We start from the raw sequence: 288,358 nt of genomic DNA on the forward strand, positions 1-288,358 counted from the left end.
GTCCACAGTCGGTGGCCTCTCGCTTCCCGCTCTTAGGTGTACCCTGCTTTGTGTATCTGAGGGAGGTGTTGCAGCATGCCCTTCTTAAGAGCTGAAGTTTCGGGGAGACAGGGCTTTACTTCCAGACTCTTCACGGTCTAAGAATTTGCAGGTGACGGTTGTATTCTACTTGTCAAATGAGTTCTCCCAAACTCTCACAGGTTTCCATTATGTTTCAGGCCCACAGAATCATAAGCACAGGCCTCATTTTCACATGAGGCTTAAGCCTGAATCTCCTCTTTCACATTCAGGCCTCTGTGCTAGGCTCATCCCCTTCTGAATGACAGCTTCTTTGAGACCTTCAGAAACCGTAGACGTGGGTGGGGAGTTACAAGGCCCTCAATCTGCCCTTTTCCCTTTATCCTGGCTTTACAGTTGGACCAGGAAGTATTAATAGCGGATGCTTGCTCAAAGCCAAAGTGCCCACTTTCTATCCCATTGTGTGTGGGTCAAAAGGTGACGCTCTCAAACCAAGGCCCAGATTTCTGAACACTCAGTCCACCTGGCGGGTGGGCACCAGCAGAGAGGCCTTCCCTGAGCAGAGCTGTCCTTCTCTCTCTCTGCCAGCAAAGCAGTTGGCTCTTGTCTCCTGGACTTCGCTAGAATCAACAGGAAGCTACCTACCCATTTTCTGACTCTTTCCACCCAGTTCTTCCCCAGCTTGTGGCTGACTGTCACTGGCATTCCAGCAATCCTAAGATTGTATGGAGGATGCTCTGAAGCACCCCAGCCTCCAGCTTGTGAGGCCTGGGTCCTCACTGCCTGCTGTCTGACAGACAAGCCCTGCATCCTTTTGGTTTATATATGGCAGTTCCATTTCTGGTACCCATTGCTGTACTAACGAGAGAACAGTCTGCACAGGGCCCAGACTAACAAAAGTAGAGCTTTCCCTCCCATGGTCTAGCTCAGATGTAAGCAGCCATGGCCCAAAGGGCAACTGTGACTGCTCAGCTCCCAACATCCTCCTAGGGTCACTGGGATGCACCAGGCCTGGGTGTTGCCCAGCCCAAGGAGGAAAAAGGACCAGGGAGGGCACAGCTACACCCCAAAGGGAAGACCCCTGGAACCAGCACACATCCTTTTCAGCTGCACCTCATGGCCTGGACTGAGCTCACATGACCTCAACACACGTGAGAACGCATAGGAAATGCAGGCTTCGTATGGGCAGCCACAGCCATCCGCCCAGCTGGCATGGAAGATGCCAGGACTGAAAGAAGGGAAGACAGGACCAGCAGTCTTCCCCAAGTGACCCAGGGTGAGCTCTGTCACCTGAGCCCCAGCGAGGAAAACAGCAGCACTGCTAGTGTTGCCACGCAGAGTAAAAGGAGACCATCCACGCGAACAAGCAGCACGGTGCCTGCCGCACTGCAAGCGCTCACAAATGACCACTGTCTTCACCACCAGCACATTTGCTAGTAACATCAGTTTGGGGAAAACGCTGATGGGGGCTGTTAGCACCTGAATCCCAGGACCAGAGCTAAGAGGAGGACGGCTCACCCTCACAGAGCCCCGGCTGTCGTCCTGGCAGCATGACGTCCCAGAGAAGGTAGACGAGGGGGTTACTTCTGCCTCCCTGTGGACTTTTCCCTGTGGGGTGGTAGAGCTTTGCCTTCCTGCATGTCCAAGAGTGTGCAAGTGTGTGTGTGTGTGTGTGTTTAGTCAAGACATATTGTTCTCTCTCTAGGTTAGAGCATGAAGCTTCCCAAGAGGTCAGGGAAGCTGGTCTGTAGGTGAAGGCATCCACACTGCCCAGCCGTTTGATCCTGCTTCGAGTCCCGCTTCTGGCTGGAAGAGGCTCCTACCCTTTCCGGCTGGGAGAGAGTTCAAGTTTAAGAAGGAAATTATGGGTGGAAATGAAGAGACACCCTCTCCAACATCCTGCACTGGAGCTGTGACAACCCCTACACCCCACACATGAACACCCCTGCCCAGGTTGTTTGAAATGCTTGTTATCCGGTGCCATAAAAAAATAGCACTTGAACATAAATTTAATTTATTTAGTAAGGCCATTTTTACTTCCTGCAGAAAGGGTACACCCACCAGCAGTTTTGCCACCAGAGTACACCGAACAACAGAGTCAAGTTATTTTGTAACCTGACGCGTCCACCCTGCTGCTGTGAACGGTTTCCATTGGCTGGAATGGGACCCCTCACTCTGTATGTGTCCTGATTGGCTAGCAATTTAGAACTTTTTAAAAGAGGCAAAGGTAGAGGAGAAGAAAGGAAGGAGAAAGTGACTTGTGGAATGCTGAGAAAGATAAAAACACTTTTAAATAAGGAAGAGGAACAGGCTATGACTTAATGCTTGTTGGACCGGTATAAGCATGCCAGGGCAAATATTTAGGCTAAATTGTGGGAGCTAAGAACATAAAGTACATTGATTTCTTTATTACGGCTAGCAGATATTTAAGAATGTTAGCACAGGTCTTTGAATAAATTTTGCTTTTAAGAGAAGTTACTATTTATTCCTAATCAGACAGGGAGGAAAGTCTTTGAAGAGGAACCTCTATTTTACTTTTTGCAAGGTGAACACCAACCCTCACAGGGCCACCGGTACATACCCACACCGTTAGTGATGGAGACACAGACATTCCGTGGCCCCATGAACACCCCCACCCAGGTGAACACCAACCCTCACAGGGCCACCGGTACATACCCACACCGTTAGTGATGGAGACACAGACATTCCGTGGCCCCATGAACACCCCCGCCCAGGTGAACACCAACCCTCACAGGGCCACCACTACATACCCACACCATTAGTGATGGAGACACAGACATTCCGTGGCCCCATGAACACCCCCGCCCAGGTGAACACCAACCCTCACAGGGCCACCACTACATACCCACACCGTTAGTGATGGAGACACAGACATTCCGTGGCCCCATGAACACCACCGCCCAGGTGAACACCAACCCTCACAGGGCCACCGGTACATACCCACACCGTTAGTGATGGAGACACAGACATTCCGTGGCCCCATGAACACCCCCGCCCAGGTGAACACCAACCCTCACAGGGCCACCGGTACATACCCACACCGTTAGTGATGGAGACACAGACACTCCGTGGCCCCAGTAACATGCTCACCAACACATGGTCACTGACGGAACTCCCAGACACACTCTCCACACGTAGTTCCGCACACACTGTCACCCTTCCATGACAGCAGCACAGGGATACACGTAACCGCCCTGTGTACACGGCTCACTCGCACACAGCCAGGACAAACTCTTGGCACACCCTCTCAGCTCGGGGTGAGGGGGATACCCTTTTGCAACATCCCTTTGCTTTTCGCCAGAAATCACACTCCAAACCACAACTTCATCATCCTCCATCAGTAGGAAGCAATCTCAGCCCATCAACCTGTCTGTGCATTGACATTTATTGCCAGTAGGTGTCAGGCAGATATTATCTGCTCCTGCCTGGCAAGCAGCCCCTTTGGAGTCAAGTCCCCTATAGGGGAGAGATGTATTAACGGAAGAAACAGAAACAGGGGGGAAAAGGAGAGGGCCTTAGGGCTCTTAGCTCCTGGGTGGGGGTGGGGCCTGTGTGGACCTGGGCATTTCAGGCCCCTGAGTTAATACAGAGCACGCCTGTGGGCAGGTGGCAGGGGCTGGGCATGGCTGGGATCAGGAGTTGTGTATTACCAGAAGTGCACAGTGAGTGTGATAGGTGTGGTGAGGTGAGGGCATCCCCATGAACCTGCAAAGCCCTTTTGAGAGTGTCTGTGTTGCAGGGCGAACCCCAAAATTTGGGTTCAGCCTGGGAGGCCATGTGGGTTCTTGCTTTCCTACAGGAAGAAATTCAAGGGCCAGCCAATAGAATAAAGTGAAAGCAAGTTTCTCAAGAAAGTAAAGGAATAAAAGGGTGGCAAAGCAGCCCCAAGGGCTGCAGGGTGACCATTTTTATGGTTATTTCTTGATCGTAGGCTAAATAAGGAGTGGATTATTCATGAGTTTTCTGGGACAGGGGTGGAGAAGTCTCAGAACTGAGGGCTTCTCCCCTCTTTAGACCATGTAGGGTAGCCTCCCCACATTGCCATGACATCTGTAAACTGCCTTGGCTCTGGTAGGTATGTCTTTTAGCATGCCAATGTATTATATTCAGCATATAATAAGCAGCGAGGATAACCAGAGGTTGCTTTTGCAGCCATCTTGGTTTTGCATGGTTTTGCATGGTTTTGCATGGTTTTGGCGGTTTCTGGCTGGCTTCTTTACTGCATCGGGTTTTGTCAGCAGGGTCTTTGTGACCTTGCAAACCAGGCCTGTGGATTTCTATCTCACCTGTTCTAGAAGGAGTCATTCTGGTGCAAAGCCCTCTGACATCCATGTGTGCGTGGGCGTGGGTAATTATACAACCACTTGCAGAGTGCGGGTGTGCAGGCCCTTGTGGTCCCAGAGGTCAGATCATGTGGCAAGCAGCCTGCAGGTGGGCTGGGGTGAGGGCAAGGAGGGGGCTCTGTGTGAGCCTCTAGCTCACTCAGACATGGCTTTGGGGCCTCAGCACACAGCCTGGTTTGGTGTTGTGCTTCCCGCACAGAAAGGACTTGCATCTGATGTTGGGTCTGAATCAAAGGAAGTGGAGGCCCCAGAGCAGGGGCTGGAGGGCTGTTTACGAAAGATGTTGCTGTGTCTTGCTGGTGGCTGCAACCTGAGGCTTCTGAATTCTGCTTTCCATTTCTCAAGATGATATGTTAGCTGCCACTTAAAATATCCCAGACATTCCTCCCTGCTTTAATAACAATCGTTAGACTCAGATAATGGCTATTGATGAGGGTGTTTTGTTATTGTTTGCGGTTTCTTGCTCTTTACCTGGCTTTTATAATAAACCAGGTGTCCTCTAGGCCCCTATGAATTGTGGTAAGGCCCCTTCCTGGTAGAAACCAAACAAAATTCCAAGCCCCCAACCAACTGAATAGACACCCCCTCTTGGCCAAGAGGATCCCACAGAACCCTGAAAAAATAGGTCAGGCCATGATAGGAAGGGAGTAGGGCACACCTTCTTACATCCCCTCCCTTTGGAGTTTAGGCACAACTGACCAGAACTAATATTAAAATAGAGATCATAAGATGGACAAAACACTCTTTGTGGCAATAAAATTCCAAATTTCAACCTGACTCTGGTATAGCATCACCTGACAGAGAGCAGACCCTGAAGGAAATCAAAGTATTTTAACCAAAAATATATTTCTTTGACGTATTTTGAAATGGCCCTGCAAAGCTGTCTCTTGTGGGGAACATTTACATTCAATAGAGAATTTTCTTCCTTTTCTAGGTCTTTTCCTGATCTAGGAGAGATTTAACTACAGCCTAACACCTTTTAAGTTCCCCAAGGAGACATTTACCCTCCATTCTCTCTGAAGCCTGCTACTTAGAGGCCTCGTCTACATAACAAGAACCTTGGCTTCCACAGCCCCCTTTACCTTAACTCAAGCATTTCTTTCTGCTGACTTCAGCTCTTAAGGCAAAGCTTAACTCTTTCAACCAACTGGTGATCAGAAAATCTTTGAATCCACCCATGACCTATAAGCCCTCCCCATCCCCTACCCCTGCCCCACTTCAAGATGTCCCACCTTTCCAGGCTGAACAAATGTATACCTTATGCACATTGATTTATGTCTTTGCCTGTAACTTCTGTATCCTTAAAATGTATTGGCTGGATGTGGGGCTCATGCCTGTAATCCCAGCACTTTGGGAAGCAAAGGCAGGTGGATCACTTGAGGTCAGGAGTTCAATACCAGCCTAACTGACATGGTGAAACCCCATCTTTACCAAAAGTACAAAAATTAGCTGGGCGTGGTAGTGGGCACCTATAATGCCAAATACTCGGGAGGCTTAGGCAGGAGAATTGCTTGAGCTCAGGGGGCGGAGGTTGCAGTAAACCGAGATCACATCACTGTACTCCAGCCTGGGCAACAAGAGTGAAACTCCATCTCAACAACAACAACAACAACAACAACACAAACAAAAATTATCCAGGTGTGGTGGTGCGTGCCTGTAATCCAGCTACTCAGGAGGCTGAGGCAGGAGAATAGCTTGAACCTGGGAGGCAGAGGTTGCAGTGACCCATCATCACACACATATATATATGTGTGTGTGTATATATATATATACACGTATATATACGTGTATATATATATACGTATATAACATCTCAGGAGCTGGGCAAGTGGGTTCAAGCATGCACACTAAGAGGCAAAATGGTGGAGTTTAACTGTTCTATGACTCCTCCTAGGGACATCTGGTAAGAGAAGAATGCCTCAAGTGAGTATGTACACAACTCTAGTAAACACACTGCACATGTGGAACCCCCTCTCCCTGTAAGTACTGGCAGCCACTGTGCATGCGGACAGCCCACCCCAAGGGAAGAATATATATACGTGTATATATACACGTATATATATACACGTATATATATACACGTATATATATACACACACATATATATATGTAAGCTATAACCTGACCCCCTCAGGCACATGTACTCAGGACTTCTTGAAACTTTGTGCAAGCCATGGTCACTCATATTGGACTCAGAATAAACTTCTTTAAACATTGTTAATAGAAAAACATTAGACAAATTAAATTTAACAGAGTTTAATTGAGCAAAGAAAAAAAAGAACGATTCTTGAATCGGGTAGCCTCCAGAATCACAGCAGATTTAGAGAGACTCCAGGGATGCCTCTTGGTCAGAGCAAATTTATAGACAAAAAAAGGAAAGTGATGGACAGAAAACAGAAGTGAGATTCAGAAGCAGCCGGATTGGTTACGACTTGGCATTTGCTTTATTTGAACACAGTTTGAACAGTCAGTAGCCTATGAGTGGTGAAAGTCTGGCTGCTGAGATTGGCCGAGACTCAGCCACTGAAGCATCCTCTTAAATCAGGTTTCTAGTCTCGTCTGCTTACTAAGTTAGGTTACGGTTCATCCACAAGGACTCAAGTATGGAAGTATGGAGGCCTTCTCAGGCCATATTTAGCTCTATTTAACAATATTTTACAGGGTTTGGCCTTTCTCAACACTGGCCTGAGGACTGTGGGCATGTTATGCCACAGTCTCTGCTCGGGGGAGCCCTTGGAGGCTTCTAATTGCAAACCTCGAGTTGTGAGTCTTTTCCTGCTATGTACTTCAAATAATACCCAGCTCCCAGTGAGCACCAAGGAAAGGTCAGCTGTTACTTGGTATTATTGTTCAGCAGTGGCAAATCCACATGGGTCTACAGCAGCCTCAATTCTTGCCTCCTCAGAAGAAAGAATTCAGCTAAGGAGCATGAGGCAGAGGGAGACAGTGAGGCAAGTTTTAGAGCAGGAGTGAGTTTATTAAAAAGTTTTAGGCAGGATTGAAAGGAAGTAAAGTACACTTGGAAGAGGGCCAAGTGGGTGACTTGAGAGATTCAAGGGCACAGTTCGACCTTTGACTTAGGGTTTTATATGTTGGCATACTTCCGGGGCCTTGTGTCCCTTCTCTCCTGATTCTTCCCTTGGGGTGGGCTGTCCGCATGCACAGTGGCTGCCAGCACTTACAGGGAGAGGGGGTACCACATGTGCTGTGTGTTTACTAGAGTTGTGTACATACTCATTTGAGGCATTCTTCTCTTACCAGATGTCCCTAGGAGGAGTCATAGACCAGTTAAACTCCACCATTTTGCCTCTTAGTGTGCATGCTTGAACCCACTTGCCCAGCTCCTGAGATGTTATCAGGAAGCTGCTGATCATGAGTTTCAAATGTTTCTATCTGTTGGGGATACTGCTTTTCCCTGGCACTGGCTGCAACCAATTATTATTTTAGAGAAACAGTTTAACCACTGCTTGGCCATCAGTGATTGTTGCCTGATATTTCTGGTTGGGGTTGTGGGGGCCAGGGGCACTCTCTCCTGCCCTGCGCATGTCTGACCAACTACCTTTGGTAACATTATTATTAATGAATTACAGAAGAGAATCTTTCTCTCAATCTCTCTTTCTCTTTCTGTCTCCCCAAACACCATCAAATGATGGGGTGCCTTGTCACCACTGCACGCAGTCATCAGGGCTAAAGCCGGAGGGGAAGAGTCTGGCTTCCCTCATGGTATTAGTCTGGGCCTTAGATGGGTTGGTAGGGTGGAGGGGGTCTGTGAATCCCCTCAAATAGCCCACAGTTTTGGGCTCACGTTACCTTCTCTGGGGAGGGAATCCATGACTTTTCTCAAATAAGCAAAAAGTACAAAAGTCCCCAAGAGCCGCCAATTCCTGCTCCACTGGCCCTCCCTGGGGCTTCAGTTTCCCCCATTAAGGCACTGAAGTTCCTATCATTATGCAAATATGTTAATAGAATAACATTTCCACTCATCAGGAATCATTAACGTGAGTTAATCTACAAATTTAGAATAAGAAATGAAGAGGACAGGGATCCTAGGGGAACAGCCTGACTTCAATGTGAGAAGAACCTTGAAGGGCTTCCTTCAAGCCTGGACATTAACTCTCTCTTGACCAAGAGGAGGCCACATTTGTCTCTGCGCCTCCAGTTTTCACATCCGCAAAAGGAGAGGGCCAGTACAGAAGACCCTCCTGTGGTTACATCTTCATTTTAGTGTCTTTTTTAGGACAAAGCCTCTCATGTCCATTGTAAATCCTTTGCTCTCTCCCTGGGAGGGGCCCTGGAGCAATGACTACCTGTAGCTTTGATTCCAGCTGCATCTGGGCATTCCCATGGGAAATCCAGGAGGTTTGCTTGGGAGAGCTATGGGACCTGGCCAAGGACCACAAGGAGGAAAGGTCATTCTCTGGGAGCTGCTTTTCAGGGTCTCTTATGGGCTCTGCACTTCCCTGGTTGGCTGCCTGCCTTTGGAATCATTGATGTCCATGGAAGTGATGCCATTGGCATTGTGCAATGTGCTCCCCATGACACTGTGCACTGGTGGCCCTGTGTGTTTAACGCTTTCAATGACCACCCCTATTTTGCTGACATTGCTGAAATTTTTAAGTCATGAAATATAATATGTGTAGTGGAGCAAAAAATGACTTTACCCTTCTAGGTTCCTTGGCTGGGCTACAAATTAAATTGGCATAAGACAGATTAGCAGGAGGAGAATTATATTTAATTGTGTTTATACACACAGGAATCTCACAAAACATTAGACTTCAAGAAGGGTCAGATGATTAAAACTTATACACCATACTGAGCTATGAAAAAAAAACAACCAGGAGCTTGGAGTTCTGGGGGGTGATGGGGACCACAGGTTACGGCAGGGCAAGAGGAGAAAATGTACAGTGAAGAAAGGCGGTCTTGTGTAGATTAAAGGTCGCTCAGGTAGTAATAGTCTGGGCATGGTGTCAACTTCCAGTTTTCTCCCCTGTGATGAGAGTTAATCTTCCCTGGTTGATAAAATTTCTGGGGAAATTATTCATTACAAGAGAGCTCCTTTTGTATAATCCAGTCTTTAGGCAGATCAAGGAAGCTCAAAGAAAGCCACTCCCTGCATTTGCTGCTTCCCAAGTGCCTTCAGTTTGAAGTAGTCAGCACACAAAGCAGCACGTTTGGGGTAGTGTTTTCTGAATACTTTCATTTGCATAAAGAACAGTGCATGAAACACATCACTGCTCAAATTAATACATAGTTCTAAAGTACACGACCATGTAACCATCCTTTGAATCAAGACATGGAATATTACTAGCACCCCAGAAGGACCTTAGGGTTCCTTCAACAGGGGTGGCCAATGTAAGAGAAAATAAAATTTCAGGACTCCTTAAATTTATTATGCCAAGGGGGAAGTTAAGCCCTGGAGACTGAGTCAGTAGCATATTTCCAATTCTGTTTCTTAGATTATAGCATAACGGTCTTCCTCATTGCTCTTGTTCTGTAAATGACTAGGAGAGACAGAGACCAGATCTCCCTTCTTTCAATCACTGATCTTTATTATAGATTAATTGCCTCTTTGTTGTCCTGTACCTAACTCAGACCAGATGGCCACCAAGACCCCATGACTGTTACATCTTTAATGCAGAAGGTTAATATACCTTTCCCATAAGAAAAAGACCACCTTGACTAATCAGATTATTGTAACTATCCATTAAGCCTTACATAGAAAGATGTTGACATTCTGTTAAGCTTCCCCAAAATTTGTCTATATACACAATCCCACGGTTCAGCGCTTCGGAAGACTGAATGGAAGTCAATGGAAGACTGACTTCCACTCTTTGGCATCTGTGCTTTCCTGAGCAGCCTGTCTTCAAACTTTGGGCTTGAATAAACTCTCTTTAAACTAGATTCTAACCCTTTTGATAATTTTAGGTTGACACCATCATCTTGACTTTTATGGTGACAGTTTTCTTGCTTTTGCTGTTATTGCAATAGTTATGCTACCTAAGTGTGTATCCCTAAATACCAGACATCAGCTTTGCCTTTTGTGGAACTTAACAGAATATGTCTTATTTTGCATCTGACTTCTTTCATTCAAAATTACATTTGTGAGACTCATCCATGCATGTAGATGTAGTTCGTTTATTTTACTGCTGCTTAAGTATTTTTTCATAAGCATATACACAATTCATGTATCTATTCTACCAGTGTTGGAAATCTGGCTTGTTTCAGTGTGGGCTGTGAAAGTAAATAATTCAAACATAAAGCTGTTGAAACTTTAAATTATTTCGAGCCTTGAGAAGAAAGTGGCTATGCTGCCTGAGTTACACAGCATACAGCTACAACTTCTGCTTTTTTCTGTAAACGAATAGGAAAGGTCTTGTTGCACCAGAGATAAGACCCCTCAGATCATCGCCCCTCTTCGTGTAGTGCTAAAGTGATCTTCCATGGAATATAGTGAGGTGTAACCAACCAAATCACTATAACATATGTACTGTGGAAAATGTTGCAACCTTGTCAACAGCTTGTATAAGGAAACCTTAACCTCCCCACTTTGGAATGCTGACCTATTCTTTTGGAGTCTGTATTTTCAGGGAGGCTGTTCTCAAGCTTTGTGCTCAAATAAACTCTCTGCTTCATCATATTTCCTGAATCTCATTATTTGAGGTTAACAGGGCTATTATAATCAATGTTGCTATGGACAATCTTGTATATATATCCAGGTGCATTTAGGCACCAGGGTATATACCTGGGAGTGAAATCAATATGTCATAGGAAATGTGTATATTCAACTTTGGTAGATAATGCTCCACTGTGTCGCAGAAAGGTTGCAACAATGAACATGCGTTTCTGTTGCTCTGCATCCTCAACCAACACTTCATGATGTCAGACTGTAATTTTTGCCAATCACATAGTACAAAGTGATATATTCTAGTGGATTTCATTTGCATTCCTCTGATCATTTTTTATGTGTTTATTGGCCATAGGTTTATACTAAGAAAGATTCTTTGCTTGACCAAACTTTAGTCAGGCTCCTGAACCTTCTCCTTGGCCCATCTGTGCACTTCCTTGCAAAATTATATTTTAGCAAAAAACCCTGCAAAGTAGTTTGCCAGAACACACCATGCTGATCACCCTCAGTGATATCTGATCAGTTTCCTCATTCTCCACCCTCCCCCAGGTGAGGTCTGATCACCTTGGCCTGACTTCATCAAGGATCCTATTAGGTGATCTTGTTAGCAGAATGCCCCTCACTCCTGATGTTTCTTTCCTCTTAGTCATGTTCCATGAATTGACTCGTCCCTGTTATCTGGCTATAAATGCCTACTTCCTGTGTTGTATTTGGAGCTGAGCCCAATCTCTCTCTTCTACCACAAGACCCCTTTGCAGTGGTCCTTATGCCCATCACAATGGTCCTGAATAGAGACTTCCTTCCTGTGCTTAACAAATGTCATTGAATAATTTTTCTTTAACAAGACTCCTTCTGAGGTGTCCACTCAACATGTTTGGCTCTTTTTAATAGGGCTATCTCACCTTAATTTTTTTTAATTTGTACATTTGCTTGTTTAATGGTGTACTAGTCAGGATTATCTGGAGGGACAGGACTAATAGGATAAATGTATATATGAAAGATAGTTTATTAAAGAGAATTAACTGATACAATCACAAGGTGAAGTCCCATAATACGATGTCTGCAAGCTGAGGAGCAAGGAAGCTAGTTTGAGTCCCAAAACCTCCAAAGTAGGGAAGCCAACAGTGCAGCCTTCACTCTGTGGCCAAAGGCCCCAGAGCCCCTGGCAAACCACTGGTGTAAATCCAAGAGTTCAAAAGCTGAAGAACTTGGAGTCCAATGTTCCAGAGCAGGAAGCATCCAGCATGGGAGAAAGATGGAGGCCAGAAGACTCAGCTAGTCTATTTCTTCCAGGCTCTTCTGCCTGCTTTATTCTAGCTGCACTGGCAGCTGATTAGTTGGTGTCCACCCAGATTGAGGGTGGGTCTGCCTCTCGGAGTCCACTGACTCAAATATGATGTCCTTTGGCAACACCCTCACAGACACACCCAGGAATAATACTTCGCATCCTTCAATCAAGCAGACATTCAGTATTAACCATCACAAATGGCTTGTCTGCCCCTCATCCCTTGAGCAAATCAACTTCCAAATCCTTTCACTTTTTATCTCAAATGCTTTTCCTCAGCAGCACTCATTTTCCTCTGCTTTTTGCATATCTAACTTCATCCCTAAGTCTCCTGTCTAACCTCTTGCAACTGACCAAGAGATTCACCTTGCCCACTACCTAGACATAGCCCATTCATCAAGACAGGGGAATTGCAAATGAGAAAGAGTATTTCGTGTACAGCCGGCTGTGCGGGAGACTGGAGTTTTATTATTACTCAAATCAGCCTCCCTGAAGCATTCAGGGAGCAGAATTTTTAAGGACAACTTGGTGGGTGGGGGGAAGCCAGTGAGCCAGGAGTGCTGATTGGTCAGGAATGAAGTCATAGGGAGTCGAAGCTGTCTTGTTGTGCTGAGTCAGTTCCTGGGTGGGGGCCACAAGATCAGATGAGCCAGTTAATAGATCTGGGTGGTGCCAGCTGATCCATCAAGTGCAGGGTCTGCAAAATATCTCAAGCACTGATCTTAGGAGCAGTTTAGGGAGGGTCAGAATCTTGTAGCCTCCAGCTGCATGACTCCTAAACCATCATTTCTAATCTCGTGGCTAATGTTAGTCCTACAAAGGCAGTCTAGTCCCCAGGCAAGAAGGGGGTCTGCTTTGGGAAAGGGTTGTTATTGCATTTTTAAACTATGAACTATAAACTAAGTTTCTCTCAAAGTTATTTCAGCCTATGCCCATGAATGAACAAGGGCAGCTTGGAGGTTAGAAGCAGGATGGAGTTGATTAAGTCAGATCTCTTTCGCTGTCTCAGTCATAATTTTGCAAAGGTGGTTTTAATCTTACAACTTATTATCCACATGAGTGCCAGATGTGAGTATGGGAAACAAAACTCAATACGTTAGTCCCTGATTGAAACCCTTCATTAGTCAACATACATGACATACATCTAATTCTTAGTCGACCACTTGAGGGCCATAGGTGGCGGCCTTTCTCCCCTCGTCGGTGGGTTCTGCTGGGTCTTCCTTTCCATATTGTAGAACTGTAATGCTAGACAGATTGCAGTTGCCCCTGCAGGCTTCTGTGTTGTTGCATCTAGTTCTTCATGCTTGTTCCTGGAATACCCTTTGTACTTTAAAATATCAGCTTTCGGCAGGGTATGGTGGCTCACACCTGTAATGCCAGAACTTTGGGAGGCCAAGGCAGGAGGATGGATCACTTAAGCCCAGCAGTTAGAGACCAGCCTGGACAACATAGCAAGACCCTGGACTCTATTAAAAAAAAATTAGCCAAGAGTGGTGGCACTGGCCTGTAGTTCCAGCTACCCAGGTGGCTCAGGTGGGAGCACTGCTTGAGCCCAAGAACTGAAGGCTGCAGGAAGTTGTGATTGCACCATTGCACTCAGCCTGGGTGACAGAGCAACACTCTGTCTCAAAAAAAAAACAAATTAACTTTACAGATGTGTAAGTTAAAAACCATAAAAATTATTCATTTTAAGTGTAAACTTTTGCTGAGTTTTGGAAAATGTGTAGCCATCACTGCCAAATATAAAATATTTTTACCACCCCCAAAAGTTGCCTTATGTTACTCAGCAATCAACCTCCTCACCCCCAACCCTTGACCCCAGGCAAACTCTGATATGCTTTGTGCCATCAAAGGCTAGTTTAGTCTATTTTAGAATTTCATATAAGTAAAATCTTACAGTGTGTGCTTCTGTTTTTGTTTGCCTTGCTTTACTCCTCCATACCATCACATCTATCCATATTGTGATCTCTTGTGTTCCTGACTAGTATTTCTGTGTGTGGATCTATCTTCTGTTTTATTATTTCACCTGAGGATGAACATCTGGCTCTTTCCCAGTTTGTGCTATCATGAATAAAGCGGCATTGAGCATCTGTGAGCACATCTCTGTGGACATGCATTTTCATTTCTCTTAGGTAAACGTCTAGCAATGCATTGCTAGATTGCACAGTAAGTGTATGTTTAACTTACAAGAAGTTATCAACACCATTTTCCACAGTGGTTGCTCATGACCAGCAAGGCATGCAGATTCCAGGTGATGCACCTCCTTGGAACACTTGGTATTCTCACTTAGATTTTAGCCATTTTAGAGGTACAAAGGGATATCTCTTTTTACACACTTTAATTTGTATGTTCTGATGACTGAGGATGCTGAGTGCCTTTTCATGTGTTTATTTGTCATCATTGTGATGCATCCAATTGTTCTGCACATTTTAAAAATTGAGTTGTTTGTCTAATTTTATTGGGTTCTCTAAATATTCTGGATACGTGTTCTTTGTCTGGAATGTATATTGTGGATATTTTCCCCTAGTCAGTGATGATTTGGCTTTATTTTCTTACTGATTTTTTTTGAAAAGTCAAAGTTTTTGATGTTGAATGAAGTCCAATTTATAATTTTTTCTTTTGTGCTTTGTTGTTTTTGTATCCCATAAAATCTTTGCTTACCTCAAGGTCATGAAGATGTCTTCTATATTTTATTCTAAAAGTTTATAGTTTTAGCTTTTACATTTAAATCTAAGATCTATTCCAAGTTAATTTTTACATATGGTGTAAGATAAAAATGAAAGTTCTTTTTTTTTGTATATGGGTGTTCATTACCTCTGGACCATTTTTGAAAGACTATCATTTCCCCATTAAATTACCTTGACACCTTTATTGAACATTAATTGACCATTGAAGTGTGAACTTATTTCGTAGATCTCTGTGCTGTTCCATTGACTTATGTGTCTATCCTTATGCCCATACCACACTGTCGTGATTACTGTGGCTTTATAATTCATGTTGAAATGAAGAAGCAGCAAGCCTCCTATGTTGCTATTCTATTAAAAAAAAATCTTTTGTCTATTCTAGGTTTTCTTTGCATTTCCAGTAAATTTTAGAATCAGTTTGTTATTTTTTTAAGAAGTGTGCTGGGATTTTGAATGGGGTTATGTCAAATTTTTGATCAATGTGGGAGGAATTAACATCTTAATATTGAGTCTTTCAATCTTTGAACAAGATATTTCTCTCCATGTATGTAGAGATTTAATTTCTTTTAGCAATGTTCAGTAATTTTTTAGTGTACATTTAATATACATATGTATGTAAACATATATCCCCAAATATTTACATATTTTATATATTTGATATGTTATACATTATATAATTATGCAACTATATTGAATCCTTAAATATTTCACTTTTTTGATGCCATTGTAAATGATGCTGTTTTATGTCTCATTCTTCATTCTTTGCTGCCATTATATAGAGACAAATTTGATTTTTATATTTTGTCTTTGTTTATAGAGAACTTGTTGAATTTAGTTATTTTTTCTAGTAATGTTTTTAGACATTACTTAGCATTTTTTACATTCATGGTCATGTCATCTGTGAATAAAGACAATTTCACTGCTTACTGTTCAATTTGTATGCCTTTCATATATTTTCCTTGTATTTTTACACTGGCTAGGACCTCCAGCAACATAGCGAATAGAAATAATGAGAATAGACATCTCCTTGTTATGTTTCTACAAATGGTCAGGTTTTCACCATTCAGTGCGATTTTTAGCAATATGCTTTTGTTTATGCTTTGAACGCCCTTTATCAATTAATAATGTTTCATCTGACTTCTACCTTGATAAGACTTTTCAACATGATAGGTGTTGAATTTTGCCAGATGCTTCTGAAATGATCTTATGGGCTTTTTTCTGTTAATATGATGAAATATATTAATTGATTGAAACATTAGACCTACCTCATCCCTGAGTAAACCCTAGTTGGTATACCCTTTTTATGTATACCTGAATTTGGTATGGTAAGTTTGTATTAAAGATTTTTCATCTATGTTAATGAGAGATATTGGTTTACAGGGTGTGTGTCTGTGTGTGTGTGTGTGTGTGTGTGTGTGTGTGTGTGTGTTTTCCTTGGTAAAGTCTCATTTGGCTCCAATGCATAAATGAGGGGGGAGGTATATATTCTTTTATTTTGTGAAAAAGGTATGGGATTGGTATTATTTCATCAGGACTGGCATTATTATTATTTACCAGTGTGAAACCATCTGGATCTGGCTTTTTCACTGTAGAAGGTTTTTAGTTGTGAACTGACTTAATAGGTATAGAGCTATCCAAATTTTTTCTTATTTTATCAATTTTGGTAACTTGTATCTGTTAAGGAATTTGTTCATTTCATCTACATTGTTCATCTTATTGGCTTAAAGTTGTTCCTAATACACCCTTATTGCCTTTTTCATGTTTGGAGTATCTGTGTCCCATCTTTACTCTGATATGTTGTCTTATCTGTTTTTATTCATGATTTGTTTAGCTAGAATTTATGGTATCTATAAATATTTACAAAGAACTCATTTTTGTTTCATTGATTTGTATTGTTTATTAATATTTTATTGTCTTGATTTTCACTCTTGTTTTTATTATTTTTTGTATTAATTTTGGGTTAATTTCTTGTTTTTTCTAGATTCTTAAAGTGAAAAATTAGATCATTGTTCTTAGAACTTGATTATTTTATACTATAAATTTTCAAAGTTTTAACTGTTCCTCTAAGCACTATTTTAGCTGCCTCACTCAAATTTTCATATGTTGTATTTTTATCCTCATTCAGTTCCAAATGTGTTCTAATTCTCCTTGTGATTTCCTCTTTATGTTTTCATTGTAGTCTGCTTAAAATATTTTCTAATATCCCTTCTAATTTTTGAGAGTGTTAATTTCTAAACGTTTAGATACAATCTAAACATGTTTTGTTTTTCCTTTTGAATAAAATTTTACTGTGATCAGAGTATATACTCTGTATGATTTAAAGTATTTTAAATTTATTGAAACTTGTTTTATGGCCCAATACATGGCTTATATTGGTGAATGTTGCATATGTACTTGTTAAGTATACATATTATGTTGTTGTTTGATGTAATTTTTGAAAAATGTCAAAAAGGTCAAAGCTATCGAGAGTGTTGTTCAAATCTTCTGTATCCTCCCTGATTTCCTGTCAAATTGTCCTATCAATACTAAGGAGTGTTGAAACTACAATTCCAAGTATATCTGTCTTTCAGTTCTGTCAGTTTTTCCTTAGTGTCTTTTGAAGTTCTGTCATTAGTTGCACAAATATTTAGAACTATAATGTCTTCTGGATAAGTAGATCCCTTTATTAGCGTAAAATATCCTTTTTACCAAAATTTTCTATGTCAGAAATTAATGTAACCACTCAAATTTTCTTATGATTGTTAGTAACATTGTACATCTTTTACCATTTTTTATAGTTGCAACTTATCAGTGTCTTTATATTTATGTTGTGTTTCTTGTAAACAGTATATAGATGGGTTTTTAACTAGTGATGTGCTGGGGCCAGCACATACTGACTCACAAGAGCTAATTGTTACATCTTCAGGAATTTTGCAAGCTGGTAGATGTCACCTTGTACCTTGACATTGACCATAGTGGAAGTCTTTACACCACAAAACCCACAATCGATACAAATTAGGACATTTATTTCTCTGGGGAGCTGGTTGTTAAACATTTAGCAGCAGACCACTGGTTTTGTTTTGTTTTGTTTTTCTGTTCTATGATCTCTGCCTTTAAATAGAATATCACAGCTCTTTACATTTAATGTAATTACCGACATGGTTAAGTTTAAGTCTATCATCCTATTATTTGTTTTCCATAGGTGTCATCCTTTCTGTTTTAAAGAAACAGACTTTATTTTTGGAACACTTTTAGGTTTACAGAACAACTGAGCAGAAAGTACAGAGATTTCCCAAATATCCCCTGCCCCCACACATGCATAGCCTCCCCCATTATCAATATCATCCACCAGCATGGTACATTTGTTAGAACTGACGAACCTACATTGAAACATCATTATCACACAAAGTCTATAGTTTACATGGGGTTGATTTTTGGTAGGGTACATTCTATGAATTTGGATAAACTTATAATGATAGATATCTACCATTGCAATATATACAGAATAGTTTCACTGCCCCCTAAATCCTCTGCCTACCTCTCCCTTTCTCCCCTCAACCCCTAGAAACCACTGATAATTGTACTGTCTCTGTAGTTTTGCCTTTTGGAATGTCACATAGTTGGAATTACATAGTATGTATGTAGCCTTTTCATATTGGCTTCTTTCACTTAGTAATATGCATTTCAAATTCATCCATGTCTTTTTGTGGCTTGATAGCTCATTTCTTTCTAGTGCTAATAATATTCCATTGTCTGAATGTACTACAGAGTATTTACACATTAGCCTACTAGAAGATTATCTTGCTTGCTTCCAAGTTATGGCAATTATGAATACAGCTGCTATCAATGTCTGTTTGCAGGTTTTTGTGTGAACATAAGCTTTCAACTTCTTTGGGTCAATACCAAGGAGCACAATTACTGACTCTATGTTAAGAATGTGTTCAGCATGAAACCATGAAACTGTCCTTCAAAGCTACTGTGCTATTTTACATTCTTACAACAGTCAATGAGAGTGTCTGTTGCTTCACATCCTCATCAGCATTTGGTGTTGTCAGTGTTCTGGATTTTGGACATTCTGTTAGATGGGTAATGGTATCTCACTGTTTTAGTTTGCATTCCCTAATGGCTTACGATGTGGAGAATACTTTCATATTCTATTTGCCATCTGTGTATCTTCATTGGTGAGGTGTTTGCTAAAGTCTTTGGCCCATTTTTAAATTGAGTTGTTTATTTTCTTATTGTTGAGTTTCAAGATTTCTTTGTATATTTTGAATAACAGTCCTTTATCAGATGTGTCTTTTGCAAATATTTTCACCCAGCTTGTGGCTTATCTTTTTATTCTCTTGACAGTGTCTTTCACAGAGCAGAAATTTTTAATTTTGGTGGAGATCCAGGTTGTGAGTTCTTTCATTTATGTATCAGGCCTGCGGTATTGTATCTAAAAAAATCATTACCAAACTCTAGGTCACATAGATTTTCTTCTATACTGTTTTCTAGGAATTTTATAGTTTTAAATCCTACATTTTGAGTTAACCTTTGTAAACATGTAAGGTTTGTGTCTAGAGTTATATTTTTGCCTATGAATGTCCAGTTGTTCCAGCATCACTTATTAAAAAGGATCTCTTTTCTCCACGTATTTTCTTTGTGCCTCTGACAAAGATCAGCTGACTATATTTATGTGAGTCTACTTCTGGCTCTCTAGGTGGTCCACTGATCTTTTTGTCAGTTCTTTCACCAATACCACATTGTCTTGATTATTGTAGTTTTACAGTAAGTCTTGAAGTTGGGTGGTGTCATTCTTTCAGTTTGGTTCTTCTTCAATAATGTGGAGGTGCTTTGTGGCCTTTTGCCTTTCCATATAGACTTTAGAATCAGCTTGTCAATATCCTCAAAATAACTTCCTGGAATTTTGATTGGAATTGCATTGAATCTATAGATCAAGTTGGGGAGAACTGACATCTTGACAACATTGAGTCTTTCTATCCATGAACATGGACTAGTTCTCCATTATTTAGGTTATTCAATTTCTTTCATCAGAGTTCTGTAGTTTTCTTCATATAGATTTTGTACATATTTTGTTAGGTTTCTATCTAAGTATTTTATTTGGGGGGGTGCCAATGCAAGTTATTTTACTTTTAATTTCAAATTGCAGTTGTTCATTGCTGGCATATAGGAAAATGATTAAATTTTGTATATTAATCTTATATTCTATAACCCAGCTATAATCACTTATTTCCAACAGTGTTTTTGTGTGTGTACGTGTGTGTGTGTGTGTGTGTGTGACTCTTTTGGATTTTCTACATAGATAAACATGTTATTTGTGAACAAAGACAGTTTCATTTACTCCTTCCCAATCCGTGTACTTTTCTTTTCTTGCCTTATTGCATTAGCTAAGACCTTCTCTCCAGGAGCTGAAATTCACAAAAGTTTGGGGGCCCAGTGAAAACCTTAGATTTAAAAAAAAAAAAATCTTTCATACTTGTCACTACGAGGCCTCAGCAGTTAATCAATTACTCTACTTTGGCCCTGGTTTCTGCAGAGGTTTGTGCTCTCATGTGTTGTGATTTTCTGTATCTACCATCTGTCTCTCCAATTTTGGGGGCAATGGTTTGCTTGTGATGTCACTTTTTTATGGATCTAAGAAGAGCTGCTGATTTTTTCCATTTGTTCAGCTTTTTACTTTTGTTAGGCTGAACTAGAAACTGTGTTTTTAATTTTTATTTTCCATCTTTTTCTGCCATACTTTGGATTAACTGAGTATCTTTTAGTATTCCATTTTATTTCCATCTCAGCTATACCTCTTTATTTTAATGTTTTAGTTATTTACATAGTTTATTTAGTTATTTATTTCAACTAATCCTTGTCTGAATTCAACTAATTTCATACCATTTCATGTGTAACATGAAAACTTTACAAAAATGAACTTCTATTTCTCCCTACCATTCTTTGTGTTAATATTGTCATATATTTTACTTCAATATTTGTTTAGTCTCTGCAGAAAAGTATATTTTTTTGCTTTAAACAGTAAATTATCTTTTAAAAAGTCACAATAAAAATGTTTTATATTTACTCATTGTATTACTCACTGTTCTCACACTGCTGTAAAGAAATACGTGAGACTGGGTAATTTACAAAGAAAAGAGGTTTAATTGGGTCACAGTTCTGCAGGCTGTACAGGAAGCATGATGCTTGGCTTCTGGGGTGGCCTCAGGAAACTTACAATTATGGCAGAAAGCAAAGGGGAAGCAGGCTCATTTTACATGGGTAGAGCAGGAGCAAGGGGGCAGTGTGGGGAGGTGCCACACACTTTTAAACAACCAGATCTTGTGAGAACTCACTCACTATACAGTACCAAGGGTGGATGGTGCTAAACCATTCATGAGAATCCTGCCCCCTGATCCAATCACCTCCCACTAGGCCCCACCTCCAACACTGGGGATTACAATTGAACAGATATTTGGGGGGGGACACAGATCCAAACCATATCACCCACATATTTACCATTTATGTTTTTCATTATTTTGAGAAAATATGAGTTTCCTTTTGGTGTCATTTTCTTTCAACCACAAAAGTTTGAGTATTTCTTTGTGCAGGTTTGCAGATCATGAATTTTTTCAGCTTCTGTTGTCTCTGAAAGTTCTTATTGCCCCTTTCTTTTGAAGAATATTTTTTCTGAGCACAGAATTTCAGGTTTAATGTTTTTCTTTTATTTAAATTCAGAATTTCAGAGATCTAATTTCCTTTTCTTCTGTCTTGAATTGTTTTCAATGACATGTCTATAATAAGTATTATCTTTGTTGCCCTATATGAAAGTTGTCTTCTTACCCTGAATATTTTAAAGATTTTCTCTTTATCACTGTTTTTTAGCAATTTGGTGATAATGTGTCTTTGTGTGGTTTTCTTTATGTTAGTCCTGATGGATTAGGCTCCTGATGGATCTGTTTGGCTTCTTAGATCTTTGGGTTATATTTTCATCAGACTGAAAAAGTTTTCACCCACTATTCGTTCAAATATTTCTCTGACCCCTTTCCATCCTCCCTTTCTGGCTTCCAATAACACATATGTGACACTGCTTGATTTTGCTCTAAAAATCACTAAGGCTTTGTCCTCTTTTTTTTTTTTTTTTAGTCTTTTTTCTTTCTGTGTCTCAAATGGGTAATTTATACTTATGTATCTTCCAGTTCGCCAATCTTTTTTTTACTCATTGAATCTGCTGTTAAGTTGATCTATGGAATTTTTCATTTCAGATACTTTATATTTTAAGGTCTGGAAATTCCACTGGGTGCTTTTTAATTCTTCTATTTATCTCATGATTTTGGTAATTTTCTTTAAATCCTTGAGCATGTCTATAGTTACTGTTTTAAAGACCATGTCAGTTAATTCCATCATCTTTGCAGTTTCTGGGTCTGCTTCTGTTTAATAAGTTTTCTTTGCATAGTTGGTCACATTACCTTTCTTTCTCTCATGTCTACTAATTTTTGATTTAATGATAGGCATTTTGATTATTACATTTTTAAGTGTCTGCATTTTTTTATCCTTCAGAGCACACTTAGTTTTGCTCTGGCCAAAGTTAAGTTACTTGTGGATCCTTTTGACATCTGGGTTTTATTTGTTTTGTTTTGTTTTCCTTTTTGAGACAGCATCTTGCTCTGTTGCACATGTTGGAGTGCAGTGGCATGAGCACAGCTTACTGCAGCCTCAACCTCCTGGGCTCAAGTGATTCTTCCACTTCAGCCTCCCAAGTAGCTGAGACTATAGATGCATGCTATCACACCAAGCTAATTTTTGTATTTTTTGTAAAGACAGGGCCCCACTATGTTGCCCAGGCTGGTCTCAAACTCCTGAGCTCAAGTGATCAACCCACCTTGGCCTCCCAAAGTGCTGGGATTACAGGTGTGAGCCACTCTGCCCAGCCCCTGTGATCTATTTTTAATATATTTAATACAAGTCTATAGTAGCCTTTAATCTCTAGCCCTATTAATAAGGCATAACTCTGTAGTCTCCCCTGAGTGGCACAAGTGTTAAACAAAGTGTCTTTATTCTGGCTGATCAGAACTCAGGATTCCAGGAATTATTTATCCTAAAGCTCCCTGGTAGTTCTTTCAAAGTCTTATAGAGATGTACACTATGCATTTGTTGCTTGGCATTCGGCAATTGACTCCTGAGAATCTCTATGCAGATTTATGAAGCTCTTTATTTCAACATGATTCTCTTTTCTTCAGTATCAAACCGCAGAACTTCCAGTCTCAGTTTTCCCAAACTCCAGACTCTGTCTCTTCACCTCATTGAGGCTGCTGTTGTCTACTTAGGTTCCCCTCCTCTATGCCACAGTATGAAAAATATGGCCTGGGAGAAAGGATTTGCCTTACTTGTTTCCCTTTCCTTAGGGATAACAGTCTTATACTGCCAGTTGTCCAGTGTTTCATAGTTTTTAAAATCCAGCTTTCTAGTTGCTTATGATGGGAGTACAAGTCTGATTCTATCTGGCATGATGGAAACGTAGCTCTATCTTCCTACCGACTCTTGAGTCAGTAAATACAGACCAGTCTGTCACTCAGTGTCTGGCTTCTAATCTGTAATTACCTAGAGGACATTTCCTGCCCTGCCATTATCTCTGAGTCACCATGTTCTAAAGTGAATTCCTTATCTTTCATTTCTCATCAGCTCTTCTTTCCAGCTCCCCTGTGTCTGTCAAGTTGAAAATCTTGGTCATCTTTAAACATTAACTTAATTGCTCACCTCCTATTTTTAATCAATTCCAGTTTCAAGGCATGCCAATTCTTCCTTGAAGATCTTTTCAATCTATTCCCTTCTCTCCATTTCCATTGCAACCTTACTAGGACAAGCCTCATCAATGCAATAGTAACTTTCTAAATGGAAGCAGTAGGGGGAGGCTGGATGAAAGCATATATGCCAATGGCACAAGAATACCTCTGAATAATCAATAGGGTGCTTCAAACATGCCCTGCCCACTTCATATCCTGTGCCCTGAGCACATAAAGAACAATGTTCATCCCCTCCACCATGCTCTCTCTCATCTCTGAATCATCCCATGTAGTATTCCCTCTTCTAGGCTCACTCTTCTTTCCAACCCCTCCTCTCCACTCCCAACCACAGTTGGGAGGATAAGTTGTACTCATCCTTCAGTTCTCAAATTAAATACAGTTGACCCTTGAACAACATGAGAGTTAGGGGTGACCCGCCACACACACAGTTGAAAATCTGCATAACTTTTGACTCCCCCAGAACTTAACTGCTAGTAACCTACTCTTGACCAGAAGTCTTACTGATAACATAAACAGTCAACACGTATTTTGCATGTTATATGTATTACAAGCTGTTTTTACAATAATATAAGCTAGAATAAGGAAAATGTTATTCAGAAAAATCATAAGGAAGAAAAAAATATATTTACTATTCATTAGGTGAAAGTGGATAATCTTAACAGTCTTCATCCTTGTCATCTTCACATTGAGTAGGCTAAGGAGGGGGAAGAGAAGAGGTTAGTCTTGCTATCTCAGAGGTGACAGAAGTGGAAGAAAATTTGTGTATAAATGCACCTGTGCAGTTCAAACCCAAGTTATTTAAGGATCAACTGTATACCTTCTTTTAGAACTGCTTCCCTTTCCTCCTTTTCACAGTTGGGGTTGGGAGGCCCCTGGGTTTCTTTCCCAGTGGACCATTTCTCTCATTGCACAGTTTTGAAATTGTATCCTCCACCAGATTTTAGGATGAGGTTCCTGTAGCTCATATATTCATGGTGCTGCTACAATTACTACCCTATCAACAGTGCCTAACACAGGACCTGGCACAAGATGGATTATCACAAGATGATCAAGGAATATTTTTTGAATAAATGAATACCTGGATGAAGAAATAGAGTGATGTATACACTGTATGTTCTTGGTTCCATCAATGCAATCAAAACATATTCAGAGACTTATAGGAAGTCAGAGTTAGAAAAGACCTACAGGTAATCCTCCATTTAGAGTGGACGCCCCCTTTGCCACTCCCTAAGCAACAGTCAGCCAGACTGTGTTGAGTACACTCAATAACTGGGAACTTATTTTGGGTCATGGCATCCTGTTCCATCTCGGAGCTATTTTATTGTTAGAGATTGCACCAGAATCTTCTACCATATAATTTCTATCCACTGGTCTCAGTCTTCTCTGAAGGAGCGTAGACATGTGTTGTTCTTTATGCCCATCATAGCTCTTAAGTATCTGAAGATTTTCTGCATCATCCAAGTCTTCTGGATAATGATAACAACTGTCATTGTATCAGCTGATATTTTCAAGTGTTTACCGGCTTGCTTGAATTTTACAACAATCCCCCGAGATACTTCATATTTTCACTACTATTTTAGAGATGAGAAAACTTACTCTCACAAGAGGACCATGGAGAGATAGAAAGAGATGCCCAAGGAGCCCCAGCTGTTTGAGTCTCCCCAGCCCAGGCTCCACACATGAGTATGGGAGTGGTCAGAGGATTCCAGCCTCAGCCACCATCCACTGCAACCATAGGAGAGACCTTGAGGGAGAACCAGCTAGCTGAAGCCAGTCAACTCTCAGACTAGCTGGATATAAAAAATAAAATGACTGTTTTTGTTTTAAACAACAAAGTTGTGAGTGGCTTATCCCACAGCAACAGAAAACCAGACCACTAACATCTTGCACTGTCCCTTTAGGCTGAAGTTAGGACAGACTCTACACTAGGTGTGCACAGGGTAAATGCTCAGTAGATGGTACTGTCGTTGCTGCTCCACTATCACCAATACTGCTGTTACAGCAATGGGCACTGTACGACAGGCATAGTCAAATATTGTGGGAGGATAGGGCAGGAGTTGAGTAAACCCAAGTTACAGATAGGAGTGTTCTGGAAGAAGGAAAAGTGTCAGGTGAGTTGTACCCTGGAGAGTATGAAATACCTTTCCTGGGAGGATAATTTATGCTGAGCAAACAGCTCAAGCATGGACCCTGAAGAGTAAGTTATATTGGGGACAATTGCTTTAGTCCCTGGGTTGAAGAGTGTGAGGAAGGGGGCCAAAAAGGCTGGAAAGGTGGGGAGGAACCCATCTAATCTGATGGCTTTTGAGAAAAGAAAGCAGCTTCTCATTGGCAGAAAAATAGCCAGGCTCTGTAGTCTTATTGTTTTGACTCTTCTCTGATGTCCCAGCCTGTGTGGCTTATCTTACTTGGGTGTCAAAAGCAAGAGCAATGGCCCTCCCACTTTATCTCAGGTGTGAACAGAGGATTTATCAGATGCTAACAGGAGGGCTACATCTGTAAAAGATATGATCCTGATTTGGCCATTGCCCCACCATAGTTTTTGAAGTTGAGACTCTAAGGTCTTGCCTGGGCACTCTCCTTGTGGCTCCTTGTGTGCTCAGCCCAGCATCCCCAGCTGCAGGCAGGATACTGTGGAATGCTTGCCTATGCTTCCAGAACACAGCAGGAAAGGGCAGAGCAGAAGACAGACAGGCTGCCCCTCCCAGGTGTCCAGCAAAGGGCCTCACAATGCCTCCGTGGGCCAGCGTGTGTGCTTTCTGTGATGTTTGATATTCTTACACCCATCACCAGTCAGAGCAAAACCTTAGTAGAAGGGAAATAAAGAAATCCCCTTCTGGTGGTGCATTTCACCTTGGTCAGCTCCCAAAACTATGTATAGATGACAGAAGAAGACACCCAGAGAATAGCTTTGGGAGAAAACTGCTGCCTGACCATAACTGAACTGGACCTGGAAAGCCTGGATGAAACAGAAGTGAGAATCCCCCATCAAGGGAAAAATGGAAATACTCCTAAAATAATTATCTTTATCTTTGACGGAATAAAATACCCTCCCATCCCCACCAGTTGTCAGTTTCCAAGCGATTGCTCTTTTTTTTTGGCAAAAAGTGATTTCAACGGTGTCTATTTCCTGGGTGAGTGCGTGAAATGAACCCCAGCCTTTCCTCAGGACTGTCACAAAGACAGAAGATGAATGAGTTTAGAGTTCTGTTAAGGCATTTGGACCAATAGGGAGCCACTCTGCACAGTTTTGTGCAGAGAATATTGAAGGTCATTTTTGCAATGGCAGTGGGAAGAAGAGGAGAGAAGGTCAGCATCCCAATAAGGACGTGGTATAGACAGACTGGGTGCAGGTTAGTGAGGCTTGATCAGAACAGCATGTGTGTTAGTCCATTTGTGCTGCTACAACAAAATACCACAGGCCACGTAATATATAAAAAACAGAAAATTTATTTCTCACAGTTCCAGAGGCTGGGAAGTCCAAGATCAAGGCACAAGCATCCAGTACTTGGTGAAGGCCTTCTTGCTGTGTCCTCACATAGTCAGTGGGAGGGAAAGTGGGAATGAGCAATGTGCCCTCACATAGCAGAAGAGCAAAAAGAGTGAATTCCCCACCCACCCTGCAAGCCCTTTTCAGAACAACGTTAATCCATTCATGAGGAAAGATCCTCATGGCCCAAACCCTCTCAAAAGGCCAGATCTCCCAACAGTGTTGCACTGGGGATTAAGTTTCAACATAACTTTTTGGAGAGGACAAAAGCATTCAACCCATAGCAATGCGGGAGAGATGGAGACAGGGGAGGGTTCAGAGCCATTTCTGATGGGGGATCACTGATGCGTGTGGGGAGCTGGCCTCCGCAGGGATGGTGTCTTCATGCCTGGGTGGTCCCCTTGCCTTCTTTGGGACTGGGGAGCTCCCACGTTCTGCTCTGGCTCCTCCATCTTCACTCAGCAGCACATGCATCTTCTTCCTATCTGGCTACCTTCCTGCAGGCTTGAGACAGAGACAACTGTTGTATTGAGTCCAGTGGGTGGTGGGCAAGAGGTGAGCCACCCTGGAGGAGAGTATGGGGTAATAGAACTCTCATGACCTGGCCAGGATCCAGGTGTCTGTTTCCTCCCCAGATCACACCATAAGACCTTCTGCCCCTGTCCAGCCCCACTGTCTTTGTTGCTTGTACACATCACCACCAGGCCCTGGCTTGGGTTCGGAGCAGCTGTGTGTGGACATTTTCCAGCACAGACATCTGGCTTCCTGGCGAGTACCCCAGTTGGCCGTGGAAACAGCTCTGTGTTTTGCTCCTCCTGCAGGTCCGCCCCCTCGGCCACGGGTCTTCCTCAAGTGGCCTGTTGGTCTGGCTGCCTGTTCTCAAGGCTCCTCTCTGGACTGCTGGCTCTGGTTTAGCTTCCCACTCAACCCTCTGTCTGCATCTCTTTTTTCAAATTCAGTCCTGTTCACAGCACTTCTTTGCTCAAAAGCACAAAGGGCTCCTCTACTCCTGAAGATGTGATTCTGCCCAAGTCAGGCACATCTGAGCCACCTGGGACACCCTCTAACATGAGACCCATTTAATCCGAAAGTGAGCCTCTTGTCCAGGCCACCCAGTGTGTTCCCCGCTGGTCTACAGAATGAAGTCAAAGTGTCTGAGCTCAGCATCAAAGCCTTCCTTGACCTATCCCAACAGCCTGCTGGAAATTGTACCTGGACAAGCTTCTGTGGCAGATCGGTCTCCTTCGTTTCCCAACATTGCTACCATCTACGATTTCCCTGGATACCTTCCCATCCTAGTCTGAATATGAGTCCCTACAGGACTTATGTGTTAATGCTTTATTGCAGGGAGTGTAATTCTGGGAGTGAGACGGTTTGGAGGAAAGGAAGAGAAAAGGGGTGGAGGAAAACAAATGCAAGTTGGTGGTGAGTTATTGTGCTGGCCACAGCCTCCCAATCACCTTTGCTTGGTCAGGCTGGAATTCTCCAGAGAAACCACCTAGCAATGTCCTCTTTGGAGCAATCCATTAGGGAGAGGAAAGAAGAGGAATTTATCCACACAGCTCCTTCTTTCTTTCCTTCTCTCAAAGTTTGCCCCTCAGTTTAAATGACCTGACATAGTGTGGCCGCCTCTGGGGAAGCTGAACCTTGTGTTTTCAGAGGGAGCTTCCACGCACGATGTGCAGGGTGAGCCACAGGTGTGGGCCATGCACTGTCTGCCCACAGCCTGTAGCTGCATCTCACAGCCTGCCCTTGCAGACAGGCACGTGTGTAAGAGCCAGACAGGTTTTGGGGCATCTCGCACAGCTAAGGCGACAAGGAGGGTGGAAGATGGGAGGTGGGGGCATCAAATGAAGCCTTGTCTGGATGCAGGGTGGAGACATAGTGGCTTGAGAAGCCCAGTGAGCGGCTTGTTCAGGGGCCTGACCTCCACCGTAGAGGCCGTGATGAAGCTCAAGGAGGATTTCTCCACCAGAGTCCATCCTCTTCTATGGATTTCATGGACAAGTCTGGTGCCTGAGGACCTTCCTGGAGGGGCATCAACTGCACCGGTAGAATGCCTGCATGGCATGTCCTAGGGAGGCAAATATAATAGGGAAGGTGCAGCATCCTCCCCTCCCATGGGGCCCCTGGTCACTTGGCCTGTAGGCTCCATCCCCTCTCAGGGCTCCCAGGCCCTGTCCTCTGTAACTTGTACATGCACGAATCACATGCTGTCTTGCATTGTTTATGTATGTGACTCTGTTTCCCTCCCTCTCCCAATGATACTTCTTCCCAGAACTTGCAAGTTCTCAAAGAATGGTGGTGGGAGAAGACACCTCTTCTGGGGGGCTAGGCCAGAAGCCACTCAGCCCCCATCAGCCTCTTGTCATTTAGTGTGGTCTTTGGCTGGTAGTTTAGCAGGGAGGGGAAGCATGTGGGCACTGAGGTTGGACTATTTTGGCTGAAGTCAGGCTGTGTGACCAAGGGCAAGTTCCTCAACCTCTCTCTGACTCAGATTCTTCATTCATAAAGCTGGATGACACTAATGCCTACTTCATAGCATGGTCATGAGGAATAAATGAGGCAATGCAAGCCGCGTGCTTGGTGCTAGGTCTGCCGTCTGGAAGGGCTCGAACCCTCTTGTGATGCCACCATGGTGCAGGAGGAGAAAACTCATGTCTCCCTGCAAAGCTGCAGGATCTCTGGTTTCAAGGCGTTCACTCTTCCCCTCCTCACCTCCAGCAGCTCCTCCAACAGCGTAGATTTTGTTTTCTTAGCAAAGCCCAGAAGGGAAGCAGAAAGATTCCACTCAAGGGGGTGTTGAGGCTTTCCTCCTAAAGCTCTAAAAGGCAGGCCCCATTCAAACCAGAGAAGGTGACCTTTGGTAGGCGGGGGAGAGGGAGAAGAGAAGAGAGAAAGTAGAGAAAGGGTGGTGTGTGGGAAGAGGGTGAGGAAAAGGGGTGACACACCAGCCCCCGGGTTTCGGATACAAGTGGTCCATGAGGCAGATCAGCCCTCATCTTCCTCCTGTGCCTCCCAATGGCCCTGCACGGGTAGAAAACCTGTGTCACGTATCCTAGGAATGCACAGATATTCCAAGCCTTCCTGCAGAAGAGGAGCCGCACTACCAGTTTTCATCACATTTGAGTTCAACCTAGTTATGTCGCTAATCAGTTTTTATATCCAGGCAAGCTGAATATGATCTTGTGAATTGGGTTGGAGGAAATATCTCTCAGCCACCTCTCCAAAGAGTTCTGTGTGGAAGCTGCCAGGGTGGGCTTAGGGCTTAGAGACTATGAAAGGTGAGTGATCAATGGTTGGTGCGTGAATGTCTCCCAGCCCAGTCCTTAAAGGTGATAAAATTTTGCAGAGAACTACTGGAAGATGCTGTCACTACAGGAGCAATGCCCTTGAAGATGTTGTCAGAAACTTGACCATACCATTCAGAAAGAGCCCGTAATAGATAGGACTGTGTATTAGTCTGTCTCACACTACTAATGAAGACATACTGGAGACTGGGTAATTTATAAGGAAAAAGAGGTTTAATGGACTCACAGTTCCACATGGCTGGGGAGGCCTCACAATCATGGCAGAAGGTCAAAGGCACGTCTTACATGGCAGCAGGCAAGAGAGAGTGTGTGCACATGAACTTCCCTTTATAAAACCATCAGATTTCGAGAGACTTATTCACTATCATGAGAACAGCATGGGCAAAACCAGCCACTATGATTCAATTACCTCCCACTGGGTCCCTCCCATAACATGTAGGGATTATAATTCAAGGTGAGATTTTGGTGGGGACCCAGAGCCAAACCTTATCAAAGTGAAACAACATCACCTTTTACCTCCTTTTTAGTAGAACTAGTGGAAGATTCTGATTTGTACAGTGGAGGTTCTGCCACCTGGGATTGGACAGGCAGGAAGAGGAGGGGAAGGGGTGACCAACATTGAGTGTAGCCTGGGACCCACCTGGGGAAGGCCGGGGGTTGAGTTGGCTGGTGTCTCCCACATTTCTCTGGGTGTCTCACCCTTGCTCCTCAGTCTCTGGCCACCTTTCCACCACACACTGACCACAGGAGACCAGTCCAATGCCCATTAACACTCAAAGGAAAAGCCCTAGGTTTCACTCCCACCCCACCAAGACCTGAGGGCCTCTCTCCTCCACATGTCCCGCCAGCCTGCCTTGAACTGGGGCTTAAATACAGAAGACGTCATACAGAACTCAGCATTGCTTCCTGTCTCTCCCAGTACCAGATCCTCCAAAGTCAGTTTCCTGTGTCTTGATTCCAGAATGAGATGTTCATTTGCTTTTGAAAATAACATTCAGAACCATTCAAACAACTCTCTTTGGTTCGAATAAATCACAGAGGATGAAACGGGAGCTCAGGATCGTATTTCATTTAGAGGAGCCTTGCTCTCCTGGAGAGCACCCAGCATTTCCCAATTGAAATATAGCTTCCTCCCTAATTTCATTCTACAAGCCCCCTGCCCACTGTCAGTTTGATTTGGGTGGTAATTCAATCCCAAAGTGAGCAACATCTTTCGATGGTTCTTATTATTTTCCTGCATAATTTTATCATATATGAGGTCTTGGACTGAGAGACACTCACTCCCCAACCATTACTCAGCCACAGGCCACAGTGTCCAAGCCAGCAAGGCTTGGTTTTCTGGTTCAGGAAATTAGGTGTCTGCCTCATCTTTGGGGCAATTGTGATATGGCTTCCTTTCTCAAAGGAAGAACAAAGCTCAGCCAGATGCCCAAAATATGGCTTCATTATTGTTTTTCCTCCACGATCCAAAGCAATCCAGCATAACGGGGGCCCTTGCCGAATTGGAGAGGATATGAGATAACCCAGGTCTCAGGGGGAAGTGCCTCGATGTGCAGCTTTAACAAAATCAAGCCCAAGTGTTCTCAAGCCTGGGGAGGTTCTCCTCACTCAGCTGCCTTTGGTGATGGCAGGCCCCACGAGGCCTGCTGGTGTTAATGGGATCCGTCAATCGGAGGTGGTATGTGGTCCCAGGAAGGTCTAGTCTGTGTCCACAGCTCATTCAGTGTCATTATCAAAAGCTCATTATTTTGTAGCTTTGCAGAAGCAATGGTTTGCATAGAGTTGCTCTCAACGGCTACACTCTGGGTGATTGTCTATAAAACTATCAGCAGGAGGTCTACACGTTCTAAAGAGTTCCAAAGAGAACAAGTGAACTGAGCCAGCCATCTCCAGCAGCAAGGACACTCTGGGGACCTACAGCCTTCTGGACCTGTCTGTGGGCGGAGCTGCAAGAACCAGAGCAGGACGACCACAGACTCTGCCCCGCTGCTAAGGCTGACTCCTCTCCATCCCACCCTGCCTCTTGCTTTAGTGCCCACAGCCTCACTCCCGGGAAGGCTGACAGTCTGGAGAACCACAGCCTCACGGGGCCGAGACTTTGCTGCATCACTTCTGCCAAGTTCAAGGCTGAAGAGTTAGAAAACATGGGGAGAGCTTTGGAGAAGAGAGCACATAGAGAACAGAGTCTAGACAGATAACAGGGTTCCTCTGCAAACCCAGATCATTTTGCTGAAGGTGAGCGGGAGAAGAAATGCTGGGAAGAGCCCACCGAGTCACAGGCAAGTGACCAAATGTCTCTCTAGCAGTGGCGGCCTCCTTCCCTCCTGCAGTGCAGCAGATCCTAACTGGGGGGCACTCTCCGTGCTGCCAGATGAAGTGTGCTGGAGCCAGATAGGAAGCTCGGAAATTCAGGGAAGAAGTGAAACAGAAATAAGAAATCACAGATGCAAATAAAGAAGGAAAAAAAAAAAAAAGAGGCAAAGCTCTGCATTTGCAGCTGTTCTCTGTGCAAGGAGTTATGTATTCCGCTTCCCTCACTCTCTTTTTTTCTAAGTTTTATGACAGCATATGACCGTGGCAGCTGCTTCACCTTTATCTGGCAACCTGAAACCAAAACAAAAACACTATTCTGGGGACAGTCACTTTAAGAGGAAGCTGCTTCCCCTTTTGAAGCCCAGATGAACCTCCAACTAGAAACCCAGCTGCCTTGGTTTTAAAAGGTGAGGCCACTATCATCCCCAGTGTTTCCTGGACGAGCCCCCCAGCTTCAGTCGGGGGAGGAGAAGGAACTTGAACCTCCTTTCTGGGTACCCCCTGCTCTTCGCTGCATGAGGCCCTTCACGTTTTCTCAGGATAGATGCAGAACAAAGGAAAGTGGGGCAGGTTTCAATACAAGTGATGGCATCTCTGATTCCCCAGCGTCATGGGTTGAATTGTGTCAACCCCCCTGACCAAATGCATATGCTGCAGTCCTAACCCCCTGCAGCTCAGAATGTGACCTTATTTGGAAATAGGCCCATTGCAGATGCAATTTGTTAGGACGCGGTCCTGCTGGAGAAAGGTGGGCCCCAATCCCGCATGACTGGTATCCTTATTAAAAGGGAACATTTAGACACAGACACACACACAGGGAACGTGCCAAGTGAAGGATGGAGTGAGGCTGCCACATGCCAAGTATTCACCAGAAGCAGGAGAGAGGCCTGGAGCAGACCTTTCCCTAGTGCCTTCAGAGGGTGCCCAGCCCTAGTGCCTTCAGAGGGTGCCTGGCTCTGTCCCTCTGGATCTCAGCCTTCTGGCTTACAGAACTGTGATGCAATACATTTCCATGGTTTGAAGCCACATCCAGTTTGTGCTATTTTGTTACAGGAGCCATAGCAAACCAAAACACCCAGGCTTACAAAAGACCTGGGAAAGGAGAGCTCACCCTTTGCTTCCTGAGATAACCCTGTTGTTCCCTAAGGAAGCTGCTGGCTTTAGGAAGACCCGATGAGCAGTGTTGATTTATATGATGACCCTCTGCATAAAGCAGGTCGACTTCAGCATCCCCCAGAACACTGCTGTCAATGTCAGCACTGTTGACATTTGGGGCTGGATTGTTTTTGTCATGGGGCTGTCCTGTGCATAGCAGGGTGTTTGATGGCATCCCTGGCTTCCAAATTCTAGATGTCAGTGCCCGCTGTACTACTTAGTTATGAGAACCCAAACCGTAACCAGGCGGTGCTAAATCTCTCTGGGAAGAAAGTCATCCCCTGAGAACTGCTGTTCTAAAGGAACCTATCCTCACACCTTAGAACTTCATTTCTCAGCTCTGAAGTTAATGCCTGTTAATAAAGCAGAGGAGATGTATCGATTTGAACAAGCACTTATTACGAGTCACGACAAATGCAGAGAGCATCTGCAGACAATAAGATCTAGAGTCCTACGGTCCCTCTCAACTTGGCACCAGCCTGGGTTGTTGGTTCCAGTTGGTTTTTGGAGAAGACCTCAAGTGTACCTTTGACTCTTAGGCCATCGAATGGTCTTCACTTGAGGGATGTGGGGAGCCCCTAGCTCCCCAAAATCATATTTCCTGCCTTCTGTGGCCCCATACAGTTGGTAGGGACAGTTGCTAGGGAGAACCTATAGTTGCACCAGCTCCTCCCGATGGCCAGCCCGCCTTCACTGCGCTGGAGGGAAGTCCCCACAGCCTTGTTCAGTGAGCAAGGTTTCTGTTGTGCTTGTGTGTTCAAAAGCCCATCACAGGCAACTCTGCCAAACTTAGTCAATCATATCGGGACCCAGTATTTATTGTCTTGGCTTCAGTTCAAAGGCAAGAGCTCTATGCACTAGCAAATGGATACTAGAATTCCAATTTCCCCCTCTCACTGGTGAGCAAATTGAGTTTACTTTAATGGTATCCAGGCTGTTGATTTGTCTAAATCAGTTAAATGACCAAAGTAGTATTGCTTTTTTTCTGCTTGTTAAAGACAGTTATGTATCCCATTCATCAGTGTGTCTGAGGACATTAGGCCTCTCACTGACTCAGGAGAGAGTGCCCTGGGAAGCCAGTGGTCACCTCGGCCATGTGCCAGTCCCTGGCCTCACAGACAAGTGGAAGCTCCCAGGGTGGGGATAAGGAGGAAGACCACAGGATGCTGAGAAGGTTGGAATGGAAGTGCTTTTGTCACGAGTGCCCTGCGCCTGGTGCTGGATGAGGCACTGGGTAAGTTGTCCATGGATTCTGTGCCAGGTGAGGGATGGGGAATGGGGAGGAGCACCACCTGCTCTTCAGAGCTAATTAGGGGGAAATGCTGCTTTTTCTAGGCCTGTAAAGAAGGCTCTTCACTCTGTGGTCAGGCCTCAGCACTCCTATGTCTTGGAGATGCCTGAGGCTGAGCATCTCTAGCTCTGCAGGCCTTTGGTGTGTGTCCTTTTCCTACGTGCCGATCAGCTCTTGGTGTTGACTGAAACTGTGACCGTGCCTCTGACTCACCTCTCTCCGTCATCTTTCTGTGACTGGTCCTTGCCCTTGACAATGGCTTTGATTAAGAAAGAAGGGCCAGACCAGATGTGGTGGCTCATGCTGGTAACCCAGTGCTTTGGGAGGCTGAGGCAGGAGGATTGCTTCAGGCCAGGAGTTCAAGACTAGCCTGGGCAACAGAATGAGACCATGTTCGTACAAAAAAATTTAAAAATTAGATGGGCATGGTGCCTGCGCCTGTATTCCCAGCTACTCAGGAGGCCGAGGAAGGAGGATTGCTTGAGCCCAGGAGTTTGAGGCTGTAGTGAGCTATGATTGTGCCAATGCACTCCAGCCTGGGTGACAGAGCAAGACCCTGTCTCGAAAGAAAGAAAGGCAGGACAGAAAATGTAGCAGCAGGATAACCATGCACTGGAGATGTATCTGGAGTTGTGTGAGGCTGTGGTTGGAGCTGAGGTGGGTTAGATGAGGTCTGGCTCCACTGGGACCCCCCTCCTGGCCTAGGGACCCTTTACCAGCCATGCCCTTGTGTCGCTTGGTCTGCCCCATTTGGCAAGTGGGGCAAAGTCATACATGGATGATGCGTATGACCTTGGTGATAGGTTCAGGTAATTTCAAATATGTGAAAAGATATTGACAGGTTAAAAGGTGCTTAGCAGGTATAGAGTACACCTGGGGCTGAGCAGCAGGGTTCACTAGAACACAAGGTCGCCCCGCCAGCCTTGCTTTCTTACCCTGAGGCTTAGCTCCAGCCGGCCCAGAGACAGCTGATGTGAGAGCTTCACCTTTAAGTCCACATCAGGGCAAAAAACCATCCTGCCTCCCATGGGGAGCACAGCAAAGTGCAGCATCCCACCCAGGTCTAAGAGGGGAGTTTCTCAACCTCAGCCTCTGGAGCTGGATGACTGTGTTAGGGGGCTGCCCTGTGCTGGGTAGGGTGCTTATCAGCCTGCTAGCCTCTTCACACTAGATGCCAGTAGCACCCCTAGCCCCGTTGTGACAACCAGAAATGTCTCCAGACATTGCCAGATGTTGTGGGGGTGAGGATCACCCCACATTGAGAACTGCTGGCCTAGAGGCAGGGGCCTTGCTCCCCCATACTCTGCCTGATCCGAGCATGTCTGGAAGTGGACAGAGCTCTCTTTTGCACTCTGCAAATACTGTGAGTGCGCGAGGTATCTCCTGGCTCTGATACTGGAGGCCCTTTGAAATGTTTTGCCTTGGCACCAGCACACAATTATAAGCCTTGGGCCGACCATTTCCCCAGGGCACGGTTTCCTCTGCAGGAATCTTTGCAAGACATTTGCTGGCCTGCAACTGCCCATAAAAGATTCACCGGAACCCCCCAACCCTGAGCTTGTAGGCATTTGTGGTCTCAGGTACAACGTGATAGACCCTGCCTGGTTAACTCAGACTCAGTTAATAACCAACCCCAGGGCCCAGACACTGAGACCTGAAAGTGTTTTCAGAGTTGTTTAACTGGGCAAAGCATTGGTTTGGAGATAATGAAGATTCAGGGAGGAAGTCTTAGACTCTGTGAACCACAGGCACAGAAACAACGCCTGTGTTCTTAGAGGAGGTCTCAGATAATATTGTTAAAAAATAAACAAAGAAGTAACATAAAAAAAAGTCCTTATGAGGTCATGGCCTGAACTCATGGTAATTCTTTTTTCTCTTCTTTTTTTTTTTTCATATTATTTTTTTTTTAATAGCAACATCAGAGTACTAAATATACACAGGAAAGTTAATATAGGTGTTTCATTTACAATGTTTTCCAAATACATAGCTTTGAAATACAGAAACAACTTAAAAAAATCTGGAATAAAAGTTCACCTGTACGGAAATCACACCCAGCCACCTGCCCCCCGCCCCCCACCCACATATATTGTGTCGTTTTTGTTTATTAACATGATTATGATATGCATTTAAAGAAAAGAAACACAACATTAAACTACAGGAGGTTAACTCTCTCAAGAAGATGATATATAAATATGTCTATAGAGACAGCTGTGGTATAGATATACGGAGAACATGAAAACAGAGAGGCTTTTGTTTTCCTTTTGAAAAATAACAAGTGCTCCTTGTAAAAGTATAAATAAACAGTTAACAGTTTATTGTATCAGAAAATAATTTAGGAAAATGAAAATAAAACCAGTTTTGGTATACATGGGTAAGGGGGTGGGGGAATAAAGTTCTAAAACATTCAATGCAAAACCTGTGAAAAAAGAGGCCATGTGGCCATTGCTGTTTAATTTCTTGTCCTGTGGTTCAGCTTCAGGTTTGTGAATTTCTAGTTCCATGGGTGAGCTGAGGAGGAGGAGGGGACAATGGGCTCCAACTTTAAATAAACGCAATGAGACCTGGTGAATTCAAGAGTTATTTGAACACACTAGGGGCATCCACACGGACCTGGTCCTTCTATTTCTCAGATCTGTGACTCTTAGACAGATGCCCCATGGGAAAAATCCAGTCAATAATTTGGATGTTTCACTGAGTATCCTGTTTATTCCATAGCAATGCCCAGATATGCCCAATGGCCAATGCTTGATGTTGTGAAAGTCAAACATCCAAATGGTTGACCACCTTTTCCACTTAATCGTAGACACTCTAATGATCAATGGGAAGTTTAGTGCATGACAAGTTCAGCTGGCAAAGATGCATTTGAAAGCTAATCAGACTTCATAAAACATACATTGGAGCCAGACTTGTCCCTGGTGCTAACCATGGCGAGACCTCTGTGACTTGTCCCCACTCATTCAGCCTTTCGTGAACAGTTTCTACAGAATTAAACAACTGGAAGGTTCCAGACATTTCCCTTCTGTTTGGTTATTGGTATTTTCTAAATGGTTTGTAGTAAACATGTGTTCCTTTTGAAAAAATAATGTAAAAGACTCTAAAAATGTTATCAATGCATGGCCTCAAGCTTCATTCAATGTCCAGTTCAATACTTTCTGGGTCTAACTCACATTCCTGGGGCTCCTGATCTGCAAATGTGTGGAGCAACCTGATCTTGATCCTGGCTTTTAGTCCCACTCACCTCTCAACAATCCAGGTACCAAAGGTAAGTTAGTAAAGGTCATTGATAAGGTCATTAAAGTTCACGTGAGGCTTTGCTGTCATTCTCCTTTCCATTTAAATCATTTTAGCTGGAGGGTGACCCCCTCTCTGGGCTCCAGCACCTGCCATCCTGTTTCTCCAGGAAAGAAAGAGAGGAAATGATCCAAATGGGGATGCCAGAAGAGGAAATTAAACAAAAAAACAAAAACAAAAACAACAAAAACAAAAAAACAGAAACACTTCCGAGAAGACCAGTATTTGGTGCTGCAAACTAGCCACATGTTTCTGCCAAATCTCAATGTTTCATATCGACACACTGTTTGAAGGAGCAGAAACTGATGTGGACTTTGTTCTTCCATCTTCACACCAAGCAACATGACATGTGACAGATCCTGAGATGTCTGCTGAAACTCTGTGTGTCACCTCAGGCTGGGAATTCATCTTTAAGGATCACAGTTATCATCAGTTGACTGATAACTAACTTTGCTAGGGCCTTTCACCCTCTGGCTTCAGAGGAAGCAACGCAAACCCTAGTGAAAAACAAGAAATAGAACAAAACACATCTGCGGATAGATTGTGGCAGTTAAATTCAAGGAGGGTGTGGGCAAACACCCCCTCTGGCACGCCAGCGGGCTTTTCAAAACCAGTTGCCCCGCTTGTCTTCCAGCCCCTTAACTGGGAGAATTGTGCTTGTATGTGGAAGTGACACCGTATCTAAGAGCACCTTAGAGAATCCTGCTCCTCACAGTTTCTAGGGTCCCATTCATGTTGACTGGCTGCATACGCAATAAAGAAACTCCCATGTGGTTTTGTAGGCCTTAAGTGGTAGGCAGTCACATAACTTGATATTAGAAATCCACATGTATGTGAGAGAAATAATAGAGAATGGCGTTTCCACCCCAGAACAGACTGCGGAGGCAACAGGAGAGGGTTCCCCTGGGAGCAGCAGCTGCTGCCCTATAGAAAACCTTGTCAAGAGCCATGCCATCAGCTTGCTCCTATGCCCATACATGGCTCTCGGCAGCCTGAGACTTCAGCAAAGCCCTTTCTCCCTTCTGCCCCAGGTGAGTCCTCCAAAGGTTGGAAATTAGGTTTGGGGTGTCACAGTGGGTTTCGAATTTTCCCTTTTGGCTTGGGATGACTGAAGAGTGAACAAGAATGGGATGATTCTGTTAGGAAATGAGACACTGGCCCAGGGATTGGTACAATGGTGTTCACCCCTGCAGTTCCCTGTACAATGATTTCAAACAATGATACTAGGGCTCCTCAAAGTGTCCCCTATGCTGTATTAGCAGTGGCTGTAAGTCTTCATCGTACATAATGGTGCCGAAAACAAAACAAAACAAAACAAAACAAAACAAAACAAAAAACAGAGCTTACGACTGCATAGTGTTCTTGCTCCTCCCATGGCCAAAGCTATCCCCAATTTTCTGGGGGCAAGGACTTGCCCAACCCAGTAAGACTAGAGTGAACTGCCAGTTTGCCAACCCAGAAGCTATCAACATCAACACTAAGAAATTTTGCTGCGGAAACGACGAAATCTGACAAAAGCTAACCAGTGTGAGTTGCTTAAGCCCATGCAAGACTGAAGTCTTTAGGGAGTTGTTATTCAGTGTTGCAAATATTTGGGTGTTGAATTACAAAATGAAAACCCGGGTCTCCAGGGGATTCTGTTTTAAGAGAGAGCCACCAGAGACAAAACTAATTAACTTGTATAAAGGAGAATTTCCTATAGTCCAATGCTCCCTGCGTCCTTTCCTGCCGCATGTTACTTAACAGATGTTTTACTATGGAATCCAAGATATTGACAAGAGTTAATCCAGTCGCAAGCGCATGTCTTGGCTTAGAACTCTCTTGGCTTAGAACATTAACCCATTTAATTGACTGTTATCTACAGCATACGTAGGTTCTGATTCCAGCCTACATGAGAAGACAAGTAGGTCATTTATATGGCCGTTTATACAGTCACTGTTCCCTTCCCCCGCTACTCACTAGTGTTTAATCTCTATAAACCTGTGTGTCCCCAGATGGGCAAGCTTGGCCCAATTTATATTATGCCTCTTATATATGACTCAGATTTACGGCTCATTCAAAACTGCTCTCTTGATTCTATGTACAGTAACTCTTAGAACATTTAGCAGGGAGTCCTTCACGAGGAAAAGGCAATGGAGCTACAGGGAGGATTCATTTTATGCTTTTAGCTCCAAAACAGGCCCGTCACCACCGAGTTGACCATTCTCTTCAGTCACCTTTACAATGGGGCCTGGGCTGTGCGTTTACAGGTGAGGAGTGTGGATTTGTGGCTGGTGTGTTTGGGAATCGATGGAGAGAACTTTCCTCCCCATGCCCTACTGCCTTAGGGACCCTAAGACTAACATCACTTGGGTCACTGGACATTCTGGGGCCATTGTGCACACCGCTCCCTTAGTCTGCTGTGGCCTATGTATTTAACTCCCTGCAACCAAAGTGAAATAAGATGGAAGATGGGATGTTCAAGGGCTTCTGCACCGGACTGGCTGTTCTGAGGGGAGCTGCTTTGTGTTTCAGGCAGAGAGTAGGTTGGGGCCACTCCTCTGACAAAGTGCAAATGTTCCCATGTTCCCATATTCCCATGGGCCCTTCAGCATAAAGGGAGGTTGTGCAAAGAGTTAAGTTTCCTAGCTAGGGATGGCTTGGTCACATGGAGGCCGATATAAACTCCCGGGATTGGCTACTTTGTGCTCACTAGCTAAGACCTTTCTAGAATGATTTGACATCAGAAGAAGCTCATTCTTTCTGTTTGACTGAGGGCTAGGGTGGTTTAAAAGATAGCAGTTCTCTGCCTAGACCTGTTTTTAGTCACTCCTTACAACCAAATACAAGCTCTAAACCTAGACACACAAAACCACACAGAGCCATGCTTCATGCTCTTCGGAAGGAAGGGCTGGTAGCACGTTTCAAAACCCCAAACATTCATTTAAGACCTCCCTGGAATGCTCAGATAAGGCTGAGTGTAACTAACACAGAGATCTTGGCTCAGAGTGAGCAAAGAGGGAGTTTATCTTCCTAGCAGGCGGCACATCAACGTACAATAAGTGGGGAAGAATAATCAAAGATCCTCAGATGATGAGTTTCGCTCATTTATGTGGGCTGTGCTATTTACACTGGAAAACAAACAAATAATCAAAAAACAGTAAGGCAGAGCAAATTGACAAACTGCACCAAAGTAACCACTCAAAAATTACATGAATCATGGCATGTTTTGGAATAGCTGCTTACTTAAAAGCAGATGCTGTTTAAGAAGGATGCCACTAAGTGAGCTCAGTGCTGGGGGAGCTTCTGGAGAGGCAGCTGCCTTCTGGCACCAAGAGGAATGGCATCTCCAAGGTGCCCGTGCCCTGCGGGCCAAGTCGCTGACGTTGAACCCCCTTATCCTCCTTGAGACCTGGCTGACCTGAGACCTGCTTGGCCTGGCAACCTGATGGATGGGACCAACATGGGAGGGGCTGGGCAGAGCCAGTGCCCAGGGATGGGGCAAGCTCATCACCAGGGCAGCAGCCCTCATCCTGCCCCTGCCCCTCTGCTTCCACTCTTGCTATAATGACAGAGGAATTTGGTGGAGAACCAGGCGTCGTAACAACTGCGATGTCTTATCTTCAGCGCTGCACTGCATTTTATCCAAGAGCTAAGACTAAGGCCTTCTTCCTCCATCCAACACCAGACCAACCCTCAAGCAGCAAGTGGTAATTTTCCAGTAGGTGATGGGTCGCAGGAGGAGGAGATGTAGACAACCCCTGCCTCTCTTTCTTCCCCTTCAATGCCCCCCACTCTCTCCCTCTTCCCCTCTCTCCTTCTCTGCCCCCGGCCCCATCACTCTGCTCTGCTCTCTTCCTGCCTCTTCTCTCTCTGGAAATTATTTTGGTTTGCTTTCACATTAAGCATCCACCTCCTCCCACCGTAGAATATAAAGCCCACAAGGCCATAACTGTGCCCATCTCGCCTCCGACTGTATGGCCAGTGTGGTAGAAGTGGAACAAGTATTTGTTCAATAAGAGGATGAATGACTGATCAGTTCATTATGGTGATGCAGAACGGGTTGTTTCTCTCCAATGGCATATGTGAGTAGTGTCTTAAAGAATTCACATGCTGAAGCAAGAATGGTTCAAGAAATCAGGTGTCTTGGTATCTTTTCCCACTGCGACTTGAGAAATGGCTTTGTGGAAGGGGGCAGGGGTAGGGGAGAAGACAGTCCAGTGGAGCACTAAGTCTCATATATGCCCTGATGAAAGAGATCACCTTGATGAAAGAGGGTGATGGTGTCAACAGGTAGACAAAAGAAGGTGTGTCCTGGTGCCATCTTGAAATAAGTATGAGAAGACCAAGACTGACCGTGAAAAGGCTGAGTGAGAGTCCCAGCCTCACTCCCGGTTCCTGGTCTTATCTTTCGAGATACAGGGTCAGTCCACTTCCTGGGCTACAGACAACCCTGGACCACCTGAGCAAAGAAGCAAAAGGGTAAAATACCTCTCCATGGGCAACAGGGTCAAAATAGAGACCATCCAAGGTGACAGGGTCGATCCTTTGGTGCGTTCACCTTTCAATATGGCCTACACATTAGGCATCATACACAAAATTTTGAAGACCAATCCCTCTAAGCGTGGCTTTTCCTGACGCTAAAATATGGCTGTGAAAGAGTCATGTATTTTTGAAAGAAAGGATTAAGATGGTTAAGATCACATTAGTAGTAACGGGTTTCCTGGTGTCCTGATTCAAAGAGTGGGTGGGGTTTGCTGATGAGTACAGGTTTCTAATTTCACAATGCTCCAGGAAGGACTGGAGTGAATTTCTGGGAGCTGAATGTAATATGAGAAGTCCACTCAAATTCAAGACTGGCAAGGACTAGAAATACTACGGAGAAGACAAGGTCCCCTAAGTGGCCTCTCCCTTCTGTGTGCAAGCAGGGCAGTAAATAGGGACACTAGCAGCCACCTCCACACACCCCAGGGTGTCACCACGCTTCCACGTTGCGTGAGAAGGCTTGGATTTGTCTCAGTCATGGCTGGAATCTGAGCCCAATGGGAAACGGTGGGGAAGCTCCCTGACCATGCCTGGAAAACCCTGCCTTTCTCACGCCAAACTCGGAAACAAGAGCAATGACACGCATATTCCAATCAGACAAAGTGACATCAAGCGTGTGAAGACTAGCAGCGACTTTGTCTGAAAACGGACTGGACTGTACAAGGAGTGCATTCCCAGCTGTTTCTAAAGCTTTAAAGGCAAATGCAGGTGCCAGGAGGCTGCCAGGGGGTTTGCGATTGCGGGATCTCCGAGGAATAAGATGGAAGTGGACGAAAACTGGGGAACCCTAACAAACCACATCACCCTTCCTTGGAGTTCTTTTCTTGAGGAATAAAAGCTCAAGCAAAGGAAAGGACCAGGCCTTGGGTGGGGGATGGGAGGTGTCTACTATTAGACTCTGAATTCCAGGGGTCAAGCAGAGGAAAGAGGACACCAACTAGCTTGAAACACTGCCCCAAGGCTGCAGAAGGACTGATCAGGCCAAATCAGCAGCCACCGACACACAAAGTACATGGGCATTACCTATACATACGGCCCGAAGTAGGACAAGTCTGTGCTCTGGTGCAGACTTCACCGTGGGTGGGGCTGCATTTCCGAGGCCCAGTCACTTTCACTCATTATCTCCTCTTACCTAGATGACGATCCCAGCTGAGGGGTCTGGGAGAGCAGGTAACCATTCAGAAAAGTAAAGTAACACGTCTACAGACATTGCCTCAATCATCCAGAAATAGCAGCCTTTGTGTGGATTTACCTTGACGGATGTCATGTTGGTACAGAACCAGACTTTTGGGTGTGGAATGGGCATGCATTTGCTTGTCTGGTGGTTGTGCCTGTGTGGGTCTCACAGCCCTGCCTTGAATCTGTGGCTCTTATCGGGGACAAGAGGGTTGTTGCATTATGCTTCCTTCCAAGGCTCGATGTCTTATGGACCCAGGAAAGAGTTCAGGGCATCCAGGGTGCCGCCCATGGTCAGAGAAGGGGGCTGAGCAGCTGGGAGTTGACAGAGCAGATACCAGGAGTCCCTCGGGAATCCTAGGTTCTCAGGATCAGTGAACCAACAGGGCCCCCCGGCCGTCACCTCCTCCTCAGTTGGGCTCACTCTGGAGCTCAGAATGTCAGAGACCAGAGCAGCCGCCCCATTGCCTGTTGGACGCCGCCAGCCCTCACCATGCACTCGCACCACGCTGTGCTCACCTGGAGTCAGGAGGCCCACCTCAGCGGGAGGGAGTGATTGAAGGAGAATGGGATGGATGATGCCGGCTGGCGCGCAGAGAGAGCTGCAGGCTGGAGCGCCGTGCAGGTGAGTGCCAGGAACCTGGAGACGGCCAAATGCCAGTGGCGGATGTTTGCATTGTCTCAGGATGTGCCAAAGCTTGGGGGGAAAATGACAGAACAAAAACTAAAGAACAACTTTTCCTAATTTGTGAGCAATACCATGGATACAGATCTCAACACTGCTGCATCACAAAAACAATCCTTTCACCTCCGGAGGCCTTACTCTAGGTTCACATGTTTCAGGAGATACAAAAGTGAACTTTTGAAGCATATCACAAGGTGTTTTAGAGGGAGACCGAGCCCGAGGGAAGAATCAGGTCATCAGCCTGGCCAGTGAGGGCAGTAAGGTCAGCTGTCTGTCTGATCTTTAACCTTTTTGCCTGGCCTGTGACATTTCACTGAATTGGCTCATGCACTCTACTGCTGAAATTAAAGTTGCACGTGGGCCACGCGTGAGAAATATAGTCTTTGGAGACAGGGACCCACACCATGTTAGGCGTCTCCCATAGACAGGAAACATCCTTTAAGGAGGCACAGTGTGGGCCATGAGATGCATCCCTAGATCCCTACAGCACCTGCCGTTGACAGCAAGTCTGGGATACCAGTGAGCCCGTTTCAGGTGAGGCTTGTGAGGGAGGCCCGGCGGCATGGCAGTATTTTTAATAAAGTGTGTGTGGTTGGGATTCTCTGTACTGAGGCTCAGGTCTGGGGCCCCTGTTTCCACTGGGTAGTTTATAGTAGGATTCTCGGTGACAAAACAGAAACATCCATCGGCCAATGGAAGCTGACGGGAGAACGGCATCTTTGCCGAGGCTTCCCCCAAGATTCCAAGTCACCCTTGGGCCCTAGAAAAAGCGGGCGACACCTGCCCACCTGTGCAAGGGAAGGCAATGCAGCACAGGCCAGGTCAGGGCGCTGCCCGACTGGGGCAGCCTTGTGGTTTGCACACAGAATGACTATTTTTCGTTTTCAAACCAACTGGGGCCCTTCACGTATGTCTAAGTTCTGCCCTGACATTACACACACACATCATAAGGATATATTCCTTTAATTTTTGGAACTGGAAAACTTCTTTAATCCAGTCTATGCTTGTATGACACACACGTCCAAGAATCCACCACCCACCCAACCAGGGGCTCAGGCCCGTTTGTAAGCAACCAGCTACGTAAATGTGAACGTGGCTGTTAGGTAGCATCTTCCAACACTTAAATGAAAAAAAAAATCATATGTATGCATATGTGTATATATATACACAAACATATATATACACACACAAACATATATATATATACACACACACAAACATATATATATGTGTGTATATATATATATACACATATATATACACACATATATAAAACCTTGGCATTCTTAGTTCTGGCCCAAGGTAGTAAGTCACACATTTGATGCCACTCACCAACCGTCTAGCAAATGCAGGCTGTCATTTAAGGGCCTCCTTGTCTCGGTCGAGGCTGTCCCCTGGGGTGAATGGTGATGGAATACCAGGTCACCAGAAAGAACATGCTCACCTGTGGAACTGCATTTCCAATAGATGCGTCTATATGCATGTATGTGTATTGTGTGTGTGTATGCGCACATGTGTGTAATATGTGTGTGACGTGAGTTGCCAAAGTAGAAAACACTGGTTTATTCTGCTCATACTAAGCATGTTAAATAAATCAGATTTTGTAACCTATAACACAATTCTTTTTTTTAAAAAGGAACATTTAAGATCTTCAAAAATTGCTACAGTACAAAAAAAGTGTGTGTGTGTTTGTATTTATATATTTATATATGTATATTAACCAGAAATAGCGACTCTATCGGAAGAGATTCCCACCCCTGTTTTCTGTAAGATTTCTCTGCGTGATTCGCTGGGCCCCGGCTCTGCGGCCGAGACTTTCGGGTCAGTACATGGCACATAATGGTATTATTGGCACAGGTTCAGAATCGTAGGACGAATCCTAGGTTTCGGATGCTTCCTCCCGTCCCTTTCGCTGGGTATCCTCGTCTCTCCGCCTCCGGTTCCTTTCTTTCCTTTCTTCTTTCTGTTCTCCAAAGAAAACTCTGGGAGAAGGCAGTCACCCATAGGCATGAGCATTTTTACAAAAATAGATTTGGCCTAGAGCGTCCTGCTCTGTGAGTTTCCCACCGGCAAACAGAAGTGGTAGGTGCGGGGACCCTCCCCCTTAGATAGCTCAGTTTTAGGTTTTGTCTTTTTTGTTTTGTTTTGTTTGTTTTGTTTTTACAGGTTCACCAACGGAATCCTGTGTGGAAAGAAAACAAGAAGAGATTAAATGGCAGCACGCCGAGGGCGCGACAAGTCCGTGGGGTTCTCGGTCGACCGGGACCCCCACACGCAGCACCCCCGCATGCAGAGCCCGATCGCTCCCTTTATCGGTTCACTGACACGGAGGGGTCCTTGGAACGTGGACAAGGCCTCACTAGAACTGGTCAGCAGGAACTGGAAGAAACACTGGGAATCCCAAGGGTATGAAGTGGGAGCCTGAACCTTGTGGAATTCTGGTCATCTACAGAGCTCTGAGCTTGCTACCAGGGGCTGGGACCACCCCCTCCGCTAACTCATGGTGGGGGTGCCGGGGCATCCGGTCCCAGGCGTGCATGTCAGGGGGCCTGCGTGTGGCAGCCCTGCTCTCACTCTCTGTCCAGTTTCCTCTCGTGGAGGGTGGCGTGGGGCCTGCTCCACTCCTGTGCTGCGGGAAGAACAGGAGTCTGTTTCTGTCCACTGCTCAGCTGCAGGATCCCCGAGGCCAGAATTTGGGAGAGATAAATGGACTGCATCAGAAAATCCACCTCCCGCATCTCCCCAGAGGTGATCTTGCCGAAGAGAGAGAAGGCGAGTCCCACCTGGGCACAGGTCAGGTGTGCTGACTGCGATTGCCACCTTCAGCGGGCAGGCTGAGAAGGGGCGGCTCCCACCCAGCCAGCCCGAGCCTCGGAAAATGGAAAATGCAGTCTCCCTGGCTGAGTGAGAACCCCCAGTAGGTCAGCATCCCTCAGAGAGTCACCCCGGGCATGGCCAGGTGAGCTGGAACACGTCACGGTCCCATCTGGGGACCTTCTGCCCAAAGCTGCGTCTCCGTCACAGGGATGGGGTGCTGTCTGGGTCCCTCTGCTGTCACTCAGAGCTCCTTTCAACTACAGGCAATCAGGACCCTCAACAGTAGAAAGAAAATGCTACCGCATCCTCATCTGTGCAGATGACACATATCAGAAAGTGGTAGGATGGGGCGGGGGTACCCGCTGATCCGAAAATGAAGTCGGAAAAACACCCAGTGGGAGCTCTAGAATTTTTCCAGCAGCTGCATGCATAGCATGCAGCCAGACCGGCTCCGTCATTGTCATCGTTGGAGCTTAGCAGAAATACAGATTCCCAGGCCCACCTCTGGAGACCTGGAATCAGGGTCTCGGGGTAGTGTTTGTGAATGTGGGTTTTCAGAGCTCCCCAGGTGAGGTCAGTGACTGCCAGTCCTGGGTCCATTCCCCAGTTCTTCCCAAAGACAAGGGTGCGGCTTTCTCTCTCCTGAATCAACTGAGCCCACCGCAGTGATTCTGGTTGGGACTGGGGAGGAGGGGCCCCAGGTGGGACATGCCTGCCTTCTGAGGGACACATCCCAGGAGTGGACAGTGAGGCTGGCAGGCCCCAGAACAGCTCCTCCTGCACAGCACTGCATCCCTGATCATCAGCACTGCATCTCTGATCATCTCCAGGAGACTCAGTGTGCCAGAGTCTACTCATTTGAAGGTGGAGGTGAGGGGCTGGATCTTTCCCTGGACCCCTCTGCACCTGGACAAGAGGCTGGGCTCTGGGAGTCACCTTCCTGCTTGCTGCCTCCAAATGACACCCGTGTGGACAACTCCATGAGGCTACAGTGGAGTGTCCGCTCAGCTACTGTGGGAAGACCAGCTGCTGTGGGCACAGGGTTCACTGCATGTAAAGAAAGGAGACATCCTAGCCAACATGGTGAAACCCCATCTCTAGTGAAAATACAAAAATTAGGCATGGGGGCGCACACCTGTAATCCCAGCTACCTGGGAGGTTGAGGCAGAGAATTACTTGAACCCGGGAGGCAGAGGTTGCAGTGAGCCGAGATGGCACCACTACACTACAGCCTGGGCAACAGAGTGAAGCTGTGTCCCACAAAAAAAAAAAAAAAAAGAAAGAAAGAAAAGAAAAAAGAAAAAAGAAAAGAAAGGGGACGTGCCTTTGGGTTAGCGCCGGATCACTCTTGGTAGCCTTACTCCAGCTGTGCCCCACCCCTGCCCACCTCTTCCACATTCCCCGGATTTGGGGAAGAGGGGCTTAAAAAATGAAGTAATTATTACAACACAGAGAGAAATATCCCTCTTATATGTCCATCTTGGTAATTTTTTTGGAAGTTAAAAAATGTAGAGACGAATGCTCTATGATTCTACTTACAGGAAGTACCAGAGCTACCAAATCCACAGAGACAAAGAGTAGAATGGGGGGCCAGAGGATGGGGGGAGACGGGGAGTGAGTGTTGAGTGGGTGCGGAGTTTTAATACTGGGTGACGGAAGGAGGTGAAGAGCTGGCTTGTGAAGATGCCTGCGCAGGACGGTAAAGGCACTCATGCCATTGAACTAGACACGCATAAATGGTTACATGGTAATTTTTTTTTTTTTTTTTTGAGACTGTCACCCAGGCTGGAGTGCAGTGGCACGATCTCAGCTCACTGCAACCTCCGCCTCCTGGGTTCAAGCGATTCTCCTGCCTCAGCCTCCCTGGTGGCTGGGATTATAGGCGCACACCACACACCCGTCTAATTTTTGTATTTTTAGTAGAGATGGGGTTTTGCCATGTTGGTCAGACTGGTCTCAAACTCCTGACTTCAGGTGATCCGCCGGCCTCAGCCTCCCAAAGTGCTGGGATTACAGGTGTGAGCCACCGTGCCTGGCCTAAAATGGTAAATTTTATGTTACATATATTTACTACAATTACAATTTTTCTTAAAAGGGAGATAAAAATCCTGGGGCCACCAGAAGCTAGTCTTGGAGACCCTACACTGGGTCCCAGTGTCCTGGGACTGTCACCGGTTGTAAGCTGCTGTCCCTGTGTTCCCTGATCATTGATTACTCACAAGGCCAACCTTTTGCTCTGGAATGTGTTCAGGGTTGGACCATAAGTCATATGGCTGCCACCTTAATAAGAATAGTTTCCTGCCTGAACCGTGGCCCCAGCTGCTTTCCAATCCTTAATCCTGACCTTAAACAGGAGAATAAAGGCCGGAGGAGCAGCTTCCAACCCTTGCGTCTGTCTGGCTGTGCTCCGGAGGTGTTCCCATGTAGACTTTATCCTGCCACTTTCCCATGTGAAAGTCTCCCGTGTGAAGGTGGAGGCGGAGGTTACAGCGAGCTGAGATCGAGCCACTGCACTCCAGCCTGGGCGACAGAGCGAGACTCCGTCTCAAAAAAAAAAAGGAAAAAAGCCTCCTGCACTTCCCATGCTGGCTCATCAGATCCTTCTGCACTGGGTCCTGGCCGCCTTTCCACCTCACTCTTCCTCTTCTTCTTCCTCTCTACGTTCCAGGTTCCCTGATTTCAAGTTGCAAATCTCAAGCCTCAAATCCTTCAGGTTTTGGCTGGAAAGAACACCTTCCTGGGGAGGGCCTCTTGGATGCCCCATTCCTTCCTACACACGTCCCCTATTTTACTTCTGTCTCCTGCAGCACTTGCTCGGTGACATCTTCAGTATGGGACCATCTGCATCGAGCTTTATTTGGGCAGATGTGCAAGGCATCCCCTGCTGGCACCACAGCCCCCTGAGAACGGGGGTCTCCTGCCCGTTCACCATTGGTTCATGCAGGTTCCAGTTCTGTGCCTGGCCCAGAGTAGGGAATCAAAACACTGGATGAGGCTCAGAGACGCGGCAGAGGTGTGAAGCAGTTTTGTCCTCAGTCCCTAAGACCCATCCCTAATGGCATGAAACAACCTCTGGGGACTGCCTGCAGGTAGATGCTGATGCAGGGAGCCACAGACACGACATGGAGGATCAACGAGTGGGTGGCAGCCTATGCCAGACATCCCCGGCTATGCAGGGAAGGGAGTCTCTTCCAAGACTACAGGCATCTCTCTCTACTCTGTGTCTCAGGATGGAAAAGAGAGAGAGAGGGAGAGGGGGGAGAGACAGAGAGAAGAGAGAGAGAGAGAGAGAGAGAGAGAGAGAGAGAGAGAGATGGCGCCAATCATGCACCTTGAATGACCATTTCCAGAGCCATGCTGGCTTTGTAGAGGGTGGAGAGGTTTCCTGCAAGACCAAGGTGTGGTCACAGCCCCTGGCCCAGGAGGAGGCTCTCATGTTGTCCATGCTCTGCCAAAACTCTGTTGCTCAAACTTCAGCTGCTTGTGTTTTTCTGTGCCACACTTAGCACGTGAGCCTCTCATCTTGGCACTAAGCCCAGAGAAGGACTGAGGATCCCAGGCCAGCTGGGAAAGACAGATAAGGTGGGGCCTGGACCCCATGGCTGGAAAATAACGTGGCTGAAGGTGAATGTCCACCCTAGGTTCCCTGGGCAAAAAGGGAAGCTGTATGTATCTTGCAAAGCCATCTTCCAGATCGGGATCTGGGATAAATTCTGCCCTCTGCTGCCTGGAAGGAGATTCTCCGCCAGCCTGGCCCTATGGGGCTGCATGTTTCACAGTGGCTCACTGGGTGTAATGACCACTGTCTGCTTTTGCAAAAAATACATACATACATACATACATACATAAAATAAATACATAAATAAAGAGCAAACAGGCTACCGCCAGGTGTCCCTGGGGCAGAGCAGAATTTCTTGACAATCTCAAGTGGCTACTTTCTCTCAAAGTTTTCGTGGTACTGTTCTCAGCTCAGCAAGCACAGCTTCCAGAAAGGTATGGATGTCGCTTTGAAAAACAGGCTCCTTTGAATAACAAAAGTTTGATATTCTATTAATGCATATTTTGGAAGAACAAAGTGGGAAGGCACAGGTACACTTCTTATTTTTTATTAGTGATCAATGTGTTTTTGAAAATAATAATAGTGCATGATTTATTTCTCACTTGCTTCGGATTCAAGAGCTTTTATGACTTTGCAGGCTCCGTTCAGAATGAAGCGGCCTTGGCAAAGGGAAAGAGATCAACATTAACGAGGTTTGCTGAAGTGTACCTGCTGTATGAAAGATGATCGCGAATTAGTCCGAGAGCCAATGCAGGCCTGCTCTCGAGGCCCCCTTCCTTGGAGCATAAAGGCCAGCTTCACTTTGCCCAGAGCAATCTGGCCCCACCACAAAGGTGGTCTGAGGCAAGAACGTGTTGGAATCTATCACGAAGGCTGAATCTGGGGTGCACATCTGCCCAGGAGCCACTGGCATTCCGGACAACCGCCTGCAGGAAAACGAACTTGGCTGACTTTGGATCCCAAACGCGCACACGGATTAGACTGAGAAGACAATGGTGTGGTAACAAACGGCTGCATCATCATTAAAAATGCATTTGGAGAGGCTTCCCAGCTATGCGAGAGAGAAAGAGCTCCACTGGCTCTTAAACCTTAATTAAATGTTTTAGTATTAATTGCTATTTATTTAGGGACAATAAGTACCCCAGAAAATCTGAGAGATGTTTCTGGCTATTCTGCACCCGATGCTCATGTCCAGGCATTAATTGCAAGATTCAGGGGATACTTAGAATCCCAACGCTTTCATCCTAGTGAGTGGTAAACGGTCTGTCCCGCAATCGGCAACAGAATCTTATAAGCATTTATCAAGGACTAACGAGGCTGTGTGCATAGCCCTCCTGGTCCACAGCTACTTCAGGAGGCCACCAGGAGTGGGCCGTGGCTTCGTGTCGGCAGATTCCCAGGCTGAGCGCAGCTGCCTTCAGTAAGCCTCACGGGCTCTTCTGAACTCTGCGGACGACCTACCTGAGAGCCACAGGGAGGGGGTCAGCTCTTTAGACACAGAGATGTTTCCTTGTGTAAATGCCGGTGGTCCTGAAACAGCTCCTCAGGCACAGTTGGGAAGCGGGGTCCACCTGGGGCCCATCTGGGGGCGCCCATGTCTCTTGCCCTTGCCTAGGGCTGCAGCACAGGGCTAGCCCACCAACAGTATTTCTGGGGGGTCTTCAGTGCCCCATGCTGCTGGAAGGGGAGGACCAGGCTGATGAGACACGAAGGTTTTCTGGGGCAGATGAGTAAATGAAACACTTTTTTTTTGCCCTATTTTATCTTTTTATTTTTTTTAAAGTCAGTGCTGCGGCCTCCTGTTCTAATGGAAAAGGATCCCTGGGCTCAGGCCTGTGGAGTAGGCAGGGGATGTCCCGGAGCCAGGCAGCCATCGGGTGATCCAGCCCCACCACTAACAACCTGGCTGACCTCGGCCAAGTCATTTAACCTCCCACTGCCTCAGTTTCCCCACTTGTAAAAGGAATTGCTGGGAGGACTGGGCGGGTAAAAAGTGTTCCATGAGCTGCCGTGCAAACATTAGAAAGCTGTCCCCTCTCCCCTAGGGAGCTGACCTCGGCCAAGTCATTTAACCGCCCACTGCCTCAGTTTCCCCACTTGTAAATGAGATTGCTGGGAGGACTGGGCAAGTAAAAAGTGTTCCACGAGCTGCCATGCAAACATTAGAAAGCTGTCCCCTCTTCCCTAGGGAGCTGACCTCAGCCAAGTCATTTAACCTCCCACTGCCTCAGTTTCCCCACTTGTAAAAGGAATTGCTGGGAGGACTGGGCAAGTAAAAAGTGTTCCACGAGCTGCCGTGCAAACATTAGAAAGCTGTCCCCTCTTCCCTAGGGAGCTGACCTCGGCCAAGTCATTTAACCTCCCACTGCCTCAGTTTCCCCACTTGTAAAAGGAATTGCTGGGAGGACTGGGCAAGTAAAAAGTGTTCCATAAGCTGCCGTGCAAACATTAGAAAGCTGTCCCCTCTCCCCTAGGGAGCTGACCTCGGCCAAGTCATTTAACCTCCCACTGCCTCAGTTTCCCCACTTGTAAATGAGATTGCTGGGAGGACTGGGCAAGTAAAAAGTGTTCCACGAGCTGCCGTGCAAACATCCGTATTACGGGGCTGTCCCCTCGAGTTGACCTCTCCAGTTCTGTGGGTGTGTGGCTCTTGGCGGAAGGGAGTGAGGGTCTTCGACTCTAAGGCCTCGCAGCTCCCAGGTCAATGAATTGTGCATTAACAAATTTTAAAAATCATAACAGAGATGCTGGCAACCATCAGGACCCAGTCCCTACAGAGGCTTTACCAGGCGGGTCGCGGACTACACTGCTAGCAAGCCAGCTCCCTGCGGCTAGCTTGGTTGGCACTCCAATAGGGGCTCCCTTCATGAGGGGAGCTGCGGTGAGGCAGACAAAGGCACTGGCTTCTGATGGATGCTCTAGGCTGCACATCCCCCCATCGAATGGTGGGGACAACCCGCCTCTTACCTGCTGCAGCAAAGGCCCTTGCAGGGCAGCTCGGTTCCCATATTCTAATCTAATTACGTTTCTTTGCCAGTTGGCAGAACATGTTGGCTTCGGGATAGGGAGTGAGGGCTGGAGATTTGATTTGGAGCAAACATGCAGTTCATTAGTGCCAGGATGAGGAACTGACCGATTCACTCCCCTCTCTGACTGCAGCTGGTTCCCCGCCCCCAGCAAGGTGCAGCCAGCTGAGTCCTCCAGACCTTCCCTGTCCGCGGGCCCCTGAGGACGTTGTCCATTCTGTCCCTCATATCAGATGGTGGGCAAAAAGTAAGAAAAAAATATTTTCAAATATTGGTATTCTATCCTAGAAATACAGCTCCCTACTCATGGAAGGGATCTTAGGTCACCTTTGGAAGGAAGCAAGATGAGGATGCGTAGAAAGCCCAGCGTCGAAAAGAACCATGAAAACAACACGAAAACCTCAGGTCGCACCCATGGGCTGTGCTTATAGAATGCATGGGATGTGCAGCCATGAGGGCGCAATGCTCTCTCCCCTCAGCAGCCCGAGTGCTCCGAAGACTCAGCACAGAAGGAGGCAATTTAACGTTAGCATTAAAGTTAATATCACTAAAAGCAAACCAAATGTTCCCATCCAGCAGAGCGTGGAAAATTCATCCTGTTTTGGTGCCGGTTCCTGGCTTCAAATTAGTAGATGTCTCAACTCTTCCCTTTCTTTCTTTATCATTTTCTTTCTTATCTCTTATTTTTATATTTCAAAATTGTATTTTAATTCTGCCTTGTGCCCTCCCCTGATGTAAAGACATGTGATGGAGGCGCGATTCCTGCCTCCCTAGCCGCTGTCCTAATCTCCTCCTGTTGTGGGAAATGAGAGCTGTAATTGTCGCTTGTTTCAGGGAATGACTTTCCCTGCCACGTAGGCCATGCATGTGGTGGCCTTCCTGAGGGAAGGAGTGGCACTGATAAGAATGGTGAGGACGTGGAATCAGGGTGCGTGAGTGTCTGTTACTATCCTCCCCTGGGATGGGGAGGGCACTTCTAACAAATCCAACATCAAGGTCAAAAGCCCAGCCCCCCCGCCGGCTCATGTTCAGAGAAGTGATGCCATTGGAAATCCACCCGCCATGTCTAAAAGAGCTCCCAGTGATCCCAAAGAGTGCAGGGGAGGGCAGTGGGGAGGGGAGGAAAGGGAACGAAAACAGAATGTCCAAAGAGAGGTACCTACCGTGAAACAGACACACGGCGTCTGCCCTGCCCCCAGGAGGTAAAAAAGACTTCGGCCAGTCAGCAGGAGATTTCAAACCATTTCTCAGACACGAAGGCCACAGGAATAAGATGCCGATCAGAAGAGGAGGGTCTGCGGTGAACAGAAAAATGGGCTTTGGCGTGCTGGTACATGACCATGACACATGATAGGCAAGCCGGGGCAGGCCTGTGGTGGGGACTGGCTTCTTGAGAAAGGAAGCACTAATGTGGACTCCTGGCCTTGCCAGGAAGGGACCACCCCCCCCCCCCCCGATTCCCTGTGGCTGGGAGAAGTCCTCACACACGAATGCTTTCTACCCTGGGAGGCTTTGGAGGACACAGACTGAGGGATCTGGGCACACGAGCACTTTGCTGTGCAGGCCGGAAGGCTGTGCCGTCTCCAGATTTTCGTTTTTGAATTTGCAGGATTAGCCCAGAGCCTGGGGTCTCTGCCTCTGATGGCAGATTTGACCCACTTTATTGCACATGACAGAAAGGATGGAACCTGGCTCCCAAAATGTCTCGCCCATATTTTGTCACCTTTGAGACTAAGCTACCATTTCCCAAGGCCAATGAAACCCAACAGAGCATGGCCTTGGGCCAAAAGGCAAGAACTCGTTCCGTCCAATGCCTCCATGCCAGGGCGCGAGAGCACCAGCTGTGCCAACTCTGCTCTTGGACAGCCCCCCACCCCACCTCCCTGCATAACACAAGTACAGAAGGTGGGAAAAGTGAAGCAACAGAGGCCAGCCCACGGCCCTCTGCCCTCTACCCACACAGCCCAAGCACTGGCTGGCCCAGATTCACGTCCAAGCCAACATCCACATATTCAGTGAAACAGTCTGGAAATCTGTTAGCTGGTTATTTGTGAACTTAGCCTTCTGGAAGGCTGAAATGGCACCCATAAATGGCACCCATGAGCTCCCCAAATGTCTGAGTGTAAAACCACTGAGGTTTAGAACAACAGTTCTGAGGTTCTGAGCGCCACTGTCCTCCTCCAGAAGGGAAGGGAACGTCTGAGACAGAGAATATCACAGATGGCAGAAAGCAACGTGGACATGCAAGAAGAGGCGTGGCCAGAAGGTATTTCGGGAACATCTGCTCATTCTAGCCAACAGGACAAAGACACATTAACTATGGATGTGGCAGCCCCGGCAGCCCTCCCTCTCCAGGGCCCCTGAACAAATCAGCAAACAGAACGAAAGGGAGCATGCAGCCAGCCCTTTCTAAAACAACTCGAGTCCAGTCACCTTGCCCTGGGTTCCAGGGGAGCCCTTTCTGGGGGCCTGGGGCAGCGTTACCCTGGCTGCTAATTCTATTGCTCACAATGGATCCCAGCCTTCTCCTTTCTTCAAGTTGTTGGAGACTTTTTTTAATTTACAAAATGATGCATAAATGTATGCTCACTTAAAAAAAATGCTTATTGATACTTTAATTTAATTCTGGACAAACCTTTGAAAGCTGACTCAAGAGTTTTTTAAAATATTCCCAGGGATGGCTGTGGGGTACATTTTCTTTGAGGGATTACACATGAATAATAAAAAAGGAGGAGCATTTAGTAATATACTTCCGGTCTGGGAGTATCTGATATTTTTGCTAAATTTGCCGCTGACATTTTATTGACGGGGCTTAGAGACGCTGACTCTGGTGGGGGGCTGTTGTGATCTGTTGATATTTAGGAGACCGATAACCATGGGGCTGGCCTTTGGGCTCTGGGGCATGAAGGATGACGGTTCAGAGCGAGGGCTGGGAGACTATGCATTTCCCGACACTGCCCACGTCCAGGGGTCTGGAAGGAAATTCCAGCCACTGTATTCTCTGGGAGCAGCTAAACGCCTGTTGCTATCAACCCTGCCTCTTTCGTTTTGCCAAATTAGCTGTCCGCCTTGGCTGGGCCCCTCAAAGCGACCTCAGGGAAGACCTAAACCGACCAACAGCTCTCAGCTCAGCCACACCGGCCCCCGGGGGTCAGGACCACCAAGAGCTTCACAGCTGCAGGGTCTAGCAGAGCCCAAGCTTACCGGTTTCCATTAAATGTGGATTTGTACTCCCCCGTCGTCGAGTGCAGCGTCTCGTCGGTGTACACAGGCACAGATGCCCTGACGCACTCGTGAGAACACTGCAGGGTCTCGTTATAGGCCGTGAATATGTCCAGGCTGCTGGGCACCCGGGCCGAGGTGAAGTCCGTGAGGTTCTGGCAGCTCTCCTCCTGCTGGTTGGTCTTCCGCTGGTGGCTGTTCCGACGAGTGTTCCCGCTTTGGGCACAGCTGGAAGAGAAAGAGTTTGGGGTGGGGGGACGGGCAGAGGCCGGAAACCCACAAACACAACTCCAGACTTCCACTGTGGGTCTTTCGCTTGCAGGCGTGAGCTACGCATCATTTCATATTAAACGGTAATTCCCAGCCTCTTCAGAAAGATCAACCACAATCAAGCAATCAACTCTTTTTTTTAAAAAAAAAATGAAATTTGAATTTTAAATGTGGCTATTACAGCAGGGAGGATGAGGGGTAAGTAGTGAGCTGTGTGACCGCAGAGCTAGGGACCTGCTTAACTAAAGAGCATCAGTCAGACCATGATGCTGACTCAGTTTCCCCACGAATGCCTCGATGGGATAAAAGCTGTGGTGGGTCCTTCCTGCCAGAGGGGCCTAGAGTGTGTGGGAGCCTTTGGGTACAGGTTGGGGTGGTCCGTTCCTTCATCTCAGAATGGACAATGGACCTGTCTTTGGGGAAAGCTGATGAGTGAGAAAGCCCCTGTCCTCAGCCTCACCCAGGGGCACGTGTACAAGCTGGAAATGACGAGCTGGCTTGTCCTTCATTCCTGATCAAGTCTGCAGAGGGAAGTGTCCTGCGTGCCTGCCTGTTATGGTCTAGTTCCTCTGAACCACAGGGGCTTCCAGAGGCCACTTATAGTGACCATGGGACTCCCACCCTCGTCTGTCCAGGGACTCGACGAAGCAAGAATCGAGGCCCCCGGATGCCGCTTCTATGATGAGAGCACAGGAAGGACAAGGGGGCTGGCTGGGAGGCCCCTCCCCTGCTGCATGGGGAGCTGAGGACGTCTCCCCGCATTGGGGGCCATTTCCCCTGCCCGCCCCTTCCCCTTCACGCTCAGGGCCTGTGCACAGGGAGGGGCTGCACGAAGGCAAGGGGCAGGGGGGATGCGCCCGTCTCCTTCTAAGCCTTGGCTATTTCCTGCGTTGGTTTTCCCAATGAAAGGAATCCTGATTCCTGAAGAAGAAGCCCCCTACCCCATACACCAAAGTCAGAAGGTGAATGCCAAACGCAGGGGGCAGCCCCACCCACAAAGTCTTCCTCAGAGGGAGGTGAGGTTCATAGGATTTGCTCATCTATCCTCCCGGGCTGTTCTCCCAAAGGGCTCTTTGAAGGTCTGCTATAAGCTCGAGTGTGGGAAAAGCAAGATGAAGGCTTGTCATCAACTTGTCACAGAACAGGCTACAAAGTCCCCTGTCTCTGGGGAGATGAAGCCCTTCACCGAGATGGCCAGTGGGATTTGTCCTTCCATACAACCACACAGTCCAGGGGTCCAAAGTCCCTTCTCTGGCCAGCCCCTGCCTAAGAAGCCCTACTGTGAGCTCCGTGTTGTTCTCTCATCCCGTCTCCAGAAAACGCCCGGGGTCCCAGTTTGCTACCTATCAGGAGGTGGCTTTGAGGCCTCGCTAGCCGAGTGGGAGGTCTATTGTGGGGCTGTGCTACCCCCACCCTCCTGCAGCCTGTCAAGAAGTCCCACCTCCTCTGATCCCAGAGCCTGGCTTTTTCTCTCTCTTTCTTGTGTTCCCCTGTGATTCTGAGGCTCCGATGCGGTTTCCACCATCAGCCTTGTCTGATTCATATGGCTGTGTGCAGGCAGCAAGGGGACCATTTGGGTCTGTTATTCTATGAGGGAGTTTTAAGCCTGGATGCCGAAAGGAGACACAGTTGCTGGAGGAGTGGCTGCAGGCAGGTGAGGTCCCCAAGGCGCTTTCGAGCAGCAGGGCCTCCCAGCAGTCCCCTGATTTCTCAGGGGCTTATCAGGTGTGTATACCCAGCAAGGCTGGCCTCAAAGTAGGCCAATTTCCAGGAGGAAATAGGCAAAGGCAGGCTGCCTAGAGCAAAGCGGTAACCTAGTTCAGCACACAGAGTGGCTTTGAGAGGAACGAAGAATACAAACAGGGCTGGTTCAGCAACCGGCCACCGAGCCTGAGTGACGGACGTGGGACCCTGCTGGGTGCTGGCAGAAGGGCCCCATCCCTACCTTTCCAGGGAAGGGGCAGAGGAGACAAGATATAGGGACTGTGCTCTGGGTGGACAACATCCCAAGGGACACTTGGATCCAGAGAAAGAATCTGGAACCCAGGACCACACGCACCCTGAGAAGCTCTGTCACAAAGGCTGGGCTCGCTGGCCTTCTGCAGGGAAACCAGGAGAGGGGCCGGGCCAAAGGGCAGCGCTGGACGGTGAGCAGCCTGTGGCAGCTGAACTGCCCGGGGCAGAAGCCAGCAGAACAGGCTGGCTTTGAAAAGTAGGGGCCTTTCTGTATTCACCACCCAGGGACCCCGGTAGTCCCCCATTTCTGGGCCAGAAGGGCCCAAGGAGCCTTACCAATTTTTTAAGACAAGAGTTGTGATGAGAGCAGCTATGACCATGATGAGGGAGACGGTGATGGTGATGATCTGATGGACAGCCAGACCTGGAAAGAAGGAAAGAGGGAAGAGGGCACCCGTGAAACCAGGTTCAGGAGGCGAGGGGGGCCGGGAAAGGTGGAGGCGCATCCCCCCAACCCAGCTGGGGATGCCAGGTCCCATCCACAGCGGGGAACTCAGGGCAGCATGACAGGTGCTCAGTTCTCTCCTCCTCGACTGCAGGCCCCGGGCATGAGGCTGCTCTCACCCGGGGTCCAGGAAGGGGGAGCTCCAGCTCTGGGCTCTCTCCTTCCACCACCACCCTGTCAATCTCCAAGCCGTGACCTGGATCATGGGCGGCTGTGTTCTTTCTTGCACCTGCCAAGCCCTTCACCTGCCTCCTCTACCTGGCGGCAGGTCAGCTCTGGGTGAAATATTCCCCATGGCCCTTTTCTCCCCTCACACCCTGGGCCGTCTCGCACTTCTGTTCTGGAACGCTGAGCTCCAGGGTGCTGGCCTGTGAGTGGGAGCGGGGTTTGGCCTGACCCAGGGGGAGCCAGGATGGGCCAGTACATATTGGGGAGGTAAAAAGAAGAGCACATGGGATGACACCCTCACAGACCCGGATCACGGGGTGAAATCTTCCTCTTTCCAGAGTCCTCGCTAAGAAGTTCACTGCTTCACGAGGTTCCAGGAATGAAAGTTTCAGGCCAGCAGCGGATGCTTCCCACAGTCCCAAAGGAGAATCCATGGTCTAGCCTTGTTGCCCTGGCCCCAATCCCTGAATGGGGAGGTGGGGGGCACTGGAATCGGCAGGACAGGGACAGAAGGACCAGCCACTTCAGAAGTGGGGCAGGTAGAGCTCTGGTCATGAGCTGTTTGCTGACACCCACACGCACGATGGCAGAAAGCAGGGATTCTTTCCCGTCCCCCACCTCTGTCCCAAAACCTTCTGCAACATTTGCCGCTAACTACAGACACAGGACTGGGGAGACAGGAGGGCAGGCCTGCGACATTTCCTGCCTCTGGTCCCTACCACAGACCACCTTCTCTCCTGACTACACATCTGTCACATCCTTCCTGGGACCTGGATGCTGGGGACATTACCAACCAGCCAGGGTTACTCGGAAGGTCCACTTTAGCACCTGAGAAGGTGGAAGATCAAGGCAGTGAGGGAGTCCGCCAAGCCCGCAGGTGGCAGCACCTCCTCCTACTCATCTCCCCATGTCCTTCCACCTGAGATCCAAGCAACTGTCCTGTCTCCGCCTGGGGCTCCATCTTGGTGTCTGCTTTGCAGAGACCCGCCCCTCACACCTGACCAACCTCTTGGGCTGCTGGGGTGAGAACACTGCATGTGCGTGTTTCAGCATGGCGGGTTTCAGTGTCAAGATTTTTCTGGCGGCCTCCCAAGGACAGTCTCTTAAACAGATGTTACCTCTCTGCTGGATATGATCCTCATGGGGGAAATTGTTCATAAATGATTAAACATTGGCACAGCCAGAAAACAAGCTTTGTCTTCCTGTTTCCCCCTCTCTGGGGGTAATTTTTGTTTTTCACGAGGGATTCTCCTCCAGGATCCACAGAATAACAGCATCCGGCAAACAGTGGAGGAAACACATGAGTATGGTGAGTCTCTCCCAAGCCTTCTTCTATCCATTGATTCAGGAACTGTTTGTTGTGCACCTACTGTGCACCTGCAGCACTAGTACTGCTCACCCACAGGCAACAGCTGCTCCGATGCCCCCTGAATAAAGGTGCTGCATTCATTGCAGTTCTGGCCAATGACCTCCCATAAACCTATGCCCCATCTGTGGCACCTGCTGTAAACCTCTGGGCAAGTCCCTTCTCTGGGACCGCCAAGTTGGTTTGCTAATGAGTTGAAAGCTAAGTTATGCAACAGGGACCACCCCTAATCCCACCAACAATGGAGTGTCTACCAGCTCTGGTAATCCCTATCTATGTGGCAAGTTTCCTGAGACCCAACTCAGACCTCATGTGCAGAGGAAGGATTGAAAAGGATGGACAGCTGTGGAGGGTGGGTTGCCTGTTCAGTCTCCTCTTGCTCTCTACCCACACACTCCCTCTGGCCCAGTCAAGAGAAAGCCATGCTGTCACAAAGCGTATGTGCTCATCCGGTGTCTGTGCTTCTTGTGATCAGAAGGAGGTTGTTGCTGCTGCTGCTGATGGTGATGGTGATGATGGTAATGATAATGATGGTGATGGTGATGATGATGATGATAATAGTGATGATGATGGTGGTGATGGTGATGTGGTGATGATGGTAATGATAAAGATGGTGATGATGATAATGGTGATGGTGGTGATGGTGATGATGGTGATTATGATGGTAATGATAAAGATGGTGATGATGATAATGGTGATGGTGGTGGTGATGGTGATGATGGTGATAATGATGGTAATGGTGATGATGGTGATAATAATGGCAATGATGATAATGGTATGGTGATGAAGATGGTGGTGATGGTGATGATGATAGTGATGGTAACGATGATGATGGTGGCGATGGTGACGATGGTAATAATGGTGATGGTGATAATGATGGTGATGGTAATAATGATAGTGATGGTGATGACGGTGATAGTGACATGATGATCATAATGATGGTGATACTGATGTTGATGATAGTGATATGATAATGGTGATGGTGATGATGGTGAAGGTGATGCTGATGATAATGTGATCTTAGCTGCATGATGTATCATTAAACTTACAACTAAGGGGTAAAAAATCAGAAACCAAGTTAACAGAAAGAAGGGTAATGATCTACTTCTGATGTTGGCCTTGCCCTGGAGGCCCTTCTCCTGCCTTTTGTGTAAATTTTCTTCATAGACTTCCCACATTAAAACGTGAAGGGTGCATTATGGGCTAATCACCAGCTAAGAGGGTCTGGGCAGACACACACACGCAATACAACAGCTATGCTTTCTACAGGACCCCTCGATGCACCTAGCTAAGTCTTCACACCTGGGATCGATGTAACCCATCTCCACCCCACATTTTTTTTAACCTGTCTGACAAACTGGGTGCCTGATGCTAAAGAAGAAAAATGACTTTCCCTGGTCAGCAAGCAGAGCCTGGACAAACACAATTCTCTGCTCCAGCGTCCCCAAGAAAACCAAAATCTAAATCTAAATCCCACACACCTGCACATTCTGTCGTTAAATAAGTTCGAGATCAACAGTTTACCGAATGCTGCACAGACTTTTCTTGCAAAGTAAACAGCCGTGTGCTTCAAAACCTGGAGTGTGGGTTTCAATGGGCTCCTGGGCTCCTGCTTAGGATGTTACAACTATGAGAATAAACTACAGACCCTCATGATGGTTGGACAAGGACTGGGACTTCTGACATGTGGCCCCAATAATATTTCTAGGAAGCAGGCTGAAATATGGAAAATTCATAAGGGTTCTTCATTATTTCCTCTCTTTGGTAGGCTGCTCACTTAGAATAAAGCAAAATAACATGGGAGAAGTCGTGTGGTGTTTACAGCATCCGCCCCATCATTTAGTCTCCCCAAGAGCCAGGAGTAGTTTCCTTCCATGTGTAAATCTTCATGTGGATCCCAGGTAGACAAACCTTTTCTTAAAGGACCAGATAGTAAATATTTTAGGCTTTACAGGCAGTATGGCCTCAGTCACAACTACTCAACTCTACCATTGTAGCGAAAAAAGCAGCCACAGACAATGGGCAAAGAAGCAAATGGGGCTGTTTTCCAATAAAACTTCATTTCCAAAAACAGGCAGTGGCCATGTTTGGCCCATGGACCACAGTTTACAGATACGTGATTTAGGTGAGTAGCTCAAGGTGGCTCTGCTTATAGATGAAATAAAAGCATATTCTTATTTTTGGATGATCGGTTAATGCTTGGAATCAAACTGCAATCTTTTAGTTTGAAGGATTAGAACCTTGCCCCTCCACCATCAAAGCTTTGCTGTGTGTTGGGCTCTTCACTGGTCACTGTCAAGGTGGTTTCAGAGAGACCCACAGCCTCTAGTTTATGGCTGGATCTTAACACCCAGCAGCAGTGGCCTCACCCTGCTGGGTTTGTCCATATGAAGCCACTTGATAATAAGTCACTTTGCATGAAGGTTTCCCTTGAGAAGTCAATTACACAGGATTTTTGATTTTTGGAAATCAAAACTCAGAAAGAAATGTACCAGTTTGATTCCTTCGATGGCTCTTAGAAATATTTCAGCCATGTCTATCTCAATTTTCTCCATGTTAAAAAGAAATAGCATCTTGCCAAACACAAGAATGTTCAGATTATGGAATCATTGTGTAGAGAGAGACCATATCTTATTGGTCTGTGGAAAGGACTTTTCCCACACTATGCAAATGGCACCATTCTCAGGAGGCTTTGACTTTTCTCCTCCTTCTTCACTCATGTCTCTCCTTCTTCACTCATGTCTCTCTCAATACTCTCGCCTTAAATAACATTCCCTCTGGTCAACTCTCTGGCGGCTATTAGCTACCTCGGGCAGGAGCACCTGTCCCATAAACCCTGCTGCCCCTGAGCAATCCTGGAAAAGTTTCCATGTCAGCTGTCCAGGGGCTATGACTGGATTGACAATGATGTCACCTAAAGGGAGCACACTCTCTATGCCCCCAAAGAAGGAACAAACAAGCAAACTTTTCCCTCTCCACTTCCAAGGTCAACACTGAATCACATCTTCAAACTCTTTGCAATTCAGACCTGGTCCCAGAGCTCAGAAGCAGGCTGTGTGGGAATTCTTGCTTCCCCTTCCTGACAGGTGTTATTGTTCCTGCTAATCTGGGGGCTTTTTCTGCTTCTGTTAATCGCCACTGTATACTAATGCGTGAGGAATCAGCTGCCATCCAGATGATGAAAAATTATCCCCAGAATAATGGATGGGGACAGATGGATTACCAAGCTCTGCATCAATCAATAGGGCTTTTATGGTTATATTTGTGGTGGTTTGTAATAAGATCAGGCCCTGAAGATTGATGTGGAAGTTTGTAATCCATCTCTGGGTCTGAACAAGGTCTTATTAAATGAAGCTGAATCAAATACGGGCCATTGTCCATGGCAAAAACAAACCCATCACGTGCTTTCTTTCTAGGACGTGAGGCACGTTTGGCTGGTACACTTGGATGATGGCGGGAGTGATGGTCCTGGAATTGGCCAAGGCAAACAGATGACATTGCTGTGCGTATCATAGCTGATTTCACAATGCAGAAATCTGGAGCGTCGGAATTATGCAAACAAAAAGCCATGGTCACTGGACACAAAAATGTCTGTCATGCAACAAGTGTAAGTTTGATAGGTGACAGGTGACATTGGGACCCAAAGTGCCAATTCCATCCCAAAAAAGCCATTCATTTTCCACAGAGACCTGCAAAATGTAAATTTCACAGCAGTCCTTGAAAAAGAGTCTCTGGGAACATGTTGGCCTGACTAGGGTGAAGCTCACAGTGCCCAGTGGTGGACAGATCAGAGGCAGCTTGGCTTGCTGGAGTTGGAGGAACCTCAGGGATTAGGCTTCGTCTGAGTCAGTTGCTCACCTCCTGGGAAAAGGCTGCTAAGAAAAAATGCATCTTCCAAAACTGGGATGCTCACAGCAGAACAAGGCCACCAGCTTTTATGTCAGGGACACAAAGGAGTGTGCTGTTTTCTGAGTGACCCCGCAGAGTCTTCCAAGGGGTGAATGTATTCATCAGGGTTCTCCAGAGAAACAAAACCAATGAAATATAGAGAGATCTATAAGAAGAGATTTATCATGGGATTGGCTCATGTGATTATGAAGACCGAAAAATCCCATGGTCTTCTGTCTACAAGCTGGAGAACCAGGAAAGTTGGTGGTGTCACTCAGTCCAAGGCCAAGGGCAGGAGAAGATGGATGTCCCAGCTCCATCTACACCACAGGGGGTTCAGGTCAGTGGGCAGGGACACTGGTGGAAGTACCAGAGTCTAAAGGCCCAAGAACCAGGAACCTTGGAAGGTGTGGGGAGAGGGAGAGAAGGAGAGGGAGGCGGAGAGGGAGAAAGTGGGGGAGAAAGAGGGAGGGAGAGGGAGGTTGGAGAAGAGGGAGACAAAGAGGAGAGGGGGGAGGGGGAGAGGGAGAAAGGCAGGGAGAGAGATGAGGGAGAGAGGGAGGAAGAGAGAGAGAGAGGGAGAGGGAGAAACGGCGTAGAGAAAGAGAGGGAGAGGAGGGAGGGACAGGGAGAGAAGAGAATTTGCCCTTTCTTTGTCTTTTTGGTTCTACCTGGGCCCTCAACAGATTGGATACTGCCCACCCACATGGCTGAACGGGGATCTTCCAGACTCAGTCCATTATTTCACATGCCAATCTCTTCCAGAAACACCTTCACAGACACCCCCAGAAACCATGCTTTACCAGCTCTCTGGGCATTCCTCAGCTCAGTCAAGTTGGTGCATAAAATTCACCATCACAGTGGGTGATGGCCTGGCTCAGGGAAGTGCTTCAAGCCAACACTACGTGGAGATGAAGTCTCCTCTCGTCGGAAGTCCTTCCGGCTTGGGACAGGATCACATGCTACAGAAACAGAACTCCCCCTAAGGAAATGCTTTGCTGACATCTCACAGGACTCGGCTTGGTCACAACAACACAGTGAAGGGCAGTCCCCAGGGAATTGCCCCAAAGGGCCTAGGCAGGTGGAGCAGTGGTCCTCAGCCAGGGACATCTGGAATGTCTGGAGACACTTTGGGTGGTCACAGCTGTGGGTGGGAGTGGTTCTGCATCTAATGGGTAAGGGCCAAAGATGCTGGTAGAGGCCTCCAAGGCACAAGACAAGCCCACAGGACAGATATCACTGCAGCTGAAGCCTTGGGTTGGAGGGTCAGCCCCAGTGTGCCTCATAGGGTGAGGTGTGAGCCCATCCCTGGTTGTTTCCTTTTAACACCCCTTCTCCCTCCAGCGCTTTCCTTATCAATAACAAAGCCAGGGAGGGAGAGAGGTCAAGGGCTCCAAGGGCTAACACCTTGGAGCCACTGTAGAGGTCCATAACATGGAGTCACCCCAAGTTTCTTGGTAGAGGGTGCCAAGCCTCGTGCCAAGTGAATTAGCGCATTCACAGCTCACTACAGCACCATGAAGTGGGCACAAATATGTTCCCCAAGTCCAGAAGGAGGTTAAGGGATTTTCCCAAGGTTGCACAGTGCCATTTGGGGTCCCCACAATCACCCTCAGGCTTAATAATTCAGCAGGGAGACTCACAGAACTCAGAAAGCCATTATATTCTTGGTTATAGTTTATCACAGCACAAGGATGAGCACCAGGAAGAGAGGCATGGGACAGAGTCCAGGGGAGACCAGGCACTTCCGGATGTCATCTTGCAGTGGAGAAATGTAGACAGCACTGTCTCATCCCAGCAATGATGTGTGACAACACGCATGAAATATCGGGGAAGCTCCCTTGGGCCTTGACGCCCAGAGTACGTGCTGGGCTCTGCCACAGGTGACCCTTGGCATGGCTGACCCCAGTCTCCAGCCCCTCTGAAGGTCAAGCTAATACCACAATACCCCACGGCCCTAGTTCCCACCATAAGTTGTATCGTTGTATTATCTGGCCAGGCCCAAGGCCCCCAGGCAAAAAAGACACTTCTCAGGCAGGACATTCCTGAGGGAATGGGGGGCAAGGACATTTCTTTGGGCAAAATTAACCCTGTACTGCACACACAGCTAAGACATGGCAGACACAGAATTCAACAGGCTTGCTCCAGGCTTCAGCCCCTCACTGCTGTCCTGCGCAGCGTTTTGGAGGGTTGTATGAAGGATAGTTGCATTATGTTAGGTATAACTAAGACCTTGTTATTGTCTTTATCTGAAGATTATGTATAATTTCAGGAGATGTGTATGGGCTCAAGTTGACAACGGGTGGACTTGTGATGGTTAATATTAAGTGTCAAGTCGATTGGACTGAAGGATGCAAAGTGTTGTTTCTGATGGGTCTGCGAGGGTGTTACCAAAGGAGATTAACATTTGAGTCAATGGCCTAGGAAAGGCAGACCCATCCTCAGTCTGGGTGGGCACAATCTACTCAGCTGCTAGCACAGCCAGAATAAAAGCAGGCAGAAGAATGTGAGAAGACTAGATGGGTTTAGTCGTCTGGCCTCCATTTTTCGTTGGATGCTTCCTGCCCTGAAACATCGGACTCCAAGTTCTTCAGCTTTTGGACTCAGACTGGCTTCCTTGCTCCTCAGCTTGCAGACGGCCTATTGTGGGAATTGTGGGACCTCATCTTGTGAACATGCGAGTCAATTCCCCTTAATAAACTCCCCTTATATATACATCAATCCTGTTAGTTCTGTCCCTCTAGAGAACCCTGACTAATACAGATTCTGATTGTTCTCTGCACAGAGATGGCCGATGGCCAATGGCCATGGCATCATGCTCCAGGGAGACTTGGAGATCTTCCTAAGTATCTGTCTGGCTGTGGGCTCCAGAAGGGACCTGAAGTTGTACTCATGTCCCCTGACCCTAGGACTGGCTACCAATGTCACCCATGGGTTTCTTTGTATTTGGAGATTGCTCTGAACTAGAGAACACAGAGTGTTACAGACGGGACTCAGAGAGAGCCCAGGGGACAAGTCTTTGCTAGAAAGACCCCATGCCACCCAGCTGCAAGCCTAAACCAAGGCATCAATCCACCTTTCCTTCTCAGGAACATCTTCTTGGCAAAATCTCAGCACTGCCGCATTCAAATCTGGGATTCTCAGCAGGGGCACCGGGAATGGGGTGAGGACGAGGTGGGTAGAGAGCTTGGGAAATGAATTCACTGGCAGTGAGGTTTACCCTCTGAGTTAAAAGGCTTTCCAAAGGTTCGGGCACCCTGGGGGTTCAGTTAGGGTCAAGGGGGCACAGAGCCCTCACTTCACGTTTGCAAGATCATGAATCACCCAACAGCACCCTTCGGAGCCATGATCTCAATGCACATTTCACATGGAGACTGCACAACCTGTAAACCTCAAATATGTACATCTAGTCCTTTAGGAAAAGTTTGTGACTCCTGGCCTACAGGACCCCAAGAATCCCAGAGTGGGCACTTTATGTATGGCATGACTGTAGGGGGGCACAGATGGGCAGCCTCTGCTCACGGGCCCCCTCCATGGTGTGGCCACACGCCTTGGCGAAGGCCAAGCCTGCATATTCGCCCCTTGTGGCAAACAGAAACGCTTAGACACATTGCTGAATTGAATATAATGACTATGAAATGGGTTACAGGCGGAAGGAAGCCAGGCCCTGTCCATCTGCTCCTTCTGACCTGCATTCAGAGAATGCGGCCCAACAGATGGGAGGGGATCAGAATGCTGCATAGTGGCCGGGAAATGTGGCTCCCCAGCCATGGACCCTGGGCCATCCCAGGGGCGGGGGAGTCAGATCTGCTCCGCGACAGGCAGCAGCACCTTCTCCGGAGCAGAAAGTCCAGTGCTGGAAGAAGCAGAAACCCCCTCAGAGAGAGCATTCAGTGGTTCCAGGGCAGCTTCCAAAGCATGCATGAACACATGCATGAACACACATGCATGAACACACTCACATACACACACATGCACACACACTCTTATACACACACACAGACTCACACACGTTCACACACACTCATATACACACTCATGTCCGCACATGCACACACACACTCACACATACACGGACACGCATGCTCACACACTCTCATACACACACACAGACTCACACACGTTCACACACACTCATATACACACTCATGTCTGCACATGCACACACACACTCACACATACACGGACACACATGCTCACACACTCTCATACACATGCTCACACACACATATTCACACACACATGCACACACACACAGGCTCACTCACAGAGACTCACACACGGCCTGAATTTTTGGCTTGTGTAAGAACAGAAGCCACTGATACTCAACTTTGAGCTTGGTGGCCGTTAGGGAAATGACCCATTTCTTTCACTGAACGTCCACTATCATTTGAGAAGTTCCACAAAAGATGATGGCTCTGAAGGCCAGTGCTGGGGGGAAGGAAGTCGGCCTCGCTGCATGCTAAGGAGAGGTTCAGGGTTTGGGGAAGAGACACCCTATGGCCAGGGAGGCTTTGAACCAGCTGAGGGGCCTTCTGCTGCAGAGATGCTCCATCCACAGCTGGAGCCTGGCGGGAGAGGCTGGGCCCTGCGTGTTAGCAGCAGAGTCCCTTCTGACAACTCCCAGCGCCACCAGCACCACCGCACCCACTGTCTTCAGAGCCTACGTTTAGCTTATAAAATGGTCAGTACATCAAACCTCTAAGCAAATGGCAAGGCTCCCCCTCCAAAAAGCCTGCCTGCACCTCGCTCTTGGAGGCATGGTGCTGTGACTTCAGTTTCCATTCAGCAGACATGTGCCTGGTGTAGGTGGGAGAAGCCATGGAAGGAAGGCACCCAGTTCAGAGGCCCCCGCACAGAAGGTCCTCAAAGAACAGTGGCCTCACCCTGGTTATGGTCACTGCAGAGTCTATGCAGAGGCTTGAGCCAGCTCCCTGGAGCAGAAGAGACGGGGCTGGGCACACCCAGTGCAGTCAGTGGTCCAGAGCAGACATTCTGCAAATTGGGACTAACATCAGTCCATCCAGCTTCCAGCCCCAGAGGCCAGATTCCTCCAATATTTTTATTTTGAACCATCTTTCAAAATATGCTCCCTGTCTCCCAGACACCTAACCAAATTAAACAGACTATAAGACATTTGCCTCCCTGGGTTTCAAGCTCTCATCACGGCCTTAGTTTTAGTGATGTTTCAACACCGACCCTGGTGCAGGACTGATGTGCCATCCAGCGGCCCCATCTAAGAGGAGCAGGTCTATGCACAACTTTCAGAGTCAACACAGGAGAAGGAGGAGCAAGGGATTCTCAGGCACCAGCTGAGTACCAGAGGGTGTGCCAGCAGGCCAAAAAGAAGGCTCCTTACCTGCAGTGGCTGCAGACAGAAACAGTCACGGGGCCGTGACCAATATAATGAACGTGACCAAGTTTGGAGCTGGTTCAACCTGCATCCCGACCTGAGCTCTGGTGCTGGCCATCTTCAGAAGTACTCTGGAGTTTGCAGAGTGTACAGAAAGCCTGTAACCCAGCATCCAGCTTGGGGCAAGAGAGTGATCCGCTCTGTCCTGGGATCTCGGGTAGAGGGAAGAGCAGTGTCTGGGACTCAGCCTTGAGAAGCTGCCTTCAGCTCCTCTGCACCCCGGCTGTCCTGGGAGCTGTGCTGTCAATCGAGCAGCAGCCTGACGTATGCACCACACTCTCCAGCACAGGGTCGGGTGGGATCGTGTCTCCATGCTATGCCCATAGGACCTCCTGAGATGGTTAGGTTTTGTGTCCCCACCCAAATCTCATCTTGAATTGTAAGCCCCATAATCCCCACTTGTCAAGGGAGAGACCAAGTGGGGGTAATTGAATCATGGGGGTTGGGGTGGTTTCCCCCTTGCTGTTCTCATGGTAGTGAGTTCTCATGAGATCTGATGGTTTTATAAGGGGCTCTTTCCCCGCTTCACTCGGCATTTCTCCTTCCTGCCACCTTGTGAAGAAGGTGCCTTGCTTCCTCTTCAACTTCTGCCATGATTGTAAGTTTCCTGAGGCCATCCCAGCCATGCAGAACTGTGAGTTGATGAAACCTCTTTTCTTTATAAATTACCCAGTCTCGGGTATTTCTTTATAGCAGTGTGAGAATGGACTAATGCACTTCCTATGCCAGCCCCTGATGCTTCTTTCTCATGCTCGTATAGGATCTGACAGTCTCCCAAGGAGACATGATTGAGGAGTGACACACTATATTAGTCTGTTCTCACATCACTAATAAAGACATAACTGAGACTGGGTAATTTATAAGGGAAACATGTCTAACTGACTCACAGTTACACATGGCTGGGGAGGCCTCAGGAAACTTACATTCAGGAAGGGGAGGCAAACATGTCCTTCTTCACATGGCGGCAGGAAAGACAAGTGCAGAGCAAGAGGGAGAAAACCCCTTATAAAACCATCAGATCTCATGAGAATGAGAGCTCACTCATTATCACAGAAACAGCATGAGGGTGATCACTTCCATGATTAAATTCTGCCTCCCACGGGTCCCTCCCACAACAGGTAGGGATTACAGGAACTACAATTCAAGAGGAGATTTGGGTGGGGACACAGCAAAAGCATATCACACACCTTGCCTCAAGATATTATAGAAAAGCACTCTTCACTCATTCAATAACTGCTTATTCAGGACCTACTGTGTGCAGGCACTGGGCTAGACCCAAAGGCTGCAGTAGGGGAACAAAAGCAAGCAGTGTCCCCATCCAGAACAGGCTACAAACCAGGGTGATGAGGACACCAACCAACCAATCACAAATACACATGCAAGTGCACCTGTGACAAGAGCTTCTACAACAGGAGGTACCATGAGTGTCTGTAATAGATCCACTCCCCAGGTACCTGTGATGTGTTTCCATGGTGGTCCCAAATCCTCACCCCCTCCAGCCACACTCATGCCAGGATGCTTTGCAGTTGCCTGTGGGCTGGGCCAGTGTTGGGAGCAAGGTGGTGCATGAGGCTGGCCATTTTGTCCGTTTGCCATCATAGTGAGAACATGCCCAGCCCAGCCCATGGGAGACTGAGAGACCCATGGGACACAGCTGACAGCCCTAGCCCCCAGCTGAAGCCAGCCCAGATCAGCGAACAGCTGGCCACCCCGGGGCATGTGAGTGAGCCCCAGCAATACACTGGTAGCACTGCATGCCCCTGGGTCTGGCGCTGTTTGTGGCATTTCAAGGCATAGCTCACTGACAGGGGAGGCGGAAAGGGGAGGGGTCTGTGCTGAAGGCAAAGGAAAGGATCTTCTGAGAGAAAGACCAGAAGTGAGGCGGCCTCCACTGACACAGAGAATCAGATGTCTCCAGGAGCCACATGAAATCCTCCCAGCCTCGCTCGGGCTCCCTTATCACCTCCCCAAACAACGACTCATGTGTGAGCCTCTGTGTCAGGCTCTCATCTCATTCCAGGGAACCCCCGGCTCTGCCACAGGCATGGGGAAAAGGGCTGGAGGCAGGCAGGTGTGGCTGCATGACAGAGATGAGGCTAGGGAGGGCTAGGGGCAGCCTGAGGTTCCACACTTGGAGGGGGCACTGCAGGCTCCCTACCCTCCCCAAAGACCCTTCTCAGCATTCTGGGAAAACCCACAAGGATTCTCTGCTCAAATCAAGGTGGGAATTCTGTGTAGGAAGCTTAGTTCCCTCCTGGAGAGTCACAAAGCTCAGGTTTGAGAGGCCTCCAGAAAGCAAACTTGTTTCAGAAGGTTTGCTTAACCCAGCATCTCACAAATTTGGCATCTGCACTCTTCTTGCACAGAACCTAAGTGTCTGAATCCCAGGAAAACAAAACCTCCATGAACTCAGCAGGATGTAGTCTCAGAGACAGGAGGGAGCCTCTCTGTCTTGGGTTCCACTCACGGCAGGCCCTCCAAATCCAGCCATCTCTGTTCTGCCCTAGACCCTCCATAAACATTTGTGAGTTGGAGAGAAAGAACTTAGCTTGGGAGACATTGACCCAGGAGGGCATTACTTGCTGCTGAATCTTGGTCCAGACAAGCCCCTCCTGAGGAGTTTGGGTCAGAAAAGGTCAGGCCATGCCATGAGACTACCGCATACTTGGCCCAGGCACCCTGAGCACTGGTCCTGGGCTCCCAGCCAGGGATGCCACGGTGCGGACATAGTCATTTCACTCCTGCAGCCCTCCCTGAGCTGCTTTCGGCAGGGCCAAGCCCCTCACCACTGTGGGCTGCTTCTGTTTTGGGGCCCGTGATGTGAAAAGGGGACCACACTTCTATTTCTGTGCTGAGAGGTGCTTGCTCACTGATGCAGCTGCCAAACTCCACCAAACTCAGTGACAAAGATCCTCTGCCTGGCGAAACTCTCATCAGGCTCCTGCACCTTCTCCTAGGCTTGTCTGGGCACTTCCTTCTAAAGTCTATGCTTAGCAAAGAACCCTGCTAAGTGAGTTTAGCCAAAACCCCCACCCTCCATATCTGATCACCCTCCATTTCTGATCCGTTGTCATCCTTCACCCTTCCCCAGGTGACGTCTGATCATCCTGGCCTGCCTTCAGCAAGAACCCTGTTAGGTGGGTTTAACAGCCAGAATCCCCCTTACCCCAATGTTTCCTCCTAGTCGTTTTTAATCCCCCCAACCACCCCGCCCTGCCCCTTGGCTGCAAATTCCCATTTGCCCAGGCTGTGTTCAAAGTTGAGCCCAATCTCTCTCCCCCATTGCAAAATCCCACTGTGTGGTCCCTGTACTTGCTGTGATGGCCCCAAGTAAAGTATTCCTTACTGCTCTCTAACAAGTGTCATTGAATAATTTTTCCTTTAACATCCAAGACATGCCTTCCAGTGAGGTCTGAGTCAAACCCCCGGTATTAGACTAAGTCCATGGGCAGGCAGGGGGTGGGGATGGGGGCAGCTTAATCTCCCTGGAGCAAGGCCGGAAGCTTGCAAACAGAGCCCCGTGGCCAGGCAGGGTGCTCTGCCTGCAAAACCCACTGGCAGTGTCAACAGAGCCAGCAGGAGGGAGATGGTTATCCCCTTGTTTCATTAAAATCTCTATGCAGCCAGAGAGTGGGGAAATTGCAATGCAATTTTAAGTGTGGGGGTGGTGTGAGAGAGGAGGGGGACATGTGAGAGTCCCCCGCACCCACTTCCCACAGGGGTTCTGAGTGCTTCCTGCTGCAGAATATTGTTAAATTCAGTAACAGCTGCTGTCTTTATGACACCAACAGCCATTTTATTAAAAACAATAAACAGATAAATAGATGCACTCGAAAGGCCCCCAGTTACCCTCCCTGTTGCTCTTGGACAGTCACCTGGTGCCCCTTCTCCCACCAGGACAGGAGTGGGCAGTGCCAGCCAACCACGACTCCATGGGCTGCAGGGAGGGCACATGGTGAGAATCCCTGTGCTCATACCACCCGTCTCCAAGGCAGAGACACCTGGTGGGCCAGCTGGGGGTTCCTGCCCAGGCAGGGCTGATCTCCCTGCATCTTGCCCACTGGGGCTGTTGCAAGTCAGGACATGAAAGGCCCAGGGAGTGATGACTGTGAGCACTGTCCCCACAAATGCCCCAGGTTGAGATGAGGGGAGAGCAGGAAGGAGGACCCAAGGGGGGGCAGCACAAGGGAGGCTCGCTCGCTTGGAATAAGGAAGCCGTAGGAAAACGGCCACTCCTTGCTTTGGGCTGGGGTCCCAGCAACGTCTTAATCCATGTTTCCAAGAAGGCCTTTCAAAGCACAAGACTGAGGCCCCGTCACCGAAAACAAACAGAAACAAACAAATAGACAAATGTTCAGTTTCAGTCTGGAAAATCAGAAGCTGGGAATTCCCTGTGAGTTTAGAAGACGTGAGATGTTGTCCTCTCATCCTCAAAGTGGCAGCTGCTTGAGGCCAGGAAGCCATCCATGGTCTGGGAAGCTTGGAATGGAGGTTGGGACTGTCAAGGAGGATGGGCTGCCTGAGAGACTGGAAACTCACTTTCTCTCCACATAGTCGCAACCTAGTGGGTAGCCAGAAGGGAAAGGGAGTCTCTGCTACAGGAGAAACTGCCTTGAGAGCAAGAATTGGCAAACTTTTCCTGCAAAGGGCCAGAGAGTCAATAGTTTAGGTTTTACAGACCATACAGCTTTGGTAGTAACAACACACCCCTGCCTGTGTAGCCACAGACAAATGTAAACAAATGAGTGTGCTATGTGCCAGGAAGACTTTAATTGTGGACACTAGAAATAGAATTTCAAATAACTTTCATGTGTTGCAAACCGTTATCCTTTTAATTTTTTTCAACCTTCTAAACATGACAAAACCATTCTTAGTTCCCAGGATGTACAAACGCAGGAAGCTGGCAGGATTGGTCCATGGGCTATAGCTGGTCAATGTCTGATTTAGAGCCATGAATCATCTCTATAGCTTTTCATGCACAATGTCTATCATTCAACACAAGATTACCAGGCACACCGGGGGACAGAACCAAGCGAAGAAAAACCAAAGAGAAAAAACAAAAGACAAAAGACATAGTCTCATAGAATAAGTAAGTATTGGAGTTATCAGACACCACCTTTAAAACAGCAATTAGGCCAGGCGTAGTGGCTCACGCCTGTAATCCCAGCACTTTGGAAGGCTGAGGTGGGCGGATCACCTGAGGTCAGGAGTTCGAGACCAGCCTCTCCAACATGGAGAAACCCTGTCTCTACTAAAAATACAAAATTAGCTGGGCGTGGTGGTGCATGCCTGTAATCCCAGCTACATGGGAGGCTGAGGCAGGAGAATCCCTTGAACCCAGGAGGCGGAGGTTGCGGTGAGCTGAGATCATGCCATTGCACTCCAGCCTGGGCAACAAGAACGAAACTCCATCTCAAAACAAAAACAAAAACAGCGATTAATATATTAAAGAAAATAGATTACAAGATGGAGAATTTCAAGAGAGAACTGGGACACATATAAATACTACTACCTTATATATAAATAATGTATATGAATAATTTACATATTTATATATGAATAATTCATAGGAATATTTTTAAGAAAATGGAGTAAATTCCTGCTAATTCCTGTGCAATCAGCCTTGGGAAATTTTCACGTCCTTTTTGGGTGTAGGTTTTCCCATCTGTGTAAGAGGAAACTGGGCCTAGATCAGTAAGCCTCAAGGTGTTCTCTTGGGCCTTAATGTAGCTTCCAGGGGCTGGAGAAGAATCAAAGAGGAAGCTGCAGGGCACCCACTCTCTCTCCATACACTGCTGTCTCCCCTCAACCTATTTTCCATGTTGGGGATGAAAGATTTAGCTGAAAAGAACTGTGAAAATCTCAGGACTGATTAGTGCACAGGGCCCTTCCAGCAGCAATGATATAAAACGCCGTAAAAGAAGGAGAAGATTCATGGTAGGCTCTCTGGCTGGCATCTTTAGAGGCAGGGATGGTACGGATGGAGAGAAGATCATAGAAGGGGACCCATTGGACAGTCCAGAACAAAGGCATGTGGCCAAGGAGCACCCCAGGAAGGGTTGGCGGGAAGTTTGAAGAGAACGTGAGGAGGTGTGAGCAAAACAGGTTGTGTCTTTGGGGGCTCTGCAAGGCCTCCTTTTCCCTAGAGGACCCAGTCTTTGTCTTATGCTTTGAATTCTTCCACTTGGATCCTGGTTCTATACTTGTCTTTCAAGAAGCAAACACTTCTTGGAAGAATAAATTATTCAAATGATAGGGTTACTGGAGCATGGGGGTGGGCTTGGGAGCCCAGGATTGTTTCTTTGTGGCAGAAGAGATGCAGGGGAGCAAGAGAGTCCTGGTCCCTGAAGCAAATAGTGACATCAAAGTGAGGGAAGGAAGGAGGCCAGACCTCATCAGAGCTGCATGCTGGAAGCTGTGCTGGGTTCCCTCCTGCTGATTTAATTTAAACTCCATAATATGATACTACTATTTATTCAGAGCCTGCTATGAGCCAGGTGGACCACTCGGTCCCCATAGCTCGTAAGATTGTGAATGGGGCTCACAGAGAAGGTATGGGCATTCTTCCTGGGCCATCCCATTGGCTCTGGGCACTGCCATTATCATCTCTAGAGCAATTACTGATCATGATGTCCTCTCTTGCCCAGATCCCTCACCTTCTGCCTTCTCTTGTCTACTGGACATCTTTCCTGGGGAAATTCCAAGCTCCTCAACCACACAAACAACTGTTTCTTTCCTTGTTCCTTCATCTCGGTGAAACAAAGCCACCAGTGTCTTCTCATCCCCCTGTCCCTCCTCCTCCTCTCCCTCCTCCTCTCTCTCCTCCCTCCTCCTCCTCTCCTCCCTCCTCCCCTCCCTCTGTTCCTCATTTAATGACATGCTGTGACCTTACTGCTTCCCTTTCTCATGTGTCTGAGATGGCACTTCCTCCACCCACCTGAGCCCTATACTTTGCAGTCACTTGCCCAGCTAACTCACTCCTGTGGGCACCACTATTACCATCCAGCCAGATGCCAGGTGCCTGGCATAAGAAGGTCTGGTTGCATTAGGCTGTGGGGTGTGGGCAGGGACTCAGTGCACCCTGTCTGACTCCTCAGCTGCTGTGTCCAGAGTCACCTGTGAACTCAGCTTCTGTTCCGGCCCTGCCTTTGTGTTGGCTGCTTCTGTGCCCGTGACCCAATCTTACTGTACACACAGTGGAAACGCACCTTGCAGAGAGTGTGAGTGCTGTCTCCCTTGGCTTGTGTTCCAACTGCACTCTGTATTCCTGGACAAAATGCCATCATCGGTGTGGCCACCAGGCCTCTGTGCTCTTTGGATGCAGTGGCTGGGTCCTGGGTAAAGTTGTGGACAAGATGACTCCCAGACAGAATGTGCGCAGCCAGGAGGATGAGCTGCCAGACCGTGGGCTCCAGGCAGAGGCAGGTGCTTCTCTTGTTCATGACAGTGTCTCCAGAGAAGCAGCAGCCACATCACAAATACTTGGCAAATGAATGACTGATTGAACGAGTGAGTGAAGATGGCATCTGACTCGGTTCCAGGTGCCTCCCTTTCTTTTCAGCACTCTCCTTGCTGGGGCACACCTGGCTATGGGCTGGGACCTCTCTGCTAGCTCCGATGCCCTGCTGAGTCAGGAAGCATCAGCTAATAGGTTCATCACATCAGCTACATTCTGGAACTGAGCGGAATTGGAACGTTTGTCAGTGGCCACCTCCACCAGGGAAGAGGCTGTGCTGCACGAAGGTGTCCAGCGACCAAGGCTGGATCCTTCCCAGGTCACAAAAGGCTCTGCCAGGTCCAGACATGGTGCTGTCATCACCAGACAAAACAGAGGGGGAGAAATGGGTGGTCTGGAGGAGGAGCACCTGTCCAGGTAGGTTCCCAAGGCAGCCAGGGGAGCGAGAGGCACTGGGGGTTGTGCAGGAGGCTGCCTTGGGGCCACCCAGATGGTTCCCATCATGGCCTGGTCACTATCGGGTGGTGACCTGCCAAAAGGGATCATCTGACCACTCAGAGTCTCGGATTCTACACTGGGGATTGGGAGAAGCTGACCTTTCCACTGGCCCTCCCAGCCCAGGTCAGGGGATTGGAGGTCTTTTCCCTGCTTCCTGGCAGTTCCATCTAGTATGCTACCAGCTCCCTGGGACAATAAACGTGTTGCTGGAGATGAGAACAACCACCTCACTCCTCCTTCTTCTCAGAAGGTCAGATCCCTTCCTTTCTGGTCCAATCAGACCAACTTGGACCCCTGGTCTTCTTCCCAAGGTGACAGCAGCATCCTCTAACAGTGATGGAGGAGGAGGGTGTGTCACTGGAGATTTCTGAGGCTCCCTGTGCCCATCCCAGCACACCCTACCTCCAGCCCTGCTCCTAGGGAACCCACTCATCCCAGCCTGGCAGAGGGCACTGCTCTGTCTGTAACTGTGCCCATCCCAGCACACCTCACCTCCAGCCCTGCTCCTAGAGAACCCACTGATCCCAGCCTGGCAGAGGGCACTGCTCTGTCTGCACAGGCTGTGACTGCCACACGCACTTTTCACTTCAGGCTCACAAGCCATTTTCAAAACAGTTATGAGGATGACAACGTGGTCCTGCAGGGCTCTGTGTCACCTCCCAACTCATTCTATTTTTAGCATACAGGTCTCCAGAGCAGTGAACAGCCAGGCTCTTCCAGCATTGGCAGCGAGAAGTGTGTTCACACCTCCATCACCCCCTTAGGTGCATGTGTGTGTGTGCACACACTGTCCTGCACATGCACACACAAATGCATGAACACACACAAATATATGCACACATGCACACACAAACATGGGCATGCACACATACACACAAACACATGGCCAGGGACAAATGCACACACATGCCCTCAGACACACGTGCACAGCCAAACACATATGCTCTAGCATATACTGACCCAAACACAACCAGACACACTGGCATATATAGATACAAACACACACACACACACAAACACATGCACACACAGACACACAAACACATGGACATGAAAACACTCACCTATGCCCACTCACACACAAACATACACACACATGAATGGGCACATGCATACACAAAAACACTAGCATATATGAGCACAAAACCCAACACACACACATTTGCAAACAGGGACACAAAAACACAAACGCACGGGCAAGGACAAACACGCAGGTGTGCACGAGTGCACACACACAAGAACTGCATGCATGCAAACACAGGCACACTCTTAAAGGCACAAGCTGTGCCACACACACACCCACACACCCTTCATGAAACACCTGCCTGGATGCAAGGCCTCTGGTACACAGGGCCGCTGCCCCTAAGGAGTTGGGGTCACTGTCCCTCTGTGCACAGCTCCCGGTGATGAGGGAGATGCACCAAATACACTGGTTTGTTTTTTCCTGGTCCTCCCCACTCTTGCCTCCCCCTGGCCTCCACAGTGTGCCTCCCCACGTCCGTGGAGGGCTGGGTTGCCCATCCTCCGGAAGCCGGCAGTGGAGAAGACAGAGGCATATAAGCGCATGACAGCAGCTGCATCCATGCGAGGATCCCACAGATCTGGGGCCATAGCGTCTCGTGTCTCGCTTTTTTACAGAAACCCCATGGGTGACAGGGTCAGTGGAAGGAACGCTGTCTTGATTTTGCTGATGTAAAGGCTGAGGTTCCAGGGACAAGGTGACTTCTGCAAGGGGAGGTATTCAGCTTCGAGCAGAACAAGACTTGGAGGCAGTGCCTGACTCCATGTCTGTGGAAGGTGTGTCCACCTGATATGGTTTTGTCCTGAGAGCATCTGCAGGTCCCAAGGGACCTAAGCTGGACACACCCTGCTCACCGTGTGAGCTCACGGAAGGCTCTTTACAACCCAGCAGAGAATATGACGTTGATAAGACTGGAACGAGCTGGGCACTACGAACTGGACTGCAGGGCCCTGGCATGCTGGGGACAGTGTTGCTGGTTGAACCGTGTCCACCAGAAACGAGAGGCTGAAGTCCTGGTTCAGTCCACTCCTGCGGTTCTCACACCTTACATTGGGTGACTTATAAACACAGACTTATTTCTCACAGTTCTAGAAGCTGGAAGGTTCAAGATGAAGGTGCCGGCAGGTGTGGGGTCTGGCAAGGGCTGCTCTCTGCTTCTAAGATGGTGCCTTTTGCTGCATCCTCAAGTGGCAGAAGGGCAAAAAGACTCCAGGGTGCCCTGTCATCCTCTTTTGTAAGAGCCCTGGTTCCATTCTTTTTTTTTTTTTTTTTTTTTGAGACAGAGTCTCACTCTGTCACCCAGGCTGGGGTGCAGTGGCACAATCTAGGCTAACTGCAACCTCAGCCTCCCCAGTTTAAGTGATTCTCCTGCCTCAGCCTCCTGAGTTGCTGGGATTACAGGCACACGCCATCATGCCTGGCTAATTTTTGCATTTTTAGTAGAGACAGGGTTTTACCATATTGGCCAGGCTGGTTTCAAACTCCTGACCTCAGGTCATCTGTCCACCTCAGCCTCCCAAAGTGCTGGGATTACAGGCGTGAGCCACCACACCCAGCCAGAGCCCTGTTCCATTTCTGAGGACCACAACGCTGCTACTACCAGTCACAGAGGCCGACGCCTAGGCAGTGCCTCCCCCTTGCAGGTGCTGGCTGGAGACACACACAACAACTCAGCTCACCCTGGCATCATGAGTAACAGGAGATCATGCATGTAACACACCCAGCACAGCAGGGTGATCACGCACGTGATGCACCCCACACAGCAGAAGCGCTGAGATGGGACAGAGGCCATGGGAGGCTCTTCTAGGGTGAGGGTCAATGGGAGGGAGTGGCTGATGGACGGGGAGGGGAGGATGCAGGGGCGAGGATGAGGCCAGAGGCAGTGGCTCTGAAGGTCAGGTGAGGGGATGGCCAGGTTGACCCTGTGTAGGGCTGCATCTGGCAGCAAAATCTGGGTGCGGGGACACAGTGGGTGGGGTTTGGGTTGGACAGTAAGGAAAGGAGGGTTTTTTTGTTTTTTTTTTTTTTTTTGAGACAGAGTCTGGCTCTGTCACCCAGGCTGGTGTGCAGTGGCATGATCTTGGCTCACTGAAACCTTGGCCTCCGGGGCTCAAGTGATTCTCGTGCCTCAGCCTCCCAAGTAGCTGGGATTGATTACAGGTGTGTGCCACCACGCCCGGCACATTTTTGTATTTTTAGTAGAGACAAGGTTTCGCCATGTTGACCAGGCTGGTCTCAAACTCCTGACCTCAGGTGATCTGCCTGCCCCAGCTTCCCAAAGTGCTGGGATTACAGGTGTGAGCCATCATGCCCGGCCAACGAAGGAAGCTTTCATCTGAGGTCGGCAATTGTGGACTTAGACTCAGCCTAACTGTGATCTATCCACTCCTTCCATGCATATGTGTGGATGGCACGCAGTTGCTCTCACTCAAGGTGGAGGTTTTGCACGTCAGGTAGAATGGGGCCCAAGAGGGACAAGTGGGAGGATGGTTCAGTGCCTAGGAGGGAAGGGGGTGGCACAGCCAGACCTCACATGCGCTGGAGGATGGGGATTTTAAAAGAAGCCTAAAGGCCTGAAAGCCCAAGGAGGAGGAGGAGGCCCTGGCCAACCCGGTCTGCAAGACAGCAGCAAGAGACAGAAGCTACATGAGGGCCCCCAGGAGAGGCAACAGAGGCCGGGTGAGGTGGAGAGGGGGGATGGCATTTGGAGGAGCGGAGACCAACTCAGGAGCAGTCAGGGGTGTATCGGAGTGTGGGCAAGTGGAGAGGGCCAGAGTGCAGCCAAGTCAGGACATGCACAGAGCCCTCCTGGAGGGAGTGAGGCTGACGACGGCACAGCAAATGCCCGCAAGGACGGACCTCTCAGACCCCTCTGTGGGACCTCTTCCTCTCCTTCTCTCCCTTTGATGCCACATCTGTCTCCTTCGGCTCTGGCTGACGTCTGGTTTTGTGTCAACATGGAGGCTGGGACAGTGGCGTTCTCCCACAGGTGACCTCACGTGAACACGGTCTTGTCCTGCCTGGACTACAGAGTGAATGAATCTCTTCTCTGCAGACTAATCTGGTGCTTTTACCTTGGTGCTCCTATCGAGACCCACAGTCCCTGCAGTGCGGGGTCACAAGGCTGGTGGTGAACACCTAGGAGGTGTCGTACCACCAGCTGCCTTGTCAACGAAAGTCCCAGTGGTGGGGAGGCAATTTCCCGGGCTGGGGAGCACACAGGCCAATCTATGACACCCAAATGTGTGGACAAACCACGAAGCCTGGTGTTCACTCCATGCCCCTCTGTCACCCCAGAGGCTGCCTGCTGAGCTGCAAGGAATAGAATTCAATAGCAGTCGTTTGTACTAAGTAGGACAATTTTTCATTGTAAGCCCTAAAACGTATTTTCGGTCATGGTACAAAATTAGCCTTAGAAGGCACCTGGAGTGGTCGATTGTTGGACAGTTGTGGTCCCTGCACAGATGCTGATAAGGGGTTACCATGTGTTGGGGGCCTTGCTCTATGCCAGGTGCTCTGCTGGGTCCGTCCCACCCGTTATTGCTCATGTTTACAGTAATCATCTCACAAGGTGGGCGATGCGGGTTGAACGGTGCTCCCTCCCCCAAAAGATATGGCCACATCCTGGCTCAGGTACCTGCGCATGGGACCTTATTTGGAGACAGGGTTGTGCAGATGTGATTAGCTAAGGATCTCAATTGCCCGGGACTCAGGGTGGACCCTAAATCCAATGACAAGTGTCCTTATAAGGAAAGGAGAGGGATATTTGAGACACATAGAGATATAGAGGAGGCAGCCACGGGACGATGGAGGCAGAGACTGGGAAGATGCAGCCACCATCCGAGGAATGCCTGGAGTCCCCAGAAGCTGGAAGCAGCGAGGAAGGCTCCTCCCCAGGAGCCTCCAGAGGGAGCATGGTCCTAGGACACCTTTCTTTCAGACTTCTGGTCTCCAGAATTACGGAAGAATAAATTGCTGTTGTTTTAAACCACCCATGTGCGAAACTTGGTTACAGCAGCCACGGGAAACCAATGCAATTGGCTTCACTGTTTTCATTTTGCAAAGAGGAAAGGGAGGCTGGGAGAGGCTGAGACACTAGTGCAGTTTACCCGCAGTCTGGTCAGTGGCAGAGCCTGATTCCAGAACTCATGCTCCCACCACGTGTCCCCAAGTCCTAGCCAAACACTGAAAGCAGTCGACTCGCCCCCAGCAACAGAGGGACATCAGGACGCTGGCCTTGGAGAGGAAGTGCTGCCCAGGACCCAGCAGCCTCAGACTCCACCCACCATCCCCACGTGACCTGCTGACTCTTGACTCAAAGCCAAATGCACAAGGTATGTTTCACACCTCTTGGAGGAGGCCTTTCATCTCCCATCCTCTGTGCTCTGGGAGCCCCAAGGTGTGCATAATTCATTCCTAAGCACCAGCTAGTCTGAGAAGGGCACTGTGAACAGCAGAGGAGGGTAAGGCAGTCTGGGTGGAAGGAGGAGAGGAAATGGAGGCTGGCTTAAAACCCCAGGCCCCCTCCTCATGTGGAGCGGAGCTTTATCCTTTCCTCATCAGAGCCTGGCAGAGCCCTGCCTGCCCTCCAGGATGGAGGGCAGGGCAACATTCCTCCCAAAGGTGTGGACAGAAGCAAGGCTGGTAACGGGGGAGAAAGGCAGAGCCCTGGAGACCTGTCCCCTCCCTCTGAGGATGGAACCCAGTGCACCTCGACACACACATCCACAACAGCCTTCTCGGTGCTGGCAGAGGTGGGAGGGCTCCAAAACAACTCATTTAGGAAATTGTCGCCCTAGACTCTCCAGCAAACTCCAGGCCTTTGAGGGTGTCTCTGACATCCATTTGTTATCATTGCACATTGTTATTTAGTATGATTGCATGTGATTATTTTGATTATTTCAATTCTAGCTGTAGAGGGGAAGAGCAGCTGGAGGTTCTGCTAGGATGGGCTCACTCAATCCTTCCAAGGACGCTCTGTCTGAGGGCTTCCTTCCTCGGTGCAGTGGCCTAACCACTGGCCCCAGAACAGGGAGGTATAGGAGAGGTCTGGACCCTGTGGCCCCTCAGGAGCCTCCCAGCCCCGAATCCGGGCCCTATTAGGTCTGCCTCTCTCCTGAAGCCCCGCGACCCAGGTGGGTGTGTGTCCTCTGCTCCTCTGTCACACTTAACAGTGACACCAGCAGGGACAAATCATGTCTGGCCTGGTGTTTGTCTTTATGTGTGCATGGTATGTGTACCCACACCTGTGTGCATGCAAGCGTGGGCCTGTGTTTCGTGTCTGCATGTGGGCATGTGTGCCAGGGTATATGTGACTGTGTGTTATGTGCACATGGCGAGACATGAGGGTGGGCGTGCTTGGGTATGAATGTGTGTGTGTGTGTATGTGTGTGTGTGTGTGCATATGCATGTGGGCATGTGTGCCCCTTCATGTTGTGTGCACACAGCTGGGTGTGAGGGAAGCATGCATGGGTGCACCCTTGTGTGTCCACGTGAGCAGGTCTGCATCTGGATCCTGCCCTGTCTTTCTGGCTAGGCCCAGCCAGGCCCACATCCTCCCCCGAGGCCTCTCCCCACAGCACTCAGCAACATGCTCTCTAATACAGTTTAATAATTGCTCTGCTGATTGATTCATTGACCTTGGACAAATCACTTACGTTCTCAGCCCACTCATCTACCAGAGGAAAAAATACGTGAGAGTCCTTTAAAAATCACAGAGCATTATACAAACAGAGGGTTCCGTGTGAGGCTTCTGAACAGCAGGAATGGAACGGCTGCACACCAGACGAGACGCGCCTGCCATCAACATGTGGTGGCCAAGGCTCCTTCTGGGTCAACCCACACATGCGTGGCTGCACCAGCTCGGGCCTGGCTTTGCTGCCCTTGACAAAATGACTCAGGCCCTCAAAGGCCCGTTTGATCTACACACTCAGACGTCCCTGGAGGTCACGTCCCACTCTCATCCCATGACCCCTTTAACTATCCCCTCAGCCCTGTTCACAGAGATCCCAGCTCTCTCCCAGATAAAAAACACCACCTCACTTCACCTCCGCATCCCAACCTGGAGAGCCTGGAGAGCTCTCTCAGTGATGGTCCCGGGTGCCGTGGCCCCACCTTCTCCCGTAATTATATCATCAAGACTGAATCAGCATGCAGGCATCATTGAAGTCAGGAGGCCAATTATTCCCCAATTGATTCTGACCAGGTAAGTCAGGGATTGTTCTCGGCGAGACCTCCCATAGATGAAGTTGATCCAGTTTGACCTTCATTTTGCAAATCTGTCCCAGCTGCACAGAGCACTTAAGGGTTCAGGTCAGTATGTAAAAGATAAATTCGTTGAAGGGTGCAGAGGGGAAGAAATTAGAAAATCATTCTGGCCAATTGATTGCAAGCTCCTGCAATGTCTCAGCATTTCTTTGCAGGCCTGCTGTCGGGCGGATGGATGAATGAATGAACGCGGACACACACGCATTAACACATATCTGGATGAACGAATATGCAGGGCGCAGGCACGGGTGGCAGCTGCACTTCCTGTAAAGTGTAAGTTCCCTGTTTCTCCACCCATCCTAAGCCCCTTCCCTTTTAGTTTTCCATAACCAGGTGCACTGTCTCGAGCCCCTTTTCTGCCCTCCTTCCCTGGCCCTGCCCTCCCTACCACAGGCTGATCCCCAGCTAAGATGTGCGCTCTTGTGCTGAGGTCTTTGCTTTTGTGACCTCTGTCTCTTGTTCTATTTCCTCCTTGGGACCTGATGAAATTCCTATAACGTGACAGGAAAGAGCCAAAATGACTCTGCGGGGCCCCAGCAGAGAACACGTGTCCATTTCAACAAGAGCCTTTGAGGGTAGCAGTTGGCAGGTGGATGTCACTGCAGCCACCAAGGGGTAATCTGTGGGTGCAGGACAAGTTCCAGGATCCCCAAGTCATTCCCCAGGGAGCCGTGGAATCTGTACAGGTTCTGACGGGGACAGGGGACCTGAGGGGGTATTTTCCAGAACATGCTAGCACACTTGCGTCTACCTCATCAGGCGACTTGACATTGAAATCTGACCCAGTGGGTCGGTCAGTCGTCAACATCACCATCATCCCCACATTTACCCCACCAGGAGGGGTCACCCAAAGAAAACAGCATGAAGACCATTCATAGTGCAGCAACCTCTGAATCAGTCTCAGGGCTTTTGGGGAAAAGTAAAAGTACTAACCCTAAACTATTTTCTACCTGGGCTAGGGTGGGGAAAGGGTTGTGTTTCATGAAGCCAACCCACATTTTTCTTCCTGTATAGGTGTCTGAGATTGCAGAGAGTGACTTAAGAGAGGAATTGAAAAGGCTGTCAGCTTTTATATTGCACCATTTGATTTATTTTACACTATAGTTAAAAAAAATTTCGAACTTCGAGAAAACAGGAAAGGACAGGACAAAGACACCCTCAGACCTTCCCCAGAGCCCCCAACCCTGATTCCCCAGGGGCCCCAAGCATGCAAAGAGACCCAATTCAGGCTCCCAACTTGCATTTGAGTCTCTCATCTTCCAATTGGGAACAATTTCCCAGCTCTTCCTAGACTTTCATGACCTTGGCATTTTGAAGATTACAGACCAGTCATTTTGTAGAATGTCCCTCAATTTTGATTTGTCTGACATTTCCTCATGAACAGATCAGGTTATGAATTTGGGGAAAGAAAATCACGAAGCTGTACTGTGTTCTCAGCGACTCCAATCAGGCAGCGCAGGGGCTGATCTGTCCTTTTACTGGAGAGGGGGTGACTCGGATCACTAGGGGCAGAGGTGCCTGCAAAGGATCTTCAGGGTAAAGTCACTCCCTGGCTTTGTGTGGCCAGCATTTCGTGGGAGATAACTGGAGATGAATGTCCCATTTGCCATCCAACGTTCACCCACTCTTTAAAACTCACTAATGTCTCTTGCCTGAATTAATCATTACTATGATGGTTTCAATGGTTCTAATTCCATCATTCCTTTCACGTGCATCACCTGGCATTCTACCATAAAGAATTGTCCTTTTCCGTGTCTTATTCACTCAGGGATTCCACTTTATTATGTGAGTTAGACCAGAAATTGTCTCTGATTTGGCCAGTGGGAGCCCCTTTGGGCTGGCCTCTGGGTCTTTTAGACAGGTGCCCACCATTCCGTGAGTACTTTCTTACTTTCTGGAACAAGATATTCCAGACTTGACTCGTGCTCTCCCTGCCCCAGTCCTGGAATCAGCCATTTACCCAATGAGCCCTGGTTCCAAGAAATTCTGCAAACTGAGGCCTGGGTGCTGGGTATGCCCATCTCTGCTGGAGCATCACTGCCTAGAGCCTCTTATTTGGAGAGCCAAGAAATGTATGTATGAACACTCGCATTTGAAACCCTGAGTTTATACTGACACCTCTGTGTTGGAATGATAAATGTGTCCCCAAGTTCATGTCTACCCAGAACCTCAGAATGTGATGTTTTTTGGAATAGGGACTCCAAGAATGAATTAAGATGAGGTCACACATGACTGGTATATTTGTAAGACAGAGAGGACCCACAGACACACACAGGGCCGTAGGGAAAGAGAGGCAGAGATTAGAGCGGTGTGGCCACAAGTCAAGGGACACCAGCAGCTCCCAGAAGCTGGAAGAGGCCGGGAAGCAAGACCCTGCACACACTCTGATTTGGGCTTCCTGCTCCAGACCTGTGAGAGGATGCCTTTCTACTGGGTTAGGTCATCTGGTCTGTGGTCCTTCCTTACGGCAGCTCCAGGACACTCGGATGACCTCCAAATCTAGCCAGGACCCTGGGCTCACTCTCACTCCTTCTCCCAGAGAGAAACCTAGCTCCTGTTTTCTGTTTGTTCATCCACCCAAACCCTGCGTGAGGCAGACCTCCCAGCCCTGCCAGCCCCTCCCTGCTCTCATGTCCTCCTTGAGTGGCCATGGCCCCCAGGCTTTCAACGAGACTTTGCAGTTGCAGAGTCGGACAGCTCCTCTGCTGCACAACATCCAGGAAGTCCTTGGCCCCAAGTCTTCGTGAGGATGAAGGTGGGTGCCAGACGCAAGACACCTGGACCCCACCCTGCAGGAAGCTCTATCTGGCAGATCCTTTCTCTTTAAAATTTTTAAATTGTGATAAAATGCACATAAGATAAAATTGACCATCTTAGCCCCCCCTCCTTTTTTTTTTTTTTTTTTGAGATGGAGTCTTGCTCTGTTGCCCAGGCTGGAGTGCAGTGGTGCGATCTCGGCTCACTGTAAGCTCCTCCTCCCGGGTTCCCACCATTCTCCTGCCTCAGCCTCTGGAGTAGCTGGGACTACAGGCGCCTGCCACCACACCCGGCTAATTTTTTGTATTTTTTAGTAGAGACGGGGTTTCACCATGTTAGCCAGGATGGTCTCAATCTCCTGACCTTGTGATCGGCCCGCCTCGGCCTCCCAAAGTGCTGGGATGACAGGCATGAGCCACCGTGCCCGGCCAGCCACTTTTTAAGCGCACAGTTTGGCAACATTAAGCACATTTACATTGTCAGGAAATCACCACCACCCTCCAACTCCAGAACTTTTTCATTTTCCCAAAACTGAAACTCTGTCCCCATCAACACTCACTCCCCCTCCCCCTCCCCCACTCTGTCCCCAACAACACTCACTCCCCATACCCCTCCCCCACTCTGTCCCCGTCAACATTCACTCCCCCTCCCCCTCCTCCACACTGTCCCCATCAAACACTCACTCCCCCTCCCCCTCCCCCACTCTGTCCCCATCAACACTCACTCCCCCTCCCCCTCCCCCACTCTGTCCCCATCACTCACTCACTCCCCCTCCCCCTCCTCCACACTGTCCCCGTCACTCACTCACTCCCCCTCCCCCTCCTCCACACTGTCCCCATCAAACACTCACTCCCCCTCCCCCTCCCCCACTCTGTCCCCATCAACACTCACTCCCCCTCCCCCTCCCCCACTCTGTCCCCATCACTCACTCACTCCCCCTCCCCCTCCTCCACACTGTCCCCGTCACTCACTCACTCCCCCTCCCCCTCCTCCACACTGTCCCCGTCACTCACTCACTCCCCCTCCCCCTCCTCCACACTGTCCCCATCAAACACTCACTCCCCCTCCCCCTCCCCCACTCTGTCCCCATCAACACTCACTCCCCCTCCCCCTCCCCCACTCTGTCCCCATCACTCACTCACTCCCCCTCCCCCTCCTCCACACTGTCCCCGTCACTCACTCACTCCCCCTCCCCCTCCTCCACACTGTCCCCATCAAACACTCACTCCCCCTCCCCCTCCCCCACTCTGTCCCCATCAACACTCACTCCCCCTCCCCCTCCCCCACTCTGTCCCCATCACTCACTCACTCCCCCTCCCCCTCCCCCACACTGTCCCCGTCACTCACTCACTCCCCCTCCCCCTCCTCCACACTGTCCCCATCAAACACTCACTCCCCCTCCCCCTCCCCCACTCTGTCCCCATCAACACTCACTCCCCATCCCCCTGCCCCAGGCCCTGGCACCTGCCATTTGACTTTCTGTCTCTATGCATTTGGTGACTCCAGGGACCTCATATGAGTAGAATCTGACAGAGTTTGTCCTTTTGTGGCCGGTTTATTTCACTTAGCAGAATGTCCTCAAGGTTCAGCCACATTGTATCATATGCTGTAATTTCCTTTGGTTTTAAGGTTGAGGGATATTTCATTGTGTGGACGGACCACATTTTGTTTATCTGCTCATCCACAGATGGACACCTGGGAGGTGTGACTTTGAATATTGTAAATAACGCTGCTGTGAACATGGGTATGCGCACATCTCTCTGAGACTCCGCTTTAAATTCTTTTAGATACACCCTGTCAGGTCCTTTCTCCTTCCAAGATGAGAGGTGTCGTGAGCTGGACGGGGAGTGGCCACCATGGTGGGAAGCCATCCCGGAAGCCCTCTCAGTAGATGATGGGTAAGGCCTGGGGTGGGCTCTGCCCCTTATCAGACACTCTGATGCCAAAGGCACAAGAAGGAACCTCAGACTTTAGGAGGGATGCAGAAGAACCAAACACAATTCAACGTTGAAGTGAGGGCCGCCACAACCATGCTGTGTGGTGAAGAACAGAAATCACAAGTACAAAAGAAAACAGAAAAAAAAACAACAACCAAAAACAGAACCTGCTGCCTCCTCCCCCTCTTCAGATGGTTTTTTCTCCTTTTAAAAATATGCTCCAAGGGTCATTTCTGTGCAGTGAGAGAACACGAAAAATACCAACAGCTCGTGTGAAATACCAGCCAAGATGACTAAGAAAAGATGAAATGCAAATTGATCTCTGCCTCTTGGGAACTGATTTAAGAATCTGTTCAAAATCAAATTAACTTTTTGACTTATTTCCCCAGAAAGCTCAGAAGGTGGCAAGGAGACCTGGAGTTAACACGAGGGTAGGGGGTGGACTGCATTCCAAATGCATTGCCAACAGTGGGCTTCCCAGGCCTGTCGCATGACCACTGCTGCCGACAGACGGGAGATGTCTGTGCTTGGACGGACCCACTTTCCAAGGCCGGCAGACCCCAAAGCCTGCCGATACTTGCACTGGGCAAAGTGGGAATTATTACGCATGTTTGCAGCATTGCGAGCAAAGTGGGATGCTGTGTGTGAGATTGTCTTTCCCTGCCTGCAGTTTACTGTGGGGTTGTGGAAGGGCACCCCCAGGACGAGAAGACTCTCCCACATGTGTTTGAGTGGGACATCCACCAGTTTTCTGCGTCATTTAGCTCCAGGTACCAGGAGTCTCACCAAGAATTCCGGTGCCCATGGAAAATGCAATCTCCCGGGAGAGAGGAGAAGCAGTGGCCCTGCCTCCCCTACATCTCAATTCCCAACATGAACTTGGTGTCCAAACCCCCAGATGTGCCCCCACGCCCTTCCCACCTCCTTCTCCTCCTAAGTGGTCACCTTGCCCTGCTGCCAGGGCCCCAGGTCTTCCAGCGGTTCTCTCCTCTGAGTTCTCCTGCTCCTATGGGGCCTCCCTTCATGGAAGAGCCAAGTCAAGTGGTGGCCTCCGCCCACATTTTCTCCATGCATGTCCTAGGCACTTTCATTTCCCCCTGGAGTGGAATCCCTAGCAGGGCTCCCCGCTTCCCACAGCCTCTCCTACATCCAGCAGCCCAGGGAACCCTTCCAGAACAGAGCTCAGATCTTGGGAACTGATCTTGGGACTACAGCGGCTTCTCCTAGTCTCTGCACACCCCTGCGGTGCTGCCATGGCCTGGGGTGCCTGCCCTGGCTCCCACCCCCTCTCCTTACTCTTCCCTTCTGCTCTGTGCTAATCCTTCCCACCAAATCTGCCTGCCAGTGGCTTTCGCCAACAACCTCCACTCCTGCCCTAGGGCTGGCTTCCCTCCCGCCTAGAGTGCTCTCTCTTAGCTCCAGACCAGCTACCCGCTAATCACCCTCCCCTTGTTCAGAGAGAGGCCCCTCATGCATGCTAACTCCCCAGCCAATCCACATTCTTCTTGCAGAGACTCTTATGCTATCTTGTGTATTGACTCAGTCTGCTCAACATGGTTGACAATTACGCATTTATTTGAGTGAATTTCCAGACAATCACCCTTGTGGGCCTGCTAGCCTCATGAGAGCAGGGCCCCCTGTTGTGTTGATCATGCCTCATCATGCATGGCCATGGCCTGCCATGTGGCTGGGGGCTGCATGCTTGAAGGACGCCTGGGCTTTGGGTCCCATTACTCTTCTGAAACATTAGCAAGAGAAGAAGTGTAACATTTGGAATGAGTAAAATTTGTACTCAGTACCAGGTAAAATCAAGCCTGGGAAGCTGTTTCCCCCAGGCAGGCGCTTTGCACACCTGTGGAGTTTAACCAGCTCTTGTGAAACTGAGTTCTGGGCTTCTTCAAAATCCACATGGAACCATGGGTGCAAAAGGCAGCTGGTTTTGGTTTTGGTTTTGGTTTTGGTTTTTTTGAAAGAGGGTCTCACTCTGTCGCCCAGGCTGGAGTGCAGTAGTGCAATCATGGTTCACTGCAGCCTCAATCTTCTGGGCTCAAGCGATCCACCTGCCTCAGCCTCTTGAGTAGCTGGGACCACAGGTGCATGCACCACTACATCCAGCTAATATTTTAAATAATTATTTTTGTAGAAAACGGGGTTTCACTCTGTTGCCCAGGCTAGTCTTGATTCCTGGGCTAAAGTGATTCTCCCACCTAGGCCTCCTAAAGTGCTGGGATTATAACTGTGAACCACCGCACTTGGCCTAGAATTTCTTTAAAACCCACAACAAGGGCCTTAGGAGTCTGGGACCTGGGCACCCTGGCCCTGCCTATGCAGAGGCCTAAGGAAGGATGAGCTCGCAGATCTCGGGGGGCTTCCGTCTCAGGGGGGCTCCCGTCTCTGCTTGCACTTGCACTGCGTCCTGTTGCTGCACCATGAAATCCAACACGAGCCCCAGAAAAAAAAATGTCACCCCACAGGTCCCCATCCTTGCCAGGTAATCAGTGCTATGGCATTTCCCTGAGAGAGGTGAGGGGCCGAGGGGTGGGTGGTGACGGGGGCTTGTCCAGGGACTCGGCAGAGCCAAGGGGCAGGCTCAGGCTCGGGCTCAGGCTCATGCTTTTTCCCGACCCTCTGCTCTGCCCCAGCCTCCTCCCAGACTGGGTTTGGTGAGAACCTTCCCATCCCAGGGGTGCCCATCCACAGCCCCATAGTAAACTGCAGGCAGGGAAAGGACGCTCTCACACAGCATCCCATTTTGCTCGCGATGATGCAAACAGGCGTAATAATTCCCACTTTGCCCAATGCAAGTGTGCCAACTGCAGTACATTCAGAGAGTTGCTCTAGTTCATTCAACCATTTTTCTCTAGACGATGGCTGGATTAAGCGGGGCCCTTGCTTGACCTGGGCATGAAAATAAGCCCCCGCAGGGAAGAATTCTCAGGCCTCAATCCATCCCCGGTAGCCAGCCCTGGAGACCCATGTCTGAGTCCTAGGGCTGCAGGTCCATGTAGAAGCCCTCTTTCCAACCAGCCCACCCAAGCTGTGCACTCCAAGTTTACCAGCGGCCCCCGCACGTTCTCCACAGATACACTGGGATAACTAGGGGTTTGAGCTACAAGGCCTTTTCTTTATTCTTTAATTTTCATTTGCTTATTCAATAAATACATATTGAACTCCCTACGTGTGCGAATTGCTCTGCCGTGTGCTATACAGAGGATAAAAAGAATCAAAAAGCACATCAAGGCTCGGGCCTGAAGGAGCTTGCAGGTTCACTGGGGAGTCAGGGCCTCACTTTTAATCCTATTTTGCAGTTATTTATACATATAAATACAACCAGGAAGGCAGCATGAACATTTGAGGAAGGAAGAGATTACCGCTGGCCACAGAGGATTAGAGGAAGATGTGTGGAGGGGAAGTACTTGTGGCTGGTGTTTTTGGAGCAGAGTGAGCTGGGAGGGGGTAAGATGTGACCGGCAGAGCCAAGACCGTGGGAAAGGGAGGGCTGCCCACAGCGCAGCGGGCAACAGGAGGCCAAGGGAGAAGGCGGTCACAGCCTGGAAAAGACGTGAGAGAGCTTGAACTTTCTTGGGGTAGGCAGTGGGGAGCCAATGACAGTTCTTGAGCAGGTGAGGGGGAACATCAGAGCTGTGGTTTAGGAGAACTGATGCGGCAACTGTGTGAAAACTATTTCTGTAAACGGTCTCAGGGACACCTTTGCAGCCCTTACCATGTGCCAGGGCACATCCCAAGCCCTTTACAAACATTGACTTTTTCTCCTGACAACCCTGGGAGGTTGGCATTTTTCTTACCCCTGTTTTCCAAATGAGGAAAGTAAGGCGCAGGTAAGGCAGCTTGCCACCGTAGCAAGTAGGGAGCTGATCTGGGGCCTTAAGGAACCTCAGCACCAACCCTCTTCCTCTAAGCTCTGCTCCCCTCAATCTGACCAACAATGGCAAAGGCTGAAGATCACCGTGGAGACCCTCAGGAGGCGGGCCCCAGGGCTGAGCTGCAGTGACACAGGGAAGGGGAGCCAGCTCCGAGGCCAGAGGCAGGGGTGAAAGGGGCTGTGCCCCATTTTCAGGAAGATGGGACCCCGGAGGAGGCGGCAGCTTGTGGAGGGGCTTACTGAGGCTCAGGTGGCTGCACTGCATGAGTCAAGCCAGGGTAGGGCTTCAGGGAGCAGAGGAGCAGGGAGGAGCTCACACCTCACACAGCAGGCAGAGGTGCCCACTGTACAGCAGGCAGCCTGGGAGGAGAGACCTCCGTGTGCAGCCTCCTGAATGTCCCTGGCTATTCAGTGGGCTGTCTTATCTTTTTAAACCTTTCTGAGCTCTTAGGCCAGTGCCACAGGCAGAATAAAGCTGCCCACCCGGTGCAGTGGGTGCTGAGCCTGCATACCAGGCTCCTTTCCTGCAAAATTGGATGGGCGAGACATTCAACCAGGAGAGTCCCAAACCTGGGGCCCAAGTTGGTCCCCTCTCCCAATAGGCGTTCTCACCCCACTGACGCACATCGCACCCTCCCTCCCACACGCTCCAGGCTGGAATTCCAGGGATGACTTCTCTCCCCATCTCCCCTACGTGAGTGTCACGGAAGAAAAGACCTGCTGTGACCAGCTTTTGAAGTGACTTCAGCCCAGAATGCTTTTCTTGTCTTCTTCTAGCAGCCAGGAGGCCTGGTCCCACCATGCCTTGCGTGCTGTGGCAGGCTTTTGTAAGAGTGTGCTCCTGCTGCTGGTGCAGAGCTCACCCAGGTGTAGAAGAGAAGCCCCTGTACCCGGCCCTCTATCACCCCCAAGGGTCGCCAAGCATGCGGAGCTCATACGTGTAAGCAAAGCAGGACGGCTCCCAGGGAAGTTGAGGTGAAGACGGCTGCTGCAGGCTGAGCTCCATCACGCGGCTCAGCTTGCAGGCGATGGACGGAGGAGTCGAGAAACAACATTGCCATCTGTGCCGGTGGACAGAAAGCCAGATGGAGGCTGAGTGCTCGGGGAAGAGGAAACGCCACTGTTTCGGGCCTCGGAAGCAAAAGATGCTTCCCGGGCCTTAGAAACCTTGTCCAGGGGAAGGTGAGAGCCTTGGCCCTGCCACTGTCACTGACCCCTCTTGGGTGCTGCCCTTCTCCTTCCTTCCAAGAACACCCAAAAGACAGATCATGCATCATATTCAGCATCGCCCACAGGTGCCACTCCAGCCCCATCCAGTGCAGTCCGAGCTCCTGCAGTGACGAGGCCTGACATTCATTCATGGGCAGACCTGGACAGACTCCTTAATCCCTGTCTCCACTTCCTACTTTGTAAAATACCATACGCCCAAGGGATGGTGGAGAAGACTGAAGGAGATACAGTCAGATGAGTGCAGGCTGTCAACACACCATCCCTGGAACCTAGGTTTGAATCCTGACTCCACCCCCTTCAGGCTGTGTGACCTCAGGCAAGTCACTTAACCTCTCGGGGCCTCTGCCTCTGCCTCTGCTGATTTAAGATCAGAGGAATGCCTTCTTCCCAGGACGTGTGTCCTGTGGGCCTTATGAGATTTAATTCAAGTCAGCTGTCAGAACCTGGCTCCCAGTATGGACGCAGCGCTGTTAATAGTGAGGCAGGAGGCTCAGTTAGGGCAGGCCCTTCCTATTCCGGGGCTCAGCTGATGCACTCCTTTCATCTAAGAAGGAGCATCTGAGCGGGTGCCTCTCTTCCTCCACACAGAACAAGTGCATGGGTTCAGGGCCCTGGCAGGTCTGTATTTGGATTTTAATTGTCATGATTGAAGGGGCCTTTTGCAAATCGCTCTCGCTTTTCCTGGGCTGAGCCAAGTCAATACTCGGTACGTGATCGCTTACAAAAGCCGCTAATTGGAGCTCCGGCAAGGGCCCTGCTCGCGACACACACACCTCGCGTGAACCGCTCCATTCAGCTCCCCCCGCCCCCACCTCCTTTGATCCACATCTCATAAGGGCATCTTGCCCTAGAATTATGAGCACAGAAATCAGAACAAGAATCCTCTTTGCGTTCTATTTCTGGCTCTGACACAGACGACGGCGTGTGGGCAGATCACAATGCCAGAATTTTCTCTGGTCTCTGGGAAATAGCACAAGTCACAGTGGCCTTCTCCTATCCCTGCCCACAAGGAGAACAAGGGGAGGGGTGGGCTGTCCTGGACCAGGTCAGAGATGGGTCAGGATGAACCGAATCCTCCCAAGGCCGGCCCGCTGGGATTTCCCGCGCTCGGAGCAGGATCTGTGTTCCACATCCCATTCTTCCAGAACAAGGAGGGCGGGCCTCTGAGGACAGGAAGACGGCTGTGCAATTGGACTTGCCCCCACTGGACTGCATGCCATGTGAGGACAGGGGCTGAGTTGATTTGGCTGCCTGTGAAGGGTCCCACTCCCAGCACAGCCTGGGGCACACGAGATACTTTGGTCAGCTGAATGAATGAATGAATGAATGAATGGTTGAACAGGTGAACAAGCGAATGAGATTCTGTTGGGCAGCTTCTTGCTGTCCTGTGACCTGCTTCTGTTGGGTTCTAAACCCAGGCTTTGGAAGTGATGACTCTTGGGGCCATCCAGCCTTGGGGAAGCACAGACCCACGGCTCCCCGTGACACTGACGTCTTGGGTATGCAGATCATCTGAAGGCGGCATTGCATTTTAAAAATCACGTGAAAACCCTGAGCCAAGCCCTGGGGGTTCTGCTACCTTCCCAGCCCCAATTCTAAGAGTAGAAGGGGGTCTGGGGCGGGGGCTGCCCACTTTGTTGGAGGCGGGGCAGGAAATCCCACAGAATTTTCTTGAGGCAAAAATAAGCATTTTAACAGCTTCTTAATTTTTCTCAATCCAAACAGATTCTGAAATGCCCTGCTGGGCAAAGAAGAGTCCAGAAATCCTATTTTCATTCATTTGTGGGGAATTTGGACCCCAAGAGGCCATAGCCAGAAGTCCAAGCTAAGATGTCTATTTGGAGACGCAGTTCCTCCAAGGATCTCCCAAGAGCGTCAGGGGAAAGAAAAGAAACAGCTCCAATTTTCGAAGCAGACTGTAACTTACTAAGCCTTCTCTCACCTCTCTGGTCTGGAGAACTGACTGAGGCCTGGTGTGGAAGATCATCTCCACTGTATCAAGGAGCCCACTGAGGCTCGGGACTCTGTGACTCACCCCAGGTCTCGCGGAAGGGCCAGGGGTTCACCCTCACTCCCTCACTCCTGCTCTGCTGTGAAGCCGCTCTCACCTGCCTGCACAGGCACAGTGGGGCCTGGCACAAGGGACACTCTCGTTGACAGTAAGTTACAGCACTGAGAGGCTGTCTGTAGGCAGAGTGCAATTCTGGGGGCCCCTGAAGGAGCCCAAGTTGGGCCTCTGGGGCTCAGAGAACTGAGGGACAGCTGGCAGGCCATGTGAGGGAGGGGGCCCAAGGTGGGAGGGCAAAGCCACAGGGCAGGGTAGCTTGGAGGTCCCCTCTCCAGCAGCCACGTACAATTTCTCCCTTTCCCTTTCACATAGGCATGGCCTTGCCCAGGTGGGCACATGTGACACCTCAGCCATGCCAGGTCCTAGAAGGATGGTGGCATTAGGGCCTCTGGAACCTGCCTGGCCTCATCAGCACAGTAGACTGGAGGAAAGGTCCTAGCACCAGCTGCTCCCTTCTCAGTCTCTTCTAGGGAAGGGAGAGGAGAAGTTGGCTGTGCCCCATCCCCACATCATGGGGCCCTTCGGGCAAGAGGGGCTGGCTGAAAGCTGTTTCCTGTATGAACATTCAGAGACCTAAGGAAATGTGTGCCCCGTACCTCCCCATGCAGCCTCTCCCCAAGAGCACATCCTGCTGGCACTCAGAAAGGGGGCTCCTGCGTGTGGGGCACAGGCTCCCGCCTCCCCACTCTGTCCCTAAGACTGCTGCCTTTATCGGGAAGGGAGGCCTCCTGGCCACCCAGGGGGTGTCCGAGGGAAGGGCAGCATGGAGAAGAGGGCTACAGGTGACGCCCAGCCCCTCTCCAGGAGGGCTCCCAGCCTCCCAGGACCCACCTGAGCTGAAGGACAGGGGTGGAAGGGTAGGGGCAATTCTTCCAGGAGCTGAGTTTGGCCTGAACTTTTCTCCAGAAACAGCCAGAAAACAGTGGTGGCCCTGTGTGCTTCTCTAGCCTTTGTCTCAGGCAGGCTGGAGCCCAGGTCCCGGGCCTTTCTGGACCAACCTGCTTTGGAATGAGCCAGCTCTGTTGGGGACCCTGTATGTTACCAGCTAAGCTTTTGGGTCACAGGCCCTAAACCACCTGCTTCTCCCTCCTTCTCAAGCTGTTCCCTTAACTCCTGCAGGCTGAGGAAGCCCCAAAGCCCTTGACTTTCTTACCTGTCACGCAAAATGTTCACACCTTTCTGAAGTCTCTGGGGACCACTAGAAAGGCAAAGAGCTGAGGATCTGCCTGGGTCTGCCCGGCAGTGACAACATCTTGAAGGAGTTTGAGCAAATGTCAGCTCTTCAGTTACTTTAAAAAACACAATCAGGCCAGGCACAGTGGCTCACGCCTGTAATCCTAGCACTTTGGGAGGCTGAGGCAGGTGGATCACCTGAGTTCAAGAGTTCAAGACCAGCCTGGCCAACATGGTGAAACTCCGTCTCTACTAAAAATACAAAAATTAGCCGGGCATGGTGGTGCATGCCTGTAATCCCAGCTACTCAGGAGGCTGAGGCAAGAGAATCGCTTGAACCCGGAAGGCGGAGGTTGCAGTGAGCCAAGATTGTGCCATTGCACTCTAGCCTGGGCGACAGAGCAAGACTCTGTCTCAAAACAGAACAAAACAAAACAAACAAACAAAACCTAAAACCTAAAATAAATAAAATAAAAAAATCAAAACAAAAAACAAATGTTCTTATGGTGAAAACATTTGCAATCTCCTTTTAAGTCAAGGAGTCGAGTTTATGAGTGAGACTAAGAGGACATACCCAAAAGGGTCAGGGACATACTTTGTGATTAGGGGAAAGAAGGGCTGCAGGCAGAGTTTGATCCAGCCAAGCAGGGGATGAGAACACTGGAGGACCAAGTGCAGGAAGGGCCAGGTCTGAGCATTGCTTGAGATGTCTGTTCCGAGTCCCTCTGGGTATCCAACTCCAGGCTGCTCTCACAGCTCAAGAAATGCTGGCCCAGGCAGGGCCCAGATGTGGCTCAACATGGAAGGTCAGATATGGCTGGTGTTTTACTCCTGGGAACACGGGTCCTTTCCCCAGGCTTCTGGCTTCTGAAAGGTGGCCTGGGGGTGGACAATGCCTTTGCTAGGTGCGGAGGGGCAGCCCCACAGAGGTTCCTGATATCTGGGTTAACAGTAGACACTGTGTGCCTTCCAGGAATCAATCACACACGCAACAGCTTCAGCAGAGGCAGCGGCTTGTGTTGTTGCTTTTCTTGAAAATTTGTAAAAATGAGAGGGATCAAGAGGAAGGTAGGCGCTCTCCCAACACCCGCTTCTCTGGGCTCCAGACTGAGTGAGCTGCGGATTCAGCCTGGCTCTGGAACAGCTGTGCCGAGCTGCTCTGCCTGGAATTCTGTGTCAGTGTCTGTGTGCTATTTTGTTTCCCCAGGAGCCAAAGTTAACAATAAAATCTAAGTTTACAACACACCTTGGCTACAAACGCAGCAGCAAGCTTGTTTGCTCCCTGTCTCTTCCTCTAATAGGATGTTAAATAAACGATTAGCAATCATGGAAACCTTCCGGAAACTTCCATTCTTGTAGGGGTGGAATCTGCCAGGTGCACAGGCAATACCGACATATCCGGCAGAGTTCCCCTGCCCTCTGTGGACGCTGTGGACCTCTTACTGAGCACCTGTTTCTTTAAGGCTTCCCTCTTCTGGGGTTGCGTGGGGGTCACTGCTCTAAGAGCTATGTTTTGCTTACACAATGGGAGTAGAAGGAAGGGAGGGTACTTTTGGGGCTGAACTTTTTTCCTCCAAAAGATGCTAACGTCCTCACGCAAGTGCCTGACGATGACACCTTATTTGGAAGAGGATCTTTGCAGATGTGACTAAGGAGCTCATCCTGGGTGATCAAGGTGGCCCCTAAATCCAACAACAAGTGCGATGGGTTGAATTATGCACCCCCAAATGAATATGCTGAAGTCCTAACCTCCACTACCCGTGAACTGTGACCTTATTTGGAGATAGAGCCCTGAAAGAGGTAATCAAGTTAAAATGAGGCCATCGGGGTGGGCCCTCATCCAATAGGACGGCTGTCCTCATCAAAAGGGGAACTTTGGACGCAGACACGCACAGAGGAAAGACAATGGGAAGGCTCGGGTGGAGACAGCATCTCAGGGCACCAGAGCTGGGAGAGAGGACAGATTCTCACACCCCCGGAAGGAGCCAGCCCTGCTGCTGCCCTGGTCTCTGATGCCTTCCTCCAGACTGGAAGACCCCACACTTCAATGAGCAACTGTCAGCAGAGTCCCACCCCGTGCGGCTCGAGGTCACCCTGTAGGCACAGCTCAGAGGCCAGGAGCCGAAAACCTAGCTCACCAGGAAGGGCCAGGGCACAGGAGTGTGTGGGGCAGCAGCTCCAAGTCTCACAGGGCAGCCCGCACTGGCCAGCTGGACCCCCAGGCCCCAGGTCTGCACTCGCAGGAGGAGTGACGCCCTCGAGACTCGGGCCCTGCCCTGTGCTCCCCTCACTCCGACCTGCACCCTTCTCACGAGAAAGGGAGACTCATCTGCATCCCGGGCTGTGAGGCTGGGCCCGCTTATTCATTCACCATGGATGCTGTGTAGGCTGTGGGAAGTTGAGATGGCTGAGTTTATTAATTAATGATCCGTCTCTTGGTGTTGATGTGTAATTCATTTCAATGATTTTTTTTCCAGGATGTATCAGAAGACTCGGCCCTGAGCTCACCAGGGCTGGAGTGAGCAGGAGGGCAGTGAGCAGCGTCCTCGGGGTCTGCAGGCCCTACAGAGCCTCAGGGGCTAATGGAAACATGGATGTGCGGTCTGGCAGCTGGTCCCAGGGCCGATGGAGCCCCGGAGAGCTCCCATGTCCCCGGTGACAGGACGCTGGTTTCAATAGGGAGCAATGACAGAGAGCCCATCGGCAGGGAGGCCAGACTAAGCGAGCCCCAGGCCCAGGGTGGAGGGAAAACCTGACCACCCAAAAAAGCCAGTGTAGTGTCCTCTGAGGAGCTGGGGCCCAGCAATCAGCAGCCCAAGACAGAAGTTTCCAGCAAGTTGCAAAATGACCTTTCGCTGTAGACAGACCCCTGGGCTCTGCAGTTGTGCCTGAGGGTCTGTCCTGCTCTTTCTGCCTTTCCACGGAGCACAGGGTTATTCAGGAGCTGCTCCCACGGACACAGCCCACTCTGGAGCAGGCCAGGCCCCCACGGCGACAGCAAGAGCAGGCTGTGATGGCCGCTCACACCCCTACACAACATCGGGGCAGCCACTGGGAGCAGGTGTCACTCAGATGCCAAACCCCAAACCCGGGGCTGGGTGGGAACACGCAGGTGCATTTGGCTGTGGCAGTGTGAGTGCATTCCTCATGCTTGGACTAAAAGGAAACCACGGGCCACACAATGACTCCAGGGAAAAAGGGAGTTTGGAATAAACCCTCCAGCATGCCATTGGAAGGGCCCCGTGCTCAGCCAGGGTCCGCTGGGGCCCAGGGCTCCTCTCCAAGCTGCCAAAGGCCATGTCTCATTGGCTTCCAGACTCAGACTCCCTGCCCACGACCCTCATTTCCCTGTGCATTCACCCATCACCCACAGACCCTCGCCTGGTTCCAGGCTCTCCTAGTTGTCTTTGCCAAGTAGCAAATGACCACACACTTAGAGGCTCGAACACCACCTGTCAGTGATCTCTGGTTCTGTGGGCGAGTTCTGTTCTGGAGTCTGGCTACGGCTTTGTTAGGTCCTCTGCTCAAGGTCCCACAGGGAACGGAGGGGACCAGGGCCCTGCTGTTCAGAGGCTCCGTGTACCACCTGGGGCTGGGCTGTGCTGTCATCTGCAATCACCTGCAAGCTCAACTAGAGAAGTTTCCACTTTCAAGCTTCTTCCAGGCATTGGCAGGATCGGCTGAAGGACCGAGCACTAGGCCTCTTGATGGCTGTGGACAGGGGCCGCCCTCACTTCCTGGACACCCGCTAGCCCCCATCACATGGGCCCCTCCAGGCCAGCAGTATGGAGACTTAAATTACTAAACATAGGAGAGTCCCATCACTGCTGCTACAGCCGTGCATTAGGGGCAGGTCACGGCCCCATCCACACTCCAGGGGAAGGGATTCCACAGAGGTGCAGATGCCAGCAGGTGGGCACCCCAGGTCCACCTCAGGGTCTTCCGGGCACCCAGGTCCTGTGTCAGGGACGTGGTCCCCAGCAGCACGCCTCTGCTGCCCAGGGGTGAGAATATGGTTGTAGAGGCAGACATGCAGGTGGAGGACATCAGTGACCAAGTGCTACAGACACAGACAGGGTCAGCGCAGCATAACTAGAGAGGCCCTGGTCCACGTGGCTGTGCAGTCAACACCACTTAAGGGAGACATTAGCTTTCTCCGCACTGTCCCCCACAGGAGAGGGCTGGAGGCAAACGCAATGGGCTGGGACTCCTGAAACACAGGGAAGGTGGGGCCGGGAGCCCTCCACACTCCCTGGGATCCTGAGGGGCCAGAGGGGGCCAGAGGCCATACTGTTCTGAGGCTGTGAGGCTCCTCCTGGCCTCTCCTGCTGCCCGCTGGGCTGCAAAGATGCAGCGTTCGTCTCCTGCTCTTCACCCGCCTGAGCCTGGGAACGGCCGCCTGGCACAGTGAGAGCTGTGTGCGCCCCAGCTCCGAGCTGATGACTCACGGCGGAACAGATGTAACCCAAACTGCGAAGCAATGGCAACCCGCTGCCACAGGTGGCTCGCTGCGGGGGGTGGCCCACGCCGGGGGGCTGGGCTCCCGGGGGCTCTCACACAGGGATCCGCATCCCCCAGAAGCCACAGTGAGGACACAGTGGGGACAAGCCTGGCCCTCAGCTTCCCTCTGGGCCAAGCCTCTGCCTCTTGGAAGCTCTTCCGTGCCTGTTTTCTGTCCTATTTCATCAGACACGAAGGCAGCCCCATCCCCCAGGGACCCTGAAGGAGACCAGGCCCGAGCTCAGCAGCCGGCCGTGCAATGCAGGCCCCCGGCTCTCGGCTGCAGTTTCTCTGCCTCCCAGACCCACATGCTGAAGACACGGCTTCTGAAGGCAGCTTCCTGGGCCCCTCCTGCCTGAATCAGGATTTCTGGAGAGTGGAGACCAGAAATGTGCATTTAAAACCAATTCCCCAGGCGACTCCCACCCTCACTAGGGCCACACAGTGGGGGCTGAGGCTTCAAAACTCACCTTCTCTGGGTGTTCAGAACCTGACCTCTTCCTCCAGCCCAGACCCCACCACCGGATCTCCTCTAGGCTCCCAGACTTGCTGCCATCCCAGGAGCACCCACACCACCCTAGAAGCCTCCCACTCCCCACAACTCCTGGAAGCAGACTCTGCTCACCCCACTGGGCTCTGGGGTCAACTTCCCTAAATTACGCCATTATTCAAGGGTTCTCCCCCTAAACGCAGGACGATGTTGGAATACCGCATGCACACAAACCCTGGCCACTGTGAGTTTCCAGTACTGCCCCCCAGGGTGGTACCCTCCAACACACCCTGGCACAAGCACGGCAGCCTTAAAGGATTCAGGGCCTGCCCCTGTGCCCAGCTCTCTGCAGGATTCAGGGCCTGCCCCTGTGCCCAGCTCTCTGCAGGATTCAGGGCCTGCCCCTGTGCCCAGCTCTCTGCAGGATTCAGGGCCTGCCCCTGTGCCCAGCTCTCTGCAGGATTCAGGGCCTGCCCCTGTGCCCAGCTCTCTGCAGGATTCAGGGCCTGCCCCTGTGCCCAGCTCTCTCCAGGATTCAGGGCCTGCCCCTGTGCCCAGCTCTCTCCAGGATTCAGGGCCTGCCCCTGTGCCCAGCTCTCTCCAGGATTCAGGGCCTGCCCCTGTGCCCAGCTCTCTCCAGGATTCAGGGCCTGCCCCTGTGCCCAGCTCTCTGCAGGATTCAGGGCCTGCCCCTGTGCCCAGCTCTCTGCAGGATTCAGGGCCTGCCCCTGTGCCCAGCTCTCTCCAGGATTCAGGGCCTGCCCCTGTGCCCAGCTCTCTCCAGGATTCAGGGCCTGCCCCTGTGCCCAGCTCTCTCCAGGATTCAGGGCCTGCCCCTGTGCCCAGCTCTCTCCAGGATTCAGGGCCTGCCCCTGTGCCCAGCTCTCTCCAGGATTCAGGGCCTGCCCCTGTGCCCAGCTCTCTCCAGGATTCAGGGCCTGCCCCTGTGCCCAGCTCTCTCCAGGATTCAGGGCCTGCCCCTGTGCCCAGCTCTCTCCAGGATTCAGGGCCTGCCCCTGTGCCCAGCTCTCTGCAGGATTCAGGGCCTGCCCCTGTGCCCAGCTCTCTGCAGGATTCAGGGCCTGCCCCTGTGCCCAGCTCTCTCCAGGATTCAGGGCCTGCCCCTGTGCCCAGTTCTCTCCAGGATTCAAGGCCTGCCCCTGTGCCCAGCTCTCTCCAGGATTCAGGGCCTGCCCCTGTGCCCAGCTCTCTCCAGGATTCAGGGCCTGCCCCTGTGCCCAGCTCTCTCCAGGATTCAGGGCCTGCCCCTGTGCCCAGCTCTCTCCAGGATTCAAGGCCTGCCCCTGTGCCCAGCTCTCTCCAGGATTCAGGGCCTGCCCCTGTGCCCAGCTCTCTCCAGGATTCAGGGCCTGCCCCTGTGCCCAGCTCTCTCCAGGATTCAGGGCCTGCCCCTGTGCCCAGCTCTCTCCAGGATTCAGGGCCTGCCCCTGTGCCCAGCTCTCTCCAGGATTCAGGGCCTGCCCCTGTGCCCAGCTCTCTCCAGGATTCAGGGCCTGCCCCTGTGCCCAGCTCTCTCCAGGATTCAGGGCCTGCCCCTGTGCCCAGCTCTCTCCAGGATTCAGGGCCTGCCCCTGTGCCCAGCTCTCTCCAGGATTCAGGGCCTGCCCCTGTGCCCAGCTCTCTGCAGGATTCAGGGCCTGCCCCTGTGCCCAGCTCTCTCCAGGATTCAGGGCCTGCGCCTGTGCCCAGCTCTCTCCAGGATTCAAGGCCTGCCCCTGTGCCCAGCTCTCTCCAGGATTCAGGGCCTGCCCCTGTGCCCAGCTCTCTCCAACTCTATGCGGGGCTGGCGATGGAGCTCCATTTCCTCCCCCATCCCGCAAGGACTCCAGGTCTCCTGGGGCCCTCTGCTTCATTCCAGGGGAGGCACTCTCCCAGGTGGGCCATGACCCCTGGAGGTGGGAGGTGTTATGGGTTGAGCTATGTCCTCCAAAAATTTGCATGTTGAAGTTCCACCCCCTAATGTGACTGTATTTGGAGATAGAGCCTTTAAAGAAGTAATTAAAGTTAAATGAGGTCATTAGGGTAGACTCTAATCCATGCTGACTGGTGTCCTTATAGAGGAGGAGACGAGGACACACACACAGAGGGACAACCATGTGAGGACACAGGGAGGAGACGGGGTCTACAAGCCAAGGAGAGAGGCCTTGGGAGGAGCCGGCCCTCCCGACACCCTGACCTCAGACTTCTAGCCTCCAGGACGGTGGAGAACATATTTTGATTGTTTGTGCCACTCAGGCTGGAGTGCTTTGCTGCAGCTGCCCAGGACACCAGCACAGGAGGCCCCCTGTTCCGTTGGCTGAGCAACTCCCGCCACCAAGGAAGGAGCTGGTGACCTCTAGGGTGACATCCTGGACATTCTGAGTTCTCTCCTAACCTCAAGCCCCCTCGAAGGGGAGGTGGGTGTGAACAGGGAGTCTACCTATTCATTAAACGTGTACTTTGAGCATCTGTCACAAGCAAGCCCTCGCCAGGCACCAGGGGGACCATGACGACAGCCCTGCCCGTGAGCTCCACGGGGCATCCATGGGGCACGAGAAGATGCAGGATTCTACACCAAGTATCCCAGATGGCCCACCCCACTCACATCCCTTCCCCACACACGGGAAGTGAGTGCCCACTGGAGCAGCCACTTAACCTGATGCACATCTGCCTCTTCCAGGGAACTTGAAACCTTCTTTCCTGCCTGTTGGGGGCTGGAGGTCCCTTTACTACTCCTCTGCCGGGGTCAGAGGTTCCTGCTGCAGGCCGCTGTCTGCACCCAACACCCAGGGACCAGCAAGCCTTGGCTGAGCTGGCGCCCCAGGTGCTTCCAGCTCCCTGGACCCTGAGGGCTGGCAGGCAGTTTCATTGCTCACTCTGGGCACAAGCGTGGGCAGTCCAGAGCCAGACAGTGTGCTCTGGGGCAGGCTAGCCCTGGGCCAAGCCAGCATATGCAGCCTTGCTTTGTGTCTGCAGCAAGAGGGGAGGGTGCTTGTGGAGAACTGTACCTCCCTCCAGTGTGGGCATCAGTGACTTTTAAAAGCACAGCACATTGTCACCCTGGCTTTTCATTTCCTCTTTCTCTTTCACCTAAAGATTTGCAAGATCTGCATGGCTTTCAGCACTTAGGAACCCATTCCCTGCAGCTGTCTCTAAGCCCAGAAGTTGCATTTTAAAAAACTGTTCAGACAATGGCTATGGAGCTAGCTGTGGGCCAGGCAGGGTGCTGGGAGCCAGGGGCACAGCAGGTGCAGGATCTGGGGGTGTGAGTTTTTTTGCAGCCCCTCAAGGAGTCCTGGGCTAGGTGACGGCCGGTGGAAAGCACCATGCAGGCAGATGACACTGGCAATTATTGATATTGGCGAGGGGCTGGGGAGGAGCGGGCAGGCCCACCTCTGGGCAAGTGCAAGCGGCCATAATATGAGAGACGTCATGGTAAATGCCAGTCGATGGAGACAAACCACCCGGGGGGGGGGGCCAGAGGTGGGGGCTTCAGAGAGAAGAGGGGTGGGAATGCAGGGTGGTGACCCCTTCTGTGAGCAGATGAGGATGTCCAGCTCATGACCAGGTGAGGGGCCATAGGTGGGACTAGGTATGCCACCAAGGCCAGAGGGGACAGAAATCCTCCCTTGGCCACCTCCTCTCATGTCAGACCTCGCTCAAGTGCCCCCTCTCCTTGAGCCTTCCTCATCCCGGCCGCCATCACCACCACCGCCCATGGTTCCGCCTGGCATTCGCAGGTGCCCGCGGCCACCACACGTGACCTCTGTGTGCACCTGCTCCTTGTCCACCCCAGCCTGGGGAGGCCACCCAGCAATGGCAGGGGCCATGTCGGTGCAGTACCCAAGGGATTTCATTCCTCCAACTATCACAGACTCTCAAAAGGAAAAGAGGAAAAAGGTCAGCCCTCGGGGAGAAACACAGAATTCGGAAACCAGGCTTTTCTTGGACACCTCTTGAGGTCTCTATAGCAAGCTCAGCCAACAGCACACATCAGGCTGGTTCTCATCCCTTAAGGACTTGGCTTCTGTATTGTCCCCGTTCCTCCGTCCCTGACACATTGTCCATTTCCATTCTCTACTGGGTCATTCGCGTTGGCAGACAGACGTGCCCGAATACTCCCACGATAAGAAAAGAAAATCAAAACGAAACAGAACAACCAAAATCCTAGTCCACCTCCATAGTCCTCCAACTACAGCTTCCCTTTCCCCAAACCCCTGCAGAGCAAAGCTCCTCAAAATATTCAGCTCCACCCACTGCATCTGCGGCTCACCTCCCGTCTCCCTTCCATCGCCCTCGCAGGACTCTCCCCTCACCACATCTCCAGCAGCCTCCACCTCACAAAAGTGGCCTCTTTCATGTCTCTGGGAGCTCCGCCACGAGGACCCCTCCATGCTCTGGGAACAGCTTTCTCCTGCAGCCTCCTGGCCGCCTCCTCCCGGTGGGCTCTTCCTTATCACCCCCGACTGCCCCTTCATTCTCCCCTCTTGCAGTCCCTGCTCTGTCCAAGTGGTCCCCACTGTCTCCACGGCCTTCCAGACCTTCCACACACCCCAGGCTCCGCTGAGCTTCTACTCCAGGCTGCACCAGCCCCCGAGTGGCAGACTCAGGAATCCAAGGAGTATCCACAGGCGCTCCCCCGGACGGCCGCCAGGGTGGCTGGATGTCACACGAGTGAAGGTCCCGTCCCAAGGGCTCCTTCCAATCTGCTGCTCCCCAGCTTCTGCCTCTCAATTAAATGCACCCCTTTCAGCTGAAGAAAGAGTTGCTCAGACTAAAACCTCAGGGACCCTCTAGATGGTTCTCTCCCTTACTCCCCAGCCGATGCTCTCTTGGGGCTCGCGTCCCACCTCTCCACAAGTTATCACGTCCCATCTGGTATCATTGCCTCCTGTCTTCCCCCTAGAATGCCCTCAGAGAGCAGCCAGTACCTCCGGCTCAGATCACACCACTCTTCAGTGTATCCCGTGAGCCCCAGCATACTCAGAATAAACCCCAAATCCTCATGACGGCCTCCAAGCCTCCTGGAACCTTGCCCCAGCCCAATGCCCTGACCTGTCCCAACCCAACTCGCCATGACCTGCCTTTCCCAGCACGCTGGGCCTGGATGTGACCATTCTGGGTGATCCAGGTGGGCCCTAAATCCGATGACAAGTGTCCTTAGAAGACAGACACAGGGAGACAGCCATGTGGAGATGCAGCCAGAGACTGGAGTGATGCGGCCACAAGCCAAGGAGCACCTGGAGCCACCAGGAGCTGGAAGATGCTGAGAAGGGTCCTCACCCAGGGCCTCCGGAGGGACCACAGCCCTGCTTGTATCATGACTTCAGACTCCGGCCTCCAAAACAGCTGGAGAATAGGTTTCCGTTTAAACCATGCAGACTGTGGTGATGCGTTACAGCAGCCCCAGGACTCACACACAGATGAAGGCTGGGCCTCCCATGCACAAGATGCGTGTGAACATAGAGGACGAGGCTCCAGCTGGGTGAACGGCTGCTTTCGGAATGTCTAGGACTAGAGCAGGGATTCATAACAGTCACAGAATGAGGCAGGGATGGACCCGCAGGTCCTGCTGTGCACAGGACAAGTGTGCAGACCACGGATCGCCTCTGCGCTGTGAACTTGCACCTGCCCCGTGGCTCAGTGCTACTAACCCACACGCTTGGAACCCAGAGGGCCTTCTCTGTGCCACAGATGAACCCAGGGGATTCTCCAGTGCCTGGCTGGAACACGCTGAAGTTCCCCCGCATGCAGCCACCGAATCAATCAAAAGAAGACTGTGCATTTTTGTCCCAAACATCTCTGAAAGTTGTTCACCATTTTGGAAAGCCACCTGCCCTCACTGTGATGCAACTGTCCCAGCTGGTGTGGCAGACGTGTTCCCAGTGACCCTATGCAGGGGCCAGCCTTTGACCCTCAGCACACATACAGATAAAATGCTGTATATATGCACGTAGGCACCAGACCCCTCCAGTGAAGATGGGCTGGGGCGCTTAAATGTACATATACAGCATTTTACCCTAAATAACTCTCCTTTGCATGTCTTCCTCAGCACAGTTAGGACACTATATCAAGCTTTTAAAACACAGATTATGTTTTCTCTGCAAGGTGCATTGGCAGTGTGTAAAGGGAGTGTCACAAAATCCATCACAAACTCGGGCACTGGCTCTGCAAGGGTTAGGAGAGTCTGGCCTTTCTTTCTCCTCCCTTTAGCCATCTTTGCCCAACCCAAGATTCCCCAGCAGCCCCTATCCACACATCCTCTCTTCTTCCTCCCTGCCATAGACAGCACTGACTTTCTCCTTGCAGAGGTGGGAATAAGTGACAAGGACCCAAAGTGGGTCTCAGCAGCTTGGCCTTGGTCTCAGGACACATCCATGAAATCCTGGCCAGGGACGCACCACAGGGTGTGTCTCTGAAATCACATGGTGGGGACATCCGACTCTTCCGTCCAGCCTGTCATGGCTTTGCTGATGGACAGGACCCCCTGGAGCTTCTAGAAGGGTCAAGAAGACCAGGAAGCTTCTTTGATCAGTGGCCTTTACACACAGACCAAGAACTTCCACCTGGATCTAGAACCCACACTCAGGGCATCCCGATGCTTCAGGCGGAAGAGGTATGTGGTGGGAGGGTCCCCAAGCCCCAAAGAGCACCCCTAGAATCATGGAAAGTGCCACAGTCCTGGAGTCAGGAGAGCTGGGTTCTGCCCCAGTCCCCACTCACAAATGCCTGGGCTTCTCCCAGCTGCAGATCCCCCTCCTACCCCCTTCCCAGGGTGGCTTGGAGAACAGCACATCTGCTGGGCAAACTGTGAAGTGCTATTCCAGCTACGTAAAGGGAGGAGCGTGTGCAACTGTAAAGTGCTATTCCAGCTATGTAAAGGGGAGAGTCGGGCCCCTTGCAAAGGAAATGGTGCTGGCTCCAGCCCCCATCCCTGTCCCCCATCCTCTCCATGGGGCTCACACAAACCACGCCTCAGGTGTGTTGACCTGGCACATTAAGGAAGCCAGGCTGAGGGCTTCCTGAGGTAGGTCTGACCACCACGGTGAGAACTGAGGCCTTCCAGGGCAGGGAAAGATCATGATATGGACAGAATAGCACCGAGCATGCAGCCACGCAACCTAACTGACCTCAAAAGAGGATACTGAAGGTCACAGAAAGCAAATGGCATTTTCCCACCACAAACACCATTTGATTACCCTGGCAGAGCCACCGGTGAGGTGGGCTTCATGCATCTTTTAAGACCTGACTCAACTCTAGGGGCTGCATGCTCACTACAGCGCTCAGTTTCCCACATGTGCTGGCATGGTCCAGTCTCAGAACAACCTTGTCAGAAAGAAATTGCTTCCCCACTTTGCAGGCAAAGATTCAGAGGACCATGGGGTCACATGGTGGAGCCAAGGACACCTGCAGCCATGGCCTGGGTCCATCTTAGCCAAGGTGGGCGCTCTCTCTGCTGGCACCAGCTTTGTCCCTGACATGTCCCACCTATCAGTCACCTCTGGAGGGAGATTTTCAGCCTCTCTGTTCCTCCAACAAACTTGGCTTCCCCAGTGCTGAAAGAAACTTCTGGAAAGGGAAGCTTTTTCCCTTTATTTTGCATCATCACGCCCTTACACAGACTGCAAGGCGGACGGTTGTGAGATTCACTGAACCATGTTGAACCACATCGAAAGCGGGGACCCGAAGCCTGTCTTCATGTCTAACCACATGGCACATGGGTCCATCACGCGTTCGTCTGCCTCTGAATTTGGCTGAGTCTCTGGGACTGAGTGTCAGTGACCACCTGGGGAGCCCTCAAACATCACTTGGAACTTATCTGCTGCAAAGATGCGGGTGATGTTTTTCCTACCAGCAGGATTCACATGGCAGCCTTTTCAGCTAGACATCCACAATGCAGGCCACTCCTGGGCAGAGGTGGGGCAGAGGGTTCCACCAGGAGAAGAGTGACTCATCATCACAAAATGGAAGCTTAAAATTGAGCCCACAGCCACGGTCCCACCAGGCCCCCAGCTCGCCTGTGTACATAGACCACTGAGCTCACTGCTGGGTCCCCAAGGACAGCCAACTGTGGACACCGGCAGGGAGGGAAGGGGCGCACCTCTCCAGCATTCTTCTTTCACTGATGACAAGTCGGGGAAGGGGGTCCTCCAAAACCATCGTTCCCGCTCCTTGCAGAGGGAACACCAGGACTCACCCATTCTTAGGGCAATTCAGAGCTAGAGGAGGGACCTCAGAGGTTGTCTTATTCAGCATCTGTTCCAGAGGCCAAGAAACTGAGCTGCGGGGAGGTGGAGGCCTGGCCTGGCTCCCTCCACAATCCAGGCCTGCAGGAGCTCTGCCTACTCTATCTCAGCCCCACCATACGCCCCCAAGATGGGCTCTTCCTATGCCTCCCCTGTCCACCCCAGGGCTCGGCTCCAAGAAACCTGCAACGGCTCCTGTTTCCTTCCAATCTGTATTGCCAGAATAACAATTGGGCGATTGATGAAGCTGTGGCTTGGTGACATTTCCTCTACCGTCCTTACCTGTCTTTTCTCTCTTGTGCAAGGATATGTCTTTATCTGTCTGGATTTCCCAACTGGAATTTTTTAACTCCTTGAAAAGAGGAGGAGGGGCCATGTTTTGCAACTCCTCATCCCGCTCCTACCCTGAGGTGTGGCATTTACTGTCAACTAAGTACAGAGCTGGTGGTTCATTGAATAATTGATTAAGAAGCCAGACATTCTAAAACTGGTCCTTGTAACACGGTAAAACAGAAAGTCTAAAAATGGTATTCTGTCTAACATTTAATCTCTACACTCAGAATCATTCCCCTGTGAGCGGATGGCAATCATGAATTCAACCCACTATATATCATACAGATTTGTTATCAGTTCAGGGTTTTGTGACATTCATGATGTAAGGAAAGGCATATCCTACAAGGGTGTGTTTCGTGCAGCCGCCGGCTACCCCACTAGTCAGTGACCACATCCGTTCCCTTAAAGGAGACTGGTTTCCAGGTAGAGGAGAGTGTTCATTAAGGCCTTCCTCTTCTTGCTGGAAACTCCTGAACAGGTCAACAAGTAAAGGCACCTCTCCAGGGCCTGGTGAAAGAAGACAGAGTTGAACCCAGCAGCTCTCCCGCAGAAAGTGCCTTAGGAGGCCGGGCGTGGTGGCTCATGCCTGTAATCCCAGCACTTTGGGAGGCTGAGGCTGGTGGATCATGAGGTCAAGAGATCGAGACCATCCTGGCCAACATAGTGAAACCCTGTCTCTACTAAAAATACAAAAATTAGCTGAGCTTAGTGGCACGTGCCTATAGTCCCAGCTACTTAGGAGACTGAGGCAGGAGAATTGCTTGAACCCGAGAGGCAGAGGTTGCAGTGAGCCAAGTGCCCCACTGCACTCCAGCCTGGTGACAAAACGAGACTCCATCTAAAAAAAAAAAAAAAAAAGGAAAGAAAGAAAATGCCTTAGGCTGGACATCTCAGTTCTTAAGGATTAAAGACCTTTCACATCCCTAGCATGCCCTTAGAAGGAGAATGAGGGCCTGAGGGAATGAAGAAGCTTAAGAAGGACTAAATGCAATAAGTTGAAGCCAGGAACATTTGACAGGGAAATGCAAGAAGACCTGCAACACAGTCGTGTCCAGAAGAATCAGAGGCTGGACTTTCATGAGTTGGAGCACACTTATCCATTTGGTATGAGCACAAGTTTGCTCAGCAAAAACAGAGGGAGTGCTCTAACAGGCTGATTGGGTCCAGTGAGCTGTCGGCCAACAGAAGACCTCAACCACAGGCCACCACCCAGAACCACGGCACTCAGGATTTCCCACGCTGCATCCATTCAGAAGATCCCAGTTAAGACCCGAAAGACCAGCCTTGCTGTCTACAAAGTTTAGGATCTTTTGTAGCGCTCCAAGCACTGATTTGTTCTTTGATTCTCTTATCCCAATTAAACCACTCAAAACTTTTGAAGTTCATGAGTCATTTGCTTCAAATATCTTTAAATTAAGGACAGATTCACTTCCCTGGTAGCAAACACCCAGCAACTTAATTAAAATGGGCTCAGCATTTAAATGGCCATCACAGCTTTCAACCAAAGGGGAAGAGGATGTCTCTTCCTGTGACATCTGCTTCTCATTTTCTTCCACTCCAATTCTGGTGTTTAGAAAATAGTTCACCATCATGAGGCTTGCTCCTGAGGTTGGCTGGCTTGCATTGATGCTTAGGTCAGCTGACGGCTGGGGTGCAGAGAAAATGACACCAGCTTGTCACCTGTGCTTACCGAGGGACATACCTAAAGGATATGGAAGCCCCCCCCCGCTCCCACTCGGTGACAAGGACAAAGCAAACTTGGAAATCATCCTTAGAAATGCATGAGTGAATTCCAATGTAAAAATTTCCAGGCCAGACTTGGAAGACATCTGAGCCATCTCATCCTTGAGCTGCTGGATGTCACGAATACGTGACTGATTGAACAGAGGCAAACCCTGAATGACGATGGGAACCTAGAGGATTTCAGGGCCCCTCCTGGGTGGCGAGGTTTCTGAGAGACAGAACATGAGCTGGGGAAAGCAGCAGATTGGCCTGAGCAGGTGGGAAAGTCTTGGGGCCAGATGCCAGCATGCACGGCCTAAGAACGTAAGGTTCAGGAAACCTTCATTGAGCACTAACTGTACACCAAGCACTCCTGCCCCAGGTATTCCCACAGTGGGCATATTCAGAAACCCAAATCAGTTGGCTTCAATTCCCCACAAGTTTCCTTTACACGTTTTAAGATAAAAGCTCAGAAAATGACTTTCTGTTTTTCTCCCAGGAGACTCTGTGATTCCAGATTCGAAACCTGACCAGCAAGAGAGCTGTCATAGAAGGCTGGGGCTGCACTGTGGGGAGCCTCCTCCCCGACCTCAAGCTAACTTCTGACCCATCTGACGGTCACACTCTGCCAGTGCTCACGTGAGGCTGGAGCTCAATGCCTCTGTGAACCTGTGCCAGGTGATTTTCCATCCCAAGAGGTTCTTGGCTAGTGCCATCTACACCTCTGTACAGAGCGCCAAGGTCAGGGACATGGCTGCAGGAACTCATCAAATGACCCCTGAATAGAGCAGTAAAGGTAGTGGCAGCAAATTAGCACAATGGTAACCATCATCATCATCACTATCAACAGCATCATCATCACTATCATCACTATCTCTATTATCATCATCATCTCCATCATCACCATCATCATCATCTCTCTATCACCACCATCATCACCACCATTTCCACCATTACCATCATTATCATCACCATCATCAACACCATCATCATCACCATTTCCACCATTACCATCATTATCATCACCATCAACACCATCATCACCATCATCTCCATCATCATCATCCTCATCATCATCCCCATCATCACCATCACCACCATCATCCTCACTGTCACCACCATCATCATCACCATCACCACCCTTATATTAACAGCAGCAGGCACATACTGAAAACTGTTATGTGCCAGGCACTGAGTACTTGGCACGCTCTGTCTCACTGAATCTTTACAACAACATTATGAGATGGTTAACTCTATCATACCCACTGGCACAGAGAGGACAAGCAAGTTGCCCAAATGTACACAGCAATCATGAGCTGAAGCCAGGAATTTGAAGACAGGCAGTGGTACTCTTAACCATTACCCTGAAACTCAAAAAGATTTCCCAGTTACTTCATATGTAGGGTGAATCCTGACAGGGGACCCTTTAATCATTCCAGCAGTTATCCCAAGTAATGTTACTTCCAGAGAAATGTCAGAGTGCCCCCAAATCACCAGCCACGTTTCCTCTCTGCACCCAGCAACAACCTGTGCTATAGACAGATAGAAAAATATGATATGTCCCTTCTAAATATTTCTCTGCAGAAACAAAAATAAAATTTATAAATCCCCAAGTGTGATACCAAAGATCCCTTTTTGGACAGGTAAAACTCACTTAATGGATGTTTCATCCACCTCCTAAAACTCCAATTCCAAATTTTGGGGTGCCCCCCAGTAAGTGGCAAAGCTGGCTGTGTCTGAGATGATAAAACTCCCAAGTCCCTGGCAGCCTGCTCTGCCTCTGACACTGGCAACCCTCTCCTCCTCAGGCCATTCTTGCTGGGTATAAAAACAACGAATAAGTACGGAGAATTGTTCAGCGCCAGGTGCCTTATTTTATGCTCAGTGTTCATCCACTAAACTCTCACAGCAACCGTTTAGGAAAAATATTTCTTTTTTTTTTTTTTTTTTTTTTTGAGACAGAGTTTCACTCTTATTGCCCAGGCTGGAGTGCAATGGCAGGATCTTGGCTCACCGCAACCTCCACCTCCCAGGTTCAAGTGATTCTCCTGCCTCAACCTCCATAGTAGCTAGGATTACAGGCATGTGCCACCATACCAGGCTAATTTTTTGTATTTTTAGTAGAGACAGGGTTTCTCCATGTTGGTCAGGCTGGCCTCGAACTCCTGACCTCAGGTGATCCATCCGCCTCAGCCTCCCAATGTTGGGATTATAGGCGTGAGCCACTGCACACGGCCTATTTCTAAGCCTCAATTTTGCTGGTGAAGAAAAGAAAATCAGGAGAGGAGAGACCTTTTCCAGGGTCACACAGTGACATGCAACAGAGCCCAGATTCTCGCCCAGATCTTCAGCCTCAAGGCACCTGCTAACTAACTGTAGCAATTCATGGCCTCCCAGATTGCAGCTCTGGAGTCCCCAAGACCACTTCTGCTGCCTTAGATGTCTGAGAAGTGTGAGTAGTGTTCACGTTCCACCAAATGTTGGGGGCACAGGTCTGCATCTGATGACTGCCAAGCAAGGGGGTTCCAGGGAGTTCAGCCCTCTGTCCCAGCACTCCTTCCATCTGGGGAAGCTTAAACAGTTGTTTTCCTCCCCCCTTGCCCCATCCCCCTCTACTTGGGACTTCAGATAAGGAGATTATGCAGCCTGTTCTCAGTAGCCTAAGCAAAGATCTCACCTCCTGCATCACCAGCAAGTACTTCCCAGTGTGTAACCTAAATTGTTCCTGCTCTGGTCTAATTCATTTACATGGTACCCACTGGGCTATGAGGAACCCAGTTAGGGGAATCATCCCCGCATTTCCTCTCTTCCCTTTGCCTTGGCCGGGAAGCTCAGGACGGTGGCCTAGCCCTGATGAGCGCTGCTGTAAACCACCTGTTCCCTTCCCTGTGGCCCAGCATTGCGTTCCAGAATTAACATTTCTCTGCATTAGAAACAAACACACATATTTTCCTCTTTTTAGATTTGTTTTGCTAAACAAATTAATCTAGCACCAGATTATATTATGAAGAACCATAAATCGCTTCCAAGATAAGCATCTGTCGAGATGGATTAGCAACATCCAATGCACTGTGAATTAATTTGCTAAGCCTACAACGCTGTCCCGGGTGTTTAACTTTAGTAATAACAAATGTAATTTGGAATAAATGGGAACTTGTTTCCTCATCCATGTCTATATAGTAAGTGACGTATACAGAGGAGGTGACAGTAAGAGAGAGTAGCAAGAAATCCTACTATGATGATGGCTGCTGAGTTTACTGAGGTGAAAATGAACACTCTGTAAACTGCTAGCAGGCGCCTGACAGTGCAGGATGAACTGCAGACCCCGCATGTCCGTGGATTCCCAAAAGAGGCTGCATGGGAGGAAGCCGATGCAGGACCTCCAGAGTCTCTTCCTCCAGAGTCTCTTCCTCCAGAGCCTCTTCCTCCAGAGCCTCTCCCAAGCCCACAGCCTCCATCTCTGGGCATGGCCCTCAGCATGCGCAGGGAGCCCAGGCTGTGCTTCCATAGAAACATTGCTCTCTAGGGAAGAGGAGCTCAGAAAAAAAATGCAGGTTCTCTTGTCCAGTTGAAGGAAGAAAGTAGGTCACCGGCTGAAGGACAAAAGCCACCCACCCCATGAAAACCTGTCCAAGGACTGCCCGGTGCCTGCCTGCCCAAGATGAGGAGGAACCAGGGCCAGGACGCAGTCTAGTGAGGACGCAGAGGGCCTGGATGCCGTGCCAGCCGCCTGCACGTGAGCTCTGAAGAGCAGTTCTCTCCCCTCCCCTTGATTCTGCAGAGGCCTGGGTGGGGCCTACCGAGCCCACAAGCTGGAGGTTGTGGAAAGCAAGCTGTGAGGAGGCCACAGGGCGCCCCCGCCCATTTTGTACTGACGCCCTGAAATCTGCATCCGATTTTAAAGTTAGCGAATGTTGCTGTTTGTCTAGAATGTGTATGCACAGATCTAGGTTGTGAACTTCTGAGCCAACCTGGCACATCGGGCTGTGCCTGTTAACAGAGGCAGAGAAAACCGGAGGGAGGTGAGGGTGACGGGGTGCCCAGGGCTCTGCGCTCTCCCCGCAGGCCTGCCGTGAAGCCTGGTGACATCAGTGCAGGCTACCAGTTCAGGGACAAGCCCTGGCTTGGGAGATTTCCAAGGGCTACGCCTTTCAAAGCAAATGGAGGAGAGCGTATAGGAGGAAAATAATAAACAACAGAACTGCACAGAAGGAGATTTTCCAAAGCCAGTGAACCGCGTGTGTCCACAGGCAGCTAGGATAACAGCAGCAGAAGAACCAAAGCCCTTTGTTCTGATCTCTGTCCTCCAAACACCCTCCTGACACATCCCCAGGGAGCCGAAAGCTGCCACCTGAATCACTGTCTGCGAAGCTTCTGTTAACACCGCTGGAAGTTCTTCCTTTTACCCAGCCTCGGCCTTTCTTGCTATTTAAGGCCATTCCTAATCCTCGACCGAGGTCAAGTTGGCAGGCACCCTGCCCCCGTCCATGGGTCCCATACCCTTGAAGGCTTTTGAAGACTCTGGGGCGGGGGGATCCTTAATTGTATCACGAGAGGGGCAAGCATCTTGCTCAAGGGCCGGCCCCAGAGACAAAATTCTCTGATTCTGGAAGGCGTGGCTGTGTGTGGTGGATTCCACCGGTCTGTAACAGGCCTGCAGCACCTGGTGGATTCAGCTGGTCCCTAACAGAGGCACAAGGGGTGCAGCGCCCACTTCTAGGTACATACTAAAAAGGGAAACTCTCCCTTCTCACGCCCCCTTCCTCTAAGGCACAGCCTGTATTTGCCAGTCTACAGGCATGTGCAAGCTCATGGACACATCACGCCTGCATCTCCTGGAGCCTCCACACATAGCATCACCCAGGGACATCTAAGCATCTCTCCCGAGTCACGCTCCCAGCCCTCAACCCCAAGCAAACCCAAACCAGAAGAGAGATGGCTGTACCTGAGGCCTCCCCCAGAATCCTTGGGGGCTGGGTGACTTCCCCGTTGTTGCTGGGACTGGTGGAAGGCTCCGTTGTGCTAACCCCACCTGGGATCCTTCTCCGGGGATCCAGGGACTCGGTGAACCCCTTAGTCTGCAGCGTCATGGGGGTGGCCGTGGTGGTGGTGGTGGTGGTGGCGGCCACAGTTGTCTTCCGTGTTTGTAGGATGGAGACCGTGGTGGGGCCGTAAACGCCCGGAAATGTGTTGGACTCCAGGGCCTCCTCGTCCCCCGTGGGCCCCCAGGCGATGAACTCAGTCTCTGTGGTGGGCCGGCTGCCTCTGGCGTCGAAGCTGCTGAGACCGTCCCCCTGCAGGTGCCTCTTGCCCCTCCTCAGGAGGGCCTGCTGCTCCGGGGCCCCCCCGGCCACCGCGGAGGACGAGGACGAGGACGAAGAGGCGAGGGAAGGGCTGGATTTGGCAGCAGCTGGGGGCTTGGCCAGTCCTGCCTTGGGCACGAGGGCGGCCGCCTGGTCCCGGGGCCTGTGGGCCCGTCTGGCTCGGGGCATCTGCATCTGCCCGTGGATCCGCTCCACTCGGGGCGGCCGGGGGCTCCACACCGGGGCCGGGACCCGCGCTGGCTGTCCACTCCTAAAACTCCACAGCCGGGGCGGCCGGGGCGGCGACCGCGGCAGGAGCCAGAACTCCGGCCCCGGGCCCAGGGCCTCGCAGGCGGGCAGGTCCAGGGCGAGCTGAAACATGGCGATCAGGATCCAGGCATGGCTTCCGAGGGGGCGGCCCGGCCAGCGGATGGACATGGAGCTGTGCGGGGGGGAAGGAGAGAAGAGCGGTCAGTGGAAGCCCGGGAGGGGGGCCGGGCCCCGGGGCCCTCTCTCTCCACCCCCCACTGTGACAAAGACGCTGTCTTCTTCTGGTAAGAGCTCCTCCTAACTTCGAAAGGGAAGCCGAACCCTTCCTTCCTTTCCTTCAAAGGCCCACTCACGTGCAAGAACAGCGCGCGCTGCGAGGGTGCGGGGAGCTGCTTCCCGGCACCGCGGGGCTGAGGCGCCTGCCAGGCACAGAGCCGGCTGGTCGCCGAATAGTCCATTTCACGGGAGCGAAAACCGAGCCTCAGAAACCCCCAGCCTTTCAGGTCAGCCTCGACAAGATAACCTGAAAAGGCCTGTGAGTCCCTCCTTCCTTTTGCCCATCACAGGACGAGAGGACCTGAGTGAGAGGATGGCAGCAGCGGACACCGGCCTCCACCTGGGACCCCAGGGCCAGGTGCTCTCCTCTACATAGCCCAGGCCACCCCCCGCCCACTGGGGAAGCGCCTCTCCCCAGGTCTAGGAGGAGCGGAGGTTTCAAGCTTGAACCTCGCAGCGTGAGCGCAGGCGCTTCCCAGCACCTACACCTGCCAGGCACTTGCACTTTGCAAACACCAGCCGCTCCCGCCGCCCCTCACCCAGAGCCCGGCATGCATATCGTAAACAGGCATCGCTTTAAATGCTCTGCATGGGAAGGCTTCTTACTTCTGGCCTCCTCTGGATCGTACTCAGGGAAATGAGATCTGCTCTGGATAAACCGAAAGTTTATTGACGCGAAGTGTTTGTTCTGTTGACATTTCCGCTCCCCCTGTTTATCTGCAGTGCCGGTGCCCTTTGAAACCCTGTTATCCACCTCCTCAGCTCCCCGGAGGGCTGCAGAAAGGGCAAATCCTGCGCAACCCTGAGGAGGGCGGGGCTGCCTCTCCACGCAGCGGGGCTGCAGGGGAGAAGTCAGGGCTGGCGGGGCGGCCCCTCCCCAGTTCACATGGAGCGGCTTTGTCACCAGGTCTGGGGTCGCCTCTGGACCAGTGGACTCTCTGGTGTCACGTGAAAACCAGGGCGCGGCAGAGAGCCACGTGGAAGGGCTCAGAGGAGCCAGGCCCACGCTCCCTCTTCCACCAGCACAGATAATTGAAGACTGATTATAGGTGTCATTCAAAGTCAGTTCTCGTCACCAGCCTCACGTCTGAAAGTTAAAATGAATCCCAAAACTGTAATGACTGAAGCGGGTGGGGGGCGCCAGGGTGTTCAGGTGCCAAGCGCCAGCCTGACGCCGCCCAAAGCCAGGCCTGGAAAGCAGGTTGGGTAGAGTTTTTCTTTATAAGGCGGTGAGTGACTTCACAAAGGAAGCTGTGTGTGTCATTGTAATGCGTGCACGCAAGTGTGTGAGTGTGTGCGTGTAGGCCAGCACACGTATGTGAGTGTGTACGTGTGTGACTGGGTGTGAGTGTGCGTGTGGGTCAAGCTGTGAGTGTGCCAGTGTGAGAGTGAGCCAGCGTACATGAGTGTAAAGATGCATCTGGGGGTGTGTCCACGAGTGTGAGAGACTGTGCGTGAGTGAGGGCCAGGGTGTCTGTGTATTTGGTGCGTGTGAGTGTGAGAGTGTACTGTTGTGTGACTGTGTCCATGTGTGTCAGCATAGAAGTGTGTGAGTGCATCTATGCTCGTGTGTGTCAGTGTGTATGAGTGTATCTGTGCGTTCCTGTGTGAGTGTGTCTGTGTGAGAGTATCTGTGTGTGTATTTGTGTGTGCAACTGTATCTGTGTGTCCCTGTGTGAGCATGCGAGTGTATCTGTGAGTGTGTGAGAGACTCTATGTGTGAGTGTGTCTGTGTGTGTCTGTGTAGGAGAGTTTAGTTGTAGCTGTGTGTGAATGCGTCCCTGGGGGCACGCCCTCTGTTCAGCACTGAGACCCTTGTGTCCAGTGCTGACTCTCCCAGATATCTGGGGAACAGATGGCCCCCCAGTCATCAGGATGGTGAGAGAGAAACTCTTGCTAATGAGTGCTCATTACCAAAAAGGACTAATCCCCAAACAATAAGGCTTCAGTTTTTCAATCAGAATAGAAGTGCTTTGCTGCAGAAATGAGGACCTCCTCATTATGCTAATCCTCAGCACGGTGTTTCTGCTGGTGTGCAATTTCTCTGCACTAGCAGCCAAGCTCGGGGCAGGGACCAGGGCCACTGTCACCACAAGGACGAATTTAGGTTAGGGTGAAATTCCCCCATATACACACTAAGGTAGCTCCTCTGTGGCTGCAGGTGACCCAGTGAGGATGGGAGCTGGTTTAGAATCTCTAGTTCTCCCATGACCTGCAGAGCTGGGTAGGAGTCTAGCCCCAGGAAGATGAGATGCTGCTCTGAGCAGGTGCAGGGTCTCACCAGGCCCTACCAAGCCCCTTCAGGCTCCACCAGACCTCACCAGACTCTGCCATGGTCTTCCAGGCCTCACCAGACCTCACCAGGCCTCACCAGGCCCCACCATACTCCACCAAGCTCACCAGGCCTTACCAGACTGCACCAGACTCCAACAGTCCCCACCATACTCCACCAGGCCCTGATTAGACCCCACCAGGCTTCACCAGGCCCCACTACACTCCACCAGGCCCCACCAGCCCCCATCAGGCCCCACCAGCCCCCATCAGGCCCCACCAGCCCCCACCAGGCAGGCTGAATCAAAAGCCATGACAAGCAAACCTGCCTGCCATCAGTACTTAGAGAAATATTGCCCCAGGAAATTAAAACCATAGCACCTAAGCCCGTGCCTGCCTCGCTGGCATAACTTCACACACAGGATATTTCTGTGATTTTTCACCAATCATGGCTGTAATTGGTTACTATAGAAACCCCCTCATTTCTAAGACACCCAGCTGTTATGCAGAAAAACCAACCAATTGCAACAGTGGCAGGGAGAGGTCGATTTGTTTTTCCTCTTCAAGTCTGGTTTCTTCCTTTTTAAAGTGATTGATTTGTTCAGAGAGGAAAAAAAAGAGGGCAGGTGGGCAACCAGGACAGAGGCCCCAGCCCACTCCCAGCAGCCAAGAAATGTGGGGGGCAGGGGGAAAGCCCCTCCCGTAGGAAGCCGTGTAGGGGCCACTGCTCGTTTCTGTGCAAGGCCAAGGGCCCCAGGCTCTGCATTGCCACCAAGACGGCTGAGCTTGGTGTGCTGCCCAGACCTGGTCCTGAGACTCTTGGGGACCCCTTGGTGAGAGGCTGCATCTCTGCAGGAGAAGGACTTGGCTCTATCTCCAAGGACCAGTGAGCAGTACAAACAATCTCTGTCCTCATCCCTTGGGCGGCTCTAAGATGAGGCAGAGCCTGGGAACACTATTCTCACTGATCCTGCTCAGCCTGGGGCTGGGCCCTGATCACCTCTCATTTCATGATGAACAGGTTTTGGGAGGGCCTCACCCCATAGGGCATCCATGGCACTGTCAGACATGCACCAAGACGGCAGGCGACCCCACACCTCCTCTGGAGGCAGGCCCTGCGGCATGGCTGCCGACCACAGCACCAACCATCAGGAGGCAAGGCTATGGGGCAGGCAGAAGTGGCACCAGCTCCCCCGAAACTCAAGCATCCACAGGCCCCTTAAGAACATACCGCCCGGCCAGACATGGTGGCTCACGCCTGTAATCCCAGCACTTTGGGAGGCCGAGGTGGGAGGATCACGAGGTCAAGGGATCGAGACCATCCTGCACAACATGGTGAAACCCTGTCTCTACTAAAAATACAAAAATTAGCCAGATGTGGTGGCGTACACCTGTAGTCCCAGCTACTCGGGAGGCTGAGGCAGGAGAATCGCTTGAACCCAGGAGGCGGAGGTTGCAGTGAGCCGAGATCATGCCACTGCACTCCAGGCTGGAGATGGAGCGAGACTGCGTCTCAAAAAAAAAAAAAAAACATACCACCCACATCACACCCACAGAGAGAGCTACAAGCAGAAAGACAGAGAACATGAAGTGCTGGCGAGGACACGAGGAGACGAGAGACCTAGTATGCTGTTGGTGGGAAGGAAAACCAGAATGCCTCTGGGCAAAACAGTTTGGCAATTCCTTGGAACCCTAAAGACAGAGTTCCAGGGACCCTGCTGCCCCTCTCTTAGGCACAGACATCTGTCCACATGAAAACCTGCACTGGGAGGCCCAGGGCCACACTCACAACTCACAACAGCCAAAGCTGACTCAGCTCACGTGCCCGTCAGCTGAGGAATGGATAAAGGGGATCTGGCATAACGTTACAATGGAGTATCGTTCAGCCTTTAAAAGGAAGGCAGGATTACTTGATCTATGCTACGATGTGGAAGCACCTTGAAAACCCTGAGCAGGGAAAGAAGCCAGGCACTCAAGGCTACACGGTGCCTGGTTCCATTTATGGGAAATGCACAGAGTGACCAAACCCACAGAGACAGAAAGATGAGCAATTGCCCAAGGCTTGGGGAAGGGGTAATGGGGTAGGGGGTTTCTTTATGGGGTGATGAAATATTCTGGAATTGTGTGTGGGGGTAGCTGCACAACTCTATGCCTATACGAAACCCACTAAACTGTACACTTGTAATAGGTGAGTTTTGTGCAATGTATATCCCAATACAAATCAAAAGGAACATGCTAGAGAATGGGGTGTGTGCAAGGGTTGTGGGGACAATGTGGAGTGCATGGCGTGGCACCCTAATCCTGGCCCTGGCGGATGGGTGGAAGGCAGAGCGGCCCCCGGAGCTGCAGGCACATGGGCAGGAGGAAGCCATGGAGACTTTGGGTTCATCCACCCAGTCCTCACTGGGACACCCTGAACGTGAGACAGGGTCCCTGCCTGAGCACCTGAGGACCACATCCACACCCTTTGAGAAGAGGCAGGGACAGCTCCCTCTCAGCAGCCTCGAGCTCATGATTTTCAAAGAAAGAATAAACTCCTTGCCACCACCCCCTGCTCCCCAGCTGCTTCCAAATGGGGAACAACTGCTCCGTCTCACTTTATTTTCTAGTTTGTGGCTTTCTTGCTTCTCTTCCTTTTAAATTTTTATTGAAATCTTTTTTCCCCAAGAACAGTTTAATAAGATTTGGTGAATTGAGATTCAATTCACTACCTTCTGTATATTTTCTTCACAGAAGAAAATCACTGTCAATTAAGGGGCCAAAGACATCTCTTCCACTTAAAGTTGCACCTTTCCCCGAGCCGGGAGTGTGCAGCGTGAGCCTCCTGGGAGCAGCTGGTGTCTGCCTTGTGGGAGCACTGGTGCAGTAAGAAGCAGGCCAGGCCCTGGAATTGTTCCACCAGGGAACAGCCCAGAATCTTCAGGGTGGGACAGGACCTTGGAGCTGTGCCTGTGGCCAATCCACCCCAGCCATTCCACGAAGACACCCACTTCCCGTGACTCCTCCAGGTCCTGTCGTTTACTGGCTCTGGGGCCCAGGAGAAGGATGCTGCATTTGATGGAGAAGTTAGCTTGGCATGGGCTTGTAGCTTCCCACTCTGCAAGCCCCAGTTTTTCTGTCATTCACACCAGTAAGTTGGGGCAGGTGGGCTCTGAGGTCTCCGCCTCCTCGTTGAAGAAGACCCGTGCTTCTACGATCAATAGTTCACAGGGCACCGCTAGAAACAATCTCCAGGAAGCAGAAAGAATAGACACACACATATTTGTTCTATGACACAGCAGTGCCGTTGGCTTTTTGTGAATCCATGCTCTTTTGTGGAAGGCCCCACCCAGGAAGTGGACCTCCCTTCCCCGAGGACCCAGGGTCTACCCCTCGGTCCCCAATGACCCGTGTCCAGATGCTTCCTGACTTCCACCCTACTTCTATTGGTTTGCTTCAAAAAAGCTTTTTATTTTAGAATAGTTTAAGACATTCCAAAAAATTCCAAAAGAGCCCAGAGAGTTGCTGGGAACTCATCTCCAGTTTCCCCTCAAGGGACACCGTAGGTCACCATGCCACAGCGCCATGGTGCATAACCAGGAACTACACACATGGCTTGGACTTCTCCAGTTTGCACTTAGCGTCCGTTTTCAGTCCCAGGAACCCATCCAGAATACCACGTGGTATCAAATGGTTGTGTCTCGTTTGGCTCCTCTTGGCTGTGATGGTTTCTCAGGCTTTCTCTGTGGCTGATGACCTTGATGTTCTAAGGAGGACTGGTCAGGGATTGCATAGAATGCTCCTCTTCATTGATTGATTGGTCTGAAGTGTGTCCCGTGATGAGACCGGCCTTCTGTGTTTTGGGGGATGCCCACAGAGAGGAAGTATCTGCCTCATACAGGGTACCCAGGGCACCTGCTCTCAACAGGACCCCTCCCTGCTGAAGCTGACCTTGAATAGCATTTGCCAGGGACATCTGCCCGGTGCTGTCACTGGGAAGGCAGTCCTGCTCCTTTCCAGAATCTTTGGAAGCAGGTCACTAAGCACAAGGCGCATTCTTGGAGGGGGAGGAGTACTCATTAAAAAAAAAAAAAAAAAAAAAAAGCTCTTCAAAACTTCCCCATTTGGCTTTTGTTGCCATTGCTTTTGGTGTTTTAGACATGAAGTCCTTGCCCATGCCTATGTCCTGAATGGTAATGCCTAGGTTTTCTTATAGGGTTTTTACGGTTTTAGGTCTAATGTTTAAGTCTTTAATCCATCTTGAATTAATTTTTGTATAAGGTGTAAGGAAGGGATCCAGTTTCAGCTTTCTACATATGGCTAGCAAATGGGATCTACTTAAACTAAAGAGCTTCTGCACAGCAAAAGAAACTACCATCAGAGTGAACAGGCAACCTGCAAAATGGGAGAAAATTTTCGCAACCTACTTATCTGACAAAGGGCTAATATCCAGAATCTACAGTGAACTCAAACAAATTTACAAGAAAAAAACAAACAACCCCATCAAAAAGTGGGTGAAGGACATGAACAGACACTTCTCAAAAGAAGACATCTATGCAGCCAAAAAACACATGAAAAAATGCTCACCATCATTGGCCATCAGAGAAATGCAAATCAAAACCACAATGAGATACCATCTCACACCAGTTAGAATGGCGATCATTAAAAAGTCAGGAAACAACAGGTGCTGGAGAGGATGTGGAGAAATAGGAACACTTTTACACTGTTGGTGGGACTGTAAACTATCCCATCGTGGAAGTCAGTGTGGTGATTCCTCAGGGATCTAGAACTAGAAATACCATTTGACCCAGCCATCCCATGACTGGGTATATACCCAAAGGACTATAAATCATGCTGCTATAAAGACACATGCACACATATGTTTATTGTGGCACTATTCACAATAGCAAAGACTTGGAACTAACCCAAATGTCCAACAATGATAGACCGGATTAAGAAAATGTGGCACATATACACCATGGAATACTATGCAGCCATAAAAAATGATGAGTTCATGTCCTTTGTAAGGACATGGATGAAATTGGAAATCATCATTCTCAGTAACTATCGGAAGGACAAAAAACCAAACACCGCATGTTCTCACTCATAGGTGGGAATTGAACAATGAGAACACATGGACACAGGAAGGGGAACATCACACTCTGGGGACCGTTGTGGGGTGGGGGGAGGGGGGAGGGATAGCATTTGGAGATATACCTAATGCTAAATGATGAGTTAATGGGTGCAGCACACCAGCATGGCACATGTATACATATGTAACTAACCTGCACATTGTGCACATGTACCCTAAAACTTAAAGTATAAAAAAAAAAAAAACTTCCCTGTTTGGCAGCTGGAACAGACAGGAGGGAGCAGGACTGGCTAGTGTAAGGGGGTAATTATCCACAATACAGTGGATGGGGAACAGGGCACTATTTTTCCTTTCCTTAACCCCTACCTTCAATGTTCCAAGCATTTCTGGGCTTTGGAAACATACAGGGCGTTGTGGGGAGAAGCAGGGTAGAGGGCCCTAGGCTGCCCGGGCTCCATCCGGAGGGCAGAGAGCCTGCACTGCCAGGCATTCCTAGCCCAGGGAGCTCGGGGAGGCAGTGGGGAGCCTTCTTGGAGATTTATTCTCAGGGACATTCAGATGTATCTTCTCCTGGAATGTGGCAGCATATTCTGCTCTTTGCAAAGACAAGAGATCAAAGGGCGTGGGCTCAGGGTCCCCCGGAGCTGGTGGCAAGCCCTCTGTGACTGGGGTTCTGTGTTGGCCATACCCAACCCCTGATCTTTGGGTAGGATAAAACTTCAAGTACATTGGGCCTCTTTCTCAGCATCCTAACCTCCCGCTCGCTGATAAGATGTGAGTTCACCAGGAAGAGAAATTTGATGTTAGGTGGGATGCGAGATTACAGCTCAGATGTGAAAATGGCCTCGTTATCCCTAAACTCTCCTCTAATTCCAAGTTCCCTGGTGGTTCTGCCCTTGAGAGAAAGGGAAAGTGTCTCCCAAAGCAGATAGACTTCCATCCCTTTCCCCTTCACAGAAGAACCTCTGACTCCCCCAACTCAAGAGCGGGCTCGCTCTGTGTCCCCCGAGTCACCACCAGGACGGTGCAGATGGCTTCCCACTAAAGTTCAGAGCAGAGACCAACCCCCTCTACTCAGGGGACATGGCCATCCCCCAGTCTCAGTCCCCAGCCCTGGCGCAGGAAGGGAACACCCACTTTCTTCTGCAGTCCCTGGTTCAATTTCTCTAATGAAAACACATTAAGCCGTGAATCACTTTCGCGGCATTCCCAGCCTGATGTCATTGTAATGTCCTGTCAGAGCCACTCCGCGCTCTACCTCTTGATTTAATATGATTGAAAACATCCCTCCCTTTTGGAAGGGAGCTCCAGGGTGCCTAGGGGCTTTCATCATCCCAGGCCCGGACACGTCCAGCGCGCATGCGATACTTGACTCATGGAGAAGCAGTAGTGTAGAGATGACTCATTTGGGTTGGACAGAAACCTCCAGAACGACAAGAAGGCTTTCTGAATCCCATCACTGAATCTCTGGCTACTCTCCTTCCCCAGAGCTTGGAAATCAGCCCTGGTTGTCTGGGGGCCTCCCAATGCCCCATCCCCTAGACAGCAGGTCTAGCTCCTGCTCTGAGGTCAAGGCCCACGAAGCTTCCCCAGACAGCTCTGGGAGGCGGCCCAGAACCTGGGGTGGTCCCGGGATAGTGTAGAGGAAAGTACCCAGCGGAGGCTCCTCTCACGAGCCAAAATCGCCTCCTCCCTGCCCCAGCACACCAAGGGCCACACTTACAGGGAGGAGCACTCCCTGCAACTCACCCGCTGGCCTCACCGGGAGCCCAAGGACGCCCCAGATGGAAGGGACCATGACAGCGGTCTGGCCCAGCCCACTCCAAGGCATTTTCCTTAAGCTGATAATGCCTGGGACCCCAGGAGGGGTTGCGAACCTTCACCAAGGGTTCCACGGTCAAGCCCTTGGGCAAAGCAGTGAGCTAAGTAAGCAAAGCCAAACTCTCTAACTGACCTCCTTTCCACAGAACATCTTGGGAACCGGTGGATCGGTACTTTGCAGGCCATACGTGACAAAGCACTAATCTTAACCCAAACCTGAATGATGCCAGTGTGAGACCCCAAAATGGAGTGGCCTGATTCAAGTCACAGTGAGCTGGCCTCCGATCTGGACTCAGAGTCTAGGCCTCAGGGAACCTGAGATCTCTGCTCAGGAACGAGGTCCCAACAACCCTGCAGCTGTAGGAGCAGGGACACATTAGAACACTGGGGACACGCTGGAATATTGGGGACACGTTAGAATACTGGGGACACATGAGAACACTGGGGACACGCTGGAATACTGGGGACACGTTAGAATACTGGGGACACATGAGAACACTGGGGACACGCTGGAATATTGGGGACACGTTAGAATACTGGGGACACATGAGAACACTGGGGACACGTTGGAATACTGGGGACACGTTAGAATACTGGGGACACATGAGAACACTGGGGACACGTTAGAACACTGAGGACATGTCAGAACACTGAGGACATACTAGAAAACTAGGGCAAAATCAGTAACTCCTGTGACCTGTAACTTCAGGGACTACTTCCTGGGCAATGTACGAACAGCTGTGCACGGCGGGGTGTTGGGGGAGGAAAGGGAAGGGAGGTGAAGGTGGCTGTGCCCTGTGGGGAGGGACATGGGGCACACCTTGCGCCTGGCAGGTGCCACCCTGCATCTACGCAGCATCACAGCCCAGCGGCACAGCAGGCCTCCGTGAACCACGTGGCCCCTCCTTGCAGAAGATGGTAGAAACGGCACCCTGGGGTACCACAGACCATTTAGACACATCACCAGTTCTCATCCAAGGGTGATTTTGCCCCTCAGGGGACATTTGGCAATATCTGGAGACATATTTGGTTGTCACTATTCAGGTTTGCTACTGGCATTTAGTGACAGAAGCCAGGGATGCTTCAACACATCCTGCAGTGTAGACAGACTCCACCACAAAAGACCAGAGGGCCGAGGCTGGGAAACCTGATGGCATGGGCACCACTTGCTCCTCCCAGTCCCAGTAAGGGAGGAACGATGGTCTCATCTCCAAGAGGAAAGAGGCTTGCAGGCCATGCAGCTCTCCATGGCTGACCTACAGCTGCTCCCAAAACAGCATGGCGTGGGGGTGACATGAGACGGCTTTGGTGCTTGGCACTGCAACCCGCCAGCTGCGTAAGCAAGACTAACCCGTGTAACCAACCTATGCTTCAGTTTTCCCACCTGTACACCTGCCACCGAGTGGCAGGGGTGTGCGGGAGACTAGACGGTGCATATTTTAAGCCTGGTTCTTTGTGACTGCTCACGGGAGCACCCAGCACTCCTCCACTCCCATCCCCTTTCCCCAGGAGCTCTGGAGCACGGAGTCTGCAGCAACTCTGGGGCACGGGGGATGTTGCTCGACAGCCTTCGCAGGTGCTTGGAGGAGACTGAAGGATAGCAACGGCGCTGGCGTTCTGGTTGCCTGGGCAACGTGCCCGCGAGCATTCTGGAGGAGTGAAGTGGTGACAAGCAGTGGGTGGGCAGGACGGTGGGTGGCAGTGTTCTCAGTCCCTGGGAGGGGAAACCTGGCTCTGTGTCTTAGCTGAGCCTCTGCTGCTGGGCCCCATTCCCCTGTCCCTCCTGCAGGACAATTCCACAGGAAGACAGAGGGGAGGCCAGTCCAGACCAGCTGCCCCACGAAGGGCCCCACAGGTCCCCTTGGTTCAGCCTGCTCCTCCATCACATCTGTGCTCTCTGGGCAGCACTCAGGATGTGAGCAGTGCAGCCTCGGCTGCTGGGCAGCCTAGCCAAGTACCCCAGGCCACCTCCTGTGCTTCCCCTGTGTGTGCGGACAAAGTTCCCAGACTGGGCCCCCAGCACGAGCTACCCCATCCCAGCGTCAAGCCCTAGCTCCTCTCCATCTCCCCCTGAGCAAAGGGACAGACTGGCAAAAGACGTGAGTGGGGCAGGAACAGAACTCACTGGCTGGGAACCTCATCCCCTGGGGGTCAGCTCAAAGGGAAGTGGCTCAGAAGAGCTCTGGGAGGGCAAGGTCCATTGTGCAAAGCCAAGGAGAGGTTCTCAGCCTGGGCCTCACATGAGGATCCTCTGGGGTGGGGGAGGAGGGAGTTCAGAAAATGCTGAGGCCCAGGCCTCAGGCAGATCCACTCATGGGCGCCTGTGGGGGCGAGGCCCAGCATCGGTATGTTGTGGAAGACCCCAGGGTACATCCCGGGTTAAGAGCTCAGGAGTGTCCCCAGGGCCTCCCTCAAACCTGGTTTGATCCTACTTTATGTCCATTTCAACCCGAGATACAGGATGTGGGTGGTGCGCAAGAAGGGTGCCACAGGCCGGCCCGGTGATGAGGACTCTTCAACAGCAAAGAAGGAGGTGGATCAGGAGCACACAGCTGCCCTGGCACCACATGACATGGCCCCTTCCGGAGCTCGGGGCCTCAGCCAGAGCTGCCAGGCCAGGAAGACGCTCAGGGGAGAGCTCTACGCAATCGTGCAAAGACACAAGCACCATCACACAGATGCATATTTAACTAGAGAAAACCAAACTGAAGAGGACGGCACGCAGAGAGAAAAAGACGGCGTAGGATACTAAAATAATACCCCACAGGGATTCAGCCACAGCTACATGCCAGGCAGTGAGCTAAGCATCTTACAGGAATTGTCTCATGCCGTTCTCACAGTAACCCTAGGGGAAGAGTTGGCATTGACTCTCCTCTTGCAGAAGAAGGAAAAACACAGAAATAGTAGCTGTGTCTTTCTCTGGAATGAAGTCTCTTAAAAATACAACTCAAAGAAGGTGGGGCTCAGGGAGGGAAGTATTCGGCTGCAGGGAGATGTTGGTTCTAGGAAGGATGTGTCCCTCCAAAGGCTTCAGATTTTCAAGACGGCTCCATCGTCTCTCCTACATTGGGAAAATGCATTCCTCACAGAGAGCATTCCACAGATCACCCACACTGTTTCCCGGTGACAGCGCTATAGCTCATTCTTGATGGTCTTGTCCCTGAAAAGGGAACTGAGAGGAATAAATGTCAGGTTATCGCCAGCTTCCAAAACACTCACTGCAGCCCCTCTGTCTTCATAGGAAATATCTATTTTGGTTTCGTTGCAATTGTTATGTTGGTATTTACGAAACTCGGTATGCATGCCAGGCGCTTTTGAAGCCAACCAAGGACGGGAGGAGAACAGCAAAGGCTCTGCCTCTGGAAACAAGTACGTGGCTGTTCCGTGGGTTTCTAGAATTTGAAGACAGGAAAAGAATGGCATTGGTGGAGGCGGGCAGGGTGCAGCGTGGGGCCAGGAGAGCAAGATGGTCAAGAAGAAGCTTGGGGTCAGGTGGGTTTGGGCAGAGCATCAGCTTCCCAGCGGGCCCACTCACCACGCACCCTGGGGCGAGCCCCTTCACCTCACTGGGCCCCAGGGTGGGTGTGACGATGATCAGATGCTACCCTTGTTAGGAGTGAGAAGGAGGTTCTGGACTCTGGCCACAGGAGGCCACGCCCCCAGGGCAGCAGTGTGCCCTGTGATGGAGGGGGTACACAGCTGCAGGTGCACCGGGGAACCAGGAGCAAGGCAGAGGCCAGGACCTGGGACCCCTTAGCTGTCTGCAACCCTGCCCAAGCCACTCCCCGCTGGACCATCCTTAGTACAAGCTGCAGCCAAGGGCTTCCATTCCAGGGGCACCACTGAGAGGGGCTCAGTGTGGCTAAGTTACCTTGAGTTCTGGCACATCAGAGGGCACACAGTGAGGAGGACAGAATCAGGAGTTTCAGAACTCAGAGCCATGGCTGGGGTGGGCCTTATAAAAGAACTGAAATTACAGAAGGAGCTAGAGCAGCTCAGAGTTTCCTGGGAGGCACCCACATGTGTGACTGTCACACAGAGGAAGGATGACCACTCCTCAGGTGGCCAGGGGAGGAGGCCCTGCGGTTGACTGAGGGTGGGAGAGGGCCAATGACCTTGAAGGTTCTTCTGAGTCTGTGATCACTGGATTTCGGGGGGAGGGGGAAGGCCGGCCTGGCCTCACACAGCTGAAGGTAGGTACAACAGCCCACCTAAGGTGATGTGGAGACCTCAGAAGTCCTCAAACAGCCTTCTCCACATCCTGCTGTGAACATCACCATCCCCAGTCCTTTATATCTGAGTGTAAACGGCGCCTTTGCAGGCGACCAAGGTCTGTGAGATGAAGACTCATTTGGTGGCCTCCAGGGAGCATGTGGCTCCTGAGAATAAGCACAGGCCTAGAGGCTCTCAGGGGACAGCGGCGTGGGGGCAACGTGTCCTCCGGCCTCAGGCCCCTTAGCGGCCCATCTAGTATTCCACATCCATGGGGACGAGCAAAGAACATAGTGATGGGGAAACACGCTGGCACGGCCAGAGGTGAGATCATCCGCGTAAATCACTCAATGGAGGCCGTGGTTCTGTCTCATCTTCAGCTACAGAAAGTTCCCATTTTCTCATCAGGAGAGGAAATGAAAAGAAGCGAGGCTCTGCTGCCTCACAGGAGATGCCGCGATGACTGCACAGCTTAATCTCCTGCCGGCTGCCCGCCACCACCCCACGCTGGTGCAGAGTGAAGCTGGCTGGAGGAAAAGAGCACAGAACGCGGACTTAGCGGTCCCCTTGGCTCTTGCTTCTCCTCCGGCCACTGGAACGCTGCCCTGAGGACAGGCCCAGGACCAGGCAGGTCCAGATCCAGCCCATTAGTGGCCGCTGAGTCTTGGCCCTGCCTTTGCTGAGGTGGGTGTGCCACGGCTCAGCTCCTGTCCAGGTCGTCCTGGGACCATCTTGTTAGACGTGTGCACACCCTCAGGGACAGACACGCTACTCTCCCCATGTTACCCATGAGGGGCTGGCGTTTTGGAGATGGTGGCGCACCTGCCCAAGGTCACCAGCTAGTAGGTGCCACCACATGGACCTGGCACCAGCCTGTGGGACTCAGGTGCCCACCTTGAAACTGCACAGAGGAAGGGGAGCAAGTCCAGCCATGGTCACTCAGAAGTAGAAGAGGACTGGAAAGAGTTGTCCTGAGGTGATGTCACTATAGTACCAGCCACCATCAGCATTTTCCCAGCCTCTGTTTGAACGCAAACCATGACAGGGAACTCATTACCTACAGGGACCACTGAAAAATGCTGGCCAGGGCCTCTGTTGGAAAAGCATTCCTTGTGCGAAGCCACAAATGGCTTCCTTTGATTTCTCCTCCACTCCCATTGCCAGCCCTGTGCTGTGGGCACCCAGGACGAATCTAATCCTGTGCCGCACTCACATATACAGGTCACATGTGCATAATGCACACACACAGACACACACATGCAGGCATGCACAGAACACAGGTGCACACATACAGCCACATACAAACTAATACAGTCAGGCATGCACACACAGAATACAGGCACACATCTGCACATGCAACCTGAGTGATACATGCATATACAGAAAACACAGGCACATAGACACACATGCACAAACACACACACAAACACAGGTGCACACACACAAACACACCATGTGTGGGTAGAGAAAGCATGCACACATACACACATGTACATGTGCACATGCAGAGACACACATACACACAGAACATGCAGAGACACGCATGCACACACAACATGCATGCATGTACACAGTCATATGCACACATGGAACACAGGTGCATACACACAAACACATCTTGTGTGCATACGGAGAAAACATGCACACATATACACATGCACATGTGCACATGCAGAGACACACATGCATACAGAATATGCCTGAATGCACACACAGTCATATGCACACACAGAACGCAGGTGCATGCACACACAAACACACCATGCAGGCACAGCCAGTACACAGATGCACATGCACACACAACAATCACTGGCTGCAGTTTCCAAGTCCTTGCAAGGTTCCCTCTGCAGCCTGGCTGTGAAATCCCACCACCTTGGCCACCCCCCAGGCATAAGCTGTCTCCCTGGGTTCCCAAGTGGAGTGTCTAGAGCAGACGCAGCCTGGCATACAGCTGCCCTGGTGGCTGCCCGTCAGCTTGGGGATGAAGCACTGTAGGTTGGGTAATTCCTTCTCAAAGGGACACGGCATAGCCAGGGCAGCCAGGCAGCCCAGGGACAGGGCTCCCCTGGGGCTGGAACTTCCAACTCCCCCTAATGAGATCATCCCATCCGGAAGCTGTTCCTGAGAAGGTGTCAGGAGGACACTTGCTAAAATGTCTGGGATGTGTAGCAGCCTTTCCAGGAAGCCCTGGTGCTTCTGAGCAGTGGCTATGACTTGAAGGGGGAAAAAAACAGTTTCCTGGGAAAACCTCCATTTCTGAATGACCAGGAGCCAGCACTGCCTGGGCCAGGGAGCCTCCCTGCCCCCACCCTCAACCCAAAACCCCTGTGTCTCAAGTTCTGGTTGGCTTTTTATAGGGGCCACTCCCTGACCACCTGCTGGCTGCTTCCAAGGAGAGATGGGTTTCAGACACACACAATTCTCCACTCAGGATAGGCTTTACTGTGATTATCTAGAAAGTTCTCCCCCCAGACACAAATGGCCATGGAGGTATTGATGAACCCCCCAGTACGAGAGAACTGAGAATGGGTGCAGCAATGTCATCCCACAGGATCACGCTCCTGTCTCCCTGAGGCTCTGTTAGGGGCCGACTTGGGTCTCCTCAAGTTCATATGTGGAAGCTCTAGACCTCGGCGTGACTGCATTTGGAGAAAGGGTCTTTACAGAGGTAATTAAGTGAATACGAGGGTATTAGGGTGGGCCCTAATCCAATAGGGACTTAAAAGAAGAGATGAGAACAGACACACGAGCCAAGACCACATGAAGATACAGGGGAAAGACAGCATCTACAGGCCCAGGAGCGGCCTCAGCAGGAACCAGCCCTGCAGACACCTTGATTCTGGACTTCCACCTTCGAAACTACGAGGAAACACATTTCTCTTCTTTAAACCACCCAGTCTGTGGTACTTTCTCACAGCAGCCAGGCCCGCCTGAATCTGCACCTGTTCCCACTCTCCATCTCCACTCTCCCGTGGAGCCTCATGGCTGGAGGTACTGTTTGCAGGGAATACTCACAAGCATGGGCCCACCTTGGTCTCACCTTGCCTGGCCAGCCGTGGCCTCCTGACCCTCATGGGCAGCTCACAGCGGAAACTCAGCATGGGCCCCACAAAACCTTTGACCACTTCTACACAGTGTGCTCACCAAGGTGCCCAAATGCCACCACCGCTCACCACAGAGTGCAGCAGGAAGCCTCCAGCCATCGCAGCCCACCCTTTCCTCATGGTCCCAAAATACTTGCTCATAGGCCCTGCCCATCCTCCCTCCTGCAGGAGCTCTCTCTCAGTCCCCACACGGCCACTCCCTGCAGGGAGGGTAGCATCCCTGCCTCCATCCACACAATGCCCACAGCACCCTCTCCCAAGTTGTGACAACCAAAAATGTTCCAGACATGGCCACAGGTCCCCTGGCGGCCAAAGTACCCCCAGTGTAGAGCCTTGGGTCCGTCCACTCCTCTCCCCACCACCTTCTCAAGCCATAGTCCCATCTGACTCCTGGCCATCTCCGACCCTCCTCCAGCTTCCATCCTGGCTCCCCACAATCCAGTGTCCGTCCACTCAGCTGCCAAAGCAATACTGAGGCTAACCTGACCATGACCTCCCTTCCTGCACAGCCTCCTCTGTTCGCTTCCACTGTGCTCACAACCTAAAGCTCCCAGGGCTGCCCCTACCCATGCTCGGCTCCCCGGGTACCTGCTGGCTGTAGGTCCCACCCCCAGCTGCGCACCTGCTCTCTGCAGCCACATGGGGCACCAGCACTTCTCATCCTTCACCCCAGCTGAGCATTATCTCCTTACCTCCACCTGCCCACCAAGGGGAGACCCCTCGCGTGACCCACGAGCTCATCTCCTTGTCAGTCTGGTCATTTAGTTTCTGAGAGTTTACAGTTTGTAATGTTCCATCTGCTGTGGGCCTGGACCACTCGGGAGTTTATGCTCCAGGAGAACAAGGACGGTGTCTGTCCCCCTGACCAGGGCGTCCCAAGGAGCAGAACAGGCCCAGGGAAGAGGAGTCTCCCAAAGATGTTTGTTGAGAGACTGAATGAATGAATGGTGAGGTGACATGGCCACGCCAAGCCTCACTTTCCTTCATGTGTCAGAGAGAAAGTAATACTTGCTGTGCAGGGCTCAGGAGCTGAGAGCCAGGCTTCATAAGCACCCGCTCTGCTCAATTACAAGACCGCCACTGTGGGTGGGGGGCTGGGATTATGACGACATCTGATCGTTTAGGGGCCATCCCCCCCTGGCAAAGGAGCTGAGGGCATGAAGTGGGTGCAGACTGGCACCCGTGCCCCTGGGCTGAGCTGGTCGTAATGGACTACGGGAGGCTCACCCCGCCCCTCCCAGCTTTACGGGGCCCAGTGGCCACCAGGAGCAGCCCTGGGGGTGTGCTGGGCAGGTGCAGGGGCAGCCCCAACGTGGGTCTACCCTCCTTCGCTCACCCTACCCCACCTGCCTTGTGAACGAGGCCTCACTTTTCCCGGCACTGCAGTGGGCTGGAGTGTCCCCAGAAGCTTCTGTGGAAATGTAATCCCTGTGCCACAGCACTGAGGTGGGACCTGTAAGAGGTGAGGGGGCCCTGAAGGCCCTGCCCCCTTGAATGGCTGAATGCCATTATCTCCCCCAAGTGGGTTCCTGATAAAAGGACGCGTTTGGCCCCTTCCTCCCCTCCATGTGCTCTCTTGCCCTCCTGCTTCCACCACGGGATTATACAGCAAGAAGCCCCAGCGAGACATGGGCCCCTTGACCTTGGGTGCCCCAGCCTCCAGAACTGTGAGAAATAAATCTCTGCTTTTTATAAAATGCCCAGTCTCACATATATTGTTAGAGCCGCATAAAACAGGTTAAGACAGGCACTAATCAAGTCTGACATGAGCTGGCAACTCTTCCTCCCCTCCCGCTCCCAGTCCCCTGATGCCCAACACACAGGCTGTCAGCCCCACGTGGGGAGGAAGGGCCATTCTGCAGCCAGCTGGGTTTGGGCTCTGGTGCCTCCAAGGAAGGCTTGGACGCTCAGTCTTAGCCCAGAAGCCCTACCTGCTCCTGCTTAGGCCTCCTCCAATCCCTCCCCCCGCCCCCTGCCTCCAGGAAGCCCTCCATGACTCCCAGTCCCCCATGGGGTTTTTCCCTCCGAAGCCGAGAGTCCCTCTCCATCAGCACATGCCCCTGACGTCCCCTGACCACAGGCTGCTTCTCCCCTCAGTTGAGTGGCCTGGTGTCTAAAGTTCCCATGGGCGCCTCCCCACTCGGGTGGGCCTTTGAATCCTGGGCAGCATGGGGCCTTCATGGGGGCTTCTCCAAGGTTTCCTCGGTTTCTCCCCATAAACTGGGAGAAAATCCAGCCCTGTCAACCTCCCTGGGCCATGGTGAAGGAAGGGTGGCTTCCAGGAAACTGTAAAGCACAGCCGAGGTGGGCATTTATGAAGCTCAATTCTTATTTAGTATTAATTACACTGTAATAGAAATATTAACTGCTTATTTTTATACAATTATTTGATAGCCACCTAATAAAGCAGCTGCAATGAGCGCTGGGTTCCAGAATGGGGCACACCTCGTCCCTTCCCTGTCCAGTTCCAGCACAGAGCACAGGGCTGAGCTTGGAAAAATGTGCACTTAATGCCTGTTCGTGGGTCAACAGACAGAGGAACCCAGATGGGGCGTTCACAGTCCACTGAGGGAACAGGCATTTCAGCTGACAAGACCTGGAGGGAGGACAGCAGAGTGCCAGGGTGGCTTCATCTCTGCTTGGCTGAGCCTGGAAGGCTGCTTGGAGGAAGTGATGGGTCTCCAATGCCAAGTAGGAGTTGACCCAGGACAGGAGGCAGGGAGAGAAGGCATGATGAGGCTTGATTTGTGGGGTCCACTAGGGAAGGCCCCGCCGTGGTCAGGAGGCCTGCGGAGGCCAGGCTGGGGCTGAGCTATTTTTCTCTTTTCCCAGGAAGTTCCTCCCGGATGCCTGGAGTCGGGGATTTGGGGGCAGGTGCTTCCTTGGGACCCAGCCAGCAAAGCAATTACAAGTCCTCGTAATGATGAGTCCCACGGAGGCTATGTCCCTCTGCTGCACCCTCAGACCTGCCCCCCAGCCTCTCCTGCAGGCTGAGAGGCCAGAAGGGAAAGGGCTGCATGAGGGGCCCAGAGACGGAGAGAGGAGAGCGGCCCAGGGTGCGGGGTGAGGAGCCCGAGAAGCTCTGACAGCCCTGTCCTGGTGGCGGGAGGCAGCGGCGGGAGGCAGCAGCAGGAGCCTGCCTGGCACAGTGAGTGCCTCTGTGCCTAAGTTTCCTCACCTATTAAGCGGGGCTGACTCCTAACCCTCCAGAAGGCGGCAACGATGCAGAGATAATAGATCCACGCAGGGCCGGCCGGGCGCCATGCCACCTGCCATTCCCGGGAGGAGCACAGGGCTGAGGGCCTCGGCCAGTCTCAGGGACACCCGGCCTGGGGCAAAGGCTGTTCTTGGCTCCCTCCAACCCCGTCCCCACCCCACGTCTGACCTACACCCTCTTCTGAGCCCTGGAGACCCTTGTCCCTCTGCAGGTCCCTGACACTCCTGAGTCAGGAATAGGAGAAAACTGATTTTCCCGCAGGCTCAGGAGGGAAAGAGGCAGGGCTCCCTGCCAGGCGGTCCTGGGTCTGCAGGTCATGGGCCCCCTCTGAGCGCTTGTCCCCCACACACGTTTTCACCACCGACCTCAAAGACCTTGCCTTGTGCCTTTCTCTCTGCCACTTGCACCTGCCCTACTCCTCCCTTCAGGTCCTGTCCCTCCTTCCTAAGCCCCCCTGACTCCTGGAGTCAGCTGGTGGGTCGCTTTTGCCATCCAATGGCAAGTGCCAGTGTCTTCCCGGGCATCCCTCGAGCCCGGAGTTAGCTCCGACTCTCCTCCAGCACCAGGGCTTTTGGTCAAGAGGCACACAGGACCTGGAGGCCCAAGCTCCTCTCTGGAGCCACTCCCAGGCCTAGCACAATTCCTGAGCCCCACTGTGCACCCAGCCCAAAGGGCCAGCAGGCGGCAGAGACACCTGTCACCTAAAGCACTGGCCCTGCTGACGACAGAAGCACAGGGCACCTCGTCCACAGCCTCCACAGATTCTGTGGCCTGGAGAGGACAAAGAGAGGCGGTCAGTGTGCCCAGCCTGACCGTGGCTGCCCAGCTCCAGCCAACCTGGGAGAAGGTGGCCTGGTCCCAGGAAGGCCAGGAGGGAGGGAGGAGCACCCGAGGGTGGCTGGACACCCCAGCCCCAGATGCTCTTTCCCAAACAGGAATGGAGTCTGTTCCGGGAGCCTGATGGGGACTCTGGGCTCCTGGCTTCTGGTCCCAGCTTAGTCACGACCATAAGCACAGTGAGCTCACGGCCATGAGTCACCCACAGTGCATCAGCCTGTGTTTCTGACCCTGGATTTGGAATCTCGCTCAGTGGCCCTCCTCACCCTAGGCCTCAGCCTGGCACCCCTGGCTTCAGGCTTATCCGGTCTGCACAGTGACCAGGCAGACATGGCCTGCCCTTCTGTGAGGCCGAGTCCAGCACAGGGGATGGGAGTCAGACCCAGGCCAATGACCCAGTGCGCACTTGACCCCCAAGGTCCCTGCTCCCTGGATAAGAAGTCAGGTGGACTCAGGCATAGACGCCCCTTGCTCAGGCACCAGCGGCCGAGTGGAGGCTTCCCCCCTGGCAGAAATGGTCCCAGGACCTGAGTGTGGAGAGAACTCAGGGAAGTTCTCTCTCTGTGGACCGTGTGGCCTGGGACAGCTGTTTATGCTTTGTGTCCCCATCTGTAAAATGGACACTAAGATGCCTGTCTCCGGGATTGGTGGAGAGGATCAGATGAAATAAGGTCTGTCTGGATCCAGGACTCAGGCACAGTGACACCCAATAAAAGTGGGGGACACTGTGTTTCTCCCAGACAGGGGCAGTGCTCTGCAACCACCAGCCAAGAGGCACAGAAAGCAGCCGCGACGTCCCCTCTCCCGTACTGCAGCCACCTCCACGCGCCCCTGGTGACAGCTCCTGGTTGTGGCTCCATGACGAAGAGAGGGCATAGCTGTGGGGGCTGCCAGTGGCCATTCCACGGGCTCCCATCCTTGAAACAAGAGGTCACACAAGTAGCTGAAAGTGGGGAAGGGCTGGACTCTGCAGACCCAGCTCAGCATCTGGGACCTCTTGGTGGTGGGAGGGTGGGCAGCAGCCCTGCCTCAGGAACAGGCCCTGGTGACAGTGAAGGAGCGGACTGACTTCAGAGCCCACAAACCTCCTGGAGGGTCTGGATGGGCGCATCCCCTCCTCGGGCCTCCTGGGGGTTTAGGGACATTTCCTGGCCCTGGGCACTGGTGTCGCCCCATGCTCCCTCCACACTACCCCTCCAGGGCAGGCACTGACTCTTGTCTTTGTCAGCGAGTGGGAAATGCATCCATCATTGGCCAGGTGTGCACCAAGTTCTACAGGGCCAGGAGGGAGGGGGGCTGGGGGGTCTCAACCGGGGGCAGTGATGAAATGTGGATGCTGCCCCAGGCCAGGCAGCCTGGCTGAGGGACAGTCACCCCTTTTCTCGTTGGAAGGAAAGCAAGAGAACCAGCCTCTCCCCTGACCTGCCCCTCCAGGCTCTCGTCCCCTCTGCTGCTGGGCATCCGCGAGAGGGGGCGGCCTTGGCGGGGCTGTTTCCCAGCTGCCAGGATTTCTCTGCCTCTCCTGAATTTTTTCCCAGGCTCAGCTGTGCTGGGAGCTTTACAGCTTGAAAGCGGGTTCACGCTCGTGCTCATGCCGGATGCTCATGACTCCTGGGAGCAACAGTCAACCCCGAAAGCTGTGTTTCAAGGCGGAGGAAACGGACCCTCCAAGTCCAGTATCCTGTCATGGTGCTTCTCACCCAGGGAGCTGAAACCAAGACCGGGCCATCCAGGCACCCCCATCCTGCACCTTGTCTGGCCTTCACCTGCCACCACTTCCAGCCAGCGCCCCCGGGGCCATCGGCTCAGAGGCTTCTGGCCCCTCTGCCCTGTGCATGATCCTGCCAGGAACGCCCCCCGCCTCCGCCTTCCTGGGCCTTGCGTTCCTGCCCTCCGCCTCCTCGTGGGTGGGCTGCGCGAGGCTCCACTCTACTTGCCAATAAATCAGAAAATAGGTATTTTAGGTGCAACAAATTGCTTGTTTAGTTGTTAATCGGGCAACCCTTTGGCAAGGGAAAAACAATTTAACCGCCTTAATCAGCTGAATTCATACCAGGCACGTCATTCTGATTTATCGGTAATTGTCTCTGAAACCTCTTTTGGGGCAAGGACGTCGGTGTGTTTCTCTCTCTCCCTATAGTCTGTCAGGGACCGTTCTGGGCACCCATTCCCTCTACATGACCTCAGGAACTGAAGACCGAAGCTGCAGGCTACGGTCCCCAAAGAACCCTCACCCCCAACAGGCGAGTGAGGGGGGCAGGCGGGGTCTCAGACTCTTGGCCTGAGCACGTATGTGAGAGGCTTTCTTCCCACTGGTGGGTACTGGAGGGGCACCCGCTGTGAGTGAGCAGGGCAGGGTGGCTCACCAGATGCCTCCCTGCCTCAGTTTCTCCACCTGTAGAAGGGAGATAATGGGCTCAGCGTCCTCCTGTGAACTTCCTGAGTTAATACAGTTCGAGTATGGGGTCATCGCCATGGCAAGGAAAACAAGAAGGGCATCATGATCCTTTCTTTTTTGTTTTTTTGAGACGGAGTCTCACTCTGTCACCTAGGCTGGAGTGCAGTGGCACGATCTCAGCTCACGGCAACCTCTGCCTCCCGGGTTCAAGCAATTCTCCTGTCTCAACCTCCTGAGTAGCTGGGATTGCAGGTGCACGCCACCACGCTCGGCTAATATTTTTATTTTAGTAGAGATGGGGTTTCACCATATTGGCCAGGCTGGTCTCGAACTCCTGACCTTAGGTGATCCGCCTGCCTCGGCCTCCCAAAGTGCCAGGATTACAGGTGTGAGCCACTGCGCCTGGCCCCATCAGGATCCTTTCTTTTCCAGAAGTCTATTTTCAGGTTAATCACTTGTTTGTTTTTAAGTGAGAAGCTACACCTTGAATGTTTTCACTACATAAGACCGTGTTTGAATGTCAACCAGAATAGTTACGTTTCTCACAGGTTGCATTTCACCTGAGGACTTCAGTCTCTCTCTCCCTCTCTCGCTGTCTCTCTTGGATGGCACCAGCCCCGTGTGGTCACAGTGAGTACATGTCCCCACTCATGCCAATGCCCTGGGCAACATGCCACCAACCTCCGAAGTGTCACTACCCTCCCAAGACTACGGGGCGCTCCGAGGGACCCCCGTCTCACTGGGGCCACCTCTCCGGCCTCGTCCAGCACAGCCCAGCCTCAGCTGCCCCCTTCCCCATCCTGGCTCCCCACTGCTGCGTCCTCCAGCCTCGGCAGAAACACCTCCTCCCCTGGAGGCCTTCCAGCTCACTGGGACAGGCTGGACCCCAGGGAGAGGTTCTGTGGGCCCTGCTTTTCACCAGTGGCCACTTAGAACTGCAGCCCCTTCCTCAGCTGTGAAGGGTTTGTTCATCGTTGGCCTCCTGTGTGATCTGGGGTCTCAGTTCACCTCTGTGTCCCCAGCACCTCCCACACAGAGGCCTGGCAGATGAAGGAGGCTGAATGAATGAATGAGTGAATGGATGGATGGATGAATGGATGGAGCTGGTGCCCCTGCCCTTCCTTGACACCTCCCTGGGCTGGGCGTTCTGCCTGGGCTTACTCCCCTAGCACGGAGCTCTCGTTCTTCTCAGAGTGACAGGGACGTTCACTCTATGATTCAGTTTGGCACTGAACAGCTGTGGCTCGAGTCATCACAATCCAGGTGCCAATGTCCTATTTTCCTAAAGCAGCCGTAGCCACCAGACAGCAGAACCTTCCACTGTCCTCCCCTGAAACTCCTTGTTCCTTCTCTGTCTTATCTGGTCACATTTGACCTTTGCCCTCCCCATGGACCGCAGGGGTCTTGGTCCCAGCCCAGAGGCTGCCCCCAGGCTGCCCGGACCAAGGCTTGACCTCACGCTGAGCATGACCTGAATCAGTGCTTTGAGGCTGATGGAGGGCGTGCCAGCATTTCTACACATTTTTACACTCCGCTTAAGGGAACGTTATCTCCAAATAACAGCTGAGGCACCAGTCATGGGAGATTGTGGAAACCCATCCACGGCTTCCCAGAATAAACTCTCCCAGGGTCTCACTACATAGCGAGTGCCCATGGTGGCTTTCGAGAGGCGTTCAGGTCCTCAAGCCTGCATTCTGGCTGTGATCATGATTTCTAAAACTAAATTATTGTCCATGTCTATGGAATGGATTCTGTAAAGAGGAGGAAAGGAAAGAGCAAGGAAAAGGCCTACACAGAGGTTGGAAGTAGGGATGGGGCTCCAGGTTCCTGTCCCCATCCGTGGTGTTGAGGACATGGCCTTGCAGGGGGTTGGTTGTGCTCTGCAGCTGGCAGAGGCAGCCCTGGTCAACTTGGGCAGGAAGTGGGCAGCCCAACCTCACGGGCACTCCATCAGCTCTGACCCCTCGGCAGAAGTGGAGATTCCCTTTGCTTGGAGGTTGACATCCTAGAAGCAGGGCTAATAAAAGTGAGTGCATCAGAGAACGGAGGCCACACTGAGAGACTGGAGGGCATGCAGCTTTTGCAGGGACACAGGGACAACGGGGCTCACCTCGCTCCAGAGCCAAAGGCCAGGGCCACACTGGCCTCCTGACCTCAGCCGGGAAGAGCAAGCCTTTCTAGAAGAAGAGCTCCATCCACGTGGGCATCTAAGTGACTCTTCCTTTTTATTTCATGGCGTTGAGATCGGAACAGTAACAGTGAGAAATGAATTCCCATTGAAGGCCTCCTGCTCGGCAAAGCTCTGCGGAAGGCTGGCGTGGGCTTATGCACTCCCGCAGAATTAGTGTGTTATCCATAAAGACTGGGGTTTATCATTTTATTTACTTATTGAAGCCGAATAACTACGTATGGGGTGTTCCTTTTGGAGATGGGGTTATTCTGGGAGCCCAAAGAAATTAATGGACTTACCCACGCACTCAGGGAAGAAAAAGAACTTGAACCCAGCCCTCTGTAACCCAGCTGCAGTGCGGCAGAGGAAGGCGGGGCAATCAAGGGTAGGAACTTGAACCTTGAACCCAGCTCATCCCACCTCGATTTTGGACTTCTAGCTGCCAGACCGAGACAACAAATGTCTGCTGTTATAAGCCACTCAATTCGTGGTAATTTGTGATGACTGCACCAGGAATCTAACACAGTTGTGGTTATTTGTTAAGGAGTTGCTCAGTGAGGAGACGCTACTGGCTTCAAGGAAGACGTGAGGATGAGGCCACGTCATTTTGTCAGCAACTATCAACCATCAGCTGTCTCGTGCCTGGCACATGCCAGATACACAGGCAAAACCTCCGAGGAGAAGAAACGGCTCTGCCCTCAAGCCTGCAGTTTGGATGTACTTGCAGAAAACAGGAGATGATCACTAAAGGAAGGGGTGCTTTCAAATTTGGGGTGCATTTGATGGCCACCCAGGTCCCTCTGTCCTCGGACATTTCCTGCCATCCCCAATCCTGACAATGGGCTGCAATGACCTTGCAGAGCCCAGCCCTGCAGCCTCTGGATGACCAGATGGCACCTGACCCCACCAAGGAGGCAGAGGGGAGAGTCTACCCAGGAAAGGCCATGGCTTGAGAATGTCTAAGAAGTGGTGAGAAACAGCTCCTGGAAAGAAGGTCCCCCATGGACCCCCCAACGGTGCACCCTAACATGGCGCCAAGGAGCCTTCTTTGTGGAGCTTGCCTCTCCTTCGCCTGGGGCAGGGTCTTGGTCTTGGGTCCCGGCAATGAGCTCCTCCAGCAGCAGCTGGGAAACAAGACACTGCGCTGGGTGATCTGTCGATGCCATTGGATGGGATTATGGCTCCTGCCAGGCTCCAGCAAATTGTGAAATACAAATTGTTAGCAGCTTGCAGACCATTTGCAAATAAACCATCACAGCCAGGCATTAAAAGACCCCCTAAATAAGCATCCTCAGGAAGGTAGTGACATGGGAGCTTGTTTATATCCTTTCTATTTGACACTTGTTCCATCAAAGGGAGGCTGTGCTCAGCGCTGTGGAGAGGCTATGCAGGCGGCATTTAAAATGCAAAGATCTGCTGATTTTTCATACGGAATTATACAAATGGAACCGCTCTTCCATTTTATGATTGAATTAGGTAATGTATTGATGGTGCAGAACCAAGGTTATGTCCTTGTTTTCCGTGATTTATGGACTTGGAGCATTTCACAGCTCCTGGTTGTGGACACAGCCATGCACCATCGCTGTGTTTCTGGTGCTGAGGAAGCTGGCTGTCACACAGATGCTGGACGCTGGACAGATCAGAGGGGGTTCGGGGCCATGACTGCATCCTCCAGAGAAGCCCTGCTGGGAGAGGAAACTCCAGCAGCAGGAGGGTGCCTTTGTTGTTGGGCCTTTTTTCCTCCTGCCACAGTGACTTATGACAAAAGGCAGAAGACAATGGCTTGGGATCAGGTCTGACTCCATCCTCTGAGGCTGCCAATGGGCCTGGCTTCCCAAGGAAAGAGATCTGCTGGTTCCTTCTGGCCCCTTTGACAGCTCTGGTGGAGGAGGCTGGCACAGCCAAGAGGCTGGGGGAGGTGAGGCGAGTTGAATGGAATCAACGGCGATCCCATTGCATGGAGATGGGGGGCTTTAGATCTGCTCTGCTTTTACCAGCAGCACCTAGACAGTGATACCTTTGTGCCTCAGGGTTCCCACCTGTGAAATGGATAGATGTCTGTCTTGAATGATGTAGGTCCATTTGGAGGCACGTGAGAAGCTGCGAGTGCCTGCAAAAACCTTCTCAACCCAAGATTCTACCCAGGAAAGGCCATGGCTTGAGAATGTCTAAGAAGTGGTGAGAAACAGCTCCTGGAAAGAAGGTCCCCCTGAGCATGTGCTCAAGGTACTCCCTTCCCCTCCCCCGGGTGGCCAGGCTGGCCACAAGGCCGCCCTAGACCTTGCTCCCTGGTCTCTCCTTCCTGTAGCCCACGATGGTGATGACTCAGAAAGCAGGCACTCAGAACACTCATAAAGGCCGATGCGCAGCTTCCTAGACCCAGGCAGGAGGTGAGCCTCATGGCCTCCTCCTCCCGCCTGCCCCGTGAACTCTTAAACCTGGAGATGTGCTGAGCCAGGAGCCAATGGAATGAACATGGTTTCCACCGAGTAAAATTATCAGCGTGTTAACAGCTGCCCCCCAAACAGCTGGGGATGCATTCCCGCCCTGCACATGCAGACAGCAGCAACATTTGCTCAACCTGGGAGCTTCAGAGACAGGCATGAAACTAAATCTTCCCAAATCCATTGAGGTGAGCCCAGATGCACCAACCCAGAGGATCCAAGGGCTCAGCCTTTTCCAGGCCATTCCCGGGGCCCTCTGCTCACTCCCCTCCTTCCTCCATCTCCTTCCTCCCCATTCTTCATGCCTCCCTCTCACCCTGCCCTGTGTGTCTGTGTCTTATGAATGCCTACGCATCTGATGCTCCCTAGGAAGCCCCTCACCATGCATACTCCTCCTCAGTGCCCCCTGCCCTAAGCATCAGGCTTTCTTGACCGTCTAACACTGCACCTGTGCAAGTCCCACCCTGGCCTCTCTGAGGACAGTGATGTTCTTTCCTTGCCCCCTGAGCCCCATCAGTACTCGGGAGCTGGCACACAGGGAGTGCCCTCAAATGGCTGTGGGACAAGTGAGAGGAAGGTGCTGTGACAGCTTGTTCTCAGCCAGGTGAGTCCCATGGAGATCTGAGTCAAGTATATTTGCAAGAGTCCCCAGGGGGAAAGACTGTGGGTACCCAGTGCAGGACGAAACATTTTCCTAAAACCCGTAGAAATTCCTTGTCTACATTTCTTTGCTTTCCTGAATGTCTGAGGTCACATTTGCCTTTCCCATGTATCAACGTCCCAGTGGACCCACTGAAATGGATGGACAGGCTCAAGGGTCCTCAGAGTTGGGTCCCCAGGCCAGTGGAACCAGCGTCACCTGGAACTGGTAAGAAATGCTTATGCTCAGACCCAGCCCAGACCACTGAATGGGAAACAGTGAGGGCGGGCCAAGGAAGCTGTATTTTAACAAGGCTTCCAGGGATGCTGATTCTGAGCTCTGCGGGTCAAGTGAGACTATCAGCTGATCTTCCCTGGGCACTCTGGGCAGGCCCAGTGCCAGGCACACTGTGGCATTAATCATTTTACTCTTCCCATGCCCCTGAAGGACAGATGTTGCTATTAACCCCATTCTACAGATGAGAGAGTGAGGCACAGAGAAGGGGAGTACTACAACCAAGATTACACAGCAGGTAAGAGTCCAAATTTGAACCCCCACCATCTGACTCTTGCCATTAAGAGTGCTGGATCTCTGGCGAGCAGGGCACTTGGATCCTACACAGTATGTGGCTGGACTCCAAGGGGCCAAGGGCCAACTGGGGCCTGGACTGACATAGCGGGAAAATGGTGCAGCCTTACTCCTTTTGGAATAATCACAATCATTCTCATTATCACCATCATCACCATCAGCATCATCACCATCACCAACATCATCATCACAATCACCATCACCACCATCACCATCATCACCACCACCATCAACACCACCAGTATCACCACTATCATCATTATCATCATTACCACTATCCTCATCCCCAACATCATCATCACCATCATCACATTCATGTCTGAAACCCTACGAAGGGCTCAGCATAGCTCTGGTGGCCATTAGGGGTTGGAGGGAGGATACAGGAACCACACCATGCAGTCTTGGGTAGAGATCACCACTCATTAAAGAGCAGAAACCAGACCAACTCCATGCAGGAGCCACAGAGCACAGATGGGGACATGAAAACTCAGGGCTGGTGGAGACTTCAGCTGCCAGAAAGGGCTGATAGGGCCTCATGGCTGGGCTCGGAGAAAAGGCATTCTGGGCATAGTCTTGGGTGGAAGTGGGGCCCAAGCATGGTTGTGGGGAGGGAGATGCATAGGGGAAGGTGGCCAAGCTCCACTTGGGAATGAACAAAGCATCTCTGAGGCTTGAGATCAGGGAGCTACTATTTTAGCAACTACAACAGCACTGATCAGGCACCATATGAAGACCATCGATGAGCAGCACAGCCTGCCACATCCACACCTCCATATTTCATGGGTTCTAAGATGCATGCAGCCTGCATGTCTACCAGCTCTGAAGTTGGGAAATTTGATGTGTGGCCAATTCAAGGCCTCTCAGCATCATCAGTGGACCACAGTATCATTGGTGGACCCTGCATCAGACTCCCTACAGTGATCCCAGCCCTGGCACTTCCTGGATATGTGGCCTTACTATGTTCCTCGTGCTCTCTATGCTTCAGTTTCCTCATCTGTAAAATGAAGATCATTATAGGATTGCTATGAGGACTGACCAGAACTCAGAGCAGCACCTGGAACTGGCAGGCTCCAGAGAAGCTTTCCCAGAGGCTGCTGTCATCCCCTTCATTTTGCAGGTGGGGAGACCGAGGAAGAGATCATGAGTGAATCGCCCAAGTTCATAGAGCTCACCACTGTGCCCCATCAGGTCTGTCTGACCCCAAGCATGTGGCCTTCCTGCACGTGGTCTGCCTCTCCTTCAGAGCAGAGGGGGACAAATCCAGTGTGCACTATTCTGGAGAGACCTTGCTTTGTCCAGTACCTCTGATGGGAGTGAGGCTTGGTCGGAATGAGAAGGAAAAATATTCAGCCTCCAGGCATGGCCTCTGTCTAAGCCTGTGCTCTCTGCCCCAGCTGTACCTGTCTGAACAAGGTAAGCAGAAATGCCCGGAATATGGCCAGAACCTAGCCCTTCTGCAGGCCAGAAGCCCAGAGCCCGAGAAAGGCACAAAAATTACTGCCTATGGGCCCTTTCCTAGAACCCTGGCTGCCTCATGGGTCTTCCCAGAGGCCTGCGTCCAGGGTGGGTGTGGCTGGCAGCCCCTGCCTCACTCTGGCAAGCACCCAGCCTCCTTTCCTTGGCCTGGAGCTGGCGAAGGGGGATGCCAACAGTGTGGCCCAGTTGACATTCCTCTCCCTTGCAGTCTGTGGCAATTTTGCACACTGTCCGTGCTGCTGAAAACACGGGCTTCCAAAGGGCTTTACCAAACACTGCGGGCATTTAGCGGGCTGCGGGTTAACAGTGGGGCATTTCATCAAACTGTCTGAAATAACACTTGATGTTTGTCCAGTCTAGACAAAGGGATTTTGTATGGGTTTGGCTGTTTAATCTAAAAACTGCACCTGTCTCTTTGATTTATTTAATTCTTCCCCCCAGGATTTTAAACCAATAACGGGTGCTAGAGAACACTCCATTTCAAACAGAACTTGCTCAGAAGTTTATCTTTGCTATATTTCCAAATCCGCCTGAATTCGAATGCCAAAGCCCTATTATTTAGCTCATATATTGTACAAGGTTATAAGACACTAAAATGTAATCCCGCACAGAAATAGTCCATTTCTACTCTACTTCAGCCAAAAGTCCATATAAAAAACACCACTAGAAAGATGTTTGGGATGGAATCAAAGATCATAAGTAGCAATGCTACACTGAACTTCACCATTCTTACTGGAATGGAAACATTTTATACATTTATATATAAAAACTCCAGTGCACCTGAAAACACAGCTTTAATTCCCTTTTTCTGGGAAGTCATTTATGCCCAGCATATGTACCAGACTCAAGGGTGGCTTTACATGAGAGATAAGTGGACATCAGTGGCCTGGATGGAGGCCAGCTTTGTAATGGTCATTCATTCACAAACATCTATGGGGCAAGGCTCTGAGCACTACAGGGTAGAAAAGAAAGAAAGCCGGCTGACCCATAACCCAACTCCTACCCAGCCTCTGTCTCCCATAGGAGGGTGTAACTGGGTGGAATTGTGTCCCCCCATGTTCATGTCCACTTTGAACCTCAGACTGTGACCTTATTTTGAAATAGGGACTTTGAAGATGTATTTAAGATGAGGTCATATTGGATCACCATGGACCCTAAATCCAATGACTGGTGAGAGGGTTAATTTTACTTGTCAACTTGACTGGGCTACGGGGTGCCCAGATGTGTGGTCAAAGATTACTCTGGGTGTATGGGTGAGGGTGTTCATGGATAAGATTAACATCTGAATCAGTGGACTGAGTAAAGCTGATTGCTCTTTGTAATGTGGGTGGGCTTCATCCAATCAGATGAAGGCCTGGATAGAAGACTGACAGAGAGGGAACACTCTCTGCCTGACTGCTTTGAGCTGGGACATTGGTCTTTTCCTGCCTTCAGACTCAAACGGAAACATCAGCTCTTCTTGAGTCTCAAGCTTGCCAGCTTCTGAACTGGAACTATAACATTAGCTCTTCTGGTTCTCAGTTCTACAGTATTAAATGAGAGCTTACACCATCAGCTCTCCTGGGTCTCCAGCTGGCTGGCTGCAGATCTTGGGGATTCTCAGCCTCCCTGATCATGTGAGCCAACTCCTTGTAAGTATCTCTCTCTACACACACACACACACACACCCTATTGGTTCTGTTTCTAAGCAGAACCCTGATTAATACAACTGATGTCTTTATAAGAAGAGGCAAGGACACATGTGGATGGAAGAAGGCCATGTGAAGTGGAGGCAGAGATTTGAGTGATGCATCTATAAGCCAAGAAACACCAAGGACTGCCAGCAACCACCAGAAGCTGGAAGAGGCAAGGAAGGATTCTACCCTACAGATTTCAGAGGGAGTATGGCCCTGCCAACACCTTGATTTTGGACATCTAGTCTCCAGAACTATGAGATAATATATTTCTATCATTTTAAGCCATCCAGTTTGTAGTACTTTATGGTGGCCACATTAATCTAATGCACACAGCCTGAAGTCCTCAGGTCACTTATGATCTGAGGCCCCTAATAAAGATTCCAGAATATAAATAACTTTCATTCATTCATTCATTCATCACTCAGATATTTCTCATGTGCCTGCTATTTGTGGGTCTTTGTTCTAGTAGCTGGGGACATGGGACAAAACCCACTGCCCTCCTGGAGTTCAGGTCCCAGGAGAGGAGACAAGCAGGAGAGAAGCCAATGTGTAAAGTGCACAGTGGATCCCATGGTGATGAGTACTGTCAAGGGAAATTACTACGTCAGGCAGCAGGTTGCCAAGTGTTAGGCTGCAGTTTGAAATAGGATGGTTCTCTTCCAAACTTGAGAAAGCTGGCAAATGCATGGCACTGAGCTGTCTCCCAGAGTCCAGGTCTTGGTCAGCAGCTTGCCCCTGGCCTTCTAGGATGAAGCAGTTAAGGGCAGGTGCACCTGATTGTGCAGTTTGAATGCATGCTATGTAACCTTGTGCAAGTTACTGAACATCTCTGGGAATTGTCTTTCTGAGCTGTGCAATGGGGATTAGGATAGGAGCATACCTACTGGGTTGTTATGAGGATTACATAAGATGTTTTAAATGAGATGCATCTGGCTCACAGTCCTGTTGAGTCAATAAATGTTAGTGATTATTTGGAACTGCCCAAAGAGAGCAAATGACCGCAGTGGTGGACATGCTCTAAGGAGGCAGGCAGGGTCCCCACCTCCTGGTGTTCAGTCTTAGATGGTGCATTCCCTCGAGTGTGGGTGGGACCCATGACTCACTTCTAGCCAACAGGATACAGCAAAGGTGATGTTACTTCTGTGATAACGGTACATGAGATTGTAACATCCATCTCACTAGGGTACTCTCTCCCTTGCTGGCTTATTGTGAGTTCTCATTTGGAGAGGGCTGCAGGGCAAGGCACTGACAGCCAGCAGAAAACAGAGGCCCTCTGTCAGGCAGCCTTCAAGGAAATGCATGCTGCTAACAACCACATGAGCTTGGCAGTAAATCCTTCCCCAGTTGAGCCTCTGATGAGATCACAGACCCGGCCAACATCTGGTTTCAGCCTTGCACAGGGCCCAACTAAGCTGTGCCCAGACTCCTGACCCAGGGAACATGTGAGATAATATGTATGAGTTGTCATTTGTGAATGAGCAGTATGTAACCAATAGATAGCAGTGCACACTCCTAGACCAGATTCACTCATATTTGTGATACAATTTCAAGTGCTCATTTCTACCCAACACCACTCTAACTGCTTCACAAATATTCGTTCTTCTTCAACTGCACCCAAAGGAATGCTATGAATTTCAGGCCACAGGAAAGATTCACAAGGGAGATGGTAATTCAACACAGTCCCTAGCACTGGCCAAAGGGACACCCTGCTGCAGTCTTGCTGGCATGGCTTTCTCTGCTGTATGTGGGAAACGCATCAACCCACCCCACTGGGGGCTGCTGTACCCCCCATCTGACGGCACCAGGGCTGATCGACATCCTCTACGAGCCACCAGGAAATGTGCTACTCATGAACATAACAAGCACTCCTCCTCACCTGATATTTATATGTTTTATGAAAATTAGTGAGTTGGCATTCCAACTGGAAGCAATAGTTGGCTCCAGCACCACAATGGACAGAGAAAGGAACTGTGTCATTTTCATCACCTATGAGATATATTTAGCTACTGGCTTCTGATGACCTCAACACATATGCACATAATTTTTTTTTGAATGCACATCATTTTCATTCGGAGCATTACCTGGAATATCATCTACCCCATATGAATACCCGCTGGCTGACTTTTTAAGAGTTTCTCCTGCACACCCTGGCTTTATGCCCACTGAATGGCAAGTCTTGGTTTCAGATGTTAAATTTTTTTTAATCCTTCCTTCCCTCCTTAATCCCTTCTCTGTCATCTGCTTGGCGTCACAGAGTGGACCCAGAGAGAGGCGGAATCCCCTCTGGAAAGAGGAGAGAAAAGCCACTGGCCAGCTCCTGTGGAAGCCCTCCTGCATTTGAAGAGTTTATTTACTACAAATAAAAGCAATTAATCAGCCGGGCAGCTGCACACACAGGGCAGCCTCTCTATTCGTGGAATCAGGGATGTGTGAGGTCAGAATCCTCAACCTTTAGGAGCCCTACAAAGCGAGAACTTGCAGGCAACTGCAGCCCACCCTGACTGTCTGCTGGCGGGTCCCCTTGGCAGCATCCCAGCCACATGTCACTTACCCAGACTTACCAACCTCTGATCATGTGAAATTCATAGCATCGCTTTAGAGGCATTTGGGTTCATTGCTTTTCTTTTATTTTTTGAGACGGATTCTCACTTTTGTCGCCCAGGCTGAAGTGCGGTGGCACGATCTCAGCTCACCGCAACCTCCGCCTCCCGGGTTCAAGCAATTCTCCTGCCTCAGCCTCCCAAGTACCTGAGATTACAGGCACACGCCACCACACCCAGCTAACTTTTGTATTTTTAGTAGAGACGGGGTTTCACCATGTTGACCAGGCTGGTCTCGAACTCCAGACCTCAGGTGATCCACCTGCCTCGGCCTCCCAAAGTGCTGGGATTACAGGCGTGAGCCACGGCCCCTGGCCATTTTATTTTCTTTTTGAAACTCTGTAGCCAACAGCATTGCACATGTTCTTCCCACTCTTGGCAAATTCGAGAATGCAATACCCCTTTTGGCATCTACAGGCTAAAATCTTCAAGTGGCTAATTCTGTGCCACCTGTCCCCCTTGGTGCAAACACTGAGAGCAAAGATCTGTTTGAGAGTATGTTGTCCTCAAAGGCCAGATGACAGATGAGCTGGGCACCCGACAATCCAGTCTCCCTCACTCCCATCCCCCCATCATCTCCTGATTACTTTGTGGGCTGGATTTCCCAAAGAACGGCCCCTCTCTCTCAGTCTCACATGATTTCAAAGCTGACTTCCCAGAGTCCCTGAGGCAGCGTTGGTTTCACTGTTTCTGAGAAGGGGTGATGCAGGTGGCTTCAGGCCCCCAGGACGACGAGAGCTAGGGTCAGAGTCTAACCAAGCCAGCTGGACCGGAAGCTTCACGTTCTGTGATGCAACCAGATGTGTTTCAGAAGCGTGTGGCCTCTTCTGGATTTCTTTGCCAAAGTTTGGATTCTACTGATTTGTCGTAAATAAACTCAATTTTCACTCCCTTCACACAAATCATCTTTTTTTGGAACTGGTTAAAAAAAATAAAGAATGCGCAAGTACATGGAAGATGAGGAAATCGGAGGAGCGTGACTAAGACACTAGCCCCAAAAATGACACGAGGAGGCAAGGCCGGTGCACACTGGCCTCTGAAGCAGTGGGCATCGTGAACTCGCCGGGGATCCTCTCCCAAACACACGGAGAGTCCAGGAACCAGGAAAGAGGAGATGCACAAAACGAGCAGCAAGCAACCTAGAGAGAGGCCGTCCCTGCACGAGGACATAGAGCTGGGAGCCCACAAGACGGGCTTCCTCCTAAACGTGGGCGTCCCAGCCCCTGCAGGAAGGCGAGCAGACTCCACGCAGCTTCTCTGCAGCAACTCCACCGTACCCTCCAGAATGTCTTCCTTAGGGGGAGAGAAACCACTCACCATCCATCTTCTCTCCTAAAATTTCCACCCACACCATCTTCAGGGCAGGTTTAACTGGCCTGGGCTACACCATTATCAACTGTAGAATAATGTGAGGCACCTGGTCGCTGGTGTAAACCAGATTGTTAAGTAAAGAACTTTGCCCAAGAGAGGTCAGACCTTTGCCCTGGGCTCCTGGAAGGCATCTCTGGGCCCCTGGAATGTCCTGCCTGATAAGAATTTCTGTGTTTGCCTGGGGGCCTTGGCCACCATACAGTTGAGCAATGTGATTTAGGCTAGAGGCTTTGGGTCAGATGGTATCTGCTCCACTTCCCAAGGGGCAGGACACTGAGGTAGGCCATGTGGTCATTCAACCAGGTCTATGTTAAGAGGCCCCAGTAATAAACGCTGAGGACACCAAGGCCAGGGGCTTCCCCAGCTGGCAATGCTCCCTGGGCACTGTCACTCACTGTTGCCAAGAAAGCAATGTATCCTGACCTCAACGGGAGAGGATGGCCGGAAACTCCATGCGTGGATCCCTTCTGGCCTCTGCCCCACGCGTGTCTTCCCTTGGCTGGCTTTCATCTGTGTCTTTTCCTTTTAATAAACCATTACTGTGAGTATGATGGCTTTCGGTGAATTCTTCAAGTCCTTCTGGTGAATTATTGCAGCTGAAGGTGGTCCTGGGGACCCCCAAACACTGCAGTTGGTGTCAAAAGTGGGAGTGGTCTTGTGGACTACTCCCTCTATCCTCACACAAGCCCACTCCCATTGCTGGCCTGGGGAGGAGAGGAGGGCACGGGTTTTGCTCTGTTTCCCCCCCACCGCTCTCCAGCCCTGATGGCTCTGACCACTGCCCTCCTGGGCTTCATGGCAAAGGGACAGCATTCTCAAGCCTGCAGGACGACGGTTCAGCCAGTGCCTGAGACGACTCCTCCATGGCTACATGGCAACGTGACTCACGCCCTGTGCAGAATCTCTGTTTGAAAACGCTGAATGTCAAAAAGGAAGAGCAGAGGCAGGCAACAAGACAGAAATAGGCGCGTGCAGATGAAGCAAGGCTTTCGTTTGCATGGAACTTTCTGCCAGAGATCCAAAACACGAGACAAGCAGGCAGAGCAGAATGCTGCCTGCTCACTCTGCCCCGGGCCCCGACCGATCCCTCAGAGAACTAGAGCTCTGAGAGCTTCCCACTGAACCAGAGCCCAGGAAAGGGAGGCCCCAAGACCAGCAGCTGACAGCCGCAGCACCAGCCACTCCTGAAGGCCTGGCCAGCCACTCCTGGTGCCTACCCAGCTGCTGGGGCTCAGGGACCTCCTAATATGAAAGCCCCCTCCGTACTTCTGCTTCTGCACTGACCTCTGAACCTAAAGCAGGGGTCGTTGACCTTTGTCTGAAAAGGCCCAGACAGAAAATGTTTTAGGCTTTGCAGGCCGTTTTCTGTCACAACCACTCAACTCTGTCCTTATGAAAATCAGTGGGCATGCCCCTGTGCCAATAAAACTTTATTTGCAAAGTCAGGCAGCCAACGGCCATGGTGCCAATAAAACTTTGTTTACAAAGTCAGGCAGCCACAGACTGTGGTGTGCCAACCCCTGACCTACAGAACAGCAACTAAAGCTTAACTAGAGCTCAGTGAAGCCTCCTCTCCAGGGCCCTCTCCTGCCCACTGCCCTGCCTTCTTGGCCGATTTGCAGTCTCTGGAAATCGGGTGGCCAGATTTAACCAAAATATAGAATGCCCAGTAACATTTGTATTTGAAAGAAACAATCCTTTTTGTTTCTTTTTTTTTTTTTTTTGGTGGCGGGGGGGATAAGCCTATCTCATGCAAAACCTGGAACATAGTTATACTAAAATACATTTGTTTGTCTGAAATTGAAACAGAACCAAGCATCCTGTTTTCTTTTATCTGGCAGCCCTATTTGGGAGTAATGAGGTTCAATTCATTTCACGGAGACCCTGACTTCTCGCTCCTGGCTCAGGAGTAAAGCCTCTCCAGAGCCCATGACTCGTATAAAGCCTTGATCAGAGGACAAGAAGAGTCACATCTAAAACGCTGATAATGAATTCATTTATTCATTGACCAAGCCAGAGCCAGAGCCAGGACTCGCCCTCATCTGGCCAATTCCAGAGACACAAAGCCAGGACATGCCCTGGGAAGGCTGCCTGGCCGCGTCTGTGTCCACAGCCCCGGCACACAAGCAGCCTCATGACCCCTGCTCCCTCCACACCTCCAAATACAAAGTGCAGGAAGGAATGAGTCAGTGGAGGCTCCCATGCTGGAGCAGAGCTGTGGAGGGCGCCATACCGGGTCCCCAGAGTTTTAGTGGGACTGGGTTGAAGGCCTGTCCACATCTCACCTGTTTACAATTGTCCCAACACTAATTTTGGAAACAAGCATGAGCTCTTGTTAGAAGAAAGACAGAAAGAGAACAGAGAAAGAGGGATGAAGGGCAGGGGAGGGGACGGGAAAGAGAGAGGAAATGAGAAAGTGTGAGAACACTGGGCCGTCAGTGGCACCTCACTCATGCATCCTGTGTACTTAGGTAGCTATCTATTGAATTAGTTAGCTATTGCTGCATAACAAACTACCCCAAACACAGGAGTGTAAACACCCCCCAACCCCACCTACGAGCTCACAGTTCCATTGGTGAGAAGACTGGCTGGATTCTCTGCTCAGGGTCATCTCACTGGGCTGACATGAAGGCATTGGTGGGGCTGTGTCTCCTTCTGGAGATCTTGGGGAAGAATCTGTTTCCAAGCTCATTCAGGTTGTCAGCAGAATCCAGTTCCTTGTGGCTGTAGGACAGAGGTCCCACCTCCTTGACTGGAAGCCCTCCTTCATCTTCAAGCCAGCCACGATGCTGTGTTGATCCTTTTTAAGTTTCAGATCTCTCAGGCCACCACCCTCACCCTCCTGCCCTCATCTCTATCTCCTCTTTCACCTCTGCACCCAAGGACTCCGGTGATGACACTGGACCCACTGGGAATAATTGAGGATGATCTCCCTACGGAAGGGTCAATAGATTAGAAATCTTCCCTACCTCTGCCAAGTCCCCTTTGCTGTGTGGGGTTATGGATTAAGGGGTGTGGTTTCACATCCTGCTCACAGCTCTGGGGACAGGGATGGAATCTGCCTGGGATCCCACCTTCTCACTCACACAGCCTGGATGCACACACTGGGAGGGCGGTGGAGCACCAGGCAGACCCAGCCACCATTCCCTGGAAGTGACTTTGCAGACAGCTCAGGAGTGCAATGGAAGGGCCTCTACCCTGGGTTCTGGTCCACAGGAAACAGCTGCCTGGGAGCCTCCTGAGGACTTTATGCCAGACAGTGTGGCCCTGGGATCCCCAGGCTGAGAATTTCCCCATCTATATAAAAGCAAAACACAGGGTCTTGAAAAGAAATAGGAAATATCAGCATGTCATGTGGGCACAGTGTATGCAAAACCAGTCTTCCATCACTGTAATGCACCCAAGATGAAACTACCTGGCTGTGTCTCCGTATTCATGACTGTGGCCCTTCAGGGCTCCTAGCGGAATGATTGTTTCATTTTTGTCTGATATGCTTGGCGCTCCTTCATGGTGCAGTGATTTGGGGTCCAATAACTTCAGTGACATTTGGTGGCAATAAAGTCCAGCTCTACAGGGCCCAAGTGACTCCCGACCGCTCCCTCCTCCCAGGCCATTCTTGAGCAATTCACAACAATCCCAGATAATAATACACACCCCGGGGAGACAGCAGCCTCCTTACTTTACATGTGTGCGTTACGACATGATTCACAAGCAGCTCCGTGAGTCTCAGACGCGACTGCGCCCAGGTTGATAGGCGCCCCGGGATGGTGGGTGAGGGTCTGCAGGGCCCTGTGAGATAAGGAGAACAGTGTGCCTCACAGCTCTCCTTTTTGAAAGTCTGCTCCTACTGCAACGCCTGAGAGCAGTGGGGACACCTGCACAGCAGGTCCCTGGCTAAACCACGACAATAAAAGCAGGCTCTGACCAGCTTCCTCGTGAAGCACCTTGTTTCCATTAATTACATTTTCTGGTTACCCAGGGATTCCATTTTGCTCAGTCTTTGGATTTACAAAAGCAGGAAAAATAATGGGCCTATACCTTTCAGATTAAAAGCAGGGCTAACAAGGTTTCCACGTCAACAGGTCCACATCATTTGATGAATGGGGATATGGCAGTCACAGGACTGGAAGAGGTGTGTGGGGAAGAATTGCCAGAGTTGGTGGGTGCATTTGTTCCTGGTGGTGCATTTGCTCCCGGTGGTGCATTTCCTCCTGGTGGTGCTCAGGAAAACTGAGCTGTCCGGGGCCTGTGGCTCCATACCTTTGAGATAGAAAGACCACAGTGCCCTGGGCTCTAAGTGGGCTGGGGACAAACGGAGGTAATGGATGCAGTGCACATGCCACAGCATCATGTCCTCCTGACAATCAGCTGCCATTCTTTTTTTTTTTTTTTTTGAGGCAGAGTCTCACTCTGTTGCCCAGGCTGGAGTGCAGTGGCACAATCTCAGCTCATTGCAACCTCCTCCTCCCAGGTCCAAACAATTCTCCTGCCTCAGCCTCCCTAGTAGCTGGGATTGCAGGCGCCTGCCACCATGCCCCGCTATTTTTTGCATTTTTAGTAGAGACAGGGTTTTACCATGTTGGCCAGGCTGGTCTTGAACTTCTGACCTCAAGTGATCTTCCCACCTCAGCCTCCTAAAGAGCTGGGACTACAGGCATGAGCTACCGTGCCTGGCCTGTGATGCAGAATCTAAAAGACCAACACATGTGCCTATTACAATCACCTATGTGGAGAAATGATGAGACAACACAGGATAACAGCTTAAATGACTTGCATGATAGCAAAGCCCTTAGAAGGGCCTTGAAGGGCCACAGCCCAGGCACAGCCAGGTACTGAAGTCTTGGGTCTGTTACAGTGATGGAAGACTTTGTTTTTACATGCTTTCCAAAAACAGAAATGTTTGTTGTCATTTGCTCTGTTCCCTCTCCTCCAGAAGGGAAAGGAAAGAACATTCTGGAACGCTCTGGAAAGCTGTGTTGCAGTTAATTTGCTTAATTTCACTCATTTTCCTGAACAGGCTGTCCAGTGCATTCTTGGGATAGGAAACTGGAGACCAATGAGGCTGGGCGAGGAGACCTGCACTCGTCATGGCTCGACAACCTGGGCACTGGAGTGGGGAAACCAGGCAGTTTGCAGGCATCCAGCAGGAGCCTAGGCAGCATGGTTCCATGCCAGCAAGAACGCTGCTTCCAGTGAAAAGTAACAGGCTCACAAACCAGGTCACTGCCAGGGAAGCTCCCAGTTCACCGTACATGGGTGGGTCACAAGTTCCTTGTAACTGTGGGTCAGGGCTGATGTCATACTAACAGGATCAATGTTGACTTGGGTATTTTTCAGTAGATCACATGGCTCAGCTCTGAGGTCCAGGAAGAGGGGAAAGGAAAAGGCACCAAGAATAAGATTCATCCCGGGGCAATTGCTTTAATCCACTCCCAAAATGGTTCATAATTCCTCTTTAGTGCAGAGCTGATAAAAAGTGCTGCTTCTCACTGAGCCTCCTCCCTGGGGATGTGTAAGGAGTAAAGACAGACCGGCTGCCTCAGGCCCAGCGCTGTGAACAAGGTGCACAGGTATAGAGAGGCCTGTCTGCAATCTAGGATGAGATGGGGAAGGAGCCTGCATTGGCTCTGTTGCTGGGCAGCCACCTGTAAATGGTAGGGGGTCACCATCCTTCCAGCCCTGTGCAGGGCTGAGTGACATCCCCGTTTTTCAGATGAGAAAACTGAGGCTCAGAAAAACCATGGGAACTTCCAAAGATCACACAAATGCTGCAGCAGTGCCGTAACTAGGCAATTGTGGATAAAGCCCGTGTCCAAGAAGTGCTGATGCCTAGGTATGTCCCTCAAAGGATCAAAAACAGGGACCGAAACAGACACCTGTACATGTGTGTTCACAGCAGCAATGTTCACAGCAGCCAAAAGGTGGAAACAACCCAAATGTCCATCAGTGGATGGACAGGCAAACAGCACGTAGCCTATCTGCAGTGTGGCACAGAATTCATCATAAAAAGGAGTGAAGTACTGATGCACGCTACAGTGTGGGTGAACTAAAAAACATTATGCTAAGTGAAAGAAGCCAGACACAAAAGGTTACATATTGTATGATGTGGTTTGGCTGTGTCCCCATCCCAACCTCACCTTGAATTGTAATAATCCCTACAATCAAGGGCGGGACCAGGTGGAGGTCATTGGATCATGGGAGCGGTTTCCCTCATGCTGTTCTCGTGATAGTGAGTGAGTGCTCATGAGATCTGACGGTTTTATAAGCGCCTGGAATTTCCCCTGCTTGCACTCACTTCATCCTGCCGCCCTGTGAAGGTGCCTGCTTCTCCTTTGCCTTCCGCCATGATTGTAAGTTTGCTGAGGCCTCCCCAGCCATGCGGAACTGTGAGTCAATTAAACCTCTTCCTTTATAAATTACCCAGTCTCGGGCATTTCTTCATAGCAGTATAAGAATGTATTAATTGTATGATCTCATTTATATAAAATGTCCAAAACAGGCCATACTGAAGACACAGGAAGTAGGTAAGTGGTTTCCAGGGGGATGGGGAGTGACTGCTAAAAGACATGGAGTTTCCTTTTAGGGTGATGAAAAGGTCTTGGAACTAAAGAATGGTGATGGTTGCACAACATTGTGAATACACGAAATGTCACTGAAGTTTACACTTTAAAATAGCTCATTTTATGTTATGTGAATTTCACTTCAATTTTAAAAGCAAGCTAAAAAAATGTTGGCTGAGTGTGACTCCTTCCTGTTGTCTGAATCTAGGTCCCTCTCATTGACTGACTCTGACTATCTCCTGTAAAATTCAAATTGCCCTGTGGCAACTGACATAAATTCTACCTACTTGTGACTCACTGGGAACACCAGAATTCCTACGTAAGGAATTGTCATGGACTTCAGTCTCTCACTGAAAATGAGGGAAAATAAAAGGCAGGCAGAGCCCGGCAAGAAAGCCTGGACAGTGAAGGCTCCACCCCGTGGGCATTAACCCTGGATGTGCCCCGTCTCCCAGGCAGGGGACCCCGGCTCCAGGATATGCACAACCTGCGGAAACAGAGATGGATGAGCCCCACACTCCCCAGGAATCTCCGTCCCAGGACTGAGCCACCAGAGCCTGAGTTACGGGCACGCTCCTCTTGGAGTCCTCAGGCACCACTCTGCTGACTTTGTATCACCTTAGGAAAGTTGCTTACTCCTGCTCTGCCTCAGTTTACCCATCTGTGAAATAAGGCTAATAATATTTCCTGACCTTGAAGGTCTGCTGAGAGATTTTGTTAATTACATTTTTAAACAGCTTTTCAGTTGATGTAGGAAAAAGTGCAGACATGTATTACTTGGGCATTTTAAAGTCAACTGATGCCTCACGCCTACAACCTCACAACACACAGACACCCACAGACACACACGCACACACACGCATACACAGCACTGCTCTCTAAGCTACTTTAAGAAGAGGGCTTTTAGCTTCAAATACACAGGATTGGCCCCACACAAGGAGGAAGACAGTTGCCACCCTAATGGCATTTTTTTTTTTTGAGTTTCACTCTGTCACCCAGGCTGCAGTGCAGTGGTGCGATCTCAGCTTACTGCAACCTCTGCCTCACAGGTTCAAGCAATTCTCCTGTCTCAGCCTCTGACTAGCTGGGACTACAGGCATATACCACCACGCCTGGCTAATTTTTGTATTTTTAGTAGAGATGGGGTTTCATCATGTTGGCCAGGCTGGTCTTGAACTCCTGACCTCAAGTTTTCCTCCCGCCTCTACCTCCCAAAGTGCTGAGATTACAGGCATGAGCAAACACTCCTGGCCTTACCCTAACGGCATTCTTTAGGGAGGAATCCAACTTCCCCAAACGTCTTCCCCTTCCCACTTGAAACCTCCATGTTCACTCAGTGCTGTGGGCTCATCGCCTTGTGTCTCAGGGGCTCTTCCCAAAATTCAGACCCACAGCTTGGGTGGGACGATGACTCCACCCCAAGCAGCAACTGACTGGGGGTCCGGTTCTCTAAGGAAGGGGTCCCCAACCCTGGGCCATGAACCAGTACCAGCATCTGTTAGGAACTGTCCTCACAGCAGGAGGTGAGCAGTGGGTGAGCCAGCATCACCATCTGAGCTCCGCCTCCTGTCAGATCAGCAGTGGAATTAGATTCTTCCAGGGGCACTAACCCTACTGTGAACCACGTATGTGAGGGATCTAGGTTGTGCACTCCTTATGAGAATCTAATGCCTGATGATCTCAGGTGGAACAGTTTTATCCAGAAACCATCTACCCGCTCTGTCCCTGGAAAAATTGTCTTCCATGAAACTGGTCCCTGGTGCCAAAAAGGTTGGGGACTGCTGTTGTAAGGTGAGAAGGTCCCCACGGAGGGGCAGGGGCAGGTGGCTGGTTGGGGCTGGAAGGGTGGAGAAGCAGCAAGAGACTCAGGAAAGGAAAGTTGGGTGGTCAGGGCCTGTCACACCTTTGTGCCCACGTGGTCTAGGCTGGCATTTTCCCTCAGAGTAATTCTGAGTAAAAGCAGAGCCTGGGAATCATGGCAACTGACCGCAGACGTGTTTCCCGGGGCCAGGCCAGTTGTCTTCCCCGCCTGGGGAGTCCTCTGGGACTTCCCTAAGACCACAGCCCCAGAGGGCTGCTTCTCCCTCCCTCTGCTTACCCCAGGGCTCTCCTTCCACAAAACTAAGCTGCTCCACCAGGACACACAGGTTCCATCCCACGCAGCTCTCGTGATTCACAGGCTCCTCTCCGCAACCCCTCCGTGATTCATGGGCCCCTCTCCGCACCCCTCCCGTGATTCACGGGCCCCTCTCCGCACCCCTCCCGTGATTCATGGGCCCCTCTCCGCACCCCTCCCGTGATTCATGGGCCCCTCTCCGTACCCCTCCCGTGATTCACGGGCCCCTCTCCGCACCCCTCCCGTGATTCACGGGCCCCTCTCCGCACCCCTCCCGTGATTCACGGGCCCCTCTCCGCACCCCTCCCGTGATTCATGGGCCCCTCTCCGCACCCCTCCCGCGATTCATGGGCCTCTCTCTGCAACCCTCTGGTGAATCACAGGCCCCCTCTCCGCACCCCTCCCGTGATTCACGGGCCTCTCTCCGCACCCCTCCCGTGATTCACGGGCCTCTCTCCGCACCCCTCCCGTGATTCATGGGCCCCTCTCCGCACCCCTCCCGTGATTCACGGGCCCCTCTCCGCACCCCTCCCGTGATTCACGGGCCCCTCTCCGTACCCCTCCCGTGATTCACGGGCCCCTCTCCGCACCCCTCCCGTGATTCATGGGCCCCTCTCCGCACCCCTCCCGTGATTCACGGGCCCGTCTCTGCACCCCTCCCGTGATTCACGGGCCCCTCTCCGCACCCCTCCTGTGATTCACGGGCCCCTCTCCGTACCCCTCCCGTGATTCACGGGCCCCTCTCCGCACCCCTCCCGTGATTCATGGGCCCCTCTCCGTACCCCTCCCGTGATTCACGGGCCCCTCTCCGCACCCCTCCCGTGATTCATGGGCCCCTCTCCGCACCCCTCCCGTGATTCACGGGCCCCTCTCCGCACCCCTCCCGTGATTCACGGGCCCCTCTCCGTACCCCTCCCGTGATTCACGGGCCCCTCTCCGCACCCCTCCCGTGATTCATGGGCCCCTCTCCGCACCCCTCCCGTGATTCACGGGCCCGTCTCTGCACCCCTCCCGTGATTCACGGGCCCCTCTCCGCACCCCTCCTGTGATTCACGGGCCCCTCTTTGTGCCCTCCCATGATTCATGGGCCCCTCTCCACACCCCTCCTGTGAGTCACGGGCCCCCTCTCTGCACCCCTCACTCCCCAGCGTCTGTCATTCGCTTTCCCCTTGAACACACACGGGCAGAGAGCATGACACTTTCCCTGGGACCCTGGCCCTGGATGGCTCCAGTCCTGGGGCCTGCTGGCCTTTCCAGTCTCCTCCAAGCATTCCCCCCGCAACATACACCTTCCTCTCCAGCTTCACAGAGCCAACTCCTAAGGGCTGACCAAAATACACCTGCCCTGCCCTCCTCCTGGGTGGGCCGGAGGAGCCTCAGTGGGCTATTTCACTGCGGTGTGCCTCCACATCCCCATCTGTGCAGCACACCCACCACCAGTGCTCAGTAAACGGCAGCCACCCCATTCCCTCTGCCTGGCTGTCCCTTCCTCCTCGGGCCCAGTGGGCTTCCTTCCTCTCATCCTCTGAGAAGGGAGTCAAATGCTGCTACCTCTGGGAAACCTTCCCCATCTCCTTCTTCCTCTTGGCTCCTGCAATTCCATTTGCTCCTCTGTCCTCTCCTCCACTTGGAGTTCCTGTAGGACCAGGAGAGGGGTCTTTTCATCCCTGTGCCCAGCACAGCACCCAGCAGGCGGTGGCCACTCATCCATGTCTGCTGCATGAAAGTGTCTGGATGTCAGGCCCATAGGCAGCCTGTCCCAGGACAGACCTCAGTGGCTGCCATACCTGTCACGCTGCCTGGCTCTCACCTGGGGCCAGCAGACTCTCGGGGGACCACTTGCGTGGCTGGTGCCACAAAACCCCAGCCCAGTGCTTCCCAGGGACCGTCGGGGTGAGAGCCTGAGAAACAGATGCTGTTGGAGTGAGTGTGGCGGCTCAGGTCTTCCCAGAGCATCAGGCTTCTGTGCAGAGAATCAAATTAGCCCAAAAAATGCTGAAGGAAGAAGGAACCTGGAGCTGTGAGTGTTGAAAGAGACCCTCCAGGGTAGTAACGGGCAGTAAATTAGCCCAGTACCGGGGCTTAATCAAGAGTCCCCCAAATGCCCCTGCACAGTGTAATGCCACAGCATCCAGGAGACCCAGGCGCCTAATGGGGCCATTCCATCAACATTTTCTGGGATTTTGAAATGCAGTGTCATAAAAATAAACATGCTTACTCTTGTCTCGCATAATTGGCTCCCTAAAGAATCCTTGCCTTCTGAAAGCCACCGTGTCCCTCAGCAGGAAGCACAGCTTTTTTCAGCATCTGGGTACAGTCTTGAATTTTCTCTTGACAAAAAAGAGGGGGGTGGGAGCGTCGACTGAAAACCAGCTCTCGTGGGGCTTTTTCCGCATTTTACCACACTCCTTTCCAAGCCAGAGAGCACAATCCTCAGCTGGTCCTGGGGCAGAGGCTTCTGCCACAAAGGCTGGCATCGTGGTTCAGCTAGGTTCCTTGCTAACACGCCAAATACAATGACCCTGCCTAGTAACTGAATCTTTTATATATATCGTAGCTGCATGCCTAGGAAGTCTACCGGCGCCATCCGTGGGTGATTGCTTCACCCTTGCCTAAGATGGCTCTCTGCAACCATTCGGGAAATTGAATCCACAGCAGGATACTGACTTCTGTCTGATCAGGGCTGTAGTCAGCCTGGGAGGGTGGTTACGGGACTCTGTCATTGAGTCATTCAGATGCTCCAAGTAGAAGCAAATGAGAGCCAGGCAGATGCCACCAAAGGGCAGCCCAGGAAATGAGCAAAATCGCCAGCTCTCTCCTGGGTCCATTCTCTTTCTTCACCTGTGTAAAAATGACACCCCGGAAGAAGGGCATGACCGGGGCCCCCCAGCTGATGGTGGGGATCAGCTGGTGAGAGGTGGTCCCTGCTGTACTCTAAGCAGGGCTGACCCTTGGGCCCAACCACCCGGACAGGCTGCTGCTGTCACCTGGGAACTCCACCACCATTGTCCCCCTACCAGGCTCAGAACGCTTGAAGCTCCAGGCATGTCCTTTTCACCTCCATACCATGGGCATCCATGTATGTTCTGTGCGGTGCCAGGCAGCAAGGAAATTGGCCCTGGATGCTGGGCTCAAATCCCATACTTGGCTGCCTGCCCCAGCCTGGTGGATGCTGTATTCCTTAAATACATCCAATCCAAAGTGTTCTTCTAGACTAGGAAGAACAGGATGTAACGGTTCAGAGGCCAGATGCTGGAGCTGAGTGCCTGGGTTTGAGTGCGGGCTCTGCTATTTACTTGCTGTGTGGCCTGGGGAAATTCATTCAGGTTCTCTGTTCCTTCTCTGCACACAGGAGATCCTTAAAGTGCTCCTACCATAGCAATGTAGGAATGAGTTAAGATACGGCACGGGCATAGAACAGTGCCTGCTACATAGTAAGTGTCATGCAACTGTTCACTGATATGTTGCATACACAGGCCTCAGTGAGGGTGTTTATGAGAAAGAACCTGCAGCTATGAGCAAGCCCCGCACCCAGGCCTCCCGAAAAGGGCAGTTTTGCAGTACTGGAGTCACCCTTCTTTCATCCCATGTCCCATGCAGACACGGCAAACAGTCTATAGGCACTTTTCTCTCTCTAAATCCCCAGAAGAACTCAGAATCCTTCTCTACACAGAGCTCGAAGAAGCAACTACCGAAGAGTCCACACCGGTTGCCAGAGTTGAGATCTTTTCCCCACCCCTAGGTCTGGGCAGTCTCTGCTCCTGACACCAGCTAAAAACTTGGCAGCTGAATACAAAGACCGTCTGGGGCCAGTTGAACCGAGACCCTCATCCACACTCATGGGGCCAGCACGAGAGGGATGCCAGGAGCTCCTCCAGGTGCCACCCCCCTCCCACCTGCAGCCTGCATTTGAGGTGCCTGGGCGCCATGGGTTCGCTGTCATCTACCCCAGGATGGGAAATGTTCTCTTAATTTCTCCCTCTTCTGCAGTTGGGTTCTTCCAAGTCTGTGGTTGGTGCCGAACAATCCCCATCATGGAATTCCTGGAATCCATGGCCTGCTTGAGGGCTGCCCCTTCTGTGAGTGGCAGCGTCTAACACCCACCAAGACCCGTGCTTTCTGGAGGTGCTTTCCACAGTCTGCCCTGTGCCTATGACCCTGGCCCTGCCTCATCCATCAAACATGATGCCTGGCTGGGTGCAGAGACTCATGCCTGGAATCCCAGCACTCTGGGAGGCTGAGGTGGGATGATCACTTGAGCTCAGGCATTTGAGACCAGCCTGGGCAACACAGCAAGACCTAATCTATTCAAAGTATAAAAAAATAAATAAAATAAAAACAAAATGATGCCCTTCAGCCCTCACTAGATGATGCTCCATGAGGATGGTTTCCCCAAACTGGCCCCACTGCCCCCCTGGGAAGGGGGAGGCACGGCTGCCTCCCTTACATTCCCTGGAAGCCCCCTGAAGCCCACACTTTCCACGTGCAGGGGAGTAGGCACAGTTTGGGTCCTTCAAGAGACCACTGACCCTCTCCCCTCCACCTCCAGGCATCTGACCAGATAGGACTTCTTCTAATGTGTCAAAATATTCCCCTTTATACCAAGGCAGAATGGAAATGCCTGTTCTCCATCGAACCAAAACACATCCCCGTGGCAGAATGCACTCGACACTCAATAAATGCTTGTTGAATGCGAAATGTTCGAATCAACAATGGCTTGTGTGTAGGGAGTTCTCTTTAGAACAAGAGGGAGGAGCCTATCCCACCCCAGAGCTGGACCACGGGCGCCTAGCCCGGCACACTTTCCATCCATCTAACGACACATAAGGGGCTTCTTGCGGCCCCACCGAGCACTGACGTCTGTGGTTATAAAGTATAACGTGGAGGCAAGAGAAATGAAAACAACATCCATCCCGAGGCGTGCACACGAAGTTCATGGCAGCGCTGCTCCCCCAACATGCCAACAACCCAACGGTGCATCAGCAGGTGAACCGGCAGGCCAACGGGATGTCTGAAAATCGGGATACCATTCAGGAACAAAAAGGGAATGACGTGGCAAGCTACTGCGTAGACACACCTCGGAATATGACACTAAAGAAGGCAGACAAAAAGGATGACCACATGCCGGAGGATTCCATTTACAGGAATAGTGAGGATGGGCAAATCCATCAAGGCCAAATCAGAGGAGTGGTCGTCAAAGGCTGGAGGCAGGAACGGGGATTGCTACAAACAGCAAAAGGGATCTTATCAGGGGTGAAGCAACCGTGCTGAAACTGGACCATGGCAATAGTTGTGCAACTCGGCCAATTTCCTAAAAATCAATGAACCATATACTTTCAATGGATACACTTCATTGCATGTAAATTGTGCTTCAAAAAAAATGCGCACACACACAGACACACACACACACACACACAAATATAAAGGGCAATTCCTTTTACTCAGACTTCTTATGCTAAACCCAACTTTCTCAATGTGATCATTCATTGATTTCCACAGTTTTTAATTTCAAGAAAGCTCTCAATAGAGGCCTCCTTGGATGTGGTGACGTATTTATTTTTAATTATTAAATAGATTGAATAGCAGTATCTGTGTCACAGATAGGTTTTCATCTCCCCATGACGTTTCATTAATTCTGTGCTGCAAAATAATCTGTCATTTGACCATAAACCTTTTACTTAAAATCATGGGTGCCAGAGAGACTTGTGATTTCAGAGTCAGCTGAACACACGGCTAAATCCATGAAGTGCTGACTTGGCATCACAGCAGCTGGGTCCTTCTTGTTTTATTTTTTGTTGTTGTTGTTGTTTGAAAATTTTGTTTTGTGTTTCCCAAAAGGGCAATCTGTAACTTAATAAAGGGAGTAAGAAGTAGATTTTGTATAAGACAAGAAAGCCACAGAGGTCAGCATAAGGAGCACGAATGGACCTTCGAGTCCTGGAAACCTGGGTTCAAATCCCACCTCTCCCATGAGCTAGCTGTGTGACCTTGAGCAAATTACCTAACCTCTCTGTGCTCCAGTTTTCTCCTGTGTGAAATGGGAGCAATAATACCTGCCTTGCAGGGCCACCCCTGAGGATCATGAGGGTGGAGTGGGACAATGCAGAATGGCTGAAGAGTTTAGCACCGTTGGATCAGATCACTTAGCACAAAGCCTGGCTTAGGAAAAGCCTAGCAGTATGACAGTATTAGTTCCAGCACCTCCCATCTGGATGTGAAAAGACAGAGAAAGAGTATCAGGTGTAGGTCATGATAGCTCAGAAGTTCACAGACAAATCTGATAGAGCTGCCCATTGTATCTCCCAGTTTCATTCAACAAGTCCTGATAGAGCACCCCAGCCCCCAGTTCTTTTCTCATAAAGCCCCAAATGAGGTGACAAGAGCAAAGCCGCAAACAAATGTCTGCCTTCTCAAGCTTGAGGCTCATGTTTCCCTGATCTAGAAACAGGAAACCAGCTGTTTTTGTGTTTGACTTAAAATCCTCAGAATATGGTCTTGAAGCCTATAAGCCAGGGTAGAAAAGTGGGGCTGACCCCGAAAACCTGCTCTATCTTCAGAGTTGACCTAATTTACGTAAAGATGTGGACAGATCTTCTTATCCAATAATTATGCCTGAAGTCATTTATTACTGTCACTGATGATGGATCTCATAACATTAGCAACACTGCACGTTCATATGCTGCTGAATTTTTCGTTCTAAAATATGTGGTAGAGACATAACCGAGCAAGTTTTGTAAAACAATTTTTTTTTACCCCTTTCCCCATTTCCACATCACCTTTGACTGCTGTTAAATACAAATACATGACCCCTAAAAAAGCTAAATACTCACATACACACACGTGTGCCCATGCTTGCCAGTCAGATCAGTTAGGCACTAATCTCTGACAGATTAGTAGAGAATGTTAGTTTGTTTCTTTTAATTAAACCTTTAATTTTAACTGTGGAATTGCAGGCATTGTAAGACATCATACAGAGAGACCCTGTGTACCCCTCACCGAGATTCCCCCAGTGGTAACATTTGCAAAACGACAGTACAATAATATAACAGGATTGTGACACGGATATAGTCAAGATACAGAACGTTTCCATCACAACAAGGAGGCCTGATGTTGCCCTTTTGTAACCACACCCTCTTTCCTTCCATTCCCCACCCCTTCTTTGAGCCCTGGCAACTACTCATCTGTAGCAGTAGTAGTATGAGTATTGTACCACGTCTATAATTTTGTCATTTTGATGCAGGGCAGGCATGCCCCAAGGTGAGGCTTAGACCATGAGGGTTCTCGGCTTTGCCCAGAAAAGAATTCAAGGGCAAGCCAGTGGTAGAAGAAAAACAGCTTTATTGAGGAGGTGTTCCAGCTCTGGTGGTGTTACCGGTCCGGCAGTGTGACAGCTCCGTGTCTGCCGCTGCAGAACAGGGCTGCCCCATAGGCAGCGTGCTGAGAGTAGCAGCTCGGGGCAGCTTTGCAGTTGTATTTATACCTACTTTTAATTCCATGGAGATTAAGGGGCGGTTTATGCAGAAATTTCTAGGGAAGGGGTAGTGATTTTTGGGTCATCAGGTCATCGCCATGGAAAGGGCAGTAACTCCTGGGTGTTGCCCTGGCAATGGTAAACTGACATGGCACATTGACGGGCATGTCTTATGGAATGGTGCTTCCATCCTGTCCCTGTTTTAGCTAGTCCTCAATTTGGTCCACAGTCTGAGTCCCACCTCCAGAGTCAAGTCCCATCTCCTACCTCAATTTCAATGCTATGAAATCATCATATAGTAAGTAACCTTTTGGGATTGACCCAGGAGCAGCCAGTCCTCCTCTCTCCTCCTGGTGCCTGATCTTATCCCAGCTCTGAGGTGGATGTACTTGGGGACATGCCCAAGGGCCACCGGAGGTCTGACATGGACACCCTCCAGCCTGACTCTCTATTCAAGGCAGATTAACTGAGAGTTAATCTGAATTATGTAACCACCACCACTCCCTGCTCCGAGGCCTCATGACTCACCAGCCCCTTTGAATTCCTGGAAGGGGTCTCAGAGGAAGAAAGAATGGAGTCGACCGTACCACGTTTGCCTGCTCTAGCCCCAGAAAGCCCCTGCTCCTGTCTCCTCCTTGTGTCTGATTGGCATCAGGCAGGAGAAACCCTCTCAAGCCAGACTTCAAATGTAAAATCTAGATCAAGGATATATTTGGCTTTCCAAGCTAATCTTTACATCAATTTGGTCTCTACTGACTTGTAACCCTTTGAAGAAAACTTGGCAACTACGTATTTAAAACAGATGACTCTTACATAACCCCTGAGAGGAGCCCCTGGGCTCTTGAAGGCTCAGCTGTTTGCAATCCAGTCAGGGTTTTGTGTTTACCTACTTCATTGTAACCCAGGGTCACACTCCAGGTACGCTGTGGCTTTCCCACAAAAAGCTCAGGGAAATGCAGAACCCAGGAGCACACAGGGCCCCACCTGCCAAACACCCCATTTGTGTGTGGGTCAGAGGGACTGGCGCTGCGGAAGTGGAGACTGGGTTGGGGTCCAGAAGCACCTCCAGCGACCCCCGCTAGAAAGACGCAGGTGCATGCCTTGGAGAAGCCGGCGCTGCTCTGCCTCCAGGGACCCAGAGACAGCTGCCCCCGGCAGGCGTGGGGCTGTCTCCATTCCTGAGCTGCGTTGCCCTGCTCCCCTCTCCAATGCATGGAAGAAAAGGAAGCAGGTGATCAAAGTAAATAAACAACAGGGACACACTGGAAGGAGTCTGCCATCAGCTCCTCCACTTGGGCAGTGTATCCCCAAGGTGGGGGTGAGCATGAAAGGGGGGTATGTACCGATGTTGCCCAAAGATTTGAGCTGCCTCCTAAATTTGCAGTTTAGTCAAGCATGATTGTCCCTGAGGAGTAGCACAGCCACTGACACTAGATGGATTCCAGTTGCAATCAATTTAGTAGCAGCAGCTGGAAATCGGCGCGAGCCAGGATTCACCCGGAGCGCAATGTTTGTGGACGGCGCGTTTGACTTCATCCGCTAAAGCTGGGCTGCACAGCCCCAGCTGCCTGGGGACTCTACAGCGAGGATGGTGACAGCCAAGCCAATGGATCCCTGCCATGAGGCCCAGACATGGTACAGCGCGCACTGAGAGGGCTTGGGGAACTGTGAATTATGTCAACACACACACCCAGGGCCTCCCAAACAAAAGGGGCCCCAGAACCTTGGAGCGGGAGAACAGATGGTATGGCCGCAGGGACGTGGGCTGGGAATGAGCTCGTGGCACTCTGCTAGGGATCACAGTCCTGAGCGCAACCCAGCAAACGTATTAAGTGGACGCTCGGAGCCCCTGAGGAAGCCACAGCATCTGAGGTCTGCAGCCTGGGAAGCAACTCACAACCAGGAAGCCAACTCCAAACTCTGGGCTGCTTGCTGAGTACGCGCCCCCTCCACGGGTGAGCTCTGAGCTGCTTACTGAATACGCGCCCCCTCCACGGGTGAGCTCTGAGCTGCTTACTGAATACGCGCCCCCTCCACGGGTGAGCTCTGAGCTGCTTGCTGAATACGCGCCTCCTCCACGGGTGAGCTCTGGCAGGGCTTGTCAAGCCACTGGGTCTCCTTCCATGGCTCCGTCTCTCTCAGCTGATGGAAAGTATCTTTGAAGCTCTGCTACGACTATTAAATACCACCGCAAAAGACACAAAAGCTGCTCAATAAGTCTCAATCTGCTTCTCCCTCTTGGGGGGAAAGAAAAAAAAAAGCTCCACATACAGCTCAGTTCCAACACAGACGTAAATAACCAAGCCCAGACCTCGTCTCTGGGGCCGGAACTAAGAAAGCCCACCCCACCCCCTGCCCAGCAAGTTACACTGCACCTCTCCCATGGTGGAGCAAGCCAGGCCTTCTGCCACCCCAGCTGGAGGCTCAGTGTCTACCTGTCCTAACCAGGCTCCAAGCTTGGCAGCAAGACGCCCAGTGCTCACCTAGGGAGCCGCGGAGTGGCTTGCAAGCAAAGGTGAAGGGCTGTCTTGAAAGAAAAAGTGCATTTCCAGACCTTGAACTTGCAACCCTTTGGCTCAGAGTCCCCAGGTGCCCATTGTGATGCAAAACCACCCAGACCCTCTGGGTACAGGCCTCCTTCTCTGGCCAGGAGACAGCAGTAACAAGACAGAGCTCTCCCATCAGGATCCCAAATAGGTGACAGCTCATCCTTAAAGGCACACTTACAGAAAATCTCCTGTGCTGACATCGAGGGGGGAAAAACAAAAGGTCAAACTTCAAAAGAACCAACAGAACTATTTCCTAAAGCAAAATCCCAAGATCCGGCTTGAGGATGCTTGAGAGGAACTGTTTTAGTAAATTTCAAATCAAAAGAGAGGCTTCTTTCCAAGATATTTGCTCTTCTCTCCCTTTATCAAAATGTACTCATCTTTTAATCTAGCAACTTAGCAATAAAAAAAAAAATGTCTGTTCAAATAAGTTGCCATCAGGAATCAAGTGGCAGATGGCAGCTCAGGAAGCAGGTCGGAGCTGAAGACCAGCCACTGGCCAGTGTGGGGACCCGTCTGGTCATTCACAAAGCCTTGGAAGGTCTTGCTGAGACCTGGGACAGTCCGGGGCAGAGCAGGGGATGGCAGGCCTCCAGGGCACCTGGATCAGGGTCATTCCTGCAAAGCTGTCCTCGCTCCATTTTGCCAACATCCCAGAACGGTCCAAGCCTAAACCTTATCTAGCCCAAGCACACTTATCGATTCACGCCCGACCAATATCCCACACCCAACACAATCGGCTCCATGATTAACCTTTGAAGCCCACAGCAAGATCGGCCACTGAGAGAAGGGATGCTAATAATAACATCTGACAATGTTCACTAGATGTGTTACACAGTATTCACCTCTGGGAGCAGAATCGGCTCATAAATCAAGGGTCGCTAGAAAACACTTGGCGTCCCAGTCCCCTTCCGATTTCTCAAAATCAGGACACGCACTAGATCCTCCCTCCCTTCGCCTCACTCCCCCCGCAGCTTCATCCCTGAGTGGGGGCGGCTCAAGCAGCGGGCTAACAACTACTGGCCTTTTCGTCCCCAACGCGGGAGCGCAGTGCATCCCAGTGGACAAACTCGAGAACCGCACGCTGCTCTCCGCCTCCACCTCTGTCCTCCCCGCTCGCGGTTCCAACCCGGGACCCAAATGCACGAGCTCGGTGAATGCCCCGGCAGGAGGGCGAGGGCTCAGAGGCAGCCTGCCCAGCAAAAACGACAGCTGTGCTCTGGTGGGCCCTGGGCCACCCCAGGCAGAAGCCAGAGAAGCCCAAGAACCCCGGCGGGCTGGCAAAGTTTGCCGAGAAGGGTCTTCTGGACACCCCCACCACGGGCTCTAGGCTCGAACCCCCTGTTCCATCTGGCCCTGGAGTCCCAGACACAGACAAGCCCCGGGCGCGCCGGCGGGCGTATGTGCGTGTGTGTTTACAGCGGGGTGGCCGCCGGAGCTCCCCAAGAACCCCAGCTCTCCCGCCCCAGCTGCCCGCCAGCTGTGGGCGCCCGTCGGGCCCGGAGGTCACCCGCAAACAGCTGGGTCGGCAGCTGGGAGCCTGGGAGGCCCCTGCTCAGCCCCGGGGCCCCGAGAAAGGAGAAGGGGGAGCGGAGTGGCTGTTTGGCTCTGGTTTCCTCCAACTCCGCCTGCGAAGCTCTCGCTGGGAGCCCGGAGCTTTAGCTTTCCCTGGCAGCCCCGGCCCCCGCGCCCGCCGCGCCCAGCGGCCGGCGCCTCGCCCCGGGCCCCGGGGAGGAGGCGCGCCGGGGCAGCCGGCCAGGACACTGCGCTGCTGGCTCCTAGAGCTGCGGGCGCGCCTGGCCGGCCCCGCTGCCCGGGTTGCTGGGGCGGGCGCCGCTGCCCCGACCCCGGACGCGCGGAGCCCTGGAGACCCGGCCGCTCCCCGCCAGGGCCGCGGTGCTCCAGGCTCCGGGCGGGCGCCCCTTTCCGGCTCCCGGTGCACCCCGTTGCCCGCTTGCGGGAAGCGAAGAGGGGTCCCTTGATTTGCAACATAGAGGAAAGCGCCGCTTCCGCCCAGCCTGGCACCCACGCGCCTACACGCACCCGGCGCCGGCCGCGTCGCTCACCTGAGTCCTAAAAGCTGTTGAATCCACATGGTCACGTTTCGGGGAGCGGGGCCTCAGACCTGGCTCGCCCAGGCCATCTGCGCGGCGCCCGCGCCCGCTCGCTTCCGTCCCGCGGCGCCGGTCTCCGGCTCTCGGTCCGCCGCCTCCCGCCGCCCGCCGGCCGCGGGGCGCACAGCGAGTCAGAGCGCGGCCGCTCGGGGCTCCATGCCGGCCGGCGCGCCGCCGCCGTTGGGGCGCATGGCTCAGGCTGGGCGGCCCGCGGGGGCGCACATCCTCCGGCCGGGGCGCGGGGCTCGCGGCCCCCTCCGCCGGCGGCACAGCGAAGGCGGCAGCGAGGCGGGGCGTGTTCCGGCGCTGTCGCGGCGCAGCAAAGGGCTGAGGAGCCGCGGCTTCGCCCTCCGGGGCTGCGAGGAGGGAGGCCGGCGGCGCTGCCGCTCACGGTGCGTGTCTCCCGGCGCGCGGCTCTTGCCTCCAGCCGGAGCTCCGCGCCGATGGGGCGGCGCTGCTTAGGGTTTGGGACGACGCGACGCGGACGGACGCGGGTCCTCTCCGCGCTGCCGGGTCGGGGGGCTCTGCCAGAGGCTCCGCCGCCGATCGGCGCCACTCAAGTTGCCCGGGGGCTCCGTCTGAGCGCTCGCTCTGCAGACGGCCGCGGCCCGGAGACTGGCAGGAGGCGGGCACGAGAGGCGCGCGGGGCGAGGGCGCCGTGGAGCGCGGGGCGTGGGGACGCGCGGCGGCGGCGCCGCGCGGAGGAGGCGCGCGGGGATCCCGGGGCCCCGCCGCCCGCGCCCACCGCGCCCGCCGCAGAGCCGCCCGCGCTGCTCAGCCGCCTCCCTCCTCGCGTCTGCCTCTCCGCGCGCTCGCCCCCGCCTCCCGGAGCCGGTCCCAACTCCGCCCGCCCGGCCCGGCTCACGTCACCCGCCTTCCCCGCCCCTCGAACGGGAGCTCGAGCCCCTGGCCTGGCCCCGGCTCCTGCTCGCCGCCCCACCTTGCGGGGGCCGGGGTCGCCGCGGGTGGTGGGGGGCGCTGTGCCCAGCAGGGGCGACAGCGTAGGCGGGGCCTCCTGCAGCCCCCTTCCCCATCCCCGGTCGCGTCCCGGTCCCCACCTTGCGAAAGGCTCGAGAGAGGCCGCAGGCTAGGATTGGACCGCCGGGCGCCGCCGGATGGTGTTGCCAGGGTAACCGGATGGCATGCGAAGCCGTTCGAGGTTCCGACCCGGTTACGGGGGCGCCCAGTGGACCCGGAGAGCTACTTTGGGGAGGGGGCGGCCCCGAAGAAGGACTGGGTGGGGGCGCATGGAGCGGGGGCTGCGCGAAAAGTTTCCTGGGGCGGAGCTGAGCCACGCGGGTCGCGCAGGAGCGTCTGTCCGAGGGTCGCCTACGAGGGACTCCTCTGCTCGGCTGCGCGGGCTTCTGCGTTGATGAAGTCACCGCGTTCCGGGTCGGAGCTTCGGCGCTTCTGCCCCGAACCCAGCGAAGCCCGGTCCTATGCCCCCGATTACCCAACGGTCCCTCATCGCCCAGCGCAGCTGCTGCCTGGCCAGGCCCTTGCTCCGGAGGTGTCGCTGGAAAGTTCCAGGGAATCTGGGCCTCCCAGACTCTCCACCGGCGTTTCACTGCTCCCTTCCCATGCCAGGACTCCTCTGTGCCTACCTGGTTAGTCTGTATTTGCAAAAAACAAACAAAAACAACAACAAAAAACAAATGGGGGGGCACTTAAAGGAGGACAGACGCTGGGCGGGGACCTTTCACTGAGAGAAGTGACATGGGGCGGAATCCTCTGCAGACCCGCTGACGCCTTGAGAAACCACGGCAAAACCCTGCTTTTAATCCTCCACAGGCTGAGGGCCGTGCAGAATCCGGGCCTTGGAAAGGACACTGGTGCCACCCTTCACTGGGGAAAGGTGCAAGGGGCGGGGGATATACCATGCCGAGCCTTCGCTCTGTGCTCTGTGCAGGTGCTTGACCCAGGCCAGCTCTGGAATCGCCCCAGGCCATGCGAGAGCCGTGGGGGGTGAGGGGGGCGGGAAGCACTTCACAGGTGAGGCCTCCCTGGGAGGGGCAGCCAGTGAGGGGGTGGAAGGGCAGAGCCAGGAGGACCATGGCTTGGGGCTCAGTGTCCCAGGAGGACCATGGCTTGGGACTTAGTCTCCCAGGCGAACCATAGCTTGGGGCTTAAGTCCCCCAAGCAGCCCTTTCACCCCCAGGCCTCCAGGATCTTTGCCAACGGTCTTGAGGAGCCAGGCACAGGATTGGACTCTGCCCAGGCAGGAGGATGAAGACAGTGACTTCCCCACCAAGACTCCCGGCAGAGGGCCAGAGGCAGGGAAGTGTGGTGGCAGGAGGGCCAGTCTTGCCGTGGCTGGACCAGGGGCCAGCGCTTGCTAACTAGGGGTCCTGGCCGAGTTGTGTGGCCTCTCCGACCCTCGGTCTCCTCATCTGTAAGATGGGTCCCACAGCCCCTCCCCGGGGAGGTGTTTGCAGGGCTCCATGAGAAGGCCTCACACACACTGTGGCTATGGTGATCTGTGAGCCGGTCAGAGGACCCGAGAGGCAGCAGGGTGACTCAGCAGTTTCCCTGCCGGGCCGCCCCTGGGTCATCGTCCCCTAGAGCCTCTCCCTGAGGGGTGTGAGGGAGCGGATCCCATTAAGAGGCGAAGGAGGCAGGGAGGTCCTGGAACCAGCGGGGCCTATGGCGGCCGGCGGGGAAGGAGGCGCAGGCAGTGCTGCCACCTAGCGGTATGAGGAGGCGGTGCTGCACCAGGGAGGCCCTTCCTGCAACCGGAGTGGGCCTGGAAGAGGCCGGCTTCGCAGCCTAGGAGCCAGCAGGGCAGGGAGGGGCTCCGGACCGGACCGTGTCGGCTCCAGGAACCCCTTGGGCAGCCTTGTGGACACCTGCTGACCTCTCTCAGAATGGCTTCTAAGTGCATAGATGAAAAAGCCCAGGATTATTAGGAAACCAATTCTATGCAAATGCATTATCAAAAGAGTAATAAAAACAAATTTCTGATATAGCCGTATATATTTTTTATTAATACACTTAGTAAGCAATTGACAGATCCTAAATTACGTTCCTTTTGAAGTCCAGATATGCAGCAATAATATCCTGAGGTAACTGCAGCCATGGCAATGTAATATGGAAATGCCAGTGCTTTCTATGTTTGACGGTCACAGGCACTGAGCTCTGCCACCGACATTGATAATTAAAGGAAATGCCAAGTCTCAGTTAGGGTTAAATAAAGATGCCAGTTTTCCCCCATCCGAGTTGAAAGACCGTTTGAATTCTATCCAAGTGCCCTGGGAATCTCTGGACAAAGAAAATAGTAGAAGGAAGTGTTTTCTGACAACCGAGATGGGAACAAGCCCTGCAGAAGTCTCCAGGCGAAGTCAGAGCCTTAAGACTACAGCTGCTGCCCCTGGTGAGTGAGGGCCTCTTCAGTCTATGGGGACGGAGGATGCCCTCTGCCCTCACCCAGGCTTAAAATTAGGATTTGGGACCAGGGTACACTGATTTCCTTTTTCTCTAGGGTAACTCAGGTCTGCCTCTCTCCAAAAAGAGCAATCCACCTATTATTATTATTATTATTATTATTATTATTATTATTGAGATGGAGTCTCACTCTGTCACCTGGGCTGGAGTGCAATGGCATGATCTCAGCTCACTGCAACCTCTGCCTCCCAGGTTCAAGCAATTCTCCCGTCTCAGCCTCTCGAGTACCTGGGATTACAGGTGTGCACCATCACGCCCGGCTAATTTTTGTATTTTTAATAGAGACAAGGTTTCACCATGTTGGTCAGGCTGGTCTCGAACTCCTGACCTCAGATTATCCACCCACCTTGGCCTCCCAAAGTGCTGGGATTGTAGGCCTGAACCACCGCGCCCAGCTTATTATTATTATTTCGATGACAAAATCATTGTCTTTTTTTTTAACAGACTGTAAAACGACAAAACCTTAACTTGTATTTCAGCATTTCTAGAACTGGTTTTCTATACATTGATGGCTCTCATATTTCTAACTGGTTCATTTTTCTTTCCTTGGGGATTGGGAAGCTGTGTGTGTGTCACTCCCACCCAACACACACACACGCGCGTGCGCGCGCACACACACACACACACACGCCTCCCAGCTTCGGCGATACAAAAGGGAACTGTTCAGATGTTCACGCTGTGGAAAGTTCTTCCGGTCACCCTGCTAATTCTGGCCCTTTCTCCCCGCTGGGGGAAGTCCACAGCCTGGAACCCTGGGGAACCCCTGCTGTCTCCTCACCTAGTCCCCTCCCCTATTTTCCCAACAAAGGAGCCAGCAGGCCCCTGCAGGAGGTCCTCTTTGAAGCTCTCTGAGGCCATTTATCTAATGGCCTTCACAGACTTGACTATTTTTAAAACCCATCCAAAGCCAAATTGAGCTGCCATTGTTCATTTTTCTCCCAAGGAGGTAAATGTGTCTTAACCATGACATTTGATTAAGTAGCTAAGTTTGTGATTTTAAATGGAAGGGAAAATGCTGATTAAAATTATTATAAGTTTCTTGAAAGCATTCACAGGAGTGTCTTCCCTGACTCTCCTATCTTCCTGGCTACCCCCCTCCCAGTAAAACTTGCAGGAAGCTCATGGTTGTCGGGGTCAGGGGGAGTGATGCAAAGTCGCTTTTCCTTCTCAGGGAGGTTATATGCTGGAGATTTGGGGTTTCCTCCCCCTGGCACCTGAGCTGTTTGCTGGGTGAGGCTGCACACAGCTGCATTGCACGCACCAGCTGAGCGCAAGGCAGAGACCAAGCCTTGGGGCAGAGGTGGGAGCCAAGAAGCTGTACTCCCACCAACAAAATGACTCACAAGACAATCATCCTGCAGCCCAGCACTGGCCGGCAAGAGAAAATGCCAGGTCTGAACTGCCTGTTAAAGTGTACCCATGCATCAGAGAGAGGAAGACGGGATTCCTTGGCTTGCTCTGAGCAAGTGATAGCCTCCGGGTGCAGATGGAAAGAGGGCCACCTAAGAATTTGATCTGGCCCAGAATGGAGAAAAACTCTCATCTCAAGGCTTTTATGGATCTTCTGTGTTGATCAGTTTGCCTCTTCTATTTAGATAGAGAGGGATGAAGAAAAAGAAGGTTAATTTGCATTGCAAAGTAAAGTGACACAATTTGAAAGCAGTTCCCTGGCATTGCTGGGATTGGAAGGTCTAGGGTGGGAAATTAGAGAGAAGAGGGGAGTCCAAGAGTAGGGTCTACACCAGGGAAGCCCCAAAGGGGAGGGCCAGGGGCATAAGGTGACCAGTGAAGCCCTTATGCTTTCTCATAACTGTGACTGGGACAAGAATCTCAGATTTCTGTCCTGTGTTGCAGCTCTGTCCACTTGTAGAAAACCTCCACAGAAGTCAGGCTTGTGCTGCAGGTGTGTGGAGGAGTGATGGAAGAGGTGTCTCTACTGTAGGGCAGCCAGAGGGGAAGGCCATAGTGGCCGGAGGAGCAAGAGGAAGACTTGGGACCCTCCGACTAACTTGGAAAGAAACTTAGGAAATAGGACCTTCCTTCCTCATATTATAGAGGATTCTGGACCTTGGATAGGGGACAAGCAGGAGTAAATGCAGAAATTCACACAGTCCTCAGGATGGGACTTGAGATAAATAGTTTGGATTTAAGAGAAGGGGGAAAATGGGGACATGACAGAGTCAGGCACTTGGTTTCACATGACATCGAGAGATAACATCGCTGGCCCTGAAGGTCTGGTTCTGCTAGTAGGAGAGGTGTGTGTATTCACTCATCTTGTTGACTGAGCCCTGAGTAGAGGAGGTGAGAGTATGTACTCATCTTGTTGACTGAGCCCTGAGTACAGGAGGTGGAAGTATGTACTCATCTTGTTAACTGGGCCCTCAGTACAGGAGGTGTGAGTATGTACTCATCTTGCTGACTGAGCCCTGAGTAGAGGTGAGAGTATGTACTCATCTTGTTGACTGAGCCCTGAGTATGAGAGGTGAGAGCTGCACTCATCTTGTTGACTGAACCCTGAGTAGAGGAGGTGAGAGTGTGTACTCATCTTGTTGACTGAGGCCTGAGTCCAGGAGGTGGGAGTATGTACTCATCTTGTTGACTGAGTCCTGAGTAGAGGGGGTGAGAGCATGTACTCATCTTGTTGACTGAGCCCTGAGTACAGGAGGTGGAAGTATGTACTCATCTTGTTGACTGAGCCCTAAGTACAGGAGGCGAGAGTATGTACTCATCTTGTTGACTGAGCCCTAAGTAGGGGAGGTGAGAGTATATACTCATCTTGCTGACTGAGCCCTGAGTACAGGAGGTAAGAACATGCACTCATCATGTTGACTGAGCCTTAAGGGGGTAAAGAAAGTGCTAGTGAGTGAGGGTCACTGGGAACAATCATGGCCTGGGAAGAGGAGCTCCCAAAATGGATGACGTGCAAGCAGGTAGAGCTGGAGGTCTGACCTGGGAGCAGCCTACCACGTTCTGGAGACCATCAGCTCCATGCAGAAGTGGCAAAGCTGGACACCAGCTTTGAGCCTGGGCTATCGATGCCTCTTCCAAGTCAATTCATAAACCACATCAGCCAGCTTGCACTAGATTATATTGCAACAACAAACAACCCCCAGAATTGGCTTAACTCAACAAAGGTCAATTTCTTGTTCATGCTTACAAACTCCAACAGCTGGCATCTGCCCTGCTCGATGCTGTCTTCATCCTGTGACCCAACCTGAAGGAGTTGCTCTTACCTGGGACATCCCAGTCACATAGCACAGGGCAAGGAATCAAGGCAGAACCATGCCATAGCCCTTATGGCTTCTGCTGGGAGGAGGCATATGTCACATCCACTCACATTTCATTGGCAAAGCAAGTCACAGGGCCAGGCTGATGTTGGGTGGGGAGTGAGAAAGTGTAAACCTCACACAGGGAGGACACGGGACACTGCACAGTCATAACAATCTTCTACACTCACGGGCACCAACAACTCGAGAAGATAATTTATGTCTTGTTTTTCTCAGGCCCCTAAACTTGATAATGTCAGAATTTGTGAGAAAGAAGAAGCATGTTTCCCATGAAGCATGCTGAGTTTGCATCCCTTCTTCTGCCTCCAAAGCTCAACATAGATCCTTGATCAATGAGGTGGACACCAGAGGCGGCGACTTGTAAATGACGTTGGGCTGTAGGAGTGATGGGGTTCACCTCTAATTCTAAGATAGCTAGATAATGCATCTTTCAGGGTTGTGCTTCTATCTAGAAGGTAGAGCTGTGGTCGTTCAATAAAAGTCCTCAAGAGGTTGGTTAATAGGCATGTTTAATAGTACAGTATGGTGACTATAGTCAACAATAATTTATTGTACATTTTTAAATAGCTAGAAGAAAAGCATTGGAAAGTTTCCAACATGAAGAAAAGATAAATGGTCAAGGGAATGGATATCCTAATTACCCTGATTTGATCATTATGCATTGTATACATGAATCAAAATATCACACATACCTTCAAAATATGTACAAATATTATATACCAATAAAAAATCACCATCATCATTATCATCACCATCATCATTATCTCCATCATCACTATCTCCATCATCACCACCCTCCTCCTCATCACCACCATCATCACCACCAACATCATCACCACCACCATCATCACCACCGCCATCATCACCACCACCATCATCACCACCACCACTGCCATCGTCATCACCACCACTGTCATTATCACCACCACCACCATCACCAACATCACCACCACCACCATCACCAACATCACCACCATCACCAAGACCATCATCATCACCATCACCACCAACATCACCACCATCACCAACACCACCATCACCACCACCACCACCACCAACACCACCACCATCATCACCACCACCACCATTATCATCATCACCACCACCGCCATCATTATCGCCACCACCATGACCATCACCATCACAACCACCATCATCACTATCGCTATCACCATCATCACCATCATTACCACCACCATTACTACAACCATGACCATCACCACCATCACCACCACCATCACAACGATCACCATCACAGCCACCATCATCACCACCACCACCACCACCATCACCATCAAACCATCGGCATTATTATTTTTTTAGAATTTTGTTGGGATTCAGTATCTGCCAAGATACCCATTCTTAAAACATGAAAAAGCAGCTGACCCTCCTGTGGTCCCCTTTTTGGGCAGTCATTGCAGGACCTCATCCCCAAGCAGCAGCTCTGGTGGCATACAGGCAACCCACCACCAATGTAGAGGGTAATTGAGCAGAAAAGCCACTTCCTCCAGCAGTGCCCTGTCTGAGCTGCTGTCCTTGGACTTGAAGAAGCTTCTGGAACATGCTGGGGAGGAAGGAAGACATTTCACTTATTGAGTGGCCTGATGCAGAACAGAGACCCAGCTGGTTCACTCTAGTTCGGCCTAAAACTCACCCCTGTCTATAACCATCAGCCTCGGCAGGATGCATTTCACATTTGTGATCTCATTTAACCTCCACAAAGACCCAGAAGGGTTGGTAACATTATCATACCTAGGCCTACTATTTTAAAAATCTAACACCCATGCAGCCCGGGCACTGAAGTGGAGGCTGGCCACAGAGAGAGCCAGGCAATCACTGGCTTTTCCTTAGACAGAGAGCTGGTTCCTAGGAGAGGAAGCTCCAGGCTGGGGTCCAGGCTATGACCCAACTGTTCAGTTTTGCAACATCCAGCATGGCTGCCTGATCAGGGGTGCATATGTCAGAGGAGCCTTCACCTGGGAAGTGCTGACAAATGACCTGGACCTGACCTGCCCGATGCCAAGGCCTCCTTTAGTACATCCCATGGAGGACACTTGAGACAAAGTCACAGCTCAGCCCGTTGATTTCCCACGCTCTGACTATGCGGTGCAGCAGGACCCCTAGCAGGCAGCATGTGTTCAAGGCAGCGATATCCAAATGCTACGAATTGCTGTCCTGATGGTTATTTTCCTGCATACAGTAGAGCTGATCCCTGTACAATGCTGGTCCTAAATCTCACCTTTGACAGTGTGCTGATGTGCAATGTTCGCTTTTGTTTTATTTGATGGAACATGGCTAATTACTAAGAAGGTGACATGCTGCCCGCTGACCACCCAATGTTCATTCTCCTCTTCTTCCTTACTAACAAAACTGCGGTGGTGGTGGTGAGGAGAGGGAGGGGGTATAACAAATGTGCCAAGCCAAGAGTTTATATTTGCAAGCCTCTCTTATACCTAGAGTTGATCGTGACACAGCTCTGGCCAATGATGTGTAAGCAGAAGCTGCTTGATGTGACTTCTGGCAAAGCTCTTAAGGAGAGGACTGACCTGTTTCCACATATCTTTTGCCTTTCCGTGTCCTTAGTCCTGGCTGGGATGCAGATGAGATGCAAAAGGTGGAGCAGCCATGTTGTCATCATGCAGTAACAGGTCTGAGGGTAGAAGCTGCATTCTAATAATACCAGGGAAAAATAATACAAGTAGTCTAGGGCCCAGAGATATCACAGATGTCCATTTGAACCCCAAATTACCTGTCTCCAGATTTGCTATCAGGCAAGAAAAGGAAATCTTTCATTAGTTTAAGCTGTAGTTTACTCCAGTTTTCTATAACTTTCGGCCAGATATAACCCTAAATTGACAAAGGGGGCAAGTGCTTAACTGCAAAGCAGTTAAAACTCAAACACAGGCCTTCATTTCTTCAGGGTTTTAGTTTTTCTAGGGAAGAATCTTAACTACTCCTACTAAAAGTTATAGTAGCCCAGGGATGGTGACTCACGCCTGTAATCTCAGCACTTTGGAAGCCCAGGCAGGTGGATCACCTGAGGTCAGGAGTTCAAGACCAGCCTGGCCAACGTGGTGAAACCCCATCTCTACTAAAAATACAAAAATTAGCCAGGCATGATGGTGCATGCCTGTAGTCCCACCTACTCAGGAGGCTGAGTCAGGAGAATAGCTTGACCCAGGAGGCAGAGGTTGCAGTGAGCCAAGATCGCACCACTGCACTCCAGCCTGGGTGACAGAGCAAGACTCTGTCTCAAAAAAAAAAAAAAAAGTCATAATCAAAGAGGAAGACTGAGACAAATGTAGAGTCAAAGGGCTAAACAGAAACATAACACATGGGTTTTAAGCTAAGCCTTCACATTATCCCTTATACAATTTTATCTACATCGATTTCACCAAAGCTCAAAGTTATATTATTGGCTGAGATTGGCATTGGGATGGGGTGGTGAAGCTAAGAAATTCGTTATCCCTTTGTTCCAGTGCTGCTGGACTTTTCACTGAGTGAAGAGGTAAATGCTGAGTCTCCCAGGAGGCTGACTCCTCCTGGCTCTGGGTGTGCATTCTGATGAAGGTTCTTTATTATAGGCACCAACAGAAGGCTCATGAGAGGGCAACATGGATCTCCATTTCTGAGCAGATGTTTAAACGTTGAATCAGGTCCAAGGCTTCCCAAATGAACTCAAGGAGTTTCTTTTTCCCAAGCCATAGAAAGTGGCGATAGCAATCCAGGGTCTGCACTGGGAAGGAGCACTGCCAGGACACGTCCCTCCCTGCCATTCCCCCACCCTCGACCAGGACACGTCCCTCCCTGCCACCACACAGGACACATCCCTCCTTGCCATCCCACCCCTCTTCCCAGGACACGTCCCTCCCTGCCATCCCACCCCCCAGGACACGTCCCTCCCTGTCATCCCACCCCCCTTCCCAGGACACGTCCCTCCCTGCCATCCCACCCCCTGCCAGGACACATCCCTCCCTGCCATCACACACCCCCCCCAGGACACATCCCTCCCTGCCATCCCACACCCCCCCCAAGACACGTCCCTCCCTGCCATCCCACACCCCCCCCAGGACACGTCCCTCCCTGCCATCCCATGCCTCCCCCCAGGACACATCCCTCCCTGCCATCCCACCCTCCCCCAGGACACGTCCCTCCCTGCCATCCCACCCCCCCCCCAGGACACGTCCCTCCCTGCCATCCCACCCCGCCCCCCAGGACACACAAGTCCGTGAAATCAGTATAGACACTTGTATCAAGCAAGAAGAAGCATGTTACTCAGAAGAACACAATTTTGTTGTTTTGTTTTTGTTTCTGGGTTTTGGTTGTTTTTTTTGTTTTTTTGGGGGGAATTAAACAAATAATTTCAAGTTCTACCTCCACCACCTACCAGCTGCATGATCTTAGACCATTGACATCACCTCCCTGACCGTGATTTTCACATCTAGAGAATGGGAGGGGAAGAACCGTGCCTTGGGGGCCAGGCTGAGGATGAACTATGAAAACCTGTCCTATTGGGCACTCTCGAACAGTCACCATTGTTGGTATGAGGCCCACTATCAGTGAAACTGATTGAAATTGGTGGACACCTGAGACCTGAGGACAGCCATCAAGTGTCTATTAACTTAAGCTTTATGTAGCAAGCATTTATTGCACATGATCCTAGGTCCCAAGTATGCTTCGGTAAATTAAACACCCTTGGTCCCTGCCCTCACAAGCCATTCATAATCTAGACAGATACATAAGATATAAATGCACAATTGTTCATTGAAAATCTCTGAAGGTCACTGGCTATTTTCTGTGGTTCTCGGCACCATCACCACCCTTCCAAATTCTCTCCTGTTCTCAGGGGTTAGAAACCTGCAAACTACATTCCCTAGACTTCCTTGCCTGTAGGAGCAAAATGATCCCATGTATTACTGCGAAATGGTAGTGTCTGGGTCCCAGAAGACAGTTAGTAGAATCAGAATGTAGGAAAGTGTGTGCCACAGCCACACATGTTCATGATAGTCATAACTTGTTCAGTAGGAATTTAGAGAAGACTGACTGCACACAAGGTATTGCTAAATGCTATGTGGGATACAGAGATGCCTGTGCCTCTAAGAAACTTGGTAGAAAAATAATAACCCACACATATTTGGCTTACCTTCTCTTTGAATAGAGCAATTGGCAGTTTAGATTCAGTCATTCTTCAATTCATTTAGCCAAAATTTATTCTGTGATGGCTAAATCCAACAAATGAAGTCTCTACTCTCATATTATTTTCCATTTTGTTCCACTGAATTTCAGCAAACATAGACCAGACAAGCATCCCTTTGAAATCTGGACTTGGGATGAGGGTCTGCTGAGATTGGGTTTTCTCCATGCCCAGATGCCTCTGATCAAATATCAAGTCCCAAAGATACAGATGAGAAATTATTAAGTGTTCTGGGATTGGGACATCGGAGATATTAATTAACCCTGGCTTGAGATGGGAAGAGGGGGCAGGTAGCTTTCTTTGTGTAGTGTTTAGGAAGGTGATTGTCAATCTAGGAGAAGTGAGTTCCCCAGAGGGAGGGGGGCTCTTGGCCAGCAGGGTGACCCATATGTTCTGGTCTGCCTGGAGCTGTGGTCCTTGGGTTCACAGCGGCCCCCTTGCACTCAAAGCACCCTAGCTTGGACAATAAATTCTACAGTCCGTTCTGCAGTGACGATCTTCAATTCCTAGGGCTGCCATAAGAGAAGATCATAGACTAGGGGTGGTACACGACAGAAATTCATCTTCTCCCAGTTCTGGAGCCTGAAAATCCAAAACAAGGTGCTGTCAGGGTTGGATTCTCCTTGGGCCTCTCTTCTTGGCTTGCAGGTGGCTGTCTTCTGGCTGTGTCCTCGTGTGTCCCCAACATCCCCCTGTGTGTGTGTGCAACCCTTATGTCTCTTCCTCTGCTCATAAGAAAACAGTCCTATAGGACTAGGACCACATTCTTATGGCCTCATTTAACCTTAATTACCTCCTTTAGGGCCCTGTCTCCAAATATGTTCAGTGGAGGTTTGGGGCTTTGGCATATGAGTCTTTGGAGGCCACAGTTCTGTCCAGAACACACTGACCCTATCCACCAGGTACTGCCACACCAATGGCTTTCAGCATTAGACAGAGCTCCCCTGGGCTCTGTAACCCCACCCAGGGTGTTAAGAATGAGGAGTGAAAGTCCACACATGTACACACATGTTAATAGCAGCATTATGCACAACAGTCAAACAGTGGACACACCCAAATGCCCATCAGTGGATGATGGATACATGCAAGGTGATTTATCCAGACAGTGGCATCATATTCTGTGGCCGGAAACAGGAGGGGAACGCTGACACTTGCCACAACACGAAAGACCTTTGAAAACATATTGCAGCAGATTGAATGAAAAAACAGAGAGAAGAATCCAGCCGCCTCATATAATTTCTTTTTAACTTGCAAATGTTATTTTTAATCAAAATGTTATTTACATGGCACTGAGTGTACGGACAACCTTTGAAAACATGGTGCTGAGTGTAAGAACCAAACAGGAAAGGCCACGTGTTGTTCATTGATAGGAAATGTCCAGAATAGGATGTTCTAAAGAGACTGAGAATGGATAAGTGGCTGCTTAAGTGGGGGGGTGGAAGGAGGATAGAAGAGTGATAGCTAAAGGGCACAGTTTCTTTTTGAGGTGATGGCATGTTCCAAAATTGACATTGGTGATGGTTGCACACACTGCAGATACACCAAAATCCACCAAGTTAAATTGAAATGCACACTTTACACTATTGAATTATATACTTTAAGTGACTGAATTGTATAGCATATGAATTACATCTCAATAAAGCCTTTTAAATAAATCATGCATGGGTAAAATGTCCGCTCAAAGTAAGATAAACCAGCGCATTGTAATGTAATAGAGTACAAAATGCATGGATATGGAATTCCACTTACAACCCATCATTAATCAACCACTACTTATCAAAGAAACCCCAACTTGTCAAATTTCAGTGTGATGTCAAACAAGATACCCAGTGTTACCTGAGAAGGCTAGTAAGACACTCATCTCTTTTCAAACCACTTGGAAGTATGAGGCCAGGTTCTTTTCCTATTCTTCAACCAAAACAATGTATTGCAACAGATTGAATGAGAAAACAGAGAGAAGAATCCAGCTGCCTCATGTAATTTCTTTTTAATTTGGAAATGGTATTTTTAATCAAAATGTTACTTACATTAGCAATAATAATTTTTTTAAAAAAAGAATGAGGCTTGAGACGGAGACTCAGTGGCTGTGTCTACCGGCCTCAGTTGTAAAACAAGCACTGTTCATCCCGAGCCGACATAGCTGCTCATTCACTCATTCAAAAATAATCTTTGAACACCCGCTCTGTGATGAGGTGATGATGATGATGACAATGATGATGGTATCAGTACTGGCTAATATAATAAACTAGCTACTATGTGCCAAATGGTTTCTCAATCTGAGCCATTTAACCCCCACAGCAGCCCTGGAAAGTAAGAATCGTTACTAGCTCCAGGAGGCAGCCCCAGGGATAGGTCTGCGGTGCGTGTTCCAGAGTCGGGAGCCCTGGCCGAGGTCTGCGCTGGCTTTTTCCCCCCTGGGTGACCTGCACAAGAGGCAGGAGGTTAGCTGTCTGCTGCTACGGCTAACACACAGGCTCTCCTCATGGGGCTTGGGGAGGTGGATAAATTACTGTTCCTAATGTTTTTAGTGTGACTGAAGTGCTGGCCACTCAGTCACTCGTTTGCCCATTCATTCATTCATTCATTCCTTCATTCAGTGATATATGAAGTGCCCACCGTGAGCCAGAGTGAGACGCTTTCCTGAGATCCCAGGATTTCTTAAACAAAATACACAAAGCACTTACGTAAAAGATCGATACACTGACTGCATTAAAATTAAGAACTTCTGTTTATCAAAAATTCCTTCAAGAAAATGAAGACAAGCTACAAACTGGGAGAAGATATTTCCAACATGTGTAATTGAAAAAACATTAATATTAATTATACATATATATGTGTACGTATATAATGTGTATATATGTGTGTGTATGTATATTTTCATATTTAAAACCAGACATCATTAATGCAAAGATAAATGCGCCAATCAGAAAGTGAACAAAAATATAGAAACAGACATTTCACAAGAGAGAAAATATAGCTGGCCAATAAACATTTGGAGAAAAACCCAACTTAATTAGTAATTAGGTTAAGTGAAAAAAAGCAAGTACCGGAAGACTACATGCAGCATGATATTCTTTCTCAAAATAAAGGCTAGAAAATCAGATAAGATAAATAATATGCTCTGAGGCATCCATGTAGATATAACACAGCTATTTTCAGAGAAGGAATGATCAGCACTAACTTCTGTAGAAGTTTATAGGCACATGCAAGTTAGTTTGCTAGTTCCTGGGTGGCATGGTGGATTCATGGGAGTGCCTTGTGTTGTTAAAGATAAAGAAACTAGGCCTGGTTTAGTGGCTCATGCCTGAATCCCAACATTTTGGGAGGCTGAGGCAGGAGGATTGCTTGAGCCCAGAAGTTCGAGACCAGCCTGGACAACGTGGTGAAACCCGTCTCTACAAAAATACAAAAATTAACTGGGTGTGGTGGTGCACACCTGTGGTCCCAGCTACTTGGCAGCCTGAGGTGGGAGGTACACTTGAGGCCAGGAGGTCAAAGCTGCAATAAGCCGAGATCACCCCACTGTACTCCAGTCTTGGTGATAGAGTGAGACCCTGTCTCAAAAAAATAAAGAAATAAAATAAAGAAACTAAAAATAACAACAATGATGATAATAATAATAATAGACTAGGCACAGTGGTTTACACCTGTATTCCCAGCACTTTGGGAGGCCGAGGCAGGCAGATCACTTGAGGTCGGGAGTTGAAGATCAGCCTGGCCAACATGGCGAAACCTCGCCTCTACTAAAAATACAAAATTAGGCCGGGTGCGGTGGCTCACACCTGTAATCCCTGCACTTTGGGAGGCGAGGTGGGTGGATCACCTGAGGTCAGGAGTTCAAGGCCAGCCTGGCCAACATGACGAAACCCTGTCTCTACTAAAAAAAAAAGAAAAAGAAAAAATTAGCCAGACGTGGTGGCGGGTGCCAGTAATCCCAGCTACTTGGGAGGCTGAGGCAGGAGAATTGCTTAAACCCCGGTAGGCAGAAGTTGCAGCGAGCCGAGATCACACCACTGCACTCCAGCCTGGGTGAAACGCTCTCTCAAAAAAAAAAAAAAAAAAAAATAGTCAGGAATGGTGGCATGCGCCTGTAATCCCAGCTACTTAGGAGGCTGAGAATCACTTGAACCTGGGAGGCAGAGGCTGCAGTGAGCCAAGATAGTGCTACTGCACTCCAGCCTGGGCAACAGAGCTAGACTCTGTCTCAAAAAAATAGTAATAATAATAGCAAAAGAGGGCCAGGCATGGCTGGCGAGTCATGAACCTAGGCGTGGCATTCCTCAAATTATGTGCACCTAAAGTCTGTGAAGGGAAACAAACAAGAATTCAAAAAGCAAGACACCCCGGGGGTTCTCTGTCCTTCCTTCCCTGCACTCGGTCTGCGTCCTGAGCAGCAACAGTGCTGACCCCATAAGCCTCGGCCAGCAGGTAAGGGTCACCTTCTCTTCCCTGCACTGAGGTTCCCAATGGAGACCAGGAAGTGAAGTGTTTTCTAAGGGTTTCCTGTGAGGTCAGGAATCAAGATGGAATCATTGCCTCATCCTCTGTTAACCAGAAAATTCTCTAAGCCAAAACCTCCCATAGCCTCTGGTCTCTTCAATCAGCCGAGGGCTCCCTTGTGTTTAGAGGGCAAGGTGGGCTCTGTTTCCTCCCACCGGGATGGAGGAGTCAGAAAACTCACCTTCCCCCGTTTGCCCCCGACAGTGCCCCGTTACAAGAGTTGCCCAACTTCCTTAAATAATCCTGTCACTTCCTCCTCATTTGCCTCTGACGCATGAGAGCCTGGGAAACCCCAAGTTACTTGCTGTAGGGCCTGCAGGAGGGCCTCCACCCCGACCCTGCACAGGACAGGGGAAGGGAGAACACCCAGGGAACTGAATCTCGAAACGCACAAAGGGAACACCGTCCTGCCATGTTTTCAAGGCCATTTCCCACAGAGAGCGTGCAAAAATAAGTGTCCTGGCTGGAGAGCACATTCCAGCTCCAAAGGCTCTGTTCCTTTTACTTTCGCCCGCGATTACTCTTATTTTTCTGCAGCTCAACAAGGACGGTCCGCTGATGTGAGCATCTTGTGATTTCTCCCCCAGCGCAGCCTGCCTGGCAGCTTCCTGTGCTCCCAGCACGAAGTGGAAGATGACCTTCAGCCGGAGGAGGGCGCGCAGCGCGGATTAGAAGGACCTGGCGCGGGGACCGGCCTGGTTGTTGGGGCGGGGACAGAAATCCATTTCCCTCGTTTTCCTCCACGCCAGTGTGGGCCACTTCCTGAGTCTCCGCACACACCAGTGTCTGAGGTTCTCACTGACCTGCTCCAAGGTGAGGGATTCCCCGTATTTGGGGCAGAACAGACGTTCCCACCCCGCAAGGCTGCAGTGCGGGACAGACACGTGGCCCGGCCCCCAGATGCTGCAGAATGTTTGTCCTGGATTTTAACACGTTTTCGTCCCTGGTGGTCCCAGCGGCTGCTGCCAGGGACTAAAACACCTTTGTCAGATTATCAGAAGGCCCCGGGAAGGGAGGGGAGAGCCCAAGGTGAGAGCACTGCTTTACCCGAGGCCCTATTTCCGCACGAGTAACTTTTCTCAGCCTGATCGCATCCCGGCTTCTAGGAAGGGCCTGGTTCAGGCTTTCAGCCTGAAGCCGGAGAGCACGGATGAGCCCTCCCCTGACTTCAAAAATAAAATCCCGGTACAGTATGATCATCATGATTATTGTTACCATTATTACCAGCACTGCAATCATTTGTGCTCTGGCCCTTTCATCCCAGAATTTCAAAGCAGAATGCTTTATAAGGAGATGGCTATTCATTTGTTCAGCGAGAGGCATCCTTTGAAAATGGAGCTTTCAGACTCTTGATGAAAAAAAAAAAAAAAAAAAAAACCTCTGATTTCCACTCAGCGTGATTAACCAGACAAGGGCTTTCCTGAGAATGAATGTGTCTGTTGAGTGGCGTCCAGACACTGAGGTCAGAGGCGAGCTCCCGAAACACTCCAGGAAGCGGCACCTCGGGTGTCCGAGCTTCTGAGACTCTCTGCAGCCCCCTCCCATGGTCACCGTCTTCTAAAGGGCTGTAGGATGGAAAGTCCCAGGCGCACCGGCAGCAGAGCAGCATGGCTAAGCCACAGGTTCCTGCAGGTGGCTTGGGCTCAAACCCTGGCTTTGCATCCGAAATTCCAGCTGCATGTCCTCAGGCAAGTTGCTTAACTGCCCTGTGCTTCCATTTCTGCTTCCATAAAACGGGGCTAATGATAGTTTCCACCTCTTGGTGGTTCTGTTAGCTGAGTCATCATAGGCCCTGCCCTGGAAGCAGCATTCGGCACAGAATAAACTTTCAGTAAGTTACAGTGATGGGGGCCCTCCGCCGTGGGGATGCCACTCCCTGGCTTGAAGTGCAACAAGGGCTCCCTGTTGCTCTGATAGGACGCAGATCCTCCGCACAGCACCAGAGGCTCTCCAGGGCCTGGCTCCTCTTTCCTCCGGGCGTGCTCCTTGGTACTCACCATTACATCGCCCACTCCTTCCTCAGCGCTGCCATTGCCTCGTGTGCTGGTCCCCGAAGTCCTCTGTCCACCTTACTCACCCTTAGGCCCCTGCATCGGCCAGTACTTCAACTTGGAGAGCTCCTCCTTGCACCCATGTCCCTTGGCCAACTTGCCCCTGTCCTTCAGGACTCCTGTGAGTGTCACCTCTCCTGAGAAGTTACCCGACTTTCCTGTTTCGATTAGCTGGATCCCCTTCCAGTGCCACAGCCCATGGCAGGGTCTCCTCCTCCCCCTCTGCCGTCATCTTTCTTTTTTTCCTCCTCCTTCTTTTTCTGTTTCTCCCACTGGACCCTCGTTCCCAGCAGGGCAGGCCTTGCCTCTGGCCATCTCAGTGCCTGGTCCTTGCAGATGCCCAGAGGCTGCCTGGGAAGCCACTCCCAGCTCCACGAGGGGTGCTGCAGCCTCAGCGTATACTTCGGTGTTTGAGAACAAGGTGATGTCCACACTTGTCAAGGAAGCTCTTTCCCTTCTATTGGGCGTTTTCAGGGTCAGAGCAGAGACCACAGGGGAGTCACATGCTGCCTGGCTCACCAGGCAGCTGAGTCCCTGGTTATGGAGCAGATGGATGGGTGTGTGAGAAGGTGAATGGATGGGTGTGTGTGCAGGTGGGCAGCACGGTTCATTCCAGCTGAGGCTGAAATCCCTCTTTGTCCTGCAGGCGAGGCCCCCTGGTCACCTGGTAAACTCATTCACCCGTGTCACCATAAAACCCTCCGACAAATTAACGGAAAACACAGAGTGACTTCTAGGGAGACCCCCAATGAGTAGACAGCTTTTTTCATTGTAGTTAAATATCGTAAGTAGCAAGTTCATTCTGGAAACATATTACATACAAAAATTGTATAGTGGTTCACAGTGATTCATGCCTGTAATCCCAGCACTTTGGGAGGCCGAAGCTAGTGGATCACTTGAGGTCAGGAATTCCAGACCAGCCTGGCCAACATGTCTGTACTAAAAATACAAAATTTAGCCAGACATGGTGGTGCTCACCTGTAGTCCCAGCTACTCGGGAGACTGAAGCCGGAGAGTCAATTGAACCTGGGAGGTGGAGGTTGCAGTGAGCCGAAATTGCGACACTGCACTCCAGCCTGGGCAACACAGTGAGACTCTGTCTCCAGAAAAAAAAAAAAAAAGAATTTTACTCAACAGCAGGCCCTTAACTGCATTTGAGGTTACCTGGCTGAGAACAAGAAGGTGCTTAAACCGAGGGAAGATGTTGGGTAAGGACTGTGCACTGGTGTCACCTTCAAAGGTCAAGAAGCAGCAGGATGTCTTTGTTCTTCATATTATCCATTTATTAGCTGACATATGAATTCATTTCTTTCGTAAAAACTATTGCGCCTCAGCTCTGCTGTGGGGTCACCCAGTCATATGAAAACATGAACTATGTAAGAGGAAAGACGTAGGCATATACTGAAAAGCTGTAAAAGAATCATGGTTTGGGATTGCACATGTCCTCTGGAGACTGCCTGGTCCCCCTGCTGTTTTCAGTTACTGAACACTAGGTTGAGGCACAAGGGCACAGAGAAGCCTAGACACTAGCTTGAGGTCACACAGCGTCTGCACGTGATCACTGTGCTGTGCTGCAACCCAGTCCTGCAAACTCATTTCCCCGGTGAGCAAACCTAAGGCGCTCACCAGGCTGGGAAGACGGCCTGCAATACGCCAACTGTCCGGTCACTGGCCCTCCTGGCATCCGGTCTTATGCAAATGACCAGTTAACCCCTTTATAGTCTGTCGAGGTCCACCCAGTGCAGAAGCCCCAGTGTGCCGTTTAGTATTTGTGAGCAAGAAGCCACATTCCGCTTCTTGGGGAAGGGCTTCCTTTCATCTTGGACGTTGGGGATTCACAGCAGTGGCTCTGTTGTAGGTCCGAACAGGGAGGAGTGGCCCAGGCTTGCAGACAGGATCTCACGAGGTTCAGCCTTTCTGAAGTCGGTACTGTAGAGACAGGCAGGTTCCCATACATTGCCTTTATGTGCCTGAAGAAGATTATGCTATTTTGGGCTCTGGAGACTTTTAAAAACAAATTAGAGACAAAGCACAATAGCTCAGGATGTCTGACTCACTCAGAAGCAAAGCAGGCCCACCTTCCACGCAAGAAGAGACCGACGTTGCAGACAGACGGGGTTCCCAGTGGGAGGACTCCGCTGCAGGAAGCAGGTGGCAACAGTTGTTTATTTTGAGCTAACACAAGCTCATCCACTGATGTCCACGGTTCTTCCCAGCACAGGTCACGTGGGTGAGGGATGAACAATGAAGCCACACCTTCTGGAAGCTGAGAGGAGGCTGGTGGGATTGGAGGGGGTGGCAACCCCAAACCTCCAATGCTGCCTGAATGTAGTGGCACTCAAGTCCTGCTGTGAGGAAGCGGCGAGGGGCTGGGGATCTCCAAGGCCTGAGCATCTCCCAGGGTCCCGGGTACCCGTGGCCGGCATCGGAAGTTGCTGGTGGTGGTTCTCTGTGGTTCACAGGTTCCTAGCTGGGACAGCATCCATGTGGGAGGAGAGCTGGGGAGAAGGCAGAGCTCTGCAGGGACAGAGGTGGGGAAGCAGCTCCATGGCTGCACTGCTGGCTTCCTGCAGCCTCCCACTCCGAACAGGACTTTGACAATGACAGAGATTCGTCACTTGAGCAAATTTGAGGCAGGCTCCTGATCCCCGCCTCCAGCAAGGCCCATGCCCACCCTTCCCTATGAAATCCAGTTTTACCAAGAGCCTTGCTAAGTCATTTTGGCCTGAAACCCCCACCTCCAATATCTGATTAGGTTCCTCATACCCCACCATCCCCCAGAGGAGTCTGACCACCCCGGCCTACCTTCAGCAAGAATCCTGTTAGGTGACTCGAGCCTGAATCCCCCAGCCCCTGACGTTTCCTCCTAGTCACTTTCCATCCGTGGACCCCGCCCTGCTCCTGGGCTGTGAATCTTCACTGCCTGTGGCGTGTTTGGAGTTGATCCCGGTTCTATACCTAGGTCTCTTTCTATTGTAATTGTTCCTGAATAACATCTGTTTTTATCGCTTCAGCTACCATCCACCATGGGTTTATTTGACAGATGGGACTCCTTGGCCCGCACTGCTCAGCACTGAGGTCCAGCCTCTGACAAGCGAAGTGCAGGCCCCCAGCGCGGGCTCCTGTGTGGATGCTTCTGCACCCTCTGCTGCACTGGGCACCCGGGACCCAAGCCCACCTGCCCTCTGAACCATTCTCCAGGTCAGGCAGGCAGCATGCAGCCTGTGAGCTCCCTCAGCTGAATTAATCCACTACTTCACCACATGCATCAGGATGGACCCCCTGCTGTGGGCCGTAGGCTGTGGGCTGTGTGCTGTGTGCTGTGTGCTGTGGGCTGTGTGTTGTGGGCTGTGGGCTATGTGCTGTGTCCTGTGTCCTGTGTGCTGTGTCCTGTGTGCTGTGGGCTGTGTCCTGTGTGCTGTGGGCTGTGGGCTGTGTCCTGTGTGCTGTGTCCTGTGTGCTGTGGGCTGTGGGCTGTGGGCTGTGGGCTGTGGGCTGTGTGCTGTGTGCTGTGTCCTGTGTGCTGTGTGCTGTGGGCTGTGGGCTGTGGGCTGTGTGCTGTGTCCTGTGTGCTGTGGGCTGTGTGCTGTGTGCTGTGGGCTGTGGGCTGTGGGCTGTGTGCTGTGGGCTGTGTGCTGTGTGCTGTGGGCTGTGTGCTGTGTGCTGTGTCCTGTGGGCTGTGTGCTGTGTGCTGTGGGCTGTGTATTGTGTCCTGTGTGCTGTGGGCTGTGTCCTGTGTGCTGTGTCCTGTGTGCTGTGGGCTGTGTCCTGTGTGCTGTGTGCTGTGTGCTGTGGGCTGTGGGCTGTGTCCTGTGTGCTGTGGGCTGTGGGCTGTGTGCTGTGTGCTGTGTCCTGTGTGCTGTGTGCTGTGTGCTGTGGGCTGTGTCCTGTGTGCTGTGTGCTGTGTCCTGTGTGCTGTGTGCTGTGTGCTGTGGGCTGTGGGCTGTGTCCTGTGTGCTCTGTGCTGTGTCCCGTGTGCTGTGGGCTGTGTGCTGTGGGCTGTATCCTGTGTGCTGTGGGCTGTGGGCTGTGGGCTGTGTACTGTGTGCTGTGGGCTGTGGGCTGTGTGCTGTGTCCTGTGTGCTGTGGGCTGTGGGCTGTGGGCTGTGGGCTGTGTGCTGTGGGCTGTGGGCTGTGGGCTGTGAGCTGTGGGCTGTGGGCTATGTGCTGTGTGCTGTGTCCTGTGTGCTGTGTGCTGTGGGCTGTGTGCTGTGGGCTGTGTCCTGTGTCCTGTGTGCTGTGTGCTGTGTGCTATGGGTTGTGTGCTGTGGGCTGTGGGCTGTGGGTTGTGGGTTGTGGGCTGTGTCCTGTGTGCTGTGTCCTGTGTGCTGTGGGCTGTGTGCTGTGGGCTGTGGGCTGTGGGCTGTGTGCTGTGTGCTGTGGGCCATGTGCCGTGTGCCGTGGGCCGTGTGCTGTGTGCTGTGGGCTGTGGGCTGTGTCCTGTGGGCTGGGTGCTGTGGGCTGGGTGCTATGGGTTGTGGGCTGTGGGCTGTGGGCTGTGGGCTGTGGGTCATGGGGCTGTGGGCTGCTTGCCAGGCACTTAGGGACCGAGGCACAGCATGAGTGAGTCCCTGCCTTCAGGAAATGTCTGGTCTGGTGTGAGAACAGGCACGTAGACAGTCATAGTGCAGGCATTGTAGGGTTTGGCATAGCTACGGATCATACAGAGATCATCTCCTCATGTGGCAGCATGAAAAATGTCCCCCAAAGATGTCCACGTCCTCATCCCAGAGCCTCACATGGCATAGGGCCTTTTTGGGTGGGATTAATGTAAGGATCTTGAGGTGTGGATTTATCCTGGAGTAGTCAGGGTTGTGGGGAGTGATGCCATCACAGAGGTCTTTGTAAGAGGCAGACGGGAGGGTCAGAGGCAGAGGGGGAGACAGAAGGAGGAAGCAGCGGTAAGGGAGAGATGGAAAGATGCTGGACTGCTGGCTTTGAAGACGGAGGAGGGGCCATGGGCCAAGGATTGCTGGCGGCCTCTGGCAGCTGGGAAAGGTAAAGAGAAGGAGACTCCTCTGGACCCTCCAGGAGCCAGTGCTGCTGACACCATAATTCTGGGACTTCTGGCCTCTAGAAATGTAAGAATACATTTGTGCCATGTTGAGTCTCTAAGTTTATGGAGACCCCAATTTTGATACAGCAGTCATAGGACACAAATACCTCATTCCCCGACCCCCAGCAACAGTCTGTGGATGAAAGAAAACAGGGTCATGAGCTGGAGAGCAAGCAGAAGAGGAGGGTGCACGTGGATACTTCAAAATCTTTACTGGGTTGGAGGGGGTGACCTCTGAGCAGAGGCTTGATGGATGAGGAGGGGCCAGCCCAGGGCTGTGGAGGTCTGAAAAGTCAGCGAGAGCCAAGGCTAGTGTGCAGTCAGCAGCACAGTCTGAGGCTGTGCCCAGAGCGACCGGCTCCACCCCCTGTCCTGGTTCAGGTGCTTTTGTTCTTCTTATGGTCCAGCACCAGATGTCATCCCCTGACCCCCAGGCCAGAGCCCCGCCCCTGACTGCACAAAGCTCTTTCTTGGATTGCCCCAACCCCCTCCTAGCCTGGGTGGTGAGAGAGAGCTCCAAGGGTATGGTCTGGCCTTGGGAGTGGGGGGTCCAGCGGAGCCCCCCGTGTAGTAAAGAATGTGGCCTGGCCTGCAGAGAGGTCTGCCCTTGTCCTCGGCTTCTGGGAGGGGCTTTGTTGAGACTGTGGCTGTACCAGATCTTCAGGTGGGGTTGACCATGCCAGAAAGACCAGCCCTGTGGCTCAATCATCAATCAGTCTTGCACACGGAATGGAGCCCCGATGAAGCCCCGGACCCTGGGGCTCAGGGGAGCTCACCAGCTTGGTGGTGCTCCATGCCTCTTGTGACACCTCGATGCCAAGAATGTGACACATCCTGACTCCACAGGGAGAGGACACCGGCAGCCTCAGGTCTGGAGTCCCCGGCCCCAGCCCCGTTTCCTCCTTGGGTTGACTTGATCTGTGTCCTTTCCTGTGATAAACCATGGCTATGAGTAGAACAGCTTTCAGTGGACACTGAGTCTTTCTAGCAAGTTAGGAAACCTCAGGATGTTTGGGGAAATCCCCCAAGCTTTGCAGTCCATGTCAGAAGTGCAGTTAATGGTCAACTGCACGAGACCGGGTCCCCTAAACTTTGCAGTTTGCCTAGCTCTGGGTAGACTTTTCCATTCTGGAGGGGTAACCCTGGGGTCCCGCAGGCCCAGCAATTCACTGCAGGCCCCAAGTGCCGACCTGCTTGGCTGGGTCTGACTGTGCTGGTTGTCCTCAGCTCTCCCACCCCAAGAAGGGCTCGAGAACTGAGGTAGCTGAACAACCGCTTTCACGTTCCGGGTCCTTTGCTATTAATTGTTATGGCTTTGAGTTTTCTATCAAATGTGAGAAAGTCAGCTGCACTGGTTGACCACCTCAAAAATGCAAATTGGTGTAATTTCAGTCAATACATGAGCACTGAGCATTAAAAATGCAAATTTCCTGCTGTGCAGAGAGCAAGAAAGTACAGCACCTTGTTTAGGAACAAAACTCAGGACGGCAGGAGAACCTTTCCTCTTCCCCAAATGGATATTAGGTCCTTCTCTGGGATAGAGGACAAGGGTGTGGCCACAGCTCTAGGTAAGGGACCTCAGAGGCATCTCATGGCCCCAGCTTAGTCTGTACTGTTATTAAAAAACAAACAGACAGATGCTGGCACTGTGGCCAGCCAAGCAGGCCAGCTCTGCAGCCCCTTTAAATCAGAGGGAAAGATAATCGCTTCCACACCCTAATTTCTTTCTTGATTCTCTTCCACTTTCCTTTCTCATCTGAGCCCACAGTGAGAACCATTGTGCTGGGTGGGGCCTCCAACTCCCACATGGGAGCAGAAGTGAGAGGAGGCCTTTGGGAAGGCTCTGGAAGCCACATCGCCAAGGTGCACCCGGTCGAGGCGAGGGGAGAGCTCGGAAGCCCAGGCCCAGACCTGTCCACACCTGGGTTGCGCTGAGAGCAGGTGCACATCTGTGCCTTCCGAGCCAGCACACCAAACCTAGGTCCTGAGTTTGGATCTGTGTGGGTTACAAATATCATGAGCACCTGGAGGTGACACTGATGTTTCTCAACCAGCTTGTGTTTCCAGAAAGGTGCCCTCCACTTTCCTGGCCTGGTCTAACCCTCTGTCCCCCGCATTGCCACCAAGTGGTCTCCCTGCACCAAAAGCCTCAGTTTTGCAGCATAGTCCGGCTGACACATGTCAGTGTGTGAATGTCTGACCTTGTCCACCTGCGTCTCAGCTCCTGTGGGCAGGCGCCAACTCTGCTTTGCTTCAACCTGTGCCTTGCGCAAAATGTGTTGCAATGAATGAATGAATGAATGAATGAATGACACCCATCTCCTAATCTGTTCAGAAACTCCGAATAATGAGTTCTAGATTCCAAGGTCTAGTCTGACCTTTTACCTAGACAGGAAGTCCCTGTGCAGCACACCTGTGGGATGGGCACCCCGAGCTCCTGCAGGGACAGGACATGGGTGTCTGAGCCAGCTGTCTATGGTGTGAAACAAATCACTACAGATTTAGAGGCTTAAGCCACACCCATTCATTATCTCACAGCTGCTGGGGGTCAGGAGCCAGGCTGGGTCCTTCAAGTGGGTCTCACAGAGTCCATCAGAGTCAGCAGGGGCTGAGGTCTCATCTGAGCTCAGGGTCCTCTTCCAAGCTCCTATGGTTGCTGGCAGAATCAAGTTCCTTGCCACCATGGAGCTCATGGTGGCTTCCTTCCTCAAGGCCAGCAGAAGAGAGAGCCTGGGACTCTGGCCCTGGAGGGCCCTCACCTGATTAGGGCAGGCCCACCCAGGGGAACAGCCTTTTGGAGGAACTCAACATCAACTGATTAGGGACTTTAATGATGCTTACAAAAGCCCTGCCCCTTTGCCATAGGCTACTGGCTTGGAGCAAATCACAGATCCAAACGTATGTGAGGGTGGACATGCCCACGGGGCCATCTGAGAACTCTGCCAGCTGCAGCGTCCACAAGGCAGCCCATCCTCAGCCTCCTGAGACGTGAGGTTTTCCTTCCCATGGGGTGAACCCCACGTCCTCCTTGGCCAGGCTACCTGGCCTGGCCCCTTCTCCACCCCTAACCCTAGCTGCCCCGGGACTCCCCGCACAGTTCTCTGCTCTCAGCTCTGTGCATCTCCCCTATGGCACCCACCCAACCCAGGCTGCCTCTCTGCCTGGAAGGCCCCTCCCCCTCCCCCAGGGCCTTGTTTTCCTCATTTCCTCCCCACTCCACATCCGAAAGCAAAACCATCCCAAATGTAGCTCCCTTCCTCCACTTCCATCCTGGCCACCAGCAGCCTTTTCTTCTCCGGACTCAGACTTTAGATTGTTCCTTGACCCGACCTTTCTTTCAGAACCTGCATTTTTGCTGCGTGGCTCACATCTAGCCCTTCGCCTTCCTCTCAAAGCAGAGTCCTGGTCGGCCTGGCCCCATGGCCTTAGCAAACGGACACCACCCGTCGCTATCCTGTACCTGGCCCTGGGCGGCCATCTGGCAGGACTTTCTGTTTGGTTCCTATGTATCCGGGGAGGCCGGAAAGGACAAGCAACACTTGCTCACCTCAAGAGGAGGAAGGTGTGTGCTGGGCCGTGTGCTCACGCTGCTTATCCGGAATCATCTTGCCTCCCAGGGTGGATATTGTTTCTCATTTTAGGGAAGAGCAAACTCAGGCTGCGAGAAGTTAAGACCTGCCCGGGTCTTAGCGCTGCAAGATGAAATACAGGATGTCCAGTGTAATTTAAATTTCAGATGAATGAATGAATGAATGGTGCCTGTCTCCTAATCTGTCCAGAAACTCAGAATAATGGGTTCTAGATTCCAAGGTCTAGTCTGCCCGTTTTATCTAGACAGGAAGTCTAGAACCTATCTAGTACCCATCATTCCAGCCTGGGCTAGGTAGGTGACCTGGGGGAGCTGCACGGACCTGAGAGCAGAGGACTGTGTGGGGGAGTCCCGGAGAGCAAGTGGCAGGGGTGGCAGAGGGGAATAACTATAAATGTAAGCTGAAGAACAGCTCAAATACAGCAAGGGCTGTACTTACAGTAACACAAGCTCGTTTATCTGCAATTCAGATGGAACTGGGCACCTGTCTCTATCTGCTAAATCCGGCCACTCTACCTGGGTCACACAGCTAGTAACTGACACAAGAAAAGGAAGCGGAGTCTACATCTGATGCCGGACATCAGGCTCTCGTCCTCTGGTTTGCTATCTGCCTGGGGATAGGGACCTGTCACCACCTCTCATTCTGCCTCGCTCTACTGGTGAGCAGGGCCTCCAGCAGCAGCCCTGGGCAGCCTGGTGGCAAACTCTGAATGCCTGTGCATGAGTCGGATGAGACAGCGGGTCCTTGCTGTTGCAGGGATGGCTTTCCTGCCAATGTTGTCCACACTGGCTGTCGCTCTGTAGTGCAGGCTCAGCTCCCTGCCTGCAGAGGCTGCCCCCGCTGGTCCTTTTTGGAAGGCCTCACCCCCACACCTGCAGCCCTTGTTCTCTGCCTTTGCTATTTATCAATGCAGAGCGGGCCTGGTACATGAAACCCTCGAATTAAAAGTTATTCGGGGTAATGATTCCAGTGATCCATCTGCGCTGGAAGTGGGGCAGCTTTTCCTCCTTTGCACGTCACCGCCCATATTAAAGTGTCATATGTAAATGATTAAGCCGATGAACAGTTTTATTTCCTCCAGCAGCTGACAATTCCACAAAATGGAGAGATTTTAATTTAAAGGGGCACGATAAAGAAAACCCTTCTGGATGCTCGGAGTCTCAGGAAGGAGGCGCTGAGGGATCCCTGGGAGCCTGTTGCTCAGTAGTTAAGGAAGCCTCCGCCCTTGGGTGGGGACCAGTTCTGGCCATGGGTCACTTGTTTCTGTAGAGCCCATGCCAAGAGTCTCCTGGCTTGGGACAGCTGGTCAGTCCCCTGCACTGGAACATCTCAAACTCTGTGCTTAGAAGTTGGAGACAAAGAGCTTCTCTGTTTTTCAGTCAGTTTTGGACTGTTTTTATGTCTTTGTGGGTGGTGAGAAGGTCTAGTCTTTACATTTGGAGTTGAGACACCTGTCAGAGCTCAGCTGTCCCCCAGCACAGCCCTGGGCTCCTCTGTGGGGTCACTCGCCCTCTTTTCCCACAGAGGAAACCCCAGAGGGAGCTGCTGCCAGCTGTATCCCAGCAGCCTGCAGTTTGCCTGTACCTCGGTCCCTGCAGCCCTGCACCTGGGGCTGCTGGCAAAGGCGAGGTGGAGGCTGCTGCTCCCCCAGGAGTTGTCCAGGCCAGCCTCTCCATGCCCAGTCCCCTGTCCATCCCCTGCCCTCACCCTGAGACTTGCTGAGCAAACTGCGCCTGGCTGCTGCACTCCACACCTGGCCTGCCCTTCCTTGTCTTAGTGCACTGCAAGCCTACTTACAGGAAAAAAAAAATCTGATACGGAGTCTCTGCCAATCCTCATGGTATAAATGCTCCCAGCTGGGCCAATTTAAGCCACTATCTGTGTAACAACCTGTTCACAAAATTCCTGAACACCCAACAATCGGCTCTAGTGTGCCTGCCCACACCGGCTCCTGACCACCACGGCACGTACCGCAAGTTGTCCACACCAAGGAGCTGGGTTGCTGTGCTCATGTCTGTTTTGTCTCTTCTGGACACTTCCTCCCAGAGGGCAGGGCAGGGCCCACATCTGCTCCATCGTTCTTGCATCTACAGGCCAGGCTCTTCGCACTCCACAAACATTGCCCACCTTGGTGATGCATGCTGGGACTGCCATCCGCAGGTCCAAGGGCTCACCTCGCCCACCCGCCCCTTCCACCTCCCACCTCCTCCTCAGGCCCTGGCAGCATAGAACCTGCGGCTCCTACTTGCCTGCACCCAGCCCTCCGCCTGGCCCCAGCTCCCAGCTGCCTCAGCACAGGTGTGCCGTCTCTTGCTCCAGGAATCTCTCCTTGGCCAGCCACCTCTTGGCCAGGTTAAGGATCCCCCAGCCCTGCACAGATCTCAGCATGTTCTTGGCACTTCATGTTATAATTATCTGCTGTGGTCCCTCTGCATGAGTGGCAAGTCTGAGGTCTCATTCAGACTTCAAAACATGCACCAAGAAGCACAGTGCCTAGAACACAAGGGTGGAGGGAACCTTGGCCGAATGAAAGAATGGAATCTGCCCAGGCTGCAAACACGGCTTCAGGGGAGCAGGAGCCCATTGGTGGAAAACCCCAGAAGCGCTGCTTGATCCCAGCTCCTTGGAGTCAGGCCCTACCCTTCAGTTCACTCTTGGATCCACCTGGGCAGGCCCAGGAGACACTGACCACATGCTCAGCTCCACGGGCCACTGTAGGTGCTCAATAAAAGCATAATTGGGGAATGAATGCAGGTGGCTCCTGGAAGACAGTGCCATTTATTAGCTCGTTACAGACCCAATCACCGTCGAGGGGAGGGAGGGGCAGGTTTGCTCTGGGTTTGCAGCTCCTCCTGTCAGAAAACCTTTGGAATTAAGGCATTGGCATTAATTGCGATAGATCCTCTGAAAAGCCTTCCTGTTTATAATTTGGACAAATTGCCCCACATCCTCTCTCGCCGCGTGTCTGTGTGTGATGTGCCTCAGGGAGGTATTGATTTATTTTTGGTTATAAGTGAGAGTTAATACCGCGTTGGTGGCTGCTCCCTGTAGATGTGGGGACATGGCCTTCTCCTGGAGGCAGCAGAGATATTTCAAACCCAGAGCCTTCGTCTCCAGGGGAACTCGGGCACTCTGCGAGTGCAGGAAAGAGCTTGGATGGAGCTGCAGCCCAGACTTGTCTGTCACTCCTCGGGAGGCATGAGACAGGCGGTGGAGATGCCACTCACTGTGGAGGACCAAGGGCTGCAGCAAAGCTTTAAAGATACCCCAGGCCCCAGTCTCTGCTGCCCAGCCCAGGCCTGGAGCCACCTCAGAGTGAGCCACATGAAGGCAAATGCAGGTGGCACCCAGTGGTCACCTGGACGTGGGTTCTGGAGTCAGACACATCCAGGTTCCAGCCTCCACTCTGCACATAGTAGCTGCGTCGCCTGGGCTGAGTTAGTGAGGGCCTCTGGGTTTCAATTTGCAAGAAACGGCGTGGGAGTCGGGGGTAGGAGTGGGGGGATGTTACCTGCCCTGGTAAGCATGGTGTTTGTACAGCGTCCCTCCCTGCGAGAGCCATGGCCTTCCTCTCTGTGGGTTCTTGCAAGAGTGTCCATTAGCTGCCCCATTTCATCCTGGCAGCTGCAGGCTGGCTCACAGGGAAGCCTCCCCAATTTCTCACTTGTAGTTCTCTCTTGTAGAATGTGCCAGAAAGTAACACCCTGAGATAGGGATGAACTGGCTGGAATAGCCCAGGCTCTATTCCAGGCCCACCATCCCCCAGAAAGAGATGTCCTTTAGCTCAGTGGGGCCTGTGGCCCTAAGGTATGAAACCCAGGGCAGGCTACATTCTAGGGTCCTTCAGCTGCGGTGCAGGTGGGGCCCGAGCCAGGCTGGGCAGCTTTCGTGAGCCTTGGGGAACCAGCTGGCCATGAACTTTCAGCTCTGCTGCCTCTCACTGCCCATCTATGAGGTGTTGAGCTGCTTCATGTAACCTGTGTGAGTGTTCTATCTCACCAGGCTCAGACACATCGGTAACCAGTGCACAGGGAATCTGCTTCACAGCCGCCCCTCCCCTGCAGCAGGGAGGAGGTGTCACCAAAGCAGGGCCTGTCGGAGTCTCTGGCTGTGATACAGACCTTGAGGATGAGAGCTGTGGGGGATGCTTCTACAGGTGCGGTGGCCCTCTTCCCCTTCCTCCTGATTTCCTGCTCCCCCTTTCCATCAGCCATGGCCATGCATCTGCCAGCAGCTGGACACTGGGCCGAAGCAGTGGATTCCACCTCCGGGCCTGGCCAACCAAACCCTCTCAGAGGACACCCCCATGGGCTTTTCTGTTTTGGTGGCAGGGATGGAGACGGCCTTCTGGGTGACCTTGGGAAAAGCCACACATGGAAGGAGTGTGGGCCCATGGATCAATGTCTTGGAAAACCCTGGAACAGTAACTCCTAGACAGGACCGGACACAAGCAGAAAATAAACTCTATTTTGTCAAGTCCCTGTGATTTGGGGTTAAACTGAGGAAAGCTGGCACAGGGAGCAGACGGCAATCCTGGCCCGCCTATGGCAATCTCGCCAGCCCATGCAGAGGCTGAGAAGAGGGAAGATCCTACGGAGAGAAGGCAAGCGAGAGGGAGAGCCCTGGGTGTGGGGTTTGGGCTCAAGGAGGTTTGGCCCCTATCAGGAGCTGGCTGCACCCCAGACCACCAGGCACTCTGGCAGGTGGATTTTCTCTCTTTTTTTTTTAGGGAGATTGGCTTGGTTTTCTGCCTCGTGGGTGCACCTTGTTGCAGGGATATGGGGAAAATTTGCCCCGATGGTGGAGGTGAAGCTCGCAGCACTGTGAGGAGTTGGTTCTCATGGACATTATTCCCTGTCTTTTCTCATTGGCCTAGAGGAGCAGCATTCGTGCAAGTGAGAGTGACAGAAGGACGCTTACTCACGGCGTCCAGCCCGGCTCCCTAGGCAAAGCCACTGTGGGAGGGCATCTCTGCCAGGACCGGGCTGAAAGGCTCTCCTGAAGGACGCATGGGCCAGGGCCACTCACAGAATCTGGAGGAGCCATGTACAGCTATGGTCTCTGTAGAAATAGGTGGTGTGGGGGTAAAGCTGGGGACAGGAGGTGGGGAGGAAAGCGAACCAGGTGACCGCACATGTGTGTCCCTCGGAACAGGGTGGGTGGAAGGAGAATCCGCTTTGGAGTCTGGAAGCACTGGTTGGCTGCTCACCTGCGTGGGACTCACTTGTTGGAATGCATCTTCATGAGTTCCTGCCATGACAGATCTAACTCAGTGGGTCTGGTAACGGTTCAGACATGTCTGTTGAGGCCCAGGCTGAAGATGGTTTGTAAGTGCAGTCATGGCGGTCCCCAGGTGGTGCCGGGTCAGCTACCCCGTCTGGAGTGGCTGGATGAGGGGAGTGTCAGCTCTCTGTTCCTGGGGCTCATGGAAGATGGGACACCCCTGGGCAGTGTTAGCCGGTCATCCCTGTAGGGTGACCATCATCTGGTGACCTGTTGCCCCGGCACCTGGTCAGTTTGGCATGTGTGTCAGATTTTTCATTTTCTAAACAAGTTTACTGTGAACATTCATATTAAAATAAGCAGGACATGGTCTGGTAGACTCTACCTTGACCCCTGGTTTCGGCAATGATCTTGTCCACTAGTGAATGAGACATGTGAGTGAGCAGTTTTTAATTTAACCTGTGGTTCCAGACCACTGGCAAGGACCAGTTAAGCTTGTTTTCAGCTCTTTCCAGACCCAACAGCCACGCCTCCCTATCCAGGACTGTACCCGGGCACCACGGAGGAAGCTACTCAGACATCAACCCAGGTAGAACTACCTCTTTCTGGCCCCAAGCAAGAGGGCAGAAATGTCCCACGTTACTGCCCCCTGCCCACTGTGGCCATCACTTGGTGGACAACTCTGCTATGGCCCATGCCACACCTGAAAGACGTCAAAGCCACCAGATGCCAGTCTTGGGGTCCGTGGGACATTACAGGGCAAACGTGTGAAATGCAATGAAGAAATAGAGGCTGGGTAACCCTAAACACAGACAGGGAGCTGCTGTGCACTCTTGCTACAGGTGATCATCATTGTTTTGTGGGATGAACATACAATAAGTTATTTATTTTCTTGCTTGCTAATGGTTTTAAAATTTTGTAATAAACTCGTTTGATAGCAATGAGCTAAAATAATGGAAGTACGTGTTTAACGAAAAAGCACAGAATTTCCACTGGTCATTAATATTGATGACAAAGCTGTAGCTTGCACAAAATACATATTGGCATTATTTTGACCTCAGAAAAGCCAAAGGATTATCATCTGCTAGAGAAACAGCCACATCTACTTCCAGAGACGGTGGTCGAAGGCTTTGTTGAAGACAAGGGCATGCAGTGTGTGGCACCAGAAGGTCAGAGCATGGTTTTTCATTTAGATCAAATGCTGCTCTTCTACTCGCAGCTCACACTTGGCAGCTAAGCTTCCCTGTGCGTGTCTGTAAAGTCAAGCAGTTAACTGTTCATGTGCCAGCACCACTAGCAGAAGAAAAACTCAGTAAACAGTCATTGAAGCCAGTTTCAAATGACAACATCTGATACTTCATATAGGAAGTCACTGAATTCCAGGAATAGGCCCTTGGTTTTCAATCACATTTGTGAACTAAAAAAGCAACTTTTAGAATTTCATTCTGGCCTGCCATCCCAGCATTTTGGGAGGCCGAGGAAGGTGGATCACCTGAGGTCAGGGAGTTCAAGACAAGCCTGGCCAACATGGTGAAACCCCATCTCTACTAGAAATGCAAACATTAGCTGGGTGTGGTGGTGCACGCCTGTAGCCCCAGCTACTTGGGGGGCTGAGGCACGAGAATTACTTGAACCCGGGAGGCAGAGGTTGCAGTGAGCTGAGATTGAGCCATTGCACTCCAGCCTAGGTGATGGAGTGAGAATCTGTCTCCCAAAAAAAAAAAAAAATTTCATTCTGTCTGAGGGGAGATATTTGAGACTCTGATGAGGACTACTGCAAATTCAGTTAAAAGGTTCCACACTGAGGCCGGGAGCAGTGGCTCACGCCTGTAATCCCAGCATTTTGGGAGGCTGAGGCAGGCGGGATTGCCTGAGGTCAGGAATTCAAGACCAGCCTGGCCAACATGGTGAAACCCCGTCTCTACTAAAAATACAAAAATTAGCTGGGCTTGGTGGCGCACGCCTGTAATCTCAGCTACTTGGGAGGCTGAGGCGGGAGAATTGCTTGAACCTGGGAGGCAGAGGTTGCAGTGAGCCAAGATCGTGCCATTGCACTCCAGCCTGGGCAACAAGAGCGAAACTCCGTCTCAAAAAAAAAAAAAAAAAAAAAAAAAAGGTTCCACACTGAATATGAAATTCCTTCTTTCATTGTAGTGGTCACATATGGACATACTAGATAACAGTTTCTGGGTAAAAGTGATGTTCTTATTATATGAAGATACCTACGGAGCAAATATGAACCACGAATGGGTTATAGGGCACCTTCATTCAAACTTGTGTCCAACAAGTTGGGATAATCTAACAATCAAACAATATAAGTTGTAGTTGCGCAAACTTACAAATATTTATATGCATACAGTTGGAGTAGCCGAATTACAACACTTTGTGACAAAGCTGATTTTGTCTTTATTTATTTTATTTAATTTTATTTTTTTTTGAGACGGAGTTTTCCTCTTGTCCCCCAGGCTGGCATGCGGTGGCGCAATCTCGTCTTACTGCAACCTCTGCCTCCCAGGTTTGAGTGATTCTCCTGTCTCAGTCTCCCGAGTAGCTGGGATTATAGGCATGTACCACTACACCTGGCTCATTTTTGTATTTTCAGTAGAGACAGAGTTTCACCATGTTGGCCAGGCTGGTCTCGAACTCCTGACCTCAGGTGATCTGCCCGCCTTGGCCTCCCAAAGTGCTAGGATTACAGGTGTGAGCCACTGCACCTGGCCACAAAGCTGATTTTTAATTTTAAAAAGATCTCAGTGTGCGGCTATGCCCTCTCCCTGTGCCCATGCTGAGGGTGATTCTATAAACCAAGCCCATAGAAAGCCGCCTTGTAAGTCAATCCAAGGGTCCTACACTGCAGTGAGAACTTCTGTAAAGGAATCCTCTAAATTTTGGTTGCACCAAATAATTTAATGAATTCGATAAATAGAGCAATGACAACAAACTTCAGCTTTTTTTTTTTTTTTTTTTTTTTTAGACAGGGTCTTTTTCTGTCACTCAGGCTGGAGTGCAGTGGCACAATCACGGTTAAATGCAGCCTCAACCTTCTGGGTCCAATCAAACCTTCCACTTCAGCCTCCTAAGTAGCTGGAACTACAGGTATGTTCCAGTTAATTTTTGTATTTTTTGTAGAGACAGAGTCCCAGTCTATTGCCCAGGCTGATCTCGAACTCCTGGGCTCAAATGATCCTCCTGCTTTGCCTCCCAAAGTGCTAGGAGTACAGGCATAGGCCATCTTGCCTGGCCTCAAACTTCAGTTTTTAAAGCTTCTAGAAAATTGCAAATGTTGAAGACAAAGCTTGCAAACAGGAAGACATTAAATATACCCCTTACAAGTGAGGGAGGGATGAGATAAATTCAACAATGAGTGTCCTGACAGCATATAAGATTTAATTTTGAAATTATGTAATTTTGCTTCAGAATATCTCAACGTATGGAAGGCATCTTTTAATGAAGCCCTATTTTTAATCAAACACGTTTATAAACTGTACCAAAATGGGACAAAAATAAAAGATGTACAAGTTTGCTGTATCTAAAATTTAAGAAACATTCAAGAGAAACTTATAGAGAAACAACTCCAAAATAGACAACTTATTTAATGAATTTTCTCTTGCAAAGGTATCTGAATGAAGCCAAAAAACCAACATCTGGAAGTGCATTTGGGTGAAATAGTTTCACTTTTCAGTGTGAAAAAAAAAAAAAAAACAGTGAGCAGAATTTACTTGGAGCTCACCAGGTGCCCCTGCACCTGCAGAGAGAAAATTGTCTTAATTAAAACGGTTTCGGTCTAACAGAGAGGAGTCAGTTTAAGATGTCAACAATTTCTAGCATACTAACCAAAAAAAAAAAAAAAAGCAACTTTGAAGAAGGGCATAGCAATTTTAAGAAAATATTTTTAAAATGTTAGGACTCTATTGAAAAGAAACTCCTTTAGAAAAATTTCAAAGGATTCACCAATATATTAAAACCAACTTACCAGTCTCTCTCTATATTTATATATAATATATGTTATATATTATATATGAATTAAATATATATCTAATAAATAATAAATTAAATATATATTCATTATATTTATTAAATATAATAAATAAATAAATAAATAATAGATCTAATTAAATAATAAATATATTACATTTGTACAGGAGTAATTATGGCAGGCCAGGCGCGGTGGCTCATGCCTGTAATCCCAACACTTTGGGAGGCCTAGGCAGGTGGATCACCTGAGGTCAGGAGTTCGAAACCAGCCTGACCAAAATGGTGAAACCCTGTCTCTACTAAAAATATAAAAAATTAGCTGGGTGTGGTGGCAGGAGCCTGTAATCCCAGCTACTCAGGAGGCTGAGGCAGTAGAATCGCTTCAACCCGGGAGGCGGAGGTTGCAGTGACCCGAGATTGCACCATTGCACTCCAGCCTGGGCAACAAAAGTGAGACTCCACCTAAAAACTAAACAAACAAAAAAATAGAGTAATTATAGCAAAATCATGATTACTTTTGTACCAACTTCATATATTTTTTAATAAATTTATACAATAAATATATATGCTGTATATATTATATAATACGTATATGTTACATATTTAATTATATAATAGTTAAATATATAATATATTTTATGAAATATATATTTAATATATAATATGTATCTTATATATAAATAAATAAATAAATAAATATATATTCATTTATTTTCAGTGCCTGCTTCCCTCTATAAAGTGTCCTCATTTGGAGAACACTTGGACACAGGGTGGGGAACATCACACACCAGGGCCTGTTGTGGGGTGGGGGGAGGGGGGAGGGATAGCATTAGGAGAAATACCTAATGTGATAATAAAAAAAAAATAATAATAAAAATAAATAATAAGAAAGTGTCCTCATTTGGATGGCAGATTGAATGATTATCCTACAGATTATCTAAGTGTGTCTAGAACAGAGGTTTTCAAACTTTAGGTTTTCCAGGATGGTTTATTTCCTTCTGATGCATGTGGTCTAAGACCTTTTTTAAAAATCGAGGTATAATTGAGAACACAGTAAGTGTACCCTCCAGTAAGTTTTGACATATGTATACATCCAGGTGACCAGCACCCGCTCAAGATAAGGAAGGTTCCCATCACTCTAAGAAGTGGTTTTGTGCCCCTTTTGCAACTAGTCCTGCCTGCAGAGGTCACCACCCTTCTGATTTCTGTGGCCGTAGACTACGTTTGCCTATTGAGACCCACATTCTGAGAAGTTCGGGTCTCTGGTCTTTGCAGGCCCTGGGATAGAAAGTGCAGGTTGTCTTGGACGGGCCGTGATTCTGGCCTGTTTATTGCAGGGTTCTGTGGGTGTAGCGGAGGCTGAGGGCCCCTTAACAGAGACCCTAGAGGCCTGGAGGGCCACCTTTGGATAGCACGGCAGAAAGTGTGCTGCTCCAGATGGGGGAGATCACAGGCGGGGGGGGTCACAGGGGCTGGCCTCCCAGGGGCTCGGCCTCCCAGGGGCTCAGCCTCCCAGGCCTGACGCTGACCTGAGATCCAGCCCTGCCCCTGCCCCTGCCCCTGCCCTTCCCAAGTCAGACCTCAGCACCCCTGGCCCCTCCACCCCAGGCTGACCTGGCTGCTCCTGCTCCTCAAGACTGTGTGACTCATTCCACCTCAAAGGTGTGACTTCTGCTGTGGGCACGTGGCAAGACCTGGTGGGATGAGGAAAGATGCCCGGTGTTGTTCCTTCCCTTTAGAGACTGAGAAGTTTGAGGGTCTTTTCAAGAGGAGAAGGTCTGGGTATCAGAGCACTAAAGGTGCCCACCGAGTTTCCAGGGAGGACCAGGCAGCACTTTGGCCAGATGGCAGAGCCCAGCCCCTGCCCAGCCCCTGCACGAATGCGTTGGTGTCCACCTTCCTGCCCCACCGGCTCGATTCCTGCAATGTAGAGGTTGAGATCCAGGTGAGGACAGCAGCACCGACGCTCAAGCCAGTACAAACCGAGGCTGGGGCAAGACATTCAGCACACACCGAGCTGTGATGGGAGTACCAGGAAAGAAATCAGGCCTGGCAGTGGGGTTGGTGCCTCTAGCCTCAGCGGGGCCTGTCGCGAGTTCAAGGGTGGTCGGCATGTCCACTGTGAGGGGGGGACCTCTAGCCTCAGCGGGGCCCGTCACAAGTTCAAGGGCGGTCAGTGTGTCTCCAGTGAGGGGGGGCCTCTAGCCTCAGTGGGGCCCGTCACGAGTTCAAGGGTGGTCGGCCTGTCCACTGTGAGTGCTAACCATGACCATGACCCCAGTCAGGGCAAACGCCAACTCTGGGTGAGCAGCAAGTTGGAGGCGAGGGAAGGGATCACGACCCCACCAGATACTAAGGTGTGGAGGAAACAGCTGGGGGTGACACCCCACTGTGGGAGCTCAGGAGGATGTGGGTCTGAGTCCTGGCTCACCACAGACCAGCTGTGAGCATCCACTGGGCAAGCTGCTCATACTCTCCAAATGACAGCCCAGCCCAGGGTCACTGAAAGATACCAGGAGTTGATAAAGTGGTTGGCACAGGGTTGAGGATACAGTGAGCACTCAGTAAACAAGAGTGAGGGTGGAAATGATAAAGAATAGGATCCCACTAGTGTGGGATTCTGTTTCCATGGAGGAACTGAGATGACACGATCTTATAGTCTGATCTGACAAGGCGTCCTTCTCTCCCCTTCCAGTCTACCAGGTGTCCTTCCTGCCTACCAGGTTCCCTAGCTGTATAAGAGGTATCCTACCTGCCTACCAGGTGCCCTAGCTGTATAAGAGATATCCTACATGTCTACTAGGTGTCCTAGCTGTACTTGTCTACCATGTGTCCTACCTGTCTGCTCAAGCTCCCTGCAATCTTCCTTCTTTAGACTGTGTGCACCCCATTGTCTGGAATTCTGTCTTCTCCCTGAAAACTCTTCTCCCTTCCTACTCCAAGAGGGCTGCATGCATTCCCGAGCACATGCCACCTACACACGTGTCCCACCCATCTGGGGCCCTCAGCTCAGGTCTACCCCTCGATGACACACCAACATCCTCATTGTGTGCACCGGGTTTAGCACCCAACACAACCCAAAACCTGCATAGGAGGTGAGCCTTGGAGCCTGGCAGCTGACACCTATGTGAGTCGGCAGCCCTCCTTCACTGTAATTAGTTACTAATGACATGACGATTATGAGTCCCTGGGAAATGTCGTTTCACAAACTGAATGTTAGACACCCTGCATGGTAAGCCTCACTGTACCCACTGGATAGATGATATGGCTGAGGCTTGGATAAGTTAGGCCACCTGAACCTGTGAGAAAGCACTGGGTCCCGACTCTGAGGCTGGCCCCCCCTCCGCTCCACCCTGCTTCCCCACTGGAGGGGTGGGTGAGCCCAACCTGCCTGTGCCCCCTCCTCGACTGGACCTCAAGGCCACCTCAGCCCACTTCCAGAGGCCCCTGTGCAGCAGGCCTGGCCTGTTAGGAAGTTCCCAAGAGACTCCGACACGAGGCCTACAGGGGCCCCCAGCCAGTGGGGCCAGTGTTCTCTACAGCCCCTGCACCTCCAGGGTGCAACCCCAGGGTTGACACTCTGTTACCCTGAGGGGGACAGGAGGCCTCCGAGACCCTCCCTGGACCCAGCAGTGCCACTCCTACCCCTGCCCCTGCACATGGGGAGACATGAGGAGCCCAGTGTGTCTCGCCAGAAATCAGCCTGGCTGGCATCTGCGCTCCACACTGCCAGCGCTGCGGGGATTATTTTTACCTGAGATCGCTTGTTGAATGTGTCTGATAATGTATTTATAACGGCCCGAGTAACTCAGCTAGTAGCAACCGCCCTGAGTGACAAGGAAAATGGTTAGAAATTGTTCCCTGTAAAAATAATGAGCTCCGCTGAAATGAGCCAATCAAAACAGCCTCTGAGTGGCTCCTGCGCAGCCAGGTGTGGGGTGTGGAGGCGGGGCAGGTGCCGGCTGGCAGGGCTGCCTGGTCTGCTCTCGGTACAATTTCTGGGACAGGATCTGGGTGGCCAGGGGGTCCCTGTCCATTCCTCGGGCCCTGCCAGCAGTCTGTCCCCAGGCACCGCACTGGGGAAGCCCAGCTATGACGGGGTGGCCCAGAGGACGATGCCAGCAGTTTGAACCATCCCCTGAGGAATGACCCAAGCCCGTGTCTGCATAGCAGCAGGAGCCTGAGTCTCGAGGCCAGCCCATGTGAGCGTCCCCCAGCCGCCTGCCCATGGGCCCAGAACTCTCAGTCCCTCCAACCCGTGCAGTGTGACCTGTCCCCTTCAGCCCTCATCCACCGCTCTGGAATGTCCCCCTCCTGCCCTCCCCATTGCTCTCTTTGCCAGGAACATTCCAGCATCTCCTTCCCCCAGTTCACCTTGTCTGTTCCCCCAGACTCATTTCAAACAGCACCCCCCTCCACAGGGCCCGTCACTGCCCAGCTGGGAAGAGGCCTTTGCTCTGAGTCCCACAGAGCCACAGGAGGGCGCCACCCGAACTCAGGGATGGGCTGGGTCTCTAGACACCCTTCTGCTTGTCTGTTTGCTCTACTAGAATGGGGACCTCCTGGGGCCTGAGGCCACACCTTCCTTTCCCAGGTAACTGAATTGTGTGAGGTTGAGAACAGGAGCCTGAATCTGAGCATTAGAGGAATGAACAGCGAGGAGCGGGAGTTTGCACAGTTGCCTCATAGAATCTAGGGGACGCTTCGTTCCAGATCACAGATGGCCTGTTCACCAGCACAGATCCTTATCTGCCTCATCCTGTCTCCTCCTCACCCTGATTCTCAGTGGCCAGCTCTGCAGATTTGCCCTCTAACTATATCTTCCTGTCTTCCTCGTCCCCACTTCCAGCCCCTTGGCCTCGGCTCAGGGCTCATCAGCTCTTGCATTGGCCCAGTCTGTGGGCGGCCAACCGGTCTCCCTGCCTCCCACTTGCCCTCTTCAAAGCTTTCTTCCTTGGGGTCCAGTCTGACTCTGCTGCTGCTCTGTGTCTCACTCCTCCATGGCTCCCCAGCGCCTGGACCGTGGAGGCTGAGCTCAGTCCCGGTGGTCACACCGCCTCTCCCCTGCAGCCTAGGAAGTCCTCAGTCCCAGCTGCAGACCTGACACACTCCTACAACAAGTCACTCAGTTTCCCACTCAGAGGGCTTAACTCACATTGTCCCTTTTCCCCCATGCCTGCCCTCCCCAGCTGCCCTCAGGGCCCTCCGTCCTCCGTAGAGCCTGGTCACTCCTGGAGATCCTGCCCCTCTGCCACACCCGAGCCAGGCAGACACTCTCGTCCGCATGCCCGGTGGAGCGTGTGTTTTAAACGCGGGAATGCATGTCGCTGTCTTTGCACCTCCTGTGTCGCACCTGGACCCTCTCTTCATGGGGAGGCTTGCCCGTGAGCTTATGGAGTGAGGCAGAGGACCATGTTCCCTCTCTTTTGAACCCACACTTACAGGGGCCCTGCATTCCACAGGCCGGGGCTGAGTTCACACAGGAAGTAAAAATTGGTCCTGCAGAGTCAAAGTCAGAATGGCAAGAGCTTGTTTAAGCCTTGCTAAGTGATTGCGGGCACCTGCCCCTGTGTGCACATGGCCTGACCTCATGCCTAGGATGGCTTTGCGGGGTTTAGCGGTTATTCTCATTCTGCAGACAGGGAGCATGGTGGAGATGATGTCAGGCTCAGGTGCAACCAGGCACTAATGTTTCCAGGCCCCACTGTGCCTCTGCTGCACCCAAAAGTCCCCGCAAAAGTCCCAGGGTGGAATTGTGGCAGAAGGGGACTGAGGCAGATGGTCTAGAAACCGAGCCCCTATTGAAAGCTGGAAGGATGTGATGTTGCAAAGCCTGCCAATAAAAAGTTTGTCTGGGGGTTTTTCTCCTGCGTCCAGATAATTTGGTGTTTCTGTCAGGGCCCAATCAGTGTAAAGGAAACACATGGTATATGAACAAGGAAAGACTAATTCAAAGCAAGGCTCATGGTAACAAGGGACGGGACAAAGCAGGGCTTAGCCTGAGGACAGAGCCCCTGAGCAGAGAGGTCTTCTGAGGCTGCAGGCTCTGCCCAGAAGATCTGATGGGCCCAGTGCCAAGGGCTGGATGTGAATTCTGAGAGTCCCAGGCTGACTTCAGAATCTAACTACTCTACTGTTTAAGTGGATCGCAAACTTAGTGGAATAAAAGCCTTTTCTCTGCCGCTGCCAAATGGTGAGTGTAAAAGCGATGGTGTCTGTGTCAGCACTCGGTTCAAACCGAGTCGTGGATGAGGCAAATTGGATCATTATTCATTTTATCGGTTACTTATTTTTAGAGCAATTTAACAATTACATGTAAAGTGCAAAGCACAGACCCGATTTACAGTGAAACTGTGAATTTACTGCCTCCACTTGGGCACCTGACAATTTGTGTGTTTCCGTTTAGCATATTTTCCCCTTCCCTCAGGTGCCTGGGTTTATCATGATCTTTCTATCAATTTATAGGAGAATCCTTCGGGAGGATGAACGTGTAAAGAAGTCGAATGAAAGCCACTAGCACGTGGACTAGTCCATGTTCTAGAGTCCTGCGGATAACCAGGGCCTGTGTAGATGCCATGGAGCCCCACAGTCCTTTGTGGGGCTGGTGGGGCAGGAGGCAGAGGGAGAGACCCTCCCAGGAGAGACCCCAACCCCATCCCTGGACTCTGCAGGCTTCTCTGATGGTGATGGTGTGTCTAGGGGATGGGATCATCGTACTGAACCCTCAGAAAAGAAAGAGACATCAGCCCAGGAGCCCTTTGCATCCTCAGGGGAAGCCTTCCTGATATGGGCTTCTGGACGGGGGTGTGCTCCTGACTGTTTCTGCAAAGCATACACACCCTGGCAGCCCAGGAATGCCCAGGAGCACCAGGCTCTGCTGAGAAGATTCTGACCTTGGTTGTCAAGGCGGCTGTCATGGTGTACCGATCCTATAGAGAGATTAACAGAAAAGGGGAGAGGAGGCGGGGTGGCGAGGAGGGGAGGGTGAGGAGGCAGGAGAGGCACGGGGAGGGGCAGCCTCCTACCTGAACCCAGGCCGCAGGCCGCCTGGACTCCATGTCTGTCTTATCATGGACCCCATCGGGTCTGTGCCCGGGTGACCCTGGGGACCGTCTCTGGTTTCTCACTCACTGTGTCCTTGCAGGAGAGCCACCGTGGCTGGCTGAAGGGATCCAGGGCACATTTGTGTGGAGGAGTGGGAGGAGATTGCCTACCTCCCACCACTGCTTTCCCTTCTAATTGAATGCTGGGGAAATGACAGGTCATTGCCTCCAGTTTTATTTGTTGGGAAAATGGAGGAAAGTGCTACAGATTGTGATCAGGAACAAAGCTGAGCAGATAACAGGAGACCCGCCTTGGGCCTGCAGAAAGACAAAACCCGGTCCCTGATTAGATGCTGAGGGCAAGGCCGGGAGGGGGCAGTGGGCGGGACATGGAGTGTCATTTGATTGTCTCTGCTGGCAGCGCTCCCCGGAATTGCCATTTAAATTATTCAGCGTTTTTAAGCGCCGTTGGACTTGGGGTATTGTCAGCTGCACAGGGAGGCCGAGTGTGGGGCTGCCTCAGCCCTGGCAGCTGGATGACGCGTATTCTCCTATCATGGTATTTCTAACAGTGACTCTCTCCCTCTCTGTAGCAGGCACCATCTTCCCTCCTCCTTTAGGGAATGGGCACCCACGTCTCCTTTGGGGACCCCCACTTCATTCTCTCTCGAGGAGCCTGGGGGCCTTCCTGGTTTCAGCTGATCAGCAGTTCCCATGGCTGTGGCCCTGGCCCCAGGGATCCATGCACAGGAGGGCACATGGCCTACGTTGGCTCCACTCGAGGGACCTCTCACCACCTTCTGGGAGGGGTGAGACAGACCAGAGCTCAGTCTCTCCCACAGGATGGGCAGGGGAAGAGAAGAGCACTGGCCCAGGGGGCTGATAGTCATTAGCACTGGTGAAAGGAGAGTCAGCCTCAGAATGAGACCTGAAAGCAGGAAGAAGCCATCAAGCGCAATCAGGTGGAGTGGGGCATGAGTCAAATTGTGGGGCCTGAAATCCATGCCTACCTGGAACGTAGAATGTGAGGTCTTTGCAGAGGTCATTAGTTAAGACAAGGTCAGCTGGGGCAGTGGCTCACACCTGTAATCCCAGCACTTTGGGAGGCCAAGACAAAAGAATTGCTTGAGCTCAGGAGATTGGGACCAGCTTGGGCAACATAGTGAGACATCATCTCTACAAGCAATAATAATTTAAAAAAAAAGCTATGGTGGCACATACCTGTGGTCCTAGCTACACGGGAGGCCGAGGTGGGAGGATTGCTTGAGCCTAGGGTGTCAAAGCTGCAGTGAGCCAAGACCTTGCCACTGCACAACAGCCTGGGTAACACAGAAAGACCCTGTCTCCAAAAAAATGAGGTCATACTAGAAAAGGGTGAGCTATATGTGCAATACGACTGGAGTCCTTATGAGAATAAAAAGAACCTCACAGAGGCTCACTGTAAAGACGGCCACGTGAAGAATGAGGCAGAGATGGGAGCAATACAGCCACAAGCCAAGGAACAAGAAAGATTGCCAGGAGGCATGAGAAGCTATGAGAGAGACTCAGAGGGAGCCATCCCCAGGGCCTTTGGAGGAGGGATGGGCCTGCCCACAATTTGACTTCAGATCTCAGGCTTCCAGAACTGTGAGACAACACCTGTTGTTTCAAGCCAACCAATTGAGTTATGTTGTTACTGCATTTAGGGAACTCATCAAGAAGTATAACTGGGCTGTGGGTGTTGAGGCTTTTCCACCCCTGGACCAGACAGTGGAGTTAGCTGGACTTCCAAATGCCCTGCCTCGCTTCAGCCAATTTAAAGTGGGTCATGGTGATTTGCGACCAGTGGATTCCTAATGGACACAGCCTCCACAACAAGCAAGGGAACACATCTGGCTGGGCAGGAGTAGGAAATGTGCATGTCAGTGCAGAAAAATCTGTACCTCAACCACTCAGTGAACACATCCCAGACCCCTCCCCAGGCTCCCTCACAGCTCAAATAGCCAAATATTTAGCCCCCTTTTGAAGTGTTCACCGTACTGCTGGAAAAAGAGAGATGCAAGCTACATAACTGCAATTCAGCTTACTACAGAAAAGTCACTGCAGGAATTCACAGATGGCTTGATCCTGCCTGGCCAGTTTGATCATCAAAGGCTGCATTTAGAGGGCAACACTTAAAATTAGACATGTCAATGCCTCATATTAATGGATTGGGGAATATAAATTATTTCTGAGTGACATTTTAATGTACTACATATCCCTTCAATCTAAATTACCAAAGTTTATAAACATTGAGTTCCTATTGATGAAGAAGCAAATATTTAGCTCCTTACTGCTAAGACCATGAAATCACTTTTCAAAGGGTAGAGCTGAACTTGACCTACTCACTTCTGTTGTTTAGTTCTTGGTCCCAGTCAGGAAAGGAGGAGAGAGCACTGTTTTTGAGTGCTTATGTGCCAGGGTTTAGACTATACATTTTCAGGTGTCTTTTCCCAATTTTCATAACAACCCAATGAGGAACATAGTATCTGTCTATTTCAGCTCAGGAACTAGGTTTAGAGTAGTTAAAAAAAACTTTCCCAAGATCACACGACTGGGTAGTGTTTCAATGTGATTCTGTTTGGTTCTAAAACTCATGCTTTTTCGTTTCTACCAAACCATGCTTCATCGCTACAGGTTGAAAAGGACAAAAGGCCCAAAGTGGTTACAGCCTGGCCTAAGGTCACAAGGAGGGTCAGGGGTAGAACTGAAGATGGAGTTGAAGACTTGCCTGGTTGGTTCTCAACTCACCCTCTATGCATCCCTTACTCTTCCCTGTGTGTGCTAAAATGTTACGTAAGACTCTTAATACTCAGAAGTAATCCTCAGAAAACTCATTTGCATTTTGTTTTCCTAACAAGGAAAATGGGGCAAGCTTCACCTTGTCAGTCCTTCAGGGGAGCAAACATTCCAGAAGGAAGTAGGTTTGGATTGTTGAGGTCTGGTCCTCCTTACCCCTGGGTGGGGTAAACTGACTCATTTTAAAATATCTCTAATCTGGGCTTTTTTTTCCTATGGACAGCCCATGCACATGCTAGCTGGACCAGGAGGGAGGATGAGAGGAGGGAAAGTGGTACTCCGGGCCCTGAGATGTGGCTACCTGAGCCTCATGCTGACAACATGTGCCCAGGGACAGCAGAGGGAGCAGCAAGGGGGCTGGCCCTGGGAGGCCCGAGGCAGGGGCAGCTGTCACCTGTGTCTTCTCCCAGGCACCCACAGGTTAACTGTGAGCTCACTGAAGAACTGCAGAGCATGTGTGCTGGTGGGGTGTGACAGGCAGGTTGGTTCACCCCACTGTGGAGATAGGGAGAAGAGGACCCTGTTTGGTTTCTCTCTGGGGCTTCATGCCTCCTGGTTTCTATCCAACTGCGGGGCCCCTAAGGTCCTCTCCTTCATGCTCTTTTTTTTTTTTTTTTGAATCCTGATCTCACCCTCATCTGGGGAAGTCTCACCACCCGGCAACAGAGCCTCTGTAGTACAACCACTACCTCCTCTCCTCAAGCACAGAGGGCCGCTCTGTGCCACTCCTGCTCTGAAAGACAGAAGCATTATTTTCCCCACCAACGCCAAGGTCTTATCTTTTCATATTGAGAATATTCCTGTGACAAGCCGAAAAGCCACCTCAAATGTCATGCTGCTATTATGGGCGGTTTTGCCCAGCCTGTGAGACAGGCAGAGGCTCTTCCCTTGATCTACACAGGAGATGGCACCTGTTTGTTTAAGAAACTCATAAAACAGTGTGGTGGGCTGACAGGTGGCCCCAGAGAGACAGGTTGCATCCTAATCCCCAGAACACAGGAATGCCATCTTATGTGACAGAAGAGAGAATGTTCCCTTTTATGGCAAAAAATGTGATTAGGCTAAGGATCTTGAAAAGAAGAGCTTATCCTAGATTATCTGGGCAGCCCCAAATGCAATCATGTGTATCTTTTTAAGAGAGAGGCAGAGGGAGTTTGGGGACAAACACATACAGAGGACAAGGCGATGTGATGATAGAGGCAGAGATTGGAGTGATGTGGCCATCTGTGAGGAATGTCAGGAGTCCGCTTTGGATGAAGCGGGGAAGGACCCTTTCCCAGAACCTTCAGAGGGAGTATGGCCCTGCCGATGCCTTGGTTCTGGACTTCTTACCTCCAGAACTGTGGGAGAATAAATTTCTGCTGTTTAAAGCCAGCAAGTAGGTGGTAGTTTTTGACAGCAGATAGAGGAGAGTCATTCACAGAGTAAACTTCTGCACTGATCTGGCCGGGAGAGGATGCAGACAGCACAATTCCATTTCTGGATCTGATCCTTCTGAGGCTCCAGGGGCCCAGTGCCTCTAGGTCCTAATCCAGTTCTCAGTGTTCTGGACATTCTCAAGGTCTTCTCGCCCTCCTGGCTTTCTGGGCAGCAGCCCCTTTTCCATGTCCTGGACTAAGAGCCACCAGGGCTGGGCAGGTGGCCTTGTAAGAGTCTCACTCACGTCTGTTCTGCACAGGTGACCAGGGATTTTTCTGCTTTGGCCCAGAGCTTGAGAAGCAACAGTGCCCATTCCTATAGGCAGGGACAGAAGAGGAGAAAGTGATGAGCTTTGGGTTCAGAATGGCCCACGTCTGGGCATCTCAGCGATTCTGGCCCTTGAGCCTTCCCCATCTTTTCCATGGGACTAATAATAACCAGAACAGTTCCTCCTGCTTTTCATCCTCTCCACTGAAATCCCCTCTCCTCTGGAACTTTCCCAAGTATTTGTAGAAGATGTCATTGCAGTCTCCGTGGTATGGATGGTGAGGATTTGGCAAACCAGCAGAAAAGCCTCATAAAATGTCTATCCCAGCCAGGCACAGTGGCTCATGCCTGTAATCCCAGCACTTTGGGCGGCTGAGGTGAGTGGATCAGCTGAGGTCAGGAGTTCGAGACCAGCCAGCCTGACCAACATGGTGAAACCCCGTCTCTATTAAAAATACAAAATTTTTAGCTGGGCATGGTGGTGCCTGCCTATAATCCCAGCTACTTGGGAGGCTGAGGCAGGAGAATCACTTGAACCTCCAAGGCAGAGGTTGCAGTGAGCTGAGATTGTGCCATTGCACTCCAGCCTGGGCAACAAGAGAGAAATTCTGTCTCAAAACAAACAAACAAACAAACAAAATATCCATCCCGGGAGACAGCCAACAAAAAAGGTGAAAAAATAAAAAGAGAGCGAGGTCATTCTAAAACGTAGTGACTACTTAAGAGAAAGAAGCAGAGAGATGAGATGTGGAGGGTCAGGACAATGTGGTCTGGGCTGTACCTGTTGTACCTGTTGGCATCCTAGACCCCAGGAGCTCAGAAAGTGGTATATTTGCAGACTGCATCTGTAAAGAAGCCATTAAGTTAAAATGAGGTCATTAGGGTGAGTCCTGACTGGCATCGTTATAAAAAGAGAACATGAGGATACAGACACACAGAGGGATGACCATGTGAGGACAGAGAAAGGTGATGGTGTCTACAAGCCAAGGAAAGAAGTCTTGGGAGGAACCAACCCTGCCAACCTTGGTCTCAGGTTCCAGCCTCCAGGGCAGTGGGAAAATAAGTTCTGTTGTTGAAGCCCTTTGGGCTAAGGTGCTTTGTTGTTGCATCCCAAGGAACCCAACGAGCAGGCACAGGTGCAAAACACCTTTAGAGAGGTGGACAGAAGGGGTGCCCTAGGGGCCGGTTTGTGAGACATGATGTGCTAAGGGTGGGGAAGAACCTACCAGGCAGACGGCATGACAACGAAAATGCCCCAGCAGAGACCCATCCACATGGGGTCTTGTGGGCCACACTAAGGGGCTTAGGTTTTGCTCTAAGAACTCAGGAAATTATGGAAAGATTTTAAGGAGGAAAGCGATGGATTTGGTTTACACTAAAAACAAAGAAGCCAAACAGAAGCCACTCTGGCTCCTTGTGGAGAGCAGGCTCTGAGGCATGAAAAGCCGTGGGAAGATGGGTGGGAGCTACTGCAGGAATCCAGGACTCTGATGGGCCCACGATGGGGGAAGTGCAGCAGATACAGCAGGTACAGGGATCTCGAGCCTTGCAGTGACCCAGCCAGAGAGCCACAGAGCTGGGTGAGGATTTGAGTGTGGGAGGAGAAGACAACACAGTATCTGGAATGACTTCCGAGTTTTGGGGTGGTCAGATTCATTGAAAGGTGGAAGAACAGTGAGGGACAATGCCAGAGCAGGCAGGAGACCAGGCTGTCCCTGGGACATGCTGAGCTTGAGATGTATGGTGCTTTTTCAAGTGGAGAAGCAAGCAAGCAGCTGGATGTGTGAGACCAGAGCCACAGGGAGGAGAGAGACATTTGTGAATCATCAGCCCATGGGGTGATTTAAAACCATGGGGTTGGATGATGAAGTTAGAATGGGTGGAGATAGAGATGAGAAGGAGTCGGGAGGGAGATGGGGTGCTCTGATCTCTAAAGACTGAGCTGAGAAACAGGAGACAGCAAAGTAGTTTGGGGAGGAGCTGCCAGGGGGGTAGGAAGTGACCCAGGGAGGGGTGACATGAGAAAAGGATGACCTGCTGTGCTAAATACTGCAGAAAGGTTGAGCATGATGAGGACAGACACGTCCCTTAGATTCAGCCATGTGGAAGTCCTTGGTGACCTTGAAGAGGTTGGGTTTTAGTGATGAGGATGGAATTGACCACATGCCAGGCAGGTTGCTGCTGCTGAGAATCAGAAACAATTCCTGGAATCCACTTAACCCACTGCTTGGCAGGGCATCAGTCATTTCAGCCCCCATTTCTAAGAGCATGTTATTATCAGGTCATGCTTGAGATTCTTCCAGCCGTGAGGTCTGTTGTAAGCACCGGTATGGGCAATGTGCAAAAGAAGCTTGTTCTCCAAGGGCACGCGCCCTCAATTTTCCCAAGCAGTTGTTGGGTACTCGCTCAGTAAATTCTCTGGGTAGCATGGGAGCTACATAATTAACATTCCTGTTTTCTCCTTTTCAGTGGTCTTGTCAGCCTCTGGGACCAGGACAAAGGCTCCTGAAGAAATGTGATAGCCAGAGGGGTCACTTTCCTGATCACGGAGCCTCACCTCATCATTAACATAGTCTAAACATGTTGGAATGGCTGGAGTCACCCCTTATGCCCCCAATAGCTATGTTACAGACTACAGAGGATGTCTGGAGGCTGCAGCCCAGAAGCAGGAGCCCAGAGTTTCAAAGTCCCCTTGCAATGCTCCTGAGGGTTATTACATTAAGTTTGGAAGGTAAACCAGCAGGCTCAAAGGTTTCTCCGCCCTTTGCATCAACATAGATATTAAATATTATATTTTTGTATTATGTTACTATAATTAGATATGTATACATACAGAGATTCCAAATTATGTTCCTGTGCATTTGTTAACTTCAAAACCAGAGCTGCCTGTTGTTCTCCTATGTGACTCCTCTAAACCTGAAAATCTTTGCAAACACCTGTTAGGGAGACACCCCCAAAATACAGCCAGAGTTGGACAATGAATTCTGCCATTTTTCTGTCGACAGAAGATGATTCAACTTTGAAAAACATGAAAGCAAACCCCTCCAGGGGTAATACTTACTTGACCCTGAATGGGTACTAGGAATGTGGGGAGTTGTCCCTGGCGGGGCTCCGAATGGTCCCTGTCTGCAGTCAACTATAAAGTTCCCTGGAATGTCCCAGCTCCCAAGGCTGCATCTGATACCAAGCAAGACTGAGAATTGTTCCCAAACAAGAATCCTCATTGCACCTTCAGAAGTCCACCCACCCAACCTCTGTCCAGAAAATAGATTCCTATAACATTGCTAATGGGTCATGGGCCGAACACGTCACCTGAGACCCTCCAGGTTGTGAGCCGTGCCCACCTCACATGGTGCTTCCAATCCTCTTCCTTGCTAGCACTGTAAGCATAGAGAATCAGGCAACGAGGTGTGATTGGAGGTCATGGCCGAAACCTTCCACCGGAGGCAAGTTTGACTCTGACGCCAGAGATGCTGCTGACTCTATTTTTTGCCTTTTCCTGGTTGAAAATGTTTTGCAAGCCACCAGCCAAGTTGGGGTTTCAGTATCAGAACAGTTGGCAATCCTGCCCTAATGGAAAATGAAGGGGAGCTAAATGTGGTGTTCACAGTGCACCTTTCATGGGAAACTTCTATTACCTGGTGGACGGGCTAATGCCTGGCTGTCAGACCCATGAGCAGGCGTCCCTCATGGGGAACTCGGTCATTCTGGTAGATGCCCGGGTGGCTTTTGTCTGAGACGTGTCCAGTTTATGCCTGCCTGACTGTTGCTCGGGTGCTGGGAGCCTGGCTTTGCATTCTCTCTGGCATCTCAGAGCCTGGGACAGCCCCTAGATCCTCCGATGGAAGGCACAAATTCAATGCACACCATGGTAGGAAACAAGTTTGAAGACTTTCTACTTACAAATCCTGGGCAAGGAGGGAGCAGCGAGTTGGGGAGGGCAGTTTTCTGTCCTCCCAGGCAGAGACATAGTCAGGCAGAGAGAGAGCACGTGGCAACTGGCAGTATATATAAGGAACAGGGTGTGAGTCACTTTAAGATCATGGGCAAATGCCTGAATTGTCCGCTTAAGGGAAGCAAACAGGAAAGTGCTGGGCAGAAGAGATGCCTCCGGGTTCTTATCTCTGGGCACCAGCTTGAGCCATTTGGGTGTAGGGGAGAACTGGAAACTGTCCAGGGTGACTGAGCCCTGCTTCAAGCTACACCTGTATTCAACATTCTTACAAATTGATGTAAGAATTGACTACAGAAGAATGCTAGACTCCTCTCAGGCCATGCATGCCTGCAGCCCAGCCACGCTCCTTGAAGGCAGGGCTGGCAACTTCCACCCTGGGTTGCCCAGGGCTTTGTATAGAAACTCCCATGCGAGAGGCACTTGGTAAATCATCCTTAGATGACTCAATTACTTAAAATAAAATTTGCAAAACGAACTGATCTGGCCTGCTCAGTGCTCAGCCATTTGTCAGAACACAGATGCCATCGAAAACAAAGTGTTCTTTTTAAAGGTTTTCATGGGAGGTGTTTCCTTTCCCCGAGTTTTAGTATTGGTTTCTCTGCCAAGGCCACCAGAAGGGCAGCTTCCACCAACCTTCATTCTCCTGTGCCCACGTTCACGAAAGCTATTTCACTCCATGAATCTCCCTGTTGCTGTCTGTATCTATATGCTTCTTTCTGTTAAGGTTCTGCCATGAGCCATCTAGAAAACCATTCTCAGGTTTTAGAAGGAATTGCGTTTTGCCAGCTGATACGCGGGTTTTTATGACACTGTTGGGTGCAGCTCCTTTTCTTTCATACAGAAGACTGCTAAAAACAATTGGAAACCTACCAGGCTGACAAATGTGAAAACACATAAAGCAGAGAGACGAGCCGGCCGTAGGATACAGTGTCCATCAAGAACGCACTGGGCTGGTGCCCCCGTAGACTCAAAGCACTTGCCTGGCCTGGCCTTAGGTGCCACGCCCTGACTCCTGTCAGGGCCTTGACTCAGATGTCCACCTAAGGGAAAGAAAACCATTCGTCCTCAGGAGAGTTCTTTCACGGAGGCCTGGACTTATCCAGGATGATGCCTAGTTACAGCACAAAGGCTGGGGGCAGGGTGTAGGGCACTGTCTGACACTTAGTTTGCTTTTGTTGTGAAAGGGGAGTGGTGAGGTGGGGGAGCATGAGCTGGCAGCAGAGGCTGTCCCTTTGTTGCCAATCTCTATAGCCTCTTTGTCCTGTAGCAATTCTACTGTTTGTGTGGAATTAAGATACAGATGGAAATGCATGCCTGTTTTGGGGTGATTGTTTGGTTACCTGGGAGCCCTTGTTTTCAGAAGGGGAGTGAGACTGCCTGGGGATCCTAGAACTCACTAAGGGAGAGTAGTGTGTGTCTGTCAAGGTCCTGGGAGCTTAGAGTACACCTGCCTCAAGGTGAGACCAGGTCAGGCTGCCGTGCAGCAGCCGCTGCTCTCACTCAGGCATGGGTGCATTATTGGGCCTGCCAGGACAAAGCAGCCCCAGATGGGAAGATATTCTGACTGCAAATGGCCCAGAGAGAGGGTGTCACAGCCCCAAACACACTCAGCCCTGGGGCTGAAGAGCTTTAGCCGAGACCCTTGAATCACCAGGCTGGGTGGGAGTAGGGAGTGCCACTCCTTTCTGCTGCTCCAGGTCACATCCTAGAAAGAGCTGACCCCTGATTCTCAGCTTCTTGGAGCTGTGTGTTGACAGTAACATCCACTGCATGTTTCCATCAGCAGCCAGCGAACCTGGCAGGAATATGATGGATGGGAACTGAATAGAAATCATTCCATTAGTGCCGGGGAATTTGGTTCATCAGAAAGCAGCAGGGTGTGATTTTGTCCATTTGTTTGAAGTCAAAAAGGAGAAGACAGGGAAGGGGGTGAGCTGATTTTCCAGGGCAGCCGAGTCCAAAAGAAGACAGCATCGGGCTCCAGGTGGCATTTGTTTTAATTAACTGCAGGGACAGGAAGAAGGCAGTGGGTGTCCTTCAACAACCACAGGGATGGCAGTGCTGGGGCTTGAATCCAGAGGGACACTGGCTCGGGGAGGACACAATCTCACCACTCACGTGCCTGCATTCTCTTTGCATCTGTCCCCTCCCTTTTCATATTTCCAAGTGACTTCAGGACCCCACAGCCATCTTGATGCATAAAAATTATGATTTGGGCAACAGCAAGGGTGGAGTGTTGTCTGTTTACTTTTCTTTGCCTTTTCTCAACTTGGTTGGATCAACAGAGCTGTGCCCCACTCTCATGTCTGAGCTTGTTCTGAGAAAGGCTGTGAAAGATCACCGACCCAGCCTCCAAGTAGCCACGTACTCACCCACCCAGGATGGTGAGCACTCACAGTCAGAAAGATCACCAACCCAGCCTCCAAGGAGCCACGGACTCACCCACCCAGGACGGTGAGCACCCAGCAGCACGTGATTGACTGCAGGCTGGAAACAGGCTCCACTCCGAGTGTAGAGGGCGGAAGGGAAGAGATGACAGGTGGGCAGCTTGGAAGAAGACAGAACTGAAGAGGGGCCGAGAGCCACGCTGCTGGTGCCAGAGAAAGCTTTCCCTGGGCCAGAGGGGCTGGCAGGGGCAGAGCTCCCACCCATCCATCCTGAGCAGAGCCTGGGGGTGGGGAGCAGACTCAGTGTGCCCTGGAACCAGCAGGACCTGGGTTGGATGTGCCTGCTGTGCCACCCTGGGCACATTTATCACCCTCTCTGAGCCCCAGTTTCCTTGTGGGCTTTTGTGAGGGTTGATAGAGTTAATGCGTGTGTGAGACCTGGTGAGTCTTTGCACCAGGTATCGCCGCAATAATCCCCCCATGTTCTTTGCAGGCCCTGTGCAGGGCTCCGGGCTGAGGTGGGGGCTCTGGGGCTGGTGTCTGTGCCTCAGGCACTGGAGAACCGCCCGGGACATGGGAAGATCCCAGGAGCGGCTGTACCTCCTCTACCCAAGCCTGGCCCCAAGGGGAGGAGGAGACGTGTTCTTTCCTCTGTGAGAGTTTATCTTATGAGACGTCTTAATCATACCTAAGCAAGAGCCACACGATCTTAGAAATCCCCGGTGAAATGCTCCACACGCTGGCAAGCCCGGAAGCAGCACATCTTCTGAGCCAGGCCCTGTGATGGGTCCTGGAATCCCGGGAGGGAGCTTCACTGTGGCTGAACTCCAGAGCTGCCGCCAGCCAAGCGACTCAGGCCGGGCCCCTGACCCTCGGTGGATCCGCGGATCTTGGCTTCATCACCTGCCATTCTGAAGCTGGTCCCGGGACAACAGAAGCCCCTTCCAGGTGGGGGCATTAGGATTGGGCTCTGGAGGCGCAGGGCTGATTCTATGCCGCGGATTCTGTCGGAACACAGTAGGTCCGGCATGGGGCCGCGCGTTGTTAAGGAGCTCGCAGGTGGCCCACACCGCGCGTTGTTAAGGAGCTCGCAGGTGGCCCACACCGCGCATTGTTAAGGAGCTCGCAGGTGGCCCACACCGCGCATTGTTAAGGAGCTCGCAGGTGGCCCACACCGCGCATTGTTAAGGAGCTCGCAGGTGGCCCACACCGCGCATTGTTAAGGAGCTCGCAGGTGGCCCACACCGCGCATTGTTAAGGAGCTCGCAGGTGGCCCACACCGCGCATTGTTAAGGAGCTCGCAGGTGGCCCACACCGCGCATTGTTAAGGAGCTCGCAGGTGTTGGTTCTGCTTGTGGGGCAGTGAGGCTGCGCCCAGGCCCTCAGGCAGTGGGATCCGCCTCCAGCCTTCTCCGGGCTGGTCCTGCGGCTGGTAAGGGGCAGGCCGGCCGACCCTGCAGAGGCGGAAGCTGCCACGTCACCCTCATCAGCACCAAGCCTGCACCCACAGGCTGTTAGGGAGTCGCAGACGCCGCTGAGGGGGCTTCATTAACAATCACAAGCATCGTGCACACGTCTCGCTTCAGGCAAGTCCCAGAGGCAGAAACCCAAACCCACCCCACAGATGCACTCAGCAGACCCCAGCTAAAGCCCCCGTCAAAAGTGACCTCTGTCTTCGTGTCCCACTCCTGTCCCCACGGTGCTGAGCTGGGCAGGGAAGAGGCGGGAGCGTCCCAGGACAAACACCCTGTGAGCATCTCCCTCCTGACACATCCTGTGCGAAAAGTCACGAATCACTGTGCACGCCACACATCTCGTGGATAGCACAGGGATCAGAGAATCTGCCTGGTTCTCTTCACAGGGCACTGGTGAGAATAAAACGAGACGGTGGCACCCCAGCTTCATAAACGCTGAAGTGCACGTAAAACACAAGTCACCATAGACTCATCGCTCTATGCAACCCCCTGCCCGAGACAGCCCTTTCTAAACTATCTACCTTCAGAGCCTTTCATAATAGGGAATGGAGCATGAGCTCAACTTTCTTTTTTTTTTTTTTTTTTTTTTTTGAGACGGAGTCTCGCTCTGTCGCCCAGGCTGGAGTGCAGTGGCGTGATCTTGGCTCACTGCAAGCTCCGCCTCCCGGGTTCACACCATTCTCCTGCCTCAGCCTCCCGAGTAGCTGGGACAACAGGCGCCCGCCACCATGCCTGGCTAATTTTTTTGTATTTTTAGTAGAGACAGGGTTTCACAGTGTTGGCCAGGACGGTCTCCTTACCTCGTGATCCGCCCGCCTCGGCCTTCCAAAGTGCTGGGATTACAGGCGTGAGCCACCGCACCCGGCCGGGCTCAAACTTTCTCTGTCCCTCTGCAATTCTCACAGAGCACACTGACTCAGCCACCCGGAGGGCCTTGCGTTCCCGTGGGACTGCCGTTCCTTTGAGTGAGGTTTATGGTTATGTTGGGGATGATGTGGGACATGTTTCTTGAAGTTCTCCTTTTTGGGTGGGCTCAGAGGTGAAGCCATTGGTCCAGGATGTGCAGCTGGTGGTAGCACAACCTCTGTCTCTCTGGCTCCAGAGCCTCCCCTGCTTGCCCTGTCCCAGCCAAACTCAGCCAAATCTACCTCCAGCCACCTGCCCTGGAGCTCAGGTGGCAGTTCTCTCCAGGCCTTTCCAACAGCGCCTTCAGCAAAAGATGAGATGTTCCCTCAGTTCCCAAGGCCTTGCTCCAGCTCATGGCCAGTCTTCCATCTCCCCACTTTCTTGGCCCCTGCAGCCAGGCCACATAGCCTGTCTCCTCTGGGACACACTGTACCCTCCTTTGGAGCTCCTGACCATGTCTCTCTTCAGTCCCAAAGCTGTCCGTGGCAGCTCCTACTCTCTGCAACGCGACCTCTGCCTTCTCAGTGCTCAGCACAGCAGACCCATGGCAGATAGGAGTAAAGAACCCACGGGTTACCGACAGCTTCCTGCAATCACTGGAATTTTGTTAGGGCTCGGGTTTTCGTTATGGACAACAAGATGGGCGTAGGAAAGTGGATTAGTCAGTGGAGGAGGGGATCTACTGCACTGCCAAGCATCCACGTGTTTATAGCTTCTCCCATATTGCCTGGAGCCTGCAACTTACTAGGTGATGTGTAATTTACTAGGGACTAGGGAACTAAATACCTACTAGGCACTAGGTATTCAAATACCTAGGATTTCTTTTTTTTTAAATTTATTTTTTAAAATTTTACTTTAATTTTACATGTGCTAATTTTACTTGTAATAATTTACAAGTAAAAATTTTTAAATTTTACTTTAATTTTACATGTGCCGAACGTACAGGTTTGTTACATAAGCATACAAGTTCCATGGTGGTTTGAAGCACCTATCAACCCATCATCTAGGTTTTAAGCCCCACATGCATTAGGTATTTCTCCTAATGCTCTCCCTCCCCTTTGCCCCCACCCTCCGAAAGGCCCCGTTGTGTGATGTTCTCCTCCCTGTGTCCATGTGTTCTCATAGTTCAACTCTCACTTTTGAGTGAGAACATGCAGTGTTTGGTTTTCTGTTCTTGTGTTAGTTTGCTGAGAATGATGGTTTCCAGCTTCATCCATGTCCCTGCAAAACACATGAACTCATCCTTTTTTATGGCTGCATAGTATTCCATGGTGTATATGTGCTACATTTTCTTTATCCAATCTATCATTGATGGGCATTTGGGTTGGTTCCAAGTCTGCCATTGGAAATAGTGCTGCAATAAACTTAAGTATGCATGTGTCTTTATAGTAGAATGATTTATAATCATTTGGGTATATACCCAGTAATGGGATTGCTGGCTCAAATGTTATTTCTGGTTCTAGATCCTTTAGGAACCTCCACACTGTCTTCCACAATGGTTGAACTAATTTACACTCCCACCAACAGTGTGAAAGCATTCCTATTTCTCCGCATCCTTGCCAGCATCTGTTGTTTCCAGACTTTTTAATGATCACCATTCTAACTGGCGTGAGATGGTCAAATACCTAGCGTTTCGTAAGTTTAAATTAAACACCTAATATTTAATAGCTAAGTTTAAATATGAGGTATAGATAGTATTGAAATAAGTAGGTATTCAGCTACCTAGGATTTGATAAGCAAGTTTAAATACCCAGTGTTTAATAAGTTTAAATATGAGGTACAGCTAGTATTTAGATAGCAGGTATTCAAATACCTACTATTTGATAAGTAAATATGTGGTGATTTACAAGGTCTTGCCTAGAAAATCTGATGACATAATTGTGAAATGGTGACTGTGAAAAAGGACTCTGGAAGGAAATCCACACCCATGTTACCCTGGTAGATGGGAAGGGGGAGATGCGTCTCTCCCAAATACCAGTCCCTGGGGAGGGGTTGTGCGTGGACCTGTCCCCTCCCTCCTGCCGGTTCAGGAACACTCCGAAGGCAGGGCGCTTGGTGATCCCTGTGTTCTGGTGCCAGTCCCAGAGCTGGAGACGTTTAAGTCATTTCTAAATCAACAATACCCACCTGCAACATTTATTTAAATCATACGTCCCCCAGGGCAACTAAAGTATGACTTTATTAACAAACATTGCGATTTTATTAAGCAGTCCAAGAACTTTCCTAGCTTGAGCGAGGTTCTCTGTGGTCGGCACGCAGCTGGGTTTCCTCCAAGGAACCCTTGATGAGAAGGCCATGTGGGAACCTGCTGGGAGGGGCCCGGCCTTGTCGGTGCTGGAGCTCAGTCCCCAGGAGGCTCCTCTGTCTTCTGATGTTCCACAAGCCACAAGCTGCCTCTGCACCAGAGCTGACTTGTCTGGAGAGGATTCCGCACAGGCGGCTGACCCCACCGGGCTCTGATACCCCTAAAGAAGAAGGGAATCCTCAGAGTGCCCAGGACACAGCACCGCAGTCGGGGAACAAGCAATGCCAGGGCTGGCCGAGGGGGCTCCAGAGGGGATGGCCTGCTCATCACTGTGTAAAAGGCAGATTCTAAAGACCAAGACCCCAGGCCCAGTGACATGGGACGTGCAATGATGCAAGCCGGGCTCCAGCCCTGTTCTCAGAGGAAGCGCTGCTCAGTGAGAGCTTTCTGTGTCGTGGACCCTCTAGGACGCCACTCACAGTGTGCTTGCAACGCTGGCAGCTTTTACTAAGTGTAGTAAGTCGGGGGCTTTTGAGTGATTTTCCTGGTAGTATCAATGTGGGCTACTTCAAGGCACTTTTGTGCCAGTGTCCCGTGGACCCTTCCTTAGCCATGTCCTCTAAGCCTGGGAGTGCCCACTGGCACAGCTCAGACTGTAGTGGGTGGCTGGGACATCACAGTTGCAGGGTGACTTGCTGACCACACCTAGTTATCACATGCCTTGAGATGGGAGGAAGTCCAAGACCCCCACTCCAGATGGGGGACGTTGAGGAATAAATGATGCGTTGAGCCTGCCCAGGACTCCACACCCAGCCATGGCAGCCCTGGGCCCTGATGTTCAAAAGCCCCAGCAAAGGCCTCCAGCACCCCAGCTGTGTGGGGCCCAGCAAGTCTCACAGAGAGGACAGCCAGCCTCCATGCTCCCATGGAAATTACTCTGTCCTCAGCCGGCTTCTCTGGGCAGAGGCCTTGCCCAGATAGAGGGCTCCAGAGGGGACTGCCTGTACATCACTGTATAAATGGTAGATTCTCAAGATCAGGACCCCAGGCCCAGCATCATGGGAAGTGCAATGGTGCAAGTTGGCTCCAGCCCTGTTCTCGGAGGGCCCGCTGCTCACAGCACCAGCTTTGAACTTCAAGAAACATGTTCACACCATCCCCAACATAACCATTAACCTCACTCAAAGGAACGGCAGTCCCACTGGAACGCAAGCCCCTCAGGGTGGCCAAGTCAGTATGCTCTGTCCCCGGCCCCTAGAAGGTGGCCTGGCTTACAGCAGGTCCTCCATAAATACCTGTGGAATGAATATTCCATGCACTCCGGAGAAGCCTGCAGCACACAGGTGGCTGGGGTTTATGGAAATCCTGGAATCTCTGACTGGAATCCCTGTCTGGAATCCCTGTCTGGGGAGTCACCATCGCACACACGTGAAGGCACCGAAGGAGCAAACGCAGCCGCTGGTGCTAAGATGTGGCACTGCTCACTTGGTGCGGTAAACTAGAATCTTGTTAATTGGCACCCAGAATTTCTTAAACATCTGGTAACTCCTTTTGCAAACACAAGCATGTTCGTGAGTGTAAGTTCCATTTTGCAGAAGGAAAATCGGAGGCCCAGAGATCCATGGGAAGAGGTGGGGTGGCTGACAAATGCTGGAGAATCCCAAGGTTGGATTCCAGATGATGTTTATGGAGGACCTGCTGCAAGCCAGGCCTCCTTCTAGGAGCTGGGGACAGAGCACACCGACTCAGCCACCCGGAGGGCCTTGCGTTCCAGTGGGACTGCCGTTCCTTTGAGTGAGGTTTATGGTTATGTTGGGGATGATGTGGGACACGTTTCTTGAAGTTTGATTTTGGAAAACCGCCTGTTATTCTCCGAATTGCAAAGTATGCAGGTGACTGCATGTGCACGAGCTTGTCGAGTTTTAATTTAATTTTTAATTTTATTTTATTCTGAATGGACATCTTGCCACCCAGTGAGACTGTGTCCCCAAGGGTCATCAGGCCTGCAACAGTGTCAAAACTGAGAGAGAGCCTGGGCCCAGCCACAGTGTTTCTGCATATGCTCGGGTCCCTACTCCATGCAAGGAGGGCGTCACCCGGGGCTGGGACCCATCGGGACATGGGTGCCCAGGGCGGGTTCTGGCATTTGGAAGGGACGGTGAGATGCCAGGGCTCTGTCTGCACAGGGTTGGGAAACAGTTGTTGGGCTCACTCCTCCCCACTGAGCCTGGGCGTGCAGGCAGAACCCAGGCGTGGGGGCGGCCTGGAGGGGCAGGCTGTGCAGACAACAGCAGGAGGGACCAGGTGCCTGCAGAGGCCTGATGGCCGATGGCTGCTGTTTCCACTAGAGGGCTCAGGCTCGTGCAGGCGTCCCTGTCTCCCCAGGAGGGCAAGGCTACCTGGCCGGCACAGCTCTGCTACCTGTTGTGAGCTGAGCTGAGCTGAGTGAGGGTCCCGGCTGGGGGCTGCCTCAGGGGCCTGCAGTGCCTGAGGCTGTTTGCAAAGAGACAGGGCCACCTAAGAGTTCTCCCCTTCAGTGCTCAGTGGATACATCCAAATTGGGCTCCTTTTAATACTTCTCTGCCCTTTTTCTCCTTCTGCAAATACCGGAGGTTGCTTGTAACCCCCAGAGCAGTCTGGAACTCACTGCCTCAGTGGGAGCAGCAGGGGAGAGTGAGCTATAGAGCAAGATGTGCAAAACTCCCCCCTTCCAGCTGGGGAGGGCCAGAGGCTGGTCCTGCTGCGCGTTCAGCCTCAGACCAGGCCCCCACACCTATGACACATCAACACCAGGACGGACCCTCAGATGTCGCCCCTAAGATGCTCACAAACTCGCAGTGGAGGATCAGGAGATGAGCTGTTCATGGTTTCTGACATCATGAAAGCCTTTATCAGAAGGGATGGGGGATCAACAGTGGGTCCCCCAGTGGCTGTGGTCAGCTGAACAGAGGTGTCTGTGTCCTAATCCCCAGAACCTGGGACCATGTCACCTTCTATAGGAAGAGGGTCTTCACAGATGTGATTAAAGGCTTGGGCTGGGGAGATGATCCTGGACCTTCTCGATGGGCCATGCATGCATCACGAGTGTCCTCCTTCCCAGAATTCCTCTTACTCCTTGGAATGCCCACCCTGGAATTCCCATCCTGGAATGCCCCATTCTCTTTCCCCCGAGGCCTAGTTGAGACCATGGGAGTTGACATGTGAGAGAGACATTCTCTCCCTGTGTGCCCCAGCCTTGCACTGCTAGGGGGAAAGAAATGATGGGAAAATTCGCTTGGAATTCATTCTCAGAAGTGTGTGTCCACCCACTTCCCAGCAGTGCAGGGCTTCCAGGAAGGGCCAAGAACTCTTAACTGGCCTCAAAGTGGCAGTCACCTCTAGTCCCCAGGATGAGAGGAAATAGCTCAGACCTGTTAACTGGGTGGTTTTTCTACAACGGCTGAATTAGTGAAGGAATGACCAAGCTCTGCCAAATTCCCTGCAGAGACTCCAGCAAAGGAGCTGGGCAGAGGCTGGACGTGTCAGCGTGAACCGGCCTGCCCCACCCTGCATGTATGCATGGATTCTGGGCCCTGGGGTGAGCACGGGAGAACCACTGAGCCTGTTTGCAAAGGACGGGGCCACCTAAGAGTCCTCCCCTTCAGTGCTCAGGGGGTGCATCCAAACTGGGCTCCTTTTCATACTTCTCTGTCCTTTTTTTCCTTCTTCAAAGACCAGAGGTTGCTTGTAACCTCTGGGCCTTCTGTGGCCCAGAGGTGGCCACAGAAAGCAGAAATCTGTTCACTCCATCATCAGGCATTGACTGAGCAGCAGGCACTGTTCTGGGCACAGGAAAAACAGCGAGAACAAGAGTCATTCACACTCTACCCTCACGGAGCTCACATTCCAGGGGGAGCCCGAGGAGAGACCAGCAAACAAAACCCAAGTCGACACAAAGCATGGACGACAGGCTAACAGGTGCTGAGCGGAAAAAGAAATCACCGAGTAGGGGCATTGGGGTGTGGACGATGCGGTGGCACTGAGGGAAGCTGCCATTTAAATAGGGCCACGGGGAGGTCTCACTGGAGCAGAGACCAGGGGGAGCGTCTCCAGGTGGGAGTTACAGAGAAGTTTGGGTGACAGCATCCAGGCAGAGGAAGCAGCCGGTGTGAAGGCTGCCTCACCCGGCAGTGAGAGATTACTCCCTGGAATGCCCGCCCTGGAATTCCCATCCTGGATTGCCCCATTCTCTTTCCCCCTCTTTCCCTGGAGGCCTAGTTTTACCCCTCTTTCATTGCCCTATGGTGAGAGATCCCTCAGTGACAAGGACAGGGCACCTGGAGTCAAGTGGAGAGAAAATGCTTCCTTGGTAACATGAAGCTTGGGGCTCTGAAACTGTCCTTGTCAGAGCAAAACTGGAGGACTGGAGACACAAGCTTTCATTACAAGCAGGTGACTGGCTGGCTCTGCTTTCAGGACCTAACAGGCAGAGGGAGGGGTCAGGGCAGCTTTCAGAGAGCAGCCCCTCTGCAGGGCCGTGCAGCACTCAGGACCCCACAGCCCGCATGAGACTCAGCGGCTTCCCAGTGCTGCTGAGGAGCAGGGCGGCATCATCGGAATCCCAAACCCACGTGAAAGCTCCCCAAGAATGGGTGCCAATTTCAGGCCCATCATCACGCGTTGGCCCCACCTCTACTGCTCCCCTTTTTCGGCGGATTTACTCAAGGCTACTTGGTGCCTGTGGATGGCAGAACCACTGATCTTGGTCAACCAAGACAGCATGCATGTTTCTAGTGCCGCATCTCCAAGAGTCCTTGTTCAGAGATGAAAGCGGCCAGGCCTGGTTCTGGGGAAAGAGGCCCTCTTGGTTCAGTAGAAAACCTGACACGGTTTTGCTGAAACGCAGGAGACGCTGTTGGGAACTGGGTGCCTACTGCATACTTGTTTTGTCCTAGTTGCAAGCATGGATCACCTTGCTGGGGTGACTGTGGAGGAAAAGTGAAATATTAAATTTGAACTCAATTGAACGTGGACACAAACAATGGTCCCAAGTCCTGGAACAGGTTGTGTGAGCCACTGGAGGCATCCATCCAGTGCTGTTTCGGAGAAATCTCTATTTCAGTCTATTCCTATACATTAGTTATTGAAAAACAATAGACAGTCGCAAAAACAAGCTGACATTTTGTGTTCCCTGAGCCCAGTCTCGAAGGGCCCTCGTGACTGGGCCTCATGCCAAACAACTTGTTACAAAAAGAGCGAGAGTCCCAGACCGCACCAAAACTTCATGAGACCTCTCCTTGTCTGTGCAAGGAAGAGTGGCCAACTCTGTAGCTCGGGCCGTTCCTTCCCACTCTGGCGGTGAATCCTCCATAGTCTGGTGAGTGTAAATATCTTTTCCCTTTTCCCCTTCTCATTGCAATTTGCTTATTATATCAATCTGCTTATTATTATATCATTTGCTTATTACAGCTCCATTGCCATTTACGTGGGATAAAGCTTGTTTACCCTTAAAGGTATTGTGTGTGTGTCTTTTCTTCTCCCCTCATGCGTTTCCCACACAGAACATTTTTGGCATCAGGAACAGGATCCAAAAGCGAACGCATGCCATTTTTCGGCTGCAAGGACCGGGCTGGGAGCTTGTGGACTTCCCATATCCTGGGATGGGAACTCCCCTGGTTCTCCCTTTTGGCCATTGAGTGATCCAAGGGAACTGGCCTTTGGGAAAATTGGGGGTGTAAATTAGTGCATTTTGAACCATTGGCTGTGTGTGAGGCTCTGCAGGGAATCCCGTTGGTAAAGGGGACGCTGAGGGAATTTCCTGGCATGAAAGGTGCTTGCTTACTGCTTATGAGTTGATATGTCAAGATAGAAACTGGTTGCTTCAAGAGAAATGTAAGCTGGAAAAGGAAAACGCGAATCTGACTTCCAGACTGGCCCTGGCCCAATGCCAGGCCTATGTCTTGACTGATCAAGCTCAAAGCTGTCAGCCTATTGCTGAAGAAAGCAGCTGTCCAAGTGGCCTAGTCAGGGTAGAACTGAAGAACTAGTCAACCGGTGCTTGGAGCAGGTAAAAACCCAGCTCCTATCTCAAGGATAAGAAATTAACCCTAGTAAAATTCAAGGACCTGCACAAACTGTAAAATTCTTTGGCATTCTATGGAATGCAGGGAAATAGTTTATTTTACCAAAGGCTAAAGCTAAAATACTAGAATTTGCAACCCCCACCACTAAAAAGGAGGCCCGAACATTTGTTGGCTTGTTTGGATTCTGGAGACATCATATTCCCGACTTGGGTAACATTTTACAACCTCTGCATGCTGTCACTAGAAAACGCTATGACTTTCGCTGGGGAGAGAAAGAGAGCACGGCTTTTAACAGGCTAAACAAGCAGTGCAACCGGCCCCGGATCTATGGCCCTTACGGGATGGGCCAGTAGAACTGCAAGTAACGGCCGGGTGCGGTGGCTCACACCTGTAATCCCTGCACTTTGGGAGGCTGAGGCGGGCAGATCACGAGGTCAGGAGATTGAGACCATCCTGGCCAACATGGTGAAGCCCCGTCTCTACTAAAAAAATACAAAAATTAGCCGGGCATGGTGGCGGGTGCCTGTAGTTCCAGCTATCGGGAGGCTGAGGCAGGAGAATGGTTTGAACCCGGGAGGTGGAGCTTGCAGTGAGCCGAGATTGTGCCACTGCACCCCAGCCTGGGCAACAGAGTGAGACTCCGTCTCAAAAAAAAAAAAAAAAAAAAAGAACTGCAAGTAACTGTCCTAGATCAATATGCTAACAAGAGCCTTAGGCAGAAACAAGATGGGAATAAGCTATCTTTGGAATTTTGGAACCAGAAGATGTCAGAGGCCGGCAAAGCTTATACCCCTTTCAAAAATCAACTGTTAGCTTGCTATTGGGCCTTGCTGGAAACAGAGCACCTTGCTTCAACCATGATGTCTTTTTGATTATGACTTGGATCCTGAGTTCCCCTAGAACTCACTGGTTCTGACAAAGGAAGCGGTGGGAGCACCAGCTGGCTGAATTGGTAGCCGTCCTCCAAGCTATTTAGGAGGAGGCCAGAGGGATTTGTCACGTGTCTACCAACTCTTGGTCAGTAGCAAATGGTCTTACTACCTGGATGCCCCAATGGCAACGAAACAAATGGTTAATTGGGAATAAAGAGGTTTGGGGAAAACAATACTGGGAAGATATCTGGATCCTGGCGCACACCACCATTATCACTGTTCTCCATGCTGATGCTCAAGCATCTCTGCTTTCTCTTAACAGACTATTTAATCAGCAGGCAGATCAACAGGCCAACACTTCCACCATAACTGCAAATTTGAATGCGGATGAATGGATTACAACACGTTCAAGCCTTACAATGAGAGGCATTATAAGGTATGGTGGTATAATTGATAGTGATTACCGGGGAGAGTTAAAGCTCATTTTATACAATACCACTCCAGACTCTTTTGCTATAAATCCGCAGATGTGGGTTGCTCAATTGTTAGTGGTACCTTGTCAACAATTAACCCCTGAGGAAATTTCTGCCGCAATAGAAACAACATATAGAACCGGAAAATTTGGGTCCATCGGAGTGGGTGGGCAACTTAAAACCTTGAGCCAAAATATGGGTGCAGTGTCCATCAGGTCCCGCCCCTAAGGCTGGTGACCTCGTAGCTATAGCAGCAAAAAATGAAGGCATAATACAGTTTCCTAAAGATGAAAAACAATGTCATGTTCCCCTCCGGTTTTGTTATTACGAATAATCTGTCTGCTAGAAATCAGTACTTGGGTCATCATGTCTGAGGCTGGGAATGAGTTCATCAACTGGGTAGCCACTGCTGCAATGGAAACCAACTGCAGTCGGCACTGGCTATGCATCAAGCTGCCGGAGGCCACCAGGAATGGGCTACCTTGGAGAATCATCCCTGCTAACATTTCTGAATGGATATGCCAATGCCAATGGGTACAGGATAATAACATTTGTAATCCAACCTGGACTTTTTTTAACCAAACTAAACTGTCTATTTTTGCCTAAGCCCAAATGAGACACAGCACTCTTGTTACTTAAATTACACATTACAGCAATACAATTATAGTAGAACTCTTCCTATTCCCTGGGGGACCCGCTGGGTATGTGGGTCCTACAGGTCATGATACCTGCCTCCACATTGGTCGGGAAGATGCACTTGGGGGTGGCCATTAATTCCATTCACCATCTGGGATAATATTCCCCTCCCCAGTAATCTAGATGCTTACAAACACCGCTGGTTGCGAATGCGCCGGACTCCCTGGTGGTGGTACCCTATCACAATATTCTCCCCTGCCGCCGGTGCAATCCTGTTTCAGCAACGAATTTAAATATTAAGTTTTCACGTAGAAAAAGCTCTTAATGATAGTAGCACTGGACCTACGTTGTTATCAGATGAATTTGCTCAGCTGCATACTGTTGTGTTGCAACATGGAATGGCATTAGATATGCTTACCGCCGTCCAAGGAGGGGTTTGCACCTTACTGCATACTGAATGTTGTGTGTATATCCCTGACAATTCTCACAATATGACTCTCCTTGCAAAGCCATGCTGGGCGTGGTTTTTATTAATTGTGTTTTTAATTCTGTGCTTATACTGCATCTGTAACCTATATCAACTATGCCTTCCCCATGTATCTGTAAGGGTATTTTCCTATAATTAAGTATTAAATGGAGGCCGAATGTGGAGGAAAAGTTAAATACCAAATTTGAACTCAATTGAACGTGGACACAAACAATGATCACCAAGTCCCGGAACAGATTGTGTGAGCCGCTTGAGGCGTCCATCCAGTGCTGTTTCAGAGAAATTTATATTTCAATCTATTCCTATATGTTAGTTATTGAAAAACAATAGACAATTGCAAAAACAAGTTGACCTTTTTGTCTTCCTTGAGCCCAGTTGTAAAAGGCCCTCGTGAATGGGCCTCATGCCAAACAACTTGTTACAAAAAGAGCTAGGGCCTTAGACTGTGCCAAAGCTTCATGAGACCTCTCCTCTTCTGTGCACAGATGAGAGGCCAACTCTGGAGTCCACGCTGTTGCTTCCCAGTCTGATGGTGAATCCTCCATAGTCTGGAGAGTGTAAATATATATATCTCTTTTCCCTTCTCCCCTTCCCATTGCAGTTTGCTTATTATATCATTTGCTTATTATATCGTTTGCTTATTTTAATTTGCTTATTTTATTAATTTTCTTATTATATCTGCATTGCCATTTACATGGGATAAAGCTTGTTTACTCTTAAAGGTATCGCGTGTGTGCCTTTTCTTCTCCCCTTGCGCGTCTCCCGCACAGAACAGTGATGCTCCAGCAGAGCTTCAGGGCTTAAAGGGAAATGCATCTATTCTGGTCTTTAAAGCACTTCTGGGTCCTGCAGCTTCATTCTGGCCCTGTTAGCTTAAGCCTGAAATTTGACAAATGATACTCTTCTGGGCTCAGCTAAGGTACCAGGGTTGGGTGAATGGGGGTGACGCCCAGCACCGACCCTGCCATTTGGAAGTTTTCAAAAAGAACTCACTCTGAAGCCACATCATTTCCACTGAGCCCATCTGGCTGCCTTTGTTGGATGCTGGAGGATAAGGGAAGGAAGGCAAAGGAAAGGATATCCCGTTAGGAAGCATCAGTTGCCACCTTTTAAACTGTAGGATCAAGAATTAACCTCTTGGATGGCACCATTCTGGTGGGTGTGGCCACTGCCCTCGTGGGTGGAGTTGGGGCCTGAGACTGTGCCACACACACCTGTTCATCCCCGAAAGTGTCAGTCACACACTGGGGACAATGTGGAAACTTCTTGCCTGGATGTGGATATCCCAAACTGGCTGAGAGAGAAGAGGTGCTAGCAGTCAAGATCCCCCTGAAAGATCTAAAACATTCACTCAGCCTGGTTTGGTCTATTGACGTGGTTTGGTGTCTAGATAAAGCAGTTGGCATGTATTCAAGGGACTGTGCTATAAAAACAGCAGGAGCATTTGAACAAGAAGTTTCTCCCAATCCAGCCAGGTGCAAAATGTGAGTGTGGTGGCCTGGCTGGGGGCAGCAGATCCAAGCCCCTCTCTGGCAGAGCATGGGGCGGGGCAGGGGCCACCTCACCACTGAGGCTACATTTCTCTCTCTCGGGAGGACGTGCCCGCCTCCTCTCTTAGTCTCCCTCCTCTTCACTGAGCTCATACAGCTTGAATTCCTCTAAGGGCAATGTAGGTCTGCTGGGCTTTACTGTATCAATGATGAATTCATAAATGAGTGAATAAATGAGCAGCATTGGATGTGCCCTTCTGAGGACCTCTGGATGCTGAGGGTGATCTCTGCTCAAGACTTCTCATGGTCTAGTGCTGGGAAATCAGGAACCCACAGGTGGACCCTCTGTCCCCAGGCCAGGTCCCGTTACTTAGCTCTCATCTCTGCCTTGCTGGACAGAAGTTCAACCCGGTGTTCCAAATGACCGCATCAGGGGAATGGGCCTCTACCTTTGCTCTGCTGTCTAAACGTCTTTGTCTGCCTTTGAAGGGTATTCACATTCTGCCTCCAAATTGAGTTTCCATCTCACCTCTTATGATCCCTTTCACCCTCCTGAATCAGTAGCATCCAATGCACAGTCTTCCTTCTGTCCTCTGAGACTTTACAGGGAGTTCCTGATCCCCTTAGACTCCCTTGATCCTCTCTCCTGAAGCTCCCTCTCCTGCAAGCCTTCCTCAGCACCCTCCCACAAGCCTGGTCAGTCCTCCTCTGCTTCCTCCAGCATATTTTTGATTTCCCTTTTGCTTTACAAATGACAATACAACATGCATCTGTTTTCTTTGCAAAACTGTGTTCTCCTTGAAAAGAGGGTCATTATTTATCCTCGTGGCTGGTACCTACAACAAGCCTGATTCACGGCAGGTTCCCAAGGCCCCTGCCGGTTTAATGGAATAGTTAGGCTTCCTGCACAGACATCCCCAGGGAGGAAGCAGCGTGGAAGGGAGCCCTTCTCCTGATTCCAGAGAGGGGATGGAGCAAGGATGTGGGTGCGGCTGTGCTTGTGGCAGCTGCCTCCTCTTCTAGGACCAGGTCGTGTTGGATGACTTTGGTGCCAAGGGGCAGCAATCCCCTCTATATTATCATCATGTTCATTTAATTTTTGATTTTAAAAAAGTGATGTGACATTTTTGCAATCATGGGAAAACCTGTCTCAGTTTTTTTTCCCCAGAAAAAGGATTTAAATAATCTCACCTCTTTAAGTAGCTCACAGTACCAACCCTTGCCTTGGTCTCAGCGGGGATCAGCTGTGCTGTCCCGGTCACCATCCCTGATCCGGCCAAGACCTTCCTTGGGAAAGTCCTTTGGAAAGTCCTTCCTTTGGAAATTTCCCAGAAGAACCCGAAACTGCAATGGGAGGAGACCGTGCCTCTGGCCTTTGTGGTAAGGCAGTTCCGGGGCTGCCGCAGAGTCACCCCGCCAGGAAGGAGACGCAGAGGCAGTACCGAGCTGCGCCACCAGGGGCAGGAGATGGGGCGCTTCACGCAGACCCGGATGTGAAGCTCAGTGCAGCCTTCCAACCATGCGTTTCCAGACTCTCACTGCCTGTGGGGTAGATCCTTTGGGCATCTCCACCGAGACCCCAATATGCACTTGTCAGAGCCTGCCTGCCCTCCTCTCCCGCGACCATGCCTCCTTCCCTCCTGGCTGACTCCACACATCCACATGGGAAGGAGACAATGCCGTCTCTCCCAAAAGCTCCCCTAAGAATCCCAGAGTACCCCCCTTCTTCTCCCTAAAATGAATAGATGCATCTGCAACTTATATTTCTTGAAAAGTGGCAAATTACTTTTTAAATCCACTTCCATCATCTGATCTCCACGTTGCTTTTCACAGATGTGTTTGGAGGTGGGGAAGGTGCAGAGAAGACATTTGTTTCCTGTTTCAGCCCAGATTGGAGAATGGGTGAAAGTAAAATATTTATGTTCTTTGTACCCAGCTTGTTTTTCCTGTTTTCCTTCAAAACAAGAGGTCAGAGCCCTTATGAATGAACAGATTGTTGACTTCTATGTCTGAAAACACTCAAAATATCTCCTATTAAGGCCCCTGTTCCACTTCCTTTGTTCTGCCTGGGCGGATGAAGCTGTCTGTGTTCCAGAAACAGAATTTCAAATTAGATTATTTGAATGAAATCAGCAGCTGTTGATTCAGAAGAAATGAAGAGTTGGTGTCATCAGATCCTTGAGCAAGAAGAGACCTCAGGAAAACATCTGGCCCAGGCTCCTGCACAAGCCAGTGGCTGCCCTGGCTAGACGCAACGGAACAGATGGTTTGCATTCTCTTACTGAAGGTCCCCAGGGACAAGATGCCACATCTCCCAAGCCGCCCATTGCTGACTGGCCATTTATAGAAACATTTGTTTGAGTTGAGCTCCTGCTTGCAGGAATTAATAGCTTTCAGGGAATATTGTTTGGGTGGGGAGAGAGAGAGAGAGAGAGAGTTTCTATTCAATTCCTGGAAATGGCTTGAGAGCCACAGAAAAGCCTTAGCACAAGGGGCCCTAGGAGTGAGTCAAGGAACCTGCTGGTACCTCTCCGAAGTGTTCCCATCTAGGATTTCAGATGCAGCCCTTGTGGAGGTTAACTTTATGTGTCAGCTTGATTGGGCCGAGATATTGACCAAATATTATTCTGAATGTATCTGTGACAGTGTTTTTGGATGAGATTAGCATTCAAATTAGTAGATTTGAGTAAAGCAGATGAGCTCCATAATGCAGATGGGCCTTATCCAATTAGGTGAAGGCTTAAATAGAACAAAAGATTTAGCTCCTCTGAGCAGGAGGGAACTTTGCCAGCAGAGGGTCTTTGGACTTGAACTGCAACATCGGCTCTTCCTAGCTCACGGACAGCTTGCCTTTTGACTCAAACTGCAACTATTTTCAGAGTCTCCATCCCGCCAGACTCCTCCATCAGATTTTGGACTTGCCAAATCTTCACCATTGCCTGAGCCAATTCCTTAAAAAAAAAAAAAAAAAAAATATATATATATATATATATATATATACACACACACATCCTATCAGTTCTTTTTCTCTGGAGAATCCTGACTAAAACTCCAAGAAGTGGCCCCCAAAAGAGCACAGAGTTGGAAGTTTCCAAAACAACAGAACTATAGTATTCTATATACTCTAGAAATAAATATTTTGATTTCTTTTTGATTTATTTTTCTGTTTTGGCCTCAGCATGTTCCTGCTTTTCTAATATTTGAAGATACATCACGCCTGCAGAATTATGCACTCCATTCTACCTTCAGGACATCCTGCCAGCATCTGCACTCAGCCACCAACTAGGAGACCCAGTGCCCATCTCCTGCCAGAATTGCTGCTTTGGGCAGTCTTCTCATTTGCTTCTCCTCATTATTTCTCCATGTGGTAGCCAAAGTTTCTTTCTAAAATGCAAATCTAATCATGCCTGAGCTAGAGCAGACCACTGGAGCCTGGTTTGAGGATGGAAGGACCCTGACTTGGACTCTGTTTTGGTTGCTTTTACTCTGGTTTACTCCAAAGCTGCTAAGAGACCACAAATAGACCATGTGCTCCTCATCACTTCCCTGGTTTTATCTCAAATATCTAGAACCTACCTCTCAGCTCCACAATATGTCTCTGTCTACTTGGTTCACTGTGTTATACTCAGCTAGTTTTTCCCAGAACTTACTGAGTCTCTTCCTACCTTAGGGATGCGGATATGTTCTGTCATCTGTGTAGACCATTGCTCATCTCTCTCCATACCTACCCACGAGCCCCTCCAGGAGCTGGTGATTATTTACTGAGAGTTGGGAGAGAGAGAGAGAGAGAGAGAGAGAAAGAGAGAGAGAGAGAGAGGTGGTGAGCTCAAGACAAGTTTAGATTTCTATTCTAGAGTCTTGTAACAACACATACTTTTTCTTCCTTGTTCTTACGATATTTTCAATTGTGTGTTTCTTTGTACCACTTATTTGTTCTATGTCTTTCCACATAGAGAGCGTGTGACCATTTCTGGGTTAATTTTTCCTGGATTCCTGGGCTCAGCAGGATGCACACCATATAATTAATTTTCAGTTAATAAGGACTTGGATGGATGAAAGATCACCCAGCTTGTGGGTCTCTCTGGGCTTTGTCACCATCATGACCAAATACATCAGGATCTTTCTATGAAATTTTAATTTTTGCTTTTTTAAAATTAAAATCTAAAAATTATTTTCACCAGCAAGAGAAGAAAACACAGTCTCAATTTTGCTGGGAAGTGGTAGACATTTGCCATTCTTTTTGGCTGCCTTGCTTTGCCTTTCCTACACTTGGAAAATTTTCTACCTCTGTGAGTCTTAACAGCAAGCAGAGTTACTTCCCATTACAAAAGATGAGAACTCCAGATATTTGTATCACCTAGGCTTTGCCAATCAGATGTTCTCTCCTTTTTTAGAATTGAGAGCGAGTGATGCACAAAAAGGATGAGGTGAGTATTCTCCAAGACCATGGTGACCATGGTAAACCTGAGTTCCTGAGGCAGTGAGATGGCTGCTACTAGTGACATGCATCCAGGACTAGTTATTTGATGGTGCCAACTTCAGCATCTAATTCTCAGCAATAACGTCCTCACTGGAGCCAAGAACTGGAAAGGAGATACGTGGGAGAAGACTGCTGAATCAGAGGACCCTGGGCCACTGAACCCCCATAAGCTTCCCTGACAGCCAAAAGCCCACATTCCCTCTCTCATGGAGTGGACTCTTGCCTTCTTGAAGATACTGTAATTGTCTTGACCAACAACCACTGTGAGAGTCAGCCAGGCCCGAGTATGCCCTTCTTTTCTCCAGACCTTTCACGAGACTCAAAACCTAGTTTGTCCATGGTGGGAACAATTATAAACTAACACACTGAAAGAACCACAAGGTTGCATTTATTTGTATCAGAAAAATATTATATCACAACTCTAATCTTGGCTATTTAAACCAGGACCCAGAGAGCGACATAAAATACAGAAACACTTATGCATCAGTTTAAAAGCATACAAATATTCCGTATATTGTGTGGTAATTTTAAAACATGGTAAATGCCAAAAAATAGTAAGCAATTGATAGTCACAAAATTAAGGGTAGAGATAATGTCCAGGTATGAGAAAACGGGAAGGGTGCTAGATCCTGAGGTTCTAGTACAAGCTGGGGAGAACACGATACTGAACAGGCTGATTTATTTTCCCAGTATGAGTGCTGGTACCAGAGATTTTGATTTCAATGTGCTAGGTCAAACTTCTGAAAATTGTGATTGTTTGATGAGTTGGTTGAATAGACCCTGACCCAATAATTCACCAGAGGCCCCAGCCTTCTTTTGACTACTATAGAGGAAGAAATCTAAGACTAGGAAGATTCAAATACTGGAGTGGATTTCCCATTCACTCACTCACTCCCAAATTATTTTCTACACGAGGGCTCAGAACACTCCCTTTGCCAAGGCATTAAGAGATTATTTGGGCCAAGCACAATGGCTCATGCCTGTAATCCTAGCACTTTGGGGGGCCAAGGTGGGCAGATCATGAGGTCAGGAGATCGAGACCATCCTGGCCAACATGGTGAAACCCTGTCTCTACAAAAAATACAAAAATTAGCTGGGTGTGGTGGCGGGCACCTGTAGTCCCAGCTACTCCAGAGGCTGAGACACAAGAATTGCTTGAACCCAGGAGGTGGAGGTTGCAGTGAGCCAAGACCATGCCACTGCACTCCAGCCTGGCAACAGAGTGAGACTCTGTCAAAAAAAAAGAAAAAAAAGAAAGAAAGAAAGAAAAAAGAAATAAATTCTTTGTTGAAGGAAGCACCTGAATCTTTAAAAAGAATGGTGACAACAACAGTTGTCTTTAGGCTGAAGATGCAGAAGTTGCTACCATTAAATTATGCTATCTAATTTAAATATGAATTCTAGGGTCCTGGGAGGCAGAGGACCTGAATACTTTACCATCCAGGCAAAGTGAATGTGCAAAGTGGATGTACTTACAACCTAGGCACCAAAAATATAACCAAATACTCTGATGTAAATAAATCATCAGGGGCAGATAACTGATGCTGGGAACTCTAAGAACAAAATAGGCAGCATTTACAGATTGGCAAAGTGAATAAATGGTCCAGACCAATTGATGTGCTGTATTCAGGAGATCCATCTCACATGCAAAGACACACATAGGCTCAAAATAAAGGGATGGAGGAAAACTTACCAAGCAAATGGGAAGAAAAGAAAGCAGGGGTTGCAATCCTAGTCTCTGACAAAACAGACTTTAAACCAACAAAGATAAAAAAGACAAAGGGCATTACACAACAGTAAAGGAAACTATTCAACAAGAAGAGCTAACTATTCCAAATACATATGCATCCAATACAGGTGCACCCAGATTCATAAAACAAGTTCTTAGAGACCTACAAAGAGACTTAGACTCCCACACAATAATAGTGGGAGACTTTAACACCCCAATGTCAGTATTAGACAGATCAGCAAGACAGAAATTAACAAGGATATTTAGGACTTGAACTCAGCTTTGGATCAAGTGGACCTAATAGATATCTACAGAACTTTCCACCCCAAATCAACAGCATATACATTCTTCTCGGTGCCACATGGCACTTATTCTAAAATTGACCACATAATTGGAAGTAAAACACTTCTCAGCAAATGCAAACCAACTGAAATCATAACACTCTCTCAGACCACACTGCAATCGAATTAGAACTCAGGATTAAGAAACTCAAAACCACACAATTACATGGAAATTGAACAACCTGCTCCTGGGTGACTCCTAGGTAAATAATGAAATTAAGGCAGAAATCAAGAAGTTATTTGAAACTAATGAGAACAAAGAAACAACATACCAGAATCTCTGGGACACAGCTAAAGCAGCGTTAAGAAGTAAATTTATAGAACTAAATGGGCCCATATCAGGAAGTTAGAAAGATCGCAAATTGACACCCTAATATCACAATTAAAAGAGCGGAGACACAAGAACAAACTAATCCAAAAGCTAGCAGAAACCAAGAAATAACTAAGATCAAAGCAGAATTGAAGGAGATAGAGACACAAAAAACCCTCCAAAATACCAATGAATCCAGGAGCTAGTTTTTTGAAAAAAATTAACAAAATAGATAGACTGCTAGCTAGACTAATAAAGGAGAAAAGAGAGAAGAATCAAATCGACACAATAAAAAATGATAAAGGGGATATCACCCCTGATCCCTTAGAAATACAAACTATCATCAAAGAATACTACAAACACCTCTACACAAATAAACTAGAAAATCTAGAAGAAATGGATAAATTCCTGGACCCATACACCCTCCCAAGACTAAACCAGGAAGAAGTCAAATCCCTGAATAGACCAATAACAAGTTCTGAAATTGAGACAGTAATTAATAGCCTACCAACCAAAAAGAGTCCAGGATGAGATGGATTCACAGCCGAATTCTACCAGAGGTACAAAGAGTAGTTGGTACCATTCCTTCTGAAATTATTCTAAACAATTGAAAAGGAGGGACTCATCCCTAACTCATTTTATGTGACCAGCATCATCCTGATTACAAATCTGGCAGAGATACAACTGAAAAAGAAAACTTCAGGCCAATATCCCCTATGAACATTGATGCAAAAATTCTCAATAAAATACTGGCTAATTGAATCCAGCTGCACATCAAAAAACAGCCACCAAAATCAAGTCGTCTTCATCCCTGGGATGCAAGGCTGGTTCAACATAGGCACATCAATCACATAAACAGAACCAAAGACAAAAACCTCATGATTATCTCAACTGATGCAGAAAAGGCCTTTGATAAAATTCAACATCGCTTCATGTTAAAAAACTCTTAATAAACTAGGTATTGATGGAACATATCTCAAAATAATAAGAACTATTTATGACAAACCCACAGCCAATATCATATCATGGATATTTTATTCTTTGTAGCAATTGTAAATGGGCAATATCATACTGAATGGGCAAAAGCTGGAAGCATTCTCTTTGAAAACCAGTACAAGACAAGGATGCCCTCTCTCACCACTCCTATTCAACGTAGTATTGGAAGTTCTGGCCAGGACAGTCAGGCAAGAGAAAGAAATAAAAATATTCAAATAGGAAGAGAGGAAGTCAAATTGCCTCTGTTTACAGACAACATGATTTTATATTTAGAAAACCCCATCGTCTCAGCCCCAAAACTCCTTAAGCTGATAAGCAACTTCAGCGAACTCTCAGGATACAAAATCCGTGTGCAAAAATCACAAGCATTCCTTTACACCAACAATAGACAAGCAGAGAGCCAAATCATGAATGAACTCCCATTCACAATTGCTACAAGAAGAATAAAATACCTAGGAATTCAGCTATCAAGGGATGTGAAAAACCTTTTCAAGGGGAACTAAAACCACTGATCAAGGAAATAAGAGAGGACACAAACAAATGGAAAAACATTCCATCCTCGTGCATAGGAAGAATCAATATCATGAAAATGACCATACTGCCCAAAGTAATTTATAGATTCAATGCTATTCCCATCAAACTACCATTGACATTCTTCACAGAATTAGAAGAAACTACTTTAAATTTCATATGGAATCCAAGAAGACCCTGTATGGCAAAAATAATTCTAAGCAAAAAGAACAAAGATGGAGGCATCAAGCTACCTGACTTCGAACTATACTACAAGGCTACAGTAACCAAAACAGCATGGTACTGGTACCAAAACAGACATATAGATCAATGGAACAGAACAGAGACCTCAGCAATAACACCACACATCTACAATTATCTAATATTCAACAAACTTGACACAAACAGGCAATGTGGAAAGGATCTCCTATTCAATAAATAGTGCTGGGAAAACTGGCTAGCCATATGCAGAAAACTAAAACTCGACCCCTTCCTTACACCTTATAGAAAAATTAACTCACGTTGGATTAAAGACCTAAATGTAAAACCCAAAACCATAAAAATCCTAGAATAAAACCTAGGCAATACCATTCAAGACATAGGCATGGGCAAAGACTTCATGAAAAAATGCCCCAAACAATTGCAACAAAAGCCAAAATTGACAAATGAGATCCAATTAAACTAAAGAGCTTCTGAACAGCAAAAGAAAGTATCATCAGAGTGAACAGACAACCTACAGAATGGGAGAAATTTTTCTGCAATCTACCCATCCGACAAAAGTCTAGTATCTAGAATTTACAAGGAACTTAAACAAATTTACGAGAAAAAAAGCAAACAACCCCATCAAAAAGTGGGCAAAGGATAAGAACAGGCACTTCTCAAAAAAGATGTTTAAGCAGCCAGAAACATATATGAAAAAAAGCTCAACATTACTGATCATTAGAGAAATGGAACTCAAAACCACAATGAGATACCATCTCACATCAGTCAGAATGGTGATTATGAAAAAGTCAAGAAACAATAGATGCTCTCAAGGCTGTGAAGAAATAGGAATGCTTTTACACTGTTGGTGGAAGTGTAAATGGGTTCAATCATTGTGGAAGACAGTATGGGGATTCTTCAAGGATCTAGAACCAGAAATACCATTTTACCCAGCAATCTAATTAATGGGTATATACCCAAAGGAATATAAATCATTCTACTATAAAGACACATGAACATGTATGTTTATTGCAGCACTATTTACAATAGCAAAGTCATGGAACCAACCCAAATGCCCATCAGTGATAGGCATAAAGAAAATGTGGTACATATATACCATAGAATACTGTGCAGCCATAAAAAGGAATATCATGTCCTTTGCAGGGACATAGATGAAGCTGGAAGCTATCATCCTCAGCAAACTAACACAGGAACAGAAAACCAAACACCAAATGTTCTCACTCATGAGTGGGAGTTGAACAATGAGAACACATGGACACAGGGGAGGGAACAACACACACCAGGGCCTGTTGCAGAGTGGGGAGCGAAAGGAGGGAACTTAGAGGTTGGGTCAATAGGTACACTAAACCACCGTGATACACGTATACTTATGTAACGAACCTGCACGTTCTGCACATGTATCCCAGAACTTAAAGTAATTAAAAAAAAAAAAAAGGAAAAAGAGAAAAAATAATAATAGATTTACTTTCTTCAAAATATGGCTATGATAAAAATGTAGTTTCATAAAAATGCAGCTTCATAAAAATGCTCCAAAAAAAGCCTGTTCAATTGGTACAGCCCTGATGAACAGAGCTTAAAATGAGCCATAATGATGCAGGCGTTCACCAAATTCTCTGAACTAAGTCAGTCCATAGAGCCAGGATCTCTTGAATTAGGAGCTAGCTACACACCCTGGAGAATCAATCTGGGGATAACCTCACAAATGTGTATCATCCTCCTAGCTCTCTCCAAAAAGAACCAGCAACCTTTTAGCAAGTTGTCTATGCATTGGGCAAAGGGAAGTGCTCAGACTCAGACTCAGGGATTGTTGGACATGGACCAAGCTCACAGTAATTCAGGGTTCATGTTAGACTGGGGGATCATGAGTGTCACATGACGCATGGAATTTTGCACTAATTCCTGTTCTGAAGGTAGGTCCAGGGGCACCTTGAACCAACGTAATTTCTGAGCACATTTCTAGTTGGAAGAAATACAGCAAAATCCCCACAATGCCTTTCTGATCCATGAAATAAGACCTACAGTTGGCCGGGTGCGGTGGCTCATGCCTGTAGTCCCAGCACTTTGGGAGGCCGAGGCGGGTGGATCACGAGGTCAGGAGATCAAGACCATCCTGGTTAACACAGTGAAACCCCATCTCTACTAAAAGTACAAAAAATTAGCCGGGCGTGGTGGTGGGCGCCTGTAGTCCCAGCTACTCGGGAGGCTGAGGCAGGAGAATGGTGTGAACCCAGGAGGCGGAGCTTGCAGTGAGCCGAGATCACGCCACTGCACTCTGGCCTGGGCAAAAGAGCGAGACTCCGTCTCAAAAAAAAATAAAAATAAAAAAAGACCTACAGTTATAGAAAGGGCCAAGTAGAATCAAGTAACCATTCACAAAGACATTTTGTGTTCCTTAAGCTACCAGAAAAAAACTATGACATTGGCTCAAGTGATGGATCTTGACCATCAAACAGGAACAATGATAAACAGTGAAGGGAAGGAGGGGAATGGAATTTAGGGGATCCCCTGGTGCCTACTAGTACTACTAAGCCCAATGGTAATAAAGAAACTAGAGCTGTTGTTGATGGGCAGTCCCACCAAGGCCTCAGATCCCTCGGGAATGAAGGGTTGAAATACGACCCCAAGTAAAGGATATTCCCAGCCACAGTGTTGGCCTAAGGCAGAGGGAACGTGGGGAGTGGAAGAGCGGAGTCGTAGACAGGAGCATTTGTCCCCACTGATGATTCCACTGAGCTACTCTTGTTAAAGTCACCAGTCACCTCCAAATTGCAAAGACAGTGGTGGCTGCTATGGTTTGATCTTGTTTGAATTTCGGTGTATTTGACTCACTTTGTCTTACTTCCTCCTTGGAACACATCTCCTCTTGACTCCTGTGGCCCTTCACTCTTCCAGATTTTTCCTGTCTCGCAGGAAGCTGTGGCTCAAACTCTTCTGTCAGCTCCTCACTCTTTGATTGACCTATAAGTTTTGGAGGGTCCCAGAAATTAGTAACACATTCTCCCTATTTGATGCCACCTTTTGTGAAAATAGATTTCTCTTCTTTCATTGGTGGTTTTCTTCCCTTGGCTTCCAACACAGCACATGCTCTTGGTCTCTCTGCTGCATCAGTGCCTGCTCCTTCTCACCTCCTTTGAGGTTTCTCTTCATCTACACAGCTTCTTTTTTTTAACATTTTATTTTATAGTATAATGTTAAGTAACTAAGCAAGATACAGGATACTAGATGTTATATACTTTTATATGCAGCTTCTTAAAGCCAGAGAGCCAGAGAACTCAGACCTTGGTACTTTTCTCAAGAGTATCCACTCTCTATGCAGTCAGTTGGATGGTTTAAAATAACATCTACATGCCAATGAGTCCATATTTACATCTTCAGGCAAGACCCTCTCAGAAAGTCCAGATTCCAGCCCCAATGCAGGCTCAATGTGTGCACATTTGCAAATTCCGCCAGGATCCTTCACCCAAACTCCAGATTTAATATCCAAATGCTTGGTCCACAGCTCTGCAGGGAGATCCAACATCTCAAATTCAACATGTCCAAAATTTAACTCCAAATCCTGCTCCAACTTGCCTCAAGGAATGGCAACTCCATCCTTCCAGTTTCTCAGGCCACAAACCTTGGCCATCCTTGACTCCCTGCTTTCTCTCACTCCCACACACACTCTCTTATGTTATCTTGTTGGCTCTCCTTTCAACATAGCTCCACATCTGGAGATGATAGACAAGCTTCTTTAGGACGTCTCATACAGAACAACTTTAGTATAGAAAATTTTATATAGAAAAATGTCTTTTTGTAGGAAATTAGAAAAAAACATTTTCAAGCCAAAAACATCTGTTTGAAGGCATCTGACAGCAACTGAGATAGCAGGGAAGTGTGGGACCATGATCCCAGAGACAGGTTCACTCCAGAAGGCAAGCCAGGGCTGTGGCCTGACTTTTCCACTTGAAGCATTTGCTGATTTGACAAAAGGAGGCAGAGAGGCCAGGTGTGGTGGCTCACACCTATAATCCCAGCACTTTGAGAGGCTGAGGTGGGCAGATCACAAGGAGTTCGAGACCAGCCTGGCCAACATGGTAAAATCCCATCTCTACTAAAAATACAAAAATTAGCTGGGCATGGTAGCAGGTGCCTGTAATCCCAGCTACTTGGGAGGCTGAGGCAGGAGAATCACTTGAAACCGGAAGGCAGAGGTTGCAGTGAGCCAAGATTTCGCCACTGCACTCCAGCCTGGGTGAAAGAGCAATACTCTGTCTCAAAAAAAAAAAAAAAAAAAAAAAATGGGGTGGCAGAGAGACTAAGAAGATGAGTAGAGCTGTTTGCAGCTCCTGGGGCAGACAGTGGGTGTGAAAGATGCCCTGGCTGTCCAGGAGGGACCTGGCTGTCCAGGAGCAGGAGGTGTTCCAGCAAGCACGCTGGGTGTCAACTTCAGACCAGGAAGGGCTGCAGCCTGGGCGTAAGAGCCACCATCAGTAGACTGGCCTCCCCCAGACCTCCAAAAAGGAATGAAGGGAGGAGGAACAACAGCAACAACAACAGAACCATAAATCCTGACTTGCAAGGGCTTGGTTACAGCCTGATTAGGTCATCTCCCTCCCCACCTCCAGCAAGGAGAAAAACATAGAGAAGGAGCCCCATTTAGTGCTGTGTTCTCTGTGCAGGCAGCTCCTGATTTATGAGCAGAAGTCTGGAGGTTGAAAAACCAGGAAGAAAATGGTGTTTAGGAAGCTGAGAGGCTAGCAGAGCGCTTGGTAATCTCACAGTGTTAGGGAAACAATTAAAATTCGGGACCTTTCTATCACAGGAAGCCCTGTTAAACACCTCCTATTTTCAGTGTCCTATTGCATTAAACAAAATGCAAAAATTAAATAAAAACCAAGAGAAAAACAGACAGTAGAAACAAGCCCACAGTGATTCACAGATGTTGAGATTTCAGACACAGACCTTAAAGTAACTGTGATTAATATGTTCAGGAAATTTAAGAACAAGATATAGAATGTTGGCGGAGAAATGGAAACTGTGAAAATAAATCACAATGAAATTCTAGAACTTAAAAAAATAAACATCCACATATTAAGCACTTATAAAGACAAATGCAATGAAAAATGGGCCAAAGGTTTTAAATGGGCACTTCACAAATGAGGATATTCAAATTGGTCCATTAAACACGAAAAGATGCTCAACCTCATTAATCATCCAGGGAATGAAAATTAAAATCATGAGAGGATACCACTATAAACTGACCAGAATAGCTAAAATTAAAAAGTCACAATACCAAGTAGGGAGAAACTGAAAACTTCTTAGCCTGTTGGTGGAAGCATAAAATGGTGCAACCACTTTGGAAAAGTGTTGGATAGTATCTCCTGAAGTTGAAATGTGCATATCCAGTGGCCCAGAAATTCCACTGCTAGGTGTACATGAAACGAGTGTATACTTTAACGGCCTTACTCATAGTGGCCAAAATAAGAATCAACCCAAATCTCCAATGCAAAGTGCATCGTGGTATATTTGAACAACGCAAATCTATACAGCAACAAAAACGAGTAAATTCTTGCTACAATTGACAACTGGACGAATCACTTACCATGTTGAACAAAAAAAGCCACTTGTGGGAAAATACATATTGTATGATTCCATTATACAAATTATAAAAGAGGCATACCCTACTCTATGGCTTAGAACTTGAGATACTGGTTACCCTCGGAATCCAGATGATGGGTTGAGGCTGGGAGGGTGTGCTGGAGAGCGGGGTTGGGCACACGTGGACATGTCCAATTCCTGATAATTCCTCGAGCTGTGTGCCTATGGTTTGTGCATTTTTCTGTATGAACAAACATTTAAGTAGAAACTGTGTATTTGAAACAACACCACATCTCTAGGAGATGCACGCTCATCACCTCCATTGCTGCCGCTGTCTCAAGCCCCCGTTGCCTCCCACCTGGACTTCTGTAGATACCTCTGGATGGTCTCTCTGCTTCCACCTTGCCCACCTGCTGTGATACTCATAACAGAGCAACCAGAGGGATCCTTCTCAAACCCACATCAAATCCTGCAGGACTGGGACTTTCCTGCCTCTCTGACCCCACCTCCTGCCACTCTTCCCCTCCCCTGCTCTACACCTGCCGGTCACTCTCTTTCTCTTCCTTGAAGACATCATGCTCATTCTTGCTGCAGCTCATCTGCAGGAGCTGCTTCTGCTACCTGGAATGTTCTTTGCCCTGGTTGCCCCTTGGTGGCATCTGGGTCCCAGAGTCCTCAGCTAAAATATCTTGGGAGTCCTGCCTTGACCTCCCAGCTGAGGTGGCCACCCCTTATCTCAAGTCATTTTGATTCTCTGCACTGACCTTTCCCTTCCTAATGTATTTTCTTCCTTCCTCCCTCCTGCCCTTCTCCCTCCCTCCCTTCCTATCTGCTCGCTAGGATGAAACCTACAAGAGAGCAGACTTTGTCTGCCTTATTCCTGCAGCATCCTGAGCATCTCAAACAGTGTTTTGCATATATATGAACATAATAATTATGTGTGAAATGAATAAAATACATTTGGAAAATGCTGCCCACTATTTATCTCTCTTGGAGAGCCTTAATTTACATTAGCATATTAATGATTCTGAGAAGTCCTACAGTAAAAAAAAAAAAAAAGAAAGAAAGAAAAAGAAACCTGCTTACCTTTCACTCAGTATTTCCCAACCTTTTTTGAACACAAGACACTATTTTTGCATTACATCTATTGATGTCCGCTTTTGGCAATGCCACCTCCAAGGGTTTGCAGCCATTGCTGTTGAGGCCTCCCTTGTGGCAGACACCCACCTGGATGAGCATTATACCCACATTATCTCCATCGCCATGACAACCAGAAAGGCCAGGCATTATTATCCTCATTTTAAGGAAATGAGGTGTGCTACATTGAAGTGGCTCCTTGTGCGATGTGGGCAACACACGTATGAAGCTGGGGTGTGACTGCACTTCTGTCTCACTCCAAAACCACGCTCTTGACCTCTTGTTTGGGTAAACACGATGGCAAAGCTCATCACCATGCACAGCGTGACGTCCCACAGCAGTCTCCACCTGCTTGGGAGCAGGGGATGAATGCACACCCGCAAGTGGGTTGATCATTCAGCTTCTTGGAGAAGGTGAGACCCCCCACTTCATTTTGTATTTCTGCACCCTCATGATATGCTCCAAGTCATCACCATGGGACACATTCTCAAGCACATTTTCATAGCCACAAAATTGCGTTTTATGAAATCCTTGGCCAAACAGACAGAAAAAGATGGCAAAAGTTAACAAATTTCCAATCAACACAAGGGGATAATGTATTCAGCCTCTGCTTCATGCCAGGAATGCCAGGAGTTAGGAGCAATTTCAGACCCTCCTTTCTCTAGGGCTCTAATCCTTGCATTGCATCAGCTTTTGTTCATCTTCTGGTCCCCTCGGTGTTTGTCCAGGACAGAGCGGCTCTGAAAAACGCCCACCACTTTTAGGTACCGTTGCCTAGGGGAAGTCCACCTGGTGGTAAAAATGAGATTGCTCAATGCACGCGGGAGTTCACTGGCAGCAAAAGAGGTCCCTTCCTTTCCCCCTTTAGGCCTGCTCATCTGCAGGAATATGGTCATGAGTAAGCTTTCCTCTTCATTGTCTCATGAAACCCCTGGAGTCCGAGATGATGGACAGACAGCAGAAATGACAAAATACTTCAAGAGCCAAAATACTTGAAAACCACGGAAATTCTAACCAGAAACTCACACACCCCAAGCTCCCTTGTCTAGGTGAACTGGAAGAAGGCCCCCTAGTCAGGGTTTCCCAAGCTCAGCACCATTGACATTGAGGCCAGATGATACCTTGCAGGGGCGGGGATTGCCATGTATAGTGTAGAATGTTCAGTAGCATCCCCAGTCCCTACCCACTATGCCAGGACCTCCCCCATTCCTTTAATTTGTAACAACAAGAAATGTCTCCAGATATTGCCAAGTGTCTCCGGGGTGGGGGCAGGCAAGATTACTCCTATTGAGAACGAATAATCTAGATTAGTGAAAAGTCTAAAATAGAGCGTGTTTTAAAAGAAATAGAGATTAATTTGTCAAATAGCATACTGAATCACCAAAACTAAGTGTTTCCCCTGGGGCGCTTATTTTACTAAAACATACTCATTTTTTCAATCAGCAAATATCTTTGAGCATTAAGCACCAGGCTGGTCCCAGCCTACATGAGGCCCCGCCTTTCAATCTAGCAGAAAAGCAGATAAGACAGATTGGTAATTGGCAAGTCAATTATAGATCACATAAATGGGGTCCTCCGGTCCTTGGAAATCAGCTGCTAACTACAAGAAGTTCAGCCTCCCTCCTGCAATCTTGTTTGCATTATAAATTTGTTTAGCTAAGCCTTCCATTCACTGTATCTCTGAATTATCATAAATTTCAGATTAGTGGCATGCATGCGAATGAGTGTTTGCCAGTTTCCAAGCAAAATGAGCTGAGAGGAGGCCTTTGAGGGGCTGAGAGCTCATCTGACATCCATGGTGGCCTTCCTAAGGACCCTCTTCTGGCAGATGCAGGGAGGAAAATCAGAACAGTTCCTTCGGGGTCTGAGGTTTAAAATAAAAATAGTTGAGGGGCTTGACATTTCAAGCCAATGTCAACATTTTTGCTCTCCCTATGGCTTATTAACAAGGCACCGTGTCCTACTTTTAAAATCAATTTCAAAAGAAGTTCACCAGCTTGTATGCTAGGGAAGGGCGTGTAAGGAAATGGGGGTAGTTGTATTTTTCCAAAAAAATTTGTTTCGGAGGGAAAAAAAGGTAATTTAGTTGTGTGGGCTAGAAAAAAAAGAAAAGAAAAGAAAGAAAACCAAGCCAAGTAGTTTGGAAAAGTAGTTTCAAATACCCTCTCCAAACGGAACTGGGGTCATCCATTAGAAAAGAGATCTCTCACTCACTCCCATCACCACAACAATTTCGGTGTAGAGGCATCAGCCCTGGTAAGAGAGTAGCTCTGGCCTCCCTCTGTTACCAATCAGTCTCCCAGCCAACTTGCTTTCATTGTAGGACCCACCTCCTGGTCTTCACTGCAACTTTCTCCAGCACCAGGTCAGACCTAAAAGCATCAAATAGCAGCACAGACAAAAAATCAATATTGTTGGTCAAACTGCGAAAAGTGTCACAGGGTCAGAAGGCGTGTGCATCCATGTACATGCAATGTGTCTTCTTTTGCTACCCTGCCATCCATCATGAAATGCTCTTGAGGTGCTCGTACCAAAAGGAACTGACATCCAAATATAAGAGATTACAAAAGGTCGAAGAAGATAACATTCTGGAATGCTTGCATACCTGCCTTTCCAGTGGGTCCTTCCTATGATCTCATCCTGCGGAAGGCTCTGTGAGCTCTTGTCTCCGCTGGTTGGCATGAAGGTCGTGTTCCTGAAAAGTACCCTGGTGAGTGGCAAAAACTGAAATTGACATCAAGATCCCATGGAAAACAGGGAATTAGGAGAAAATACAAAAGTGCTGTCCTTCCTACTGAGTTTTCCGCTGTAAAACTTCTCTAGCAGGCTGGGGTGGGGCATATCAAAATCTCCGACGGGTGGCTGGTGAGGGACAAGGAAACATTCTCTTTAAAGTCCTCCTACCCCAAGTTCTATGCTGGCCTGGCACAGAGGCCCACGCTCTTCTTCACCCGCACAAGAGCCGCTGCAGTGATAAGGATGCTGGTTACTGTTCAGCATGGATCCTGCTTATGGTTAGAGGCTGAGAACTGCTGTCAGATTCTTGCATTGCTTAAAAATGCCCCACGGAGGCCCCAACAGTGCAGCTGCAATTCTGACAAGTGCTTTTATTTTATCTTCCAGTGACAGATCTTCTTTGTCTTTGCTTGTTCACTTGCAGCCATTTTTGAGCATTAAAAGCAATTTGATGCTTTTAGGTCTGACCTGGTGCTGGAGAAAGTTGCAGTGAAGACCAGGAGGTGGGTCCCACAATGAAATACAGAGAGTAAAATACATGTTTTTATGCACCCAAATGATTTTCGAAGCACAGTATTAGAAGAATAACTAATTCCTATTGCCTGCATGCACCAAGCATTGACAAAGTGTTTCTTAGATATTATGAATGAAGGATCATGCAGTTAATCTCATTAACTCCCAAGTTTCCCAAACAGCACCATAGTAACCTGTGGATCAAGCAAGGCCAAGTTCATTGCTCAGTGCAGTGGGGAGAACTCCACCTTGACAGAGGTCACAGGGAGGTGAAGGTGGAACGCATATAGATTTTGGGGGTCTGGGTTTGGGTAGCTCGAGATGGGTTTTTCAATACACAGATCTGATTGGGATGTTTGCCATATAATGGTTTAGGATCGGTGGACATAGCCAGGCAAGGGTCTTGGACGAAATTTTGATGAGTAAACAATCATCTGATAAATAATTGGGTTTTCCCGGTGTATTAGTCTGTTTTCATACTGCGGATAAAGACACACCTGAGACTGAGTAACTTATAAAGAAAAAGGGGTCTAATGGACTCACAGTTCCATGTGGCTGGGGAGCCCTCACAATCATGGTGGAAGGCAAAAGGCATGTCTCACATGGTGGCAGACAAGAGAGAAAATGAGAACCAAGCCAAAGGGGTTTCCCCTTATAAAACCATCAGGTCTCATGAGACTTATTCACTACCTCAAGAACAGTATGAGGGAAACTGCCCCCGTGAGTTAATGATCTCCCTCCAGATCCCTCCTATAACACGTGGGAATTATGGGAACTACAATGCAAGATGAGATTTGGGTGGGGACACAGCCAAACCATACCACCCAGTTAGCAATCTATTGTCCGGAGAATGGGGTTGCTTGCCCAGAGGAGCCAACTATGGTGCTGCCAAACAGATTTTGGGGGTGTCGCTGAGGGTAATAATTCTGTGGTTTACTCATTTACAGCCTTATCTTCCTGGCAAGAATTTCTCGGCACAAATAGTAAAGTTAGGTTGGGGCGAGTGCCTTCATTTCAGTCCTGATAAGTAAACTGCCCGGATGTAAGTGTCACAGTTCTGGACCCACCTCAACAATCTTCGGTGAGAGGTGCTAGTATTATCTTCCATTTTACAACTGGAAAAAGTAAGGCACAGAGAGGTTGAGTAATTTGCCCAAAGCCACATAGCTAGTAAGTGGCAGAGTCAGGATTTGAACCTGGGCTTTCTGGCTCCCAAATCCATGCCCTACCTGACACTGTCGTTTGCAAAAACAAGTCCAAAAAAAGTACAGGAAAAGCAGAAGCCAGAGAAATCTGCAGAGAAAGTCCATTAAGCCGTCCACAAAGCCTGTAGTTTAATTAGACATGACAGGGTGTCACTCAGTGAGTCAACTGACCAGTGCTCTCTCCTCTTCATGCCAGTGCAAGCCCCCCTCCCCCACCCCAAGGATCACAGGAGAGAAAGAACAATAAGAGAACTGAATTGAATCTCATAGAGGTAAAAAGAAATCTGCAGATTGAGATATTTTGAGCATTTGGATAAATAAACAGTGCCTTTATTTCAAAACCATGATTGGTAAGGTAGAATGCCATGTTGTGGCCTGAAAAAAAAAATTATCTCTTGTTGAAGCCCAACAAAAATGAACTTGGTAGTGCCATTTCTTCACTCTCCTCTATCTTCTGCAACCTCAGAGTTGAATCTTGTTTAGATTCATATACATGCAAAAAATGTACTCAAGAGAAGATTTACCGTGTTCTGAAGGGGTTGGTAGCTGGGGAGAGCTTAGTGGAGAAGGTGAGCTCTCAAGGGTGGTGGGGGGGTGTGTGGGTGGTGAGCCGCTGGTCTGTTCTGACAAGGAAGTTGCTGTTTGCAGCAGGAGAGGGAAATAGGATACAAGGCGAGGGACAACAACCTGGGTCTGATCCAAGAGGCAATGGGGAGCCACTGAAGGTTCTTGAGCAAGGGAGATGCATGGCAAGGCAGGCTGAGACTCACAACACAGAAAAACAACGAAGTCAGTGAGTTTAGAGACTACCAACAGATCTGATTTATGTGACTTGCAAAACTGTGTTTCACTAAGAGGCAGCGAATCTTTGGTAAATGATTAGGAAAATAGAATTTTAACTCAGACCCATTCGGACAATAGTTAAACATTATCTCTGCTATGTTCTCACCTCCATATGGGAGCACGTCCATCTATGATCTCCCTGGGAGGAGGAATTTACTGAGCGAGGGGTCTTGTCATCAAATACAATCTTAGGCTGGTGTGTTCAAGGAATGTTACCTCTCCCATAGATAAGATCGATTCTACTCTATATTCAAAAGCCCTTAAACGTGAGAGGAGCAATCTGTCTTCGTTTACGGCTGTGGGAGGTGGAAAGGAAACCTGCCATATTAAATAACCCAGTGGAGAGGCAGCGAAGGTCATCATCAGGAGGGGCATCCCCTTCCTGAACCAAGTCAGCAGCAGCTGCCAGAGCCACAGCGAGGGCGGAGATGTGGAGCCCCCCTCAGGCCTGGCTGCAGATCCTTGCAGCCTCTGTGTCAGGTGTCAATGCGAGGCAGGATGCTGGGGCTGGCCTGAGGGGTGTGATGGGCTGCTCTGTGTCCCCAAAATTCACATATTGAAGTCCTAACCCATAGTACATCAGAACATGAGTGTATGTGGAGATGGGGTCTTTACAGAGGTCATCAAGTAAAGGCGAGGTCACGAGGGTGGGCCATAACCCAATCAATGGACATCCTTATTAAACAGACACACAGAGGGGCGAACCTGTGAGGACCCAGAGAGAAGATGGCGTTTACAAGCCAAGGAGAGAGGCCTCAGGAGGAACCAGCCCTGTTGACCAACACGTTGATCTTGGACTTCCAGAGTTCAGAACTGTGAGACTGTCCATTTCGTTGTTTAAGCCGCCCAGTCTGCAGTACTTTGATATGGCAGCAAACTAATACAGATGGTTTATGCAAAAATCCACATTCCATGTCTATGCAGCTGAGGCCAATGGAAGGTCACACAGTTGGTTACAAATTAGCTACTCACAGCATGGATAATCAAAATTAATAAAACCTAGTATGTTTAAAAATTAACTATTTAAAAAGGGGTAAGAGGCTCTATGAGACTTTGTATAAATCAGAGACTTTCTCAAAGACTGATGTTGATTTTCAAAAAATGTTAGAATGTTGCCCCTTCTGCTGATTCCACCAAGTCCCTGCAGGCGATTCAAATGGAGGCCTGGTTTGATCAATCAAGAGAATGAAAGCAAATGACAAACTCCTCGGTAGGAGGAAAATCTTACATAAGAGACAATTCTTCTGATCAGTTTCCTATTCTTTGTAATAAATCAACTGGTCATCACTGAACTGGCAATCCAGGCGTGGGTGGAGAACTGAGTAATTTTGTTCAGATAAACTGGCTGTCTGAAACCCTGCTCCAATCTGAAAAGTGAGTTGGGGAGTCAGGATGATCAAGCCAGTCATGTATTAACTGATCCCAGCGCTCCACTCTTTGCCTTTCTGCTCCTAAAAAATTACATTCTTCCTGCAACAGGATTCATCTGTCTTTTACATGTGCTCAGATCTCAGGTCTTTACCCTCTTTTTTTTTTTTTTTTTTTTTTTTGAGAGAGTTTCGCTCTTGTTGCCCAAGCTGGAGTGCAGTGACACGATCTCGGCTCACTGCAACCTCTGCCTCCAGGGTTCAAGTGATTCTCCTGCCTCAGCCTCCAGAGTAGCTGGGGTTACAGGCGCCTGCCACAACGCCTGGCTAATTTTTTTGTATTTTCAGTAGAAACAAGGTTTCACCATGCTGGCCAGGCTGTTCTTGAACTCCTGACCTCAGGTGATGCGCCCACCTCGGCCTCCCAAAGTGCTGGGATTACAAGCGTGAGCCACCGCGCCCAGCCAGTCTTCACCCTCTTAGGCAGCTGCGGTGGGCAGGATGGGGGTTCCCTGGGTAGAAGGGAAGCTGCGGAGATTAGGATACACTCTCCTTATCTGGGTGCATAAAGGGTTAACTGGCTGATGGATGGCTCACTGCTTATGAAGGGGCGGGCGCTAATTCATCCTGGAGGCACCAGCTTCAGAAACAGAAACCTTGGCCGTAAGAGAGAGCAATGGCATATAACCCCAATTACCCAGAGTAATAAGGCTCAGCAGACACTTCCAAGGTACGGGGAGTATTTGCACCTGCTCAGCAGTTTCCTCTTAAAAGCCAACTATTTATATCCATTGTCGCCCTCGGACTTGATGGGAACCAAATGTACTTGGTGTTCTCTCTAGTAGGGGGTCTCATGTAACCATTTTATTTTTATGAATAGGGTGTTAAATCTTTAGAAAAGAAAAGTTCATTCCTTGCTCACAGGAGGAGGCGGGGAGATGGGGGAAGATTCACCTTGGCATGACCTTGTCCATGCCCTCCAGCTGCTGTTGGGTACCAGGGAGCCCAGGGCTGTGGCACCCCCTGGTGACTGTAAGCAGTGGCCTGGTTGGGACTTCGCTTGTGGGTAACTCACATTCTCACTGTGCCACCATCACTACTGACCTCCTCCTAGGTCCTCTCCCTGCCACACCCTGGCACATGAACATGATATCCTAGAACCCCAGTGTTCAACCCTCAATTGCCAGCGTTGAAGTGGCCTGGGGAAGAAAGCTTAGAAACATAAAGGAGCCTCATGTCAAACAGCTAGGGCTTCATGAGAAGCCCTAGGCTTAGGGCAAAAATTGACAGGGTTTAAATGCTTCCCATTTTAGCCAGGCTCAGTGGCTCCCATCTGTAATCCCAGCACTTTGGGAGGCCGAGGCAGGAAGATTGCTTGAGTCCAGGAGTTCAAGACAAGCCTGGGCAACATAGGGAGACCTCCCAATGTCTACAAAAAATAAAAAATTAGCCGGGCTTGGTGGTGCATGCCTGTAGTCCCAGCTACTCGGGAGGCTGAGGAGGGAGGATCACTTGAGCCCAGGTATTAAACGCTGCAGTGAGCTATGATCGCACCATTGCATTCCAGCCTGGGTTACAGAGAGAAACCCTGTCTCTAAAAAAATAGGCTGGGCACAGTGGCTCACACCTGTAATCCCAGCACTTTGGGAGACCAAGGCAGGTGGATCACTTGGGGTTAGGAGTTTGAGATCAGCCTGGCCAACATGGTGAAACCCCATCTCTACTAAAAATACCAAAAAAAAAAAAAAGCCAGACATGGTGGCACATATTCCCAGCTACCTGGGAGGCTGAGGCATGAGAATCACTTGAACCCAGGAGGTGGAGTTTGCAGTGAGCTGAGATCATGCCACTGCTCCACCCTGGGTGACGGCATGAGACTCCAACTCAAAAGTAAAAAGTAAAAATCAAAATAAAATAAAATAAATAAAAACAAGTCTCCCGTGGGTTTCTATCTTGCAGATGGGGTTGAGAAAAGCCATCTCAACCTGAAACTTTGATGGCCCGACTTTCCCATCCCTCAGGGAAGGGAGGGCCAGCCAGGTCTCTTGGCTCCACTGCTGCTAAGAGCATCTCAGTTGCAAGTGAACTAGGGAAGGACAAAGGGCCGAAGGAGAAGGAAATGGGTATTTACTGAACACCGGTATGTGTCAGGCACTCAGCAAGATGCCCTACAAATTGTCCTTCATTTTGTTCATGCAGCAGCATTTGGGGGAAAATATCATTTTCTCAAAGCAGAGAAGAATTAAAGATGGCCACAAAAATTCTTTGCCATTCTTCCCACAGAGAGGAAAACTCCTTGCCCCTCCACTTGAATCTGGGCAGGCTCTGTGACCGTTTGTCCAGTAGACAATGGCCGGGGTGATTCGGTGCTGTCTTCCGGGCCAGGGCCTTCAGAGATGGCAGCTTCCATTCCCATCACCTTAGAATGCTCACTCTTTGAGAAGACATTTGCCGTGTAAGAAATCAACGACTAGGGCCAACTGCGGTGGCTCACGCCTGTAATCCCAGCACTTTTGGAGGCCAAGGTGGGTGGATCACTTGAGGTCAGGAGTGTGAGACCAGCCTGGCCAACATGGTGAAACCTCGTCTCTACTAAAAATGCAAAAATTAGCTGAGCATGGTAGAGAGCACCTGTAATCCCAGCTACTCAGGAGGCTGAGGCAGGAGAATCACTTGAATCTGGAGATAGAGGTTGCAGTGAGCCAAGATCGTGCCACTGAACCCCAGCCTGGGTGACACAGTGAGACTCTCTCTCAAAAAAAAGAAAAAGAAAAGAAATAAACTACTCTGAGAAGGCCACATTGCAAGGAAGCCCACGCCACCCCCATGGAAAGGCCATGGGGAGAGCAGGCTGCCCCACCCGCCCCAGCCTTCCTGCCAGTCCAGCTTTGGTGCCTAAGATGTAAGTGAAGAGGCCAGTTTGCCCTTCCAGCCCTACCAAACCTTTGATGACTCAAGATGCAGCCCCCATCTAGACGTGACCAGAGAGATTCCAGATGAAAACCGCTCCACTGAGCGCAGTCCATCCATGACACTTTGAGAGATAACTTACAATTGCTGTTATAATAAACCACGAAGTGTTGGAGTGGTTTGCCGCACAGGAAGGGATCATGAGAAGTCCCATTTGTCTGGGTTGTCCTAAGAAAAGAAAGTGGGTCTCAAAATGATTGCCTTCTCTGAGGCCTCGAGATGACCCAAAGGTTGAGACTGAAACTGGAATTTGCTAGACTTCAAGACTGTATTTTTCCCCAAACTGAATCCCATCAGATACAATACTCATGTTAGTGTCAGAATTTACTACCCAATTTAAATTAGAGAAAAAGCTTTAAACCACCTCCTAAACAGTGCTGTTGTCTAACTCCCATCACACCCACTGAGACCCCTCACCTTTTCATCTGCACTGTGCATGCACCTGCCCCCACCCCTCTGCCAGAGAGCAGCACTGTCAGCCCCTTTCACAACCCAGCAGCGCCCATGGAGTGTAGCTGCTGCCTGCCTGCCACGCATCCGCCAGAACCCCCTTGACACGGAGTATCCATCAGGCTGCTGCCGCATGAGCTTCCTGCCTGCTGCTTGCAGCAACATCTACTCTCAGAAATGCCATTACACTCTAATGAGCCGCTCGGAAGCATCAACTTTGCAGCCTGCCCAGCTGCTATGAGGACTTTTATGGCTTCACTGCAAAGATAAAAACACCCAGAAAATTCCTGAAACTGATCTTAAACTAGGCTTTACTAGAGGGCAATCTGGCTGTCTGCTGTCAGCTGATGAAACTCTGAAGGTCACTTTCACAAGAAGAGCAGAGTGGCAAGGGCTTGGTGACCATGGGACCCAGCCCTTTCCTTCTTTTGACCTGGAATTGATGGGCAATGCTGACTGCGGTCAGGAATCCAGGCATCCATAGACACACACACACATGGTTTTGCCTTCACCACCCATCTCCAGGGCCATAACAATGCCCGACTTCTCAGAATGGGTTGGTTCATTCTCTTCTCTGCTGCCAGGAGTCCCAAACCCCAGGGCACCTGGGATGTCACTGTGTAAGAAACGGCTGGGCTTAAGAAAGACAGGAGCTCATGCTACAGAATGGTGCCAGACTCTGACTTCACAGGGTCAGAGTAGAGATGGCTCAGCCAGTTTGTTTTGTTTTGGCCAAAGAACATACATCAGGTTCAGGGGACCAAATGCATATTCGGCATGGGGATGTCTCCCCTCAGGCCCTAATGATGACAGTGACTATGACAATGATGATCATAATGACTATGACAATAATAATAATATATCTGCAGGAGCAATGTTTGCTATAGGCACTTCCAGGAAGCCCTTCATTTAGCCCTCACTCCACCTTGAGAGGCAGGTGTGAAAGCTTAGTCAGGGTGAGTAACCTCCCTGAAGCCACCCAGCAAGGAGGGCTGGCTCTGATTCCAGCACCAGTTTATTCCTCAGCACAAGCTCTCAACTTGCTTCCCACATAGAAGCCGCTGAGTCTTTCTATGTTCTCCTTGCCTCACTCAAACTCTTCTTCCAAGGTTTGCAGGAGTGATGAGGGACATAGAGAAGGATCTCCAGCTTGATAAAAGTGACCTCTTTAAAACACATTCTGTTTTCCTTGAGATTGACAGAACTATCTTCCAATTTTCGAGGGTTGTTCTGTATCAGAAAAACCACACACCAATAAGAAGCCCTTCCTTGGTCCATGTATAGCTGATGATCTTGGAAACAGTCACACTCCTAAACTTATTAACGTTCCTACCCATTTTTATTAAGCATCTACTATGTGGGCAAGGCCACCATATTGTCAGTGGATGTGAGAACATGGGGGCCCAATGTCCCCAAAGGGGTCTAACTTTAAAAACATTTCCTCACAAATATAGCATGACGCATTATTAACATGCTGTTAAATACACTTGCATGATTGTAGAAAAATGATTTCTATCCACAGTAAAATTATTTTATTATTATGTGCATATATTAGAAGATTAAGTAGTAAAATAACCAAATACAGCAATAATAACTTGCTGTGCTTCTTCACATAATTTTGCTTATGATATGTTGATTAAACTCAAGTTCATTACTCCGGAAAATATTGACCTACTTTGCTCCATTTAATATCATCCAAACAGCACTTTCATATATTCTCATAACCGTCAAAACTGTCCTGTCCTTGATAGATGGGTTGCTCGCATGAAACAGCAACTTTCAGGCCAACTGCTGATGGAGCCAGGAGTGGGCATGCCAGTTTGCCAGAATGCAAAGTCAGATCTCGGTCCCAGTCCATGCCTGCGACTGCATTGTGTCTAGCTCAGCTCTTTTTTCTAATTTTGGGGGGTCAGAATGAGATGGGTTGAAAGACGTTTTGCACTGGGGATGTTGGCCAGGAAAACCTATGGAGGTGGGAAGAAGTTAGTTCACCCCTCCCTATGGGTCCCTCATATGGTGCATCATTTCAGAGACAAGACAAATGGCAGTAGAGGTGCTGAGGTGACTGATTGCCCAGCTGGACAGGGAGCCCAGCACTCCATCCAGTGTCCTCAAACATGGTGAGGCATCATTTCCTCTTGGCCTTACCCGAGCAGCCCCTTCCTCTCAGATGTCTCGTCCCTCTCCCACCCCACTGCCTTCCTCCCAGCTCCCCTGGACCTGTCCTTCAGGTCTCTGCTCAGTGACTCATCCTGTGGACAGCCTTTCCCACACCAGGTTATCTGCTCCTCCTCCGTGGCCTCTTACTCCCTCATCCCACTGGATTAGACTGCCATTGCTTGTCCGATTGTCCCAGCAAGACCCTGAGCTCTGAGTGTGGGGGTCTGCAGCACAGGATCTGGTGCTTTGTAGACATCCAATAAATATTGTTGAACAAAATGAGTTTAGGACACAAAACCTTGGAACGTATGACCTGAAAGAGCCTTTGGTTGATCCTAATTTCCCATGACTTCAATCAGTGAAAAAGTAACCCCCTGAAGTCAATCTACCCTGTTCTATAAGTTTTGACAACAATTGATGACACTGCAGGGCATGCCATCTACTATGAAGGGAGGACATCTCTTAGATAGGCCAGAAGTCATTTTGGCATTCATTAAGAGGGCCGGATATTTTGATGATGCCATCCCATCCCATTTAAGTGAAGAACAGATCCTAAACCATTGTCAAGTTATTTATGCATTCACTCAATGAGCAGGCACTAAGGATTCATGCCAGATGTTGGAAAACAAAGATTATTGGAGACATAATTAAAGTAACTCTCAGGCCATGGGGAGAGAACACAGGATTAAGTCACTAAATTGGATGCAGGATCAACGCTCTACAACAGACAGTTGACCAAGCAGAAGGCACAGTCTGTGAGTGCAGGGAATCAGCCTTGCAGGGACCAAGCCCTGACCCTCCCTCCAGGTGGCACACACCTTCTGGGCCCCAGGAAGCTTCTTGTGCAGGCTTGGAGCCCAAAGGCTCTCTGAGAACTCCCCACTTCCCTCGCATTCACAGGCACCACTCTAAACAGCAGTAGGTGGAGACCAGGGGTTGGATGCTTCACTCCTATGGTTTCTGCTGTTCTCCAGTAAAAAGAGAGTCTTGGACCAAGCCAATATGCAAGATTCCTTCCAGCTCTATCTTCCACAGAGAAAAAAAATGGCAATGAGTTTGGCCGCATGCAAGAGACTGGTTTTGCTTTGCCAGAGCCGCCTGAATCTCATCACCAGTCCCATCATCACTTCTCACAGCTGCCCGAGAAGCAAAAGGAGTGGCTGTTGACATAAAGGGGTCTCGTGTGGTCATGACTTGGCCCAGGTCCAACCGTGACCAACTGAGTCTCCTCTGTAGCTCATGGGTCATGTGGCTTCTCCAAAGGGGCTGGTCATCACCACAAGCCATACAGCTGGGGGCTTGATTTGTTCAGGTCAAAGTGAACAGAGTAAATTCTGAGTCCTGAATATCCATTTACCATGTTAAAGGTGAAGAAAGCACAAAGTAAATTTTCCAAGTGTGTGCTTCCATTCTAAACTGGGAAATTCCTGGTTTAGGGTTGTATCTTCACAGAGCTCACAAATGATTTTTTAGAGAAAAAAAGAAAAACTTGATGTTTGTTAAGATTTTCCTGAGCACTTATGAGATACACAGGCTGCACAAAATCCCAGGAACTTAAACAAATCAACAGGCAAAAACCAAATAACCCCACTAAAAAGTGGGCAAAGGACATGAACAGACACTTCTCAAAAGAAAACATACAAGAGGTCCAACAAACATGAAAAAATGCTCATTATCACTAATTGTTGGAGAAATGCAAATAAAAACCACAATAAAATACTATCTCATACCAGTCAGAATGGTTTTGTTAAAAAGTCAAAAAATAACAAATGTTGGCAAGGTCGAAGAGAAAAGGACACTTGTACACTGTTGATGGGAATGTAAATTAGTTCAGCCACTGTGGAGAGCAATTTGGAGACTTCTCAAAGAACTGAGAGTTGAACTACCATTCGACAGAGCAATCCCATTACTGGGTATATACCCAAAGGAAAATATATCCTTCTACCAAAAGGATACATGCTATGTACATCACAGTACTATTCACAATAGCAAAGACATGGAATCAATCCAAGTGTCTATCAATGATGGATTGAATAAAGAAAATGTGGCACGTATACACCATGGAATACTATGTAGCTATAGCAAGTGAAATCATGGTCTTTGCAGCAACATGGATGCAGCTGGAGACCATTATCCTAAGCAAATTAATGCAGAAATGGAAAATCAAATACCATGTGTTCTTACTTACAAGTGGAAGCTAAACATAGGGTACACATGGACATAAATAAGGGAATAATAGACACTGAGGTTTATTAGTGGGGGTGAAGGGCAGGGGAAGTACTGAAAAACTACCTACTGGGTAGTATGCTTACTACCTGGGTGACAGGTTCATTCTTACTCCAAGCCTCAGCATCATGCACATGTACTGCCTGATTCTAAAATAAAAGTTGAAAAGGAATAAAAAAAAGAAATCCCAGGTTTTCTCTCTGCCTTCTTGAAATCCACTCTTCAAAATTTGCTTTTGGTTGGCTGGTGACTAAACTCATCTCTTGGAGGCCTGAGCAGAAGTGAATGCCCAACAGGGCCATAGGTTTTATGCAGGGATTTATACCTGTGGGTCTCGAAGTTTTTGGTCTCTGGATCTCTATAAGTTCTTTAGAAAATTGAGGATCCAGAGTTTTTATTTATGTCTATTCTTATCATATTAGAAATTAAAACTGAGAATTAAAAACATATTTTTTTATTAAACATATGAGCTTTTTACATAGTAATATAAACGTTTTTACTAGAACAACTATATTTTACGGAACAAAAAAATTAATGAGAAGAGTGGTGTTATATCAAAAATTTTGCAAATCTGTTGAATCTCTGGTTTAACAGGAGACAGACGAATCCATAGCTGCTTCTCCAGTGAATCACAATTGGTTCATTGTGACAGTCCATGTCATGTAGCTTCTGGGAAACTCCCCACTCCACCCCAGAGAGAATGAGAGTGAAGAGGACAAGTAATATCTTAATCATCTCAGTATCTGGAAGACAACAGTTTTGGCCTTGAAGGCCCCACCCACCACTGGGTCTAGGGACCTCCCAGGAGTCCTCATGCCACATTTTGAGAATCACAGCTCTGCACAATCTTCAGGTAGAAACATTCAAGATCCAGAAAGTCTCAAGGCTTTAAATGCCTGAGTTCAAGCCCCATCCCATCACTTCCCAGCTGTGTGACCTTGGGCAAGTCATCTAACTTTCTGACCATGTCAGTCTCTTCATCTCTAAAACAGGATCAATGACACCTACATCTAGGCCGTGGTGAAATGAGAAGTAACGGAGTCCCAGCAGTAATGCGGCGCTTGGCTGGCCCCTGGCTTCGGTAGACGCTCCTTCCCCAGAATGCTTCCTTCCATGCGCAGAGGGGTCTTCCGTCTGTAACCCCTGACCTCTCTCTGCGCCTATGCCCTCTTCTCTTCCCCAGGAAGATGTGTGACCTATCTCATTGGTAAATTTGGGGAGATAAAACTGAGGCTGTCTCTGGAAGAGCACATGCTCTCTGCTCCTCCACGATTAAACACAGGAGTCCTGAGCTGGATGGGCAAATCCACTTGACGCGGTTGGCTTTGAGGCTATTGGAACCGGAGCTGCATCTTCTAGACTGACCTCTGCCGGTGATGTGCTCACATTTCATCTTCCAATGGCTTGTTTTTCTTTTCTTTTTTTTTTTTTTTTTTTTTTCCTTTGAGACGGAGCCTCGCTCTGTCGCCCAGGCTGGAGTGCAGTGGCGCGATCTGGGCTCACCGCAAGCTCAGCCTCCCAGGTTCATGCCATTCTCCTGCCTCAGCCTCCGGAGTAGCTGGAACTACAAGCGCCCGCCACCACGCCTGGCTAATTTTTTTGTATTTTTTAGTGGAGACGGGGTTTCACTGTGTTAGCCAGGATGGTCTCGATCTCCTGACCTCGTGATCCGCCCGCCTCGGCCTCCCAAAATGCTGGGATTACAGGCGTGAGCCACCGCACCCGGCTGGCTTATTTTTCTTTATGTTATTTCTCTATTTGTGGCGTATTCCAGGGGATGGGGGACTGGGATAGGAAGAATCATAACAGTGTGCCCAGAGGTCCCAATAGCTACCATTATTGCCATTATCAGCATCATCGTCTCATCCTTCATTCTGTCACTAGTGCCATTTCATGCTGTAAAAATAGTTATTGTAGCCACTGAGACACAAGTACATACACACCCCACTCTCTCCAATATCTTCTAACACATTTCTAAGTATATTTCAAATTATGTAAGAATGAGATACCTCAAAATACTCCCGTAATCTAAGCATCATCAATTGGACTCAAGAGTAAGGGATTAAGAATAAACTGAAATTTTGGATTTGAGGAATTAGTTTCAGGATGGAAAAATTAGTGTCAGTTAGTTATTTCACCAAACAACATTGTCAACCATACAAAAAAAAATTCTCTCCTGCGAATGAGACATGTGAGAATAGTTAATTCTCAGTAACTCTCTTATTCACTTAGTATAATCATTTATTCATTTACAGGCTTATAGGTGGTTCTTGAATAAAATTAATGAAGAGAAAATAGTCTTTAGGACATGGCCCTGTGTCCCTTCCAGGAACATGGCCAAACTTACAAATTCCCAGGAGCCTCGATTCTGGACCAAATCCCCAAGATCGTCACCAGATGCGGACCGCCGGCCCTTTCTAGGCCCCATCCCCAGCCACGGCCCTCTGCCTCTCCCTTTTGCTGAGAATGCCTTGCACTGGTTTATGCTGTTGGATAAAGTTCTAAACCCATTTCTAATTCAGCCGGGAGGTACATGTATGCCTTCATCCAGGCAATTGCTCCCAAGGCCGCAGTTCTGTTGATTCTTTTCCTCCCTGGCCTGAGCATCCCCCCAGGGCCTCTTAGTTATTGCTTTGAAGCTGCATCAACTCAAGCAGGCCACTAAGGTGCCAGCAGGGTCCCCGAGGCTGGAGACAAGGAAGAGCACCCTCATTAGTAACTATCACCAGAACCTTCGCTGGGGCTAAAATAATTAGAGCCACTTAATGAAACGGAGCCAATTAACTTCCAGTTTATGACCAAGAAATAATTTCACCATGTATACAGACTCAGAGATAGAGGGAGATGAACATTGCTCAAATCCCAGGATCAGGGAAATGTTACCTTGCCTTATGCATGAGCTACCTTTCACACGACCTTTTCAACATCCCAAACCTAAACCATCCTGGGGCTGCCTGACGACCCCAGCCTCATAAAGCATGCATCTTTCTGGAACATATTTTTCCAGAAAGCATTTCCAGGTAGGACCCTTCCTCGAGTTCCCCTTGCAGGAGAGGAGCCATTGACATGCCCCCTAGTTGCTGTAGCTCACCATGGATGATAAAGGAAAGCAGTGACTCCATCCTCTTGGAACTGAAGATCTTAGAGGCAGGGAAGGCAGCCCCAGTGTGGACCACGATGTTGCCTTCATGGCTTCAGTACTCCTGGCTGCAGCCTCTTTTGCACTGTAGTGCCCGTTCTACCCCAGATTCACCTGCCTGAGGACTGGTTCCCAAGAGGCTTACTCTCGCCTGGTCAGTCCAAGCCACAGTTAAATGCATTAGCCCTGGGGGCTTTTGCAGGTCACCATATGATCCCTGTGACATCAAACCTAGTTGTGCTCCAGGGTAATCTTTATGGTATTAAGATGGGATGGAGAGATTTGGACTCTGAGCCCCCAGGCTTACATTCTTCCAATCTCAGCCAATAGGGCCGGGGGCAGCAGCCAGATGCAATACAGCAGCTGGACCACCCCAGAATGCCAGCTCTCCCCTCAGTCTCTCTTCAGAACAGTGAGGCAGCTGGGGCAGGTGTCTCCTCTCCTCTACAGAGCCTCCTGACCCTGGTCTTAGCCTAGTGTTGCCTGCTGCTCACATAACAGTCATGGGCCAGGGATTGTCATAGGTAAGGGGAGCACAGAGATGAAAACACCATGATCTTCCTCAGGAAAATAGTAGGCAGGTCAAAACAGGTGCCCAAATAATTCTTATATAAGAAGGCCAAAAATATGTGTCAAGAGAGGAGGAAGAGATGATAGGTTCATATAAAGAGAAGATTACAGGGGGTGTAGATTCAAGGAAGGCTTCACGGAGGAGGTGCCCTTCGTGAAGGCTGTCCAGTGGCCTAGGGTGGGATAGACAAGCAAAGATGGAGGAATAAGAAAAAGAACAGGCAGAAAGAACAAACATATCTATTAAGGAATAAGAATGAAAGAAATGAAATGTAAGAGGCCTAGGGGGTAAAGTTGGCATCTTTGTGATGGATTGGAGATACAAGAAGAGTGAGTGGGAAGAGACTTGGGTGACACCCATGCCTTTAGTTTGAATGCAGGGCAAATGGTGGCAGCATGTTCATAAATGACTAAGCAGAGTTTGGGCATGTTTAGTTTGAGAAGCAGATGGGGCATGCAAGTGGAGATGTCTGTTCAGAAGTGTTAGAAACACATCTGGAGTTTGAGAGGATGGGTAGATAAGAGACACAGATGTGGGAGTCATGGGCATAGAATTGATAGTGAAATGAAATAACAGTGCTCAGAGAGGAAGACCATGGACCACCTTGATCACATGCTCAGAGTAAAAAGAGTAGAGGACCCTGCACATAAACATCGACAGCATGGGCAGACAAGAGATGCACTCTGAGAAGGCTGCCAAGGGGCAGGCAGAGACAGCAGAGATGAGTGTGCTTCTGGATTCACATCTCTTCTCCTCCAGAGTTTCTTCTGTGGCATCCAGAAGTGTGCCAGCCTTCGCTCAGTACTCCATCCCCAGTGCCCATCACAGTCCCTGGGACACAGAAGTCACTCAAGTGTTGAGAACTGGCAACAGGAGGGAGAGGCAGTGTGGGATTGTGGTGCAGGTGATATGGTTGGGCTTTGTCCCCACCCAAATCTCAACTTGGCTTGTATCTCCCAGAATTCCCATGTGTTATGGGAGGGACCCAGAGGGAGGTAATTGAATCATGGGGGCTGGTCTTTTTCATGCTATTCTCGTGATAGTGAATAAGTCTTCAGAGATCTGATGGTTTTATCAGGGGCTTCTGCTTTTGCTTCTTCCTTATTCTCTCTTGCCACCCCCATGTAAGAAGTGCCTTTTGCCTCCCACCATGATTCTGAGGCCTCCCCAGCCATGTGGAACTGTAAGTCCAATTAAAACTCTTTTTCTTCCTAGACCCAGGTATGTCTTTATCAGCAGCATGAAAACGGACTAATATAAGGGGCAACTCTGGGACCTGGGAAGAAACCAGAAGGTAAGTGGCTTGGAGCAAAGTGGGTCTTCATGGCTCACTGGAAAACCCTCCCTAGGCTTGGCATTTCCTTTCTCATGGCATTGTCAAAGGGAACATTCTGTTGACATCAAAGGATGAATTCTGCTTCAAGGAGTGAGAAAGTACAGAGGGTTTAGTCTTCACCCCTCTCAGACGCTTGCCCGTGCTGTGAACCACTGTCGGAGGAAGGAGGAAAATCTGTGGGTTCAGCCCACAGGGAGCTCAGCTGGTACCCACAGCAGTCTGTAGAGCTCTTCTCAGCTCGTTATCAAGCCTAATATTCCAATGGCCCACATTTTATTCTTTATATTCTCAGATATAATTTCCTATTAAAAATACAAATCCCCACAAAATCTCACTTTTTAAAAACGTCTCATTCATTACTTATACCTAAATGTGAACATAGAGTCAAAGAGAAAGAAAACAAGATTAAAGAGAGACCTAGGTGGGTATTGCATTTCTTACAGAGGGAAGCAAGGTCCATCAAGTCAGAAAAAACAAACTACATGCAAGCTAGAGCATAGAGGCAGAAATATCCAAATTACAAGTTTTGCATGAGGATTTTGGCAGGAAAAAAAAATCAGTTTCTAGCTTAAAGATGTTACCTCTGTAGTGTTTTCAATGTTTGGTGTCTCACCATCAAGGCCAGGCTCCAAGGTGACCATGCTGAATGCCATGGTAGGGGCTGCCCAATGTAGTTTAGGATCCTGTTTGGATTTTTCTGAGCTCTAAACAATAATTGATTCCCCAGATACTTAGCAGAATCTGACTACACACAGTGAAATTATTTCTTGGTCATAAACTGAAAAGTTAATTGACTTCATTTCTTTAAATAGATTCAATTATTCGAGCAACAATGAATCTTCCAGAGGTACTTACAAGTCAGGGATGCCTACAGGAGATGAAAGTTTAAAGATGCTACCCAAAGGCCCTTGCAAACGGCCACCAAGGAGCTTGCAGACTGGGAAGGGATTTATTTGTGCTTGTAAAATATACAAACTGCCCTCAGTGGCATGATTAGGTTGGATGCAACTAGCTTATTAAAAATTAACACAGCCAAGAAATGATGCTTGTATCTATGATGGGTTGAGTATTGTTGAGAATAGGAGGAATTTTTAATTGGGGGGGTTTTATGTGGAAACCCTCCATCTCCTCAGCCTCTCAGAGAAAGCAGCCAAGCCACACACCCAGGGCTGTCTTGGCCTCCACTCACTGCACCGTGACATTCTTCCCCTTCAACAGTACTCACTCTTGAGCTCTCAATGAAAAGGTTAATTCTTAAAGCTCACAGAGGAAAATTAGAGTCATGGCTGGATCCATCCCTAAGCATAAGGCTTCCTTCTATGCAATAGACATCTGAGGGTTTAGTTCAAACACCTCTTCTTACCATGTTCTTTCTCCCCTGCAGCTTTGACAGACTCTGAATGTTAATCAGTCCCAGAATAAAGTGTGTAATTAGCTGAGAATCTGACCCAAACTCCAGCCCTCTTCCCTGATAAAAGTTGTTTCAAATTGCCGTGACCCTGTGGCCCAGGCATGTTATGTCCTCATACCCATCCTCTCATATGCATGAATTACCTTCTGAAAGAACATGCTTAGAAGCAGAGTTCAATCATTAACCTTAACCTAGAATTTCACTAAAGCAAAGATATTAAAAACTGCAGGGTTAGGTGGGTTAATTAGGAGCCAATATCCATCTTTTTCTTGAAACAAATGAAGACAAGAGATGGGATCAGGGGCTGTTGATCACATGTCTACTTTGAAGTATGGTGAGGGCTGGGGGTAGGAAGGTGCGGTCCAGCTTGCATATTGGAGTTTTCTCTAATAAAACCAGGAGGAGAAAGACAGGAACTCCACTGGGTTCTGGCAGAGGCTCACCCTGAGGATAAAGGGGGGAGATGGCAGAATCAACTTTTGGAGAAGGGAATTATCTACTCCGGGAGAGGAACATTTGTGCTGTTGTGGAGCTGTCCAAAGGACCTAGTGCTGAAAGCATTTAGGTGAAATATGATACCAGGTACATCTTCGAATAACAATTAAAGCTGCACTTGTTCTTTCTCCAGGGTCTGGAGTAGGTCATATTGAAGAGTGGACAGTTTGGGACTACATATTAAATGCTTTTCTGAGACAAGGTCAAAGGGTCCAATTTAACTTTTTACCCTGAATACTGTGAATCATTGTTTGAACACCAGTTCCATTTACAAGCACATAGCATGTCTAAGACATGCACATATGAAGAAAGCACCCAGAGACATCTTATAAGATAACACACTTGCCAATTTTTAAATGAACTAAAGGGATAGCAAAATGATGGATACCTAATTTTCCCATCAGAGGACCCCTTCCCACCTAAGTGTGACACACCATTGCCATAGCTATGTGCAGTGACTTTTGTCTTCTTTCATCCTCATGTGCTATCATGGAGTTCCTCTCCCCAAATGATTTCGAGATGACATTGTCATTTCACCATTTATGCGGCATGTCTATTCGCTGTTTGACTTTTCAAAAAATCATTTGAAGTTAAAAGCGCAAAAACTAGTGTAAATATGAGATCAATTAAATCTATCTATGCTTAAGTCTTTTCAGAATTAACTTATGAAATGTTTGTCAGTTAAATTATTAACATGTTACTCTGAAGATAATGAGTCAGTTTGAGGTTATTTAATTGCTGGAAGAATTACAGTATTTACACTAAAATCTTTTCTGCAGCTCTATTCTCATGTGTGATAAGTTGCTGAAAGATTTTCAAGTCTAGCTCTTTCTGGTATTTTGTTTGGATGATTATTTTCACTTGAAATGATATGAATTTGTTTAATCAATAGGGTCATCAGCTATTGGTTAGATGGGTGTCTCTGGAACCCATATCTGTATTGATAGGGAAGTTACTAATGAGGCTATTTGATCATCCTCCTTCTGTGCAGTGTAACTGGGTATAGGATTGAGTCTTGAAAACCCAGCACCTGGCTCCCTTCCTGTGTAGGATAACTTGGGTTGGGGCTCAGTTAGCGCCAACTCCCAGTTCTTTGTGGAAAAATGAGGGTTCTGCTGGGAGCTGGACATTCACAGCACACAGTCCTACTGCCCTTTGAGTCCTTGCTGGATAGTAAAGAGATGTCCAGTTGAATGGCCTTTGTGGCATTTTACTCATTCACCACTGGTGTGGGTTGAGATTTCAACCTATCTTGCAGGCCACTGCTGAGCAGCAAATGCCCCTCCAATGTTTTCCCAAATAAGTTCTACTTTCCTGCAGAAAATCCAGCCAGACTTTAGAGCAGAGTGCCTGAAGCAAAGGCCTTCATGTTGTGATCGATCAAAGAGACTGTATGCATCAAACATGGCAGCTCCGTCCATTGGCCTCTTTGATAATGCTTCTTCTCTAGCCAGATTGTCAATAGTTGACCTTTGTCTAATGATAGAGCAAGACAGAGAACCACTATCCGTGGCAGGGATGACACGGGGGGAGGCAGAGGCTCTAAACGTATCTTTTAGCAAGGAGCTGGGGCTGCTCTCTTCTTAAATGGAGCAGCTATAGGAGACAGAGCTGAGCTGGTCTAAAAAGAAAGCTAAATGTCACAGATTTAAATAACTGTTGAGGGCCACCATTGAGCCCTGTGATATGTCCAGCTAGAGAATACAATGAGGACAAAACTAAGTGGTCTATTCTCAAGCATTCGGGATTCAGAGAACACCACCTTCCACCCAAGCCCTCATTTTATAGTGAAAGAGAAAGCACTCTTGGGGCCCTGAGGGAGGGAATCTGCCCAGTAGCGGAAGATTCCCCAAGTAGGGGAAGCCTGGCATATTGGAAAAGAAGTCCTATTGGGAGTTCAGTGTCTCTAGTTCCAGTTCCAGGAAATCCTGTGGGCAGCAGAGATATTCTCAAGCATGGCGTGATCTTTCTCAGGCTGCTGGGCTGACCGTTCTAGTTTTCTCAGAACCTCTGTAGCAATCCAGCCACCTGCGTGAGGCTGTGCAATGACTATTCCCCTCTGGAGCAGGCTTTTTCTCTGTCAGCAGAGCAGGGTACACAGCTTTAGGGAGAAGTCCTCGGCACCACATAGCTGAATGGTGGGTGAGAATGGCTGTCATAGAAGGGGGGTGACTTCCTGGCCCCTCAGTGTACAGGTGCAGAAGATGGCAGAGCCCTCAGAACACTTGGATATGCTTTAAAAAGGGGGCGAAATCCTTTTTTGTCTCCTGTCTTGGTTACAGCTAACATTGGATCTTACAAAGAGATATGTGGTTCCCCCAGTCTCCACCTGCTTGGAGATGGGACTGGAGCAGCCCTCAGGCCATTCACCCCATTCAATCCAGGTCTCCGCCTGGTGGAAGGATCCATTCACCTCTGGGATCACCCAGACTCCATTCCCACCAGCCTTCCTAGGATGCTCCAAGCTCTCCAAGACAAGGAGAAAGAGGAGCAAAACTATTAAATAGGAAGACTGTAAATGAAAAATTTTTAAAAGGGATAAATAAAGCTTTACACCCTGAGCCTGAGAGATGGGCCGTGGGGCTCTCGAATTTTAACACAAAATGCCGAGATGTGACAGGCAGTTAATTTTTCCCAGGGAGGCCTATAGCTCTTCATGCCCAGAAACAAGGAAGCCAGTTTCATGCCTCAGGGACATGTGGATGGTCTGTGGGGTCAGGAAGGGACCCCTTCACTTGAGTGGGCACTACCGCTACACAGGGGATGTACATGAAAAGTTGTAAATTCAGAATCTTCAGAGACCCACAGAGTGGCCAAATCCAGACACCGGGATCATAGGGACAACTGAGAAATGCCGTGAGTAACACAGAATCCAGTGGAGCATGTGGGAGGGGGAAATGAATGGTTTTAATACCACCACCCTCCCTTTCATTTTTAATAACAGTGTTGCCTTTGCAATATTAGCTCCATTAATTCTCAGCCCCCACTCAATTCGCCTTTGTTTTCACACACTTGTGCTGTAATTTTCAATTTAATTAGTTGCAGTTCTGTTCAATGGCAACAGGTCCTGGTTTATCTTCCCAGCTAATACTGCTAATTGTTTATCCAGACTTCAGTAATATCTCATTAACTTTATAGGCTATCGTTTCCACATCATCTACAGAATTAATTTTCTGCAAATCTAGAGATGTCAGTGCTTGTGAACATTTTCCTTCAGAAACAAAACAAAACCAAACAGAAAAAAAAAAAGAAACACCTGGCAAAGTTGGAGAAGCCAGTTGTCATTTTTTGTTGCATGTCCCTCAAGAAAATAATGCCTACAAAAATCTTTCCTTTATTTTTTAAAAAAGAACCCACCTAGGCAATTCTTCATTTTTATAACAGCCATTATCCCTAAGGCGTTTGTGGATGCACAGATGAAAGACAGGATGTATGCACACAAGACTGGGAGGCAACACAGCGTGGGCCCTTCAATTATTTGCTTTAATAGAATGAAGTTGTATCCAGATGATTTTTATGGTATCTGTCTCGATTCTCAGGGCGTTTAATCACCATCCCCTACCTCCTGCTTTGGAAGATGTGAAATTCAGAAGACTACAGGGCAGGATTCAGCTGTCATCCACTCTGACCCCGTCTGAGAGTTGACACCCAGTTCCGCCCCCCCCCTCACCTCTCTGCTTCTCACCTTTGAACACAGGCAAAAAATGTTTGCTTTTCACCTGCCCTAGAACAGGCCTCTTCATGCCCATATGGTTCTTCACGCTTAAGACAAAAAGATTTATTCTATCTTTCCTTCCCCCTACCCTCACCCCGTCCAACACATACATACACACCCCTGGACAACATGGATTGACTGACTCTCTTTTCTGAGTTGCAGAGAGCAAAAAGTGACCTCCATTCTTGGTCACAAGCACAACAGAGCTTTGTTAGTAGAGTGTCCCTACAGAGAGCATCCAAGGTTGCAGCAGCCGTGGCCTCCTCTGAGGCCCCCGTTGTCCTCTGGGCACCTTCCTTTAATATTTGGTAACACTACAGCCGTGATTCTGCAGGTTTCTCTCCTCATGTGGCCAGAGGTCAGCCTCTTTTGTTTGGGGAAATGTGCGGGCCTTCTCCACAGCCTGGCTGCCCACCAGGGACATGCTTTTCAATGGCCAAGTTGTAGTACCTGCAAAACTGGGAGCTGCTACTCATCACCTATGGAATTTGCTGGGCCCCGGGGGTGTTATCACCAGCCAGTGGAAAGTTGGAGAACCTGGATGAACTGGGCTGAAGACAGCAGGAAGTCTGGGTCTAGCAGCTGGTACCTGTGGCCATGGCAGAGATGAGGGCAGCAATACAAGAGGCATCCAAGAATCAACATGTGGTGGTCCCACTTTGAGTGGGAAAATCCAGATGGCTGGGGGGTCCTGAGAGAGACTCCATGGCAGCCCAGGACAGTGAATGGGCACAGACTTCTCTTGATTGGCCATTACCCATTCAATGTGGGCAGAAGGCAGGGGTCCCTGCCCTGGTGAGCATCCAGGAAGGATTCAGGTAATGGAGGAGGCACATCTCTGGGTCTTGCTTCAGCGGCCCTGCTCACTGTTTCCCTCACAGAAACTTCTCCCCAAACCCCACCCACGCAGACACACTCGGCCTGCTCTTTGTCCTGCCTTTGGCTGAGATACAACCCCATTAGTGATCTGAGGAAAGGGGTAAGCAAGAGTACATCTACTTCTAAGCAATTCCTGCTGCTCAGGATCTGGAAGGGGGTTGTGAGATCACAAGCAACCACAGTACCCCTATTCTGCATGCACAAGAGAAAAACGCCCAGAGAAGTGGCAAAAGTCTTCCAGGCACTCTGGAGATAATGATGTGATGAGACATTCATCGTGTAGCATTCAGTGACCTGTGGCACCAAGAAAATAGTTTGATAAATAAGCACTTCGTTCTTCATATTTATTGTCTTTGGAAATAGTGAGTACAATTCAATTTCACACATACCTTCATGCATTGACTGTGGTCCAACAAAAGCTTCATACTGGGTGGTTTCAGATAAAAGTGGAAGAAACCCCACTCAAAACAGTTTAAGCAAAAATGAAATTTGTCTGGCTTCTGTATTAGAGAAGTCCAAGGGCGGAGCCAACCCAAAGATTCCCTCACTGTGGGCAGCGTTCTGGTTTCCCATTCCCCAAGGCTTGCCCTCTCTCTCCATGTCTGTCTCTCTCTGTCTCTCTGTCTCTCTCTGTATGTCTCTGGCTCTATCTTTTTCTGTCTCTGTCTCTATTTCTGTCTTTCTGTGTGTCTGTCTCTATTTCTCTCTGTTTCTCTTTGTCTCTGTTTTGTCTCCATCTTTCTTTGTGTCTCTGTCTTTCTCTCTGTCTATGTCTCTGTCTGTCTCTGTCTTCTCTGTCTCTTTCTGTCTCTCTGTCTCTGTCTGTATCTCTCTCTGTCTTTGTCTCTTTCTCTGTGTCTCTGTCTCTCTTTGTCTTTCTGTCTTT

General features: G+C 49.9%; 1 protein-coding gene across 3 annotated transcripts; it reads right to left on the minus strand.

Moving 5' to 3' along the window:
* Positions 1-30,733: 30,733 nt before the first annotated feature.
* AJAP1 (adherens junctions associated protein 1) lies at positions 30,734-178,479 on the minus strand. 3 transcript variants are annotated; one of them, XM_063602186.1, is made up of 6 exons: positions 178,362-178,479; positions 119,694-120,493; positions 60,164-60,251; positions 57,584-57,829; positions 55,543-55,674; positions 30,734-47,159 (listed from the first exon to the last, which is right to left on the minus strand). In XM_063602186.1, the coding sequence occupies exons 2-5, from the start codon at positions 120,487-120,489 to the stop codon at positions 55,602-55,604; spliced, it is 1,203 nt and encodes a 400-aa protein (XP_063458256.1). In that variant the 5' UTR covers positions 120,490-120,493; positions 178,362-178,479; the 3' UTR covers positions 30,734-47,159; positions 55,543-55,601. The 3 variants fall into 3 exon arrangements, with proteins under 3 accessions (XP_063458256.1, XP_034809761.3, XP_034809764.3); XM_034953870.3 differs by lacking the exon at positions 178,362-178,479 and adding an exon at positions 177,256-177,424; XM_034953873.3 differs by lacking the exons at positions 30,734-47,159; positions 178,362-178,479 and adding exons at positions 47,168-52,279; positions 177,256-177,424.
* Positions 178,480-288,358: the final 109,879 nt, after the last annotated feature.

Source organism: Pan paniscus, chromosome 1, assembly GCF_029289425.2.
Source record: "Pan paniscus chromosome 1, NHGRI_mPanPan1-v2.0_pri, whole genome shotgun sequence".
NCBI classification, from domain to species: domain Eukaryota; kingdom Metazoa; phylum Chordata; class Mammalia; order Primates; family Hominidae; genus Pan; species Pan paniscus.

What these genes read in the sequence shown, in the direction of transcription:
- AJAP1 (XM_034953870.3), bottom strand. Translation starts at nt 177,284, where the DNA reads ATGTGGATTCAACAGCTTTTAGGACTCAG. An exon ending in CAACAGCTTTTAGGACTCAG is followed by an intron (nt 120,494 to 177,255) that starts GTGAGCGACGCG and finishes CCCCCCGCACAG; the next exon opens with CTCCATGTCCATCCGCTGGC. An exon ending in TCCACATTTAATGGAAACCG is followed by an intron (nt 55,675 to 57,583) that starts GTAAGCTTGGGC and finishes TGTTCACCGCAG; the next exon opens with ACCCTCCTCTTCTGATCGGC.